Here is a 271,243-nt window from a genome sequence, read left to right as displayed (position 1 = left end):
AGAAAACAGATCAAAATAAGCAAGGAATCAATCACTTGAAAAACTCATTAAATGGTTAAAAAAAACCATTCCACCAGTAATTTGCTAACTGTCCTTGCAGGGCCTTCTTGGAGAAGCCAGAATTTCTCATTACAAAAAATAAAATCTTAAAAAAAAATTCAGTGAAAGACAAATTACCACATACTTCCAACCTTGAAAGCACTTCTATAAATTTGGTACCAATTTGTCACTGCCCTCTTTGGCCAAGAGGGGAGATGACAAATCCTACCTCTGCCTTGGCAAAGTTTGGCCAGTGAGTTCCAAAAAAGTTTTGGAAATCTTGGAGTAAATAAAATCAAAGGGAGGTCATGTTAGCCTGGTATGTAAATGTATCTTGCCACCTGTGACCTCTGTCCGTCGAGGTGAGAAGGTTTTCTCTGGCTCAAGGGACGGACTGACTGCTCCTGCACTGTTCTTAATACTGTCAGTGGAGCTGCTGCAGCCTTAAGAAGCAGGTTAGATATGCTCCAATGTGCACTGAACAAACACTAGAAAAAGCAGCATGATGGGAAGGGGAACAGGATTGGTAAATGTCTGCCCATTTAACTCTGTTGCTAGTTAAAAATTTAAGTGCTATCAACATTATTTGAGGATATTGAGCATAGGATCCTTGAACTTAACATCAACAACTCCTTTCCAATTTGTTTCCCTCTTAGATATCCAACTAAGGAACTTGCCCACTATCTCCTTCAAACTTCAGTCATTACAACATTAAATTAATAGTTTAAGAGGGAGGGAATCCAAAACATATTTGGCACAAAGCCACAGTGGTGATGAAATGATGCTCCATGGAGCCATCCTAAACAACCTGTTTTAACCTTTGCAAGTCTGAACTATCAGGCATCTGATAACCCCTGGATGTAAGACAGCAAACAGGGGAGAGCAGCAAGTCCTATGGACAGAAAGGGGTGAGGGAGGAGGGAGGCAACTAACTGGTTCTTTGCAGCTCTATCCAGATTTCCCTCTCATCTTCATGCACACAAAATATAATAAAAAACTAATAAGAATAAAAACTAAGCCCATGATGTACAAAAATGTGTTGACAGAGGGAGGAGGAAGGTGTCAGTTACTCAGTTCTCTGTCTTATCACCTTCATTAGCTTATAAATTATGTTCCTCTCCATCACTTCCTGCAGGGAGGAGGGACAATTCTTCTGCAGCCAATCAGCTGGGATGGGTTTTGGTTTATGCTGCTCTGGATCTTTTGGATAAGAGATGAAGGGAATGGGAGGAATTCCTCAGAGAGAGGAGGAATAAGAAATTCAGCAGCCACTGGCAGGAGTCACACAGGCTCCCTGAGATTTCACTTTATGGCGCTGACCCCCGCGTCGACGGCCTCCTCCTCCGACTTTTGACTGAAAAACAAGACTGACTTTAGTGCAAAGCAACCAACCCTTCAGCTGAGATATCAACACAGCAGGAATTCCAATTGATCACACACACATTCAGACAGCGGCAAGGTAGTTTTGACTGATCAGCTTTCTACCACTGCAGGAAGAAGATAAGGCAGGAGGGAAACAGACACACCATAAGGGAAGGAGGAGAGAGAGAGATGCACCATGAAGTTTTGCCCTTCAAGCTGGGAAGACTTTGATTTCCCAAGCTTCTAAATGCTTCACTCCCATGAGAGACAGTAGGTGCCATGGTGTTCAGCATACAGAAAATCAAGGCCTCAATCTCCCTTGACTTTGTGCAGAATTGAAGGAGAGCCCCCCACCCCTTCCCATGGCTCTCAGGCTCACCTGACTTTTCTCAACCTCAGCAAACCCACTATTTCTCTTTGAGAGCAGCCAAATACCTTATTGCCCTCACGGATGTGGGGCTCTTCATCCAGTGCAGGCTGAGGGAATGCAGCAAGGAGAGAGAGGAAGATGTAAGCAACAACAAAAGCAACTCAGAGTCTCGAGGAGGGATGAAAGAAAGAGCAAGCTGGGATCACTACTCACAACCACAGTGATGCTACAAAAAGACAGGCATGAGATGGAAGACTGCTGTGAAGCCCCAGGCACATGCAGAGGGAGAGAACCCCTGCCAGAGGGCCCCCTTTGATGAGCAGTCTGGCTCAAGAGGGTGAGATTTGACCATGGCAACTAATACAGCTAGAACTAAGAAGGGGAACACCCTATCATTTGGCAGGGTCAGTTCCTGAACCCTTCACTTCCTGGGGAAGTACCCTACAAGAAGACCTTTCCTCTATCAGTAATAAAGCTGATCAGTAGGCTCCCAAAGCCTGCAGTGAGAATAGAGTTTCCATTCCTTTCAGGCCAGAAAGACTAGGTAACCTCCATGGACAAGCTGAACTGAGAAGTCCTAACCAACAAAACAACCTGGATAAATTTCTCTAATGAGAAATTTAAAGCCTTTCCTCCTTCTTGGATGTCCCCAGCCTTGTTTTTCAACAGGGCAGATGACCTGTGCCTAATACTTAGGTTGTAATTTCTCTAGTGTAGGATATTCTACCTCTCATTTAGACATTGAAGACTCATTCTGTGACTGGTGGTTAGATGTTTCACTAGTTCAGCTGCTGGGTATATAGAGTCACTTCTTCACTGTGCACATGGTCAAAGCAGTGAAACAGGTTGCCAAGGGAGGTTGTGCAGTTTTCCTCTTTGGGAGGTTTTTAAGACATGACTGAATAAAGCCCTGAGCAACCTGGTCTGACCTCACAGCTAATCCTATTTAGAGCAGGAGGTTAAACTAGACACTTCCTGAGGTCCAACGTGAATTGTCCCAGTACCTAAGCTGCTGTCTGCTGGAAGGTCAGCCATGGAGTCATCCAGTCATCAGAGAATTATGATTCCTGCTGTGAGACTACTTATATTTCTATTTGTTTCTCTGGCAAGGTGAGTTCAAGGTATGAGGGGATAATTCCTGTGCTTTAGAGTGCCCTTCCTCCAACAGGTTAAACCAGGACACAAACAGCTAGGACAGACATGGTATTTTCCTCACTTACCAATGGTTGCAGGGCAGTAGGTGTCAGTGGTGCTGCAGCTGCTGAGAGGGCTTCATCCCCAGCTGTTGGGCCTCCAGTTGCTGTCCCAGCAGTGGGAACACCATCCTCTCGTTTCATAACAGCTCCCTTCTTTGTTGACTGCATCTTGATCTGCTGTGGCTTGGAGTTCATTGGTGAGTTATTGGTGGTCTGGAGTAGCTGCAAATTGCAAAGGGAGAGGCCAAACTCAGCATTAAACTAGCCAGGCTGATCTGGTGAGGTTCAATGCTGCTTTTTAACAAAAAGCCTCAGGAGAATTTGTTAAAATAACCATAAGGAGAAGAATGCAGCAGCAGCTGTTCAAAGAAACTTAGTCCTCTGATCTTCCACCTCACTTGGCTGAGGTGACACTCTAACCTACACAACAGGACTCATGGACCAGCTACAAGATATCAGAAAGAGACTAAGCCTTAAGAACCAGCGGCATATGGCTCAGTCCCTCCCTTTACATTTCCTCATTCACACCAGCTAAAGACCCACCACATAACAAAGCACAGCGGTCATCCTCGACGCAGGTCAGGGCTGATGCTTGTGGTTGAAGCACAGCCTCCTCCCTCAATTTTCCAGAGCTATCCAGATTCTCCTGCTGACCACTCAGTGTAAGAAGTAGCTAATGGGCAAAACGCAAGTGGGATTCGGCAGCCTTTACCTTAGTGATGGTACCCACAGCTTTGGTGCGGCCTTCCCGAAACACCAGCCGCTGGTCTATATGCAAATATTCTGGGGTTTTGATGAAGCGAAAGTGCACCGTGGCTTTGTCCCCTGTCCGCAGGCAGTCCTTGTCCATGCTGAGAATTGTGGCTGTCTGACGGATGCTGCCACAATGCACTGTGAATGTAAAGCAAAAAGGCTTTCAGCAGCCAGGCCCATTAGTGGAACAAGCTTCGGAGACACATCTGATCAAGCTCCTCACCCTACAGCAAAGACTGTAAGGGTCACGCAGTTGCCTTTGTTCCATCCCCAAAAAGAACATGCATAACAGCTGCCTTCAAATCGTGCCTATCCTGAAGCACCCTCAACAGAATCCTATGCACCAAGCAGCTGGGCTAGAGGGCAGGACCCAAAATTACTCTTTCCATCAGCATTTGAAAGTGGAGAATCTTTGCACCACGGAGATATAGCACAGGCAGACTCCAAGTACACTTGAGGGCAGAGATCTCCTTTTTACCTTATGGCTTCCCCCACTCTCCTCTGTAAGCGCCCTTCCTTCTCTCTTCCATAGTGCCGGGAACTATGGCATATATTCAGGATGTCAGAGACATCAGGAGCAAAGTTGTCTTAGGCTAAATCTGATAGAAACTGCTACCACTGGGAAACAAAGACAAACCAACATTGACATACATACCCATGGCCTGATATCGTGGGCTGATGGTGGTAGGGTGATGGAGCACCAGAATTTCTGCTTCAAACTCCCACGACGCTTGTGGATTCAGGCGGGGTGACACCATTACCATGCCTTTCCGGATGGAAGAACGCTTGATCTGAAAAGCAGAGACACAAAAACCCTCAGCATGATTCTCCAGGGAAGAAATCTGCTGCTCTGGTTGACTGCATCCAGCAGAATCCTAAGGGATTTAATAAATACTATCTCATGCCCAGCAAAAGGCAAAGCAAGAGCTGCGTAGCTGTATGTTATATATAGGCTATTATGTAAAGGTTGCAAAAAATCAAATTCAGCTGGAGTTTATAAGGAAGCTTTAGAGTACTGGAAATGCTGGACACTTGACACATTTATCTCACTGATCCTTTAAAAACAAAACATCCTGGTTGCACATTATCCAAGAAAATGTTTTCTCCAAAATCATGTCTGTTAATATAACATGATAAGCCTAAACACATGAAGTACAGTGAGCTTAAACTATATCCCCTTAAAATCAGTGCAGCTTCTATTGACAGAAATCTTTTGCAAGAGGAGTCATGTCAAATTTTGCTGATTTTTAAATCCCAAATCATGCAGCTGGTTCTACAAGCCAAGAGGAATACTGTAGATATGCTGTCCAGGCTACTAATTCAGTTCCAGCACAAAAGGAGACTTTTCTTGCAATACCTCCACTTTCTTAGATATCTCCAACATCATTATCTAGTGGCATTGCTATCTCCTGGCAGCTCCTAGGAGGAAAAAAAAAGGATGTGGAACCACAGAAGTTCTATGGGATTCCATTCCACTGCAAAGTGAGGCAGCTGATGTTTGTAGAAACAGCCTTACTGCAGCTGAACTCTGAGAACACTTGAAAATTAAGAAGGAAGTTCCTGTTCTGGGGGAGATCATCTCACCTTCTTCAAGGCAAAGGAGGCAGTCTGGCCTCCCCGCACCTCCTTGACAGGCATCCTTTTGCGGTGGATGGACTTGACAGCAATAGGGAGGAAGTTGCCAAGGGGATCTGGCCCTAGCAGCAGGGTGTCATTTAGCTTGATTAGACCTCTCAGTGTTGTCCCAGAGACAACTGTTCCTACACCCTAAGCCAAAAAAGAAAAAACAGTAATTTTGGTTACTCTACCAGGCCAGCAGAAGAGCTCTAGAACTCTCGTCTCTAGAGAAGATACCTTCTTCAGTCTAAAAGAGGGAACAGAATATTCTTCCAAATACCAGGCACCTTACCGGGACGGAGTAAGTATCATCTATCTGGAATTCTGCTGGCTCTTCTTCCCTGTAACTGGTCCGTGGAGACAAGAGATTAAGAAACATCTTCAGCAAATCTAGATTCTCTCCAGTAACATTTGAAATCTGGAAAATTGGGCACATCCTGTAAAGAAAAATTGTTGAAAATTGAGTTAGTTCATCTTCCTACCTGGCTTTCCACATGTAGGGAGACATCCAAAATCTTGGGACTAATTCAATACACAGTGCTATGAAGGGAGAGCCTGGCAAGCAGTCAGATGTACAACACCCCATGTTTGAAAACCTGCAACACTGCTTCTGCCTTCCAATGACATTTGGGAAAAGGTGTAAGATTCTGAAGGAAGGACTGAAGAAAACTGAATGCCCTGCCATCTTCTGCAGACTGCCCAGAAGCAGCCTCTCATTTCTGCCTCATAGAGGGGAACACAAGCAGGTTAACCTCAAATTCAACACAGTCTTATGGAATCAACACACCACATGGCAGATGAAACCTTCACACATCTAGACAATGGGACTCTCTGAATCTCCTCACCCAGTCTCCACATAGGATTGAAAGAAATTATTCTCCTCTACTCCCATTACCTCTCTGAGCTGAAGTTGGAGGCTGTTACAATGACATCATCCTTGCTCTGAACCAGCACGGGAATCTTCCTGCACCCTGGGGACTTCAGCAGTCGCTGTAACAGCTTCAGGGTTTCTTAAAGGGTGAAACGAATATTGTTAGGGCAGCATCTCCTGTCTTTACAAATCACTTTTGTAGGGTCTCTCTCCGAAGGGAGATGGGTGCTCTGGCCACAGATAAGACAGGAGAAGATGGCTAAAGGTGAGACTGTGAGTTTGCTGCAGCCCAGGCAGGACTTAGGAGCCATTCCATCTTCCATTTCATGCCAGCTAGCCTGCTGCCAAGTGACGCCATACATGAACAGACAGACAAGTTTGCAATGCTGTGGAGTAGATGTTTTATAGCTGTCTGTTAGTAGCTTTAAGCAGTTACAAGGTATTTCCTCTTTCTAGAAAGGATTTTTCATAGTGAATTAATTGAAAATCAGGACTCAGTGACAGAAATATTTGAGAATATGAGAATTGGAAATCAGTTTTGACTGAGCAAATCTCACTACATTTTCCCTGGCAGTCAACTTGCCATAAGAGGCTGGAGAAGCATGAAAGAGGTAAAGATTATCATCACAGACTAGGACAATGTGGGTAGACCATATTCAGAAATCAGTGTTTTGGGACAAATCTCATGGCTAACAATTTTTAGCTTTTGCCTCTTTTTTAACTTATTTTCTGAGCCTCATATCTAGCAGCCAGCAGGGGCATTACCTGATGCCCTAGCATCAACCTCCTACAAAGTGCCTGACAATAAATAAAGAAAAAACAGAAAAGGATACTAGGGGCTTAAAAGAGCAAGTAATTTATGTTCTACAACTGTCATGCAATTATATGGGGTTTTGTAAAAAAATGATTGCCTATGGGAAAGTAATATTCTGGATACAGAAACACAAACACCTAATCAGGCCATCTGCTCTTCACAGCTATACTTGAGTCAAATCCTGAGTCTATTTACTTTAAAAAGGGCATGTCAAGGGAGTAGCTTTCCTATGAGCAGCTCTTCTCATGCTGAGCCAAAGGTTCTTTCTTTCCAGTTATTTTCTTATGGTCAGGTCTTACATTTATTTGCCAAACATCTAGTATAGAGATATACAGATTATCTTCTGATCCCATGCATCTATTTGCCTGAAACATATCTAGGATTTTTATAGTAATAGAACAAGAGACAGTACCCTGATTCTCAGGACTGATTTATAAAAAAAACCCCATTGCTCCAATTAACCACAGCATGTTTCTGAAGGCGAAATGCTTAAAGAGAATTTTATAAGTGAGAATAGGTCACAGCCTGGAAGAACATCATGCATGGGTTAATGGGACACTGCTGGGGTTAGAGGTGCTGCTTTAACTCTGCTGAGAAAAAAATCACTAACCCATGCTACTTATTGCCATCCCTGCTTTTGTCTAGTCCTGCCTCCAATCCTGCTACCACAGCCGACACATGTAGCTGCTTTAAACCATGATTTATTAAGTGTTGGTTAGTTGTTCAGACAAGAGGAAGGAGCTGCTGTAGTTATGCCAGCATACCTGAGAAGTGCCTATGTGAGCAGGAGGTAACAAGCAGCTGCCCCTTCACTAACAGCAGCGGGAGATCAGGTCTGATCACAGCTTAAGATCACACTCAAACTGTGGGCAGGGAGGAAAGCAGCTTTCAAGAGAACTTTCAGACTTTTCCTCCAGGTTTAAATACCCAGAGAGGAAGCACAGTCCAAACCCCAACTGTATGCTGCTCTTCTTAGAGCTCAATTAAGCAAAACTTTGCAGCAAAACCTTTTGGGCTCAACTGAGTCCCCAGCATGTGATTTTGACACGGTGAGTATAAGTCAACCACCTGCAAAATGTGCAAGGGAAAAGGCTATATTTCTGGAAGGTGTTTAGGATGCAGTCAGAACCAGATGAAGCAGCTTTCTTCCGCAGTAATTCCTGAACCGAAGCAGAGGACAGAAACACATGGTAAAAAATGTACCAAAACAGCCCTGGAGAGAGCCTGTAAGACTCACCTTGCAGGATGTTGGCAGGGCACATGTCAATCTTGGTCACCACAACAAAGACAGGAACATTAAGTGCAAGCGCCAGGCCTAAGTGCTCCTTGGTCATTCCAACAATCCCAGCGTTACTCCCAACCTACACCACCAATGTAAAATACAGGGATGTCAATGTTCCTTCTGCAGTTAAGCTGGATTACAGAGAAGGCCTTGTGTCAGACATGCAGTAGAGTGTGATTAGATTGTAGATGTGCCACTGGGGCCGTATGACCAGACCCAGCTCATCTCAGATGTTGCTGGACACTGGCAGAGGACTGACTCATTTTACCCCAGTTTTAACAAGATTTTCTAAAATTCAGAAATTTTTCCATTTTCAAGAATCACAAACCTTGGGCCTGTCTGGGACTGACAGTCCTGGGGCACTTGCCTCACAGTACAGGACAGATAGCCACAGAGGCTTCTGCTCTCCTGCACTGTGAGATGCTGCCTCCCTCCAAAACCCCACAGACACTTTGCAACAGGAAAGAAGTCAAGGCTATTAAAGCTGTGAACAGCCCCACTCCAGCTGGTATGGTCCATCTTTCTGGCTACCTACCATAAGCATGCAGAAGTCAGGCAAGTGGCCAGTCATGCCAAAGACAGTGGTTTTCAGGTATTTTTCGTGACCAGCCAGGTCAATGAAAGTAATGACCTTGGTGGATTTCTCACAGATCTTTGTCCATTCCAAGCTGCCACCATGGCTGTCAGGTTTGTTCACCACGTTTCCCTCGCTGTCGAAGCCCAGAATGTCATTGCCCACACTGCTGGTGCGGCCTGACTCAATCTCGTGCTTGTGGCGGAAGAGCTTTTGCCGAGCAAAGCCCCGGCCGTTGTCTAACTCGCCGTGAGTCAAGACACCCAGCAAGGTGCTCTTCCCTGCATCCACATTGCCAACCACTGCTACCCTGAAGGGGAAAGGAAAAAGGAGCCTAGTAAAATATGGTATCTGAAGAAATGAACAAGTGATCAAAAAATTCCAAACATCACTGCTCCTGCAAATAACTAGATTTTGCTCCCTATCCTTCAAACAGAGATTAAAAAATGTTAGAGCTTCACAAGCAGAGCATAGATTCTTTTACAGTTATTAACTAACAGTGGCGACCCCAGACTCGGGACTGGGATATGGAAGACTGTGGAAACATGTCATTGGTGTCCAAAACATAGTAAACTGAATGTCACATTGCTTGATGCCACACAGAGTGTATCTATTCCAAATCCTTGTCCCTGCAATCCAACATAAACACCGTGGCAATTCAAAAGGAAGACTAAATCCCAACTTGGTCTAGAACATCTCTGCCTTTCTCACATTTCTCATGTTGTAACAGCACCAAGCACTAAGGAGAACACAAAAATTAAAATTGTGTTCCTAGAAAAGGATAAGCTAAAAAAAAGTGAAATATTTTAGGAGAAAGCCATGTCCTACAGCAAGCTCCATCTTTGACTCTGATCAGGCTATTATGGCTGTTGGCAAATGTTGGAAATCTTCTCCATCCAGGGGTGGGCAGACTCTCAAGTTATGCTATATAAGCTACTACATGTCCACTAAAAGGTGACTTGGATCATCACAGTCTTGGAACAGAACTGGATCCTTTGTCAAACTATTGTGTTCCAGCAGTGTGCATTTATATACACATATATACAGCCACATGTGCACGTGACTCCCCTCTGGCAACCCAGCACACAAAAGATGCCTCACAAAAACTGTGAGGCTATCACCCATAGAGCAACAGCCCTCTGCTAAACACAGGCAAATTTCCACCAACATTTTGCTCACAAAAAAGACAGCAACAACAACAAAAAGGCAATTTCATCAGCAAGGAGTGGTCAGGTTCGACTCCATTTGTTGGGTAGCTCAAACACCCAGACTTGAAGCAGCGTTGCTGGCTCAGCACCATGCACTGCTCACCCAGTAAAAATGCAGCTGAGCTGCTGACTAACCCTGCCTCCACCCGGCTCCTCACCTGACCTCCAGGAAGTCGTTGTCACCCACACGTTTCCGAACGAGGTAGTCGGACACCTTGCCCCTGGCCTCCTGGTGCTCCCTCAGGAGGATCACATCTGCCTCGATCTGTTCTGCCATGCTCTTCAACGTGGCATAGGACGCCTCCATGTCTGACTCACTCAGCCCATACTCAGTCCCATCTGGTGTGGCGTTGAGGAGACAAAGGGCAGTCAGTGAGCATCACCTTGCAACAGGCAGCAGCAACGTCATCCTGCCTGGGACCTTCACACCCGCTGGGATTTATATGTGGGTTGGAGATGCCAGCCATGTACACAGAATAAACACCCTTGGCCCGAAATAAAAAGGGATGGTCTTCACTCTAGGTCTTAAAAGACACTAGAAAAGCACCATCTTTCATCTAGAGGAGTTTTCTTCACAATTTTTAGAAATACATAGGGATTGGCAAGGACACATTTCTGTCTAATTCCCTTACTTCACCTGCTGAAGGTACTTTGTGTCCTTCAGTCAGATAAAGTAGCTCCTCTCACATTGCCAGAAAAGGTAAAACATTAACAAAAGAAAAGCTCTGAGTGAAGCATCACCACAATCAGCCAGTAAATGTGGGACCACTGTAAACAATCAGCTTGTTTTATAAAGCCACACCCCAAATACACATTTTCTGCAAGTCTGACCTGCACAGCAATTTCTTTAGACCCCATGTCCACCAGTTAAAAACAATGATTTTGGCATGTTTCACTGCCTTCATCCTAGCACTTGAAAGAAATGCTGACAGCACACGAGATTAGAAAAAAGCAAAGAAGCACTGCTTCCTCTGAGCAGCTCACCCAAGCAAAAGAGCTGACAGTCAGAGCATACGAGTGGCAACTATCTAGAAGGGTCGAGGCCACCACTGTCTCTTTCCCAATCCAGGTGGTGTGAAGGTGCACTGACTGGACCCCAGAATCTTCCCTGTGGGTAAAAAATGCTCACAAAACAACAGAACAACAAACAAAGGTGGAGAGCTACACTGCACCCAGATGACCAGAGTTATTGCCATGTGTACATGTTCATATGCATGGCTGACTCATCAACTGGTAAGCAGGAACTGCAGTTTGCATGAACTTATCAGCATTTTAATTACTGCCCAGCTCTAAAACTAGCAGAGTCACCGGATGATTTCCAGCCTTGCTCATAAGCTGGCTGAGACCGAGGAAAACTAGAACAAGCCTTGGGTTATAGGAGGGGAACGAGAAGTAGGGAACAGGACGGGGCAAGACCCAAGGGAGAAACAGAAAGGTCACTACTGGTGAACTAATAATCTTCCTGTAGCAGTCTTCAATTGCTTCTCAGTCAGCTGAGTTGGGTATCTGGATGATCAAAATTACAGATGCTGAAAGGGAGTGAGAAGGAGCGACAGTGGCAGGGATACCAAGATCCTTTCTCTGTTGAAAATATCCCCATCTTCCTCAACTACACTGCAACCCAAAATGAAGTCAGAAGTTTAACCTCATATTTTAAGAAATGAATGCCTACTTCTAAGTAAATCGTTGCAACAATCACCAGTTAACACTCTCACAAGGTATCCTAGAAGAGAAAGCAGGTACTAGCCTGACTAGCTAGATCTCCATTGCAGATGTGCTTATCCCAAACACCAAGGATACAGACTACATGTAGGAAGCTTGCTTGGAGGGAAGAGCATAATCCCTGTGATACTGGCTGCATAAACACTGGTCATCTAATTGTGGCTTCTCCTCTATTTGGCTGCTTCACAAAAGTCCAAGAAAACTCAAAAAGCACACAGTTCTGAGGTTACACAGCTCCCCCCTCCATTATTTCAGCCAACCGTGGCACAATTTCATATTCTTCCTCAAACACAGCAAGTGTCTGATCATGACAACTTCATATTCATTAGATATCCAGTATACTTGAAACATGCCTTTTGCCTTATGATAACCAAAACCAATTTTATATTCCGAAATTTCAATTTCAAAGCAAGGGCATGCTCAGTATTATTTTACAAAAATCAGATGCAAATATTCAAATTGCCAAAAAGAACAAAAATTTAATCCATGCTAACTGCTAAAATCTGCAAAGGCAAATGATTGCAGTCACACGCAAATTAATGTGACAATAAAGGTCTCACACTGAGCAAAGGAAAATCTTTCCCTCCACAGTAGACACATACTAACACAGAAAGTCAGCAGCATATGTTTTGGCTATATGAAGTATCTATAATACATTCCTGTGAGGTAAAAACATGTTATTTCCAATGGAGCAGTGAACAAAATCAGACAGAACAAGACCTTCACAGACATTGAGGACATCTGCACTAAACCTGTTACTGTAATTTTAGATTCTTTGTCTTTTCCTGGTGTGCTCAGACAATACATGCCTTATTTCCAAAAAATAATTTGCATGATTTTATTTAAAAAAAAAAAAAAAAAAAAAAAAAAAAAAAAAAAAGTTTAGCTCCACTACATGAGACAGTTGTTGGCAGGAATAAAAGAAAATAGAAAATAAGAAAAAAAGAAAAATATCACATATTCTGTTATATTTTATGGACACGTTATTCTAGAAAAGTAAGCATTACCTTCAGCAGTAGTCTAGTTAGATGAACCAGGCTTTTCTTAAAATTTTAATAATTTTTTGTTGTTTTGCTGGGGAAGCCATACTCACCTGATCCTTGTCCAATGACATAGATGGTCTCCCCACATCCCTCATCAATCCTCTCTGACATCTGCTGGAGCAAACTGTCATATTGCTCTGAAGTTGGACTCACCATCACCAGCTGGAAAAAAAGATTGCATATCCATTTGCAGACGTCAGGCAAACAGTTTCAAAACCAGCTTCAGTTACAAGCACAATCAATCTATGTGCTTTACTGAAAGAGAAGTACTCTTTTTCCAGGACCGCTTTGTGGCGGTTGTTTTGTTTTTTAAACCAGTTTTGCTGACAGCTATTTCCTTGTGCACTGCACAAGGTTGTTTGTCTGAGCTCAGAGTTCCTTTATGCAGGAACTTCAAAGCAAGTAAGAATACCAAGCATCTCATTTTGTTGTAACCAATGTTTAAAAGCCACATTTAAGTGAACACTCCAATATGTTTTCATTCAAGGAAAATAGAAAGAGGAGCAAGTATTTTCTCCCCAGAAATTCCTTAGCTGGGTACTTCACAGTCTCTGCTGCAAAGAGTGCTGCTGCTCCCCTGAAACATGACTGGACAGCCAGAGAAAGCCAACCAGACCTCACTGCAGAGAACACCTGGACACCAAAATCCTGAGCATCTCCTAAGTCTTTCACATATGTGATGTCCCCTTCTGTTTTCTAAGAGAGCAGAATAAAAGGAGAGAACATGAATAAGCATTATTTTCAAGTTTTAGGTACTTAACACTACAGTGCTGAGGGGCAAATATGCAAAGCAATTTGTACAAACACATCTGGAAGTTTCAGCAGTGGAGAGCTGCAGTTTTGTAGGCCAGCAGCTGTGCTACCAACAAACTTTGCAGCTACTGCAGTAATCAAACTTCTTTGCCCTTTCCCTGCAGGAACATCAAGAGAATGGAAAAATAAAACAGAAACAAAGCAGAAAATGATGACAAGAGAGTGCTTCAGGAATGAGTTTTCCTAGAACAGTATAGCACCATTACTGGCAGAAACCTGCACTGCTCACACAATACAGCTGAGGACACTTGCACAGGGCAGCCACAAAGGTGGCATGGCAGTGACAGACCAAGGAGACCTCCATCAGCCACTCTACCTCTCTCTGGCTGCCTCCATGGTTATAAATCTGTCCGTGGCTGAGCATCCCAGTACAGCAGCCTAATAGCTGTGACGATTGAGATACGCATTTCTATGAAAAAGGCACTTTTAGTAACAGTTATTAAAGGCTGACACACACCAAGAGCTCTATGGGTAGGCACACCTGTGCCAACACTCAGCGACATCACAGCTGTCCCTACATACACATCCCAAAATCACACCCAGAAAGAAGCACTTCCCTTCACCATGCACTGAGACTGAAAGCTGTGCTAAATTAGATGTTTGCCTAAAACATATGGTTTAGAGCAGTTAACAATAACATCCTCAAGTATGCCCAAAATTCTCTAACACAGCCTGACTTGCTTGTTAACACAATGTGTTTTCAAGGAGAAACTACCTTTACCACTATTACTAACACTATTACACACTTCATGAAGGCCTTTTTTCGGAAATCTAGAATGTAAAGTAACCCAATTCCCCACAAATAATGTTTAAGCAGCTTTCAAAACCATAGTGATGCATGCTGGAACACTGAAGCACAGACAGCAGGTGCAGGTTAGAAGTTTTAGGGCTGCCAAAGCAACTTTTTCCACAGATGTTAAGGGTCCCAGAGAGCAGGGATGTGTCTGCAAGGGCCAGACAGCAACAAGGGATACAATCACCTTCACGTGCCCCTTTTGGACACATGCCCTACCTAAGCCCTTCAACTACTTGGCATGGTTTGCAAAGGGTACCAAAGCACTCTGTTCTGCAGGGTGACGATCTTCCTATTTCATGCTATAAAAGAATGAGTTTTGCTTTTATTAGTTTTTCTTTCAGTTCTGTTTTCCTTTTAGTTTCATTTTCTTCTTGTGGGAAACCACTGGATGTAAACACATTGCGAGCAAAATCAGCAACTGTTGTGAGGCTTAACCAGGGCAGGAATGAAAGGCTGTGTTTTGATGTGTAGGGCTCATTTTGTTCTGCAAGTACTTTCAGGAATTCCTGGATGCACAGCCAGCAAGCTCACTCTTTAGGCCAGTGCATCAGCATAAGCCAGGGACTCAAGAAGATCTATTAAACAGGCTGTAACACACACAAAGATCAATAAAATAGCAGGGGCCACCAGGACCAGCCACACTAACTTCAGTTTCTTCAAGCCTCATTACACAGCTTTGTTTTTCTGAGTCCAAGTGCTTCAGCAGAGCGAACAGGCAGGGTGTCGTAAACAAGTACCAAGGCACTCAGCAGCTCATTGTACCCTTTCCTCACGTTGCCAGGCAGGAGGGCTGGGGGCCTCAAACAGCACCAGCTCACTCACATCAGCTCACAACACTGTTCCCCTACACTGCTGCTTTCACTGCCATGCAAAGGTGCTCCTGAAGAGTGTTCCAGTGGCAGACTGCCTCCAAAGTTTACTACAGGGACGATGAAGCCCACAGCTCATAGGACATAGTAAGTAGTGCAGTTTCCTGGATCACTGCAAGACTTGATGTGCTGTTTTGAAGACCTCTTCAGCTTCCTGGATGGAGAGAGCCTGTTCTCTGCCATGTCCTTCATCAAAGAGAAGCCCTCCACTTTGGCTTCTCTGTTTTTTTTTGCTTTTCATCTTTCAGCAACCACTCCATGCCTGCACTATGAATGCATGTTTTTAAGAGGTTTCCACAAAGTCAAAACATTCACTTTTGTTCTTTTCACTTTGTCAGGCACTGAGCAGTTATCAGTAGGAGCCATGCAGGTCTAGCAACCTCAGGTTTCCTATAGGGCAAAAAAAGGAACGACCAGTTATTATTTTATTAGGACAGCAGAACGAAACATAGCTCACAAGTTCAAAATGCCATCTCTCAAGTCCCTTCTCAATTCTGGGGAAAGATGGCTTTGTCTGCCTCCATGAGGCAGACAAGCTCTAATTATTAGGGGCAAACCGAATACTGTGTGGTATGTAGCGCTGTTCTTTATTGGAAAAACAGAGCCTGACACTTTGCATGGCTGGAAAGCCACCATCACCCATCAAGAAGCTGGGGGAAAGGCACCTTCTGTAATGTCATATTTTCTTCGCTATGCCCTGCAGACATACACTGTTCAGGTACTGTTATGTTCTGTTGTCAGTGTAGTTCTAATATAAGAATCAGCTTCACTAATAGCCCTGTGTGCTATGGTTTTTGACCTGAAAGTTGATTACTGCTGCAGTGCGGTGGCACTGAAGGGAAAACAAACACCTATTAAGATCAACATGATAATGAATTTGTGCTGATGAATGGAACTGCTTCCCTGACCAGCTGTCAAGGTGCACTTAATAACACAATCCCAAAGTGCTCCTCCGTAAAAAGAGCTCACCTACACACAGGGAAAAGACTGGGAGAAAAGTATTAACGTAGCCGGGGGTGGGTCAGAAGGACCAGGACAGAACTAGCAACTATCAAACAAACTGATTGCAGTGGGATTCCCCATTTTAAGTAGAGATTGGAGTGGAACAATTTAACTGGGAGGACAGAAAAGATGGGGTGGTGAGGAGGGGCAGTGTCAGGGAGGCGCAGGTTAGCTACTGCATTCTCACCATATGGGATTGCTGTTTTGAGCACACAGTGGGAGATTAACTTGGAAAGACAGAGCAGAGCTCACAGTTTTAGCCTCTCATCCAAGATGGGGATGAATGAAAAGTCTAGGGAAGAGACAGCAGGTGCACAATGCTGTATGGAAAAGTAAATTGTAATAAAGGTCAAAAAACATGCTTACCTACTACCTCCACAGCACCTGCAGATTTCTAGGGATTGAAGACAGACTGATACCACAAATGGGAGTTTGTGGGAGAAAAGCACTCTTCTCTCTTTGCCAGAGTTTTTGTCAAGTTCCTGGCTGTCAAGAATCAGTGATGCAGTCCTTGGCATCCTCCTTGACCCTCTTCCACAGCAGCCACATCCAAGACAAAGCACAGATCAATACTGGCATCCTGTATAAAAATCTTGTCCAGCTCATTAAGGCATGATCAACAGATACTACAGGTTTGATTTCTGTTCTTTACTATCTTACAAGACATCTTTGTAACATTTGTTTTAATACAGTACCTAATTTTAAAATATTCATTAAAAAAAAAAAAAAAAGCTCACATGTCCACAAACACAATTCCTCTCTCCTTTTCTCTGTGAATACAGGGCAATGAGTCCAGGACTCTAGAACAACTTAAAGTGGAATCATGAAGAGTAGAGATGACAGAAAACTAGGAGGAAACACCAACTATGCTGACTTCTGGATCACATAATTACAAGGGGACCAAATGAAGTTTTCAGGAGACTTTAGAGTGGGAGATAGCACCACAGTACACCAAACCTGTGGCAGCAAAAAGTATACAGTTAAAAAGATCAGCCAATCAGGAAAAAAAAAATACAAGACAGTGACAGAAGGCAGCTAATGTAGTCTGTGGCAGGCTCTGGCACACACGTATTATTATAATGTACCTTCTTGCAGGATGAAAGTGACAACCGGTTCTGACAGAAATAAGACCACCACGCAGTTTTGTCACTAGGATCCTAGAAAGGAGCTGCACAAGATGAACAAGCCTTTTCTGCATTGACTTAACCATGTTTATAAAAGCAAGGCACCCTTGTGACTGGGCTCTTGTGCTCAAAAGTTACAAGCCCTGACCTCCTTTTAAGATTGTGGAGAAAGTCCCAGGAACTAGTACAACTGGCAGCAGAGATAACTACAGAGACCCAGCGCGGAGGGCAAACGTCAGCGAGACATTGCAGCAGCTGACAGCTCCAAACCCTGCACTTCCTAAGGATGCTACACAGGCTGCGGGGCTGGCTATCCTCCCGGGCAGCCGAGGAGGGGAAGGCGGAGGGCGGAGCAGCCTAACAGCACCCTCCTGTCCCGGCCAGGGTACGGGACAACTTTAATACGACTCTCTCCGCCGCTTCCACACGGCACCGCTGGCTCTGTCGCCCTCCAGGTTATGCTGGGGCCGGGGGGGAGGGCACTCAGGGGAGCCTCCCGTCCCGGCGGAGGCAGGCGGGCCCCGGCCTCTCGCTCTCCAGAGGTCCGGGGAGCGGTCAGGTTCGGGAGGCAGTCCCCTGCACACGGCCGACCGGCAGGGAGGAGAGCAGCGGGGGCCCGGCGGGGCGACGGCGCTCGCCGCCGCCCGCCCCCCCACCGGGCCTACCTTACTGGTGAGGTCGATCTCGGGCTCGCCGTTGAGCGCCTCGCCGTCCTCGCCGCCGAAAGCTGCGCGGAGGGGACAGGCGGCCGCCACCCCGCGAGGCCGTCCACCCGGGGACCCGGGCTCCGGAGCGAACATACAGGCCGGCACCGGGGACCCCCCTGGAACCGGGGATCTGCTTCGCTCCGCCGCCGCCATCTTCCCTTCCCTGCCCGGCTCTCCGCCCCGGCACCGCCCCCGGGCCCGCCAAGGCGGCGCCCGCCAATCACCGGCGGTGCAGCAGCTAAATTTGCATGTTGCCATGGCGACGGTGGGTGGGGTAGTGGTTATTCATGAAGAGGCCACGCCTCCCCGAAGCGCGCGAAGCCAATGGGAGAAGCACTGCCAGCTCGGCTTGTTTTCTACACATACACACACACAACAGAGTCCGCTCGACGTGTCCGGGCCGGCTGCCCAATAGGAGAGCTGAGCCTCGTGACAAACAACCTTGAAAGCCAATCCAATAAGGCATCTCAAAGGCCTGAGTGGGACTAAGTTCTGCAACAGAGCCCGCCCTAGCGGGTGAGCATTCTCTCGCGCTAACCAATGAGAAATAGGAGATTTCACCGATAATTGTGTCAGCCAATGGAAGAGGGTGGGAGCGCGCCTGGTGTCCTGGCAATCCGCGGGACCTGCTGTCTCGGCCCGTCGTGCCGCTAGCTCCCGGGGCTCTCAAAGGATCCTGCCGCCTCTCCCGCCTCGGGCTCCCGACAGAAAACCCCTACGCCTGCTCCCCATGCGAGCCCACAGCAGCGTCCAGGCCGCCGGCGGGGGCCGCTAGGCAGGACGCCAGCGCCAAGGAGGAAACCCCTCTGGCTGAGGGGCTCTGCGGACTGGCAAGTAACCCCTGCACAGAGCAGCGGGGAAAACTGCCTGTCCTGGTCCTCCGCCTGGCCACACACACGCTTGTGGCACCACCGCCACAAGCGCCAACCCGTGGCACAGAACGAAGCCGAGGGAAAGTTTACGTTTGTTTCGCTTGCGCCCCGGCTCGTTTTACCGCCGACGTCGAGGAGGCGGGGCCGACGTCGGCGCGTGCGGGGGGCGGAGGGGCGCGCGCGCATGTGTGCGTGCATGCGTGCGCGCGCGCGCCAGAGTGGCGCGAGCGGGGCTGGCGCGCGCGTGCGCCGGCGCGGGGCGGCCCGAGGGGCCGAGCGGGCGGTGAGGAGGCGGCGGCGGCGGCGGCGGCGGCGGCCGGCCTGGCGGGGCCCCTCCAACTTCCACGAGGAAGGGTTAGACGGGAGCCTCTCCTCAGCGCGGTGGGCTGCAGGGGTAACTGGGCCTTAGTCGTGGGAAGCGGGTCCCGCCTGGTTTGCTGCTGCTGTTGTTTTGGTGGTGGTGAGGGTGTACAGTGGGGAGGGGCGGCGTGGAAAGGTGCGAAGCAGGCTGTAGGGCTGGTCCCGCCTGCCCTACTCTCGCTCCCACGGGCTTTGTGCTGCCTCTGGTTGCTAACGGAGACTTCCCTTTGTCGGAGCGTAGGATGACCTGTGAGGAATCGCCTTCCCTGCAGCCTGGACTTGGCCTAACAAGAAGTGGTTTCCTTTCCCGTGCTGTTGGCATCTTCCTGCCAAGATTCAGTCGTTCCCAAAGGAATGGAGGAATGCAGCTGATAAGTGCTTAACCACCCTGTGCTCCTATAGGCAGTACCAGGCGCTGGCTTCATCTTCTTCCCTTTGGCACTTTGTGGGTGGGCTCTCCTTGTTGTCTGGTCTGGGTACCTTTTTTAGTGGCACTGTAGACCAAAGGAGATGGAAGAAAAGGAGCGATGTGATAAATTTCAGCTGGTACCTTGACACTAAGGAGAAGCCTATATTTTGACTCTTTTTTTTTTTTTTTTTTTTTTTTTTTTTTTTTTTTTTTTTCTCTAGAGGGGAGGGAATTACTATGTTTTATGAGGTATGGGAGGAAGGAGGTTGCAGATCTTCATGTGGTTTTTAAAACCTGCTGTCAGAGGCAATTACTGAATAAACTGAAGCACAAGAGGAGGATTTTTAAGTTGGAAGCAGCACTAGCCCATGAAAGAAAGGGGCAGTGGGCTGCTGTTTTGACTGTGGAGGCAGAAACTTCAACCTCCTTCATTTTTCACTGCCTACTCCCCATCCACCCATCGAGAAAATGAGTTGTGTGCCATGGAAAAGTGACAAGACCAAATCGGAATCGCCAGAGCCATCCCAGCTACTGCCACAGCATATTTACCATGAGAAGCAGCGTAGGGAGCTGTGCGCCCTCCATGCCCTCAACAATGTCTTCCAGGACAGCAACGCATTCACTAGGGAAACCCTGCAGGAGATTTTTCAGAGGTAGGATGCCCTGTGTATTGGCATTAGCTTCCCCTGGTCCCCTGCTGATTGGAGGAATTTTTTGGGTGTTATCTGGGGGGAAGTAGAAAGAAAAGGAGGGATTCAGACTGTGCTGCTGCTTTGAACTGGATGTATCTTGTTTTTTTAATCCCAGCCTTTTTTTCCCCCCTCCATGCAGAAATTCTTTTCTCATTTTGCTTGTTTCTTAACCTGTTCTGGCTGCCTGTTTTAGGTCCAAGGGCTTCATTGCAAATGCTGTTATGTGGTTGGAGTGCCATCTTCCTCTCTACTCACTTTAGTGGTTCTTCTACCTGTCTTCCCTATTTTTGCCCCTGTCTTGTGTAGGTAAATTACCTAGATGTTAATAAGGGATTTGGGGATTGCCTTGGGAGAATGAAGGTGGCAGGAATGACTAACAGGTCATCGTAAAAACTTACTGACTTAGTACTGCACCACTTACAAGTTCTTCAGAAATTAGGAGTTTTGCCAAATGAGTGACTCCTTATTCGAGAGGTTCAGTGAAGTTCTTCAAATATTATGGGCTTTTTTTTTTTTTTCTATGCAGCAAGACTCTGCACTCTCTCAAACTGGATTTAATTTCAGTAGCTGGATGCCTGCTTCCTGTGACATTGCTAAATGTTTCCCAGCAGCTTCAGATAATTAATAAAGTGGATTTGAGTTTTACAAGGATGAATATACATCATTACGTGGTCTGCACAATAGCTCATATTTTGCTCAGTGTTTATTTTATGGTATTTTGATGCTTTATGGAAGTTCTCCTGTGTGAGCCTTTATAAGTTCTGATGACCCACCACTGATGAAGCTAAGTGATGATATAGGAAAAGGGCTCTTCTCTGATACTCAATGTTGTAAACATTGTGTAAGTTATGATTGAATATCTGGTACCAGCTGTTGTCAGCATCTTGTGTTTGTGACAGGTAGGAGATCCCACATCATGGCAGCATGTGCTATGGGATGAGGCAGTTGTGGTATCCTGTGCTCATGAGCAGGGAGCTATGGGCCTGTTGCTGCTCTCCTGAAAACTGGCAAATTTATGAAACTGGTGCTTGACTCATCAAACTCATGCCTGTCTTTGGCAAAAGAATGTGGTGAAGGACAATAGCAAGTATCAGACTGAAATGCTATTTGTTACATCCTTGTAGAGGAAGCTCCTGCTGAGGAGTGGAGCTGGTCCATGGCAGGCTCAAGGCACTCTTTGTCTGGTTTTGTTCCAGACCAGCAATTGTCAGAATCTTAATCACAGCTGGATTGCTCTTGGCCTGAAGCAAACAAAGGCAGTTCATGTGGTAGAAGGAGTGTGATGATCTAATTAGTTGGCTTTCATTGCATTCGGTGGGACAGAATTAGTGTGCAGCATGAAACCTCTCAGAAAAAGACTGGATATTAATCTTGTTGGACTTCTTTCCTAGAAGGGAGGGTTTGTCTTTCATTCCAACCTGGAATTGTTCCATCCTAATATTCAGATCAAGATACACTGATTGATTCAGCCCCATGGTAGTATGGAAATACACAGGGATATTCCTCTTGGAAGTAGATGAGCTATAAGCTAGGCATAAGAATTGCCACTGCCGTTCTATTTCTGTTGGGTGACTACTTGTGTGTAGCTCTTTGACTTTCCTTTAGTAAGTGTGAATTTAGTTGTCCTTTTATGTCACTTTTCCCGTGTCTACTCACATTCTATGTATTGATAAAGGACTGATGAATATTTCTAATAACTTGCAAAAATGTTGAGGTCTGACTTTTAAACCCAGTGTTGACAAGGTAATGAAATCACAAATAAGCTCTAGCTTTCACAACATTCATTGGAGAATGATTGAACCATATTGCTTAATCATTAGCTTCCCTTTTGCTGCATCCTATTGTGTAAGGCCAGGGTAGTCTGATAATTATCATCTCAAGCATATGCCAAAACTTGGTCTGGGCACCTCTCTGATTTTGTAGTCTTTCCCTCTTCTTTCCTCTAAAACAAGTAATACCTTTCTGATGTTCCTCTGGCTTTTGTTGCAGGAAGCATGATTGCATGTTCCAAGTGTTGCATGGAGATAGAAACAAAATCTCTTTGCTTCACTGGAGTCTGCATATTGAGACCTGATTAAGAAAGAAAACTGCATGCAGGAATCTTGGAGCCCCTTGTGTTAAGACAACATGTTGATGAAAGTTCTTGATGTAGAAAGATCAGGAGGATTATAACCTGGATTTCTGTCCAACTTTGTCAGTCTTCTTCAGCTCATTGGCTAGATTAAAAAAAAAAACAAAAAAAAAACAAAAAAAAAAAACCAAAAAAAAAAACCCACAAAAAAAACCCTCAAAACAACAATTTAATTCCTTTCCTAGTCAGAATCCTTTAACTGATGATTGTGGATCCTGCTTAGGTATGTCTAGATTAAGATGTTGAGGTGGTTCTTGAGGCAAGTTTGCTCACAGGTCCCAGTGTTTTGTTGCCCATGCTGGTCACCTCATTGTATTTCTTGGGCTCTGGAAGTTATGTGAAGGAAGAAAGATAAATGTGTTCTTTCAGCTCTTCAATAAACTTGTCTCTGGAAAATGGTACCATGAGAGGGTGCTTCTGCAGCCCAAAGGGCTCTCTGAATTGTAAGGTTTTCCTTGCTTGCTGGCAAGGGAGAGTTGGTAGCTTGCTCACTCAGGAGAGTTGGTAGCTTCAAGCAATGATCTTGAGGAATTAGCAGTAGCCAAGTGATCTTGCTTTATGGAGATGCTGAAAGAGCTGTGACAATCTGCAGGTTCTGTCTCTGTGATTAGTGAAGTACACCCCTGTGGTGAGTAATAACAGCTTTTCCTCTTACTATGGTATTGTGGACTTCTCTCCCTTCTGTAGTGAACGTGCTTCCCAGACTGTTCTGCTGCAGGCTGCTCCACTGCAGAAAAACTCACAGCTGAAGACAAAGGCTACCTGTCTGTAGTCTCTCCAGCCTTGGTTGCTCTGAAACTCCCTATTAAGTCCACTGCTTTCTTCTTGTCAAATCCCTTATGCTGTTAGGGTGTGACCGAAAACTGGGAAATAATCTCTCCACAGCTGCTTAGGAAAGAAAGCTGAGATTACTTTATTCAGCGTGCTGGGTGCATGGGGGTCGCTCCACCTAACGTGTGCACCCAGCAGTCTACCAGTCATATAACCAGACCAGGTTATATGCATGAAACCAGTATATATTCACTGCATTTATATTACAAATGCATTTTATTTCCTGAATATGTGCATATATTTTAATTATTTCCATGGATTTGTTTGGATATCAGTAGGGGTCTGTGGTGGTCATTGGGGAACATCCCATTTCCCAAATTTTCCATTTATGGTCCTGGATCCTCTAATGAATTTTTTCACCTTGAGAATATCTCAAGTATGTTGTCAGGTCCCGATGCACTTCTCTTATCATTCTCTGGCCTGGCACTCTTTGTTCTCAAAACGAAGACATCTGCTAGTACCTCTTAATCACTGATATAGGTAAATAAGGAAGTGCTAGCTGGTACAAGACTATCAGTCACAGATGTAGGGAGTTAAGACAAAGCTACATTAATCCCTGACATTTGTACTAAGTACTATATGGTACAAAATGAAACATTAATCACAGATGTAGGGATCAAACACCGCTGTGCTAAAGTTAAAAAAAATTTTCAATGTCTTCCGCCACTGCTGCATGGATGCCTTTTTAAAGAAAAATAATTTGTTGGGTAACAAGGGCAGGAATGCAGAAGGGCCGAGGGATTTTCAGTGGATGAAATATGCAGAATATGCAGTGAGCTAAAGGCTGAGCGAAAAACGTACAGGAACATTAAGAGTTTTGGAGATGGAACAGGCAGGTAAAATACAGATGTTTGGACGATATGAAATCTGAACGTTGCACTAGTAGAATTAATGGAGTCCTTATCAATGGAAAGAGCAACTCATGACAACAGAACTCATCTGAGGCTTGACTTTCTTTGGATAGGTATCATGTGACTTTGTTGTTCTCTGCTCCCAGTTTCCCTCATGCTTGCTTTTCCTGCTGTCAGCTTCATAATAACACATCCTATTGTTTTCCCTCCTTACAAAATTTCTTGGGTGGAGGGGGGGAAACATAAAACAGTGAAAGTGGCTAAGAGGATTTTTTGCCACACATCATGTTATGTCTCACATCTGTTATCTGAACTTGTGCAAAGGCAGTTGTGTATTTTGACATGTAACCTCATAGCAGCCCACAGCTTCCTCAGAAGAGGAGGTGGAGGGACAGGCATTGATCTCTCCTCTCTGGTGACCACTTACAGGACCTGAAGGAATGGCATGAAGCACTGTCAGAGGAGGTTTAGGTTGGATATTAGGAAAAGGTTCCTCACCCAAAGGGCGGTTGAGCATTGGAATAAGCTCCCCAGGGAAGTGGTCACAGCAGCAAGCCTGACAGAGTTCAAGAGGCCTTTGGACAATGCTGTCAAGCATATGGTGTGATCCTTGGGGCTGTCCTGTCTGGGACCAGGAGTTGGACTCTGCGTGGATCCCTTCCAACTCAGAATATTCTGCAATTATATGAATGTGATGGGCTGTGGTTCTGCATTTTAGATGATGTAGCAATGCAAGTGATATCTAAGCAAACTTAGAGGTCAAAGCTGAAAAGATTTGTTTGCATCAGGAATATCTGTTAAGTTACCTAGAGCAACAGATACTTTTTTTATCATCTAGCAACAGCAACACTTTAGAAAGCTCCCAGCCCCAAGTATCTTCACAGCTTTGTGCCTGAATACTTCTTTCATTTACCAGTGAAGGATGAAGAACAACCTTTCCTGCAGCCAACCTCCCCTGCTTCTTTTTCTCATCCAGTCTTCAAGAATGGTGTTGACAGTTGAACTCTTGAAATTGTAATAGCCATTGTCCTAAATAGCAAACCAGCATTTACTCCAACTGTAAATTAAGGAAAAATCATAATTGAAGTATCCTTCAGAAGTACCAGTTCAAGGGGTCAGGGAGGAAGAGTTTTGTGATTTCTTTTGCATCAAAGGCAGAATTTTTGGAGGCTTTGTACATCAAAGTTACTCTTAATGCATTACTTAGTTCCCTCATCCCATTTGATGAGTGATAAGGGGGATAGAATAGTTTGTGTGTCTTGGTTTGGAAAGACAGGTATCTGCCAGGAAAAGCTGGAGTTTCCCTTGGAATGGAGAATGTAAACCCCCTCCCTCCAAATTATTATAATTTTGCAATTAGGGGCTTTTGGGCAAATATATGGGAATAGGAATAATAGTTCTTTACTAGGAATATTAAAAATACAAATGTAGTAGTACAAAAAAACCAAGCAAAAATCCTAGAAACACTGAGAGAGTCAGAATACAACCTGACACCCTGTTGGTCAGGGCATTGAAAGCAGTCCAAATAAATCCTCCTGGAGTAACAGATGTGGTTCCATTGGAGTAGAGATGATCCTGTAGAAAGGGTCCAGTGGTGGTGAGATGGATCCAGTGTCCCTCTGGAATCCAGTGGAAACAGGCTGTCCTACTGTGCTGAATTTCAGTTTTTATCTAGGTAGGAATGCTTGGCTCCTCCCACTGGGTTGAGCATCTCACAATGGGATGATGTCATTTTACCAGTCATGTGGTGAGCCTTAATTGTCCATTAACAGCAGATATCCCCCTGGAGAGAGGATGGAAGAGATAATGAACATTGCTCCACCTGGTTTTAACAGCTGGCATATTAACAGAAGGCACCCACCCCTTCCCCCCCCAGAGTTAAAAGAAAAAACACCTCTTCAACTGGTTTCAACAGTTGGGAATAGAATACATGCCTTTGGTTATACATTGCAACCCAAGACATTGTGTTTAAACACAAAACCCCTGAAAATCGACTTCAAGTTATACAGCAAGTACCCCCTTTCCAGTTGTGGAATACAGATACAGCAAACATCTGCTAGAGCAATGTCCTCTTCTGTTTGCAGGCTGTCTCCCAACACCATGGTGACCCCCCACAAGAAGAGCATGCTGGGGAATGGGAACTATGATGTGAATGTGATTATGGCAGCACTTCAGACCAAAGGCTACGAGGCAGTTTGGTGGGATAAGCGCAGGTACTTGAGAAGTTGTGTAATTCTGGAGGTGGCTACCTTTTGTAAAAATGAGAAAGATTGAAGTGAGAGCACCAGAACATAATCTGGTTGATATCTTGTGTTCTGCACTCTTTCAGGGATGTTAATGCCATTGCCCTGTCTAATGTGATGGGCTTTATCATGAATATGCCCTCCAGCCTTTGCTGGGGCCCCTTAAAGCTCCCCCTCAAGCGACAGCACTGGATCTGTGTCCGGGAGGTGGGAGGCACCTACTACAACCTCGACTCCAAGCTCAAGGTGCCTGAGTGGATTGGAGGTGAAAGTGAGCTCAGGTAGGATTTCCTCTAATCCTTCCCTGTTGGAGGTAAGAAGTCTGTCCTTAAACAGTTGGTGATCAAAACATGTATGGCTCACCTTCAAGAGTAAAAATTTGAGAGTAATCAGGTTCTTCTGCCTCCACTTGGATTTTATGCTCCATTTGTGCAAAACTGGGGAAATGCTTTTGGCAGTGGTTTCTCTATGAGCTCAGGAGAGCTTGACTTGGTCTCTGACGTGTCTGGTTCTGTCAGTGGCAAAGGTAGAGAGGCCACCTCTGGTATTAGCGGGTGACATGTGCAACACAATATGCTGTGTCCTGCTCCCTCCTGGAACACGACAGTATCAGCATTCTTTGCCTCTTTAGTAACAATCTATATGTTTCCAACCAAAGGCTTTCCAGACTAGAAGTGCAACCTTATCCCTGGCAGCCGTAAGAGCTGTTAGTAATCACTTTTCCTGTGTAAGTGTAAGCATACGCTGCCCTTCTGGCTTGGCTCCTCTTCCCTCTTCAATCTTAACACAAGATGGTCATTGTAAATACTTTTAAAGTTTCACCTGCTCTTGACTGCTGTTTGGCTTCTATTCCATGGTACTGTAAATCCTACTAGCAGCTTTGCTCCCTTGACTAGACTTGTTCTGAGATAGGGATTGCAAACGTGCGGTGTTGGCGGAGCAAGCCATGCCATTGAAGTTTTGGTAAATTTCTGGGGTAAAGTACCTCTCTTATGAAACTACTGTGCAGAGGTTCTGGTGGATTTTATCCTGGGTGTATTGTTCTTTAGCAATAAATAAGGGCTTTCTCTACTGGGAATTCTGGAAATTTTTGGACCAAAAGATATTGGAGAAAATGCTGATTTTTCATATTTATTGGAAGTAATCCAAGTTTGGTATTAGAAAAAGCTTAGGTGCAGAAAGGGGCTAAAAAACCATGTCAAATGACCAAGTGGTACACCGCTGCTAAGGACATCTAAATGATGGGGTGTTCTTTTTTTACAAGAAAAAGATTTTTTCCCAGCTTTGTTGGAATTATTTTAAGTTAAGGTGGGATTCTTGATCTTGGAAATATGAATAAACTACACTTGGTTTTACTTCTGTTTTTCTTACCTTGGAAAGTAAGAAAGTAGCATCTACATAGACTCATCTCTGCTAAGGTTAAGATAATGTCTATCTGATTCTGAGACTTTTCTGGGTAGAGATGGTTGAATCTATTGGGGCAAATTTAATATTTGTTTGTGGGGGTTTTTTTGTCATAAAATAACTAAAGACAGTGGGGTTTTCCCCCATTTCTCATCACATCTGAACATTTACTTGTATTTAGTTGTTGTTGCAGATGACAAAGTTCTACATTCAGTAACACTTGTTTCTGTTTCTCTATGATAGGAAATTTTTGAAACACCAGCTGAGAGGAAAGAACTGTGAACTCCTATTGGTGGTGCCAGAGGAGGTGGAAGCACATCAGACCTGGAGAGCTGACGTGTGACTTGGGCCGACTCTGTCCTCCCATTACAGTTTTTCCCCTTCACCAAACTCCTGATGTCCTAAAACCCAGATAATGGGTGCCCCGACTCTTTATCATCTGGAATTTCCTTAGTTAGGTTCTTCTCTTCCTTCCTTGGTGCAATAGGGCAATGGCACAGGACATTGGGGGTGGTGGGTGGGTAAGAACTGAAGGCAGAGGAGAGGAAACTGGAAGCCAATCACTTCAGTTGTAAGATGGGTGAGCTACAGTGCCCTTTGGCCAGCTGGAAGGCATCGCACTCTTGAAAAACTGGGCTGGGAGAAAGAGTACCTGGAAACTCTGGGCCTTTGTTTCCCCACGTGGTTCAAGGCTGTGTGTGGTGGGACACTGCTCCCTCCATGGCTTGTCAGGAGGGAGCAGGGGCTGAGCACGCTGCCACCTCTTTACAGTTCTCTCCCTGCAAAACAAGTTATGAAGACATTTGCAATTCCTAAGGGTCTCTCAGGACACTCAAAACACTAGAAATGGTACGGTGCTCAGCACGACCCTCTGCTTCTTAGGGCTGGTTTGTGCCAGGAATTAGGAAACAATAATAAAACCAGTGTCATCTTCCAAGAAATTCTTTGGCTAGCTAGAGGATTCTTCCCCAGGGTCTCCAAGGATTTGTGTATGTGGTGAGCGGTTTGGTAGTATGTCTGGCTAAGGTGACATGGAAACAGCAAGCACAGGCTGACTGAGAAGTATCAAGTTGCTGGACTGGAGAGAGGCCACAGTCTACTTGGGTTTCTTCGTGCTATGGTGGGTTTCTTTTTAGTATTTTTTAACAGTTAATTTGGTTTTCTGCATGGTCACCCAGTAGTTTAGGGGCTCCTTGGAGAGAAGAATAAAGCTGAAGATGTTTTCAAAGAAATTAATTCCCTTTTATATTCCTTGGTGCAGAAGTCTAGCCCACAGTCACAGATGTCACGTGAAAGAGGTCAAGTTATAAAAGAATTGAAGTTATAAAATAAAAATGGGCTGAGGAGGAAAGCCTTTATAGCAGTCAGTTTTGCCCTTTTATTGCAACTGTCTGCTGGCGTTGGAGCTGCAGAGGGTCCACCAAAACTTTCCGGCATTGGCGACAACCTGGCTTGGTAGTTGAACCAACCTCTCCTTTAGCATTGGCCAACAAACATTCCATTAATGGGTGAATTGCTTTTTCCTGCCTTCCATGGGGAAGTGAGACTAGACACAGAGACACTAAGAGGAATCTCCACCAGCTGTTTTCCAGTCACCCAGGAGAGCTGTAGCTTTGCCATGCCTTCCATGGCAGGACGTAGAAGTACTGAATTTGGAACTGACTTCATCGTGTTTAGCACGTCCTGGCTGAGCGCTGTTTGCTTCCATCTTTACATGTCTTGGTTGAACAGCAACCTCTGGGACCCGATGGGGCTCAAAGGATCCTGTTCCATCATGCAGGAAACTCTCATTACTGATGTTTTAGCTGGTGACAGGAGGGATTGTAATGACCTTTTCTCAGTTATTTTTCTCTTCAGAGCTCTGCAAACACATGAGCAGATGCTCGAAACAGAGAGACCACCTAAGTGGCACCATCCCAACAGAACAGAGGCCACGTGACAACAGGACAATGGTGTTTGCTGACTCTGGGATGTCTGGGCACTTTTGCAGACCTTTGAGCACAGCCTCCCACAGTCAAGGGCCAATGGCTCTTACGTTTTAAAAAGTCCTATTTCGTAACACATTCCAATGACCAATACCAGCTGACAGAGTTTTTAAACACTTTCCAGGCAGGATGTTCAGCCTGCAGGCATTCTGCTCCTGACTTGAAGCCATTTCTTCAAGAGGGGGAAATATAAATCTCAACAGCAACATTTTCTATGCTGATTGAAGTTGCACTTTGGAGAAAAACCCTGTTTGCATGGAAACTGCAAGCCAATGGATCAGTGCACAATATGCAAAGATGTTTTAAAATACTCTGGGGCTGCTTTCCTCTCCTTGTATGTCAGCTGCTTTTCCGGGAGAGAAACAGTGTGATCCAGCCGCTTAGGTAAAGGGAAAGTGTATGATGACATCCCTGTGGAAGGTGAGGCTGCTGTGCCTGAGGATGGATGAGCTGGTCCAGTCCCACTGCTTGGGAGTGGGGAAGCCCCTCTTTGTTTTCCTGCTTGTTTGGTTTTGTTAGAGCCTTGTCTTGAGTTTGTTTACAGAGATGTATTTTGTTTAACCAAATATTAAAAATGGGAAAAAAAGTTTCCATATAAATGTCCTATCACTTCTGTATGTTCAATTGAATTGTTCTGTAACAAAGTACGTAAAGAATAAATTTTTTTCTTTGGTAATAAAACCACCATGTTTCTGTGAGTTAAGAACCTTGAATGGTTGACACTGGGACTGAGATAGGATCACCACCTGGAAAATTCCCTCAAGCCATGCAAAGCCTTCCCCACCCCTCTGAAGGTGACAAAGCCAAGTTGGTCCCTTCTGCACTGCCAGGCTGTGCATAAAATGGAGAGATCCCTACCCAGAAATCCCCCAGCAGCTCTGAAAGAACTGAGCCTCCCTCAAGGACATCTATTAAAACCACACTGCTCAGGTTGGATTTATTTAATATTCCATACAAAAAAATACGTAGCTGATGTCTGTTCTACTTTATGAGGCAGAGAATCTGCGTGGATGCGATCGTCTCAAACCTGGCCTGCTGCTCCCTCGTTTCTCACACACACACACAGATGCAGTAAAAGTGTTTCTGCAGACGCATCTTTCCAAAGAGTATTTTCCATGGGGTATTGATTGCCGCCGGCACCCCTCCTTCCTCTGCTGGGAAAGTCACACTTCTTGCCACCACTGTCCTTCAGCTCCAAATGAGGCAGGAAAGCATTTGTTGTGTCTGCTGCTTTTCAAAGCCTGACCTGTGCCCCAAGGTGTTTTGTGGGGCCAAGAAGCTGGCAGAGGAGCTCCCCCGGTCCAAGTCTGTAACTGGTTATGGCATAGTGATTGAATAAAAGGAAATACTCATGATTTCTAAAGGAGAGGGGGATGCAGACAGGAGCCATCATCAGGTCCAGAGGGGGGCTTCCCTCCCTCGTTATGAACAGGTCAATGTCCCAAAGGAGAACCAAAAAGAAAAATGCCCTGGCCCAACAAATCAACAGTTCAATATATCATAATCGCAAGGTCTTCCCACTTGATATGAATCCAACTCAGCTTCTGCAAATTAGATTTTTCCAGACAGTGGAGGCAGGGCCCCTGGCATTCCCCCGGAGAGCCCTGTGTTGGGTCCAAGGAGAATCTGGAAAAAAAAACAATTGGCTGAGGGGTTTCAAGGACACAAGACCCCTTGTCATGCTGCCCCACCTCCTACAAGTATTGGTGGTACTTTGCAGTATCAGTCCAGCGCCTGCTGCAACAGCCAAGGTCAGTGCCCGACCACAGCCCCTGTTTCAGCTCCTCACAGCATTATTTCAGCTGGTGAAAGCCAGGTTGTGCATCCCAGAGGTTGCCACCACCCTGACACTGGGAATCAGCAGGATTATCCAACTAGAACATCCAGCCAGGTGATCTGGTGGGATGAGTGAAGCCACAGTGTACAACAGACTGCACCCTTCTCCCAAGGCTCTCCCAGCAGCTGCTCACAGTGGGAGGTGTAGGCACTCCCAGCAAACTCTGCAGGGCCACAAGAGAGGGCTTGGCCTTCTCGCCTCACCTGTCGCTGCTGCAGCTGCTGCTGTTGCTCCATCTGCAGTTTTTCAGTTTCAAAGACGACAGGAAGAACCAGAATCATGAAGGAGGTGGTCCCAATCCACAGAGCTGCCCTAGAGAATCTATCAAGGAGAAAGAACCCTAGGAGTCAGTTCTTACTGGCACAATCCCGCATTTCTCTTCCGTGCCTCAACCATAAGCCTGTCTCCAAATCCAACCCCAAGCTCCGGGGTGTCCCCTTATCCCCGCCCTTCCCAAGCCATCCATAAACAAAAACCGTGGCTCTGCCGCTCCCCGCAGGCCCCGCACTGCGCTACCAGCGGCCAAAGCCACCGCGAAAGCCGGGGGAGCCGCCCTGCGCCTCCGCCGTGTCCGCCGAGCCCGCTCCGGGGGCTCCGCCCGGCCCGCCGCCCTCTCACCTGTACATCTTCTGCGCTACCGTTAGCGACAGGTCGAATGTAGCCCCGGCCGCCGATCGGACGCTCTCCGGGAACATCTCCGTGAGTCCCCACAGCCGCTCCGCCAGCGTCTCGTCCAGCTGCGGGCGGCACCACCATGTCAGGCCTCGCCGCACGGCCCTGCGCACCCCGCGGGGTCACTGCGCCCTCCCCGCCCTCCCCGCCGCCTAGACCCGATACCTCCTCGTCGTCCTCCTCCTCCTCCTCGAGCTCGTCCTCCAGCTCCTCGGCCTTGCCCGCGCCGCCCTTGGGCAGCAGATCCTCCGGGGACAGGGACGCCGCGGCCGCCATCGCCACCAGACAGGACGGAAGGACCGGCGGTCAGAGCGCCGCCGGAAGCGCGGCGGCCCTCCCGCCACCCAGCTCGGGCGACGCAGCGGCCCCTGGCGGGCCGGAGGAGCAGCGGCCGCTTCCCGCCCCGGACCCCAGAGCTCAGCGCGACGCGTTACAAACACCCTCAGAACCAGGTTTTAATTGCAAGGTTTTATGTAAAATATGCAAAACTCTCGAGAACGAGCAACTCCAGCATCCTGCTCGCCCAAGGCAGACAGTGAGGCTCGCACAAGCACCCGCGGGCTCCCCAGGGGAGCGGGCAGAAGTCTCTCCGCTTGGGTAAGCAGAGAAGGCAAGAAGGAGCCTCATGGAGACCGATCTTCTCCATCGCCTCTTCTCCGGCTGCCTTAGAGAAGAGGGTACCTATGCTGGGCTGTGGTGAGGAAGTGTAACAAGGTAAAGTGCTCTGAGGAAAATAGTGTTAATTAACAGCGCTGTGGTGCCAAAACAGCCATTAGCAGTACTCACAGCACCACACAACACTGGAGGCATCTCAGCACTCCTGGTCCCATGAAACAAAGTACCTCCACACAGTACCAACATGGCTGGCAGGCCCAAGCCAGCCCCAGCATCCCTTGGGCCAAGACCCAGAACCAGCCTGGCCACCTCTTGTTCACTTCTTCCTCCGGCTGTGCTGCTTCAGCTCCTCCAGCTCCTTCTCCATGAGGTGGGACTCAGCAGTGGTCTCAGAGAGCTGGAATGCACAGCAAACAACAACAGGAGTGAGTTAAAAGCTCATGAGGCTTTTCCAACTTCACAGCACAACCGAGATTTACAACCACAAGCAAGGTCCTGCAGGAAGGAATTTGTTCCTGTTGAGCAAGGGGGAAGCTGCCCATGTCACACTTCACTAAAATCATCTGGAAAACCTAGAATACAGCTAGCACTTCTGCCAAGTGTTTCAGCCACAAAAGCCATTTTTCAGTTTTAAAACATGTGAAGAGTAAGGGAAGAAAATATTTGTTTAGAGTGACATAAAGGCTGAATCACTTATTAACTGAGAACAGATGTGTGTTCTCTTTCACTGAATGTCTCAACAGATTTGAAGCATGAAAGCTGTGATCTCTGGGTAGGGTTGAATTTCCATTTATTTACTGCAAATTCTTTCATCCACAGTTTTACACATAGGATAGATGTCACACTCCTCATGACAGCAGATGGAAACTTAAATTTTCTGTGACCAGAAACAGTGGCTGTAACTCAGTTTCATAGTTAGGGCAGAGGACAGAGTGGCAAGAAAAAGGTCATATTCTGTGCAGAAAGGGAAACAGGAGACATGGTACCTGCAGGGACTTCTCTCTCCTCAGTCACAGTGTTCACAACAAGCTCTGTGAAGTGGGGGAAACCTTCCCCTCTTTTCACAGAGGGGATCAGGCTTTACTCCCACAGTCACTTTGCCATTACACCTGTGTTGCATGGCAGAGTAAAGCAAAAAGTGGGGTGCAGTGAGAGCAGCCTTCAGGGGACCCAGCACCCTTTGCTCAGGCACCCCCACTGCTTATGGGCAGGCAGGAGTTGGGCAAAGGCTCACCATGTCCAGCAGAATGTCCACTTTCAGCCGAAGTAAGTTGTTTTCTTCCTCTAGCTGCTGGTTTCGTTTGCGCAAGCGCTGCAGTTCCCTGCGATCCCCCAGGAAGCTTCCTGATTCTTGGAGGAAAGGAGGAGGTCAAAATCAGATTGCCAGCCAACCGTGGCTACTTCAGACCAGAGCAAGCTGAACTGTACCCTACCTGAAACCCAGTGGCCATTTTCAAACTTCAGGCTCTGGCCAGCAAGGTTCATTGTGGGGGTGCCGTATTCCAGGCCCAGCTCAACCTCACGGGTGGATCTATCCAGCTGCGGGGAGAAGATCACACTCAGAGTTTTACAGAATTCCAGAGCTAACCCCCCCTCTCCCATTTCTTAGTGACTGGCATTCCAGTGGAAGATGCTGGTCCAAATGGCCTTGGAGCCTGGAAGCCTACTTGGGTCATATACTGCTGCAGTAGAGGACTGGCTCCTCTCACTGCCATCCTTGCATTTTCTCCCACCCACACACTGCACTTGGAGACCATTTGTGAAAAGTTTTCAGTGACACAGTTCTGGACTGCAGGTGAGGTGATGATTCTTCCCTGAGCTATTCCATTTCTAGCTTCATGTATAATCACCAGTGATCAGGAATGGTGCTGCTCTGCAGGAAGAAAGCAGCACAGTTGGAATAATAGAATATTCTGAGTTGAAAAGAACCCACAAGGATCATTGAGTCCAACTTCTGGCCCTGTACAGGACCATCCCCAAGAGCTGCACCATGTGCCTGAGAGTATTGACCCAACACTTCCTGAACTGTCAGGCTTGGTGCTGTCACCATTGCCCTGGGAAGTCTGTTCCAGAGCCCAATCACTCTCTTGGTGAAGAACTTTTTCCTGCCCCAGAAGCAGCTGAGAGCTCTTGTAAGGATTATGGGGCTCACAGCAGGAGCCACCCACTGCTGCCACCAAGGCAGCAGTCCTGCAGCAAACCGCAGGTGCTGGGACTCACCAGGTGCAGGTTGGACAGCGAGGCCCATTTCCTGGGGGGGGTCTTCTTCGGGCTAAAGGAGTTCCCAAAGAGAGGCATCACACACTGCTGGCCAGGCCTATGGCGGGCTCCTGAAGGAGCAGGAGAGATACAAGGGGTCTGAGGTTGCGGGCCAAGAGCAGTGAAGTGACAAGGCGGCCGTTCTCCCCAGGTAGAGCCCCCCAGCTCTCAGGCCAAGATGGCAATTTGGGGGATGGGGGTCCTGGTCACCTCCCCGCCACTGCCACCAGGCAGCACCGGCCCTCCAGGGCCACGTCCCTCACACCTCCCCCGCCACGTGGCCGAGCCGGGGGGGGGCCAGGACGGACGGTGCGAAGTGCCACCCCCACCCCGGCCCTCCCCGCCCCCGGCCGGTATCCCCAGCGCCGCGCGGCCCGGCACCTTGGGGGGCACGGGCCGTACCACCCTACGAGCACGCCAAGGAGCTGGAAGGAGAGCCCCGTGGGGCGCTACTCCCTGCACGGCCACCACCGGGATGCTCCTTTGTTCTGATTTCTCTCCCGACATCTCACTGGGGAAAGCGGCGGGCTCGGGAAGAGCGGAGCCGATGAAGAATGCCCCCCACCCCTCGTCCCCCCCGCGCCGCAGTGGCAGGGTCAGCCCCGCGGTGCGGGGGCGGTTGGGCCGGGCTGTTCCATCGAGGCTCGCCTTAATTCCGGGGGGGCTGCACCTTCTCGTCGGGCACGCCAGCTCCCGGCGCTCCCCGTCCGCCGCCTGCGGGAGCCGCCGCGTGTCCCGGGAGCAGTTTGCGGCCGTGGCGTTGCCGCGGCGACGGGATCGGCGGCTCCGCTCCGCCTCCTGTGGGGAGACGGGGGCGGAGTGCCGGGCAGCGGGCTTGGGGGGTCGGGCAGGCTGCGTCAAACTAGTGACGTGCTGACCGGGCTTTCCTTAACGCCTTCCCTAAAATGCTCGAATCGCCTAGAAGAATTTTTAAATTGTTTTGGGTGGGGATTGTTTGTTTGTTTGGATAAATAAAAAAAGGCCAGTAGGCAAAGAACCCTTCCTTGCTTGGGAACGTGGGAGAAGTGGAGAAGGTCTGGCGTCCTGGACTGCACGGTTCCGGGGATGATGATGGGTGCGGAGCTGGAGAGGGAAGAATCGTAGAGAATCACGGAATCAATTAGATTGGAGGAGATCTCTGAGATCATCAAGTCCTGTCTTTGACTGAACACCACCATGTGAACGTGACCGTGACACTCAGAGCCCTGTCCAGTCTCTCTTCAAACACCTCCAGGGACTGTGACTACACAGCAGCAGCTCCTCACGTGTCTTCCTTTGAAGCAGTCCCAGCATCCTGATTTCCTGTGCACATTGCAAAGTCCTCCCTTTCAGCACATGATGGAATAAATTTAGATTCATTGTGTTACTTGCTGGCTTGTATACCATGGGAGGTGGCAGTGGCAGTTGGTTTGGATATTTTGAATGGATGGCATGGGTATGTAACGCATATCACCAGATCTTTTTTATGTTACAGAGGCAAAATGCCACTCCTAAACTATAAAATAATTCTCCAATATATTAGAATAGCGATCTGAAGTTACTTGTTTCATTGTTAAAAAAGCTTATGTTGAGGACTTCCTGGGGCTTTCCTGAAAATTTTTGGATTAATGAGATACTAACATGCTGACTTTAGTTAAAAAGGAACAATAAAGACAAGGAAAAAGAAAAAAAGAAATAAGCAGGGGGCAGGCAAATAAAAGGAGGAGAAAAGAATCACCAACATTTCAATTTGGTTTGTAGATGTATTAGTACTCCAGGAAAAAAAAAATCTAACAGTCTTTCATTCCCAGAGTGCTTAATTCGAACCCTGCTTTAAGGGAACCAGAAAATTGCTCACTTGGAATGAGAATTGGAAAAATAGCACAGTAAATGCAGTGACTCGAGACAAGAAAAATCTCTGGTGCTGCAGTATCTTTTGGTAGTCCAGTTAACCAATATCTGGTTCTTGCAGGACACATGCTATAAAAACATAAAACGTTTATACTGCCTTCAAACCCAGTATACCAGAGTCTGTAATCTGGAAAGCAGATTTTTGCAATAAGAAAAGTGATTATAATGAGATGTGGGGAGGAAGTCAACATCCTTAAAAGTAGAATAAAAACTCGCTCAGAACAAGGTCTTTGTGAAGTAGTTGGGGCTTTAATCACCATTTAATACCCATACATGTGTGCATAAATTGGGTAAGAAAGATGAAAGGAAGGCCCAGATAAATGAGGGCAAGAACTTTGGAAAAAAAGCTGAGAGCATGTACAATTATAGTTTTGAAATGAGAAAATAAAGACAGCTCACCTGGGTGCCTATAAGAGCCAAAGACCATACAGAATAGTGAGGGACTGAGCTCAGTTTGGTTGGGGTGTTTTTTTTCAGTAATGGTCACCTTCCTAGAAGAAACCTGTATGTTTCACACAGTTGCCGCTTGAGTTCTTGTGCTGGGCAAGGTGAATATTGTAGAAACACACACTGTGATTATTGTAAAACCTGACTGTCTCGTGCATCTGGGGTCTCAGAGTGATTCTCTTACTGCCTCTTTTTGCAGAGTAGAGACTTGGAAAAAGCCAGGCAGCCCATCCCCACTGCCTTGGCATATGAGGTGAATACTTCCTTCTGTGCCTGGTTGCTGTGCCCACGGTGGATAATAGCTGTGTGAATGAATGTCTCACAGTTGGTAGGGCTTGTCCACAAGAGTTCAGAAGGCTTCCTCTGGAGACTAAGAGAACGAGATTCAGTGTCTTGATTTCTGCTGTGATTTGCTTCAGGAATCTTTCTTCTTCTGCATGGTTTGACAAAAATCCATTTCTTGACAGACTCCATTTCCTTGAAAAATGCTGTGGAATTTCCTCACTGCACCAACCTCCCAGGCTATTTTGGCAGCAGCTTTTCATCATTGTCTCTCCATCTGCATGTCAGGTAGATACCAATGGATGGTTGCTGTTTCTAGCATTGTCTCTCAGTATATTGCAAATACATACATATATATGTTTATATATAGTTTGACATATGATTTTCACCTATGTTAAAAGCATTATGGTGTAGTAGTGTGCATCCTTCTGTTCCTGTCACTCTGTGGGGAGAAGAACACCTAAGCACAGAGTCTTTCTCCCAGGACAATAACTACAGAGATCACTTAGGAATTGCAAAAGCCCATTAAATGGTGAAAACCCTCTATCTTACAGTCATTGTGTAAGGAAGCAGCGTATGTTTCCAGGAAGACATCTTTGAGAACACTGGTAGAAGGCTGAGAGATTGACGGGATGAAGATAGGGCTGTAGCACATGGCAATGTGGAAATTTTGGAATAGACCCAAGCTGTTCTTGGTAGCCTAATCTGGAGCATCTTCTTCAGCTTTTTTGGCCCAAAAGTGATAGAGAATCTATAGCTTAGATGTTCTCAGAGCTGCTTTCAACTCCATAGTGTTTCACTTGCTTTTTTTCATATATGCTGTGGGATTATTATTGTTCTCTGTTATATCAATAATTACAGGAAAACCACATTGACTAGTGAATTAAGTAGATTTATTCGAGGCTTACTCTGATGTCAAAGAGAGTATTTATTTTAGTTATTGTATTGAAAGTTGTTACATTGCCTGGTTGTTACCATAGACAAGGCTTTATAAAGCCTGGTGGCTTTATAATGCCATCTATAATGTTATAATGTAACATCTGCTGGGCTAAATGAGACTGACTTTAAAACCTATAAACTAAAACTTTTTTGGCATGTTGAAATTAATTCCCTGCCCAATTAAATTTTTCAGCAGTGGGGTAATTCTTGTTGCCTCAGTGCTGTGCAGATGTCCCTTCTTTTAGAATCCTAGATATTAAATATCTCACCTATATTTTGCTGACAAAGTCGACATTTCATTTTCTCTCTCTGTTTCTTTATTTCATTATAGCTAACTCAAGAGATAAAAGAACAGCCGTTTCACTGCTTTGTAAAGAAATGTTCTTGACTGTCACAGATTCCACCACCAGGAGGCCCTCATTCCAGTGCTAACAGCTAGGCAAAGAAAACACAAGGAGACTGAAAAGAAGTGGAGAAACCCATCCGCACGAGAGTAATCTGAAATTAGTAGTTATCCTATAAATTGAGATTTTCAGAGTATTGTGCAGGCGTCTATTAATTATTGCAAGTATCCTAATATCCAACTATCATGGATGCCATGACGTTTGGAGATAATGGCATGTCTGTCAGAGGTGGTACCTTTCATTGAATAGCTGAGCGATAGCCAGGAAAGTTCATGCCTCTGTCTTCTGGATGGATCTTAGTAACCTAAAAAAAAATTAAAAATGCAATAAACCACAGGTTATATTTCTCATCCCTCATGTGTGCCCTCTATCACTCAACAAATATGCCTTCACCTACTTTGCCTCTGCCTTCTCCCTTTTAGTTATTTACTTATTCACAAGTTCTTAATTCTCTTTCACTTTTCACAGCTGGCTTTTGTAGTATCCTAGAAGTTCTAAATACCTGCACTAACTCTCTTTCTGATTGTTCTATTTTGCTAACTAGACCTTTAAAGAAAGGAGGAAGGAGAAATGTTTTTATCCTTACTTTTTTACCAAATCACATACTTCTTCCCTACTGGCTTTTCAAAGCTGCAGTCATTACTTTGGCTGAAATGTAGACTTTTTTTATTCAAAAGAACACTGTGTACATGATCTCTTGACTAAAAAGTATATAGAGTTGTCATTTTTTTCCCTTAAGCCGTATTTATTTTTTTCTTCACTGCTGAGTCCAGCCTTGTATATCTGCTTTTCTGTGCTTGTTTCCCATGGTCATGTTTCAGTACTGATGAGTCCAAGACACAACTTTGCAATGCAATTTCAGAATGGATGATAGGTGAGAACAGTTTTGCTCCTGTCAGAAAATGCAGCTCCTGCAAGCTATAAGTTACCCTCAGCTGCAAACTGAGTTACTCTCTGTCTTTCAAACTCAGTTTCTGCCCTCCTTCTCTGAATTCACACACACATACAACATGTTTACATTTGTGTACTTTGGCCTCTCTAATATGTACAAACATGGAAAACATGTATTCTCTGCGCTAAGAAGCAGAAAAAGTGTAAATAAAGCCATGCATGAAATATGCAAAGTTCCAAGGCCTCTGAGGAGGTTTTCCAATCATTGCTCACCATTCTGGCCACACTTCTCACTTGAAAGAGTTTACACAAATACGCAGGCAGTTGAGCCACTTACATGCTCTGGAGAGAATCCATTGCTTCCTGACAGAGTTTGCCACAAGGCTTTTTTTGGTGACTAGGAGACCAAATGTTCAGAGAACATGTGCAGCCCACATAGCAGTGAAAAGCTGGTGTTAAGCTTTATTTCACTCTGTTCCTATTACCTGGCTACTCTTTGTTTGCTTCCACATCTGTATTTCATTCTTTTCCTTGTCTTTTACTTTCACAGTCATCTGTTTCCATGGCTCACTTAAGATGTCCTTTCCAGAAAATGATGAAATTTAAGCCTTCTGTCTGTACGTTCCAGATGAGCAGATTCAGGGAAAGGGAATACCAGGGAAAGGGTCTCAAGCATCTCTCTGTATGAGTTTGGCACTGTTGTAACCCTTCACCATGGGCAGCTGCTGGAGACAAGATGTTTGGCCTTTGGACTGTGCTGCTGTGTTGTTTATAAGGGAGAGCAAATCGGGCCTGCACTCTAAATTCACTTTCAAGGTGATTTAATCTCAGACCTCAGAGAAGCCTCAGCTGTGCTTTGCCCATACAAGCTAGCACACTTTTGTATCATGAACTGCATCATGAAATTCTGTAAAGCTCTGTGTGTATAGCATGCTATGAGGGTGGGAGAGAAGTGCTAAGTATTCTTTCCTCTTTCATGTTTTTTCACCATTCCTTCTATACCTTCACTTAGGCACACTACCATCTCCAAGAAGCTACATTAACTTGGACTATTCCCAGTTGGAAACAGAAAAATTCAAGATGAACAAACTGCTGTCACCAAAGGGAGAGTCATAAGAACATTGAGATAAGCATTCTCCCTAGACCCTACTAATCAAAATAAGAATTTAGTATTCAGCCTGGGTTGCCTTTTTTCCCCCTAGGAAGCCTTGATCTCTAGGTCTTACTCTACACTAATTCTTTGTGTTAGAAAGGTATGCTTGTGGATGGCATCTTATCAAATGCAAAAATTGGAAGTAACATGGGCTTTAGATGATGTGGAATCTGCAACAACATGACAATGGACTGTGTAGCCCAGAAAGTCCTTTTGAGTATCTGCTGCCAGCTCATTTGCAGATGACATTGCTTTTCAGGCTTTTGAGGAATGCAGATGATAGCTCACCAACGGTCTGCACTACTCCAGGACGCCAATTTAAAACCCATTCCTACGAGACCTGTGAAATCCAGGTACAGTAGTATGTACAGCAATAAATGTGAGATCTGGTTCATTTTGGTTTCCTGTCCTAATTCTCTGTTGTTCCCTTGGGTAGCAAGGGATGCAAATATGAGACATATTAGGGCCAGGCAGAAGGTGATCTGCGTAGATCAGCAGCTGTCATACAAGTAGCTGCAATGTGCCAACTGTGTTCTGCACCACTAAAGCTCATTGGTTCACAAGGGAAAGCAAACCCTGAAAGTATAAATTTTGAATTTGCATTAAATGCTCAAGCAAAATGAGCCATAATGGAGGGTGCTCTCTCTCTGTATAAACTGAAAATAAAACATAAACTAAGTCTTGGATTCTAAACTTAGGAACTGTGTTTTTAATTCTGCTTTCCTTCCTTCAAGATGAAAAGCAGTTCAGAGAAGTCTGGTAAGACTGGTAGGAATGTAGGATAAAAATATATTCACAAATATGTGCAGCCAGCAAGTGGATGTGTCCCAGAAGCTTAGGCTTTCATTAAAAGTATTCATTGCTCTTAAGGAAACTTTCCTCATCTGACTATCCAGAAGCCACTCTGTCAGTCACAATGGGACCGAAGCCCTTTCTCAGAGGGCAGCTCCAGTGACCCAGCAGGTGCTGTGCTTGACTCCATACACCCTCTACACTCCCACAGTCAGACCAGGTTTCCTTACTGGCTTGAGCTGGGATTTCCCTAAGTAGAGTCTCAGACATCTGGATCCTTAAAATAATTTAACCATGGTGCAACAAAAAAATAGCAGCTTGAGCTGGATGCCTGTCGTGGTTTGAAAGCAAAACGAGTGAGAGGTTCCAAGTCAGAAATATAATTTAATAAGAAAAAAAGGTAAAAAAGTAAAAATAAAATAAATGCAATAACACAAAGGACCACTGACAGAGTCAGAATACAACCTGAGCAGGATAGTGGAAGCAGTCCAGATGAGATGGTCTTCCTGAAGCAGTGATCCTGTAGAAAGGTCTGGTAGCCCTGTTCCTCTGGGAATCCAGTGGGTCAGGGCTACTTGCACTGTCCCACATACCAGCTTATATCCAGGTGAGAATGCTTGGCTCCTCCCCCTGGGCAGAGCATCTCACAATAGGATGAGGAGTTGTGAAGGGGGTCCTTGATGGCCCATTAAACAGAGATAACTCCTGGAGGGAGTTACCTGTGAGTCATGGGCCAGGTGTTGATGGGCCATTAGCAGAAGACACCCCAAAGGCCATTAGCAGAAGACACCCTTGGGAAAACACTAGCCCACCTGGTTTCAACAGTTCATGAAGATGGTGATAGTATAAATACTTTGTGCATATCCTACACTGCAACCCAGGACAGTGCCTTGGAGAAGGGACCCCAAAGAAAGCCCTGGGCTTTTATACCCTCCCAATCTGTGTGTGACAAACTCCTGGCTCTTCCAGCTGAGTCCTTGGTTCCTGCTGTGTCTCAGTGTCAGGTCACCTGGCTGTGCCAGAGGTCCTGTGCTCTCTGTTGTGCAAAGGGTCAGGGCCAGTTCCTGGCCTCTTGCCTGGGGCTCTCACCACCTAGAGCTCAACCTGCAGCTGACAGTGCGGCTGCACACTGAGATCCCTGCACTGAAAGTGTTCCTCAACACCCTTCATCTTGTTATTATAACTGAAAAGTTTGTCAGTTTGGGTTTGTTGGATTTTGAGGGTGGGGGGTGGGTGGCTTGATCAATTTGTCAGATGATATGAAACAGGGGTTGTTTTGTAACCATTCAGAAAGACTTTCTTGAAGTACTTTGCAAATGTCCAATCACCCTAATTTCAATCACATGCCCACAAACACCTTTTGCGCTTCCTCTGCTGTTCAGGGATTCTTATTTATTGCAGGTCATCATTCCCCAGACAACACTCGCTGCCTATATTGTACTTGCTAACCAAGTTCCAAGATAGAGCAGCATTTCCTTTAGAAAAGAAGTAAGGGAAGATCGTGATACAGGAAAAATTATACTTAACTTTGACTTATGCACCAAGTGCTTAAATATTGTAAAGAATGTTGTATTTTTAATGGGAGGGAAGGCATCTCATATTTAGAAACTGGTTCCCAGCTCACACATCTGTGTAATTTGATTCATTTTAGAAATAAAAGCAAATGAAAACCTAAGTCTCTGAAGATTTAAATCTTGTCACTCTGAAAGAAAGGAAAATTGTTTTCATGGGTCACCAGACAGGCTGTTCTCACAATTCATTCATTCATTTACAATTGAAATAATGTGCTACTTCAGTTCCTAGATTAAACAACTGGTAGTGACAACTTCTTGCCAGGGGTCATGTCAGGATGTTAAGACTGGTGTAGAACACAGGAAAGCTTGTAATTGAAATTGGGACAAGAGAGCCAGAGTGCAGTGGGCTTCAAAAAAGGATAATCTGCCAGTAAAAAATGGGGATTGCAGTATCCAAAACAAATGTCCTAATTTGATAGTCACCTAGGCAAGTAGTGACGCTTTGCAAAATGCTCCATAATAAGCATTTATTTTGCAGTCAACGGGAACTGCAGGTGCCCACCACTAAAATTTTACTGCTTAATTATGAGCCCCTGATTTAATTCCTGGTTTGATATCTTGGGACCTGAATAATCTGGATGATGGAGTATAATGCAACAGCATGACTACTATAGCTGGGTAAAGAGTAGCAAATTATTTTGAAATGTCAAATGTTCTTGGACATGTTTTTTGTTAGTGTTTTAGGAAAAAGAAAAAAATGCTTATTTGTCACACAAAAAAGGGAAAAGCTCTAGCACAGGGAGCAAAGAGAGTAAGAGAGAAGGAAAAAAGTGAGGGAAGGATATTTGAGAAAAGCAGTGGGAAGAAAATATGAACAGCAGAAGGAGTGGTAGTGGTAAATGCACTGTCTTAGTTTGAAAAGACAGGAGTCTGTAAAGGAAGGCAAAAGCCTCCTGTGAAGTGGGAAAGGTAAACCCCCTCCCTCCCTCCGAATTACCACAATTTCAAAATAAAAAAAAACAGCTCTCAGGCAAAGGTATGGGAATGGGAATAATAGTTATTTACTAGAAAAAACTAAAATAGAAAAAAAAAAAAACAACAAATGTAATTAGTACAAACAAAACTACTGATACAGTCAGAAAACCTGACACCCTGAGGAGTCAGGGTGTTGGTAAAAGTCCAGTTGGATGGTGGCTGTGCCTCCTGCAGTGGCAGATGAAATGCTGCTGAAGCAGAGATCCTGTAGAAGGGTATAGTTCTCTGTGAAGGTCTGGTGATAGAGTAGATGGGCCTGGTCCTCCTCTGGGAATCCAGCAGGGAAGAAGCTGCTTCTCTGGGAATCCAGCGAAGATGGCTGCTCCTCTGGGGAATCCAGTGAAGAAAACTGGGGCCGATGGCTTAGACCAAGCTTATTTTATGCAGGTAGGAATGCTTGGTTCCTCCTTCTGGGTGGAGCATCTCACAATGGGATGATGTACCTTATCAGTCATGCAGTGAGTCACTTAATGGCCCATTAGCAGGAGACATCTCCCCGGAGGGAGACATTGTTCTTGGAAGAGATAAGATAACTGCCCCCCACCTCCAACAGATGGCAAATAGAATACATTCTTTATCTCACAAATCCAGGACATTATCCACCCCTTATTCTATTTCCATCTGCATCACAATGAAATCTTACACCCATTTCTCACTTAAGACTAGGTTTCCTTGTGGTACACAACGGGTTTCTCCATCTTTCTGCATTACCCACCAAGTATAACCAGGTCCTTGAGCAAAAACAATCCCACGGATGGGTTTGTCTTTGCCTGAGGTGGGATTAATCCAAACAGTTTTTCCTAAAATACCTTTCATATGTACCACAGGGACTTTATCTCCATCTACTGTGTGCACGGGTTCAGACTGGGCAGGACCAGCTCGATTGATGGACCCTCGGGTGTTGACCATCCAGGTTGCTTTTGCCAGGTTCATTTCCCAGTTTCTAAAAGTTCCACCACCAAGTGCCTTCAGGGTGGTCTTAAGGAGTCCGTTGCACCGTTCAACTTTGCCGGCAGCTGGAGCATGATAGGGAATATGATATATCCATTCGATACCATGTTCTCTGGCCCAGGTGTTGATAAGGCCGTTCTTGAAATGGGTTCCGTTGTCCGACTCTATTCTCTCAGGGGTGCCATGTCTCCACAGGACTTGCTTTTCCAGGCCTAAGATGGTGTTCCGGGCGGTGGCATGAGGCACAGGGTAGGTCTCCAGCCATCCAGTGGTGGCTTCCACCATGGTCAGCACGTAGCGCTTGCCTTGGCGTGTCTGGGGCAGTGTGATGTAGTCTATCTGCCAGGCCTCCCCATACTTGTACTTGGACCACCGTCCACCATACCATAGGGGCTTCACCCGCTTGGCCTGTTTGATGGCAGCACACGTCTCACAGTCATGGATAACCTGAGAAATGCTGTCCGTGGTTAGGTCCACCCCTCGGTCTCGTGCCCACTTGTAGGTGGCATCTCTGCCCTGATGACCTGACGCATCATGGGCCCATCGAGCCAGGAACAACTCCCCCTTATGGTGCCAATCTAGGTCTATCTTTGACACCTCTATTCTTGCTGCCTGATCTACTTGCTCGTTGTTTCGGTGCTCCTCATCAGCCCGACTTTTGGGGACATGGGCATCTACATGACGGACTTTCACTGTTAGTTTCTCCACCCGAGAGGCAATGTCTTTCCATATATCAGCAGCCCAGATGGGTTTTCCTCTGCGCTGCCAGTTGGCCTTTCTCCACCTTCCCAGCCACCCCCACAGAGCATTGGCTACCATCCACGAATCGGTGTAAAGGTAGAGCCTTGGCCACTTCTCCCTTTCAGCAATGTCCAGGGCCAGCTGAACAGCCTTGAGCTCAGCGAGTTGGCTCGATCCACCTTCTCCTTCGGTAGCCTGTGCAACCTGTCGTGTGGGGCTCCATACGGCTGCTTTCCACTTTCGGTTTATCCCTACGATGCGACAAGAACCGTCAGTGAAAAGAGCGTAGCATGTTTCCTCTGCTGGTAGTTGGTTATATGGTGGCGCTTCTTCAGCCCTTGTCACTTGTTCCTGTTCCTCATCATCAGTGAGACCGAAGTTTTCACCTTCCAGCCAGTTCGTAATTATCTCCAAAATCCCAGGGCGATTCGGATTTCCAATACGGGCACGCTGGGTGATAAGGGCAATCCATTTGCTCCATGTAGCATCAGTGGCATGGTGGGTAGTGGGAACCTTTCCTTTGAACATCCAGCCCAGCACCGGGAGTCGGGGTGCCAGGAGGAGTTGTGCTTCCGTGCCAATCACCTCCGAGGCGGCTTGAACTCCTTCATAGGCAGCCAAGATTTCTTTCTCTGTTGGGGTGTAGTTGGCTTCGGACCCTCTGTAACCTCGGCTCCAGAATCCCAAGGGTCGGCCTCGAGTCTCACCAGGCACCTTCTGCCAAAGGCTCCAGGACAAGCCATTGTTCCCGGCTGCAGAGTAGAGCACGTTCTTCACCTCTGGTCCCGTCCTGACTGGGCCAAGGGCTACCGCATGAGCAATCTCCTGCTTGATCTGGGTGAAGGCTTGCTGCTGTTCAGGGCCCCAGTGGAAATCGTTCTTCTTGCGGGTAACCAGGTAGAGAGGGCTCACAATCTGGCTATACTCGGGAATGTGCATTCTCCAAAATCCTATGGCACCCAGGAAAGCTTGTGTTTCCTTTTTGCTGGTCGGTGGAGACATCGCCGTGATCTTGTTGATGACCTCAGTGGGAATCTGGCGGCGTCCATCTTGCCATTTCACTCCAAGGAACTGGATCTCTCGGGCAGGTCCTTTGACTTTGCTCTTCTTAATGGCGAAACCGGCTTTCAGGAGAATCTGGATGATTTTTTCTCCTTTCTCAAACACCTCTGCCACTGTGCTCCCCCACACAATGATGTCATCGATGTATTGCAGGTGTTCTGGAGCCTCACCCTTTTCCAGTGCAGTCTGGATCAGTCCATGGCAGATGGTGGGGCTGTGTTTCCACCCCTGGGGCAGTCGGTTCCAGGTGTACTGCACACCTCTCCACGTGAAAGCAAACTGAGGCCTGCATTCTGCTGCCAGAGGAATGGAGAAAAACGCGTTAGCAATGTCAATAGTGGCATACCACTTTGCTGCTTTGGACTCCAGCTCATACTGGAGTTCCAGCATGTCCGGCACGGCAGCGCTCAGCGGTGGAGTCACTTCATTCAAGCCACGGTAGTCCACAGTCAATCTCCATTCTCTGTCGGATTTGCGCACAGGCCAGATGGGGCTGTTGAAGGGTGAGTGAGTTTTGCTGACCACCCCTTGGCTCTCCAGCTCACGAATCATCCGGTGGATGGGGATCACAGCATCTCGATCTGTCCGATATTGCCGGCGGTGCACTGTCGAGGTCGCAATTGGCACACGTTGCTCTTCCACCCTCAGGAGTCCTACTGCAGACGGGTTCTCTGATAATCCAGGCAAGGTGTTCAACTGCTTAATGTTCTCTGCCTCTACAGCAGCTATTCCAAAAGCCCACCTGAGTCCCTTTGGGTCTTTGTAATAGCCGTTCCGGAGAAAGTCTATGCCTAGAATACATGGAGCGTCTGGGCCGGTCACAATAGAATGTTTCTTCCACTCCTTCCCGGTCAGGCTCACCTCGGCCTCCACCAGGGTCAGTTGCTGAGATCCCCCTGTCACACCAGCAATGGAAACAGCCTCTGCCCCCACCTGTCCCGATGGTATTAAAGTACACTGCGCACCAGTATCAACTAAAGCATCATATTTTTGTGGCTCTGATGTGCCAGGCCATCGGATCCACACTGTCCAGAAGATCCGGTTTTCCCGTGCCTCTCCCTGGCTAGAGACAGGGCACCTCTAACACTGGTTATTATTCCCTTCCTGGGCATACATACTAGAGGTTCCTTCAAGGGGATCTGACACATCATACCCGGCAGCTCGGTCATGGGAGGTCGAGGCTACCTTCACCTTGGTGGAAGTTCCTCGGTTAGAGTTTCCCTCTTTGAGCTGACGCACCCGTGCTGCCAGGACAGAAGTGGGTTTCCCATCCCACCTACCCATGTCTTCCCCATGGTCACGCAGGAAGAACCACAAATTGGCCCTTGGGGTGTACCCTCTGTCTCTAGCTGGGGAATGTTGGGCACTGAATTTGGGGCCTGTAACTCGCACAGGGGCTGCATTAACTTTCTTCATCTCCTCCCTCATCTCCCTCATCTCCTCTTTGAACTCCTTAATCACAGCTGAGATATGAGCCTGCATTGGGCCATTGATCATGCTCTCATAATTCCTCAGCTTGTTGGCAACAGAACCCACGGTCTCTCGGTTAGTATCTGCATCAATTGTTGCAATAAAAGTGGTGTATTGAGATGGCCCAAGGTTTGCTAGGCTCCACAGCATTTGCCCTGTGCACCTGACTTTGTCGGGGTCATTGTCATGCTGTCCATCCCTCCCGAAGAGTACCTCCAATATTGCTACTTCCCTCAGCTGTTGGATCCCTTCCTCAAGGGTCTTCCAGCGCATCCTATGGTGGTGCTCCTGCATTCTTTCCCTGTGGACAAACCTCTCTCTGACACTCATTAAAAGCCGCTCCCAGAGAGAAAGAGACCCTGGCTCCCTTACAAAAATCTGATTCATACCTGAGTCCTGGGTCAAGGGTCCCAAGTTCCTTGCCTCACCACCATCCAGCTGCACGCCTGTACCCATAAGATCCCAGACCCGGAGTAACCAGGTAGTATAAGCCTCACGTCCCCGTCGCACAATGTCTTTGTGCAGGTTACGGAGACTTTCGTACCTCAGGGACTCGGTGATGATTGCAACCTCTGGCTCCCCTGTGGGTTGTGAGGTTCCTCCATTCCTATCCTTATCTGGGTGCTCAGCTTTCATCTTAGACCTCCTTGTTTCTACCGGGGCAACTGCTGCTGGCTGTGACTGCCTTTGTGGTTCGGCTGGACCCTGGACAGTTGTAACACCTGTGGGTTCCACTGCTGTACTATTTGGCTGTCCCTCTTGAAGGCAAAGTGAGGGTTTCTCAATAGCTGGGGAAATGCACTCCTTCAGCATCTGACTCATCTCATGTATCTCCTTAACCAGAACCCCCATCCAATCTGGGTGGTTCATTTCTGAGACAGACTGTGGGGCAGGGTCAGGCTCTGGAACAGCAGCATCTCTAGTCTCTGGGGCAGGTGTCAGGGTAGTTCTCCATGTTAATCTTCCCTTATCTCTGAGTGCTAAATATAACAGGCATATCAACAACACCACCCATTGTATGACATCATTAGCATTCAGAGTGGATCTTAACCCTTCAAAAACTGGTGGAGCAGACCCAAAAAGATGGTTAAAAGGTTGGGAGAAAATCTCCCCTGGTGTCATTTCTTCACAATAGGTACCATTATTAAGGTAACCCCAAAAACACACAGTTAGTGTATGATAGCTCTGAATCCATGTACCTGCCTTCCAGAGGAAGTTAAAGATCCATGAATTCCTCACCTTATTGACCCATAAGCCAAACTGGATAACAGCCACAGTAGCCTTAGTTATAGGACCCATATCTAGATAAGGGCCTGCAAATGGGAGAAATACAGCCACGATCACGTGCCACCCAAACCAAGGTAAGCTAGACCACATGGTGACACTCAAAGATGTTTCTATATCAGTTCACACAATTAGATTACTTAAGAACTATTATTCCCTTTTTCCTTTCAATGCCCTCGAGCCCCACGTTGGGCGCCAAGATCTGTCTTAGTTTGAAAAGACAGGAGTCTGTAAAGGAAGGCAAAAGCCTCCTGTGAAGTGGGAAAGGTAAACCCCCTCCCTCCCTCCGAATTACCACAATTTCAAAATAAAAAAAAACAGCTCTCAGGCAAAGGTATGGGAATGGGAATAATAGTTATTTACTAGAAAAAACTAAAATAGAAAAAAAAAAAAACAACAAATGTAATTAGTACAAACAAAACTACTGATACAGTCAGAAAACCTGACACCCTGAGGAGTCAGGGTGTTGGTAAAAGTCCAGTTGGATGGTGGCTGTGCCTCCTGCAGTGGCAGATGAAATGCTGCTGAAGCAGAGATCCTGTAGAAGGGTATAGTTCTCTGTGAAGGTCTGGTGATAGAGTAGATGGGCCTGGTCCTCCTCTGGGAATCCAGCAGGGAAGAAGCTGCTTCTCTGGGAATCCAGCGAAGATGGCTGCTCCTCTGGGGAATCCAGTGAAGAAAACTGGGGCCGATGGCTTAGACCAAGCTTATTTTATGCAGGTAGGAATGCTTGGTTCCTCCTTCTGGGTGGAGCATCTCACAATGGGATGATGTACCTTATCAGTCATGCAGTGAGTCACTTAATGGCCCATTAGCAGGAGACATCTCCCCGGAGGGAGACATTGTTCTTGGAAGAGATAAGATAACTGCCCCCCACCTCCAACAGATGGCAAATAGAATACATTCTTTATCTCACAAATCCAGGACATGCACACAGGCTGCATTGAATCAGAAGCTGGGAACATTGAACTGGATACAGAAGCCTGTGAGGTTATTCAAAGCTGGTGTTGATAGAGTCAAACATTTATTTCACTGCAAATGCTTCAGAACTAAACTGAATTATATTGCTCTTAAATTGAAGTTAAGAACAATGCCTATATTGTTATACACTTTGTGAATTTTTACATTGAAGCAGGGAGGGGAGGTGGGGTGAGAAGAAACAGAAGTCACAAGTCCGCTCTGTTAAAATCCAGAGCCCTTGAAAACAAGCTGGCAGGAGAGCCAACGGTTCTCCTTAAAATCTGAAATTCGGTATAGTAATAATTTTCTTTTATATTCACTCATGCTGCCAATGACTTCTCTCAGTATAACACACAATTTACTTAGTTTTCAACTTGCTGATTTCTACATAGTTTTGTAATGAAAGTTTGTGTTGCCATAAATCGGTCAACAAAGTGAAAGTAAAATCTTTGGCTTCTCTTGACCAAGCTGAATTGAGTTTGGTTTTTTCCCCTTTAATAGTTGCTATTAGAGCAATCCTGATGGAATCCAGGTCACTTTTTATTTTCAGGAATCCCTGTCTTTGCTTATGTTTAAGTATCATCTCAGTGATACTGCCATGCTGCCAGCCACATTCCTCCTGCCACAGGCAGGGCATTGCCATTACATCATGTTAGAAAAAGCCCTTTAACTGGTGCTGCTTTGTCACCGTGGAGTGGCAAGGTGGAAACATATTTCACTAACGAATTATGCAGGGAGTGGAATTTGAGATAAATTTATTTGCTTATAAAACTGTGTTAGAAAAATAGAGTAACCATGAAATGGTAGTGTCATTTTCTATCCAGGCTGGCAGACTGAAAGACACAAGTGTGTTGTGATTTGTTAATTTTGTGAAAGCAGTTTATGGCGTCAATAAATCTTGAAGGAAGAAACATTCCAAACTCGTTTTTGTTGGAGACAGCTGATTTGGCTGTGAGCTTTATGGAATAATTCCATCAGTTGTTGCTTTTTACCAGATAAGGCCCTGGTGTCATAGCTATTTTGCAAGACTACAAATGCCTTCTATGGCCCTGAAATTTCTCCTGCCATTTCAACAGGAGAGGATGCTTTTATTCTTTCCTCCATGACTGCAGCTTGGTGCTGCTAGCACTGATGCTGCTGTATTTTGCTCTAGAGATAGTTTTGTTTCATTTGGGGACAGGCCTGACTTTTTAAAGGGAATGCAAGAGTATTAAGGCATTAATCATAACAATATGGTAAATTACAGAAATTTTCTCTGCCCTTCATTTCTCTTGAAGGAACTAAGACATGGACAAGCTTCTAACAAGTACCATCCTCATCAAACAAGCAAATCCTCTAAGTCCAAACAAGTAAAATATAAGCCAGTGACTTTTCCAGGTATATAACGGGGAAGAAAATGCTAAATACTATTTGTTTTACTAAGAATTTTCAGGCTTGTTGTTGTGAAGGCTTTACTATGCTATAATATGTGCTGCCCATATGTGAATCAGGAGAGTGTGTATACACAGATGTGTATGTGTTTGTCAATCCCAGACAGCTGGAACCAATCAAAGCTGCTTGTGTGTGTGTGTGCCTAAGTAGCGCAAATAGTTTCCTTAGGTTTTGGATTCACTGGCATGTGCTAAGCGCAGGGAATCTGGACTGCAAATATTTAGTATTTCAGACCTCCACACCCAAGATGCAAAGCTTGAAAAGGATAAGAAGGAAAGCATTTGCAAGCAGTCTCAACATATGTTTGAAACTACAGGACTAAAAAATTCCACCTCATCCTAGAGAGGTGATGCAGTGTTTGGAGAAGGATAGGATATGATGTCATAGATTGAGTTAAATTTTCTCTCTTCTGCTGACACAGCTGATTTGTTGGCATCCATAAAAACCCTGTAGTACAACAACAACAAAGATTGTTAAGGGCAGTTGCTCATGTAAAGGCAGTGTAGAAGTGGTATTGCTTTGCACATTTTAGTGTTGCTTTTTTGTCAGTTTTTCTCACGGATTCTCCTCCTAAGCCAGTAAGGTCCCTACCCATCACCACTTAAACCCTTTTGCCTTCCTGAGAAGAATGGGTGAGAGGACATTATTCCTTTCTTTGGAAGCAAGTCCTCTATCCTTTCAAATATACTTGAATTCCTCCTGAATCAATACCCAGGAATGTCCTTCACCCAGACAATTCAGAATCCTGAGCTGATCTGCAGATGCTTTTGAGAAAATGTTCTTCAAGACCACTCAGTCATTTCCAACAAATGCCCAGGATGAAAGATGGTTGTTGTTCTCTTCAGCTTCTTATCTCAAAAGTTCACTTTTGCTGCATCACCAGCATGTGATAGCTGAGGCTGGGAAACTGGCTGGTCAATTAGGAACATCTAATGGCTGCAGTTCAATACTGAATACAATTTTGAAATCAAATATTTGAGTGTTTTATGACTTCCTTCTTGTTTGATGTTCATTGCCCTAAGAACAGAGGTCATGTGTGAACTCTGGGCTCAGAAACTCTGATCTATTCCTCTGTCTTGGATTGCCTGACTGTTAAAATAGGAAGTGCTGCCTTAATAATCCAGTGGAAGAATAACGGTGGAGGACAGACAAAATAAGAAGAAAGATTGCAGTAGAAAGTGTTGAACCCCAGTGGGAGTTGTTATTGAGTAGGAGTTGTGCACCTGCACAGAGTTTCAGAAACACAGATATGTCATTTATAATCACCAATTCAGCAAAAACATGAGAAGGAGATATTAACAGCATTTTTTTCAGATATGGGAAGAGAAGTATTTAATAACAAACTCACTTCCAGTAAGGCTGGTAAAGAAACCATGGTAACCCAAGGAAAGGAGAACAATGGATTAAAAAAAGAATAATCAGGGTAATGAATCTCTGAAATTTAAAGGTTTGATATTGAAGCAAATTTTAGCCAGACCATTACTGAAAATTAGGGCTCTATTGTAGCAAAATCAAGGAAACAGTATTTTAAAGCAAATTACAATTTCTGAGACCTTTAAATAATATTCTAATGTAAAAATAATTGTATGATGATGCACTCAATGCCTATCCAAGTTTTGAGGTTTGAAAAACAACCTGCTTATGATCTCTTGTGGCCAATAGCCTGGCAAACATATGGAATACAAATGGAGCAAGATTGGGATTTTTATTTATGGTTTACATACAAACTCAATTGGAAGCAGGAGCAAAGCCAAGAGTAGAAAACTGGCCAAAGGAAGAGCATGTTCAGTTCTGTGGCATGGCTGGTTTAAAATGAAAGCTGATACCAACTGAGTGGCTAAGCTAGAAAACCTGAGCTTTTCCAAACTGAAAAAGAATGTGGAAAGACTGTTAAATTTATTAGTTTTTCAAGCAGAGGCTCTTCAAAATTTGGTGGGTTTTTTGAAATGAAGAAATGTCTCAAATACCAGCACTGAATTTCTTCCAAATGTGAACTTAAAAATGCCTTTCCTGTAATACATAATTTTTTGATGTGACTACTGAAATCTGCGATGACCTAGAATTTTGAACTTTTCTATCTATAAAATTATCTGTGTACACTTTAAATACATTCTTCTTTCTGAATCATGCTAATGAAAATTTTGTTCTGAGTACAAAACAGAGCAGTTATTCACCCTACTGGACAACAGAAGCACTCAGCTTCTTTGAGCTGGAATGCATTAAAGAGGAGAAAAAGACATTCAATGAATTATGCTTTTTTCAACTGTAACACTGAAAACTCTGCTGTCCTATGTTTGGGGCATAAAGCTGCTTTGCTTCACGTCTTTTTCAGACTGATTTTCAGTGCCAGTGTGTGAATAAGTTAAAGCAGCATTGACTCTTTTGACCATAACAGTTAAGACAGTATTTGCAGTACTTCCAACTTTGTTTGCATTAGGAGTCAGAATCTTTTTGTGAAGAATACAGAGAATCCTATGTTCTGCAGCATTAAATAATTTTCTTGTTTTAACTTCCTTTCTCATGAGTTATTGCAGTTAAATCAAGTTTTCTGACTCAGCTTCCTGCAACAAATCCTTGTTTCTTCTTTCTCATTTTTTATTGTGCAGCAATGTGTTCAACTGCTGCCAAATAAATTCTACCCCCTGTATTTGCATTCAGTCTCAAAGAAGTCCCTCTGTCTACAGGAACAGTGACAGTCCACCAAATGGCAAAACTGATCCAACCCCATGCCGAGGCAGTCTTTCCTTCTCTCTCTCCCTCATCTCCCAGCTGCCTGATTCCATCTTTCCTTTTTTGCTGTTCAGATAAGCACCAGAGGGAATACAAATAGGAGAAAAGCAAATCATAATGCCTTGCTGGGTTAAAGCTAAGCTCAGGCTCACTCTGAGAGCTGGAGCATGGGGCATTAGTTAAGGCAGTGTAGGAGCCTGGCCATGCTCTGTACTCTGATCAGGCCCCTGGTGCCAGGGATTGGCCATGTGATGTACTTCATTCCCTTGGGGAATGGCTTCCCATTTAATCTATGAGCAGAGGATTGTTTAGTCAATTCTTCTGGTTTACTTAGTGAAATGAAGATATTCACCCATGGACTTTAACCAGGGCTGTAACTGAGCTTTGATTCAAATGCAAGCTTGTCAGAGGCATTGTCACCAAATCTGAAGACTTGTAACAGTTTCATATCAAATAAATTTTATTATTGCTTTCTTCATGTTACTTTTATCTGATCTTGGAGGTCTAATTCAGATAAACAAAGATATATGCAGTTGCAATTAATACTCCCACTTAGCTATATATGTGATCATTCTTATTTCATAATTAGTCTGTTAGTTCTGTTTATCATAACGTTAATATTAAGCTGAAGTAGAACAAGGTGCACTTATTCCAGAATAAAAATCTATGTATGTGGAGTTAGTCAAGAACAGTTATTTTGGAATTTGCAACAGCTGTTTAGAAAGCTCTCATAGTTTAAAAAAAGACCTGCACTTCCCAAAGTATGCATTTCATGATTCAGAGTAATATATTTTACCAACTGCATTTTGGTTGTTTTCAATAGCAATTAAAATAGAGATTCGTTTTTTCTTTTATGTAGAGACTGATAAACTATAAAATGTTGCAGCACCTGTTGCTCAAGCAGAAAGAAATATTAAAAATTAAAAAGCTGCTTTTAAAAGATATATTTTAAAAAATATCTATTAGCATGGACTAGAAATGTGCTCAAAGAGTCACGGTAGTGGCTAGCGGTAGTAGTTAGTGTTCGGTTTAGGGTTGAGAGACTCAAAGAGCCTACAGCTCCAGGAACACTGGGGCCGGAAAAGGCATGGCAAGGTGATCCTGGCAGGGCTGCAACATTGCTGCACCTACACATGGCAGAACCACACTACATCTGATTTTATGGTATGTAGTGCCTATTATGAATGTTACCTTTTTTTTTTTCCCTCTCTCTCTTTGTTACCCCTAAATCCAGCTCCAGGTCAGCTTTTCTTTGCCTGATCACTGGTGAGTTGTTCACAGCCATCAGACCTGCCATGCCAAGCCCATGCCTTGCCTGTTACCTTTATACCCCTGTATTGCTTAGCAAATCTCATGCCCCCACTTCTTCAGGCTTCTGCTATTGCTCCAGACCTGCATTTCTCTGCACTGCATCATTATGCTAGTCATAAGTCTCTTTTTCTACACAGAATAACTGTTTGTTACTTTTATTTATATAAAAATCATGGTTGTACCACACACATATAAACAGAAGTCAAAAATATAGCCATTTTCCTGGTTAATTTTGTAAACTGCTGTCACAGCTAATCAACAAAAAGATACAGAAGGGTCGAGAGAAATTCAAACAAAGCAAACCTGACAAATTTCTGTCCTGAGGCCTTGTACATTCAGTACAAAGCTTATGGCAAATTACTGAGAATGGCAATACTGTATTCCAGGGTTGTATGTTTCAGCCCCAAAGGTCATAAGCAGGTAAGAGCAAGCTGCACAGACTGTCACATAATCCATCACATTTGGACATTTTTTTAGAACTGCTTATGCTGGCTTTTTTTTTTTTCCTCTTTTGGAGTAGAAAAAAAAAAAAACATGCAAGAACTAGAGCCTCAGTTACCTGAACTTTTAAAAGCTGAAGGTAGCTTAAACGTTGCATATTTTTTACAGATAAAATTGCATGGCATAGTGAAGGGTAGACAACAAGGGTACTGGCAAGGATAGGCAAGCACTGAAATTACCTAGTTCTTTCTCAAAAGATAAATGAAAATTCACAGCCTACCCAGCCAAATGAACATTTGACTCTGCCATGAGATAGATAATCTCTTGATGTCCCTTTCAGTCCTATTGTTCTCTATTACTAGTTTGTTTTTTATCTTAAATAAAAAATTCCCTGTGCATTCTCAAAATGGACAATTTTTCTTATCTTGTCTTTTTGATAGATCACATATGAATACTGAGGTGTGTCTCCATAAATCCTCTAACGCTGTTTACGTTTTGCAAAGTTTGAAAGTGGCCTTATTTTTTCCAGTTTGCTTTTTTAAAATTTGATCATGTCATTCTTAATTATATATATCTAAATAATTTCTAATTTCACAATCACCTATAAAAATAGCGAATCTTGTGGTGCTTGGACTGTTATCACTTACTGTGTTTGTATAGTTGACATACACATTATTTATTTCTCATTTAGAAAAATACCCATTCCTGAATTCTCTAGTTTTGATATTACTGTTATCTTCTTTTCCAGTCACATACAACCTATTGTGTTCCTGACTTGACCTGACATCTCTTTAATATCAATGGGCACCACCCTCTAATTCATCACTTCCTCCGTAGCTGCAATGCTGAACCATGATCTGGACAGGACATCTTGATAGACAGAAAGAAGATTTCTAATTCTATAACATATCCTTAGTGATTAACTCAAAATAAATTAGGGGTAGCAAAATCTGTGTCTTTTTAATGCAGGATCACTCTCAATATTGTAGTATTGAGTACTTTTGTCAAGGCTTAATCTAAGGATCTCAAAACTGCAATGGAGACATAACTCAATCTCCCAGTACCATCTCTATTCCTTCCAGTAATTCCATGTTAACAATAGAGCCCTCCTGTTACTTCAGGTTGAATTATGAAGCTTGGCTGATCCGATATTTTGCCAGTCCTGCCCTGAGACCCATTGTATGCACAGAGCTTTTGCAGTTCATCTTAGTTCTGATTGGAGACGGAAAACAAAACCCCAACAACAAAATCCCTCATGATTTCCCTATTGCAACCATGGATGAAGTTTGTGAGGATGAAAAAAAAAAATCAACTGGGTACCTAATATTTTATGGTAATGGTTTAGCTTGGTTCTTGTCCAAACAGGTAGAAGATCTCAAGTCAGAGAAAATGCATATCACAGTGGTGTGTCCCATTCCAGTACATCCCTCAGGGATGGAGACGCATTGGTCAGCAGCAGAACCTGCAGGAGAAGACTGAGGGATGCCTCTACTCACTTGGGCCAATGTCTAACAGGATGGGCTCTGTGAGGTTATTGTACAGTTCGGGCTGGAAGCCGAATGAGCAATTAATGATCACACAACGTTTTGAAGCTGTAGAATGTAATTTATTGCCCAAAGTATCTCTTTGGAGTGGGAAATGGTGGAAAAAAAAAAAAAAAGTCTTAAGATTCTGTGCATTCATTGACCTTTCAGAGAACCATTGTACAAACTAAAAGGATAATGAAGGGAAGGTTGTTTACAGAGTGAGATATTATCGGCTGCAGAGCTGCTCAGCAGCACCAGAAGGGTCACCCTCTGCATGTGCATTCTGTTCTGGAATAAAAGCATACTTTGTTGAAGGAATTTGCTTTTAAAGGACTATCTGCCTAAGTACTCTTCTGAAATAGCTCTGCAGAATAATGTGGTTTTCAAAAGCTATGCCAGCCGCTTCCTTTATATACACAAAGCCTTGGGCTCCCAGGATTGGACTCTTGGTACTTAGAGAAATTGCTTGATGTTTCGAATGGGGACCTGCAAGCATTCCCGTGGTGTGCTGTTGATGGCACAGGGCCATGGATTTTGTTGCTTGGTTTCCTGACTTGGCTAAGAAATGGCTTGGAAAAGGTGCCACTAACCTCCCACGGGCAGAGGGTGGGGACATTTTCACAAGGCCCTTGAAAGAGGCTGGGATGCTGCTCCAATCCCTTCTGCCATCCCAAGCCCACACAAGGGGGCAGCCAGGAACTCCTGCTCGCAGGAGATGTAATTCTTTGACATGCAGTCCCGTACCAACTGTGCTACCAGAGGCGAGCTAAAACGGGCGATTGCTCCCCAAATACTGTCTCCAAGAAGACTGCAGATGTCTCGTAGAAGTGCTCATTCCCTATAAAGCACCTTTCCCATCTTTTTAAAATGGCAGATTAAGTCATGTATATGAGTCAGCCTCATTTTCTTGTCCTGTGACTCCAGGCAAATCACTTCTCTTCCAGCTCTCTTGACAGGTTTTGGCCATCCAATCCAAAAACGCCGTGTGTGCCTTGTTGAGGGAGATGCGTGAGTGGCATCCTGGAAAAACAAAAGGCAGAGCTGAGTTGGAATAAATGCCTTCCAAACCAACGCGGTTTTAACTAAGGTTGCCTTTTCCACCTGTAGAGTAAGGGTAATGCGACATTTCTGTGAGACGGCGAGTACACTAGTGGATAAACCACGGAGGATGCAGTGATTGAAGCCGGCGACAGGCGCCTCTGGGCGCGGAGCGGGGCCGAGGGAAGGCGCAGGGCCGGGTCCGCCGGGAGCCCTCACGGCCCCGCCCCGCGCCTCCGGCGGGAAGGCGCCGGGCCGGGCCCTCAGGGGGAGGAGGAAGGCGGGTGGCCGTGGCCAGTTCAGTACCTTCGCCCCGGGTAGTGTACCCTCCCTCCCTCCCAGAGCTGCCCGGGCATGAGCTGGGGGTTTAATTACTGTTCTAATTTTGATGGGGAATTAGGGCGAGGGATATTCAGCGGGTCCTCGCCCCTTGGGAACAGAAATGTACATCTCATGAGGAGGCAGCCGGCAAAGAAAAGCCAAATAAGTCTGTGTGTTGATGACGATTAATCAGTTATTTTCCTCTGAGTCAACAGATGTGAGGTCCCGCCGTGGAGCCCCTTGGGGCAGGTCGGATCGCCCCTGCCCGAGCCAGGGAGCCGAGCTCTGCTGCCATTTTCTGCCAGCCCAAGCCCGGGGGGAATTCCAGGGAGCGGCTCCCTCTCACACCTGCAGGCTGGAAGTACACCGCGGCATCCAGGTCTTGCTCACCTACCCTTGGGTATTTGAAGTGGCACCAGATTGTTGGTGGTTTTTCATGGATTTTCTCTGTTATCTCAGACTTTCACCCTTTCATCTGCTTCACTGCAGGCAGTGGTGACTGGAATCCTTCAGGTGTGCCAACACACCAGGAGAAGGGCAACGCTCCACTGAGCAGGAGGGTTATTTTCGTACCTAAAGCTTTTAATAGGGTGAGGTATAATTTCTCCATTTTCCCTTATAGCCTGCAGGAAGGCACAGGTCTGGGTCTGCCTTTTTTTTCTGCTGTGAGATGCCAATTGCCTAAGGATAGGGAGTAAGAGAACGATCCCATAAACCTGCTCAGTGGTGGTTGAAATGCAGGATTATGTGCATTTTGTGAGGATGTTTTTAATGAAGGAGATTGTAATATAGTTTTAGTGCCTCTTGAATTGCTTGGTTTTATTCCTTTGGTATTTGAAGCTAGGGGATTTTTCAAATCTCTCAAAGTATTTTTTTGTTAATATTCTGCTGTAATTATGTCAAGGTGTGATTTGTCACTCCATAATTGTTAGGCTTCTGAAATAGAAATTGAATATATCATGACACCATCAGAAACAACTGATTTTATAAGAATATTTCCATTAAATACTAACAGAATAAGATAATTCTGAAAATCTGATATTCTGTTCCTTTCTTTCCCAGCCTCTATATACACAAGATTCTTGCAAGCAAATTAGTATCCATTTAGAGGCTGAAAAAAAGGCTTTTTGCAGATATTGAGCCTAAACTATCCCAACATCTGTTAGGCATAGCCTGTCTTATAGTTTGTGGATTTTGTTAACAAATGAGCAAATAAATATATGCACACATTTTGATGGAGTGGTCTACAAAACTTTTGATCATCCATAGCTAGAACACCAAAGGTAAGATCACAATTTAAACAGAAGCAACTTAAACCCATTTACAAAACCAAAAAGTAGCCTTCTCGGCACTGTTCTGTGGATTTTCTGTCTCATAAAGATGGAGAGGCTGAGCATTGCCTTTCCATTACCCATTCTGCCTGCAACTATGCCGAGTTTTGTTCTAAAATCAGAGACTGCCTTTAGCACTCTTACCAGAATAAATTCCACTAGTGATAATTAATTTTAAATGTTCCCATCTCCAAAACTCATCTCTGACCCAAGATTCTCACAAGGGAATTAGAACTCTTTTCCTAGTACCTATGAAGCCTTTTCTATCCAAACTGGTTCATCTGAGTGTAAAGCCATAGATTTTATCCTTTTGGCTTGGTAGGTCAGATAATGAAGATTTGGAAGCAGAATTCAAATTTAAATCTATATATGATGTCATCCTGACATGTTTCTGTAGTTCAAGGACTTTTACAGACATTTACTCATTTATTGCCTCTCCATGACTATCTTTGCATTTTGTACTAGTGATCAATCCTTTATTGCGTGCTCCTTCATGATGAAGGCCACAGAGGATCAAGTAGTCCAAGAAGAACCAGGATACCAGGATGATGAGGTAAATTTGTGATTGATTGAAAACTATGTGGAGCAAACATCTGAATGTATCTTGATAATGTTATGAAACCCATAGAGGGACCAGAGGTCCCCAAAAACCATTAGGGAGTTCAATGCATTTAAAATTTTGTTCCAGTCTACTACCAAGAAAATCTCATTCCCCTAGTCCCTGTACAGCTGGGCTCTTCAAGTAATCTTCATTAACCTTTCAAAAGCTTTGCACAGTTTTTAATGGGATTATCATTATTTCATCATATTTTACACTTCTGTATTAAATGCAAGGGGACCATCAGTTCATTTTCTGCTTCTGAGAAATGATCATCAGCACAAAAAGAGTGAGAAGCTACGGCAGAAAAGCTGTAGATTATGATGATAACACAAGTTTTATTAGCACAGCAGAGGATTAATTGCCTGTAAAGATACACTTTTTGGAGAAGATGATAGGAAATGTGCAGGCCTTTTTGGCTCACTATGGCTTTGCATATTTCAGTTGTCCAACAAGTTACGTATTATTTGTGAAAAATCAATAAATTTACAAATCTGAAACAGTGACATAGCAAGATAGATGTAATAACAAAAAAAAAAAAGCAGTATCTATTTTTTTTTTTTCTGCTATTTTGTTTAGGAATCCTTTTTTCAGGATATCGACCTGCTGCAGAAGCATGGAATTGTAAGTATTAGCAATCACTTATCATACAGAATTGTCCCTCAAAAGCTACTGTAAGGTTGTTTCCAAAATTGTATACACATTGATGCAAATAACTGAAATCCCTCCTTGCAGTAAGTTCTAATTCAGTTGGTGGAGACAAATTTTTCCTTTGGTGATAAGACAGATTTTTTAGAAAATCTCATTCACATCAGATTCCTAAAGAAAGTGTCAAGATACTCAAAGTATTTAGCACCTAGCACTCTCGAAAAACCAACTGTTTGCTAATTTATTTGAAAACTGTGTGATAGATTATTTCCTGTTCCTGCCAATCTTTGTAATTACTCCTGCATTTTTGGTGCCTGTGAAATTACACTGTGACAATTGTTACTATACTATTTTCAGCATGATAGTGCAGGGGGTACAGTAGGACTGAGAAAAATATTAGTAGCTAGAGAATAAGTGATTATTTTTCTTCATCAAATGTGAATTCCTATCATTGTTACCATTATCACATAAACATCACCTGTTTATTTGAACTACAATTATTATATGTTTATCTAGGAGGCTGGCTCATGGATTGTAATCCTGTTATATTTAGAGTTATAGAAGCAGAATAAAAAGTAGGATTTGCCTGAAGTAATGTGAGATTTAACTCCAATAAAAGTGACTACAGACAGATAAAGATGGGGAGGACATGCCACAGTGACTCATCATTAGTCAGCACTATAGTTACTGGGCTGACCATGTCAGCAGTGCCCTTGTTGACAATTTTTTTTATTGGCAGTTCACTGGCAGTTCTAAAGATAGTTCTGAAGAAGCATCACATGGTTAGGAGCTCAAACTATGGGGCAACATAGGAAAAATAAACAAATTATTACTTTAAAAATTTAACAAGTTGATCAAAGAGTGTGACCTGAGCTGGAAGGGAGCTGTACTACCCTGTCAGTATGAAACAAGGCATGGCATTCACAGAATGATACAAATGTACGAAAGTTTGAAAAGTAAGAATAACGACTTAGGCTGTTCTTCTGGGGGTTGTAAAGGTTTTCTGCTCCTTTCCATTATTTTTTTCTTCCTTCCAAGTGGTTATTCTCACACTTCAGAGACGTTTTTGTTCTCAACTGTGTCAGCTAAAAGCTTTGTGCAAACATATGATGACCCATATCTGTTAAATTCATTGACCTGAAAAAAATGACTTTTGTGCATTTAGAATTTTTTTCCAAGGAGTAAAGAGAAAAACATTTACTGGATCTGCCAGTGTGCCCAGAAAGAGAATCAGATTAAGAACAACTGAGATTGTGGTTTGGTGATCAAAAGTGTTTGGTAGGATTTAAGGTGCTGTTACCCCTCAGCTTCTGCTGAGTGTCACACACATATCACAGGATGAGAAATAAGCTTCCAACATTACTAGTTTCTCACATAACCCCCCTCCCTTCTTATGCTCTGTGAACCCACACACTCTAGATAGATGGATGATATATCTAGTTCATAGTATTTTCCAAAGAAAAATCTTGGCCAGAAATGGTAAATTGATGTATTATCCCACACCTTTCACATAGTATGTTTTCTTGTGAGTTATCTGTTCTTGCTTTTACATTTCCAGTGATGTCAGAATCATAAAATGAGGTGAGGGAATGCAAAATATGCCAGTAGGGTGCTGTCTGAAGCTGTGCTGTGCCCAAATGATAAAAAACTAGTAGCTCACTCCAGCCCAAAGTGTCAGTCCGAACATGCAGGATAGGTTGTGTTTTAAACTGGACATGCAGAAACAGCACAGCAATTAGACTCAGCTTCCAATGATCCTCGTGAAACAGCTCCCAACTATCCACCACCAGATTATCTGGTTTACAGATTATCTGTGCTAAGGGACCAAGGACAGACTGAGTATTATAGGGTGTCCTAGGTCCCCACTATCTGAAATAATTGTGTACTATTTCTCTACTATCAGCTTTGATCTAGAAAAACTGACACTGGAAGGGGAAAAGTAAATACCCAGACACCTTTCTCTCAAAACCACCAGGAGCTGCCCTCTGCACCACGATCTCTCACACCAATGTTACTCAAAATTTTGTTTTGTTGGTGTCACAAACTACACAATGAAGAGTTTACTGTAAATCTGTTTCTTTTTTTGGTGAAAACATGCATATGAGTGTAAAGGTAAAATATTTTGCAAAGGTTTACTTTATCTTCTGATTGTTAACTGTCCTGGGTACTCACAGAAGGGAAATTTCTTTGCAGAATGTAGCAGATATTAAAAAGCTGAAGGCAGTTGGGATTTGCACAATCAAAGGAATCCAGATGACCACAAGACGGGCACTGTGCAATGTGAAGGGGCTCTCAGAGGCCAAAGTGGACAAAATTAAAGAAGCTGCAAACAAGCTTGTTGTAAGCCAGTCACTTTCCTGAGAGTTTGAACTTACGCTAGCCTCTCCAAAATGCTGTGCAACATTTCTCTTAGCAGATTTTCCACTGCATCATCAAAATAATTTTGAAAATTATTCTGCCTGTTACTCTAAGGCATACTACTTTATACTCCACAACAACCAGACAAATACTGTGCTGTTTTTTATACCCAACTCATGGGAATGAGGCTAGGGGGAAAAGAAGATCTTTATGTGGGATATTGCACTTTTAACTTCAGGTTAAAACTAAAAGAAACCTCTCGTGTTCTCTTTGGTCTTCCCTAGGAACCAGGCTTCCTCACCGCCTTTGAGTACAGTGAAAAACGCAAGATGGTATTTCATATTTCCACTGGCAGCCAGGAATTTGAGTAAGCTTATCTCTTATAGCCTTCCTTCATCCAAATGTTCCCAATAATCATCTTAATTGTCTTTAATGAGGCACAGAAGTAAAAGGGAATAAATACTCAGCTAGGATACATAGATCCCCTTGCATTTGGAGTTAGTGCTGGCTTAAAGAAGCCTACATCAATAAGCACCAAACTCCTTTTCTGAGGGGAAACTGGACTTCATACAGTCACTGTAAATAAATAGTCAGCATCCAGAAATCTTGAAAGTATAATTTTTTCACCTATCAAAATAATCTGCAGGTTTCAGGTCAAAATTGCAAGTCTTCAAATTTTCCCTTGAGATATTTTTATGGAATGTTATTTTTAAATATAATTTTCAATGTTATTTCCTCTCCTTTCTTTCCAGTAATAATTTCTGTAGATCTTTCCCTTGCACACAGAAAGGGAGGTAAAGACAGTTAATTCTTTATGAGTCAATGATCATTTAGTGCCCTGCACTTAATGCAGAAAGTGAGGGGCTTCAAGGCAGAAATTACTTTCCTTAAAGTATTAAAAATGTCTCTTTTTTACTTTCCTCTTGTGATTTTTGGGGTTTAACAATATCATAATCCTCTCCCTTTCTGCAGTAAACTTCTGGGTGGTGGGATTGAAAGCATGGCAATCACCGAGGCCTTTGGAGGTGAGAGAACCACATTAAATGAGCATTACCAAACAAAGAATTGTAATTTAATTTAGATTTTAATTCAACTTGGATTACTTCTATCAAATTTACCACATTGTAGTTAAAAAGATGAGTATCTGCATGAGTACAAGAAGAAATAATCCACTTTCCTTAATGTTTGCCCAGTTTTCCTCTTCATTTGCTTGCAGACTAAGTTGGAGCTGAGTAATCATTACCAGGCATGCTGATTCAGTACAACATAGCATTATTAAGACTATTACTAACATGCCAAAGTTCTCCTTTATGCAGTGTGTTCCTTTCTAGTAACAAAATTGCCACAAAAGATATTTTAGCTATGCACACTTAAGGTACATTGCATTTTATGTAAGATTTTGAAATTACAATTAAGCAACTATTACAGTACACTTAATTAGTTGCTGCTTGACGCTTCAGCAACAATAATTCATAAAACACAGTATTCTTCCCTTTAGAAAAGATAAACTGGAGACTAATGTGGTTTGGTAGAATGAGATTAATAAACTCTTAAGCTTCTCCTTGATAATTTGAAATTAAATTAGGGCTAGGTTAATGGAATCAACCATTTCTTTCCCACCCCCTCCCCCGTTATCACTTTTCCATAGTGCCATGTGGTTTTAACTTCTATACACAAGAGAATAAATGACTTCAGCAGTCAGGCATGATCAAATTAAAGCATTTCAGATTTTGTTTTTCATGTAACACATTTCTCCTGCATAGATTATGGTTTAGAAACTAAGGTTAAATGATTTTAAAAGGTAGAAATTGAGGTGAATTTTGTAAGTTAGAGTTTTTAACTGCAGTAAGTCCTAAATCTGTCAAACTTGGAAAAAGAAACTCTGACTCCTATTTTCCCTTTTCTTTATTTAACAGAGTTCCGGACTGGCAAAACCCAGCTATCTCACACTCTTTGTGGTAGGTATAATACCTTAAAAGAGAGTGATGTTTCCTTTCAGTGAATCTGTTGTTTACAACTGTATCAGAATTCAACCCATACAGACAAGTCAGAATATTTTATTTCTACAAATACAGTGAAACAGACTCTTACTTCCATAAACTGTGTTTGAGTAGAGAACTCTTATTTAATGCTGCTCACATCCATGAAGGTTTTGCCACAAGGAGAGTGAAAATAATAGACTGTCTTAGATAAACCAGTGAAACACACTATCTGGAAAAGAAGAGCACCAATATGGGTCACATGTAGATGGGGCACTGCTCAGAAAAGGGCAGAGGCAAATTCTTTTTCGCAGCAACTCTTTGACTGTCCTGGTTTCAAGACGTGTTGCTGAATATGACATTCTGAAAGGGCACTGAAAGGGTACTACTGGCTGTCAGTGACTGGATAAACAGACTTTGGCAGTCACCATATTTGGGCAGTGCCAAAAACAGCAGGACTCTGATTTCCAAGAGGTATTTCTCAATGTGTAAAAAGTAGTAAACAATAACTTATATAACTATTAATGCTGCTGGAATTACCAGACACTGAATAGACAAATTCTCTTAAATGAACCCCCTGTATTGTAAAGTGAAATATGGCATGTTCTGCAAAAATAGAGCCTCCTCTGGTTAGTACAGTGTAATGGTCAGCAGAGTCATACCCTTTTGCATGAATGATTACAACTGGATTGAGTAATTTAGCTTATTAACTCCAAAGAGACTAAACCCACAATCAGCAATTATTTGCATCAGGAAAAATTAATATCCAAAGAATTTTTGATTATATGAGTTACAGCTGGAAAAAGTGCCTACTAAGCCAATAGAATTAGTTTGGGTAGAGGATTAAGAGGAGGCTTTGTGTGTAAGAACTTAGTACTAATATCCCTAAAATATACAGATTTAGTGATGGTATTGAGTAAAACAGTTTTGACACCATTAACTAAATCTCATCTGATCTCAATCGAGAAAAGCAGCTTGAGCTTATTCTCAAGATGGCAGTAAGACAAGATATTCCCGATTTTCACATTTACTAAAACTGACAGTTCTTTCTGATATGGATAAACAGTTGTAGTTTATTTAAAAATAATAATAGATGGAGTAAGAAAATATTATTCCTGCTTTTTCATTTTAATCTTGTATGATTCTCTGTAGTGACAGCTCAGCTCCCAGGACCAAATGGCTACACAGGTGGAAAGATTATCTTCATTGATACTGAAAACACTTTGTATCTTTTTGACAATTAAAAGCTACAGGTGTGATGAACTGGAAAGTTAGTTTATTTTGTTATAAGGAAGTAGAAGGCTCCTGATAGCTTCATATATGTAAAATATTACGACTGGCACAGAAATACTGGAGAGCACAGTGTGTAGCGGCCCACAAGGAGGTGAGTTTTTCTTCTATCATTTGATGTAATCCAACCTGGAAAAATTAGTTAGAAATTGTGTTTTATGTGGTGTCTCTTTCGTTTGTTTGTTTGGTTTGGTTTTTATTTTGTTTGGTTTTGGTGGTTTTGGTTTTTTGAGATCTAGCAGGCCTCCTACATGTTATAGCAGCTTTTCTATTCAAGATAAATTTATCTAAGTAATAAACACTATTTTTAACACTTCACATTGGCAGTAGACTGTGTATAAACAGGTTTTGCTCGCAGCTAAATTCCTAGAGCACAGATATCCATATGTCAACCCCCCTGCCTCAAATCCTAAACACAAAACAATTATCATCGTGAGCCCTGAACTATCTTTAGGGTACGTGGGACAGCCTGAAGACAAAAAGTCAGTCTTCTCTAGGACTAAAATAAATATTCTTCTTTTTTTCCCCCTCATAGTCCTATTTTGGAATGGATTTTTATTATTTTCAGAGCATGGTTTGTACAAGGAGAAATCCTTAACTCTGACTAATGCCAGCCGACCAGACCGCCTGCGTGACATTGCTGATCGCTTCAATGTTGACCATGAGGCAGTACTTGACAATGTGCTGTATGCACGTGCATATACCAGTAAGACCATTATTGCAACTGGCATGATAGCTAGGAGGTTTTTTTCTCTCGGGTACCCATTTTAATAGTTCTCAGTTTATTAACACTTCTCAGTTTATTAACAGCTCAATGCACCGTGTCACAAGACACTGCTTTAAAACTTCAAGAAATTTTGAAATAGAATAGAAATTTTGAAATTCTTCTTTAAAAGTGCAATATGAACAAAAATAATATGGTTAAAACATTTTCTGTGTATCATTTAATTCAGCATTAAATTAAAATGTATATATTGCTTTTCAGTTCTTAACAAAAAGTTGTCTTCATGCAGAGTGAAGATTTTCACAAAGTTTTGTGAGATGGGTGAGAGGAAACTGGAACCTGCAGAGTAGATTGTTACTGGGAACTGGATTTAAAACTGCTGGCAATGAAAATATAATCAGTGCAGACATTTAAAGTGGAATTTTAAAGTTCAGGCTTTTGTTCCTTCAGAGTTCTTTCTGGTCCTAATTTCTCTTGGCAACTCTGCTTCCCACTAGGTGAACATCAGATGGAATTGCTTGACTATGTAGCAGCCAAGTTCCATGAGGAAGCTGGTATCTTCAAGTTACTGGTACAAGACTTCTTTTTTCTGTATGCTTACTGTTTTCAGAATAAGTGTTCCTGTTTTCTTTCACTATATTTACTTATCTAGCATGATTACAATGCAGATCATTGACTCCATAATGGCACTTTTCCGTGTGGATTTCAGTGGTCGTGGAGAATTGGCCGAACGACAACAGAAACTAGCTCAGATGTTGTCAAGGCTCCAAAAAATATCAGAAGGTATGGGAAACATTGCAAGATTTGGAAAACATGGGCTGGAATCACCAGTAGCTGTTGGTAGCACAACCACCTAGTAGTCCAAATATTATCAGTCAGGCACTGGCCCAGGGATCTTTCCTCACTTTACACCTCTGTCAGTTACCAAAAACATCAAACTGATAATATATTATTTCAAGATGACAGATTGAGAAAACTTCTGGACTTTCCAACATTAAGAGTTTTTCTAGAAATACTGTTGAGCCCTATATGAGATAATAGGTTGTAGACCTGGACAAATACTCAATAAGAGTAATTGTCTTCCCCAAATTTCAACAGTCTAAATACAAAAGAAAGACAGAGAAAAGAGGATGAAGGCATAGAAAAATAAAAAAGCCATGCCTCTTGCCACTTTCTCAAGTGACTTTGCAATGCTTTGAGGGATGATGACAGGATGAATAGAGTTCCTTCTCTTTGGAATGTCTCAGAAATGTTAATGCTTTTATTGTGAAGTTAAAAAAAAAAAGGGCAAACAGGGAAAGAGAGGGAGCTGAGGGCAGGGAGCCAACTGAGAATACATGGGAACTGAGAAAAACTTGTTCACTGGAATTCTGAAAAGTGCTCATTTTTGGCATATTACAGCTGAAGCCATGCAGGAGCAAATCTAGGCTGTGTCCTGATTAAGTGCAGCCATCACTCATAAAGAATATTTTCTTCTCATTCATTTGAAATTTGAAGTGCTTCAGCAGAAACCTTGCTTTTACCATGGATTAGAGAATATTGTGGAATTCTAATCGGATGAAGTCTACTTTCTTTGCTTTGTTTTCTCTTGCAGAATATAATGTGGCTGTGTTTGTGACCAACCAGATGACTGCTGACCCAGGAGCAACTATGACGTAAGACACTTTTTCCTCACTCTTTAAAAAAAATTCCTGTATTTAGTATTACGTATTTAACAGAAATGAGAACTGAGATTGTAAGGAGCAAGAGGCACTGAAATGAAAGACCAGATTGGTCATTGTTCCCTGTGGTATTAGGAATCATAAGTAAATGACACCTGGAAGCTTCTCTCAGTTTTTTGGAATGAGCTTTTTTACGTTTATCTGCTGCCTGGTATGGTGGTGTGATTTCACTGTGATTTAAACTAAGAAAATGAGCTATAAAAAGTATTGAAAAGGCACCACATTTTACTTCAGAGCAGCTTATATGTGATATTTATGGTGTGTATTTCTTGAGCCTCTTGAATTTAATGACAGAAAATGATTGTCAGCATTGAACATTTGAACATATTAACTTGAGATAAGTGTGCTAAAGTCAGGTTTCTAATGTATTTCCCTATTGGTTATTTATTTCTGAGTTGGACAGGGCTCAGTCTGACAGTTAAGCACAGTATTAACCTCTGGAATTTGCACAGTGAATCACCACAATTTTCTTGCTAATTCAGCTTTCAGGCAGACCCAAAAAAGCCCATTGGGGGCCATATCCTTGCTCATGCTTCAACTACCAGGATCAGTTTGAGGAAAGGGAGAGGGGAGCTGCGTATTGCAAAAATCTATGACAGGTAAATCACCCCTCCCTCACAGGAGGGAAGGTGACAAAGTTCAAGTTATTGTAACTTTCTGGATGGTACATTGGGAGAAAATCTGAAAGGACAAACTAATTAGCAGATTAAACAAATAACTAAAGTTGTTTTGCACGTTGCATGGATTAAATAACATAATGTTTCATCATAAATCCTACTAGATGCTCAGCTCTTAATGAAGACCATCAAATACTTTGATAGGACGTGCGGTCCATTGGCAGGAAAATGCTGGACATGTTAAATTCCTAAGTTTTCCTGACACAATAATTTCACGTTTTCTGATCCTGATGATTTTGAGCACATTCTACAGTTTGCACACAGGTTTAAGGGCACTGGTGTATTCCAGGCTGCTCACACACACACACACAACATTTTGGAGACTATTTCACAACTGCATTTTACATGGAGAAACCCACAAGTTTCTTGTTTCTTTTTCTCCCAGCCCTGAGATGCCTGAAAACGAAGCCACATTTGCAATAACCACCGGAGGGATTGGGGATGCCAAAGAATAGGTTAAAAAATTATGTAAATGTACAGCTAAAAACCAGCTGGATAGTTGGGATGAAGATTTGTGAATGGTCGACAACTACCTGGCTGCATTTGTAGCTTTTGAGAGCTTTTTAAGGTATTTTGGGAGAACACTGGGATGAACTTTGTACAGTTCAGTTTTACTGAACTAGAATTTGGTTCATTTAGGATTTTTGTTTTTCAATTGAACTTTTAGCACATAAAGCAATTTGATTGTGAATTGTTCTTAGAATCCTTTTCCTATGTTTTGTGAAAATCAAACCTGTCCTTTCACATGAGAGTGAATATACTCTTTCTTAATTTATTTCAAAGTGAGTGTCTAAGTGGTAGAATTTAGCAGTGTGAAATGCAACAGAACTGGAATAAACTCAGTTATAAAACTGACATATATAGATGGAAAAGGCAGTGGGAGGAACAACAGCTCAAGAACATGATGGGGTTTCATGTACTGTAGAGGAACAAGTAGTTTTAAGAATATGTTTTTAAACATTTTTATCTTGACTAGATAATGCTTATGATTTTAATTTAGCATTTTTTACTTTTTGGACAAAATGTTTTAAACCTGTTCTTATTAAAGTTAAAAATAAAGACTATGAATTAGAACAGAAGTCTGACTATGTTTGGGTGCTTTGAATTAAACTCTCCTCTCAAAAATCTCATTGATCTTTCATGAGAAAAATAATCTGGGCACAACTCAACACCTTAAAAACTTTTTTCTAGTCCTCTAAAGAAACAAACGTGATATAATTGACTTGTCATTCTTCTAGTATAAGTAGGAATATTATACATTATTATTAAATATTGTTAGTATTAAAAACAATAAAACAAAGCCAGTGTCTAGATAGAAGAGAGAGTCTGCCACCAGCACTTACACCAAGGAAAAGGCAATTAGGATTCAGCTGGCTGAGGGAGGCAGCCAGCATAGCCACAGCTCTGAACTAGCCAGAGAGGTAGGTCACGGGGGGCAAAAGAAGCTGAGAATAAAGTGGGAAACAGGGCATTGGGGGCCAAAATAACAATTCCTTTTGCAATATCTCCAATGCTCATGGAATTACTTATTTTAAAATAAATTAAATAATACATACATACACACACACACAGATAAAATGGGGAGTCTTACTTTGTCCTCTGGTGATTACAGTAAGTCTAATTTTGGTATCTGGTAAAAGAACTTGTCCTCATTGGCAAAATAATTTTTTTCTTTAGATTACCAAATGCATGTAAGATAACATCAAGTAAAAAGGCCCAATGACCAGAAATTTATGGAAGAGAAGCCTGACATTTTAGCTGCACTTTTGCTTGTGACAGACCTAGAGGGCTTGCCTTCCTTAAGTGGTTTCTTAAGAGATAGTTGATATTTTCCTGAGGTAAAGCACTATTTTTCACAGTGGAGAAAAGTCTAGAGAGCTGAAGGCTGGCTGATGTGAGAGAGCCAGGAATGGATCAGTGTTGGAAAGAGGGAGACTGACTCAACTGATGTTGATCAATCAGGCTCAATTTTATTTGTTTCCTCACTTACATTTATATTCTAAGTAATCAGCTCATACATATTGCAAAAGCCAAGCTCCTGATTGGTAGTGACTAAACAATAGCTTACTTCATGCTATATCAGCATATTGCAAAAGTCATATCGCCTTGTAGTGTTCAGTTCCTCTTTTCTCATTATCTCAGTTTCTCTCCCTCATCCTGTTCTTTTCTAACAGTTCTGCCAGGAACATGCTGGCCTTGTCTTAGCTTCTAATTACAAGATTAATCTGAGAGCTATTGTGTCCCTTATCCTCTTAACTATTCTTCAGCCGTCTCCTCCACAGATCAGCCATTGTCATTTAAAGCAATGTCAGTGCCTGGCTTTCCCCGCAGTAGGCCGCTGTTTGCATCTAGTGGCCCAAGTGCCTTGTGTCAGTGAGAGCGTGTAGTGTCATTTGACTCCCTGCCACCCACTTTAAAAGACACAGGTTTCTTCCAGTATTTTATTTTAAGAACTCAGATTTCTTTCTGACACGTGATACATACATAGATATATATATAGCACGTGAAACTAAAATGGTAATTTGTGTGTCGTTCTAGGCTGTTATTTTTATCCTAGGGTCTGAAAGTAAAGGGAACTGACTTTCCCGTCTGCCAATATAACCAGTTTCTGATAACCTGACAGGCCAGAAAGCACTGCTGACAATGATAACACGGTGTGGGCCGGGGCTGGGTTTGGCTGGTGTAACCCCGCCATTCATGGGACACGTCTCCTTGTGCCAGGACACAGACTTGGTGACAGCACACACCCAGCACAAAAGGATTTATGGTCTGTGCCACGTAATCGCCTCGTGGATTATTCTGTCTTTCAGCGAGGAGTCTCTGGCTCATCTGGGGAATTCTCTCCTGGCCTGCCGGCGCTCAGGCGACAACAAACATCATGGCCGCTGTCACTGCTCCTGCCCCAGCGCCGCGCCAAGATGCCCCTGCTGACAGGGAATAACCTCGGCCCGCCGGACCCGCCACAGAGGTCCAAAGGGCCGCTCCCGTCCCGTCGCCCAGCGTCCCGGTATTGTTCCTCCACTGTCCCATCGTTGTGTCCTCAACCCCGCAGCCAGCTCGGCGGAACCTGTGGGTGCGTAGGCGACGGGCCGTATTCTTCAAACCCTCTGCGAAACCAGCGTAACCCTCCGGCCCAGCCTGCACGGTCCGCGTAAGAATGTTACACCTCTTCCCTACGTCCTACGCCAGCCTGAGTTACGCACCTTGCGTACGCCGCGCACTTGCGTAACGTGCGCCTCTGCACAGGTGTTCCCTGCCCTGCAGAAGGGGTTACGAAGCGCACTCCTTGCGTAGCTGACTTTGGGGAATAGCGTTACTCCTCCCTTCCGCCTTCCTCACCCGGGGCCCCGGCTCTAAGTAAAAAACATTACGCACCTTTCGTAGCCCGCCTACTACTGCGTGGGGCGGTGTTTCGCCGAGCGCGCTTAGTGCGTAGTTTGGTTCCGTGAATAGGCGTAGGTGTTTCGGAGGGCCGTAGTTTGCGCAGCGCCGGGCTGCCCCTAACGTATGCGGAGCGGGCCTGGGCGGCGGCGGCCATTTTGTGTCGGGAGCGCGGAGGAAGAAGACGCTGGTGTCTCCACACTGCCCGGGCCCTGGAGCCGACCGAGAGCCCCGCCGTTCCGGCCGCTGACGCCCAGCGGGTCTCGGACCCACTGACCACCTCTTCTCCCTTTGTGTCCCACCAAAGAGGCGAGGTGGCGCAAAGCGAGGCCTCCGAGGCGCAGCCGCCCCTGGCTGGACCCTCTCCCCGTACCCCTAGCCCCTCGCCTTCCCCACGGCCGGCGTTCCGCTGCCTCTCACCCACCCCTCCGGGGGCGATGAGAGGCTTCGGGGACCGGGGCCGCGACCGAGACCGCGGCGGGTAAGGGGCGGGGGTGGGGGGGGGGTGCGGGGGGGGGTCGGCAGGGCGGGGGGGGGGGGCAGTGGGGGAAGATGAGCGCTTGCGTTGGGGGCAGGGGGAGGCCGCGGGGCTGGGGGCGTGTGTTGGATGACGGTGTTGGGGGAAACCAAAATCCCGTTTGTGGAGGTTGGAGATTTTCCCCCCATAGAGTCTCGTGTGGGGCGGAGGTTGTTGGAGACATAGCTGTCCCCAAGGCGGAGTGGTCGGTTTTGAGCGTTTTGTGGTTTTTAATTTTTTTTTTAAAATTAGTTATTTTTTCCGCCGTTCATGTGTAATTCTGACCCTTGCTTGAAATTTTAAGGCCTGCATCCACCCTGCCCCCTTAATTATTTTCTGCCAGCCCCCTTATTTACCCCGGGAGACCCGTGACGCCCTTTCCCCCAGAAAGCCACGAAAGTCTCCGTGGCCCTGGCAGGGCTGGTTGTCCGTCTGTCTGCCCTTCTGGTTGTCATTGCTCCTTCTGGACTTAACTGGAAAGATGGCAGGGGGGGGAAGATCTCTCTCAGCTGCGCTCCCAGGCTTACTGTGATAGGAAATGACATTGGAAACAGTGCCATGCGAGGGACTTGGGTACTCGGGAGGGTGATCTTGGTGAACCATGGTGCTGGACCACACTTGCCACGCTTACGTATTGCTGCTGAAATCGTTTGTGTGGTTCTGTAAAGGCCTAGCGCTTGATACTCTTTAATCTGTTATTTAAAGGAGGTTTGGCTTGTAAAAGGCTTTTGCAATGTTTGATTTGATGTCATTTTTTTCTTTCGAGAATGACAGCAATAAATACGTTGTCGTTATACTACATAACTAGATTGAGTCTCGAGGTTTTTAAGGGTTGAAAGTAATAAGGTATTCATGCCAGGCCTTTTTAAAGAGAAAGTTAGAACTAATTTCTGGGAGTGGCATTTTCAGATCATGGGTAGTTTTCAAGGATTAGCAAAAAACATATAATGTAGGTTTACTGTATGGTAAGCTAGATCACAGTGAATCTTCATTTTTTTTCCTTTTTTTTCTCCCCCACTTTTTTTTCTCTTGCCACTGAGATGTTAAAGAATATTTTGCTATACATCGCAATGCACTTTGACAGTCAGTTTTTCGTCGTCTGTGGAAGGAGGTAGTTCTATCATTGCTTTATCTTACACCCACATTTAACATTCTGAAATTAAAAGATACTTTCATATTTTTTTTTCACAGAGAGGAGGGTTCTGGTGTTTTTCTGCTAAGAGATTTCCAGCTCAGTTTAACACAAGGACATTGGAGTAAGCGCTTTGGCAAGTCTGAGATAGATCAGACAACAGATGTTTTTGGAGTTTAGTGAGTGAATTTGAGTATGCAGATTTATATACAGTTACTTAAAAGAACACTGGCCAAAACGCTGCCACAACACTTGATGTGCCTTAAAATTAGTGTAATTTCATTTTCTGTATAGTCATTAATTACAGTGGATGCTTCTGTATCAGGGGTTTTGCATGAGTGAAAGATGTGCTTACATGTTTCTATGTGAAGTTTGTGGACATTTGCATGGAGTTTTTTTATATTATCCTGGAAGCTTTAATGCATTAGGATTCAATTTGTTACATACATCCTTTTAAGGTGTGAAAGTATTTGTAACCACTATCTTACTTCATAAATAACCTGTATAAAATGTTGGGCCACCCAGTGTGCTGGTTCAGCACCATTTGTAATGACATACCAGGTTTGTGGTTATCTCTTGTCAGGAATGAGCTGTAGATGCCTTCTTAGGGTGGAAAGTTGTTACATTTTGCTCTGGAATGTGTCAGATTTACTCTGTTCTGTCCCAGAAGTGATGGCAGCAGTAATATAAGGGAAGAATGTTTTTAGCCAGCTTGAATTTATCTTTGAAAAGAGAGCTGTTGGCATACTAGGGAAATACTAAATTTAAGTCAGTTTAGTTGGAGTTGGAATCTCATTTTACTTGGAGTCAGAATGTGAAGTATCATTTACTGCCAGTTTAGCAAATAAACACCCACAGAGGCAGCGTTCAAGGGCTGCTGTAGGGCTTCTTCCTTTCAGGTCAATATCCAGACATATTGTGTGTAAGAGTGGAGAACTGAAGCTATGTGCCTTCTGTGTAGAATATATTATTTTTTCCTGGTGGATAGCTATGGAGCAAGTATTCATAGTGCCCAGCTGTTGCAGTGTCCAGTCTTGCAAGCAGCCCTGTCAAGTTTCCTTTCCTAAGGGAAGTCATCAACCCTTTGAACCTCTGGTGGACTTGAGTGAGATTCATAGGTTTTGTAGTACTTGGGTACTGAAATTGTTGACATTTTCACCTCAGTTTAGCATGATTGGTAACAAACATCATCACTAAAGGTGAATGTCCCTGTAAATGACAGTCTGTGCCTTTTTTTTCCTTTGTCCTGAAAGAAAACATAATGCTTAAATGCATTTTTGGAGTTGAGTTTCACAGTCTTTTTCATATGAGAAAACTTGATGACTGTGCAGGCTGTCTGGAGGATCTGATGACACAGATGACAAAACAAGGGTTATTTGTAGGAAAGGGAAGAAGCCTAATGCCCAATCGCAACACAGCAGACATTTTAAAACTAACTTAGCAGGTTTTAAGTTAAATTATATCTACTGTACTTGGCCTTTCCAACAATTTAACCGCCTCTTCCTGTTAGAATGTTGGTTTGCGTTCTGTTTCTTTGGTCTCTTAGTCACTATAATTTGTAGTTACCATTGGGAAGTGATTAAAGAGCAAATGTACCTAATGTTTGAGCAGGTAGTCTTGTACTTAAGATAATTTTTTTTTTTTTTTTTTTTTTTTTTCAGCTCTTGTTTATTTTTTGTAACTCTTCCACCCCCTCTTTTGTCCACAAGTTACTCCTGTAAGAATGTTGCTTAGAGACTTTAGTTGCTTTCAGTTTATTTCATTACCAGTTTTTTTATTTACTAGTGTACTACCTGGGTAAGGTGCCAACACATTGGTTTTGTTGTCTAAAAGTTGTTTGAAATGGGCATGTCTCATGAATTCATGCTTTGCATATGTACCTTTAGGATAAAAATGGATTTGATAGCATTTAGAAAAGTTCTTTCTGCTGGGTTTGTACAATACTGATGAAAGTGCTGTGACTTTTTTTTTTTTTTTTTTTTTTTTTTTTTTTTTTTTTTTGGTGTGTTATTTAAAAATACAGTTCATGATATTTGCAGTAAATAATAATTTCATGCCACTGGGTTTTTAGTTACTCTTTCAGCTTGCTTCCAGAAACTCATGTTTTGGCTATTGCATTGTGTCATTACAGTTAGTTCTTAACCTTCTGTGTATATAATTAACTGATAAAGAAAACTAAGAGACAAAGAGCAATACCTTTTGAATTGTTCTGCTAGTTGGAATCTTTTTGGCGAACATGAGCTTCTTACTCACAATCCATTGGAAAGAGGATATGATTTTTCATATAAGTTTGGGGTTTTTTTTGCTTTTTTCCCCTGTTACGCTGTGTTTTAAAAATAAGAGTTTTTTTAAATTTTGTTGATTACATAATTACAGATGGATTTGCAGGCTTGGCTGGACTTGTTTACTTTCTGTTCTTCGGTCTGCTGTTTTTCGTTTGAGGCACACTTCTTGATAAGAAGGGAGAGAAGATATAGAGGGGGACATAGTAAAATAGCTGTTTAGTGTAAAACTAACCTTTTAGAGAGACAGAGAGGGAACTTGCAAGGAGAGATTTTTCTCATCCCTTTTATGTACCAGTGTTGTAAGTGCACTGTCAGTTTCGAGACCAGTGCTATAGATATACACACAGCCGTGTCCCAGAGACAGGAGCTTTAAAGAGGTGATTTACGGCAACATGGTTTTAGGTTCAGAACCAACCCCATGCAGGTGTATGTTATTTCAAGAAGTTTTATACCATCATAGTGATTGGAGGGAAGTGTCTTGCTTGAATGTTGTGCTCATTTGTCAGCTTGGGGAAACGGAATAGAAAATGGTTAAGAAAATTCCAGAGTAATCCTAGAATAGTTTTTAAGTACTAGTAGTATTTTTTTAAATAACTAACATTCACATTGACAGGTTTGGAGCAAGTCGTGGAGGTCCTCTTCCTCCAAAGAAATTTGGTAATCCAGGGGAACGTTTACGTAAGAAAAAATGGGATTTAAATGAACTGCCCAAGTTTGAGAAGAATTTTTATGTGGAACATCCGGAAGTGGCCAGGCTTACTCCAGTAAGTGCTATGTTGTCTGCAACAGAAAATGTCACAAGTTGGAAAACTTGTCCTAGGAGATCTGGAACAGCATGTAAAATGGAACTGACTCTTCATTAAGCTTGTTTGGCATATGTACCCTGCTGGATAGTGGTTCTAGTTGCCTTTACTATTTAACAAAGCAAAGGATATGTTTCTCTTCTTGATCATTTTTGTATGAGATATTTTATATTTTGTCATTTGTAATACATCTTTATAGTGCTTGTCTGGTCTAGTGATTTGTCAGTGGAGGTAAAACTTAGGGAGTTACAGTACTGGAGAAGCCCTGGAAAAAACTAAGAAAATCAACTAAAAGTTACAGAAATATATAAGAAAGGTTTGAAAGTAATCCTTTGTCATAAAAGTAATTTTGGGCTGAAAGAGGCCTTGGGGGACATCTCTAGTGTAATCCTCTGCTTAGAGCAGCTCTAATGGTAGAACTAGAGCAGAGTGCTTAGTGCCCTGTCCTTTTTAGTTTGAACATCCCCAGAGGTGAGGAGAATTTATACCCTCTCTGGGTGGCTGTCTCAGGGCTTAATGTTTCTCATGGGATTTTGAACATCTTTCCTGTAGTGACCCATTAAATAGTTGAAAGTAGCAGTTAAAGGTCACTGTTAGCTCAGTCTTTCCCAAGCTAAACAAATCCAGTGCTTCCAGTATGTCTTCATATGGCTTGTTGTACTGCCAACAGCTTTCCCCCATAATTGCACAGGCCCTGTTAAAACAATGTCCTTCTCACATAGGGGGCTCAAAACCAGGTGCACTACTCTGTGTTTACTCTGTAGATCCAGTAATCTTCCTTTCCTACCAAACTTGAGTCTAGTCTTCTATTTTCTCTTGCAATGTATTTTTAAAACTAGAAATTAAGAGATTTTGTTCTTAACATGAGGCAACAAACAAACAAAACGTCATTATCTGATTGCATAGACTTACAAATCCTTATGTGAAATATGCATATGGCATAAAGGAATTGAGCGGGGTATTGACTTCTTAAAGATACCACAACTTGAGCTACTGAGCCGTGGTTTGCATGAGCTGCGGTAGCTGCCTTTGGCTTAACCAGCTAAAAGGGTTTTCACATTTTCTTCAGAAGTCATTTTCTTTTTTTTACCTTTTAATTCAAGCTCAAGGGGTTCTCAGAAATACTGAATCTATTGCTTTGGATAAAGTGCATATTTGATATTTATGTGTCTCTGTTGATTTCTATCTAATAAGCACTACAGTAAGGTCATGAATTGTTAAAGCATGTTGCAAAGGGCAGTTGGACTTGCAAGATAACCTAGACAAAAATAAAACACTTTTTCTAATCCTGAAATTGTGCTTATGTACCTACACATTACAGAAATATTACAAGAAATTCCTTAAAAAAATTGTGAGTTCCTAGGGTATCATTATGATGTTACTGGCTTTTTCCATTCTCTGAAACAATTCCTAGCAACATTTGAGTTGCAAGTTACCCAGCAAGAACTCTGTATTTATCAACCTCTGGAATGTGTTAATTGAAGGAGAAAGACTGCCCTGACTTTCTGTTCATGGTATATTGGACCTATTTAGTTTGTTTATTTCTTTGCACTGTCACATGAAGCATGTTTCTTATCCTCTGTTTCTAATCACTTTTCAAGCTGTTGGTCACTTCTGCTTCTGGAAAAAGTGTAATTCCTAAAAATACTCTGTTAACATACTTTTCATTTAGAAGGGCTGGTTGTAATAAGAGATAGACATTTGTCATTCTAGGCTGTGTAGAGAGCTCATACCTCTGAATATTAGAGAAGCTGTACAATAACTCAGTCTTAAAATAAAGTCTTTAGGAAAGGAGTCTTTCCTAGATCTCTGTTTTAATTTAGTTCTCTAACAAAGCTGTTATCCAGATGTTAGAAGAGAGTTAGTAGTTAGAAACCAGCACTTTAAGCCTCTGCTGATGTTTGGTGCTTTTGGTGCCTTTTTTCCCCCCTCTTTTCTTTGTTTCTACATAAATAGTATGAAGTTGAAGAATTGCGAAGGAAGAAGGAGATAACAATTCGGGGAATGGAGGGCTGCCCCAAGCCGGTGTTTGCGTTCCACCAGTGTAGCTTTCCACGTAAGTATTTTTGCCATTCTTTAAGATCATGAAGATTGTTCAGAAAATACCTGAACCGTTACTGGTTCTACTCTCTATAAGGTTCTCTAAAGCCTCAGTTATCCTTTAAGAAATTTATTCTGTTCTTAAATTCCGAAGAGTATGTGATGGATGCCTTGATGGACCAGAACTTCACAGAACCCACTCCAATTCAGTGCCAAGGCTTTCCACTAGCCCTCAGCGGTCGTGACATGGTGGGCATTGCACAGACCGGCTCTGGGAAGACACTAGCAGTATGTATTCTTTCTTTTTATTTCTTCGGCTAGCTTTCCTGATCACCTGGCAGAAATTACCTGTGGGTTAGTTTTTGGGCTTGCCAGTACTAGCAGTGCGATGGTTGCATTTTTAAAGCTTCTTGAGTTGCATTATGGGGGACACTTGAGTTTCAGCTCAACTACAAGCCTGTTGTATTCACAGGTGTGTATTTTGTGCGACTTCCTGTTTGGATGCTTAGTCAGTTCTCTTTGGTCTATGCTTATATTCTGGTTTTAAAAACAGGATCTTCTCTTTAGCACACTTGTTCTATAAACTACACAGGTTAAAAATAAAAAACGGAATTTCAGCACAGACATTAATTTTAACAGCAGCGTTAAAAAGGTTTTTTATCCTTTATGAAAAACATTGGCTAAAGTAATGATTGCTCAGTTCTGTGAACTTAGGCTCCAAATTTAAGTGAGCCTTAATTCCAGAGGTGCTGAGCAGCCAATTTTTGTGCTCATGCCAAAGTGGATGCAATTGGTCAGCAGCTCTGAAATCTTCCGTTCTGCTGGATAAATGCAGGTATCTGGTTTTGCAGAATCACAACTTGTATATATTACGGAATATTGTTTTCTTCTGTTTTAGTACTTGCTGCCCGCAATTGTTCACATCAACCACCAGCCGTATTTGGAGAGAGGGGATGGCCCTATTGTAAGTGCTTGTTGATTCTCTTCCTTTTTGTATGTATGGCATGACATTGTTAATGAGATGGTGCTTTATTAAATTCATGTATCAGAATAGTAGTTTTTCCTATCCTATTCCTATGAGAATAGGAATTTTTACTATCACAATGTGAGCATCCCACTCAGTTGAAATTCTGTGCAATTGCTGACATAGTTGATATTTAAATTAGCTAATAAAGAGCAGATGGTCTGACTTTGCTTATGGTTTTATGTTAGGGATGTGTATGTAGCTTGACTTGTCTTGAATCATTTCCTTTTGCAGTGTCTGGTTCTGGCACCTACTAGAGAATTGGCCCAGCAAGTGCAGCAGGTGGCTGATGATTATGGTAAATGTTCAAGACTGAAGAGTACCTGCATATATGGAGGAGCACCCAAAGGTCCACAGATCAGAGATTTAGAAAGAGGTAATTTTAAAATGGGTGCTTGCAGTTTCTGGAGGAAGTGGTATTGTAAAGTCTCTGTGAAAATAAAGCTTCTCAAAACCTGTCTGGAAGGGGTGTCTCATTTTCCAGATGCAATGCTAGTTAATGAGGTAGTTCTCTTCCTTGCTTCATAGTGACTCAGATATTAGATTTTCTTTCTGTTTGCTCTTTGAACATTCCACTTGTGAAGATCATCAGGGTGTAGAAAAGGGAAAAGAAAACTTCACAGAAAGAGAACAGGTTATTTTAAGGAAATGCAATACCGGCATGTTTAAGGAAGGATTTTTCTTAAGGCAGATTTCAAGTTTTCTGCCTGTGTTCATTCAAATAATCAAACTTTGTTTCTGAATGTAAAGAAACTTCTTTGGACAGCAGGAACTGGGTGTGGTTTTGCTTTGGTCGCAGGTGTTTTTTGTTTGTTTGTTTGTTTGTTTTTCTGATTTTGGGGGATTTTTGTTTTGTTTTAATTGTTCTTCAGCACTATGTGCAATGTGCCTTCTAAGGAACCACTTTAACATGGTAATGCTTAAGTGATCTAAAATTTCAAATGCAGGAATGTGCTGATGGGTTTCTTCTTCACCAGATAAAAAAAAATGTAATGGAATTATGTGAAAAGATGCAAGAATTATTATCAAGGCAGACATACATACCGATCTATTGAAGAAATCAGAAAATTTAGCTTACCACCGTTTGAACCACCCTGCAGTTTGCAGGGCCTTACTGCAGTGGGATAAAGATGTGTGGTAGAAGTCTGTGGGATATCTCTGTTCATAAAAACAGTACTTTACAATTCAAAACCAGCATCTTCAGTGGAAGAGTTCAAGGTTTCATGGAGAATCCTTGGGAGGATCATGTTGCTGGGTTTTTGCACACCTTTCTGGAGTGCTGTAAAACAGATATTCTGCTTAAGAAGAAAAATCTTTTTCATGTCTTTTCTTCCTGAAACTTACCTTCTGTGGACATTTCAGTGACACTGAAATAGTCACCTGTAAAATTTGTGAATTTTACCTCCTTTTAAGGAATGTGTAAATTGCCCAACCTGGTGTGAATTAGAGATGTTTGGACTCTCTTCTTATCCCCATGAATGTTGGTAGGATAGCTGTCTCCCACTGTTGGTGCATAATTGCTCAGTATTAGAGCTCATGCTTTGGCTTTATATATGGAAAAAAAAAGTTAAAGTAATTTGACCCATATATAGCAAGAGGAGCACTTTGTGTTTGAAAGTGACACCCCTCTAGACTGCGTAACTCTGGATGAAAGTGGTTCAGGTTTGAGTAGAAATTTACTTCATTTCTGATTTTTGGACAACTCTTCAAAGATGTTCTCTGGCAGTAACCTTTTCGTTTCTGCACTGCACATTTATTATTCTAATGGCACTGTAACAGTAATTTCAGAATGGAAAAAAAAACTAAACGGAACTAGGGCTTCTACTGAAGTGATTCAGTCTTGGGTACGAATGAGGGTGGTGCTTTTTTTAAAAAACAATTTTGCTGTGGAAGGTGATTCATTCTAACTAAAAATACCAGTTGACATTCAAATGAAGAGCCTTACTCGTTTTACTTATTCTGTTCTGAAGGTGTGGAGATCTGCATTGCTACACCAGGTCGCTTGATTGACTTCCTTGAGGCTGGAAAGACCAACCTTCGTCGGTGTACATACCTGGTGCTGGATGAAGCTGACAGAATGTTGGACATGGGATTTGAACCACAAATTCGTAAAATTGTTGACCAGATAAGGGTGTGTGATCCTTTTAGAAGGACAGCATCCTTTGTTTTCGTATTTGAAGTCTAGTACTATAAACAAATTCGTTTTCCCTTTTCCTTAGCCTGACCGGCAGACTCTGATGTGGAGTGCCACCTGGCCAAAAGAAGTGCGCCAGCTTGCTGAGGACTTCCTGCAGGACTATGTTCAAATCAATGTGGGAAACTTGGAGCTAAGTGCCAACCACAATATCCTGCAGATAGTGGATGTATGCATGGAAAGCGAGAAAGACCATAAGTAAGCTGATGTTCCCACCGTTTCACTTTCTTTGGTTGTACTTCAAAGTAAGCCTACTAGGAATTCTAAATAGTGAAGTTACTTGTACTACTATTTTACCTTTGAGTGTTATAAAGTAAGTAAGTCCTGTAATTAACTAGTCTCTTGTGTATATTTTGACCACACCTTTGTACAACAATTTCTGTACAGCAGAAATTCTGAGTAATACTGACTAACTTACATGGATGTATGTTGTGTATGTCCTCAGTGTTCTTTGGGAGAGAAATCCTGTATTCTGGTACGTGTGGCTAAACATCTTGGCTCTCATGTCTTTTCAGACTGATACAGCTGATGGAAGAAATCATGGCCGAGAAGGAAAACAAGACTATCATCTTTGTGGAGACAAAGAGGCGATGTGATGATCTCACTCGAAGGATGCGCAGAGATGGGTGATTAGCCTTTCCCCTTCTTCCACTTTCCATCTAGTGGGAAACAAATTGTAATCAAAAGTAATAAGGTTTAAATGTTCCTGGTGCTGTTGTTGGGAGCAACTTATCCATTATTTTCTTGGCTGAATTCAGTCATTGTTTCCCAGAGGATTGCACTCTGTCAAAGCATTAGTACAAGAGAGAGTGTTTGTAAGTGGTGCAGCTTTTTTAGTGTATGAGAGTCCTGATATGCTTATGGGGACTATATCAATACAGCAGATGTGCTTTGGCTTAAGTGATTGTTTATGTTGGTAGTGGGTTTACAGTACACATGCTGGATAGCTAGAGGCCAGAGAATAAAATACTTCTCAAATATTACAGTTTTTTCCTTTTAAAAGAAAATATCAATAAAGCTTACCACTTCCTTTAATGTATTGTACTTTCTGTCTATCCTAATGTGTATCTCTGTTTGGCAGTTGGCCAGCTATGTGTATCCACGGAGACAAGAGTCAACCAGAAAGAGATTGGGTGCTTAATGGTGAGTCCATTGCTGACAGGAGAATAACTTGGGCTGTTGTACCTAATTTACCTAGACATATTTTTCTCTGGCCTGTTTTTTTGTTTTGTTTTTTTTTAATCTCTAGACCAAATAGACTCATGTAAAAGGATTTCTCTTGTCTTTGTACTCTTAATTTCAGTACTTGTGCCTTTTTGTGTTTGTTTTGATAAAACAAAGTGGGAAAATTGCTTAACACATCTGGAATTGAAAAATCGTTGAGCCATTATATCCTGACTGAGGGGTTTCTGGAATTGACCCACCTAGCTTCTGGAAAATGAGCATTTACTGTAAATCAAATTCAGGTAACTTCATCTTTTGAAAAAATCTTCTTACTTCATAGCGTGCTTTGTTTTACAGAGTTTCGTTCTGGAAAGGCTCCTATCCTCATTGCTACTGACGTTGCATCTCGTGGGCTAGGTTTGTACACATAGACCACTCTTGCCTACTGCTGCATATATTTCTTCTTTGGACTGAAAAATGTTTCTTTAAAAAAAAAATTCAAAGCGTGATTTTCCCCCACATGTGAAATACGTTTTTTAACATTAATCTTTTTTTTTTCTTTCATATTCAAAGTCTCTTCCTGCTCCTAATGAACAGGCTTTGGTCTGCAGCAAGGCCTAGGCATGACCAATCGATCGCCAAGAGGGAGAAGAGACGTCCAATTATGCAACCCAACCCTTCCATCACACTCACTTCTTCCCCAAATCCAGCTTTTGTTGCTGGATGGTAGGGATGGATTGCTCTCAGTTCAGAGCGTGTTAGATAAAGTTCAAGTAGGAAGTTGTGGGAGAGCATTTCGACAGCAAATAGTGAATATTCTCCCTGTATGACACACCACAGATTTGAACATACCAACACCAGTGTGCATGCATGTTTATCCTGCAGATGTATTCACATCTGAGAAAGCACTGCTCCAGATCTTTGCTCTTGACTTGTAACCTTCCCTCCTCCTCTGTGTTCCTTCTAGGCAGGACCACTGAGATGATATATGGCCTTTAACATCTTGTTACCCAGATGTGTAATTGAATCAAAATCGCACAGCTCTGTTCTGGTGGTATGAAAATGATCTGTCTGGATGCATCAGTTGTGCCCCCTTTTATAATAAGCATATTTGTGTTGTGAAATACCATGTGCTGAGCACAGTCCTTATGCATCTGCCCACCCTAGAGGAGGAGGATGGCTCCTGAAGTGCTCTGAGTTTAATAACAGACATTGAATACTCTGCCCACCCTGAGTTTGATAGACGATAAGCTACTTGGGAGTCAGTGTGTCACTGTAGTAAATTCTAGACAAATTACTGCAAATCAGTGGAGTTTTAACTCAGAGAATCTAGTTTGTTAAAAGCCTCAGTTACCTGAGCTCTCTTTGTATGCTGAAAGGGTGGCTGTGCTGTGCATCATATGGTCACTTTAATACAGGCAGACCATTAACAGACTTGGCAGCCTTTGTTCACACAACCTTCACCCCTCCTTCCCCACCTCCCTCAAAAAATGTCCAGCACTTCCTCAGGAAGTGATTATATGGACTTCAGTCTCTGCCCTCTAGGGTCATGTCTGGACCTGTGCAGTTAGAACTTGGGCCTGTTGGGAGAAGAGACTGAGGCCTGAAACCAGTTTGTATGAAAGAGAGCTGCTTTCTCTAGCAGCATTTTTTAAACAGGCTTGCTATGTGCTGGTAGCTTCTTTGTGCATCTTGCCTAGACATTTAAAACAGCCTCAACCCCCTAAAAAAAAAAAAAAAACAAAAAAAAACCCCAAAAAAACCCTAACACTCTCCCCCAAAACGACTCAATTGGATAACACTTAAGAAAACAGTCTCCCCACTTCCCATTGTCCACTTCACCCGAGCTAAGGGGGAAGGTATCAGAGTCTGTTTCTTGTTACTGAACAACATCTCTGCTTGTTTTGGGGCCCTGAGTTTGCTGGTTAAAATAAGTCACTTAATGGCAAACTTCTGGACGACATCCTCCAAGATCCTGGAAAGTGAAGGCTTCTACCTAAATAACATAAAACAGGGGCGCGCGCCTTTTGGCTGAGTCACCAGGGCTTTCCCTCTTCCTAATGGAACATTGGTTTCATAAAAGCTTCTTTCAGGTAAGTTCTTAGTCCCGTAATGACTTCTTTGTGATAATTCCCTGGAGTGAGGTCCTCTCTCTGCACTGATTTTTTTTTTTTTAAATTTTTTTTTTTTACTTTATTTTTTTTGTTCAGTCTATTAAACTAAAAACATGGAATTTGTTTTGTTTAACAGAAGCTTTGATATCAGCTGCAGATAATTCTCAGTGCAGGGGTGGGGGTACATCTACAGTGATGATCTAAACAGCTCTCTGGACTAGCATGTTTGCTAGTTTATATCTGTCCCGTTTAATAATTGGAGACTGACTGTGCCATAGGGTGTTCTGATGGTCTGACAAAGGGAATGTTTCCCAGGTAGCTGTCAAAAATGATTTACAGTCTCAATTCTTGATCCTGCTACGTTATCTTCTAAAAGTGCAGGAGGATTGCGAGTGTGCACAAACACTTTGGAGCACACTAGACTGGAGAAGCTGAGTCTTGTACACGCTCTGGTCTTCAGCAAGCTGCGTGCTCTACCAGGACCACTTTCTAGTCTGGAAAACACCCTTGCATCTTCCTCTTTCTGCCTTCCCATTCTTTCTGCTCCTCCCCAGTCAAGTCAGTTCTGTCTGCATTGGTAGCTACAGTTCCTTGTGCTTTCTGACAGAAGGCACATCCTTGTATCCTCTCTGGTAAAGTCATTTGCTACTGGATTTGCAAAACGGGACTGGCTGAGGACCATGTAGCCTGGAGTTTGTCAGTCTAGCTACACCCCGGCTGTGAAGATACAATCTATCACATGTACTCCTCTCTATACTTCAATTTCCCTTTTTAAAACTGTTGCATCAAGGACCCTAGCTGGAGACTCGCGCAGCCCCCTGTGAAACCTGCCTTCTCACTCCCTTTTTTTGGTGTGATTCAGGACTTTGGAGTCAGCAAAGACTGAGGAGCCCCCCCTTTGCTGTAATAAGAAACAGACATAAAGTCCCCCTCTTGTCACAACAACCCTCAATGTTTTTATTTTTCCTACAACCCCTTTGAAATTGATGCAGTCTGGGCAATAGATGCAGTCTGACCCTTTGGATGTAATTTTTGTATCTTCATTTTTTTGACAATTGCCCCTAAGAGCCCCAAACAGGGGCCAAAAAGCGTTGGAGGACCTGAAACTTTTACCTGAGACCAGGTTCTCTGGCTCTTCACAACCAAATGGGGCTACAGAGAAGCGTCTAAGCCAGTTCACAGAGCGAGCGTGTGTGGGGACTTCTCGCTGCCACGGACCCTTGATGCATGCTCCCCGCGCTCCAGTGGTCCCGTGTCAGAGGGCGGAGTTTTCGAAAGGAGGCCGCCAAAAATAAAAGGCAAAGAGACGGGATCGGCTGCAGCGGTTTCCCACAGGAGGAGGGAGTGTGCATCGGTCTGGTAACAAACAGAGAATGTTTCTCTCTTTAAAACAAAACAAAAAAGAGGAAAGGAAATCACAAAAATCTGTGTTTTATCTTGGATATTTTCAGAATATTCTTGTTAAAATGCAGATTTTATTTTTTTTAATGAGCTGTTAGGGCACTTAATGCAGAATGGTGCATTTGAAAATACTGTATAATATAGCAAATAGGTGCTTTTGATATTTAAGGTGCTTTCACTGAAGTGTTGCGCTAACATTTACTTGGTTTCTGTCCCATAAGTTTACAAAGTCTTATCTTAAAACACACAGTTCTTATCTCCTAAATTGTAAAACTGTTGCATACAAAGCCAATTTGATAATTTTATTTCCTGCTTCCATCTGACAGTGGAAGTAGGGAATTGCTTATGGAATTCAGGATTGTCCAGATGATGCAGGCTTGCCGGAACTGGACAGAGCAGCACAGAAATGTTAGTGCAATGCGTTCTAGTGATAACTAGAAAGCTGAGTTAAGATACTTTAGGTCTGAGTAATTTTTAATGAGTTGGCTAAACAAAACTAATGTAATTTGAATGCCTAAAGCTTTAGGCTAGGGGAATTAGTTCACTGTATTTTATTTGTACTGTAAAATAAATACTTTTAAAAGTGCCTTTTATTTCATGTTACTGAGTGGAAGGTAAGTGATGTCATTACTGTTATTTTTTGTTAGACTTCTCCCAACAGAGTAAAAGCTTTACCATGGCAGTTCTGCCCTTCCTCCGCCCCAGTTTGCTCTGATGGTGACATTTTTGCTTTATAGATTACATTAAAAAAAAAAAAAAAAAAAAAAAAAAAAGGATTAAATTCAATTAACTTATTCACAAACATCAGTATCTTTGACACAGGAAGATAGAGAAATGCATTCTGGGGAGGATGACTTTGAGTACAGGGCAAAGCTGCTTTAAAATTGCCATTCTTTTTTAGGACACTGACCTTTGTTCCTGATAATCTTAAATTTCAGTCTTCTGCTCTTTTGGGATGAGTCTGTCTTGTATTTATTCAATACAATTACTAACTTTGAAATTTTTTTTCTTATTACTGTCACCTGCATTCGTGCTCCCCACCTTTCGTTGGCACGTCTTCTCTTCTCCTCCCCTTTCCTCAACCCCACCCTTTCACTGTGCTTCGCTCCTGGGCACTTCACAAGATGTGGAAGATGTTAAATTTGTGATAAACTACGACTATCCGAACAGCTCCGAAGATTACGTGCACCGTATTGGCCGTACCGCACGTAGTACCAACAAAGGTACTGCCTACACCTTCTTCACACCAGGAAACCTGAAACAAGCCAGGGAGCTTATTAAAGTCTTGGAAGAAGCCAATCAAGCCATCAATCCAAAGCTGATGCAGCTCGTGGACCACAGAGGAGGAGGAGGTGGTGGTGGAGGTAAAGGCACAAGGGAGAAGAGCTACTCAGGGGATATGTTCACCATTTTGAGGGAGGGAATGTTAAGAGAGGGTAGGGAAGTACAGGTCTAAGATACCACATTAGTAATAAAGCTGTTCTGTACTTGAGGTCCCAACATTTGATCTGGATGTAGTACTTCTGTCTCAAAAAAGAGGCAGTCTCCTGTTTTACCTTAGCTGTAGATTTTTTTTTTTTCTTGTAAGATCATCAGGGAGCTGATTTTGCTTGAAGTAATTACTTCCTGACAGCTCCTACTAAGGGGAGGCAACAAGGTGCATGTGCAAAATTTAAATCAGTAAAGGGATACATTGAATTTCAGGAACTGACACACATCCCATTCCCTGAAGGAATAAGAAGTTCCCTTATAGTTCTAAATTTGCCCTGAATTTCTTTCCATTTCTTTTTCTCCAAGTGCATACATAAAGAACCCTTGTTGAACTTCATGTTTACACCTTGAACAGAATGAAGAGGCTTATGCACAGCTGTTCAGAGAAGTTACAGTCAGTCAGAAGAAGGTGCTTCTTGGGAGCAGAATTGGGGATGTAGAAGGGGAAGAAAGAGTGGCATAAGTGTACCAGAGATCATTGTTTAAGAACTTGTTCGTGATACTAAATCTTAATGTATCCATTGCCAGGAGGTCGTTCTCGTTACCGAACGAGCAGTTCAGTAAACAACCCTAACCTGATGTACCAGGAAGAGTGTGACAGGAGGCTCCGGGGAGTGAAAGAGGGCCGGAGAGACTCAGGTGGCTTCAGAGACCGTGAGCGTGGTGAAAGTTATGCCAACGGAGCCAACAAGACCTATGGCAGTGCCTACGGGAGCCCAAATTCTGCTTTTGGGGCAGCACAGAGCCAGTATGGTTACACTCAAGGGAGCTATGGAGCAGCTGCCTATGGCACGAGTGGCTATGGCACTGCAGAGTACAGTGCTGGTGGCTATGGTGCCAGCACCACAGCTGCCACAGCTGGGAGAACCTCACAGAGCACTACCCAGCAGCAGTATGCAGGGATGGTGGGGCGCTCGGGCCAGCAGCCACAGCCGCTCATGTCACAACAGTTTCCGCAGCCCCCTGCCACTAACGTGATGGGCTATATGGGACAGACTGCCACCTACCAGTACCCGCCCCCTCCCCCGCCCCCGCCCCCCTCCCGCAAGTGAGACCACTTGTGCGTAACCAGTGTAGACCTTGCATTTAGGGGAACCTTTTCTTTCTTTTCTTTCCCATTGTGATGTTTCTCATGCAGGTTAGACTTAGAATTCACTATCCAAATCCCTTGAGCCCATCAAAAATGGCCCCCAGTCCACATTAATGACTCTTTCCTTTTTTTTTTTCTTTTTTTTTTTTTAAGGTATATGTATAGTTGACTAGAAAATTTATTATTTTTGTCTTGCATGTTAAGGAATTTGGAAATTTTATTTTTTCTAAAAAGGGTATAAGGCAGATAGGTCTCAGCTGGATCATCTTGGTGTCTAAGGTTTGTGTGAAAATCTGCTTTTGAGGGAAAAAAAGTTTCTATTCTGTAACACATTAACTTAATTTCAGGAAGTTTAAAGAGAGATGGGAAGCTCTGGGAGAGCCAAAAAGCACTTCATTTAAAATATAAATGCAAGGGAGCAATTCTCACTTCTCCTAATCTTATTTTTTTTTTAATATAGCTCACTATTACTGCTTCTAATCTTACTGAAAGGACTTTCCGTAGGAAAACTCTGTTTATTTGTCTGAACTGGGTGGTGTTCAGAGTAGAGCCTTTGGTATACTGTTAGCGATTTCTGTAGTTCTGGAAGCCCCATTTTCTGCTACCTGTAACAGGCTGCAGTAGGGAGCTTGGGTTTAAAAACCCTCTGTCAGAGACCAAACCTGTCTTGGCATTCACTACCTGAAAACCAGATAGTTGCTGTGGGTACCACTGCTGAAATGTTCAGCTAGTAAGTTCTTACCCTATAGTTGTTAAATTGCAGCAATGCGTGGACCCTTATTATCATTAAATTAGTTACTGCTCTCAAATTTCTGTTTGGTTTATTGAAAGAAGTCTTTCTTGAAGGCCTAGAAGTTATGCAGAATTGAAACGATAAACAGCATTATCTTGTTTGTCCTTCACAAACAAACTCCCTTTTGCCATGGGGAATGTTCTGAATGCTGCTGCGCTCGATAAAATGTGACAGAGTTTTCCATGCTTAAATTTAAAGGTTTGAATAGGGTGGACTGGGGGGAGGGCAGGGTGAGAAAGGCAGGAGGAGATTGTCTGGGGTCTCCTTTTCATGAGGTAAGGGGTGAGCTGGTTAGTGCATCTTGATTCTGAAGCTTTTGGTTTTTTGTACCTTGTACTGACTATTGCTTTCTCTGGCTTTTGAGTGCATTTCTCTGTTCCATTGGTCCCTTTGAGCTGAGCTCTTGCAGGTAGGTAGTATTTTAGAAAATGTTAGAGAAGAGTGAAATTTTAGTACATACATAAATAAAACTTGTTTATTTTACAGGCTAAGGTGGGTGTGGAGGGGGTTTCCCCTTTTAGTAAAGCATGTTGTTGGCTTGTTATTTCTAATACCAGACGGTTCAGAGACAGTAGATGATAACAGGAGTTGGCTGCTCTTGGTCTGATGAGATGATGAAAGATGGATACATCTCCTGGTTTGAGGCACACTCTGCAGTAGGAGAGTGCAGGGGGGTTGTGGGTTTTTTCTGTTGGCGTTCTTGCATATGAATGAACAAGGCAGCCCACTCCTGTAGCAGAGTGGAACTTCTTATAGCCCTGGAAAAGAGCTTGCTTATACAGAAATTATTTCTTTTAAAATTTAATTTCTTCCCAGAGTAAAATTTTGGGGGATAGATGAGCTTATTTTCTTTTTTTGTGTGTGCAGTACACAGGTAGGTTGCTGACAGGAAGAAGGGACATTCCTTCCAGAACCTCAGTTCCCGGTTCCATTTTGTATTTCCAGTGCATGGGCAGGAAGTTCCTTTGCTTGTGTTAAGTGAAAGCCAGAAAAGTTTTGTTTATCCAGGCACTGACTGATGGATCCTTGACCTCCCTTGCAAGCAAATGTAGCTTTCTTTTTTTTTTTTTTTTTTCTTTAGATTTAAAAGTAGAATGCAGAAATGAATTTGAGGGGTTTAGGAGTAGGATATCTTGCTGACTGGCTTTAAAAAGGGTCTCTGGACCATCAAAGCTGCCTTATAGTCTGTTATAGATTTCACTTTTGGGGGTGACTTGTGCATGTTTAAACATCGATGCCAAGTTTTGCAGTGCTTTATTGCCATTGAGGTCAGCTGAAGTCCAGGGTCTCAGTTCAGTTCAGAGTGTCAACCAGACCACTGAATGCACCATGGCATGTGCTGCCCCTGTCCCACCTGGTGCTCTCTGCTCTGCTCCATGTACCAGCTGGAGGGCCCTTGTTGATAAAGCATTAGCCTCTAGTTGTTTGCATTGTTTTCAATCTGTAAAAAGTTTGTGGGAGTGTCAGATATCTGAGCTGAGTGTCTCCTCCCCTCCCACTTCCTGAAGCAATTTACTGTTTGGATTTCTCTGAACAGTGGAAGGGTTACTAGCTTTGTGTGGGATCAGCATCTTGTTTCACACACCTGCTGGTCTCTAAACACATTCCTGTTGTATTAATGACGACTTGAATTGAGGGATTCATAGATCTGTGGTGTTCAGGCACAGGATACTAAGAACTATGTTACTATTCTTAGTTTGTAAATTGTCCTTTTGATACCATCTTGTTTTCTTTTGTAGGTATAAATAAAAACACTGTTGTCAATAAATTGTGAACTTCGTCTTTATTTTTGGGATGTAAAGCTGTTTTTCCCCTTGTTCTTCCCAGTTCTTAAAAGTCAAATTCAAGGAGATGGAAACATTTCTTGGCAACCCACTGTATTTTAATTGAAATCGTCCCTGTTTGCAGAACACAAGGAAACTGAAAATAAGTAAGCAGGAAAGATGTTTGAATACTTGTGGAATTAGAAGATTAATGTTATTCAAAGGCAGTGTGTTTTTCTTGAATGTTATGGGCCTGAATAGAGAGAGGGTCAAGCAGAATTAATTTCAAGAGGGTGTTAGTTCATACAGAGTTAAAGTAACAGTTTGTGGCATCTGCTGTGTCAAATATGGCCACCTGTGAAGTGGGTCAGTTAAGTTAACAGACTTCATTAGTACATGTTCCCTTTACCGTGGGCATTTGCTGAAGGACTAAAGGGAGTGACATTTTCCCTTGCCTTAGGGTCAGGGTGGAGGTGTGTTTTGGATGTAGATGCTGTGAAGATCTGCGAGAGAAGAAATTGTACTATTTCAGTATTGACCAGCGCTAGCACCAAATTCAAGTGTGAAGAAATAAACGGAGATGAAGAGTCTGATGGATGAAAAGTATTTCAGGTTTCCAAGCCTTGTCTTCCTGGCACTAGGTTGAAACTCAGCTGAGCCATCCGTTAGTTAAAAAGGGCCAGGGAAGGAAAGCTGTGATCTTAAACAGCTGCTTCTTTGGAATTTCTTGTCTTCCAGTGGGATGTCTTCAAACAGGCATGGGAAGACTTAGCTTCTTTCCTTTTAAGACTGTGAAGAGAAAGAGAAGGCAATGAATAAATTTACTGGAATTCAACTCTTCTATTCCAATAATTTTATGGTTTATGACTTGCATTTTAGAGTGCCAGATAGTGGGGTGCTAGGTTTGCAAAGTGTGAATGGGAGACAACCACTATGAAATGCTGCTAAGGGGAAAGCCCAACCTATTCTCTTTTATGCTAAAGGAAAAGGTTTTTGTTTGTCTTCCATGGTTACTTGTTCTCATGGGTGGACGATCTTAATTATTCTTGATGATGTGCTATTCCTAGTGCTTTCCCCTCCTTTTGATACAGAGCATTGCCTGAATCAATGTCTGCGGCCAGACCCCCGCTGAGCCCTTCCCAGCCCATCTGAGCTGAACATTGGGATGGCAGGGATGCCTCTGGGAAGTGTCAGAGGCTCATAGGCTTAGATGGGGTGGCTGGAGCAGGGACTACCCTGGATGTGCAGTGGTCAGTAGTGCAGAGTGTCTGTGCCTGGGACAGGGTGGTACTGGGGTGGGCACTTGGTCCTGTGTCTCTTGGGTGCCAAGGAGAGGGCTGTGATGTGCTGAAGATACACCAGGCAAGAGGGCCTGATGGACTTAAACCACTTAAATATCTGAAAATAATATTTTATAGTGAGAGTGATCAGACAGTGGCACAGATTGCCCAGAGAGGCTTCACCCTGGAGATAGTCAAAACTTTACTGGACAGGACTTTGAAAAATGTGAGCAGGGGGCATGGTTTAGATTATTTTCTCCCTTCCACCCTGACAGCCCACACCCCTGGCCATTTTGTGAAATACAAGCTTTGGGGAGCTGAAAGCTTCCTCAGGATATCTTTCATGTCCTTGTGTTAAACAGAAGGGAGCTAATCTAGTTTTGAAAACAAGATAAAAAGAAGTAGCATTCTATAAAAATCCTTTTGCAGTGCTTCGGTATAGGCTCGGAAGTCTTATTAAATCCATTTCTTTATATAACACATTTTTGCTTTCTTTTTTTCAGCATCACTGCCCTTTTTTCTGAACTCTTCAGTGTTAGAAGTGTTTTTAAAAGTTTGTTTTTTTGAAAGAATGTAAGAGATGCAACCTGATAGAACATTGCTGGGTCTCATAAATGATTGCAAAGTATTTGCATGTCTTCAGACACCATTTCTTTCCCATGATCCAGAACATTTGTGTAAAACAAAAGAGATAAAAAAGCATTTCTCTTCCTGCTGTGATGTTCCATCTATAAATGTTTTTTCTTCTGCCTCCTGTATTATCTAAATTTTGCAGCTCTGTCACTAGCAGTGTGAGATTGGAAGCCAGCAGTTGTGTTTTTTCCCCTTTTGTTCCACCATCACAACTACAAAGGGTATGGATTTCTCACAAAATTCAGGACACAGGACACATGAATTGAGCAGAGCTAAAAGGGGAATTAGTTCAGAAAAGAAAAAAAGGAGTTGATGTGGAGCACCTTGATGGCAGTTTTAGAAGGTATTTTTCTGGCTACAAAAATATTTAATGACAGAAGGAAGTCTTAATCTGCCGTGGTCAGCCACCTGCTCAGTGTTCCTGTCACCTCTCTATCAGCAGGTGTTTTGCATGGAGCTACCAAAAATCCATCCCTTGAAACTTCAAACATGGGCTGTCATTACTGCTTTTGGCACTACTGCTTTTGTTGGGGAAAGTGAAGAAGGAGGAACATAGTTCTCTGCTTGACTAATTTCATCTAATTCCATCCTCCTCAACGGAAAGGTGTTTTAAGGGTCCTTCAGCCTCAGCAAACCACAACGTCTTCTATCAGGATTTATACCCTTGGTGCACGTTTAAGCTCTGGTAGCCATTTACCAAAGCATGGTGCTGAAATGGAAGGGGCATCTGGTTTTGGAAAACAGGAGTGTCTTGTGTATACAGATGCCCATCTTCCTACAGAACCAGTTCTTGACCATCAAGAACTTGATCTTCTCTATCAAAGGAAAAGAATGTATGCCTGCAGTTGCTTTCTCAGCTACATTGTCTTCCTATTTTTTTCCCTCAAAGCTTTGAGGTTTGGTTTGGTTTGGGTTTTTTGGGGGTTTGTTGCATGATTCATAATCTTTCAAAATATATGTAGAATTGAATGTACCTCAGTTGTTAACTTCCCAAGGTGAGGTTAAACCAGACTTAACTCTGGTTTAATTCTTGCTGTATTTCATACACACATCCAGAGCCTTGCAAGCAGTGATTCCCACTCTCAACCAATGATATGGTTTTTAATTTGGACTTCAGGTGCACAATATCCATCACAAACACAGCAAAAAAATAGTAAGGATTAACACAGGGCAAGCTGCAGCTCCACCCTATACTGCAAGAATGTTGAATGAACTTTTCAGTATTACAGAAAGCTGTTTACCTACCTTTGGTGACATAGAGATAGAAGAAGTCACAGTAGAAGATGGTTTGTACCACCCCAGAAACGACAGCGATCTGATCATAGAAATTCTCTGTGTGGTAGCGCCAGACCCAGTTGGCAATGTAGAGAGCACGGTAGAGGCCCAGGAAGAAAAGGTAGTGTGTTGTGATGGTCTCTGCTTCCCCTGTCTTGCTGATCATGAAGAGCTGAGGAAGGATTGCCACAGACTCCAGGTAGATGGAGAAGGTCCAGAGTATCTGTGAGGTGCAAAATGAAGGCAGTGGGGGGTCAGTGCTGGTTAGCATGTGTTAAGACCCAAAGCTTTTCATTCGGCAAATCACTGATCTGTGAGAGGGATGGGTAGTGCTGCTGAAATTGGGGGAAATGAGCTCGCTGTGCTGGGAGTGAGAGGAGACAGCACTGAGCTGCACTATGGATTGTACTGTCCTTAAGGCCTTCCAACTTTGCCTTTCCTGCCTGCTTTTGCTGTTCAAAGTCTCAGCTATTCAACATACTGCTCACTCTGCGGCCTGGTGTCAGACTACTGCTGCTTCCCTTCCCCTTCTCCTGCCTCAGCTTTTCCTTACCTCCAAGGGGGTGAAGCTGTGGTTCTCCAGAAATGACAGGCCTGTGACAGGGACCAGCAGGAACTCGAGGCGAAAGGAGTCGTTCTCGCTGTCAAACGTTTTCCGGAATTTCACATAGATCATATGCACAGTGACATAAGCACAAATCAAAAAAATGACCTGTGGGAGAGAAAGGCGATGGTAAGACCTTACGTGCAATTGCACTTTCCATGCTTAAACAGAGCTGGCTTTCCCAAAAGTCAAGATAGTGGTGAATGCTTTGCCTGTGTTGCCTTACAGATTGACTTCTGCTGGAGATACTCCAGTGGTCAGGTAAAGCTTACTGCACCATGAGAATATCACATTTGAGTCCCTCTGGGGCACTCTGTGAAATAGTTGGCTTGGTGGCAGCTTTACATTAATGCTCCTGCTGTACAAGGACACCCAGGCTTGGTTCATGGTGTCTTGTTCTGGTTTTAGTGGTACTAAATATGGCTCAGCTCACTTATTGACTATGGCAAGGGGGTTTTTGGTCAGTGGAGGGATAGTGGCACCAAAGGAAGCATCTTTATCCACCCTTCCTGGCTGAAAAACTCAGTGACTCTGTACCCTCACCTCCCTGAGGAACCACAGCGAGCTGAGGGGAACCTCTCCTGCTGCACTGTCCTCTCCTTACCTTCATCACAGTGTTATAGACAGAGATGAAATTCGTGAACAGGTCCAGGTAGCGAGTCGTGAAGACGAGGGCAAAAAGTATCTGACTCTTCCCAGAGATTCCTGCGTGGCAGGGAGATGAAAGGAAAGTAAAGCAGAGGAAAGGAAGGCTCTGTGGAATGGTTGTTTCCCCTAATACCCCCTTAGGAAGCATTTGTAAGTGTGTTGTTTAGTGAGCCAGGGGTGGTGTGTGGATGCTGAGGTAGCTCTACCCCAGAATGGCCACAGTCTCCCAAGTAAGAGGGCAGGTTCCTGCTGATGCCTGTAGGCATGTGCTCAGTGCTCGGTGGGTATGTTCACCATTTTGGCCAGTTCAGTCCTTGCTGTCATCAAAAGGCCTTCCTCTTCCTTGCCTTCCCCCTTTGCCTGCCCACCTCACCAAGGAACTGTGTGATGTGGTATCTGCCACAGGAGGGAAGAGCTGCAGGACCAGCCCTGGGTCACTGATGGAACTTGGCCACTGCTGGCAGAGAGATGCAGTCAGGCCCACCCACTTCTGTACCTGTAATAATGACCACGGCCCCAGCAGCCCAGCCCCAAAATCTCATTAGGAGAGGACTGTGAGCAAAACTCTTCTGCAGGAAGCTGCTGTCCTGATTTCCTTGCCCTGGGATGAGGCAGCCTCTGGCACATGTCCACCACTGGCAGAACCTCCAATCTAAAGCAGTTTAGTCTCCAGCTTGGTGTTGGTGCTGCCACAACCTCTTGCTCTCATTTTCCACCTCCCTTCACTTGCACAAGCCTTGCCACCCTCTCCTTCACTTTACCACCCTGAGACAAACACCTGCCTGAGGCTGTGCGCCTTGCCACATCACATCCTTCCAACACAGCCCTCTCCTGTCAGGGAGACCTCCCAGATGAAGATGATGACTTCCCTCAAAGAGCCCATGGGGGAGCGCTGCCACTTTGTATGGGCTATCACTGGCCTTTCCAGCTCCCATTTTGTTGTACCGTTCACAGAACTACCCTCCTTCCCTGGGGCATGGGTGCACTCACCAGCACAGGACTTGGACTTCACGATCTTCGCCAGGAGAATAATGATGGCCAGCAAGTGGGAGACATCCCCCAGGATGCGGAAAATGTTCATTGTTCTAGAGGGACTCTTCTGGGATGAAGGGAGTGGGTCTCTTTCTGCAGACAAGGAGGGCAAGGGCGTGAAGTTTTTTCTCCACGGAGCCTCAACTAAATCAACAGTCTCCTTCAGTTCAACTTTCCTTTTTTCCTGAGCACGGAGCCCTTCCTTCTTATAGTGCAAAGTTCAGTCTCCCCTCTTCCGTGGTTGCAGATGCCTTTCCCCTGCCAGGCTGGATGTCTCCCTTGTTTACTTTTCCACCGAGGTGGATTCTCTCTATCTCAGTCTCAGGCCTTCCTCCCTCTGCTTTGGGCTGAAAGTTGGAGTTTGTCTCCCGGAGAGCTCTCCAGGCTGAGCAGTTCCGAAGCCAGTGCTGGGTGGCGGTGACGTGGCTCCTTGGCTGGCCGGGGAGGAGAGAGAGGAGGAGGCAGAGGCGGGAATAGCTGCGCTATTTTTCCCTTTTTCTTTTTTTCCCTTCCTCTTTTTTCTTCCCCTGCTCGTCTCAAGTTACACACGGAAGTGTGGTTAAAGTGGAAAAGGCAGAGGGAACAGGATTCCCATCCTCTGGCCTTGAGGACACACCCTCCAGCGAGGGCCAAGCTTTCCAGGAATATTTGCCATGGATGCAGCAAACTCTATCCTGCTTCCAGTCGGCAGCTTTCTGCTCTCTGCCCTTCTCCGCCCCATCCCACCTCCAGCACCTTCTCGCCAGTGCTCAGCCTTGTCTTCTGGAGCCAAAGAAGAAGTGGAGAGATATTTGAACTATCAATGCATTGCAGCTCTTCCACAGCTGTTCATGGACAGCCATCCCCTGATGTCTGCCCCTCCAGGCATCCCTTCCTTCAGGTGCCCTATCTGGAGCAGTGGGGATCCCTGAGCACAGTCCTGGAGAAAACAAAAGATCCTCCCAAGGGCTAGTTTGAAACAAACTTCACTGAAAATATTAGTCCTGGATTCCTGCAAGAGAGCTACAAATAACATAGGGAATGTGTTGAGTGAAAGAAGCACATGGTTGCTGCTGATTTTATAGATTTCACAGAAAGGAGCTCAGTAGTGACTGTTAGAAAGTTTTAATATATTTGAAAATGTATTAAACTGGGTGACCAGCTTGTTTTGGATGAACCTTGTCCTTGGAGCAGCAGTTATGCAGGGAGATCTCATGGCAGCAGTGGGGGTACCTCTGCATCTGATCCAGCAATTAGATAGTCAATATCTAATCACTAATTTAAAGTCGCTTTAGTACAACCAAATGGAAGTTTTAATTTGTCTCCTCATCCCTGAGCAAATCATATCTGGCCATGGGTCTAATTTGGTTACTCTTGAATTGTGTGATCCTGCCTGCTTGCTCCTGTCCCAAAGCTGGCTCTGGCTGCTGCCTTCCCTGTCCCCAGCCATGACCTGTGGCCATACATTTCTCTCTGTCCTTATGAGCTTGCTTGGAGTAAAATCCTTGACGACCAAAGTGTAAAAGTATTATTCCTGGTGCTTTCTGAGAGGATTAACAAGCCTATTAAGCATCAACTGATCCCTTTCTGAATACATTTGCATACATTTCTTCCCTGCCCATTAGGTTGGCGGTTATGTTTTCCATCTCTGGAGCTCCAGCACCTGCATCATAGGGCTTTTCCAGATGGATTCACAAGCTGAATTGGAAAACACCTGCTTGGCTTCACGAAACTGGAGACATCCCTGCCTGTTCTCAGCCAGGGCACTGAGGCAGGGTTGGTGCAGTGGGACAAAGGTGGGTTAGAGCAAAGGAGTAGGGACTGCCTGAACTGGGCTTCCAGACATCAGAGTGAAGCTGCCTAGGATTTCAGCAGGGCTTTGCAAGGTCATGTGGGTGCTGGTGAAAGCCAAGCTCCAGCCCTGGTGGCCCTGCAGGTCCCTGGTATCCCAAGTCCTTTGGCAGATGGGCAAAGAGTTTTGACCCATGGAGCAGGGATGTAAAGTTGGGGGGAAGGAGCGGATTTGGGGTCCCCTTTTTCAAGAGATCCCCTTCCAATCCCCTGGAGTGCAATGTCTGAGAGGCCTTGTCTTTCTCTTGACCCTGCACTCCTCTTTGCAGCTTCTTGTCCCACCCAAGGAAGGAAGCCTCCTGCAGTGGGGTGGCAAAGGTTTATTCTCTTCATCTTGCACCTTCCCAGGTAGAACTGATGGGTTCTGAGTCCCAGCATTATCTCCCATTGTGGTACCAGGAACCACCAGCTGAGGTGACCATTAGAGGGACTTCATGGGAGCAGCTCAATCAAGCTCACCCAGCTGGAACAGGGTGGTAGGGCTGGGGTGTCCCCATAGGACATCCCTGTGTGACACATGGGTGCCACAGGAATGCTGCTGCAGGGCAAGGGACACCCAGGCTCTTAGGGAAGAAAAAATTGGCACATGGAGTGGGACCAAGCAAAAACAAACCTTCCCTCCTCCCATCCTGCCACAATGCAAAGTGCCTTGCGCCGGGTGTCTCCCTGCCTCCCAAAATAATGCCGGGTGCTGCCACCACCCTGCATGTTGATGCTCTCTCCATGCCTCCCGTTTCCATGGTGACCACAAGGAATGTCGCCAGGGTGACAAGGAGGCAAGTGAGCTGGGATTTGATATTGAAAATGAGATTTTGGGGTTGTTGGGTTTATTTTTCCTCCCCCCCCCCCCTCCCAACCCCTCCTCCTTTAGTTCTATTTTTGGGGTTTCCCTCTTTATCTCTGCTGGTCTGGAAGGCTCCTCCTGCAGAGCCCATGGGCCTGGCAGCAGCAGCTTCATCCAGGGCCCTTCTCCACCTCTGCCTGTCCTGTGAAGTGACGGCTATGGGATGAGAAGAGGGACAAAAGAGCATTTCCTTATCACTAAAACATTTGTTTCCTTCTATAAGGAAGGCTTCTGTGCTTTTGCGCCTGGTGGTACTCCAGGTGTTCCCCTCCATTTCTGCTGCAGGATGTAGCTCAGGCTGCATCCAGAGCTCCTGGGAGAGTGGGCAGCCTCAGGGATTTGTCTAAGAGAGGGAAATGATTCTGCATTCCTGGAGAGGAAAAAGAACGTGGTGGGGTTGAGCACCATGGGCCAGCTCTGTGTCTCACCATCTCTGCCCCCATGGCCAGGTCAGATTTGCTAGGCAGTTCTGGAACACTGTGGACAGAGATGGGATGGTTGGAGGAAGATTGCAGAGGGAGTATGGCAGGTGCTAAGGAGTCCAAAACTTTGTTCTCTGCTTTAAGCACCCAAAATCAGACCTGCTCAGCACAGAGAGGATTTGTGCTGGCTTAGCTGGTATTACAGGAATGCAGGACCATGGGTGTCCAAGCAGGGGCTGCCTGTATAGGGGTAGCTCTTCTATTCATGCCCAGGCAGAAGAAGGGGCAGGCAGCATTTGCTCACCTTCCCAGGAGCTCTTGCTTTCCACTGCACCCATCTCTCCAGCCATCTCCAGCCATTCCTCTCTCCCTCTCCCCCTCTATTCATTCTTCCCTTCATCCTTTCAACCACTCCTCCCTCCTCCTCTCTTCATTCACCTCTCCATTCATCCCTCCAAAGATTCCTCTGTCCATGACTCTCTTTCCTTCCTTTCATCCATCACTCTATCCATTCCTTCCACCCTTCCATTCTTCCATCCCTCTACCCCTCTGCCTCCCTCAATCCCCACAGCGGCACTGGGAAAGGTTGGCGGAATGGGGCTATTTTTGGGAGTGTCTCCCTGGCAACGGCTGCCACCACCGTCTGTGGTGGCTTTTACATAGGTGCTAAAATATTCCACACTTCTTATTAAAGACGGTGCTGGTGGAGACGGGCGGGGGTGGTGAGTGTGAGCCGCCCCGCTGCTGGGGCCGGCAGCCACGGGGTGGTCAGGGCGTGACACTTGGGGGGCACAAGGACAGCAAGGGGCTGGTGACATCTTAAGTGTGGCATTCCCATGTCCCTCTCACTGGCTCTGGAAGTGCCACCTATCTCTTGGCAGCGCCAGGCTGCCATACCATACACGAGGTTCAGCTATCCATCCTCCTGCTGCAAAGGCAGAGGGAAATGTGGTGAGGTATCGGGGGGCACCAGCAATGAGGAGCAAAAGGCAGAGAGGGCAAAACCCAACCTGAAGCTGAGGTGGCCACAGGGCTGCACTTGGTGGTTTCGCCTGCTCAGGTGGTTTTGTTTCCAGTAGCAAGGTGTCTCACCCCCATCTTCATCTCTTCACCACATGAAGAAGAAAGGCCATGTGTATGTCATGGTGCTAGAGGGATGGTACACTTTGCCAAAGAGCAGCTGGGCAGATAGTGGTCGGTAGCTCTTGGGAAGCAGCCCTACAGGCCCAAGAGACAGAGTTTTTGGCAAAGTAAGTACCCCTCTAAACCTAAACCAGGAGGGGATGGATAGGCTGGCCCTGCTCCATCCAGGTGCAGCAGCTCCCCAGGAGCAGTAGGGAGCAGCCATGGGTGCACTGGGGTGAACTGACCATTCAGGAGGCTGATGTGCTCCTGGTTTGCAGCTGCTTGTCTGCATGGAGCTACTAAACCCACCCTCTGCTGCCCTGGCAGTGGCTTTGCCAGGTGGGAGCAGGCTGCACTCGCCATGGTGGTGTCCACTGGTGCTGATGGAGCACAGAAGGCTCCACAGCATGTGCCACATCCTGGGAGGATTTGGGGAAGGAGGGTCTTTCATGATCCTTGCAGGACTGAGGCCCAGAGGAGACTCAAAAATGGAGGTTTTTAAATTGTTTTTGACTTTTCAGAACACGCCTTAACACTTCAGTTTCAGGCCTTAACACTGGGGACAGCAGATGAGACACCAAGATGGAAACCATGTCCTCAAAAATGCCATCCTGGAGCAGGGTTGTCCCCAGGACCCTGTGCCTACAGCCATGGCCTGTGTGGTTAGGGGTGTCTTCAGCCTCTGGCTTTGCTGAGCAGAGTCCCTTGCCTTCTCTCCTTGTCACCAAGAAGTGACCTCTGAGATGCTGATGGCCATGGAGACCCAAAAGAGGATTCTTGGACAGGTTTTCCAGCAGGATGGTTGTGCACTATCCTGGAACCCTGAGGGCTGGTCCCTCCATGTCCACAGTACTGTCCCAGCATTACTTATCCTGGCTGGAAATCACCAGTTCTCTAGAGTGGGGAGGCAATGCCCCACAGCAAACACTCTGCATCAGCTGGGAGAGCCTGGTCCTTCCTCAGGGCAAGGTGTCAGCCCAGCACCCCAAATCCAGGTGGGAAAAAACCCCTCGGATGGTAGTTACTTAATCTCTGTGCAGCAGCCTAGGAGGAGGATTCACCTCCTCGGGGGCATCTGGCGGCCCCACCATCCCTTTCCCGCTGCCGATGGTTGCTCTGTCTCCCCCGTGGCGGCTCCGCAGCTCTGAGCTCACATGCGAGGATGGGCTAAAGTAGCGGAAAGCTGTTGGATCCTACCACAGAGTTACTGACTTCTCAGTTACAGACTGCATAGCAATCAGCGAGGGGGAGAGGCAGCCAGGGAAAGAGAGCGGAGCGCAAAGGGAGGAAGAGTGTGAGGGAGAGGGGGGATCTGGGGACTAGAACAGGGCGGCAGCAAGGGCCACCGGCAAATAATGCCAGAGAAGGAGGGAGCCAGGCAGGAGGGGGAGACCTAAACCCGTCGCTGAGCCACGAAGGCACATCAGCACTCCGTGGGATGGACGCTCCTGGGAGCAAAGAATTCTGAGAGGCAGAGGCAGAAGGAGAGCGCTGGCGTGGGCAGGGCAGAGTTAGGAGAGGAGCAGGTCGCAGCGAAGAAGTAGCTCTTCGGAGGGGAAAAAATAAACCTAGGCAGGAGGCGAGCAAGGACTGCAGAGAGACTTCCCTGATTCCTCCGGTCCGGCTGAGACATTTCATGGTGAGATGAAGAGACCGGCCGCTTTCCCCTTCCTCTGATGTTGGCTCGGCACGGCTGGAGCAGGCTGCAGCCCTCGGCAGGACCCGGGTAAGAGGCGGTGCCGGGGCGTGCTGCTCTCCCCACCGGCATGAGAGCGGGAAGGGTTTTTCTCCCTTAGGAAAATAGTGTATTGTTTCATTTGCGCTCGCTCTGAGGAATAGCTATAAATATAACTTAGGGAGAGATGCGTGGCTTCGTGTGAGCGTGCCAGTGAATAATAAAGTTGCCTGTGTGCATGGCGTATGCACGTACTGCTACCAGGGCAGCCGCGGGCCCAGGGGCAGGGGTGGGCTCCTGCCTCTAAACCTCCCCAACTTCCCTCCCCGTCCCCTTGCCACCCTGGCTTTGGTCGCTTTGCAGGTCACTTCTTCATTTTTTCAGTTCTCCATGTTTTCTTAGAGTCTTCTCGCCCTGTTCTGGGTCTTGCTCACCTTTTGCTTCTCCTGCTCTGTAGATTCTTCTCTGTGCTGGTCCAGGCCAGATCATAGAGAAAAAGGCAGCTGGAGAGCTGCTCTCCAAGCCCTCGGGTGCAAATAGGGCTGAAGTGGATGTGTTTGTTCCCCTGCTGCCTGTGGAGCTTTTTGGGCTCTAGACCTGTGCCCCTCTCCCTTGCCTTCCACCTCTCCTAGTCCCAGCATGGCTGATCCTGCCAGTGGTGATCCAACACCCCCCAGATAGGCATAGTGCAAAGGGTCTTCTGGATAGTGGGTTTGGGTGAAGGAGATCAGGAGGAAGCCATGAGCAAACTACCAGAGAAACTCTGCCTTTGCTCCCTGTTGACAAGGTGGGCTTTCCCATCTGGGGAGGAGGGGACAGGCAGGTTTGCATGGTGCTGGCAGATCACCTCTGACATCCCTGGCCCTTCAGCCCCTAAGGCCCTCCCTCCTGGGCAAATCGCCTGGAGTCATCCAAACCCTTCTGGCAAGAGCCTGGAGTTTCCTAGCCCTGCTACCCAGCCCTGACTCTATCAATGGCAAAGCGAACAGCAGCTCTGGGGCCTCTCCCTTTTCCTCTTCCTCCCCTTGGGGGTCTGTGCTGTGAAGAGCAGTGTGATAGCGCACACAGGAACCCATGGCAGAGGTGACATAGATCCAAGGCTACCCTCAACCCCTCTCTGTGCCTTCTTTGGCTTCTCGGGAGGAGTCATCCACAGGAGGTGGGAGGTGTGGAGATGAGTCCAGGGCTTGGGGTTACCCAGAGCCTGGGGAGGGATCGGGGACATGCATGGGGAATACATTTTGACACAGAGATGGGAACGTGTCCCTTCTCCATTCACCACCAGAAGCAGCACCCACAGAAGCCTGAGACACCCCAGCACTGTGTGGCCACTCCTGTTTGCAGCCACTGAAAATAATAATCAATACAGGGCAAATACGTGCTTTAGGGGAAGAATGAATCTGGTGGGGACAGGGGGTGGTGAGGAAGAGGGCGAATGGTGAGGATGGCCACAGAGAGGATAAGCTGGAAAGGGCTGATTTGGAGGGACGTGGGTTCCCTGTCCTCCACTATTTTTTTCTTCCATCTCTCCCCCTGTTTGGGTGCTAAGATCAAGTGCCCTGATGTGTGGTGCTGACAGGGGGCAGGCAGTGGTCCTTGCCCCTTGCAGCCAGCCCCCCACCATGATTTGCAAGGAAAACCGGAAAGTGAGGAAGTAGCTGGGGAGGGATGGAGTTACTTGGCAGGAGCAGTCCTCACTGGCCCCTCTAGCCTCTCGGCCACCTCAAGCTCAGCCGTCGGCCACGCCCGGGAAGCAACTGCATCCCTGGGGTGGTGTCAGTGACGGGAGGGTGCCAGCAAGGGGGAGGAGGCACGGTGATGGATACCTGCACCCGCCGCGCACTGACATCAGTGCGGACGCAGAGCGGAGCAGTTAATGGCCCTCTGCCCTCTGCAAGTCCCGCTATCCCGCCTCGTTATTGCACTGGGTTAGCTTAACCCAGCAGTGCGGCCGAGAATCGATAGATGGATGCTGGCGTCTTAGCAATCGATCCTTTACTCATCCACGCGGCTCCCAGCCTCCGGCTGGCGCTCGCTTTTCTGTGAATGGCACGGGCTGAGTGAAGCCGTCTGCCCTTGCCTCGCAACGCGGCGAAACGGAGTCAGGCTAAATTCCTGCTCCGTGACGTCACTGCTCCTGCCCCTTACCAGGGCGTAGAGGCTTCACAGGGAACCCCCCAGAGGCACCGGCACCGGTTTTCCTTGCCAGAGAAGGAAAGGTGATTGTTGGGATTGGAGCCACTTCTTGGGACAGATGCTGATTATCTGGCAGTGGGGAGCTTGGGACAGGCAAGGGCTGCTTTTGCGCTGATTCTTGCCCTCAGACCTCTGAGGCTCTTTCTCCAGTAGTGAAGGTGGTGTCATGGCACAGGCTGTTGAGGGACGGGAGTTGGCTGCAATGTGACCCTGCCCCCGTGGCCCCATAGACCCATGCACCTCCATGCCTGTCCTCCTGGGAGCCTGGCAGCAGGCAGAGTGCTTCAAGGACAGTTTAAGCATTCACCCACTGGTTTATTTGGGGACAGTTTTGGCATTCACTCACTGGTTTATTTGGGGAGGAGATGCCCACCATCTCCTGGCACCAACCATGCTGGCACAGCAGTACCACTGCTGCTCTCACTGGAAATTAGAGTGGAGGGTGGAGAACAAGATACTCTCCAGCTGGGCACCTCCTCACACTGCCAGCCAGAGGCTGCTGCCACCACTCTGCCCACGCTCCTGCCATCATGGCAGTGGGTCTGCCCCTCACAATCTGGATGGCTGTTTTATTTCTATGGCAACATTTCTCCTGAAAAACTTCAGAGTGAGCCCAGTGCCGTTTGACAATGAGGGAAGCAGTGTCTCCCATTCTGTCCCCTGCAAAAGGCTCAGAGAAACGACCCTGACACCTCTCCCCACCTCTTTCCCTCACTGGCAAGCGATACCAGCACAAAGAGCTGCTGGCCTTGTCCCAGCCGCCTCTCTCCTGCCTGTTCTCCTTTCCCCTGCCTTCAGCTTTGCTCTCCCCCTCTCCTCTCGCCGGCTCCCTTTCTGCTGCCTGCTAAAGCACCCGCGCAGACTGACCAGCTGAAAGGAGTCTTAGAGCGAGTGGATGTCGAAAGTGACTCTGATGTAGAGGAGGGTAAAGCCCCGGGAGAGCTGTATAGATCGGCCCCGCCAGCAGCAAGATGAGTGCAGGGCCTGAAGGGCACTGGGGATCCCAGAGGCTGGGCAGACAGGCGCTTCATCCCTCTGAAAACTCGATGGCGTTACGAAGAGGCGGTGCCTGCCACAGGACCAGACACAGCGGCCCCAGAAGTCCTCTCCTCTACTGTTCCCGTTGTTCCCAGCACCAAGAAACAGCCTCATGTCTGGGTGGAGGTGAGCAGGCAGAAGCTGCGGGCAGCGCTGAATGCCAGCAGGCGACAGGCAGGTGAGCAGGCAGGATGCCAGAGGGAGCGACTGTCGCAGGCCGGAGGAGCCAGGGGTATGGCAGCAACCCGTAGTGATGGCGGGGGGGATATCGCAGTGTGCAGACGCAGCCGCTGTGTCCCGCTTCGCACTGCTCTCCCTCAGCTCGACCCTGCCCGCGATGGCAGCCCCTCCCTGTCGGAGAGCTGGGGGATAGGGGGAAGGAGGAGGCAATGGTCCTCCGTACTGCGTGAGTTGGGCAGCACTTAGGCTTGACACCTTCCAGATGCGTTTGTTAAACTTGACGCATCAAGCTACAGGAATACAAGTCAGCAAACCTGTAGTGAAACACTCGATCCACTCTCTGTGGGAATGTGGTTTTGCAGCTTACCTGGGATGCTCCCTCTGCTCTGTTTCTGGTGCCTAGCAAGCATGGCTAAAAGGGGAGAAGCTGGGGCCCTTTCAGGAAGCTCATGGTTCTGCTCAGCTCCCTGTTAGCCCAGCGACAAGGGGGGCACAGAGATATTTTTTTTCCCCTGTCACTGATGAGTTAGTGCTCAGCAGCCAGGCCAGGCTGAGAACTCAGCTGTCGTGCAGCAGCTGGGTGCGGAGAAGCGGCTGCAGCCTCTCTCAACTAGGGGCTTGGCGCAGAGATGCTTTGCCCTGGTTATTGCTTGCCCTTGCTGCTGTCACTGTTGTTATCATCCTTCATAAACTATTTGCAGGCACCTGCCTTGCTGGGTGCTTGGCAGAATCACCGGCAGTCCATCTCCACCCTGTCAAGAGCTCAACTGCAGCAGGGAGGCAGATAATGTGAGCCACCCTTGCCCCCCTTTTCCTCCACACCAATAATTATCCTTGTCCCTTAACTAGCCAGAAGCCATCAAGACATCCCACATGGCCAGGCATTTCATGCTGAAGAGATGCTGAAGCACACGGATGCTGCTGAGAATGGCCTTCATCAGGGCTCCCACAAGGCAGGACAACCCGTGAAGGGAATTCCAGGGATGCAGAGATAGTAATGACACCCTTTGCACTGTGCAGTTGTGCTGGGAAGCTGGAGGAGGTGACCTGAGTGCACTGCTTCTGCCTGGGATGTGAGGACCTCAGGGACACCCCAGAGCCTTCTGTTTTTCAGCTCTTGCAGGTTTTGCACCCTCTCTTTGGGGTCTAGTCCATAGTTTTGGCAAGCAGGGTGCTGGGGGTATGTCAGCCACTGTGTTTCCTCACAAGCAGGTGGGATGTGGTCTGCACCCTGGCTGCTACAAATGCTCGGTTCATTTTTGGCCAAGAACACCAGGCCAGGGACCTTCTGAACAATTAATTTTTCCTGTGATGCCAGCTAAAAAGAATAACACCCACCTCCCTCACTCAGCAAGAAAAAGTAGGGAATTCTCCCCAGCTGCCACTCCAGCAGCATCCTCTCCTTAAAATCCTGCTCAGTCGAACCCTCAGTCCCTGTGTCATGTATCCCCAGCCCCACTTTGGCCAGAGAGGAAAGGGTGAATGCAGGTGCCAGTCCCACCAGCTGCACCATGGGGCATCCCACATCTAGTCTGAGATCCTGGTGGGCAGGCAGCTGTTCTTTCAGCACCCTTGTCTGGATGGTGCAGCCACAGCAGGGATCACTGGGGTGGTGTGGGAGCAGGCAGGAGGAGATGCTGTCACCTTTCTGTGCCTCTCCCTGACTTTGTCATCCTGGGGACCTTTGTGTGGTTCCCATTTTTATCTGTTTTTTCTCCCTCTTACTCTTTCTCTCCTTCTCTCCTCGCTTTCTTCTCTCCCCCTCCCATAAGCATGTGGGCTGATCACTGCTCAAACTTTTAATTCAGATGGTAATTGGAATAATAATACGGGCAGAATCCTTCTGGCTCCGTTGCTGCAGCTGGCTTCAGCGAGCTATGAATAGCTCTGAGTCACACACTGAGATGGTTTAACTTCAAATCATTTTGTTTTGTTTTCATATTACCCATCCTCAGGCTCCAGAGCTTCACACGGGAAAAAATATTCCCCCTTCTCACTCCACTCCAAAATATAAACAGGGCAGAGGCACATGAATAAAATTCTCTTTTGGAGAGGGAACCTGGTCAGTGGATCATGCTTTGAGGGGCAGATGGGGACTGTTGGCACTTAATCTATATATAACTATTGAACAAAAAGGCAGAAGAGTGTATATAAAAATGGTGCAGAGTTGATTACAGCTTCCTCCCCTCACCTTCCATATGTCACTTGCTTTTTCAATATGATAAAACTCTCCTGCACAGTGGCAGTGCCTTCGTGTGTGCCTATACAGTGTCTGGCAGGCTGCCCTGTTGGCACAGAGCAGTGAGAGCTCAGCCACTGACTCTTGTGGCAGGATAGCCCGCCATGGCACCAAGCTGCCCTATGAGCCTCAACATGAACCCTGAGATATTTGTGAGGAATAGGAGAAGAGATGGAGTTACAAAGAGGATAGAGAGGATACACTAAATGCTGTGGGTCTGCAAAGCTCTGCAAAAAGGCAAGGAGGTCTCTTCTCAGCTGCGGGTGTTTCTGCCCTGACTCCCCAAGAGGCGAGAAGTTTGTCTGCTATGTTGTCACTGTGCCCAAACTGGCAGGATAGGTCTGTGGATGCTGATCCTAAGCCAACCAGCACTATGCAGCCAGTAATAGGAACAAAGGCACAAAGCAGAGCGCAACCAGCGGCTGGGTATTGACCACAGACAGGAGGGAAGCATTTGCCAGACAACTCCAGATAAAGCAGAGACTAAGAGTGTAAAAATACCCTGGGATTTTTCCATCGTTGTCATTCACAGTGTAGGTCCCAGAGCATCAGATATGGTTGTTATAAAAAGAGAAGTGGGGGAGTGCTTTAGCATGGACTTTTCTGTTCTGTTTCATGACACTCTTCCATTGCAAATTTAAGGAAGGATTGACAATATATGATCTACTCTGTCAGGGGCTGGAGAAAGACTGCGATGTGTGGGGCACTGCACTGTGTACAGGGGATGGAGCAATGGAGGTATTGCCCCGGCACCAAGCACCTTGACCTTATTATCCTGCAGATCCCTTGGAAAGGGACAGCAGCAGCCCAGCCCCAGGTGTCTGCTTGGGGCCAGAGCAGAACTGGGGTGGCAGCGTGGGCTGGTGTGATGGCTTGTGCTGCTGGAGCATGGTGTCACATGAGAAGAAGATGACCGCAGCACCATGGTGGCGTCCCTGGCATTGTTCAGTCTAAGACACAGGAGTGGTAGAGTGGTTGGGAAAGAGGGAAGGGTAGCACAAGCTTTGGGGTTGGAGGCAGCTGCTGGCCTCCGAAGACCCATCTGGCTGACTGTTTCAATGCTGCAAGGCAGTGGCTGTGATATACACGCTACAGCAGCTTTCAAAAGTGCTGGGGGGCTTCTGCAGGTCATGAAACACGGGTGTTCATGTACACCCAGGACAGGCAACAGAGGGATGGGGAGGCATCTGTCCTGGCTGCAGCCTCCTGCCTAGCATCTCTCATTGCTGCACCTACCAGCTTGGTTTCATACCACTCCATACGAGTTGCCACTGACTCTGCAACTTCCCCCTTCATATGTGGGTCTCAGGAGGCAGGGCAAGCTCCAGGAAATGTCTTCAGGCATGCTCTGGATTCATGCCTCTGTCCTCAGCCAGACTTTTCTCCCCCTTGTCCATGTGACAGGCTACCTGTTCAGGATTTCTTTTGCTGGAGACATCTCTGAGCCTTCCCCTTTCATTCCATTTGTGTTTAAGGTTTCCAGGTTGCAATGGGACCTCTTCATAGCCATTTGAACAATGTTTACATAGGGTTTGAGCTCCTGGTAAGCCCCCTGGCCTTGCCAAATAAGTGGCATCAATTTTACCAGCAGGGATGTCAGTGGTGGTCCTGGTGCACCTGCTGCTGAGGAGGAACAGTGACCTAGTGTGGTAGCAGTCTCCAGACCAGGTGTTTCTTGCCTGACTATCTGTCCTTCCCATGGAGGCACCACACACTGTGGAGGTGTGTTGGGGTGGAAGTGGGAAATGTGTGTGTGTGTGTGGTTGTCTTCTGGCTCGTGCCACTCTGAGTTTGTGGCACTCAGTATTACTAACACCTCCCTGTGCCAGCTGGCAGTTGGGGATGAATCAGATTGGCATCACCACAGAATGGACCCTTCACTGGCCGTTCAGCTTAGACTGATGACTGTGACCAAAGTGCTGGTGGTGTCTCCTGCCCCTGTCCAGGGTGAGCCCCAGCCAAGTGCCAGTGACTTGACCTTGCTGATGGACAGGTCTCAGTACCCAGTGGGACAGGGTTGTCCCCTCTGACCCATGCTGCCTGCCCTGGCTGGATGGTCCCTGTCCCTCCATCACACTGGAGGTCCCAGGTGGCTTCATGAGCGGCTCTCTGCTCACTGGAAGCATCCCCAAGCTGGGGTCTGCTCTGTGGCCAGGAGGACAGTTTATCCTCATACTGCCAAAACAACATTTTGCAGTTTTTGTGGTTTAACCCCAGCAACTTAAGTATCACTCAGCCTCTCTCTCCCTCTCACTGCCCCCAGCCCCACTGGGGAGGGGAATCAAAAAGAAAAGATAGGCTTTGTGAGTTGAAATCAGAACATTTTAATACTTGAAACAAAATATAATAATAATAAATATGTTAATTATATTAATATAGTCAACAATAATAATAATAGTAATAGTAATAATAAGCACAGAGAGAGAGAATAACAGGACCCAAGAGAAACAAGTGATACACAACCCAATTACTCACCACCCAATGACCGATGCCCAGCACATCCCCAAATAGTCGTCACTACCTTCCAGTTATCTCCCCCAGTTACGTTCTGGGCATGATGTCCTATGGCACAGAATATCCCTTTGGCTAGTTTGGACCAGCTGTTCTGGCCATGTTCTCTCCTGGATTCATGTGCAGCTCCTCAGTGGCAGAACATGGGCAACAGAAAAGTCCTTGGCTTGGAATAAGCCACTACTTAGCAACAACTCCAACATGTCTCTGTTATCAGCATTATTCTCATACTAAATCCAACACTGTGCTGGCTACTATGAAGAAAATTAATGCAGTCCTAGACAGAATCAGGACAGCAGCTGATTGCTTCCTCCCCCACCCTGCTTCTGACAACTCAGCACACATGGAGCTCGATGACATCACAGACCTTGGAACGTTGGTGGTTCCAGTTGTCCACAGAGTAAAGATGCAGAGCTATGTGGTCCTTCTCTCCCTCCTGAACATCCTAGTGTTCTTAACAGAGGGATTTTGGTGGCAACAACAAGCATTGCTGAGGCTGCAGAAGGTGGCGCACTGCTTGTCAGTGTCAACAGCCTGCATGGCCTACACTCCAGGAGGACAATTTGGATTCTCCTGCTTGCTGCAGCCCAGAGCATCCTGAAAAATGTCACAGCCATTTCACATCTTTGGGCTAATGATGATGGTCTACCCAGAATCTCAAGGCTTGCAAGGTGATGATGATGATGATGGTGATGATGACAACAGTGAAGAATCAGAGAACTCTTACCACTCTGAGCTTCCTTCACCCTTGTGCAAGAGCAGTGACAGCACAGATGACAATCAGACAGAGGACATGGGAGAACCCACCTCATTTTCCCTAACTGCTGGGCACTCTTACACTGTGAAAGATAAACAAGTCGAGTTGGCCAAGCATGCGCTGGAGCTTGAGGAGGAAGATCAGAAGTTTCAGGAACCATTTTACAAAGACATGGGAATGTCTGACAGCTTGGCTGGAGATGAGGAGGCCAGCCTGACCTATCAATTTCCTGGGCATCAGAGGTTGCCTGCTCTCCGAAAGACCAGAACAGCACCAAGTGGCTTCCATGACTCTTTCCAGCACAGCTCAGGCCAGCCCCTGGGGACAGAGGACATTGCCACACAGGCCCATGCCAGTGATGTGGGACACCGAGAGAGCACCACGGGAGTAGAGCCGCACGTGCTGCATGAGGAGGATGGTGAGGACAGGGAGCCCTATCTCTGCAGCTGACCTACGACTCACTCTGGCAGGAGAACAGCATCCTCAGGTCAGAGAACGAAATGCTCAGGAATGTGAACCTCGTGCTGATGTCGGAGAACTTTGCACTGAGGCAGGTGTTCAAAGAGCTCAAGAAAGACAGTGCTGTGTTCATGGAGGAGGACATCATGCTCAGGGAGGAATATGACATGCTCAGGGAACAGTATGACAGGCTCAAGGGTGAGAATGCTGTGCTCAGGAAGGACAATGCCATGGTCAGGAGAATGTTGAACACCTTCCAGAACAATTTGAAGAGACAAGCATGCATGGTGGCAAGCCTACAGGATCAGCTGAAGACTAGCCAGGCTGAACGAGAGAGGGAAGCCCGAGAGATCCAGTCCTTAGTCCAGCAGACTGAGTGTCAGCTTCAGCTAATGACCCAGCAAGCTCTGGATGCCGAAACAAATGTGGAGACTGAAGCAGAAGATCTTCATTCTCCAAGGACAGCTGGAGAGATGTAAGCTGGAGAATGAAAACCTAAGAACAGACTGGCCTGGAAGCAGTGAAGCACAACTTAGACTTCACCAGGCAAAACCCTCTCGAGCTCATAATGGGCAAAGATGGCTCCCTCAGGCAGCTCCTGCCTCAGGAATGCTGCCTGTTATATAGGTCCTTGAATCTACCAGAAAAATTCTCAAATTTTGAGCAGAGAAAGATCTGAGTGCAATTCTGTGTGAGTTCCATGGATTTGTGCACAGTCCAAGGCCATTGGTCTCCCACTTGCAACCATTTACTGCAAATAAAAGCATTTACTTTCCCATTCTCAAATGTGTGTGCTCTGACTGGTTGCCTTTATCCTTTGTGGAAATATTTTCCTTGTGATTAAGTACCAATTGCAGGTAGTGATGTGGCTTTAGATGCTGATATTCTGTTTGGGCACTGTGGAGCCAGCAGCTAAGGCTGCCCAGGCTCTGAGCTGCATGGTCCAACCATGGTGGACTCTGTGCAAGAGGCTCTGCCACAGCTCCAGCTGACATGAGCTCCCATGTAGGAGCCAGGAGGAAACCCAGCACCACAGGATACAGCGCTCTCACACAGCATTGTTCATCCCATCCCACAGCTGTACCAGCCTGAACTGGAGATGAACAAAGCCCTTGTATTTCGTCTTCTTCCTTCGCCCCTTCTTGGGAAGGAGGGAAAGGTGAGGAGCAGAGATCCAGGTGTTGCTGCACATGGTTTCACAAAGCTTCTTAGGTCCTCCTTCCTTCCTTTTGGAGTTGACTGCTGCCTGGGCCAGAAATCCAAAATCTCTAGAAATGGTGCGCCTGGTTCTGCAGCTGGAGAAAGAGAGTTGTTGGTTGTAGAAACTTTCAGGAAATTGTGAATTACTCATATGTATGAGCTGTGACAGTGTCTTCCCTGTGTTATTGGGGTCAGTGCTGGCTAAGGATGAGTTTGGCATATCCAGGCTGGCTGAGAATGATGCCAGTTGAAGAGGATACCCTTCCTCTCCTGGCTGGGGCTGGCATAGAGGGATGTACCTAAATTGCCCACCTTTGCCACCTCCCAAAGTCATGTGGACCCTGCAGTCTGAATTCATCATGTAATCACTCTAGTTATCTTTACCCCAGCAGGACCATCTGTGGGTATGAAGTGACCTCTCTTCATTACAGTAACATTTCTGATTAACTTAGGTTACCAGTCCCAGGGTCTGCTAGATTTACCCGGCTGCACAGCAAAAATTCCTGGCCAGACCAACTTCATAAAGACTTGGATGCTGCAGGATAGTGAATTGGTGGAAGCTGACAGAGTTCAGTGTCCAAGTGCTTTTTCCTGATGGGGATTTTTGGGCAGCTGTTCAGTTTTGTCTCTGTATGGTGAGTTGTGGATTACAAGGTTGTTTTCTTCTCCTGGTGTCATAGTACCCTTGGTCTGAACAACCATGTTTGTGTTGCTGCAGAGCTTTAACTACCTCAGTAACTGAGTAATCTTCATCCCATCAGAGGTGGTGTCTGGATCTCCTTTCTTGCAACTTTCCAGTCCACGGTCCTAACTGAGGAAAGCCGGTGGGCACCCCTGGCCACATGCAGCCCCATTCTGCAGCACTGATGATGAGACAAGAATGGTTCTCACCAGCTTTTCCATCCTAGGCAACATAATTTGCTGTTCATATTTCCTGTCTGTGGACAACCACTTGCAAACAGCTCTAAGCCTTACATTTGATCTGAAAATCCTTGTATTTTTTCCCATATCTGGCAACCAGTGGTTGTTCATTGGGGACGCTGGGAGGAAGCAAACTAGCTGGCTCCATCTGCATGTGCACTCTACATTGGCTGCTGTAATCCAAAAACTACAGTGCAGGATTAGCATGGGTATACAAAGCCCTTCCTAATCTGTGAGTCATTACCACCTCAGTGCATTTCACTTCCCAGCAGCTCTGGGCAGGTGGAATAAGTTGGCTTCCCTACTCTTCTGTTCTGGGAGGAGGACTGGGTTGGGACATCTGCCTGACATCCTCCCAGGACTCTGGTGCTGAGCTGCTCCTTGGATGCTGTAGTCAGGGCATCTTGCAAGGTTTGTTTCATCTAAGTGGCTTCTTCTTGGCTACCCCTGAACCCTTTCTTTCCATCAGTTCTTTTCGGCTCTACCCATTGCTTTCCTTCTTTTATTTGAAACTGTTGGGGGCAGGAGGGTGGGGGGGCGGGGGGGGCGGGGGGGATGTTCTGCACACCCTGGAAAAAATCCCCTCAGGGTTAGGCTGGGCTGATGTGACAGGGTGGAGGAGGTGGGAATCCCTGAGGGGCTGCTGTGCATACCTGTGCTTTGTTATTCCTTGTGTGAGAGGTATTTAGCCTGGCTGAGCTCTCTTCCTGATGTAAGCTCTGATATTAATATAATGGCTCAGGGCGAGGGCCCTGTGAGCTGCTCAGCTGTGGTGCCCTTGATCTGGAGAGCAGTGACTGGCCGGCCCTGCTCCTCCCTTGGTAGGGGGTGCTGGGGACCACGGAGCACGCAGTCTGCAAGCTGTGCACCCAGTCTGCATCCATCAACTCCTCACCTGCCCGAACCAGGCTGCAGCAGGTGCCCCAAGGAGACCTCCCAACAGACCCTGTGCAAAAGGCTGGGAGCCCTGTGCCCACCCACCACTCTGGACTGGGATGGGTGCTGGCAGTGGAGGGATGTGACTGGGTTTTGCTTTGCCCTTCTCTGCCAGGTGTGTGCCCAGGAGCAATCACAATGCCAGCGCTGGTCCCAGCTCACCAGAGATGAAACCTGGAGCTGACCAGTCCCATGTGAGTGCTGCTGCATGAGTTCTCACTCCCTGCCAGCTCCCAGGCCCCTGACATCTGATGACAGAGCGAGCCATGGGCAGCGTCCGAGTCAATCGGTGAGTAACCCTCCTCTAGAGACCTGCTGCTGCTCAGAGTGACCTGGTCCTCCTCATCTGGCCCCTCAGACCCTAACTTCAGACTGCCTTTTAATACATTCTTCTCAAATTACCTGTCAGCGGCTTTCCTGTTCCAAGGAATGACTCCTTTCTCCTTCTCCAATCCAAACCATGCTATATGTAGAGGTAGTGCTTGGAGGAATACTATGGAGGAGAAGCAAAGCACTGCATGGTGCTGGACCAGAAATTACACATTCCAGCAGCACTGCAGAAGCCACATATTCCCAAGAGTCCAGCCACCAGTGCCATCTTTGTGTGAGATGTGGATGGAGGCCCACACTGGAGGACTCCAGCTGACATATCAACACTGTGGGGTGGGAGGGAGACACTCCCAGGGTCCTGTGAGGCTGCAGCTTGTCAGGCATGAGGGCAAATCAGTCTTTGTGCTTCAGTGCACTCTCTTGATTTCTTTAGTGGTCAGAGCACCTTCTGCAACTATATCTTTAAGGAGTATCTGCAACTGTCACAGGATCACATGAGGGGCACTGTCAGAGCCAACTGCAAGGGAGGGGAGCCAGAGGGACAAAGGTCTCCCAGAAAGTGTGTGTGTAGCTTTTGCCAAGGAAACTGCCAGTGCTTTTGCTGTTGATTTCCAAATTACACCTTGGCTTTGGATAAGGGATGCTGGAAGACACACATGTTGCTGTGGCAACAGAATTGTCCTGAGTGCAGGAAGCATGTAAACATTGTCACCACACACATGAAATTAGTGAGCAGAGCAGAGGAGAAAAGAGAAACTACTAGCCTTGGGAGTTTGAGGGCCAAAATGTGGTCAGGCTGTGCTCAGGCTTGCTCCCAGGCTTCCTGGCTATTGCAGCTGCTGTTACGTTTCAAAGTCTTGTACCCCTCCTTACCATAAAGGCTGGAAGGTACCACAGAGCTACAAGCTGCTGCTGCTTTGCTGCTGTCAGGACTTTGCTAGATGCAACCTCCTGGCAGCAACACTCAGTGAACTTTGCAGCTGATCTCCACCAGTTTGGTCAGGTTGGCACCACAGTGCAATAATTACTGAAACATGCTGTTGTGAGATCCAATAGGGTGGTAGTGTAGCCGTGTGAGCCACTCACGTCTTCTGCCCTTGCTGTCTCAGTGGTTGTTGTTATCCTTCATGTATTCCTGATGGAAGTGCCTGTTTCTTCTCTTCCCAGATACAGCATTGTTTCAACTGAAGAGGACGGACACAAGGTCTCTACACTGGGCAGCATGAATGGGCACAGCCGGAACGGGAAGGGTCATGCTCCCCGGCGGAAGCACCGCAACCGTTTTGTGAAGAAGAATGGCCAGTGCAATGTTTACTTTGCCAACCTGAGCAACAAATCTCAGCGCTACATGGCCGACATCTTCACCACTTGTGTAGACACACGCTGGCGGTACATGCTGATGATCTTCTCTGCTGCCTTCTTGGTCTCCTGGCTCTTCTTTGGCTTCCTCTTCTGGTGCATCGCTTTCTTCCATGGCGACCTCAATGCACCGGCGGTGGTAGGTAGTCCCTCTCTCCTCAAGCCCTGCATCATGCACGTGAACAGCTTCCTGGGGGCTTTTCTTTTCTCAGTGGAGACGCAGACAACCATCGGGTACGGCTTCCGCTGCGTGACTGAGGAGTGCCCACTGGCTATCATGGCAGTTGTGGTGCAGTCCATCGTGGGCTGTGTGATTGACTCCTTCATGATTGGCACTATCATGGCCAAGATGGCAAGGCCCAAGAAGCGGGCCCAGACTCTCCTCTTCAGCCATCATGCAGTCATCTCTGTGCGGGATGGCAAACTGTGTCTCATGTGGAGGGTGGGCAACCTGAGGAGGAGTCACATCGTGGAGGCCCATGTGCGAGCACAGCTCATCAAGCCCTACATGACGGAGGAAGGGGAATACCTCCCTCTGGACCAGCGGGACCTAAATGTGGGCTACGACGTGGGTCTTGATCGTATATTTTTGGTCTCACCCATTATTATCGTTCATGAGATTGATGAGGAGAGCCCCCTCTATGGGATTGGTAAGGAAGAGCTGGAGACGGAGAATTTTGAGATTGTGGTTATTCTGGAGGGGATGGTGGAAGCCACAGCCATGACCACACAGGCACGAAGCTCTTACCTTGCTAGTGAAATCCTTTGGGGTCATCGCTTCGAACCAGTTGTGTTTGAGGAGAAGAACCACTACAAAGTGGATTATTCACGCTTTCACAAGACGTATGAGGTAGCTGGCACACCTTGCTGCTCAGCCCGGGAGCTGCAAGAAAGCAAGATGACCATCCTACCTTCTCCACCACCTCCCAGTGCCTTCTGCTATGAGAATGAGCTGGCACTTGTCAGTCAAGATGAGGATGAAGATGATGATGAAGTGGGTGTGGTGTTGGGGGGCAACACCAAAGAGGAGGGAGGTATCATCCAGATGATGGATTTTGGAAGCCACTTGGACCTGGAGAGACTCCAGGCAACTCTGCCTCTGGATACAATCTCATACCGCAGGGAGTCAGCCATCTAACTCCTCCAGCCTCCCCGTTCCGCACCCATTGCCCACAGTCTCCTCTGTTCCATACCCATACACTGGATAAGTCCCTTCACCACCAAATAATGCCTCCCATGATTTTCTCTCAGCCCTCAAATACACCAAGGCCTGGAGCTGCTCTGATATACTCCTTTTCTCATGAGGTCATACTGCCTGGGAGAGGAGTGAGGATACACTACTCTTTCTGGGCATGCAGCTTGGGCTAGAACCCCTTTCCTGCCCAGAGACAGGAGAGCAGCAGGCCTGGTTTCTTGTCTCTGGAGAGGTGACAGGAGTCCCCGCCTTCAGTGGACAGATTGGGACCCCCAGCAAGTGTTTCTGCTGCTGAGGCAACAGCAGACTTTCTGTCCCCTCTCACTATGGGTAGGCCCCATGGCTGTCAAGGGTCATTGCCATCACTGGGAGAGGGGCAACACCTAAGCACTGATCAGATGAGGATAGATGGGAAAGTCTGGGACTCCTGGAGGGAGTGGGGAAGGATCTCAAGAGAGGAGTTTACTTGCATGTTTGTTGCTTGTTGCACATGATTCTGTATCTAAAAGAGAAGGAGAACTGAATCAATATTCTTCCACTGCAAATGCCAAGCTAGGAGACAAGGACATTCTACATAGGCTGCTCTGCACTCTCCTTAGCTTTTGGTGTCTGTCACCTGCAGATGCAGCTTGGCTCCACAGACTCAGATCCAGTTCTCCCAGTCCTCTTGGAAAACATGTCCTGCTCCTCTCCTGAGATACCTGGAGGAGGAGGCAGGGCCCTGTGCTTACCATGCTCAGACTGCTCCCTGGCACAGCACAGCCAGGATGACAGACAGGTGACCTGACTGGACAGCAGACCCTCCATTTGCTCGTTCTGCCTCCTCCATTCTTCTCCCTGATGCCATCAGCTGTAAAACAGAATTTGTAACTATTTATTTTTAATAAAGTCTAATATCCCAAGGGGAGGTTTGGAAGCAAAGGACAGACTCCAAGGCTGCAGCCTGGTATAGAGACTGATGAGGGTTATTAGGGCTGGTGTTAGCTATTTGTATGGCATTGGACCCTAGAAGCTCCACCACGAGGGCTCTCTTGTTCTGGGCCTCTCTGGTAAAGACCTACAATGAGAGGCTCAGAGAATTTGCTTGGGGAGAAGGTCATATAAATGCGTGTATGGAGGGAATAATCTGCATTAAAATTACCAGTAGGATGCACCAAGCAATATTGTATGTTTTGGAGATAGTGAGAGTTTTGGCCAGGGAAAGGTTATGGATACACTTGGTGAAGAGGCAGAGGTGTGAGAGACATTGCTCTAGATTCAAAAACCCCATGAAAAAACCCAAAGCCTCTTTTTTTGCTAGAGGCAAGTGGAGGGAGAAAGGGAAGACATCAACCAAAGCTAGACCTGTAATATCACTTCGTTGTCATTTCACAAAAGAGGTATAAACCTGATGAGCATCTTCCTTCAGGATCAGCAGAATCACCTCTTCAAAACTGCATATGAGATAAGGACAGAAAAACAATAGCTGTGCTGTGGTGGGGAATGGCTGAAGAAGTTATGTCCCACCTAATCCCTGAACTACAAAGCAGAAAAAAGGTGTCTCAATATCAAATTGGAATTGGTTCAAGAAGCAAAAGGAAGAGGGAAAGAAGCAGAAGGGCAAGGAATGAAATAGCAGGACTGAGAGGAAGAAGCAGACACAGCAGGCAGATGGTGGAGAAGGAAGGGGGAAACAGGAAGAGAAAGTGAGGTTATATGGAAATGCATTTGAGAAAAGAGGACAAATAGATTCACAAGATATTACTAGGTCCAGATATGGTAATTTCTCATCCTAGGATGTAGGTTTTGTGGGGGAACAGCTGTCCTACCTGGGTTTGCTCCATTCACTGGAATAATTCCATTCAACAGAATAATTCCATCCTCCAACACTCTCTGGGCCCAGCCATGGACCCAGTTTTCTACCCAATGAACAGTGCACCCATTCAGTTTCTCCAGGCAGCCAATTGCTCCAGGACAAATGCTTTGGGAGACAGTGACAAAGACTTTACAGAAGTGCAGGTAGACATCATCCACAGCCTTGCCCTCATCCACTAAGCAGGTCACTTTGTCATAGAAGGAGATCAGGTTGCTCAAGCAGGACCTGCCTTTCCCAAACTCACGCTGGCTGAGCCTGATTCCCAGGTTGTGCTACATGTTCTGTATGATGGCAAGGTGAATCGTTCCATGACCTTTCCTTGCACTGAGGTCAGGCTGACAGGCCTGTGGTTCCACAGATCCTCCTTCCAGCCCTTTTTGTAGATAGGTGTCATACTGGCTAACCTCTAATCACCTGGGACCTCTCTGGCTAGCCAGGACTGCTGATAAATGATAGAGTGGCTTGGTGAGGTCTTCCACTAGCTTTCTCAATGTTCTTGGGTGAATCCCATCCAGCCCCACAGACCTGGGAGTGTCTAAGTGGTGTAGGAGGTCACTGAGCATTCCCTCCTGAATTATGGGGCTTTGCTGTGTTCCCTCTCCCTGTCTTCTAGCTCAGGGGACTGAGTACCCTGAGGAAAACTGGTCTCACAATTAAAGACTGAGGCAAAGAAGGCATTAAGTACCTCAGCCCCTACCTCGCTCCTGTAGTGATCCTCGGCTCCAGAGCCCATCTGCCAGAGCAGTTTGCCTCAAAGCTTTCATTGAAATGGTGGAATCACTGGATTTTGAGTGGCCCCCACCCCTCCTGGTTCTTCTGGTGCTGAGGCTGACTGTCTCTCCTCAGAGCTCTAATGCTCCCCACTTGGGAACTGAGGCACCTCTCTCAGCACTAAATTCGAGAGTTTACTGGTTTAGGAAAAGAAGTCACCCTCTCCTTTCATTATTTACTTATTTTCCCCTGAGGGAATAAGCAGGGGGCTGGTATTGACCTGGCTTTTAATATAGCTTTCAGAGTCGTGTGCCTGCCACTGGCCATGGAAACAAACTAATGGACCGAGAGAGAAGGACTTTGCATGTGAGGACAGGGGCATTCAGGACACAGGCTGGGGTGGTGGCCTCCAGGAGAGGGGGAACCCTCATGGCTGGGCACCCCCTCACTGAGGTACAGAATCCTTTGGAGGAGGGTGGCAGTGCTTGGTGGGGATGAAGTGTCCCCTTATCTCTTGGGAGACTCATCAATCACCAAGGAGTGAGTGTGCAGAGATGTCAGGCAAGGATGATGCACCAGCGCCATGGATACACCCAGCTAGAGTGGTTGGGGCAACACGCAGGTCAGCTCTGCCACCCTTCCCTTCACCTGGCAGGGCTCTTGTGGGAAAAATGGGACAAGATTGCAGTAAATCTGAGGGAACAAGCATCATTCAGCCATACTGATTTCAGCCCCCGCCATATGTCTGAACCTGCTGGATGTTTTCATGTCATGCTTGGCATCACGGTGGAGAAGACAGTGAGGCATTGAAGAATACCCAGCTAAAACCCTGCTGTTCATAATAAAATTGCAAGAAAGCTTTCAGTGCTGTCAGATCATTAGAGAGTGGGGAGAGAAGGGGGGTTGAGGGGAGGGGGCAGAGGGAAGGAGAAGAACTGCCAGTGCAGGAAAACAGAGGTGATAAGTAAGTTTCTCCCTGACAGACATTCCTTGTGCAGCTGTGCTGCTGGTGACACACACAGCACCTTCAACAACATGGTGCAGCCACTCTAGTGTCTGTTCCTGCAAGCTGTCCACATGCCCACAGGCTTTGTTGATACCTGCCCACTGGAATCTCAGAGCACTTGTGCTCAAGTACACATTGCAGGTGCCTATAGGTGTATACCTGTAGGGCATAATCCATCCTACACCACAACTTCATCCCATAAACACCCAACCACATTCACAAAAATGCCACAGAGCAGCGTCTCAACAAGTGCCTCTCTGGCCACATGCCAGGGACTCCTTTATGAACCCTGTGAAAAGCCACCATGAGAATCCATCCTGGAAAACTGTTTGCTACGAAGAAGGCTTGACATTTTTAAGGATTCTGCAAATCAGCTGCCCAGGCCATTCATAATTGTAAACACACCAGGCATTTTACCTTCTGCACACAATGTGTGGAGCATCAGGTAGGTGATACCTCCTTGCCTTGTGCTCTCCAGAGAAGATACCTTTAATGCATGAGAGGGCATTATGTCCCAGGGGTCCTTCCCTCTTCCAGGATCTGACGGAGGCACTGCTTCCCTAAGACCTGCCCCTAATCCCAAGGGACTGGCAGCTGGCTTTTCAGGAGGAAGACACTGCTTCTTTGTTTATTCAACCACAATCTATATCTCTTTCCTGTCTTACTTCTGAACATCTTATTTGGCTCATTATTGAAAGCTATTCAAATACCAGAAAGATAATGGGAAGAGGAAGGACTTTTTCCCCATGAATAAGATCCAGGCACTGGTTCAGATCCTCTACCCCATGACAACTAACTACTCTGTTGTCAACTCTTGACAGCTCTCAAATGAATGTTATTGTTTGAAATGACACTTGAGAAACTTGTTTCATGTTTTATTTTTGGTGACACTTTTGGACAACCCTTTTGAAAAGAAATCATCATTGGCACCTTTCAACTCATGCAAAACTTGCTCAGCAAAACATTTTGATACACACTGCAACTAAAAATATTTTTAAAAAACACAACAATAATCTCAATTAAGGAAAAAATAGGTTTAGAATTCCATGATTAGGAAATGGTGCTGAAAATGTCTGTGCTTCTGAACAAACATGTTAGGTTTTCAGATAGCTTGGTTTTGTCCAAGTTTTGCCCAGGAGTGGATAGGGCAAATGGTACTGCCACAGCAGCTGTGCACAGGCTCATGACTTCTGCAAGAATGCCTCCTCTGTGTTCTTTGAGCTTTAGCAGCTCTTCTTTCCCTTTGCAGGAGGGCCTGAGGTCTCTCGCAGCTTTTGGACAGGCAATACTAAGTGACCATGGTTTTAAATGTCTCCAAAAAAACTCCAAACCAACCCACCAAAAACCAAACCAAACCAAACCAAAAACAAACAAACAAACAAACAAACAAAAAAAAACCCAACAACAACAACAAAAAAACCCCAAAAAAACCAAAAAACCAAAACCCAAACTAGAAAACAAAATCAAAACAAATCCAAACCAAACAAAAAACCCTACCAAACTAACCAAGCAAACAAAAACACCAAACCAAGAAAGAAAAGTCTTACTTTCCCAGCCCATTAAGGGCTTGACCCCGTGAAGTCAATGGGACCTTGGCATTGCCCGTGGTAAGAGCAGCGCTGGGCCCTAATGGAGCATCACTATCAGAAAACCCCGCAGGGCCCGGCCCTGTGCTAAATCTCCAAAGCTGGGATGGGTTGTTGCTGCACGCTCAGGAGAGAGAGAGGAGGGAATGCAGCCTGCTGGGATGCTGAAAACGTGGGGTGGTGTAGGGCAGCTGGGGCAGCCTCGCTGGTGCGGACAGAGGGAGACAGCAGAGGGACGGGGAGGCAGTCTCGGTTCGCTCATGCCTGCGGCCATTCCGCGGCCGGGGGATGTCACACCAACAGGAGCTGAGATGGCAGCCAGCTCTCGGAAGAGAGCACGGGCTTCTCTTTCTGCCACGGTCCACGGGGTGGGGTCCTGCCCTTCCCAGCCCCGGTGTGCTCCCGCCGCCCGGACGCGGTGCAGGGAGGCTGAGTGGCGCGGCGAGACTGGGGAACCCCGGCTATTGCCGGCCTCAGAGCACCATCTAGAGATGAAAGCAAGGCTGGCACCCCCGCGGGTGTCGGCGTCCCAGAATCATAGAATATCTTAGGCTGGAAAAGACTTTTGAGGTCACCGAGTGCAGCTCTTAACCCAGCACTGCCATGTCCACTACTAAACCGCGTCCCTAAGTACCATATCTACACATCTTTTAAACACTTCTGGGGATGGTGACCTCTCCACTTCCCTGAAAAGCCTGCTACAGTGCTTGACAGTGCTTTCAGTGAAGAAAATTTTCCTAATATCCAAACTAAACTTTCCCTGGCAGAACTTGAGTCCATTTCCTCTTGTCCTAGTGCTTGCTATTTGGGAGAAAAGGTCCACACTCCTTAATACAACCTCCTTTCAGGTAGCTGTAGAGAGTGATCAGGTCACCCCAGAGCCCCCTTTTCTCCAGGCTAAATAACCCTGACTCCCTCGACACTCCCCATAAGACTTGTGCTCATCCCCACAGATCCCAGCATCCTTGCAGCTCCTGACTCCCCACACTCACCCAGTGCTGCTTCTGGCTCCAGTGCTGATGAGGCGCTGTGGAGCTGGGCTGCAGCTGAGGCTGACTCTCCAGGCAGTGCCATGGGGCACAGGTGAGGTTCAGGGGAGGAAATGTTTGATCTGGAGTGAAAGTAGGCTCTAAGAGGACCAGCATCCACCTCCAACACTGCAATAAAGATCAGCCCTCCTGACAGCCAGGCCATGGCTTTCACATAGTGGACACTGACTCTGAAAACAGTTCAGATATGTGCTACCACTTTGATTTCTTGTTGGGGATAAATCTGCAAAGCCATGCCAGCTCTGGGAGGTTAGGCAGAGATGACCTTTGCTCAGAGTCAGGTTCTTCTGGTTGCTGCCTTGCTGTCCGCTCATCCTTCAGTTGTTTCTCAGCTCTACCTGGTTGCATGTGCTCAATGTATAAAATTTGCTCCCTTTTTTACCTATTATTCAGTCCCTTGATTGGACACGTCCAACCTATGGCTATAGCATGGTACTGCTGCCTCTCCCACGCCACCAGCGGGAGGCCAGCATGCTCTGAGGGGCAGTGAAGCTGCATGGAAGTAGTGTCCTTGTCAGCATGAGGACTGTCAGGTAGGAGGCTTGCAATGCCCTGAGAGCTCTTCAGGCAACCAACCATTTTGTATCTCCATGGGACAATAGATAACGACAGCCTGGCTTGCAAAGTGTAAGACTCTGATCTTGGGCTTCTTCCAGATCCCAAGGAAGGCCACAACAGCAGAGCAGTCAGTGGGCTGCCAGTATAATGCTTACCTTTGACCAAATCCCTGCCAGAAGGGAGCTTTTAATGTGGGTAATGCCTTTGCTTTCTGGGCAGCCTGGGCATGTGGACTCCAAGTGACTCACTGTCCATGTCAGGTCAGCCTGGAAAGAGGCAAAGCGGAACAATGTGATTCCACTGCCCTGATGCCTGTGAAGAAATTCAGATTTGACACAAACACTATCCTGAAATAGTCTGTGTGACACAAGATATTTGAGCTTTAAAGGGGTTTTTTTGGTCTCTGAAATTAGCAGGATTATTTTGATGCTGGCCCCAGATTTGAAATAGCAAGTCTTGAAACCTGGGACCTGGCAATATTTGGATCCCTCATTGACAGAGTTGTTTGAATGTCCCAGTAGTACAGTCAGTCACTGAAAGAGTCAGCTGAGGGGTTGTAAAGCACAAAGCCTCATTACAGAAGCTGTACAAGCAAGAGAATAAGGAGCTTGAAATTGCTACTGACAGTTGATTAGGTGCTCACTCAGCAACAGCCTCTTGTGTCTACCAGGGGCCCGGCACAGGCCTGCAAACCACTTCTAGGGTATTGAAGAGAGGACGAGCTGATGCAGGAACACCAGAGAAGACTTTGAATGCATTTATAACATGACCTGCAGTCTCCACGTTTCTCTCAAGGATAAGACAATTAATCAGTACGAGAGTGGGTGCAAGCACATGACAGGCAATGCAGACCTATAGCAGAACACTTGGTACCACACAGAATGATCTGATTAAATGTAAGCAGAGTGGAGCCATCATTTAGCTCCAGGCTGCTGGGTTACACCATGTGCCTTTTGTTTTCTGGGATACAGTGTTGTGCTCACTAGCAATGAGGCTGCCTTGAACAGAGAAACTTATGTGACCCCTCCAGTGTTGTGTGAGGCTGTAGGAAAAGCAGGGAAGAGCTGCGATGTAAACCAGCTCTGAATCAGAGAGCTGCAGACGTGGGGTGATTGGCTGCAAGGTGGCAGGGATAAATAACAAGGTGACCTGGAGTGTCCAAGGAGCCAGTAGTGATCAGCAAGCCAGTGGGTGCTGATGGGACAGAGCAGCATGAGGTCAGTGGAGGAGACAAGTCAGTGTGAGAGCAGGATGAGTACAAGGTGTGTTGGTAGAGCTGTGCTGGCCAGATGAAGCTGCATGTTCCCTGCTGCTCTGTTTGAGACAGCTCTCCTGCAGCGGTCAGATGGTCTCATGAGCTCGAAATGCATTGTCAACTGTTAAAATGCAAGAGCCAGTTTTGAAAAGTGTGGGATTTTCTGACTCCTTGTAAATATGATTTGATGATTTGTCCCATGGAGAAGCCTCCAGAGTCCTCATGCCCTCCATGGCTCCATTTTACTTGTTGCTGCAGTCACAAGAGGAGGGACAGTTTCTGTTCTCAGAGAGAAAGCAATCACAGGGGGGCAGAAGCAGCTGACAGCAAGGCAAAGTGGCTTTCCCAAGATCATGAAACAGTCAGTGGCCAAAGGACTGATTTAACCTTCTGCTGTGGGTTTAACTTCTCACCTCCCTCAGCGTTAAAGAAGGACATTTTAAGTCATAAATGAACCAGCAGTTCCTAGACTGTCTCTGCCTATCCTGTGTCCACAGCTGCAGCAACGCTGTTGCCAGGACATTGTACTTCTCTAGCTACACACACAACATCCATCACCTTTGTACCACTGCCTACAATTCCAAGCAGTAGTTCTGACAGACCAGATGTTGTGCATATTCCCAACTCAGACACCTCTGGCCTCTAGACATTCAGATGTAGGAAATGGGAGCTGTTGGGCCCCAGGACATCCTCAAAAATAGCCAACATTGGGCCTTACAGATACTAATCATCACCTTCTAGAAGGGAATAGGAGGCCATGGGAGGCTCAGATGAGCCAGTCCTGCAGTCCCTGATGAGCAACAGCATGATGTGAGGCAGACATAAAAATACACAACCTCAGTCCCCATAGGAAATAAGTCCCAGCTGCCTCTTGTCCTTCACTGTGTGGGACGGGTGGTGAGATGGCCTTTTGTTAATTGGTGCCCTGTGCCTGGTGTTCAGCTGGCGAGGACAGACTGTCCCTTCCAGAGAAATCCCTTGCATAAGAATTAAAGAGGAGCTGGGCTGAGATGCTGAACTAATCCACCAGGGCATGTTGGGAAGATGCATTTTAAGCCATTCTCCCTGCCCTCCTGCTTTTACAGTGCATCGTTTCTCTCTCCTGTCCCTCCCATAGCAATACATGAATTATTCTGACTGGGCCATCTGCTTTCATAACTGCCTGCATTCTGTCCCATCCCCTCAGCCCCAGAGCCTGCCTGGGAGATGCTCATAGATGGGAGGCTTTTTAACTACGGCCAGTTTGTGCAGCTGTGAACAGCAAGCCCACACAGCTCCCTGCTGCCCACAGTGCCTGCTGCATGTGCTGCACACATATTTCCCTACTACGGCTACATGTTCACTCCCCTGGCACACACACACACACAGTCCCACCTCAGGGACACTACAGGCTCCTTGCCAGCTCACTTTGCTCCTGTGATGCTCAGCAAGCTCCCCGGGGTGCACAAAACTGGCACAGTTGTCACAGGCATTCAGAGCTACTGCTTCCATGCCATGCTGTGTTACTCACCCATTGTCCATCATATCTGTGGGATACCTTGTCTCCCTTGAGCTGCACCCTTCACACAGGATTCAGGCTTGCAGCTCACCCCTGCCACAAGCACACGTGTGTCTAGCACATACACACCTGGCACTTGCCAGACACACGCTACACACAAATGGGGCCCTGGGCATCATAGCATTGAAAGATAATTCCATTTGAAAGAGACCCCAGGACAGCTCTAGTCTGACTTTCTGCTCAAAGCAAGGTCAGCAAAGAGGTCAAATGAGGTTGCTTGAAGCTTTATCTGATCTTATAAACTACTATGATGAAGACTGTACTGCCTCTCTGGGCAGCTTTTTCCCACACTTGCCTGCCTTTGAGGACAGAAAGGTCTTCTTTGTATTCAAGCGGGACCTCTCTTCTTTAAAATTATGTTCCTTGTCTCTCATCCTCCCATGAAGCACCACTGTGAAGAGCTTGGCTCTGTATTTTACCAAGACTCCTAGGTCCTTTCCCACACAGCTGTTCTGCACCTATCAGGTCCCCAGACCACATCGTTGCCAGAGCCTCTTCCTTGCCAGGTTCAAGCCTGTGCATTTGCCCTTGCTGAACTCCCAGTGTTCCTGCAGGCCCATCCCTCCAGGCTGCTTACATCCATCTGATATCCCCTCAGGCATGATGACTTGTTTCCCCTCCAACTAAGTGTTGCCTGAAAGCTTGGTGGAAATGCACTCCATCACCTTCTCCAGGTCAACAATAACCGTGTTAAACAGGAGAGGTCCCAGGACAGCCCCCTGAGGCATCCCACTTGGTACCAGCCTCTAGGTAGGGTACAACCAATTAACAATTAACTACTTCTTGTGCCTGACCAGACAATTTTTTTTTGTGTCTGTCTGCTCCTCCACATATTGAGACAACATCACCTTTACTTGGATATCAGAACATTGGGAGATGGTGTTGAAAGCCTGGCTGAATTAAAAATAAATTATTTCTACTACTCTCTCCTCATCCATAAACCCAGTCTTTTTATCAAAGAAGGTGATTGGATTGTTCAGGCAGACATGGTCCTTCCCCTGTGGCCCTTCATCTTGCCCAGACTGCTGGGCTGGGTTCTTCCACCACACCATAGGCACTCAGCTGCCTCAGTGCCCAGAGAGCACTCAACAAGCTGGAGAGCAGGATGAGGTTACACATCTTCAAGTAAGATCCTGCTGATTCAGCCCTGAGTCCAGCTCCTCCCAAGGAACCTTGGCCCTTTTTTGTGATTCTCAGATACAAGTGCCCTGGCCTGACACAGCTCAATATTCCTGTTCATTTGTTTCTCTTTGCCATTAGATCCACTTTTTTTTCCCCTCCTTTTTTTTTTTTTTTTTTTTTTTTTTTTTTTTTTTTTTTTTTTTTTTTTTTTTCACCAAAGCAAGCCAGCAGGGGTGTAATAAAGAGAACCAGTTCCAAATTGACAGAGGCTGGGAATACCAGGAGGATAAAAAAGGCAAGGCTATATGGAAAAAAGCAATAAACGCACTTAATTACAGGTGTGGCCAGGAACAGCTCTTATTATTAGTGTTGTCAACACTTCCCCTTTCAAGACCCTGTTTTCACTTGCTTTGTCCAAGTTTCACCACTGGAGCAGAAATTTTCCATAGAAAGTGATTGTCTCAGCTGGAATTGGGCACATTTATTTAGTTCTTTTAAAAAATGTAGACCCACCACTAGATTTCCTGGGCTAGACTATGTATATATACAGCCCAGGGGACAAAAACTGTGGAACTTACGGCTTTCAAGCAAGGGCTTGGCCTTGGGCAGGACATCAGTTTTTGTGTTATGGAGGCTGTGTTTTGCCAGCTCTATGAAACACTACTATTCTCCCCAACCAACATGGGCAAATTACAAGGTTTTGTTAAACATGGAAACAAGACTTGTAAAAGCTTCACAGCTACAGACTTTTCAACCTCTGCTAACCTGCCCAACCCTTTTGGTTTCTGAGGCTGTCATGACAGCATATGGGCTTTCCCAGGGTGGAGCACTGCAGGAGGAAACTGGGAGGGCTCTCCCTTCTAGAGCTGCAACCTGCTGTTATGTGTCATGCCCTGTTTGCATCTCTCAATGCTTTTCTCTGCCCTGTGCTCCAGGCCACTTCTCTCTTGCCTTCTGGGAAGCCTGGTGGAGAAAAGTCCCTGATTTGAATACAGAAGGAAAGAAACTCAAGAGAGAGAACCAAAAATCTGGGGAACAGCAAATGAGACTGGGAGGCAGATGAGATCACAAGCTGCAGGGAAGTGCTGGGTCTGTTTGGGAAAGGGGCTATTGCCTGACAGCTGCTGTAGTGACTTGGGACAGCTCAGCAGCAAGACAGGAAACAGAAAGCAGGCCTGGCTGGGGCAGTGAGATGAGGAATGGGAAGAGCAAAGGCGTGGTGATTAGAGATGGGGAACAGGAAAAGCAGAGGAGGGGTGATTGTCAGTGGGATGGGGAGAAGGGATGGGAGGAACTCAGCCCATCTGCCTGGGTGGTGGGAGTTGCTAGTGACAGATGGTGGAAGGGAATTCCCATCATCCATCCAACTGCAAAGGAAGGCTTGTACTGGCAATAGAGGGCAGCTTGCGTGGAGCAGGACAGCATGTGGTGAGAAGGCTGGGGCTGGCTGGCCAAGGACTTGCAGCTGAGGCAGCCTGGTACTGTCTTGGGCAGCATTCTGGACCTGGGAATACAGTGGGAGGAGAAACAGGGAAGGACAAGTGAGGTGGACTTGAAAGGGGGCAATGGCTGAGCCCAGAGCTCATGCTTCCTGACAAGAAGGGATATCAAAAGAGGGAAAGCATGGAGAGGACAAAGGAACGAAATATCAGCTTCTGTTTCTGGGACTGGAGACTTCTCCAGTATCTGAACAAGGGTCTTCTCCCAAATCTTCCTCCCAACTCTTACTGTTCCTGTGGTGTTACCCCAAATACCACCCGATAGCACAGATCACCTCTTTCTAGTCCTGTTCCTTGCTGAAGACAACAGGCAATTTCTGCTCACTGTTATATCAGAATACACATTTCTCATCACTGAGAAATGTCAGCTCCAAGGCTGGCTGTACAACCGCCCTTCAATGTCCTCGTGCATATGAATTATGGTCGAGTCTTTAATTATGTGGCCACAGATTTATTTTCCACAGGACACCTGCAGCACACAGGTTAGGTGTTCTGGATGAGTCTGGGCTGTGTCATGAAGAAGGCTCCTTGCAGGGACTCTCTTCTTTCTGTTGTGTTTTGTTGTTGTTGTTGTTGTTGTTTTTTCCCCAAAAGTGTGAAGACAAAGGAGTGACTCATTGCTGAGGCAGTTGCGTGCTGGCCTGGATCCTTGCCCCTGTTGCGGATTTCCTACCTGATGCTAAGCGAGTCACTCACAGCAATCTTTTCAGAGGTAGCTATTAGGTATGTTTTATTTATTTTGGCATTTTGCTTTGTTTTTAGCCTTGTGCTGTCCTGGGATCCTGCTGTCTCATTTGCAGGAGCATTTATTGCTCCCTGCTGCATGGGAAAGGAGACTTGCACCTGACTGTAGGAAATGCTTTAAACTGCAGAGCGCTCTGGTAAAGTGCTCACATCAGCATCTGCACCTTGCAGGCTGCATTTGACCTTCCCTCCAGGAATGCTGGATCTTCTCTAAAATGCTGCTGTATTGCTCAGTATGGGTATTGAAAAGGCAAATCTATTATTTGTAAAGTACTGAGAAACTAGGTGTATGTTGTGTAAAAGAGACCCTATGAACATCGATCACTGTTTTTGGAGTGGAGGCTGCACATTCTGAATGAGCTGTGAGTCAATGCTTTGAAGAACTCTGACAGCCCTGTTGAATGTGCCAAGCCACAAGTACATTCCTCCTCAGGTACCTTTGCTCTTGAATTGCAGGTAGAAATGTGTTTGTTCTCGCTTCTCATCTCTTCTTACTTTCACTGGCCTTGGAGAAGTAGAACTTCAGCACAGTGTCAAAGTTTTGTCTGCTCTTTCCCTGATTGCTCACACTTCCCTAGCACATGCAAGTGTCTCTGTGGCAAACTGACCTTGACCAAAGCAGTTTGTTCTTCTCCAGAGAGTGGGTGAAATGGGATTTTGCTCTTTGTTGATCAGGCAGAGCTGCCAAATGTGACCTGGCCGTTTTCTGAGGTCTGCTAGGTCACTGGAGCTCAGCTTTCCCATGCGTTTTACTAGGTGCTATGAATATAAGAATACTGTGACTCTAGAAGGCCACCCAACCCAACCATGACACTGTGAATAAACATCATAACTCTAGCCCTTATTTTCTTTTCCTACCTTAGGAATGACATGATGGGCAGTAGAGAGGCTGGCTGGATGCCCAGTGAGGAATAGCCCCCTTGGATACACCAGCCCACAAGATTCAGCTCAAGGCATGTTGCCATCGGATCCCTCTACAGCACTGCAATGAGCGCACTAGGGACAGCCCAAGAACCTCGGTGTGTGAATAGGACAGCAACCAAATATGGCCCATCTTCTGCTTGCCTGCCTTCAGCAGCAGCACTCCCTGTATCATCTAGAGGCACTTTGACCATGTCTGAAACTGTCTGTGACATGAGGTATGCCAGGTGCAGGGCCCCTGGTTGCTGGACTGAGGGGTTTGGACTCCCTTCAATGCTCTGGCACCCAAAAATCCCTTCCAGGCAAACCAGGGATACAGACAAGGTGAGGCCTCCTAGGGCCTCATCTGGGAATGTTGTTTTCAATGTGTGAGCTGTGTCTCACTGCTGGGTCTGGGGGGTTAGACTGCCTTTCAGGTGCTGTTGTCTGAACAGAATCTTAGTGTATGTATCTTGATCAGTGCCTAATACAGTGCTAACCTGAGGGGATGTTCCTCTTTGGAGAGGTGCACAGAGGAAAAAAAGTGCTGCAGCTACCCACCACTTTGATCACTGGGAGGAATGAAGATGGCCCAGCAGGTTTTGTGAGCATGGATTCTGCTCGTCCCTCAAATTTATTCCCTCTCCAACCCAACCCCAACTGGCCTCTCTCTAGCTGGGATCCTGCTGATTGTGTCATATAAAACAACTTCCTTTTTCAGACATTGGGGCAGAAGTTACCTGTTGCAGTGCTGGAGCACTGACATCTCTGAAGGAGACAGAGTCCCTGCAGTATTAGCTGTACATGCATAGCCAAAATCATCAGCCCCTGGACCAGGTTCCCTAATAAAAATTACTCCATAAGAAGAGGTATAACTAGGCAATGCTTGGAGAGAGGTGGGTGTTAATAGATCACATGGCTAGCCAGCACTAAAAGCTTGATTACAATTCAATTAAGAGAATGTTTCTAATTAAAGAGTTCTTATTTTAAGCTGTCAGTGATTAAAATAAAGGTAGCTGAAGTGTCTGTACACACTCCAATTTCATCCCCAAGGGCTGCATCTACGTTGAGGATTTCTTTAAATTCCATCCTGCTGTCTCAGTCAACATCAAGGGGAGAGTTGGTATGGCCACTGTCCCCCCAGACCTTGCACCTGCCTGCCAAGCAGTGTCACCCTAAACTCTGCTCCCATGAGGCATGCTGAGAGCTGCTTCTCCTGGATGCTGATTCAGATCCATCCTTCCCAGCTCTGTATCAGAGCCCGCTTCTCTCAGTGCCTATATGAGCCTGCCTCTTGCAGCAAAGTCACAAGCAGTGCTGGGCTTTGGCAAATCCCTTCTCCACTGATGTGCACCCACCCAGGGAAGGAGAGCGACCCTCGGCTGGATCCAGCAGTGGCTGCATACTGTTACCTGTCTTCCTATCTGCTCACTGTTACATAAGCTGTGAAAAAACAGAGGCTCAATGGAGCATGTGTAAGGAAATGTCATTACTATGAAAAACTCAAATTTTAAATTCTCCAAGTGCAGGCAGAGTTCTGTAATAAAGCAGGCCTAGCAGTGAGAGAAGGAAGCAGTACTGGTTCCCAAAGGCCTGCATAAATGAGGAACGTTTTCCAGGTTTCAATGGACTGTCAAGTCAGCCCAGGCACTGGCTGGCAGTGGCATTCAGAAGGTTGCAGCCCCCCATCTTGGTACAACTTGGAGCAACAACTGCTCTCTGCAGCACACAGTGCCAGCACAGCTGCAGCTTAGGCCTCTTGGTGCCAACAGCCTATGCTTACATTGTGTATTTGGAAGCTGACATCAGGGGCCTGGTTTAGAAGCACCTATGGGCTCTTCTGGTATGGGGGCTCCTGAGCATTTCTCCTCACACTTATCTCTAACTGTGGGAATCGGGGTTCTTGGCTTTGGGATGGCTCTGCCACAGCAGCTCCTTGACCCTGGTGAAGCATCCTGGTGCCTCCAAAGCTGGGCAGCATCTGGCTCTTGCTCCACAGGGCCTTCTATCCCTTCCAGCTGACACTACACTGACCTCCAGCCTTTCCTGCAGTCCTGCTCCCAGAGCTCTCAACAGCACCTCAATCCTCCTTCGCACATCCAGCCCCAATCTCCCAGAAGCCCCCAAATAATTCCCCAGCCTGAGTTGTGCTCCTACACCCCCATATAGGTCTGATACACTCTGGCTGCTTTCCCTGACTCAGCTGGCTTTCAGAGGTGTTCTGGGGCTTGCTGTGTCCACCTGGCCCCCAAACACCCCAGGGTCTGGGGAGGTAGCCCCAGCTTTGCACCCATCTGTTGGTGGGTGCCTCATGGGCCTGTCTGTCCACATTAGAGATTATGTGTGTGCTTCTTTATTCGTGAATTTGCAGGTGCTGCACCCAAGGAGCATCCCCATTCCTGAGGGGCATGGGCTGAGGAGCCCTGAACACTGTGGGGCCTTCTGGCCCTTCCTGATAATCCCTCGCTTGACATCTGCTGCCAACGCGATGGGACCCCCACACCCTCATTTGATCAACCCAATGCGGAGCCACCCTGCTGTGGGGGTCTGCCATAGGTGGGCTGTTGCTCCACTCTGAGCAGAAACCTTCAGCGGGGTCGCAGCCCCCAAAACCGAGCCCGTGTGCGTCTGCCCCGCTCGCCGGAGCTGAGGAACAGCGGCCGTGAAGGCGGCGGGCGCGGCGGCGGTTGCGCCTTTAACGGCGGGCGGAGGAGGAGGAGGGCCGGGGCTGCGCTGGGTGACATCAGTGGGTTTGGCTCCAGGGCTCAATGGAAACTGGGTGAGCGCCGGGGCTGTGCCGAGCACACGCCGGCTGGAGGGGACGGCGAGCGGGCGGGAGGCGGCAGGCAGCGCCGCGCCGCGCCGAGCCGAGAGAAGGAGGGACGCGCCGGGCACGGCCGCCACCAGCCCTCCCCAATCCTCCGTCATCCTTCTCGCCGCGGCCGTCTGGCCCCCTGGCAGCCGGCGGAGCAGCATCCCCACACGGCCCCCTTTCCGTCAGGGTGGGTATGGGGGGCGCCCGCCCGCATTTTGGGGCGCAAACCCCGGGGGAAAGGCGGCCCCTCCGGCTCTTTGTGTGCGCGGAGGGAGGGGGAGGGGGCGGGGGAGGGGAGGGCAGGGCGCGATGCGCCGGGCCGGGGGGGCGCGGGGGACAAAAGCCTCGTGGTGGGGGCGCGAGGAGAGGGTCGTCCCCTCCGCCACCGACACATTTTGGGGGGAGGGTTCCTCCTTCTCCCCTTTCTCCGCCTGCCGGGGCCCTGCCCGGCTGCCGGCGAGGCCGGGCGGGGAGGGGGGGTGCCGTGTGTTCTCGGTGGGGATCTGCGGGGGTCCTGGCGGGGGGCCGCCCCTCGGGGGATTTAGCCCCCCACCCCTTCCGTTCAGTGATGCTCCTGGTCTCCCTCCCCCGACCCCTCATCGCCTCTTGCGGGGGAGAAGGGGTGTCTGCGTTTCGGGGGGCTATGCGGTCGGTGTTTCCTCTTGTAGGGGGCGGTAGGGGCGGGGGTCGATGGCTGCGGCCGGGTGCGAATGGGGCGACGAGAAGTTCAGCGTCGTTCCCCGGGGGTGGCAGCTTTTTGTTACCTACCCGGAAAAATAACAGCTCGGGTACGGCTGTCTTGTAGTGTTTGCCTGTAGGGGGTGGGGGTGTAAGGGACATGTTTATTATTTTATATTTTTGTGTGCCCCCCCCCCCCCCCCCCTTCCCTGTTTTCCTGTTGTGGATATTTCTTCCTCAAATGTAGTTCAAATGCTCTGTGCTTGGTGTTTCTATTCTCCCCCATCTTATTTGCTGGTCTCCTTTTTGTGTGTGTCTAAGGGTCTGGAGGGGATTGGTGTTTTGCATTTCAATCAAAATATATTTTTTTTTTCCTTCATGTTTTTAAGCCAGTTCAAATTACTGTTTTCCCAGCCTCATCCTTTTTTCCCTTCAACACCCACCACCCCCCAACAAAAAAAAAAAAAAAAAAAAAAAAAAAAAAAAAAAAAAAAAAGGGGGCACTGTGTAAAGCCTTAGTGGTCTGTGGGTTAAGCAGCCCCCACTTCCACTCCCCACACTTCCACTGAAAGCCGGCGCGGTGCTGGGATCGGCAGCCTCCATTACGGAGCCATGGGTTTGGTTTTTTTATAGCTTTTGCTAGACAGGGCATCTTCTCGTTCTCGACACCCTCGGGTGGGACAGAGGTGTCTCTCCTGTCCCCCAGCCCCTCTTGGCCCCCCCTCTCCCCCCCCCGCCCCAAGATGGTCCCTGTCGTCTTTGATTGCCATCGTTGCTGGCACAGCAATGTGATATCAACTCTTATCGTGTGTTTATATAATGGCCTTTGTGCCTGTACGTGGGTATTTTATATTATATAAAAGGGGCTGGTGCAAAATGGTGTGTGTGGGGAAACAGCGCTGGTGGCTGGATAGTATTTTTTTTTTTTTTGAGGCTGTGTGGTATTGGATATTCACGTATGCAAACGCTCATGCAGAGCACACTCTTGCACCGAGGTTGTATCTGTGTTAATCCCTTATGGAAAACTAAATGATTGCCCTGTAGCCCCTGGGAACGCTGCCTTGGCTGTAGAGTGGAGGAAGGGTGGCAGGGCTGTGGGGGGTTAAGCCTCTAGTGGGGGGGGAGGGTGGGAAGGAGGGATGGCTTTTTAAATTTTACATGTATAAATAATACATAGGGGAATTATATAAATTTCGCATATAAGAATATATATTTTATGGGTACAGTTTTCTTTCTTCTTGTAACAGTAGACCTGAAGATCAGAAGATAAAGGGCGGAAGCTATAGATGGTGGTGGGGGTAGACTGGATAGATGTTTGAACTCCTGGAGCAGTTGTTGAGGGGGTGGGATGTGTGTGTCCTGCCGCAGGAATCCAGGCTCTCACTCTCTGGCTATGCTCCCCCCAGGTTTTCAACTCACACTTATGTATGTATGTGTGTTGAGGGGGGGGAGGAAATAAGGCAAAATGACAGCTGTGCGAGACCATGATTTTTTTTTACTCCAATATCCTACTTCCCGCACCCCAGAACATTTTTTAGATTCCCCTTTGGAGCCTGTTGCTTAATCAGCTACAAGGGCTGCTGCCTGGTTGTGTGAGAAGCCCTTCTTAACCTGGCTCCTGCCTGTCCCAGAAGGGTGGGTCCAAATTTAGGTTTGGGACTGTGGTGTTGCGAAGCAGTACCTCCTATGTCCCAGTGCAGAGCAGACCCCACTGGGACTTCTTGCCCAGTCTCTGCCATGTGCTTGGCTGTGCACACCCCACCTGGGAATTGGACGCAAGTGGAAGTGTTTGGGGTTCACAGGCCTGGGCAAACACTCCATGAAGGAAGGAGGATTGAGAGCTGTCTTCTTGACAGTGGTGTGATGAGTTCCTGGGGACACACACCTTTGATCGTTTATTGGAGTAGGAGTGTAAGCAAGTCAGATGTATGTTAATGTGGTTATACAGAACAGCAGGCAGTGGATAAAAATCATGTCTGTTTGCTGCACCCTCACCCAGGTACACCTGCCTCCTGGTTTGGTTCCCAAGGCTCTGCCTACATTCCTTGTAGTAAGAAAATCAGAAATAGCCACAGGGATTTGTAGACTTTAGATGCACAGAAACCCACATGCATAAGCAAATACTAGGTGAGGGGACTCCACCTCTGAGTGTTTTGTGTGTGGTTTCTGGTGACTGGAGCTCTGCTTTCAGGGTTCACAATGTCCCCTGAATGCCTTGATAGGATTATTTCCCTGTACATCTCTACAGCCTGTCCATTCTTCTTTCTGTAATCCCATCTCCTGGGGCAGGAGAAGCAGTTCTGGGTTTGTAGTATGCCCAGAATCCTGTAGCTGGGATTATTTTTTTGTACATCTGTCTCACAAGGCCATTTCTCCCTTCTTTCCTTCAGTGATGTTTCCTTCCCACCAAGCTCCAGCAAGGGAAAGTTCCTCGCACCCACTTGTGAAAACACGAATCATTCCTCACCTTTCCTGTCCCCAACAGGCTCTGTGTCTGCATTTTTACTCTTAATAATGCGGCATTGCATAAATTAGGACTGTGGCAAATCCCTCTAAAAGGAGACACATTGACTGTCTTGGGAAGAGATGTGAATAAGTTATGGTCATAGAAGAGGCAAGGGAAAGGGGCTGGCTGTTAAGGGGGGAACTGCTGGAGCTGTGCTTGGGCAAGATGTTCACAGCAGAAGTTGAGGTTGGCAGAGAGAACAAACTTTGTGGCTGTGGTCTTTCCACCTAGTTGGTTTTCTGTGGAAGGTGAATAGGCAGAGCCTGGGCATATTGATGGAGTATATCAGGTCGAAGCATTAGCTAATCATCTCAGATAAAGGGATGAGGAAAGGCTGAGCTGCTAAAAATGAACAGCTGGCACACCTAGGTAGGCAAGAAAGATTGAGAGGCTCAGGTAGACCAAAGGAGGTGGTGGTTCCGTCAGCAGAAGCATGTGGAGATGAGCAAGTGGTATTCCCAGTCAGTATGAAATGTTTCCTCCCTGTCTCCTGTGCCAGTTCCTGCCTAGGAGTGACGGAGTTGCTTGCTTCTGGCAGTCTGTCTGTCTCTTGCAGCCCTTGGGTCCTGTGCTTCACCACCACTGAGGTGTTGGAATAAGGCTGGGTAAGAGAGAAACTCCTAGGGTTTATTATGCCTGACCCTTCTGGTGTCTCACAGGGCTACTTCTTGTCTCAGTGCCAGGTACTGTAAGGTATGAGCAGTAGCTCTTTACAGTAGTGTGGCATGATCATGCACTGAAGCCTTCTTAGAAGGGTTTTCCTGAACCCCTCCCAAGGCTCTCAGCAAAATGGTGGAGAAGAGGTTCAATCATGCTTCATTCTAATAATGGGAACATGGGAAAAATATGCTTGACAGTGTTCTGTTCCTGCAGTGTTTCTTGCTCATGCTGTTCCTGGAAGCTGAGGAGATCAGGAGAGGTGATAGAAGCTGTGAAGAAAGTGCAATATTTCAGGATTTAAAACTACTCAACCTCTGGGTGAAGTGGGGAGGTCTCTTCTGTAGTCTTATGTGATTCACTTCCTGTTTCTGCTCTGACACTGCTCCTTCTGTGCTTCTTTTCTCAGCACAACTGAACCATGGAGCTTCGAGTGGGAAACAAATACCGGCTCGGCAGAAAGATTGGCAGTGGTTCGTTTGGAGACATTTACCTAGGTGAGTGTGAGAGTCTGTCTCAAGGTTGGTTTTCTCAGCTGCATCATAGTTTTGGGTTTATTTTTCTTGCCTGTTGGTATTTGTGGGCACCATGTAAGGTTGGAAGGAGTGGAGAAGAGAAAAAACTAATGCAATACTGCTAGTGGCTGCTAGCCTTCTCATGACAAAGAAAGGGGGATAAGCTCAGCTTTGCCTTACCACATACTGGAGACGCAGTGGTGGTTGGTCAGACTGATTTAGATTTGGACTGTTTGGGGCATAATTGCCGCACAGCCTATTGCAGTGCTCTCACTTCCTTTTCTTGAGCTTGAGTGTGTGGGGGTATAAACTCTGTGAGTGTGTGGTGGAAAGGGAGGACATAGTTATTCCTTCAAGGATAGAAGAAATACAGTTTTGGGAAGACTGGTAGTGGAAGTGGTGGTCCAGGACCTGTAAGACAAAGGTCTGAGACTAGGAGGTGTAAAACAGGTCAAGAGAGCCTGGCCTGGTTTAAATCCTGGGGCTCAGATCTGTTAGATCTGTAATGGGTTTTAGAGTTAATGTCTGGAGTGACCTGAGCTGGAAGCTCAGTGGACAGAGCCCATGAGGTGCTGAGATTCCTGTTACCACAGCAGGTCACCTGGGTGAAAGTTCTTCCAAGCCAGTGTGCTGATGTGTAGATATGTTTCCTGATGCTTTGCCTGCTCATGTTTTTATTGGCTCAAACCATGTAGGGCCAGAGTGGTGAGACTGCCCAGCAGCCTGCTCAATCCCTCCATGGGGGCTGGCATTACCAGTCTCTGGTTCTCACCAGTACTTGTTCACTGTGGTCCTGCAGGCTGGCAGAAAACCCTCTGCTCTGGTGTCTGCACCCTTTGGGTACTTGCAGGTGGTCCTCCTTTTGTGGGTCCTTCAATTTTTCCTAGTTTCTTCATCTGCTGAGCAGCTTGGAACCAACACTGCATTTGAGGTGTTGCATTTCCAGTGCCTGGCAGTGGAGGACTACCCTCAAGTGATCTGTAATGTGATGCCTCTACATAGGCTGTTTTGGACCTCCTTGGCTTTCCCCATCACCAACACTATCAGGTTGCAGAATTAGCCTTAACATACTGTCAGCTGTATTGTAGAAGAGCTCGTCTAGGATCTCCAGCATCTTCTCATCTCTCCCCAAATCTCTTTTGTTGAATACTTCTAGTTGAGATTACTTTTTCCTGTGATTGTAAATCACTGTCTGTTTTCAACCTCTGGGTTTTATCTCCAGTTCCCTCTTGCTTTATTAATCTCTCTTGATTGGTGTTGGCAGGCCCTTGATTAAATGTCCTGTGGGAATCATCAGTAACAAGCTTTGTTGCCACATTTAACCAGAACATGAACAAAGATGATAAATAATGGATCTGGGATCTCAGTTGCACTGTGTGCTGCCTTTACTGCATCTTGTTCCTGTATGCTGCTCCTCTGTGACCCTCCAACCAGTTAGTGTCTTTGGTGACAGTGCTTTTAATTCCTAGGTGCTAGGATTCAGGGGTGGTAGCTTGGACGCAGCATTTCCCACCAAACTAGGGCTTGACCCTCACTAGGACAGTATAAATTGTCAGGATCTTGCAAAACATCTGGGGTACATGTGGGGAGAGAAAGGAGGTACTAAACAGAAAGGCCTGATCCTGTATTGCTCTGTACCATGTAACAAGTCATCCACCTGTGAAAAAGCAGGTATGGAAAATAGCCCCTGGTGAGGGGGTTGTGCCTGCCTTGCCTGTCACCAAACAGAGGAAGTCCAATGCCACGGTGTGGTGAGCACAGCAGAATTCAACCAAGTCACCTGAATGGAGTATCAAAGCCCTTGGGATGTTCCTTGGGGTGCGAGCCAGCATGTTTTGAAGCAGTGATAGTGAGACTTCATGGAGCCTGGGTGACTCCCCAGCCTGGAGGGATTGGGCATGTAGTGTGTGGTGGTGCGTCTGGAGGACGCTTGTGCTCATACTGTGCTCTCATGGCCTGCTCTGCAGACAGAAGGACTCATTCATGAGGACTTCTCTCCTGCACCAGGTTCACCTCACGGTTCTCTCCTTTAATAATGATGTGGACACAGAGCAGGGCTTGTCTGTCTCTGAGGATTAGCAGGGGCTGTATAGTTTATCCTCAGCTTCTCTCTTTCAGGGTGTTACTATCTTCACCTGCTCTGTAATCGGTGGGTGCTGTGTGCTGTCCTCTCGAGTTTGTTTTAGTTTTTTTGTCTGTCAGAAGGAAACTTGAATTTCCACGTGGGTAGACACAAAGGGTGGACTGTGTTAATCCTTAGCTGAGTCTTGAAGCATATTCCTTCTGTCCCCTGCTTTTAGGGATAGATGTGCTAGGTGGAATATTCTCCCCCCATTCTTTTGAGAGGGTGGGAAATGAGATCAGGCTGCCCATGGGCCTTGGGTAGCCCATTTACCTCAAAAATGCTTGTTCAGAAGAGCAAAACCCAGTTCGCAGAGGAATTGCTGAGACCTTTGGGCCACTGGAGGTGCTTTGTCAGAGGTGCTGGCCAAGAGGCAGGGCAGCGTTGCTGGGTGTGTAGGAATCGTTTGGCCGGGATGCACACTGGTGATGGAGAGGAGCTGGGCAGACAAAGCATGCTGGGACCTAAGCTGGCTGGGGACAGTTCCTGGTGGCAGGCTCCTCCCTTGCTGGGAGGGGAGTGCCTTCCCTTTGTTTCCTGGCTTGTTAACTCTCTCTCACCCTATCTGCCTTCATCCATCTGTTCCCAGCCCTCCATTCTTCCCTTGGCAGGCTGTGGAGATGGGCGCAGGCAGTGGGGAATATGGGGCCTCTGCCTGTTGCCCCCGATGCTCAGGGAGGGCGGTGTTTATTATTTCAGACATACAGTCAAGATTCCACTCTGAAAAGATCCTGTTCAGCCGGTGACATCCTCTGTCCCCGGGGCCCCATTTCAAAGAGCTTGTGATGAATGAGTTGAATTTGTGCAGCCCCCACAGTGGAGAGAGACTGGGGAAGGATGTTAGGAATTATCCCCCATCCTACATTCAGTCTCTTGAGTGGCTGAAGCTAGCAGACTCTGCTGTATTTGTCTGAAACATGGTGCTTTCCAGTCTGTAAAGAGAACACATAACTGTTGCTTTTATACTTGTAGCTTTAAAAAGATGGTGGTTGAAGCATGGAACAAAGGATCAGAAAGGCTCCTGCCCTTAAATTCCCTCCATGCTAGTGGTGGTCTTGATCTGGGTGGATCTCTAGCCAAGAAATAGCACAGGGAACAACTTGTAGACATGGTGAGGTTTGGAGAGGGAATAAGCCTAAAGAGTTCAGACAGTGACCCCCTCAGCAGAGAATAGGTCAGGTTGGTCCAGAGAAGGACCACAATAATGATTAGAAGGATGAAGCACCTCTATTATGAGGAAAGGCTGAGAGAATGGAGATTGTTCAGCTTTGGAGAAGAGAAGGCTTTGGGGTGACCTAGTTCCAGCCTTCCCTCCCTGAAGGAAGTCTGCAAGAAAGACTGGGAGAGACTTTTTTCAAGGATGCATAGTGATAGGACAAGGGGAATAAACTGGAGTTTAAACTGAAAAAGGTTTAGATTAGATATTAAGAAAAAATTCTGTGCTGTGAGGGTGGTGAGAGACTGGAAAGGGTACCCCAAAGAAGTTGTGAATGCCCCATCCCTAGAAGTGTTCAAGGCCAGGTTGGATGTGGCTCTGAACAACCTGGTCTAGTGAAAAGGGGTCCCTGCCCATGGCAGAGGTGTTGGAACTTGGTGATCTGTAATGTCCCTTCCAATCCAAACTGTCCTCTGAGTCTACTTGTTCTCTTCTAGACCACACAGCACTGTTTGTTCTTTTTCTAAGTAACACCTGCATTTGGGCTATGGAGAGTGTGCGGCTGAAGGCCATCTGAGCATTTGAATCACATAATCACATTTTGAAGAATCTGAGTCTTCTTGATGCCTACCCCTGCTTTCCCTTTTCCAACTTTATGTACCCACAGATAACATTCCCTACCTGCAGACAGCCTAGTAGGTGGATGCCTGTTCGTGTTTCTGAACACCCAGGGTAATGTGGAGATGAGAACTCATTCATGTTTCCACCATTCATGTTCTGGGAATTGGGTTCATTCGAAATGCTAATGCTGCAAAAAGTCAGAGAGGCTCATCATTGCTTGTGTGTCAGAATATTTATTGGGAGAGGGAAGAATTCTCTCTGGGGAACAGACAAGGGAGCTGCTTCAGAGGATTTGGAGGAAAGTCTTCACAAAGGCAGGGGAAAGAGACAAGGGAAGGAAGTGCTCTTATGTTTTTTGGATGTCCTGCATGTTTCTATGCTGAATGAGGGCCAGTGGTTGAACACTAATTCAAAAAGTGGACAGATACTAGCCCCTTTTCTTGCTCTTTTCCTCCTTGATCTGCCTGGTGCTTTTAAGGAGAGTCCTGTTGTGGAGTGAAGGGGATGTATAGACTTGTTTTTCTGGCCACCAGTTTTTTAGTGGGAAATCCCTGCATCTTTTCAAAAGTAAGCATTAGATAAATGTGTATGCTTCTCAGGATGGCTTTTCCTCTTTATCTTCTCCTGGATCCTGCATTAAAATCTGTATTAAATTAATCCCATTGCTCCTCCTTCCCCTCCCTCAGAGCACCCTAAATAATTCCTCTCCCTCCTTAGTGTTTACAGCCTTCAAATATTTGTAGACTGTTGTCACGTCCCATTCTTCCTCCCCACCCTTCTTAGTTGTATCTCTTGTCTATATTACATATTTAGCTCTTCTAATCTTCCTTAGTAAATCAATCCCTCTAGGCCCCAATCGTTTTTGTTGCTCTCTTACAAATTCCTAGCAGCTTGTCTGTCTCAACCCAGCACTGCAGCATCTAGATCATGTGTTTTTGCTAGCAGGCAGCTCTTGCCTAACTTTGTGTACAAGCCAGAACTCTTCAACTGGAGATGGATCTCTTTAGGATCCATGGGGAGAAGCAATCCGGTTGTGTGAACATTTTCTTCTTTTCTTTGGTCCCTGGCTCTGGAGGCAGTGTGTAAAAGAGGATAAAGAAAGATATTTATCTGCAGCTTGTCTTTGTGAACTCTTAAAGTCTTATCACAGAGTTCGGGAGGCACAAATTAGTCAGACCTACCAAAACTAGCTGTGGGATATCTGCAAAGCATCACCTTTGACTCCAGCTCATGTTTGGCATGCATGTTCTGGAGTAGTTTATGACTGTGTTCATAAGCTGCTTGTGATCAGGGCTGCTCTCTGATTTCTATTTAAGTGCAGTTTCTAATAGTTCCAGATATGAGGAAGGGTTTGTAAGAGTGTGTGAAGCAGGCATGTTGGGGGAGGAGAGAAGCAAGTCTTGAGTGTCATTCCCGTGACCCGTGTACAGATATTCCTACTTTCCATTTGAGGATGATGTGAAACATCTGGAATCCTTTCAGCTAGTACAAGAAAAAGAGCAGCCTGTTCCTTCTTTGACAGTGCACTTTGGGACCAGAGTGCTGGCTTTTGCAGCTGGCAGATCAGTTGTTTTCAGAGAGAAGTGTGTGGAGTTGTGGTTCAGTGTTATTGCAAAGTATCTAGCAATACCTTCAGCAAAAGTGTCCAGGCAGCTTAATTCAGGACCAGATTCTGCTTATTTCTTCATGCTTCTAATTTGTGATATTGCAAGTGTTTCTGTGTTGGCAAAAGATAAAGGTATTATTAAAACCCTCAGGAGAGGGAAAAGCTGGGGATTTAGAAATGATCTGTATTGAGCAGGTCAGCACTGTGGAGAAAACAGGGAGCTGGCATGTTAGTAATGTCTCCTCCTGAACTAATTGGCTGTGTTGAAATGATGTAACTGAGGTAACCAGTAATTTTGCTGGGGAAGTGATACTCTGTATCACTGCCTGAGGGGCTGCTTGGGTTCAGGGGCTAGGTTTATGATCGGTGGAAGCTACAACTTCCACTGGGTTTCGGTACTGTTGATATGTGCAGATTGACCTTCCAGAGTCTGTCACTTTTTGAGATAACAAGGCAGTTCACGTGTGAGATGTTGTTCTAGACTGACTTCAGGATCAGACCTGGTTTCCTATTCATGTACCTCTCTCTGGCAATTACAAAGGCCAGTGCTGGAAACTGTATGAAGTGGCTGAATCTCATTTCTGTCACAGAGAATGTATTTTGGGGCAAATCTTAAGATTTTGACATCTTCACAGACCTTGTTAAAAGTTTAACTTCAGTAAAAGCTTGTGCAATCTTCATTTCACTCTCATTTCTATGCAGGAGCCAATATTGCAACCGGTGAAGAGGTGGCCATCAAACTGGAATGTGTCAAAACCAAGCATCCCCAGCTCCACATTGAAAGCAAGTTCTACAAGATGATGCAGGGAGGAGGTGAGATGGGGAGGAGAGGATGCGGCTGGGGGTGTGGTTGGAGAAAGAAATTACTCTGGAGGGCTTTAGAAAATAAATTATTTGGTGTTACACATGATCTTCTCAGCAGGGGATTCAACATCTATTCTCTCTGTTCCCTGGGCTTAATCTTTTTCTTTCCCCAGTGGGTATCCCCTCCATTAAGTGGTGTGGAGCAGAGGGGGACTACAATGTGATGGTAATGGAACTCCTGGGGCCCAGCCTAGAAGATCTCTTCAACTTCTGTTCCCGTAAATTTAGTCTCAAGACAGTTCTGCTGCTGGCAGACCAGATGGTAAGTTTCCTCTGAAGCATTTGTGCCTACTCTCCTTTTCCATGCCTTTTCCTCCCCCTGCACACTTCTCTCCCATCCCCTCTGCTTGAGAACTGCTGTATCTCAGGCTTTCTTCATTTAGCACAAGTGGCTGCCAGCTTTCTATTTCTTGATGAAGCTGGGGGCCTGGAACCTAGACACTGGTGGCATTTCCTTATCTCCATCCAACCTTCCTTTGCCTGCTACTCGCCTTGTGTTAGTTTGCGCACATAGATACTTTTGCCTGCATGATGAATTACAGGCGCTTATCTTAATTCCACTGCTTGTGTCCTGGGTTTAAGACCCTTAGCTCTTCTGGACAGACTTGTTTCTTTCCCGGCCCAGCTAAGTTCAAAGGTTGACAATGTCAACACTGAAGCTCAAAGTTTTAGTCCCTATAGACTTGCTTCCCATCCTTCCTTATGATGTTAATGTTAATTCATTCCCAGAGAGAGGAATGGGCTGGTGTGCAGGGTTAAATTCCATCTCCTGATGCAGAAGCTGTCATCACTAATATTTAATGCAAAGTGTTTTCTGGCAGGCCAGTGTCTTGGACAGGGTACTACTTTTAACAGATGCAGTTAAAATAAGTTTCTTTCTTGCTTGTCTCACTATTTATTTATTTATCTATGTATCCCTCCTCCAGATCAGCCGTATTGAGTACATTCATTCCAAAAACTTCATCCATCGGGATGTGAAGCCAGACAACTTCCTTATGGGCCTTGGCAAAAAGGGCAACCTAGTATACATCATTGATTTTGGTTTGGCCAAGAAGTACCGAGACGCCCGGACCCACCAGCACATCCCTTATCGGGAAAACAAGAATCTGACTGGCACAGCCCGTTATGCCTCTATCAACACCCACCTGGGAATTGGTGAGCCTGCTTGCTGTTGCCTCTTGATGGGGCTTTCTAGGGGCAGTTGTATGTCCCCAGAAGGAGGGGGTTAGTTTCTTTGCCTGACTCCACTGCTGATCTGCCTTGAGATGGTGGGCAAATAAACGCTACGCCTTTGTTACTTCTGCTGCTGTGGTGGCACTCTGAGCTCCTGAAGACAGAAAACAGTCTCCTGATCTGTGTTTGTGCACTGCTTAGTGTAGGGGGCCCTGTTGAGCATCAAGGCTGTGAAATCCCCGACTCTGCTCCTACTAAATCTGCCTTTGCACAATATTTGCAGGCTGATTAGATGTGTAAAGGAGACACAGGCACTGAGCCTTTAGGAATATGTGCAGTTGAAACCTGTCTTCTTGACTCCTGAGTGCCTTTGTTAGTGATTGTTCTGTGGCTGTCAGAGCTGGAAGATAGAGGCCCACTGCAATATGGTGTCACCACTGAGGATGGGGATGGGCTGGAAATGTACAAGAAGCTGGAATGAGGGGAGTCTTCCAGCTGCCTGGACACCCCTATTTTGTGACCGAGGATTGGCTGTTGCAGGGCTTCAAAATACAAATGTGTCTGTGAACTGCACAAACGCAGTGAGAAAACTTCAGGGGAGTAAGGTTCTGCCCTTAATGTGTGTGTTAGTACTGAAGGGATAAAACTAGTCTGGAAAAGAGTGCTGAATGTTTCAGCCAGGTATTACACTGGCGATGACTGTCATCCCAGGTTTCGTAAAAACCTTGTGGAGGTTAGTACCCACCGCACTTAAACTTTCTGAAGTCACCCAAACTCTTGTCCTGGGGCTCAGCCCTTGGTGGCTACGAGGAACATAGTTGAAAACCTCCTGGAGTTTTCTCTTCTGTTCTTTCCCCAAAAACTTCTTTCTAGCATTTGACCTCCTTTCTCTGCTAAATTTTAGCTAAACTTTGTTCACAGTATGAGGCTTCCTTAGTTACTATAGTGTCCATTTGGAGCAGGCTGACTTGGTTCTGCTATTGACTGGTAACTCTAAGGAGCAGAAACACCAAAGCTGTCTTGCTGTTGGACCCAAGGAAGTATCTGCTGTGTTTGCCGAATGTTTATCTCTGGGTGGCCCTTCTTCTGAAGTGTATAACCTAACCTGGGAATTTAAAAATACGAGCAAGGCACTCAAACCTTTTAAACTAACAGCTTTCACAAGATTTCACATTCTCATTCTTCCTGCATTCTTCCCTCTTGCAGATATTTCTCAGATAGCTGAAGTCAATACTTGGCCTGTAGAAAATAAAGCAGTTTTTCCCAGTGTCTTCCTTGCTTAATACTGTATATAACTTTAGATGGAGAATGCTTTATTTATACCAAAATGAGGAGCAATGTGTGTTGAGAGTGGGGTGTAATCTCCTGACCTCTTCCATGTTATAAAAATAGTTCTCGTAGAGCTTTCTGAGTTGCCCTTCTGTATTTTGGCTTGACCTGCATATATATAACTGACTCTCCATTGAATTCTCAGTCAAGATTTCCACAGCCATGGTAACTGCCACAAGGAGACATGCACAAAGTAATTCTCACTACTATGTCTGTCGATTCTTTTGTGTGTGTCTGCTCTGCCTGAACTGATCACGAGAGGCTAAATGTCTTGTTGTGGCTTTTGAACGACTTCATTATTCATTCTACCCCAACTTTGGCCCTTTACTACTGCTGCTTGGCTTGCGTGTCAGGATGAACCAACAATGTCTAAATAGTAATCCAAGGGCAAATTGCATATGCTGTCAGAGTACAGCCGCTGCTCTCTTATTGCCCTTTGCTTTGGGAAGGTCTGGGTGTGAGTTACGCTGTGCAACAGGTCTCAGATGTATTATCTCCACGTTGCAGATAGTTGCCCTGAACGGCATAAAGGTTACATGACTTGCCTGGAGGAAAGGAGGTGGGAGTGTTTGGGTTTCAGCTGGAGTTCCTGTTTCTCAAGACCTTGCCACAAGGTATATGACAGAGATATTTGTGCACCAGCAGCATTGCCATGGGAACCATCACTCTGAATTTTTTGACTTTTCAGAAACTAAATTCTCTGTCTTAATGTTACATTAATGTCCAGGGAGAGGGAAGGAACCAGGTACCAGGATATTTGTGTGACAGGAATAGCAAATGAATAAATGCCTTTATTTGAATTTGCAAGCTAAGAGTTGGGCATTCCGATGTCTGGAGAAAACACATTCTTTTCCCAGTGACTGAGGAAAAAAGTAGGAGGCGAAACTGGGGAGGATTCCACAGCTAGAGACTTGCCGTTGGGGGAGTCATTGGACTGTGCTGGCTTTGGTTCACACATTCCAGTCAATTTTCACATGCTCTAGGGATGAGAGTCCCTTGCACCCACTGTAGCCTATAACATCTGAAATAAATGCCCGGGGTGCCCAGGAGACAATCTTGGAAGAAGTCTGATGGTCTGTGTCTGGGTGACAGAGGGGTGGGGAGGCAGTGCCTTCCCAAATGAATGTCCTAGATGGTATCGGTGTAGGCTGTGCAGATCATAAGTCCTCCTGCTCATCCTGCCGTTTGTCACCCATTCCAAATTCTTGCATGTTTTTAAAGGCTGTTGCCATGCAGTGGCGAGAGAAAGGGGAACTCTAGTCCAGCCATGTGCAAGATCAGATCTGAGTGTGTAATCAGGAAAACATTGCTCAGTTAAGCCTGCCTGCAGCTGGGTTAGCTTCAGAGAAGACAGCTGATTTCTAAGGAGTTCTGCATGGGAGCAGCATCATTTTGGCAGGATCAGAGTGGAGGAAAATACTCTTTGGATGGGAGACCAGGAGACAGTTTAGGCTGCAAAGAAACACGTTTTGTCATGAACTTTGTGTCCGAGGCAACCAGTCCTCAGTCTTCGGTCTTTGCCCAAGCATGTCTTGTCCTGTCCTGCTACTCACCACTGACTTGGCTTCTGAGGACCCTGCTTTGGGAAGGGAGTGAAGGTGTGGGCTGGCTGGAAACCTCACTGGGGTGGGAGGGAACTGGCAAGAGATTGCTTGTAGAGTGGGTTGGGTTTGAGAGGTTATGCTGCATTGTGTGGGAAGGCAACCTTGTATGTTCTATTGGAAGGGCTTTTGGGAAGGAGAGAGGAAAGGATGAGTGTCTTATGGAAAAGACATTTTTCATAAAATTACCTTTCAAAAAACCCCCACCCCATTGTAGGAGAGCTGAGATAAAATGGAGAGAGAGAGAGGAAGTGTCATGTGGTATCACAGGTCATGACTATAATCCTGCTTCTGGACTGACTTGCTCAGCGGATGCATTCACATCACTTGTATATTTTTTTTCCTCTTTTTGAACTCCAAAATGAGATCATTTTTTTCCCCTGCAGCCCAGGGATGCTTTGAGAGGTACTCACTGATTGTCAGGTTTCTAAAAGTGGAAAGTAGTAACACTAAATTATGTTTCCTCGGTGTGTGTAAAGTTTTGTTTCTAACTCTTTGCTGTGAAATGTTATCTAGTATCCTGAGGATGTTGGTGTATGAGGCCCTGCAAAAAAAGTAATTAAATAGTGGGAGATGTATAATAGTAACTGAAGATGAAACAAAGAAACAGAATGTAGGAACTGTTGCCCTTTTCCCCCCTCCACAGGTTAATTTAGGATTTTGTATATAGGGTTACAGGTAACAGACTGCTACAATGTTTTGGGGTAGCTGCACAACTGTGACCCATGGTGTTGGTACTTCAGGCCCATCACAGGTCTGTCTCACTGAAGTTGTTTAAGTGGGCTACAATGACCACATGTATGTGAAGTGCTAAACATTCGGAGTGCAGTGTAGTCAAACATTTATCATTCAGCATTTTAATAACTAGGTGTTGTGTTTGCAGTTGTTTTTCTTTAATCATATTGCTGTGTTAAGACACAGTTAAGGTGTTGTTTGCATGCATGTAATGGATACTAGTTAGCTTCCCAATTTGGTTTTTAACCTCTCTCATTGCCTTCAGTGAGGGCTTGTAGCATCCCCCACTGACTTCAGGCTCCCCTAACTCTGGCCTTCTCTAACTAATTCTCTAACTAATTCTGGCCTTCTCTAAAGTGCTAGGACCATGCCCGGGCATATGTTTGTGGAATGTATCCTGTTCTGGATGGGTTTGGTGGCTGTGCTCAAAAGTTCTGTGCTTCACACAAGTGGAGGGGTGTTATTCCGCTGCTCTAAGAAGTTTGGAATTGAAGTAGGATTTTGGAGACGACATCCTGATTTATTCCTGAAAGGCTGATTTGCTTGTTTGGTAGGTTTCTCTGGTTCCTGCCCTGCCTTTCCCTACTTCTCTGAGGGGAACCACCACACTCTAGTCAAGAAGCCACAGCTAGAGGTGGATAAGTCAAGGGCTGGCAAGTCTGCAGGACTGAGGTTATCTTTATCTCCTGTGCTTTCAAACCCTGTGTGTGTTCTGACTCCATTTCCACATGCCTCCTGTCTAAGGATGTAGGTCATTAGCCAATAGTGTTTAGTTTTGTTTATTTGATATGCACGGTGAGTAATTGCAGCCCTCTGAGATTACACGTATCCCAACCTTAGGCTAAATGCAAAACTGGGTTTCTTTTCTCTGCTCCTGTCATAGCATCTAAGTATCTCCCAGACAGTGATGTAATTATCTTTGGCAGTAGCCTGATAAGATTTGGAAGTATTAGCCCCTTTAAAGTGGGGAGCTTGAGACAGTAAGTTAGTGAGGTCAAAAAATACTGAAATTTCTGCATGCTCAAAGTAAGACACTTTGGGAATCTGCAGGGCTGGTCTCTCCTCTACCATCTTGGAATGCAGCATTTTATGGTGTTACATATGCTTTGACCCAAATAATCTCTCCTATCAGTTATGGAATGATGTGACCCCCCCCTTTTCTTCTAAAACCACAGTATTTTTTTCCCCCTCAAGAGTTTTAACTTGCCAAGCCCTCATTTTCAAAACAACTAGGAGGTTATGAGAGAGATTCACAAGGAAGAAAGAGCCTTGTGAATCCTCGTGTTGTTACATGTGGATATGTGTATCTGTGACCTGCTACAGCTACTCTTTTGTCATGATTCAGCTCAGCTAACAGAAAAATGGATAGTTGTAGTCATCTACTGGCCTTTGAATGAGGCAGGTAGTAGCAAGTATCTGATACTGACAGTCCACAGAGTAGTGCATAATCTGCAGCATCTTCCAGGATGTGGCACGGAATCCAGCAAAATGTGCTGTAGTAAATTAATCTAATAGATGAAGCTCTTTAGTATTTCCTCCATCTCTGTGCTTTCCCTTAAGCCATAATTTGCCTGCCTGTTATCTTGTCAGTTGTTGTTCTTCTGGAGACGTAAAGAACTTTCTCCAAAGTGTTTATTTTATTTGAGAGGGAAACAAGAACAAGACAATCTTGGCAAGATTTATAGATGAATTTGCAAGCAATATTGGAGAAGCTGGGAGGAATTAACCAGGCAATATTTGCAGTCATTGAGATTCTGCATCAAATCCTTCTTGAGCTAGCTTGAAACTTAAAATGGCTTGGCTATTCCAGAGAACAAGGTCAATGTGAAATGCTGGGGGGTTTTTTGTGAGCCAGTTTCTTTTGTTTCATAAGTAAGCATCTAAAGATGGGTCTTCCCAATGGCCTCTTAAGGGCAACCCTTGGTCTGAGTAGACTTAGTATGATGTCAGTTACACAGTCACTCCCCATTTGGAGGGGATTTTTTTTTTCAAAGTATGCCCCTTTCCTCCACAGTTTGAAAAATGCCACCAAGCTGGAAAGACATCTTTGCACATTACATGTTAGGCTTCTACTATCCACAAACTATCAACAAAGTTGTTTACTACTTGAAGAGGTCCCTAGTTCCTTGTTTCTACCCTCCTTAAAGACTATCAGCAGTTTAATTAAATGTGTTTGAAAGGGCTGTGTTGGACATATCTCTCTTAGCTTTGTCTGTCTGTGACTCCCTCTGTCATGACTAATTCCTGAACTAGAGAATCATTCTGGATGGGGAAGTGTAGGTGCCCTTCCTCTGGGACTGGGAAGAGCAAAGTAAGCAAGATTGCTGCAGCAGTTCTTGAGATGTGAAATTCTTGTGAGAATTAAGGCTTGTCCTAGTGAGGAGGTAGTCAGAGTCATTAGTTATTAAATGGGTCAGTCTATATGGGGAGAGGAGCACCTTAACTCTTGTAGTATGACCATCATCACAGGAATTTGCTCTGGAATGCCTTCTGGATAGTTTGACTATCTATAGAAATCTACCAGAAAAGAGAGAAGGGTGGTTGTTCTGTTCGGTGTTCACCTCCAAAGCTGTGTGATTGCCGAAGCAGTTTTGGTTACTGCTCACTCCTTGCCCCTTTGTAACTTCTCACAGAACAAAGTCGCCGTGATGACCTGGAGAGCCTGGGTTATGTGCTCATGTATTTCAACCTGGGCTCGCTGCCCTGGCAGGGCCTCAAGGCTGCCACCAAGCGCCAAAAGTACGAGAGGATCAGCGAGAAAAAGATGTCAACGCCCATCGAGGTGCTCTGCAAAGGGTACCCTTGTAAGTGCTCTCATCTTGATGGCTGTCTTGTCTGCTGCTTGGCTTGTTCACCTGGTGAAACCCCCTGGAATCCTGAATCCTAAAGGGCAATGCCCAATACCCCAGACAAGGATGTGCTGCTGACACTGGTGATGAGAAGGATAATAGGGCGGTCATGGTACAGTTCAGGTTCAGAAGTGGGAAATGTGTTTTTGTGGACAGTCAAACCTTATGTTAGTAAGAGCATGAGAGTGCCGAGAGGGGGCATCTTCAGGACCTTGTGAGCATTTTAAAGCCGGGGGGGGCATTGAGCTAAGGTATGCTGATGATGCTGAATTTTTACTGGTTAATGAGGAGTCCCAGGAATAACCAGGCGATGAAGTAGCAAATGCAGTTCTTTGTAGGTAAACGTGGAGTAATGTATGTGAGAACAGAGAGAGGTCTTGGTCCTCATGTCATGTGCAGCATAGTAGGCTCTGGATGGCCAGTGCCACTCACCAATGGGCTGTTGCAATTACAATCGATGGTTCTATGAAAACATCAGCTTTGTGCTCAGTGGCTGCTGAAGAAAGCGAGTGTTAGGAATTACTAGGAAAGAAGCCCAAACAGTGTGCATAAACCCATGGTCCACTTGCACCTTGCGTGCACTGTGTAGGTCTGGTCCATCCCACTGTTTCACAAAGGATGTGGTATAACTGAGAACAGGCCCAGGAAAGGGCCAAAAGGGTGACCAGAGGTGAGTTATTTTTGCCCAAGTAGCAAAAAAGAGGTGGGTAGAGAGATAATAGAAGTCTATGCTTTGGCAATGCCTACAGAAGTTTGGATGGGAGCTGATTATTTGGGTGGCCCCAGTTTTTGTATTGGAAGACAAACAGTGCTGGTTTCTGCCAGCTTCAAAACAAAAGGATGTGGTTCTTCACACAGCCAGTAGTAGACCTGTGGAACTCCTTCCCAGAAGATGTTGTGGCTACTTAAATCTTACAGGAGTTTGAGGAAGGACGGCACAAGTACGTGGAAGAGAGATCTTGTGAGGATTACTAAATAGTTAGGAACTACATCCAGATCAGGAAGTTTCTGGAGCTAAAAGTAGGTGCTGGGGTAATGTCGGTGGAAGTGTCGGACGTGCCTGCCCCACTCTTTCTCCTCTTGTCTACTGGCCACTGCTTATGAAGGCTACTGAGCTAGGAGGACTTCTGTTCTGAGTTCAACTTCCCAAAGCTCTGAAAATGAGCTGAAAATGTTCTTCTTTAGGCCTGCATTCCTACTGTCCTTCAGCAGGCACTGTTATTTGCTAGGTCTTGCTTGGAGAAGTGAACAGAAAGAGGCGCATAAGATTTTTTTTCTCTGGTAAAAAGAGAGATGGGGTCCTTTTGGTGGCCAAAGCACTGCCACCAGCAGGCTCAGTTTTTGTTACACAGTGCTATGTTTGTGCTGTCCTGGTCCAGCAAGCTGCTGTCGAAAGGTTGCAGTGGCTCCATGGTGGGACCAAGGAGGTTGGATGGCCAACAACAGCCATCAGCTGTTCTCTGCTCTCTCCAGCTGAGTTCTCAACATACCTCAACTTCTGCCGTTCACTGAGGTTTGATGATAAACCTGACTACTCGTATCTGCGGCAACTCTTCCGCAACCTCTTCCACCGCCAAGGCTTCTCCTATGACTACGTCTTTGACTGGAACATGCTTAAATTTGTGAGTTTGGCAAAAGGGCTGGACCAGGGTTGGTTTGTGTCATGGAGATGGGGGAGGAAGGTTAAAGCTGACTGCTGTCTGTGCTTAGCCCTGGTGAACAGCTTGAGCAAGGGGACCAGGTAGAGTGAAAAAAAGGCAGAGTTGTTTTGTGTATAGCTAACTGGGGCTATAGCTAATGTTGCATTAGTGTGTCTGATGGAACATGTGTGTCAGTAGATCTATAGCTAGAAGTAGATAGAGGTAACTTTTCAGGAGAGAACTGTATTTGGAGATGTAGGTTGCAATAACAGCTGTAATTCATATGCTTTCTTATGTTCCATTTTGGAATAGAATGAGGTCCTTTCTTGGTGCAGTGGAAGATGGTGGGGGGGAGTTTTGGGGATGGAGCTCCACTTCCTTGGCATGATGGAGCATCGTGTGTTTTCTGTCGGGGGCTGCTGCTGTCTCCTGCCTGACAGCTGTGTTTGGCGGGGGGGTTTCTCTACTCAGGGAGCAGCCCGGAACCCTGAGGATATGGATCGGGAGCGGCGAGAGCACGAGCGAGAGGAGAGGATGGGGCAACTCAGAGGGTCAGCCACGCGAGCGCTGCCCCCTGGCCCACCTGCTGGAGCCACTGCCAATCGTCTTCGCAATGTCACTGAGCCCATGGCCTCGACCCCCACCTCCCGAATCCAGCAGTCCGGTGAGGGGGGTGGGAGAGCTGGGGGAGGGTGCCACCCCTGTTGTTGGCTGGAAACCAAAACCATTGACTGATATTCTTGTCTCGACATTTCTCTGCTCCAACAGGCAACACGTCCCCCAGAGCAATCTCAAGAGTGGACAGGGAGCGGAAGGTCAGCATGAGGTTACACCGAGGAGCTCCTGCCAACGTCTCCTCATCTGACCTCACAGGGCGGCAAGAAGTGTCACGGATTTCAGCATCACAGGTGAGTTCCTGCTGCTCTGTTCCTGGCCTTGGCCTGGATGTCTGAGAAGATCTACAGGTCTCAGAGTAGTTTTTGCCTGGTTTGCTGGAGCTGACATGAGCTGGGAGCTTCTGGTATGGTGAAGGGAGTGGTACCAAGTTATACCTGTGCTCTTCTGGAGCACAGGTATATATTTTCTGGAGGTCATGCTCAGTGCTGCCATTTTAGCTCTCTGCTTTGCTTGGAGTAGGCCTTCATTTTGTTGTCTTCCAGACTACAGTGGTTTGGAGAAACAAAGCAGTAAACTCTTGAGAATGGAAGGGTGCCCTGAGAGAAATGTGCAGCCTCTCTGTTTTGGTGCCTTTTTTACTTTTTTCTTCCTCTCCAGCCCTTAGCAATTCTTCCTTTTCTTTTGTAGACAAGTGTGCCATTTGATCACCTTGGGAAGTGAGGAGCAATTGCCACTGGACCAGTGTTTGCTTAGGTGAGCCTGTACTCATGCCTGGGAATCCCTGAAGAGGGAATTACTGGGGGAAAAAAAAGCCTTAAGACTTTATGTTGTTGTGGGAGATTGTTATATTTCCTTTTCTTTCATCTTACTTTGATATGTTTTTTGGCTTCAGAACTCAAACCCTTGAGCAGACAGATTGTCTTAGGTGTAAAGGTAGCTTCCAATTCTCCAGGAGGATAGGAAGGGTGGAGAAGGTGGCTGGGCTGGGGAGCCATTTCATTAGTTCCTCATGAATGCTTTTCTGGCATTGTGACAGTGTTGGGGTGGAGGGTGCTGAGCAGGTAATCAAATGTGCAAGACTTTGTGCAGCTACCGAGTGCCTCTTGTAGAGGAAACAACAGTAGCTGGGCAAGGTAACTCTGAGGGGAGGCAGGAGTGTGGAAGAAAGGGCTGATTTGATTTGTTACACTCCAGCTGGCAATGGAAGTGCTGGGAAGAGCCTTTACTCCTAACATCTCTCGCCTTTTTCTCTCTTTTGAATTCTCTTTTTAGTGTCTTCACTGTATTTTTCTTTTAAAAAACAAAAAACCCAAAAAAACAAACAAAAACCTAAAAAAAAATAAAAGACACAAAAAAACCCAACAGAATTTCTTTTTGCCAATGATGAAGAGTCGAGCTGTGCCCCTGTGCTGGTGTGAGCTGTTTCCAGAGGGCCACCTGTCCCCGGCGTCAGCATCTCCGAGGAGCCGTCACATGGGAGCCGTGTGGGAACACCTGCGCTGCCCCCAGCCCCTACATCTGCCCCCAACTGGCTACCCTCAGTTCCCTTTCCTGACTCTGCTCCTGGTTTTGATTTCTCTCTTTTTTCTTCTTCTTCTTCTTGGATATCTTCTCCTGCTTTATTTTTTTAAAATATTGTTTTCAAATCATATGGTTTCTAGCCGTATAAATTTAAACTTTGCTCTCCTTTTTTTCTGAGAGCAGGGGTTGGTGTTGGGTGGGTGAGGTATTTTTTTGGTTTTGTTCTTTTCAGGAGCCTTGTGGGCCAGGAGGGAATCAGATTCCAGCAACACTTGATGTTGAAGTCTGATTTTTATTATTATAACAGAATTTATTTTCTCAAGCATTAAACACATATTAAGCTGTGAGGGGAATTGTGGCAACAGCCTAATCATTGACTCGGGCTTCCTTTCCTTGGGTGGCTTTTCTGCGGTTTCTTTTTTGGCTGTTGAGAGAAGTGCCAGCCTTCCCCGATCCAAGCGGTCCTCACACACCAAGGGATCTCTTTGGAAAGGCACCTGGTCCCATGGAGGATGGGATTGTCGGAGCTGACGTACAGGGAGGAATATACTTCTCATCCCTGCAGTGAGGTCTTTTATTTTTGTCTGGCTGTGTGTGTTTTTTCTATTTTTATTGTTTAATTAAAACTTGTTTTAATTCCTGCGGAGAGTTTGGGACTTGAGGAGAAGAGAGGGGCACACAGAAACTGGAGTTCGGAATTCTTTCAGAGCGATGGTTCTTGCTCTCTCCTTTCCTCATGCAACCCCAAGTAAGATCCACCAATACATGCACAATCCCCTCCTGCCCTCTCCCACCTGTCTACCCCCTCTTTTCCCCCCCACTTTAGTTGTTTTGAAATATAATTTAGGAATACTCAAGCTGCTTAGTGGCACTTGGGGCTTTGGAACACAGTGATCACCACTGCGACCTATGGCCTGTAGCAGACACACTGTCACTGTAGTGTGGAGCCGATGGGTTGTTGGCAGGGCGGGGAGGGTGGGGTTAGTCTTTGTTTTGTTTGTTTTTACCCTTTCTATTTAACACTTTATTTTTCCTCCCTGTTTTTTTCCTAATTTATTTACCCCTCTTACTGTCTCTCTTTTTTTTTTAATTAAAGAGGAAAACTTTTTATTACTTTGTAATTTAAAAAAAAAACAAAAAAAAGCCTGAGGAACTTTGGGGGGGATTTTGTACTTTTTTCCTGTGTAAATATTGGACTTTTTTGAGCTTTATCGTGGTTGTTAATTTGAAGTAATAAAGTAGAAAATGATAAAGTGATGCCAGCATCTGTCATTTCTCCTTTAATGACTCTGGCATCTTTGCTGGGAGTCACATCTTACACACAGGACGCACGGTCTTGCAGCTGAACCTGTTTCTGAATTCCAGGAACAAGTTTGATTAGAATTACTGGAAAAAGAGGCACAGGACTGGAGCGCCTAAAAATAAACCTGAGCTGATCTCTGCGGTTGCAGCCTTGGAACAGGCGAGAGTTATGTGAAATCTGATTCAGGATCTCTTGGTTCCTGGATCTGAGCCTCTGGCGTCCAGTGCATTTGGCCTTGAGGAGGAGAGAGAGATGGGCCTTTCCACGCCCTTGGCTTTTGGGTGTGCCCTGACTTCGACAGAGTTGGACCCTGCATTTTGTGTTTTTTGCTTTCTTCAAACCTAAGTCCTGAAGGAGAGAGGCAACAGCTGACAACAGCTCAGTGCCTGATGCAAACAGACTGAACTCCCTGTGAAGTGGCACCTGCTGCTTTGCTGTCTACAGTGGTGTGGTTTGATTGGGTTTCTCCTCCTTTGGTTGTCTGACCTGTCTGGCAGTAAAATACTAAATTTTAATACTGACTTATTTCTAAATTGCTGCTCCTATAGTTACGCATCCCTACATTATCCTGATGAGAGGTCTGTTTTTTCCAGGCTCTGTCAAACCTTTGAAAGTTATTTTCAGAAACACCTGCTGGGAATAAATGGTGAATCTTGGTGACTTTGCAAATTCTTTCCCAAGCCTGTTCTCTGCCAGCTGCCCAGGAAGAGCTGTTCCTTTGTTTTCCTGCTGCATGGGTCTTCCTGCTTCAGGGATGAAAGTAGGAGGGATGGGAAGAGCAAGGTAGCTCCAGGGGTATGGTGTATTTCACTGTTACCTCTATCCAGCATTTGCCCTGCCTCCATTTTGAGTGTGCTTTTGCTGGATCAGAATGAAACTGGACTTTTTCCGTTGTAAATCCTGTTTTCTGTGAGAAAGGGGAACGTGGTATTGTATAAGACAACACCACCATCCCTGCAGTGTGGTGGAGGCAGCAGCATTGGGGGTTTTTGGAGTAGGAGTTCTGGCCTGGGACAGAATGGCAATGTGCTGCCATTTTGGAGCATGTGTGGTAGCAGTTCCATATTCGTTTCAAGATAGGTAAGTGGCCTAATGCAGCAGAAGAAAAGGAGAAAATCATCAACCTTGTCTCGGGTAGGATGTCACCTCCTTTTGCTAACACAGTCGTATTAAACATTCTAGGGTGTGGTGCGTTTGCTTGCTTGCTTGGGCTTTTTTTTTTTTTTTTTTTAAGACTCAAAGTGCTTTGTTCATACTTGAGTAGAGGCACGGCTTTGGTTTCCAACACCTCTGTGTATGTTTGTTTCTCTCGGGGTTTGGGGGAGTCGGCGCTTAGGTCGGGTGGAAACCTGCCTGGGAGTAGGCTCTTCCTGAGGCCAGTACTGCCTTTAGCCAGCCTGGCGAGCAAGAAGAGCTGCCGGATCGCTGGATCTGCCGCGTGCCCCGTCGCGGGAAGCGCATCCCTCCGCCCGGCGCTGCGGAAAGACCCCGCGTCACCTGCCCCGGCGGCGCTGCCCCTTTAAGAGAGGAGCGGTGACGCCATCCTGTTCTCCCCCCCCCTTCTCGTGGGCGGTGCGCGCGGTACCGGCGCAGGCGCGGAGGGAGGGCCGGGCCGGGCCCGGCGTCGCCATGGGCTCCTGAGGCCTCCGCAACCCCGCGCCGGTGCCGGCGCCGCCCGCGGGGCAGCGGGCAGGGCCCGACCCGACCCCGCCGCGCCCGCCCGCCCGCTGCATGGTAAGACGTGGCGGGGGCCGCTGCGGGCGCGCGGGCCGGGCCGGATGGGTTGCGCCGGCGGAGGGCTCGCTCGTTGGGGTGCCCACGAACTCACCCTGCGCCCGCGTCGGCCCGGTGTGGTCTCGATTCCCGCTTCTCCCCAGTTCCTCCTCCCGTTCCCCGGCGTGGCCCGCGCGACTCCTCCCGTCCCCACCCAGCCCTCCGCCCCTTTACCCCCGGTGTGCGCCCCCTTCTCCTCAGGGCTGCCCCTGCCATTCCTCCTCCGTGCACATTCCTCCCGCGTGGCCTCCATACCAACGCACACACCGCCCGCTCCCGCGTCTGCCCACGGCCTCCCAGTGCAGCCCCCACAGCCTCGCCCCCACCCCCGGTACAACCCACCCAATTCCTTTCTCTCCGCCCCGCAACCTGTCCTTGCTGCAGCTGCTCCGCTCTCCCTGTGCATGCAGGCGCACCAGCACAGCCCCGTTGTTCCCCAGTGCTGTCACGCTCTTCGGTGGCATGGGGTGGGTGTCACTGTCTGGTCCTGGGTGGGCTGAGAGCCCAGTAGACTGCAGTAACGTGGTGGGCACCAGGCTTGTGTTTGGTGCGTTTCCGTTGCTTAAGACTGGATGGACTGACAGACGCCTCGTGAACGTGCTGATGTGGTAGGTGTGTGAGGAGACTGTTACTATGCCTGTGTTCTCGTGCACTGTAGGTGAGTGGTGGTGGGTCTTGTTTGGATGCTTGTGGTGTCTTGAAATCTCAGTTGCTCTGTGAGAGCTAAATTCAGCCTTGGCAGCTGCAGCATGAAGTGGAGGGAGGGTTTTGGAAGAACGTGTGCGTGACTGAGTTCTGATGAATTGTGGAAAAGGACTAGAGTGATTTCAGGGACAGCTCTATGAAAGCTGCCTGGAACACTCTGAAGCTGTCAAGAGAGGGCGGAGGAGGAGTGGGAAATCTAGAAGAAATAGTGAAGATGGGTCGTGCTTAGTTTGAAAGTTTGAAATTGTTCTTGCCATGTAAGGAGCTTGAACAGGAGTAATTATTGAAGACATAAAGGCAGGTTTCCCCAGAGAGAAGACTGTTTACCTCTGTTAAAGATAAAAATAGAAGACACTGATCAATGATAGAGCAAAGGCCAATAGGGTGAATAGAAATGGCTTTCCTATCCTGAAAAAAAAAAATCAATGAAAATGTAATAGACCATACATCCCCCTAATGAAGACTTGGCTCTTTCAATACAGTAGTTAACTGTGCCTTTGAGCTTGTGTTGCTGGATGTTACCCTTTGGTCTAACATCTTAGCAGCCTCCCTAAAAGGGAACACAGATTACTCTAGAAATGTTAATGTTATTCAGGTTTCTAATACTAAAGGTTTGTTTGTGTGATACTGCTGGCAAAAAAATAATCACTCATGCTTTTAGGATGTTGGCTAAGTAGTAAACAATAGGGGTTTTGGTAGAGCTTTTCTTGGGGTGAAGGTATCCCAGAAAGGCCTTCTTCAGGCTTTCTTTACACCTCCGTCCCCAAGAAAATGGACTTCAAAGCTGCTATGGTTTGGGGAGCAGATTTTTTAGGTCCTTAAAACTGTCATTATTATGGTTGTGCTGTAAACCCTAGGTGGCATGGAAGCAGCAAGTGGATGCCTCTGCATCTGGAGCAGGGGTGGTTTGATCTTGCTGCAAAATGATTGGGAAGCTTTACTACTGAAGTCAGAATTTCTGACCAGCACGGTAGTGTGGGCAGATGTTTTACTTTGTGTTCCACTCAGTTCTTTACAATCGGTTCAGAGTGCTGAATGGGTTGTGTTTTGGAGACAAGGGGCAAGGGGATGAGCATCTCCCAACCACTGGGCACCTTTTGGACTTTAGTTTGTCTGTCTCATTAGGACATGTGGCAGTCAAAAGGGGAAGGTTCTTAGATAAACTGGTCAGAAAATGAAGTTCAGTGTGACTGGCTGGTTTGGCATAACAAAAGCATTCTGAGCTGTCTGGTCTCTAACCATTTGACAGAATCCAGCTAGAAATCTGCCTTATTCTCTGTCAGCTTCTTTTCCTATTGCCTGGTAGCAGGCTGTGAGGTCAGCTTTTGCAGTTGTGGGATTAGGGTTCTTCTCATGGATAAAGGAGAGGAGGCTAGGTTTTTTTCCTAGCACAAAATAACTTTTAAAACCTATTTCCCCCTCAAAAAAGGTAGTCCCTTTTTCTACCCAGTTCTACTACTAAATTAACTAAAACATCTAATAATCATGTTGTGGTGTAAGATGACAATCTTTTAATTTCTATGTGAGGAACTTACCCTTCATTCCTTCTCCCTCCCTGTTTTGGTTTTGTTTTTAACTGGCTTATGTTTGCATTGAGGAAGATAAACTGTTACCTGCTCCTTCTAGAAGTGCCTGTTTCATTTTCCAGCAGCTTTAAGGATATCTTTGAGCTCTTGCAGCAATGTCTGGTGGAAACAGCGAATTCCTCAGGAGATGTTTGTTGTTTGGTCCTAGCTGCTTCAAGAGCACAGTGTTGTATTGAATGATGTTTGAAGTAAAACACAAAGTTTCAAATCAAACTTACTGATTCTGAAGTGTCACTGCTGTGTCTCTTTTTCTCAGTGTTTCCAGCCTATAAGTGAGGAAACCGAGGAAAGCAGCAATGAATGTACAGGTTAGTTTGTCTACAATATGAAGAGGATAGCACAGCCTCAGAGAAATTGCATTTGACCTTTGTACAGACGAGTTTTCTAGTACATGCCTGCTGCTGGCTGCTCATGTACCAACACAGCTGGATGTTACTGAATGGCCCTGGCTTGGGCAGAAGCTCTTCTCTGCATTAGGGTTTGTGATTGATTGTTGTTTGCCGAGACCCTGGAAATTTGAGGTGTTGTAGAGGATAACACTGGGTTGGAGTTTTATGTAGTGGCTTGCCCAGCTATTCACTTGGAGTGATGTGTCTGTTGTGTGATGTTCTCACTTCTTCCCAGACTCATTGGGGTTTGCTTTCTTGTGGTAGAGGAGCAGTTTCCTGTCAAGACATCACACCCTACCAGAACACTTGGGACTCTGAAAGCAGTTTGACACTGTGATAAGATGGATTATAACACTTACCTAAAACAACTGTAAAATATTACAATGCTTGAACTGAAAACACCCTTATAGTAAGAGGTTTGGGGGTGCTTTTTTTTTCTTTCTTCCTCCATTTTTTTCTGTTTTTCTTTCTTTCTTTTTTTTCCCCTTTATGGACTACTTTTAGGGAGAGCAACTGGACCTGTTTTCAGAGCAGCAATTCCCCAGGAAGGTTTTAGAAGTGAATTCTGCCAGCTAAAGCAGTGAGTTGCAGCCACCCTCCAGGAGTTTCACCTCAGAGTTTCTATCTTCTGAGAGGAGGTGTGGGCTGGAGTATTTATTCATAGCCAGATTCTCTCTCTTCAAAAATCAGGTCAACCTCCATGAGTTTTTTGTTTCTGATGGTGCAAGTAGCATGTGGGAAGGCAACAGAGCAAGCTGTGTCCAGGGAAAATACAGTGTACGCGCAAGCTGCTCAGGAACTGTGCTGTATCTGGGTCTGACCAGGTCTTTATAGACCCTGAGGGGCATAATTCACAGGAAACCTGAAAAGGGAACTAACTGACATTCTACCTGCAGTGTTAACCCAAACAGTACCTGGATATTTCTCTCCCCACCCTCAAGTCTGTCTCTGTATTGAAAGGATGGGAATGTTTCAGTCACAGTGCCTGGGAGTCTGGTGATACTGAAAGGGTCATCTGTCTGGGGATGTTATATAATGAAGAGTGACCAAGAGCATAGAGAGTTGGTGTCACGGCTTCACGTTTTTTGTGTCTAGCCCCAAAGCATCCATCTCTGCCTGGGTATTTTGTACATGTGGCCCCTGATCAGCTCACTAGTATAAAAAAGTCCCCCTGATTCAGCAAAGAAAATGACTGCAACATGTTACGTAGTGCAGCAGTGAGGCTTCAGGAAGAAGGTGAGATGAAATAATACCTTAAAAGCTGACCTTTCCGACCCAGTGTTCCCTCCTCAGGCTGCAGAACATGACATGGATGCTATTGGAGGCTACGGAGCTGATTGCTTGGGAGCCTGCAGCTGCCTGGTCGTCTCCAACACAGATACAGCCTCAGCAGCAGTAATGTAGCTATGCCTTTGTCCAGGTTACTTGAAATGAACATGGACAAGTCAGTCACCTCAAGAGGCAGGTTAGAAGTGAGTGAATTTGTTTTCATGGCTCACCATATCTTGTCTCTTCCTTGCTGGTTTTGCTATGAAAGTCTCTTAGTGGTGAGTGAAGCTATTTGCAACTATTTGTCCCTTCATCTGGGAGTGACTTCTCAAAACTCTCCTGACTTAGAGTCTTCCTTCCCCCCTCCCAATAACTTTATGAAGGGACTGATTTTACAAGAGTTTTAAGCCAGAAGTCATTCACACAAATTCCCTTCCAGGTAACTTCACGCAACTGGGTAATTTATTGTCAGAGTGTCTGGAAACATTGGGTTGAAGTTTTGTCTTTTTTTTTAAGCATGCACCCTCTCAGGTTGATGTTTCATGTGTTTTTTTTCTGTATAGAGAAAATACATTGCTGTTGATGGTTTTTGGGATAGAGTCCAGGAATACAAAGGTCCTAATTTTTCTTTCAGAACTTTGCCTCTGTAGGATTTTTATTTTTCTTGATGAAGTAGCAGGGCAGGAGAGAAGTGTGCAAGGGCTAGTGTTAGATAGGAGCAATGAAATTAGAAGTTCATGATTTTGGGGAATTAGGAAGGATGTTTGTGTCTCACGTCCAGAGGTTTAAATTAAAAAAAAAAAAAAAAGAAAGAAAAGATGAGCAACAAACTACAAACAAAAATAAGCCAATCAGTTGTTATTGCAGCAATAACAAAATGGCTTTTTAGTGAGTGTGACCTTGGGTGTTTTGTTGAGAATCACTGATATTACTTCTGCAGTGTTAATCATTGCTACATATCTGCATCAGAGAATGGTTGCTGGGGAAGTCAGATGTGTCATTGCCCTCATATGCACCACTGCACAGTTGCCTAGGCCTGTGATATCTGGGTTCTTTCAGCTCATTTACTTGCTAAATTGTAGTATGGATCTGATCTGATAGATTCTATATGTCATCTTCTGTGTGGAAAAGTATACTCTAGTTTATTAGAAAACCTTCCTTTGTGTGTGACTGCCATAAGTTCAATACTTTTCCGTGCTGCCGAAGAGTTTGAGTTCTGATTCTTCTTAAAGGAACTGTATCCTATGGTCACTGTAAAACTGTTGTCTACCCTGTCTTGGCACTCAGAGATGGGAAACAATGAATGTGAGTCATGGTGGAATAATTTCTGATTTGACTTTGTTCTTGAGAGTTTGGAAAATGAAATGCAAACATCCTCTGTCATGTGGGACACAACTGTTTACAACACATCCTTTTTTCTTCTTGCGTCTTTTCTCTCTGCCAGTCGCAGAATATCTTTATACTCTTTCTGTGTTTCTCCCCTGGGAACAGAAGGCTTGCCTGGTTTGCGTGGAGTCGGGGCTGTTGGGAGTTTGGGAAAGGGACGCAGTGCATGGCCCAAGCGTCTTTGATCCTGTTCTCAAAGGAGAGGTTGGGAGGTTGAAGAATATCCCTTCTTCTTTTTCTCTTTTTCCTGTCTACTTCCAAAAAAGGGACTGGATGTTGGATGTTGACCTATCACAATGTGGGTCAGTCCACACACAAAAAAAAGAGGAGGGCTGTGCAAATACAGTCAGACAACAGAAATTAATAGAGCAGAAAAAAAGTCTGGAAAGAAGAGTGCACGGCTCAGGTTAAAAGGATTTTGTTGTTGATTCTGAGTTTTTTAATGGGCGCATGGGGAGGGGAAGCTTCTCTTAGGATGACTATGGTCTAGCAAAATGGGTGGGGGCTGTGTGAGCTGCAAGTGGAGAAGATTTTTGTGGTATTCTCGGATTTTAATTTCCCTAAATGAGAAACATAGGGGTGTGACCTTGTTGAAGGTTAAATTGTTTGTGTGTACAGTGCAGTCTTATGTGTATATGTAGGCATTGGATCATCTCTTGAGTATGGCTTAGTGGGTGTGTACCTTGTCCTGTGGTTTCGTCTTCCTTAGGTGCCTAACTCTTGTACCTTCTGCTTCTGAGCTAATGGCTCCCTGCTCCACTCTTGCTGACCCTACCCTGGTCTTCTGTCCTAGTGACACTTTCCCCTTGTTTCATTGACTGTACCAGGAGCTGTGAAATTGTGACTGGGGCATCTCTTCAGACTGATCACTCCTCTAAAGAAATAAAACTGAGGAGCACTGCATTTGGATCTGTATTTGTTGGGCAGAGAGACAAGAACTTTAGGCTGACATGGAGTGCAGCAACTGTAGATGTGAGCACTGTGTGTAAGTCTGGTGAGTGCCCTTCTTGTGACTGAGCATAGCATTGCTCATGTGTATTCAGAGTTACCCGTGTGTCCTTGTGTGTCAGGTGTGTGTTGTGGGGTGACTTTCACCAACTTGAAGTTAAGAAAGCTCTGCCCAGCATGAGTTGTATTAGAATTGCATGCCAGGTCGTGTACTTAACTCTGATATTTTTGGGAGTGCTGCTGGAGAGCTTAGAAGTGCGCTCTTGGGACCTTTTCATGTCTCATAGCTAAGTAAACTAGATGCACCCCAGAGAGCAAAAGCAATTTAAGAAGTAATAAATGTAAAAACATTTGATTTTTTCTTGGATTGCTATCACTGATTTCAGCTGTGCCAGTGACTCTTACTGTGTAGTGCAATTTTGTCCTATCTACCTGCTCCTTTTCCTCTCTTTTGCCATTTCAGCTGGTGATGCCATCCCTTTGGGTGTTGAAAAGACCTTAGATTAATTATTTATCATATATACTTAGCATAACAGAAAGAGCTGGTGCCAGTTGGTAATCCTAGGCATTGTTTTACAATTAAAATAGTCTAAAATAAATCTTGAACCATTTCGTCCTGTGTTTTTGTATTCCTTGTAAGTCTCGGGCACATTGTCAAAAAACATTAAGCTGCTGCTTTCACTTATATAAAGCTCTTGCTTGTGTTCTAATAAATGCAGAAGGTTCAGGCTCTGATTCATCTACTGCATGGCACTTCTGTATTGGCCTTTTTGGATCCACAATAAAGATAATTTAATGGAGAAACTCTTGAAGGAATAAGAATTAGAGGGGCATGGAAAATGTTTTTGTGATATTTTAACAAAGTTCAGTATGGTGGATATTTAAAGCAATATAAGTGTGGAATAGGTTAATAGGAAGAGCGTTGTCGTGTCTCACAGCTCTCCAGGAGAACCTTGCAGCCAGGTCATGTGTGGTTTTTTTGGTTTGTGTCTTGTACAGCAGAAGGAGGCTTAGCTGTTAAGACTCTTTCATAGGATAGCTTTATGTATCATTCTTTACTGACTCATCAGTTTAAAAATTAAATATTTTCAGCCTCAAATGAGATTATCTGTTTTAAAAACACAGATTGTGTTTGCAGATGGGAGAGAACAACTTCTGATTCTTATCGTTTGAGGTTCTATTCCTATTGGCACTGGAGCAGATCTTGCTCAGAGCAGGCAAACACCTCCTCCTTTACTAGATTGTGGCTGAATATTCAGATGTACCCCATGGAACTAAAGGACCACGCCTGAACCTTTCTTCCTTCCTCTTACACCACTTTTGTTGCGTCAGAAGTGAGATTTTCATATTTATGTTTGTTTACCTTTATGTAGAAATAGCTCCTCCTCGGTGGTAACATTTTCCATGCCTTTATGCAAGCCAAAAATGAATTTTTTTGTTTTCATTTTGCCACATCCTGTCTGTTTTCTGTTTTGAGTTTTTTTTCAGCAGAAGAAGCTGCCATGTTAATGTTGTAGACAGGAGGTCTCTGTTTCCTGAAGATACAGGGCTGGCAATCTGCTCCTGATGGAGAATTAGTATGCTGTTTTTTCTGTGGGTGCAGGCCATGTGGACACATCCCTGCGACTTTACATCTGTGTGGTGTCATTAAAAGAACTGCTCCCCATGCCGTGTGGAGCTTCTTCTGTATCAAGAATGTTAGTGTTCTCTATCTCTGGGTTTTTATCAGGACAGTTATCTTGATAGAAATAGCACTAGCTTTGTTTTGTTTTCTTGTCCCCTCCTTGCATTGAGAGCCCACCCTAATACTCCTAAAGAGTTTTCAGAAGATGTGTTAGATAAATGTAAGAGGTACTAGTTTGGTGTTTAAGCTAATGCCCTGGCAGCACAAGGCCTTGTCTTGCTCTAATATATAACTTGTAATGACGTCTGGGCAGGAACAGGTGACAGCTTGTAGGGGATGGGGTGGGATCTCTACCTTCCATGTTGGGAGGTGGTTGTGTACAGACCTCAGCATTGCCAGAAGCTCCTGTAGCCCATGTAGAAGAATCATACTAGCTCTTATTCAAATTTCCTGTGGCCATCCTGGAATACACCTAAACTGTGTCCAAAAGCTGTATGTGTTTACAGAGATGTACTTTTATGTGTGCTTGTTTTCCCATTTCCAAAGTTTGGTGCTCTTCCTGGCTCTCTGTTCTGGTCCTGGTTACCTGTGGGGGGAGCAAGGTAGTCACTTGGAGATGAGGAAAGCTCCAAAAGCGAAATTTGTAAGTGTCGAAATATTTTCCTTTGATATATTTAGAAGAGCTCTCTAGAGAGGGAGCATAAGTGTGCAAGGAACTTTATTCTCCTTTGAACTGAAAGCAGTGAGGCAGAGATGAAACAGGTGGGCAGAGAAAACAGGACATGACGGAAGAGTAAGAAATGCTTCAAATTTTATTATGCATTAGATTGGTTTGTATTGCAGTGGTAATTCAGGTTTCCAAGTGCCTCTAATTTGACATATGGTAATGTCAAGCGCTTTTTTCGTGGTTTGGTCCCTTGCAGTGCTGGGAACTATATGGACAGAGAACAAAGAGATGGTTGTCCCAGAGAGCTTAAAATGCACAAGAAACAACAGAGAAATACAGCCAGCTGGGAGGAACACCAGGAAAGAAATCACAGGCAGGAGCATGACTGATGTCAGGTCATTGCACAACTGAAGTAGCAAAGTGGAAATGAGGAGAAGATGAAGGTGAATAAGGAATAGTTTTATGGCTGTTGGAAAGTATCTTTGTACCCAGGCATGAGAGGAAGCAGGAAAACGTGTTGTGGCACTGACTTAGGCTGTGATGGAGGTGGAAATAATTACTTATTTCCAAGAAATAAGTGTCCAAACACATTCACAGTGTCAGGTAAGAGGGAATCTGCTGATACCAAGGTACTGGATCTGTAGTTCATTAAGGCAGTATTTTTGTTGTGACATGTTCCCAGGCACCACCTTTACTGGGCTTGTGTCCTTTTGCGCAGTGGGAAGAGACATCTCAGAAGCAAGGCCTGTTGAGAGAGTTGCCACAGCCCACCCTCACAATGATCTTTTTAACAAGGCAGAAGAGGAGCTAGCAGACTAAGCTGGTGGTAGTGAATGAGCTGAAATCTACTTCCCTGGTTAAGGCTCCAGTCATCTGTGCTGTTACCTGTTACTTAAGTATAGACCGGAATTTCTCTTACAGCTTCAGCTTCTTGCATACAGTAGTATTTCATAACAGCTTTGTGTGCTGCTTATACCTGTCACTGTAGCTGTGATGTGTGGGACTTGAGGAGATTAGAAGGGATAATTTGGAAGGTTTATGTTAATTTTGCAGATTTTGGAGTACAGCATTTCTTCGTGTTTCACTAGCAAGGAGAATGAACTGCAAACTGATGCATAGAATGCATAGAATCAATAAAAGGTGTCAAGGAAATAAAAAGCTGTCCACAGGGGCAACCCTGAGTGCTCATGGGTGATGTGGTTTGGGGTTTGGGTTGGAGATGTAAGCTCGGTTTTGTAAGAGAGTTTGTATATTTTCTTTCAGAACACAGTGGTGGAAAAAGTTACTGATTTCAATGACTCTATGAATTGAAGGGGATTAGGTGAAGAATGATCCACAATCCTGTAATTAATGGCTGTTGGTGTATAATCACAAGCGGGCAGTATTAAGATTACATCATACACAGCTTCAATTTATGACTGACATTGTTTATGAATACATAACCCCTGTAATGACAAAATGCTTGTTGATCACTTTGTTCTGCTTCCACTTATTTTTAAATGAGTGTAGAGACACGGAAGAATTCCCTTTCATATCCTCAGTTCTGTTGATGTTACTGCTGGTGCATTTGATTCTGTGCCACTGATGTGGTTTGATTAGCTGGAGTGTGGAGGTCCAGGTCCTGTTCCTCCTGGTACCTGTGGTCTGCTGTACAGATCGTCTCCTCCATGAACTTTTGGAAGAGTTTAGCAGCTTCCTGTCTTGCATAGCTCCCAAAGTGCACTGGGATGTACAGGACTGCAGCTGGCTGGACTTTATTTAGAGCTAGGTTAACCACAGGTGCATCTGCTCTGATTTCATTTTGAATGTGCCCTTTTTGAGCTTTGTGGAAGCACTCTCAACACTGCGTATTCAGTTGCTTCAGAAGTTACTTGGGTAGAAATCCCTTTCTTCAAAGCAATAAGTCTTGCTAACCTGTGACATCTCCACCCAGCCTCCATCTCTCCAAATTTTTAGATATAGTACAGATAATGAAGTGTGGGGGTGTGTGTGTATGCTTAGAAGTTCAAAACTTAAGTTACATTTCCCATAATGATCAGGACTGGAAAGGAATTACTCTACTGTACATGCAGTTATGGAAAGCCGTAACACAGAGCAGGCATATTTTAGAAAAACAACTGCAAAGAGCAAAAAAAAGCCAAGTGTGATGATTAGTTTGTAAATTAAAGCACAGCACTTCTGCAGCTCCACTTATAGTAAGATAATAATATGCCCTTAAACAAATCTGGGTATTTCCCAGGACTTTTTCCCCCATGGAAGAAAGCAGAAAGGAGGTGCAGTGTGACATAAGGTAACGTCAGACTGCTGCACACCAGTGATTACAAGTGTGTGCTCTGGAAAAGCCTGTGCTAAGGGGGCCATTTTCATGCCTTCATACACATGTGGAAAGGACTTGCTACTGGCAGTCTGCCTTTACTGGGTATCTATTCCCTAATTTGTGCTGTGGCTTCAGGTGGAGCAGGGCCGGGGCAGTTCCTCTGTGAATATGTGTTCTGTTTTGTGTTCTGTAACAACCTGTCAGTAGATGACAGCTGTGTCCTTCACTGGTGCAGCTGTAAACTCTGGCAATGGATCATTGGCCTTTCTAAAGCCTTTTCCATCCACTGATCATAAAGGCCTGTGCAAGGGCAATGTCTTGAGCTTTTATAGAAGTGCTATTCTGCAAAATATTGAGAGGTTATCAGAAGGAGGCAATATTATGCGGTTCCCTTTGATAGCTGCTTCAAAAGCAGCTCTTGTAATGGATAGAACCAATGGCTGCCTGCTTGTGATCTTGGTTTAAGTGGATTATTTTCCTACAATCCAGAGGTCACACTAGAGTCTACTTATGACCAGATTGAAAATAATAGCTACTTTAGATCTTAGACCTTCAAGAATTTGTTCCATTGAAGAAGATAGCTTTTTACCAGGAAATGGCCAAGGGTCATGCTGCTTTGAAATCTTGCGTATTGTGTTCGGCATGTGTTTTTATGTGTCAGCTGGCTTTTAAATGCCAATCAGGTTTAATTCACATCATGTAGAAAACAATGCTAAGTTAGTAAAATTAGTAACAGGCTGGCTAAATGTACCATGCCATACAAATTTTGGTAAAAGCATGACTTTCATGCTGTAGACACTGTCAAAGTGAGAAGAGCTTTCAGTGCATATCTTTCAGTGAGGGTGCTTTGGACTGAGTGTAGTTTTCAACATGGCTGTAGGAGAGGTGGGCATTCCTCCTAATTGCTGGAGGAATTAGGATATTCTCCCCCCCTGCTCCCTTCCTGCGTAGGGACATTGGTGGCACATGCTCTTGTAGCTTGTTGCTTTTTGGCAGGCTAACCATGACACTAAGACAGAGCAGAATTGCCTGTATTCTAATGGAAAACAGAGCTGTAATTTAGGTGTGCCTGTCATCTTCCAGTATGGATGATTTAGATACTTCCTTCTGACCTTTTTACAAGGGTGTGTAGTGATAGGACTAAGGGAAATGGCTTTAAACTGAGAGTAGGTTAAATTAGATATTAGGAAGAAATTCTTTGCTGTGAGAGTGGTGAGACAGTGGCACAGGTTGCCCAGAAGAGTTAGGGATGTTCCATCCCTGAAAGTGTTCAGGGACAGGTTTGTTGGAGCTCCGAGCAACCTGGTCTAGTGGAAGGTGTCCCAGCCCACAGCACAGGGCTTGGAACTAGATGGTCTTTAAGGTCCTTTCGAACCCGAAACATCCTGTGATTCTATGATCTCTGGTGGATGCTGTATTCATCTTACGTATTTTTATTGCAGAAGGGTGGTGATGATGGCAATGGCCAGATTTCATGGTCTCTGGGAAGTATCACAGGTTCCTGAGTACCACATGATCTCTTATATCAGGAGGGTGGCAGTGGCAGACTTACCCAGGTCCTGTTCACAAAACATGTGAGCAGCCTGGTGAAAGGCATGTGAGAGATGCAAAGTTCTATTACATTCCTGACTACTTTCAGCTGGATTCAATTGGCTTGTGGTTCTCTTCCCTGACAGGTCTTGGCTTGTGGGCAGCTCTTTAGCAATCCCAACTGGAACCTCACACCAAAGGGCACCATGATTATGATGACTGATGTCACTGCAGCCCCCAGATTGGGGTCAACTGCCACCACTCCAGCTGTGGCTCCTAACTTCTCCTGGATGCCAGAGGATGGCAGCCCTACAGCTGTGGAGCAGCCAATATTCCTCATGACCACTGCTGCTCAGGCTATCTCAGGTTTCTTTGTATGGACAGCTTTGCTCATCACCTGCCATCAGGTAAAACCCTGTCACTTGACTTCTCATCCTTTCCTTTTCCCCACAGTGAAGGAACAGACCATTTTCATAGTGTGAATGGAGGGGAAGCACACTCTTTTAAACTAGCAGGTGTAAGACATTTGGCCATCTCTTGAAGGTCTGCAGAAAGCTATGTTATCTCAAGCCATCCTTTCACAGGTCTTTAGCTGAATTTTGCCATTTTTTAAATTCTGTCAGTTGTTAGCTAAAAGATTCTAGTCACCTCTTGTTTGACATTCCTCCTTTGACCTTCTGTGCCAGTGGATTCCACAGGCTGAACTCCACTGTGGAAAGGAGTAGCAGGAAATGCTTAATTTTAATTTTTTTCCCCTCCCCTTTCTCTGGGGCACGTGTCCTGGGAACCAGAATAAGTCAAACCCTGCATCCTGTTCTGTTCCTCTCTTTCATGTAGCTGTCATGTGAACTGAAAAATACAGTGGGGAAACACAAGCCCTATTATTTATCAACCTGTGTTTTGTACCTGTTGGATTGTAGATTCCAGAGTGATGATTAGAATCTAGAAAAGTACAGCCTATTGATGGAGTACAGGGGCTAGTGAAGGTTGAAGGTAAAAAATGGATTAGTCACAGATGAATAAGAGTAACACCTGCAGTTTCACCAGCTTGGGTAACAATTACAAGTTCAATGGATCCTCCTGTCAAATTGATCACCTGCTGAGGGTAGGAAGAAATTTTCCTCTGCAGTATAACATTGCACAGTTGCACAGTATAACATTGCATTAATGCCCTCCTCTGAAGAAACTGATGGAGGTCAGTTCCAGAAGCACTGCTGATTGAAATGCACTGTTGTCCTCTTACATGGCAGCAGTTCCTGTGCTCTCCTAGGCATATGGGATCATAGGGCTCTTTTGACATCCCAAGGGCAAAGCTTGGAGTCATCTGAACTCTGGTGTCAGCTGTCTCTGTTCTGCATGAGATGTGTCACTGGGATTGTCACAAGGCAAAAATATCTCTAAGGTTCGTTAGCTTATTTTCAACCTGTTCTCCTCAGGAAATGAACTTTTTGTGAGCTTCTCATGGGTTAAGAAGAGGAATTGGAAGTATTGTTGAGCCCTTCAGTCAATTTTGACCAGTGAGGGACAAGTAACAGCTGGGACACTCAAGCCCCTCTCCCTTACATGGAAAGATGAGATTGTCAATGTATGCTTGTTTCGTCTCTGGGGAATCCTCACAGCGCCCCAAAATGCAGGGTGAAGCTTCAGATGAATGCCTATACCTCTTCAGGCAACAGAATCAGTCAGTGGTGAAGCACATATGTAATCAGCTGGCTGTTACTAATTCCAGCAGCTGGGACAGCAGCTCAGTGAGAATTGCTGTACAGAGAGAGGCCTTGCCTCTCATGACTTCATGGTCAAGAGAGTGTACCCACAAATCATGCTGAAGCTCTGCCCATATTATTAGGGGATTACAGGGGTTTTGCTCATCTTCAGGGTGTGCTTGTGGTCAATACCTTTTCGGGGAGGTGGGTGTTCTGTAAAAAAGCATCTTAGATGCGGGATTTAATGATGGCTAAGGTGTGAGTGGTGGAAGTAGGTAGGGTGGGGATGCTGTGCTGCCCCCAGCCAGTGACTTAGAGGGATTGGCATGTGTGCATGTGCAGTCAGACAGAACAAACTGTGTGGTTCCTTTGAGCACACTGCATGAGCTCAGTGCTCCCTCGATGGTTGACCCTTTGTGGCTGTGCTGTCACCTACGTGCAGAATGACACCTTTTCAGCAGATGGGCTGTGGCTTATCAGCTTTAGGATGCACTGTAAAGGGCTCTCATAGGTTGTTTCAGGTGAAAGTCTCAAAAGCTTCCAAAACAGCCAATAGAGTGAGTGTTCACAATAAGCATGTGCTTAAGTGTGCACACTGTCCCTTTTCAAAGAAAAGCAGGCTGCAGTGTTATGAATCTTAGGTACTTAAAAGAGGGTAGCAGGAATGTAGGACTGATGACTGGCAGAAAAGGTATGAACAAAAAGAATGTGGACAAGGTGATGGAAAAATAAATCAATCCCCTATAAGAAACTAGATTAAAAATGCCTCCATTTTCTCTTTCCCCTCTTTCCCCTTCTCTGCAAACTGAAGGTTGCTGTATCAATGCCATATGATAACAATGATTTATCTTTTCTTTTATGTTCATCACTTTGAGGCTGCTGAAGGCAATCAAGAGGTGATTTACTGAGTTTGTTTTTCCTGGCCCAGTTGACTCTCCAGTTCTACTTTCTCCTCTCTGCCCCATATACCACTGATCCTGGTCTCCCCTCTCCGTCTCTCAGATCTACATGCATCTCCGCTGCTATAGCTGCCCAAATGAACAGCGCTACATTGTTCGGATCCTCTTCATTGTGCCCATTTATGCCTTTGACTCATGGCTCAGTCTCCTGTTCTTCACCAATGACCAGTACTATGTTTACTTTGGCACAGTGCGGGACTGCTATGAAGGTAAGGAGGGGTCAGACAGAAAGTGGTCGGGGGGAGGTCTCTGTAGTCTCTGAAGAAGAAGGATTTCTGTTTGAGAACACGAAGGGAGCATCGTGTCACCTACTGAATGGTATGCCTAACTGGATAACTATGGCTTGCTTAGTGAATGAAAATCATAGAATGATAGGATGGTTTGTCACAGGATGGACCTTTAAAGATCATCTAGTGCAGCAGCCCTGCCATGGCTTAGGACATCTTTCATTAGATCAGATTGCTCAAAGCCCTGTCCAACTTGACCCTTGCCCTCACTGGCCTCTGAGCATGAGCCTTCCCTCCAAGGTTCTGTAGAGGCTACGTCTGTGGTTTTCTGGGATCCTTTGCTTCAGGAAGGTAAAAGCTTTTGGTAAAGCCAAAAAATCTGATGGTATCTGGGTGTTAAAAAGTGAAGTATTGCTTAGCTCCTATGTCTTTTAACAGCACTTAGCAGCTAGACACTTGCTTTGTCCTGTGTTCCTGGTGCAGCTTGTTAGCAATGTATTCCTCTGGTCCCATCCTGTGGCCACTTGTGCGCTTGCACAGGGTCACACAGTGGCCACAGGCTGGGGCTAGTCAAGTGTTAAGTGCTTTGGCATCCTGGAGAAGCGAGAGTGCCACGTTCAGGATGAGCACCTGCTTGGTTTTGGTTATCTGCTGCAGTGATCTAATACCACTGGCACTCTATGCGAAGGAAAAGGCTACTTACCTGTAAATGCTATTGTAGCTTCCTTCCTAGTCTCATCCTGAAAGAAGCCTCTGCCCAACGCAGCAGGAGATACTGCACTTTAGTAGTGTCTTTTTGAGGACAATTTATCACCATACTCTCATTAAATCCTAAGTCATTGGTGCAGTTGTTTTGGCGAGATCTGCATTGTGGAGCGTTGCCCCTGGCCATGAGAACAAGTTAATCAGCTGAAGGGGCTAGCAGGCCTTCCTTCACATCCACAACAATACTCTGGATGCAGCACCAGATGGCAAATGCACACACGTGATGCAAGAAAGCTTCTTTGTTTGGGCCTGGGTTTTTTTCTTTCCCTGTGCATGTGTATAGGTCTAGCAGGAAGCCTGCTGCTCTCCTAGCAACAGCCACTATCCCTCTGCCTCTCTTGCTCTTGGACTTTGCAAACATTTGAGCATCTGCTCAGGAGGCTGCCCGTGTTCCAGAGTTCACTTTGGCATGTTGGCCTGTGAGAAAACTACAAGTGGAGGCGAAAACACCTTTTGAAAGCAGGTTTTCTCCCTTGCTTTTTCTGAGGATTGCTTCAAAACAGCCTTTTTGTCCTCTTCCCTCTCTTGCCATCCACCTTTATTTTTTGGAAAGGTTTTACATTGCAAAGTGGGCTGTTAAGGAATGGTGGAAGACCCTACTAATAAATTCTGAAAGCTCTCTTAAGCCATTTATGGACTGTATTTTGTAATGTGTGTTAGGCTAAGCCTGTTCTGTTGTTACTCTTTCATGTGGCTGTTTCTGTACAAACCAGGGTGTCAGAATCACTGACACAAGTAGGGTTTGTTTGGGTTTTCTTTTGTTATGTTGATATCATGTATACCCTCTGATGGATGTGGATCGAGAATGGGAGAAGAGTTCTTTGCTGGTGTGGTGAGCTTTGCTAATTAGTCCTTCTTTTGGGGATGAATGGGCAGATATTTCTGTTTTGTTTTTTCTTCCTCTGACGTCATCTCTTCCGTAGTGCTTGGGGAATGGGCAGCTAGTGTTGTAATGACCACATGAGAGGGCAGGGGTCACTGGAGGACAATAGGAAAAGCTCTGCTTTTCTTCCTCTGGGTGCTGGGAGCTGTCAGCTGAGTTGCAAGAAAATTGAAGGCAAAAGGGGTTACCACAGTTATTTAAATAAGTTTTCCGTGGTTGGTGTTTTCTGTCTTAATTAAAGCTTTGGCAAAATCATTACTGCGTGAACTTCGTTCAATAATAAGGATTACAGATGGAATAACAATATCCCAATTACATACATAGAAGCATGTATACCACTGGCTTTTATGTCCATATCATTCTTGCCATCTAGACACATCTACAAGCCTTAAGTACAGTGTTTTGAGAGTGTGTAAGTATAAGTGTTTTGGGGAGTGTGGAGTACCTCTTTGCCAGGGCATAGTTTGGATGCTTATAGAAGAATTTGTCTGACTTTGGAAGATCATTTGTGTGGAAAAATTGACCTCAGGTCTAATAACTGGCTGCTTGGGAAGATTAGCTTCTCAGTGTTGTACATTATTAGGTTTCTGTTCTTATTTTAAAGTTCCTTGAGACTACTGTTTCTATCCCAGTTATTTGGGGCAAAAAGCAGGATTTGGGTGTTGTTATTCCAGGGAATGTCCAAATGCAGGTGACCACAGAATATAATGTTGCAAGGATCATCTGGTCTGTCATTTTGCCTTGCCCCAAGGCTGTCTGTTACAAATGCAGAAGCACAGTCCTTGCCCTAAAAAATCTCACAACATTCAGGGTCCAACAGCAATTATAACAAGTCCAGAGAGTGGCAGACAGGATGTACAGGCTCACTTCATGCGCATTTAAGCGAGTTTGGATCCCATGAAAAGGAGATACATCTGTAGTTACTGGGGACTAAAGTGGGGCAGAGCACTGAAGTGGTCAGGCTGTTCGTCATCTGCACCAGATTGCTAGGGAAGGTGGAAAAGAGGTGGCTAAAGAGAAGTTTATTCAGCACACAAGAAATTTCATCTTTTTGAGAAAATAAAGCAGAGAGCCTGTTTTGCAAAAGTCCCCACAAGACATGAAAACAGAGTTTTACTGATTGTTATAAACTCTCTGTTTATCCAGCTCTTATGTCTATAATCTGGTTACCTGGCAGAGACAAACTGTGTTCATCAGCTAAAAGATTAAATACAAGAGAAAACATATAACTGATGGATCAGAGATACCTTTTCCAGATTATTTAGTACCAGTGTAATGCCTTGGAATAATGCACAGGACCCCTATAAAGAATGGCATCGTACAGATGCCAAATAAAACAGAGACTGGCCACAGTTTTAAATGGTTTTGTGACCCTCTTGGCATGAGTCATGGAACTGGCCTGGGACCTTGGCCAAACTCCCATTCAGATAGTCTTGTGAGTGCTGAGGTACGATGATAAATGCAGTTAAAATCTAGAGTGCTTTGAGGGGAAAGGTGCTGCATAAGCAGTCCCTGCTAATGTTTGGTCAGTTGCCTGTACTTTTGGTCCTTGCACCTGTTTTGAAGTTGGTTTTCATTTTACTGTGATTTATGTCTTTGCAGCTTTTGTAATATACAACTTTCTCAGCCTGTGCTATGAGTACTTGGGAGGGGAGAGCTCCATCATGTCTGAGATCAGAGGGAAACCAATTGAGTGAGTATTTATTGTACTTACAGCAGGACGCTGTCCTCCTTCTGTGCCCATCTAGTATTTCTCTATCTCTGTCCTGAAAAACTGTGTCAAGTGGCAAATGTCTGCTGGAACTGGGCAGCATGGATGATGATGATTTACCACTACCTTGCTCTGAGACAGATCAGCCTGATCGCATCCTCTTAGGCAAGCTGGACTGAGTCACAGTTTTTCTGGACACTTGCCTATTTCTTTGTTTATTTTCTTACTCCCTAAAGCAGGGGACCTTCTCCTCCTTTAAATCCTTTCTGTCTTCAGTTGACTCTTTGTGTCTTCTCTAGGATCTATGTTTCTCCCCATGCTACTCAGTGACAGGAAAAAAAAAATGCAGTGTATAGTCAGGATGTTATTTTAGACATGTCTCTGAAAGAGGCAGTGATTGTTGGAGAAAGCACCAGTCCTGAAACTTTGCTAGAGAGGTAGACGAAGAGGGTGGGAATCTTGTACTCTTGCCCAAATCTTGCTTGTGAACTCTGTAATCTTATGTTGGCTCTTTCAGGTCCAGCTGTGTGTATGGGACTTGCTGCTTGTGGGGAAAGACATACTCAATTGGATTCCTGCGATTCTGCAAACAGGTATGGGCTGGAGGGACTGGAACATTCTGCAGAATTTAAGTGTGTGGAGGTGACAATGGTGCGTTTTGCTGCTGAATTTCTTTTGGCTCTAATAGCATTTTGAGAGGCCTACAGACTGCTGAGGAGGTGTTTAGGGTTGGTTTGTTTGTTAAGAATGGTTTTAAAATGTTAAGAATGATTCTAACATTTTCTACTCAACCCCACATCAGAAAGGCCTTAGTTTAAGACACAAGTTGTCTCCTGGAACTGATGCTAATCCTAGGAAGAAACTCTTCTGCTTTCTGGATTACAGACATCCCAGCTCTAAGAAATTGATGTCTGTGTTGTGTCGCAGACACCGCACAGTTGTGTAACAGCCTTCTGAATTCCCAGTGCTGCTGTTGTGGTTTGGAGCTGAGGAGGGGGTGGAGGTGAAGCATGACACATTTGTTTGTAGGAGGAACCGAGTATTGCTCACCATATGTGTGTCTGTCTGTGCTGAACTGGGTATGTCAAGGGTGGGTGAATGGAGGAGACCTAAACCTCTACACAGCCCTTGTCTGCTCATTGCAGGTCAGTCACCTCTGGCTGTCATGAAACAGCAGGTCAATTTCAAGGCTTTACTCACTTGCTGAAATGAACACAGGAAGTTTCTGAGGAGGCAGTGTGAAGCAGGTCTGGTTCTTTGAAAGGGCTCAGGTCACTGTAATTTTGTCAGCAGGTCTAGATATCTGCCCTGGCTTCTCCTGAACATCATGGCCTATCTTCTGTGTTTTAGCAATATGCAGGAACATCAGAAGTACAGTGCAGCTGTGGAGTCCCTTGTGCCAATAAAGGATTTTCCAACTCCCTTGCCTTGGAAAAGCGACCCCTCCCAGGTGTAACAAAAGGCTTCTCCCCCATGGCTCCTTGCATTCTTCTCTCTGGGTTTTGCAAGTCCATCACCCACCCCATGGTATCCCTTTTCCCTGTTTCCCCATTGGCTGTAGGTGTCCTGTTCCTCTCTTCCCTATGGTCACTTGCCCCCTGCCCTGCCCTCTGTACCACCTACGAACCTGAGACCCTATGTAACTGAGAAAATCCACAGGGTCCCCCTCTTTTGCTCCAGATTCACTTTCAGCACATGAAATAAACGTTTGCTGGAAATTGATCTGGGGCTGGGAGCCTTCTGCCTCTCTGCTGAGCTAGCCTTGTAATGTGTGTGGATATGTGAGCTTGAATTGCTGCCTGAATTCTTCTCAAGCAGTTTCTCTATGGAGAGGCTGACTGGGATATAGAAAGGCCTTAGTGTCACCCCAAAAAGACACACTGTTACATGCAGCCTCATGGTAATATCCAGGGTTAAGCTGTGCTGCACAAGTGGCCATTTTCAAAGGACCCCGTTTTGTGTATCTGTTCTATTTGTCCCTGCCCCATATTTTGCCCTTATTGCTTTTTTGTTTTCTCACCTGATACTTTTCTTTTCTAGTCTGAACCCAGTATGTTGCTTCAGCTGTTTCTCATGGGTTTCATCTGGACACCCTTTGGTTCACTGTATTACTTATTCTTATTGCTCCTAATGTTAACTTTGACTTTTTCAATATATTTATTGTAAACACATGTAACACCCATGAAAATGAATGAATGCTGGAGAAATAATTTCTCTTAGATTTCTTGCTTCTCATGTCCCACAGCCTCTTGCAGTTCACCACCTGGGTTGAACATGTCTGTGTTTGGAAAGTTTGTTCACAACAGTGAAGACTAGAAGCACACCTTGGGGAATGGGGAAAGTGTGTTTTTTCTGCTGGCCTCCACAGATCCCAGGTCATTTGGTAACTCTGTCTTTGGTAGATACTTTGCTTTTCTTTTGCTGGTATCTGGCAGCAGTTTTTCTACTCATGCCTGCTCTTTCCTAACTGCTAAGTCTGCTGTGGAGGCTGTGAGGGAGGTGTATTGCAAAGAGATTCTTAAATAATTCCATCCATCTTGGCTTAAACTTAAATATTGTCTTGGTGAGAAATTGTTGATGCCAAGGTTCACTTTCTGGTACTTTTAGAATTCCAGGATTTTTGGGGAAGACCTTTCAAGGCAAACCCCTGGGAAGGCTGGTGTGAAAGGGTAACAGAACAAATATCAGGGCTGATCTGTGCAGTATCCACCATCATTATATCAGGAAGAGGAATGTGTGTTGTGGGTCAGTCAGTCTGCCTGTGTTGCCTGTGGACCTCCAAAAGTGTGGTGGTGTGCTGGTGTCTGTGGTGTGAAATCTAAACAGCTTGTTTCCTTAAAGATGTCTTGATCAAGATTCTTTGCTGGGCCTCTGTCTGGTGACCCTCATACATGGGTCACACACCATCCATGTGCTTCCCATATGCTATAGCATCTTCTACGGAAGCAGCTAAAAATAGTACATGGTGGTTTGGATTGTGGGGAAATAGTTAAAATGTCCCCAGATCAGAAGAAGGGGAAGCTCAGAGGATGGAGTTGTTTACCAATTAGCTTGACCTTTTCCAGTTCACATATTTAAAGTGACTCACTAGCTGGCATGTACTGGAGTTTTTAATCTCCTTGAAGTCTTATGACCACTAATAAATTGTATCATATCCAAAGCAATTACTACCGTTTGGTTTTGCCTTCTTTCCTTACATAGCCCTCCCCACATGCACACGGATCAGCACCTACCCAGGTTCTTCAGCCTCCTTCAGGGAGACACAGGCCACATCTCTTCAGGGTGACATTTTTAGGGCCATAAGTCTTCCCTTTTTTAGGACTTTGAAGTTCAACATCTGCAGAAAGTTGAAGAATGTAGCGGCTTTGATAGAACACTCAGTCCCAGTAGGAGCAGTAGTTTATACAGGCAGAATGGCTAGAGCTGATCTCAAGAGCATGGAACCTTTGGGGAGATTCAGTAAAGGTCATGTGGATGACAGCAGAATAGCTCTTAACTTGTGTGTGGCAACACACATTGCTGTGTTTACAAAATGGCTTAATATTGTGGCAGTTGTCAAAAGTTCCTCCTCAGACAGCAGGGTACCCCTCTGATCCAGTGTACCTTCTTACCACACTTTGTGATAACTGTGGACAGGAATTTGCTTTCCTTCCCCACTGTCTCTGTTAAACTTGCTGTGTCTGTGCCACAGCATAGTGTGGGATTTTTTTTCTTTTTAATACTGTTACAGTGCATAAATGTGCTGCAGTGCAGCCTGTGAAAAGCATCTCTGAAAGAGTGGGGCTGAGCAGCTTCTAGGAAAACCCCTACGGAGAGGTTTTTCTTCCCATTCTAGACAAGTAGATAGCACATGTTCGTCTTCTGAAACTCCTTCATCTCCTTTTGGGTGCTGCAGTCCTCAAGCACAATCAATTAGCAAGTAGCAGGGTCAGACCTCCTGCGGGGACTGGATTGTGTTGCCATGCTGAGTGGTCCCCATGGATACTCCATTGTGATGCTGGTTTGACAGCTTATGCTTTTGCACCATTCCTTCTCATTCCTCCCCTCTCATTCCTGTAGGCTACCCTGCAGTTCTGTGTGGTGAAGCCCCTCATGGCAATCAGCACTGTCATCCTTCAGGCCTTTGGCAAGTACCAGGATGGTGACTTTGAGTAAGTTTATTTATTTAGCATGCAAGATTTGGCTGCCCCTTCTCTGCCTGGCTTTGTTTATTGTTGTTGTGTGTGCTGAGCCATGAGAAAAGATGGGACTACATGGGCTGATGTACATGAGAAAAGGAGGAAGAGGTAGCCCTCTTTTAGTTTCATGTTTCTTCTACCTTATTTTGGAGGTGGGAATGGGACCAAGAGGCAGGAAGGAAACAGACTCTCGAAACTCTCCATTGACAGTGTCAAGGGGAAAACATTATGCCATATTCAGGCATTTATATATCTATCTTCTCTTTTCAGTGTAACCAGTGGCTACCTCTATGTGACGATCATCTACAACATCTCTGTCAGCCTGGCACTGTATGCCCTCTTCCTTTTCTACTTTGCCACACGTGAGCTGCTCAGTCCCTATAGCCCAGTCCTCAAGTTCTTCATGGTGAAGTCTGTCATCTTCCTGTCCTTCTGGCAAGGTGAGCTGCTTTTCCCTTCTCTTGGTAGGCACAAAGAGCTCTCTGCAGGGGCTCAAACACAGGAGTCAATAGAGCAGATGTTGATTAAGAGACAGAATGTCTTTCTGTATTCCATTTGGCTTATAGTGATTCATTGCTTTTCTCTGGGTAATCTGTTTTGCTCAGTTTAATTTTTGTTTATAGGGTCCTGAATCCTTATTATTTCTCTGTGTGTGTGCACAAGAATAGGGTACCTGGCAAAATCAGCTGATAAGGTGAAGAGTCCTCTGCATTCCTGAAACAATCATAAAGCATAAGCTGCCAACATTTTATCTGCATGCTGCCATTTTATTGATTAAAGTGGCACATCTAAAAATTTTTAGTGCTTTTTATGGTGCTCTATAAATAAAATTTTAATGGTATGTCTGTGATGTATGTGAAGCAACAAGCTGGCTGGATGCAGTGTGTGCTGCCACAGAACCACCGCTGAGAGAAGGACATTCAGAATTCATACACATGAAGCAGAGGCACAGTCAGAAAGTAGAAATTCCACCTAAGCTTAGTGCTTCTGACTAATTGGCTCTAAGCATTTTCCTGTTCAATGCCCTACTTAGGTTTACTGAGTGGCACTTCAAAGACTAATTGAGTAGGAACTTAGGTGGAATTTAGGCTGTTGGAGTATAGCCCATCCTCCCTGTTTACAGACAAAATAATAAGCTGTCTAGTTTATCATCTTGAGGCATCTGGTCACACACTTTGTCTTCTCTGAAATTCTTCAGCCACTAAGCTGTGGACAGGAAGAAACCTCTTTCTTACAGTGGTGTGTCAAAAACACTAATATACTTAATGAAAAGTTCTGTTACTTCAGTTTTTGTTCTAGCTAATGCAAGTGCTGATGTTGCAAAATGTGGAATATGTCAAAATTTTCTTAAGAAAGGATGTTCTTTGGTGTTTGATCTTTGTATTCTTTCAAGTCTAATCAACAAGAAAAGAGATTTAATCTGTGAAACAGCAGCTAACAAACAAGCTCCAAGTGACATCCAGGGGTTAGAAAGATAAATTACTTGACAGTAGAATTGCCTTCTTAAGGTTTAGGGTTCACAAAGCTTGGGAAGAAGGATGTCCCACAGATAGCGAACACAAAGAATGCAGAATTTACAAGCCACAAAGACATTTGGCAAAACCCCCAAGATAAGGAAGAAACTAATAAAGACAGGTCAGCAACTGTTTTGAATCAGCTCCAACAGAGTTAAAGATAATTCTGGCAGGGGGACATCATGGCCACTGACCCAAGAAACCACTGACTCAAAAGGAGAGACTGATCATGCAGACTAATTAGCATGAGCAGCGAGAGGATCATTAACCAATAGAAGACAGAATACTAATTAAAAAGAGAATTAGGTAATTTTTAGCCAAGGAACATTAGTGGGTTTGTTTGCTAAAATGTATAAATAGCAAAAAGCTTTGGTAGTCATCATGCTGGCTTTGTGGATTTGCCAGCCAGGACTCCTTTCTGTGTAGATCTGTAAATAAGCCAAATACCTTGACTGTGTGGATTGGCCTCTTGAACACTGTGTGAAAGAACCTATTTTGGGACAACACTGACATCACGGGATTGCTTACAGAAATATCTGACTCCTTTTACTCTTTAGGACTTGATTAAGTCCTGCAGCAGTTAGTTCCACAGTTTATGTGTCAATTGAGAATAGAAGAGGATCAGTGTTTGAACATTCTTTGCCTAAATTTATTTGTCACATTTTATTATTCCTTTCTCTGTTGTACAAGTGACCATAGGAGGGGGTGTTTGTACCCTACTCTGTTTGTAGCTCCTGTGGTGAGTGGGGTTGTGTCTAGAACATACAGCACAAACAGCTATTTCCATTCTTTGCAGTTACTGTGAGACCATGTTTTCTGCACATTTACATGAACTTATTACTTTATTTAGGGATGCTGTTGGCCATCTTGGAAAAGTGTGGTGCCATCCCCAAAATCCACTCTGCTGATGTGTCTGTGGGTGAAGGCACAGTAGCTGCTGGCTATCAGGACTTCATCATTTGTGTGGAGATGTTCTTTGCAGCCATTGCCCTGCGCCATGCCTTCACATACAAGGTGTATGTGGACAAGAGAATTGATGCCCAAGGTAGGAAGCATGCCAGTGCATGTGGCCTGTCTCTTTGGTAGTGAGACTAGGTGGAGACTGGTCCCTCAGGCAGCCAGCACATTGATATGACTCCCAACCCAACAGTTTGGTAAATGCCACATCCCCTCCTGCGTGGTGTCTGTACAGATTTATTGTGCAACAGCTCTCTGGGACAGAAACCTTGCCTGAATTGCGCTGTTCCCTTTTCAGTCCCCTAGTATGCCACCCACGACAACTTGTTGCAGACCTGAGGGCTGTAAGGTGTTGCATTGTTCCGGTAGAGTGGGTTTGTCCTTCTTCCTGTCTCCCCAAAGGGGAACTCCACTGCTCCAGATTGTGCAACAGACTGAAGGCCAGGAGGAACAGGGCCTAAACCAGGCTCTGTTTTGAATCTGGCTTGGGAAGATGAGGCTGTGCTTTGGCAATATGTTTGTCACAGAAGAGGAGGATCTTCCTGTAATGACTTTGTGACAGCTGGGCTGCTATAAGTAAGATTCTTATTTTGGGGAAGAGAAAGATGGATATTATCCCTGGGAAAAGGGGGTTTTGTGCCTAGTCTATGCAGTGTTTTCCAAATAAAAGAATTCCTTTCTGCTGGGGGAGATCTGTGCCGAGGTGCTGGAAGACAGCAGTCCTCAGGCAGTATTGATGTAGGTGACCCCTCCATCCCAGCCAGCTCCAGAGGTTCTGGAAGAACAGTGGTTGCAGTGGAGGGAGAGGAGATCTGTGGGTGATGAAAGGGTAAACTACAGGTCAGTACAATGGGGAATGTTTCAGGAGTGGGCCTTGTTCAGTTCTTGTTATTTCTTCTTTCTCTGTCTCTGTCTTTCTCTCTTCTTCCTTTTGTCTCTCTCTTGCTTTCGCCACTGGTCTCTGATGCAGCTGTTCCATCATATGGGCCATACGGTAGGTACAGCATTTTTTGTGTGTTTGTCTCAGTTGGGTTTTAGGTGGTATGCTGTTCTCTCCTGATTCCCAGCATGCCTACAACATGCCCTGTCCCTTGTTCCCTTTTCCTTGCAACTCTGTAACTCCACTGCCTCACACAGCTGCTTTAGGATTGTCTGGATTATAAGTAGTGAAACAGCTGTGTGGGCATTAACGCAAAGCTTTTAGAGCATTTGTGTTAGAGCTGTGGGAATCTCTCTCCAAAGAGTTGTGCAGGCTCTCGAAGGAGCTGCTCTCACCCCAGCCTCCCTTCACTTTTATGATTGCCACAGATGATCAGCATACTTTGGTTCACTGAGGAGCTCATCTCCAGAACTGAGCAGAGCCAGAAGCCCACACTGGAAAGGGAACCTAGAAGCCATGAGACATGGCAGCTCCTAGAAGGAGACACAGCTTTCCTCTGTGCTTAGCACTTGGGTGGTACATTTTCCAACTACTGCTTTCTTCATGGTATCATCATGACACAAGGGGTAGTTCCGCCTCTAGTACTGCCTGTTTCCATCCTTCACTTAACTTTGTGCTGCTTTTTACTTGTATGATGTCTTTCCCATGGGCACTTCAATACCACCTAGGAGTCTTAATTTCCTGTGAGTGGAATAGAAAATGCCATTTCTCCTATATTTTTAGAATTTACTTAGTTTATATCTTCTTAAAGTGTTTAGAGGAGCACCCCTCTACTTGACTGTATTTGTTGCACACCCAGGCCAGCACCAATAGTGTGTAGTGGAGGTTGCCACTGTGGATGTATCCTGTTCTCATGGTGTGTCCCCCATTTGGTGCTGTGGTGGATTCACTTGGCTCACAGTGTCTGGGCTTAGGAGCACCACTGGTAAAACTCAACACTGTTTGTGTGGCATTTCCTCAGCAGCTGCTTAAGGAAGTCTGTAACACAACTTCTGCAAGATCTAGGACTGCATGATCCTTGTTCTCCTTACATTTGTATTAAGGGGTGTGGGGAAGGCAGCGGTGTTCTTTACTTCTTTCTTCCTGTCTTACCCAAACAGGTCGCTGTGCTCCCATGAAGAGCATCTCCAGCAGCCTCAAGGAGACCATGAATCCCCATGACATTGTCCAAGATGCGATCCACAACTTCTCTCCAGCCTACCAGCAGTACACCCAACAGTCGACACTGGAGCACGGTCCCCCCTGGCGCAATGGCAGCCACGTGATCTCACGCTCCCACAGCTGCTCTGGTGCCCGTGACAACGAGAAGACCCTCTTGCTGAGCTCTGATGATGAATTCTAGGAGGGGAAATTGCCAGCACAGGCTGTTGTTTTCCTTTTTTTTTTTTTTTTAAATAATTTATTAATGCTGAAACACACGTCATATCACTTCCTAGAGAGTAAAGATCACAGAAGTGGGCATTAGCTTTTGTGGGTACACCATGCTACATGACACGATGAGCAATATGGAGGTGGCAGAATGGCCAGGACTCCATGCTCAAGCCTATTCCTTACAGCAGCAATCAAATTGAATTGATTCAAGCAAAGCTCCAGGACTTGGGGCTCTGGCTTCCCACACCTGCCAAACTTGGTGTGGAGTGTGACTGGCCGGAGCATAGAGTTGTAGCCAAAAATGTTTTTGGTTTTTTCTAATAGGACAACCTGACTGCTTTCTATTTCTTTTCCTGAATGTTTGATGTAGGCACAGTTATCTCCCCAACTCCCTGGTACTAACATCTCTGTGATCCTTGGCAAATAGGATGGGGATGCAGCCATAAGCATTCTTGAGGACCAGACCAGAGACTGGTCTTTCTATATAGCCATTGCCTTGAGTGCTGAGTAAGGAACATCTATCCCCACCCTCCTGAGCACCTAATTATGAGTCCGTGAGTCCCTTGAGGGAGTGAAGGGGGAAAGGACATGGCTGTCTCCGTGTTCCTTAGCTCCTTGCATCCCCAATTGCTTTAAAAGCTTGTTTAAGCTCAGTTGGGATGGAATTACTTTTTCACAAGGGTGGAGTTCTCTAATCACCAGGTGTCCAAGCTTCCCATCTCCCTGGCTTTCCTGTGGCAGGAAACCTCCCTGGAGCATGTCTCCTGCTAACAAGACTGAAGACTGGCTATGATAGATGGTGGAAGTTTGTAGAACTTTGGCTCCTTCACCCCTCTTTTGGGAAGGGAAGATACATAAACACAAAACCAGTTTTTCTTCTTGTTTCCTGTCCCCCAGCATCACATCTGCCCCTGTTAGAGGTAGCTGCCAGAGCAGGTCCTGGTCTCTCGCAGGTAGCTATTCCCATGCTCATTATCACTGACTTTCCCTGAGCTACACAAGTTTCACCCTTAGGCTGGAATATTCAGGAAGGAATATTGCACACTCCTTTGTTTTTTAGCTCTGTAGCTGTTCTGGGGCAGGCTGGAGCAGACTTGAAACCTGACATGAGCTGGCTGGTCGAATTTGTCCCTTTTATTTTCTGAGGCAGCAATTGCTGCTGCTGCTGCTGCTGCACATTTCACAGGCTCTGCTGCACCTGCAGTACTATCATGGGTGGAACCAGCATCCATGGAAGTGGGAGAAACTTCCCCTTGCTTCTGTTGGGTTTTGGATGAACCCATGGGTATTTAGTGGAACCAAAACAAAAGTGATCCCTCCGTAGATCTATCCAGGGACCAGAAAATGCCTCTTGCTTGCTTAAAATTATCTAGGGGAAAAGTGGGCAGCACACTTAAGTGCTACAGCTCAGATGCTCCTACCTGCAAGCAGGAAGCAAAATTGAGAGACTTGGGCATAAGCTGCTGTATTCAGCTCTAGTTTCTCTGTTCCTCTCCTGCTTGATGCCTCCCCTGCCAAGAGCAGACTTGTGTGATTCCAGATTGCTCCTTGCTGTTCTGCTAGGAGAATGGAGTCTGGTTTGCTGCCTGGAATTTACCTTTCCATTTGTTTCCTAATCCATCTGCTTGTTCATAGAGTGTCTCAGAAGCAACAGTGAGTGAAGAGCACCTCATTTATTCAGTACCTCTGCCCAAGCTAGGCAAAAGGAACTGAAGAGAGGCAGGTTTGCTCCCTGCTCTAAGGATGAGATAAGAAAAAGCTTAAGTATAGTGCCTCTTCCTTTACTGATGCTTTTGGGGGATGGTGAAGCAGGTGAGAGCAACAGTATTGTTGAGGGAGCTGGAGGCAGAATCAGTGGATCCAGTAGCTTTTCTGCTGCTGGATTTCCGCATTCACACACATCCTGCAATGCTGTGCTGTTGGTTACTAATTTTCCTAAGTTTGTGACTGCTTCATTAGACATAGAAACACACTGCCAGGCTTTGTGTGAGCTTGGTGTAAATTTTCCTCATAAGCTACCTGGAAAGCAGGGCTGAAGGTTGAACAGACTTTGCTTCTGTTTTCTATGGCTTTGATTAGTAGTCCTTTAATGTGAGATACTAATGTTACTCTCTCTCTTAGGAGAGTGGGGCATGGGGCATGATCCCATCTTCCCCTTTGCATTTGCAGGCATTGATGATGTCCCAGTATCACTTGGTGACTGCCCTCAATCTTTGTTGCATTTGGGTGGCTGAAATATGTGTGATTGCCCCATAGAGCATGAAGGTGTTCCAGGCTTAGAGAAGCATTTCTTGGAACTTATTTTGAAATGTCTCCTGCATATATACATATATATATACACACACACACACATATACACACTGTGCAGAGAATCTGGATATTCTCAAAGTATCCTGTGTGTAATGGTTTCAAGTATAACTCTTTAGCACCAGCCACCTTCAGAGGAGCTTGGTGACTAGTACTCAACAACCCAACTGCCCTACTTTATAATTTTATATATATGTGTGTTTTTTAACACCACACAAAATCATCCATTGCTAAGCTTCCTGCTCTCCCCCATGACTGGCAAGTGCCAGAGCAAGCACTGGCTCTGAAGCCGCTTTGTGTTGGAGGAACAAATATGAGATTGTGAGCTTGAGACCAAGAAGGCCAAGGCATCCATGGTCTTGTAGCCCAGGATCCAAGAAATGTGCTGGTTCCAAGAGTAGACCCTTGGAGCTGCTCTCCCTCACCTGCTTCCACTCTCCTTCCTTCTTTCATTTTTTGTTTACCCCGTAACATACCCGTGGGATTTGTTTATTATTTTTCCATATAGAGTAGTTCTTTGTATATAAATGACTGAAAAAAAAAGTATGATAAATAAGACAGAGTCACCTAGTTTTGTACCTATTGTGTTTAACTGATGTGAGCTCAGCGACAAGCCGCTCTCTATTTTGGTCTTTGTGACGTTATACTCTGCAGAAATGAGCAAATATGATGACAAAAAATATAGAGATAATATAGATTGTACTTAAACTGCCTCTGTGTGGTGCTGTCTGAATGACTTCTCTTGAGTTTTTCCTCCTTGCAGGGACTGAGGCTTGGTGGGTCAGAATCTCTCATCCTCTTCTTGGAAGGAAAGCTCCATGTGTCTTTGTAGGAAGGAGCTGATGGAGAAGCATCACTGCAGCACCCTGGGCTGAGACACCACTGCTGGCCCAAGGCAGGAGTGAAACCCATGTGTCAAAAACCTGGAGTAGAGAGGAATTCCTTCCTTAGGTGCTCAGTGTGAAACACCAATAGGAAAGAGAGAGTCCCAGCAAACAATGGCTTTCGGATTTTCTTCCATGAGGAGTGTTTGGGCCTGGAACCATTTGCAGTGGCAGAGGGAATGGGAATGTCAAACCCCCCAAATCATCCTGAGTGCTGCAGCCTGCTAGGGACCTGGCCCACATGGGCATTTGGAACATGCTCATCACTTCCAGTTCAGCTCTAAGGAAGATTGGTTTTTCCACACAGAGAGGAGGTCTGGCTTCAGGTCCTGATAAGGTGCCTTCCACACTTCTTCTCCTGCCATCCATGGGCAGAAGCTTACTGCTTTTGTCTTTGCTGTTCCCAGGTAAGGTGATAAGGTCACTCAACAGGCAAGTTTTTGGGTACAGATGCCCTGCACCTGCCTCTCCTGCACCTGGTCCAACGACAGCCTGGAGGGAATTTTTGTAGTGAAAAGCATTATCTTTCCCAGGAAAGATTCAGCACAGCTGCACTGCTCCTGAAAGCAAGTGCGTTGGGAGGGTGGTATTCAGCATTAATCATGCTTTTTTTATCCCTTTCTCTCAGAGACTATAAATCTGGTTTTGTCCTAAAAAGCCATGAGCTATTCCCCATCCCATATTTTTGGGGCACGTTCTTGAGCATGTCCTGCAGCAAAGCCAGAGGGAGACAGAAAACCTGGTCTCAGACACAGCTCTGTTCCAAGTTCAAGAATGACCAAACACTCACTGTGGAAAAAAAAAAAAAAGAACTTCCTTTATTTGTAAAGTCTACAAAATACAGAGAAGTCAGGTAGGACACATACTGTAAGTCAGAAAATAAATAAGGGTTTTTTTGCTCTATATAAGATAAAATGTGATTTGCATATATAAAATATAAAGTACGGCTCTGTACCAACATCCTGGCTGTGCCAAGAGGCAGAATGGCAAAGAGGACGTGAAAATAACTTATGTTCGTGCAATAAATAAATCCAAGAGGAGTTGGGGTGAGGGATGCCAACCACAGTGCCCCATCCAGGAGTGGCAGGCACCTCTCTACAGGGAAAAATGGAGGCTGCAGCCGAGGGCGGCTGGCGTGGCAATACCCAGGCAGGGGCAGAACAGAGGGGCAGGGGAATCATCTACAGCAGCAAATCCCAAGATGGACCTGCCTCCTGCTCCCTCCCCTGTGCTGCCTGTATTTAGCAAACCCAGCTCTTCTCCAGCCTTTCAGCCTGCTCAAGAGCCAGTTGTCCCACGCTGGTGTCCAAACTGGAGGAAAACCAAAGGGAGGAGCCTACCTGCCTGCCAGACAGCTCCCAGGAGCAGGGATGCTCTCCACCCCTACTTCCCATGTCCTGCACCTCCACCCCTCTCTCTGCCTCTACATCTCTGACACTGAGGGCCAGGAGCACCTTTCCATAGGCTTTGTAGGCAGTGAAGCACTGGAGAGGGCTTGGTAGAGCCATACAAGCTGGCCTGTGCTGAGAAAAACAGTGTTTATCTCTGCTCCAGCTGCCTCTGCTTCCTTCCTGCTGGTGCTGCTGCATTTCAGACACCCAGCCAGGCCAAGTGTCCCATCAGCAGGAAGAAGCGTAAAGGATGTGCATGATAGAGAAAGATAAAACAGCACCACTGCTTCTCCCCTTTGCGGACAACAGCCTAGGCTGACCCACTCATGTCTCCCACCTCCCACCTGCCAATCATTGTCACCTCTGGGGTCTCCTAGCACCACAAGCAGCCACAGTGCTTTCCCATTCCATTAACCCTTGCCAGGCATTAACATGCAGCCACTTTATCTCCCCCTCTGACCTGCTAACCTTCCCTTGCCATCTGCATCCACAGAGATTTCAGACATGCTGCCATCTCCCTCCCCACTCCAGCTGTGGTCCAGGTCGTCTGCCTAATGCCCAACCTTTCTATCATGCCTTCTTCCCCTACACTGCAAAACCTCTCCGGCACATGCTCCTGGGACTGCCTGGCCCACATTTAGCTCTCCCGTACCCTCTCACAAAAAAGAGGCACCTGGCATTTTCCTACCAGCTTGGAGCTGTGGGATGTTTCCCACTGCTGCCTGTGTGGGTTTGCTCTCTCCTGTCTGCACACCCAAGAGGGGAGGGGACTATGGGGACCCCCAGTGAGGTCCTGTCCACCCCAGCACCCACATAGCAGCAGCCCTCCCTACCTGGGGGAACTGGAGGTCAAGGGATGGGAGAAAGTATTTTGGGCACAGGTGCTGACAGGGAAGAGGTTGGGTAAGGGCTGGGAGGCAATTCATGAGGAAGGCACCCCAGGTAGGAGTGTCTCCACCTGGGGGACGGAGGCCAGCACTAGGAGTAGGCAGCCTGGTTGGTGCTAGACTTGACAATGGTGATGACGCTGGCAGTAGCCACCTTGGTGGGGGGCCCGTGAGTGGCCACGGTGCGGGCGAAGCCCTGCAGGGCCTCGTACTTGCCACGGAGGGTGTCAAGCTCCAGGCGCATGGCAGCGTTCTCCCGGGCCAGCTTGTCCACCTCCCACTCCAGCTCCATCTTCTGCTTCTGCAGCTCTTCTTTCTGGCAGACCCGCTTCACCCGGCAGCTGGCAGCATAACCCCGGTTCTTCAGCGTCCGACGACGCTGCTTCAGCCTCGCCACCTCCTCCTTGGAGAGGCCCCGCAGGTGGTGGTTGAGTTCCCGCACTGACAGCCCCATCAGCTCCTCATCTGACAGCAGTGGAGTGTTCTCCCCCAGCTCCCGCTTCACCTGCGGGAGACAGGAGGGGTTGCCTAAGACCCCCAAAACCAGGCCCCTGACTCCTAAGCCCCTGTTCCCACTGGTGCTCACCTTCAAAGCCTTGCTGGAGAGCCCATCTGCAGCCATCCTTTCCTCACTCCGGCCCTGCTGAGCAGCCAGGAGAAAAGCTGGTTACTGTCAGCCCCGTGTTCCTCACCTCAGAACAGAGGGCACTGGCCCTCCTGGTCTCCTGCCCGCTGCCCGCATCCCCCCCACCCCAGGCCACATGACTCATCCCACTCCTTTTAAAAAAGTACATAGTAATAATATTAATAGCAATGATGACTGCAAGCAATAATAATAATGGGGCAAGGATGGACCGCCCGCCCTCCTTCATCCCATCACGAGACGGCTGGGATGCTGCTCTGCCCAGGGGCCCCAAAATGCCCCAGCCACCTGCTGGGAAGCCAAGCCTTCTCGCGTGGAGGAAACAGAGGCGAAATCCGAGGCTGAAGGGAAAGTAAAAGCGGCAGCCCCACCGAGTGATACCGTGTCGAAGCACCCAGCCGGGACCTGTGTGGAGGTGCCGCCCCACCGCCCGGCGAGAGCACCTCGAGGTGCAAGGGTTGGGTGTCCTCAGGCTCCGGGGACGAAGGGTCGCGGCCACGCAGCGCAGGCGGGTGAGAAGCGGCCGCCCTGTGATTCAGCAGCCCAGGGGTGAAAGTCACGGAAGCGGTGCCTGCCCCTCGCCGATGGCCGGTCCCTCCCCGTCCCTGGGTTCAAAGAGTGAGGAAGGGTCCGAGACCCTGGACTGCAGCCCAGCAGCCTCTCCCCTCCCCGGGGAACCCCGGTCGCCCTTGGAAGGACGAGGCGGGGCCGGGACGGATCAGAGAGCGCCCTGAGAGGAATGAGGGGCTGGAGGGGGGCAGCGGGAAAGGTGGAGCCGGAGTGGCTGGAAGCTGATGCAATCCGGGCCGGGGATTCGCCGCCGGAGCCGGAGGAGGGGTGGCGGATCCCTCCAGGGCGGTGGCCAGAAATTGGAAAGGAAGAGTGGACGACCCCGAGCGCGGCCAGCCGGCCGGCCCCCGTCCCGTTCCCCCCAGCCCGAATCCCGGTCCCGATTCCCCCCTTCGGCGGCGGCCAGAGGCCTCCAGCCGGTGCCGGACCCCGGCGCCCCCTTCTCCCAGCCCCCCCCCGAGAGAGGGGAAAGCTTCGGGAGCGAAGGGGCCGCTCCGGCCGGCGCTCACCTGGCGGCTGCTCGCGTCCCGCGGGGCCGCTGCCGGGTGAGGGCGTCGGGCGGCGCCTCCAGCCTCGCTCCTCGCGATTACTCACCCGCGGATTCTTTTCATTCATAAAAAACACAGTCATGCAGTGACGCCACCATCACCACGCCCCCTCACCGCCTCTGCCTCGCGGGGCCGTTGCTGCCCTTAAAGCCCCTAGCCCTCCTCGCACCCTGCCAGCGCGCACCGCGGTGTGAATACGGCCGTGCTCCAACAGCGCTGGTCTCAACTCGAATTTAGGGGTGACGCACAACCGATGAACGGCCCTGCTGGGAGCAGAACCCCTCACCAACTGGGCCGCTACCGCTTTAAGAACGGCGGCCCCACCCCCGTCGCCCCACCCCTCACAAAGATGGCGCCTCCCGCTCTTCCGCCCTCCTTCCTCGGCAGGCGGTGGGCGCGGCGTTAATCCCGCCCCCCGGAATCGGCGGCGATGATTGGCCCGTCCCGGGGGGGGGCGGTGATTGGCGGGCGGTGCGCGCCGTGGGGCGGCGCGCGGGGGGCGCTGGGGGCCCGTCGTGCTTTGCCTGGCGCCATCCCCGGATCCACCGTTGTCCCGTTTCCCGGCCCCGGGGTGTCACACGGCGGCACTTTGGGTCACACAGTGCGTGGAAGGGCAGGGGCCGGGCGGAGCCAGTGGCAGCCTTTCCCTCGGGGGAAACCGCCCGGGGCTCTGGGAAGATGCAGTTTTTTGGGCGGCTGCTGGACACCTTCAGCAGCGTCACGCAGATATTCTCCAGCCCGTACCGCGTGAGGGAGGTGCCGGCCGCAGAGTACGCCGGTCACGCCTGCCTGCGAGAGGAGGGTAGGGTGGCCCTGTATAAGAACAGCCTCTCTCGGTCCTGGGACTGCTTGCTGGTGAATCCCCAGAGCCCGCAGGTCGCGTTCCGGTGAGTGACAGACCTTTAGCCATCTCTGCTGACGTGGGAAACCAAAGCCCCCAGATTCCTGATGTCGGGGCTGCTTCGAGGCCGCGGGTGTGGGGTATTGTGTTGAAGTAGCAGGTGGACTGGGAGGGGTGAAAGGCCCGTGCGTGTGCTGGTGGAGGAGTTGCCGCAAAACAGGACAGGGTCGAAACATTGCAACAACAGGCAGCTGTGATATATTTAGGCCATCTATAGGTTCCCATGCATTTCTGCTCGTTCCTGTTGTTGGTTCAGCATCTAGAGGATACTTGTGAGCAAAACCTAACATTGGTCAGGAAAAGGGATGCTCTCTTCCAGTGAAGTAGTCTCCCTGCTTCCCCTTGGAACAAGGATGACACTAGTTGAAGAAGAAAAGGAAAGTTCCCAGCACTGCCGTTTGGAAAAGACCCGTTTCTTTCCCATATACGGGATTTGGGTTATTCCTTTGAACAGGATGAACCCTGTGCTTGTCTTTTCTCCAGACTCTTCCAGTTGGACAATGAAGCAGATGCCCTGGTGTACTTTGAGCAATATGCCCGGCAGCTGCGCCCTTTCTACGAGAGCTCATGCCAGTCCTTGTCCCTGGAGGAGCTCCAGCAGCTCAGCGACTGCATCCGCAGCTACCCCAGCTGGTCCCCTGCACACATTGCTGTGGAGTTTGGCCGCCGGGAGAGCTTCCGGCACAACCACATCCTGAGGCAAGGAGCGGGGTGTCTACAGGGGGTTCAGTGCTCAGAGGGAGCTTGGGAGGGCCGGCTGGGCTGTATTAGAGTGTCCCTTCTTTGCTGTGGAAGCTGGTTGGTGGGTTTCAACCTCCCTGCTGCAGAGCCTGGAGCTCCGGTATTTGAAGTAAAGGATTGAAGTGTCCTGCTAGAGATACTGTTTAGGTTATTGCAGCCCTTGTGGAGCAGATTTTTGGAGGGGATTTTTGCTCATTTTTAATCCACGAGAGTGAAGGTACAGTAGGACTGTCTGGGAACAGTTTTTGGCCATAAGGCCTTGCTTTTTTTTCTTGGGGAAGTTCGGCTGTGATTTAACCCCAGCCAGCAGGCAAGCCCCATGCAGCCACTCCTCACTCCCCCACCAGAGGGAGTGAGGAGAGAATCGAAAGGGCAAAAGGTAGAAAACCTGGGTTGAGATAAAGAAAGAGAAAGCAAAAGCCATGTACACAAGCAAAGTAAAATAAGGAATTGAATCACTGCTTCCCATGGGCAAGCCGATCTTCAGCCACACCCAGGGCCCCATCACACATCATGGTGACTTTGGAAGACCAACACCATCACTTCAAATGTCCCCCACTTCCTTCTTCTCCCCACACTTTATATACTAAGCATGATGTCATATAGGCTAGAAGATCAGTTTGGTCAGTTGGGGTCACCTGTCCCAGCTGTATTTCCTCCCAGCCTCCCCCGCACCTTCAGTTTCCTCACCAGTAAGTCAGTATGAAAAGAAGAAAAGGCCTTGGCTGTGTGTAAACCCTGCTTAGCAGTAACAAAAACATCTCTTTATTGTCAAGTCTGTGTTCAGGACAAGTCCAAAACACAGTCTCACGCCAGCCACTGTGAAGAAAATTAACTCTACCTGAGCCAAAACCAGCACAGATTTACTGAGGATAGGGCAGGCTGGTGAGGAGTTAGGGGACTGAAGGGCAAATAGCAGCACCATCACCGGGTTGCTGACTGTAACCTGTCTCCTGCCTTCCTTTGGGGAGAGGGAGCTGATCCCATATGGAGGGCAGGAAAAGGAACAGCATGTCAGTGAGAGAGTCCAGGGTGGGGCTGCTTGATGGCCCTTCTCTCTGCTTCTTCCCTAGCAAGAGGCTGGGCTTTCCTGAACTTCATGGTTCACAGCAGATGGCACAGATGTGGAGGGTACCTCTGTGTCAGCTCTTGGAGCAGCCACATGCCCTCCTCCTCCTCGCAACCATTCCTGGGCGTCACACTGAGTCCTCTCTTGCAGCTGTGTGAACAGCACAGACAGCGAGGATGGCTGCACCCCGCTGCACCTGGCGTGCCGCAAGGGGGACATGGAGTGCCTGCTGGAGCTGCTGGAGTGCCACGCACGGGTGGACATCACCGACAGGAATGGGGAGACTGTTTTCCACTATGCTGTGCGAGGGAACAACCCTCAGATCATTGAGGTGGGAGCAACTTCTAGTTTGGGAGAAAGTGGGACTAGAATGGGTCTTCTCTGTGCTGTGATAGACACGGGAAAACAGCTGTGGACAGGGGGGAGATAAGTCAGTTCCCTCTGTTGAGTTATGGCTTGTATCCCCACTTTACTGGTGCTGTTTCCCATATTCAGAGTGCAGATTCCACCCAGCACACAAACAAGGACGTTAAGCAAGTTTCCTCAGAAAGTAATCATTTGCTATTTGCATCAGGTCTTCATCCCGCTTTTCCTCAGGCCCATGGCTGTCCGTTCCCTCTCTCCTGTGAGCAGGGTGTTTGGTTTTGGGTAGAGTGCTCCTGTAGGGTGAAGTGTGTGTTGAGACTGCCACGGGGGATTGTATGTTGCCTATAGGCTGAAGGCCAGTTCAGAGCTGCCCTGGGCTCTCCTGAGCTGCAGGACCTGCTGTTTGAACTGAATGGCCTTGCATGGGGGACAGTGATCAGAGCCTCGAGGCAAAGGCAGTCTGAAGTCATAGGTGTTCTTGATTGCTGAGAAGTTCCGGGCAGAGTGACAGGGTTTGTAAGGTGTGGGTGGCCTTGCACGTGGTTCCTGAGGTCTGTTGGCTCCCCAGGACTTGGTGTGAGCTTGAGACTGACTCTTCCCCACAGCTGCAACCTCCATGTTTGCCCAATATCTGTTGTGACATCTCTCCCTCTGCCTACCAGTCTGTGCTGGAGTTTCCTAATGCATGATGAGGTAGGAGGAGGGTCAGGGCTTGCCATGCTGTGGAGTGGGCAGTTAGGAGCTTTGTATTAAAAAGATATCCTCTTCTTTATTTCTCTGGTAGCATCAACTTGGCTTGTTGTCTGATCTGTCTCATATTTGTTTTCTGTATTGGTTCCTTCCTAAACCAAAAAAATATAAACAATTGCCGCTTCTCATGTGTGCACCAGAGCTTGCAGACTTTCCACAATGTGGCAGTGGGGTACTTTTCTGCAACAAACCAGTCAGCGTGTAACAGATCTACAATTTACAGGGAGCAGGGATGGAGAAGACAGGCATTGTGAGGTGTCCAGTGCTCCAGAGTCTGCCCTCAGAGCTCAAGAAGAGATGGTGCTCTTCCATGTTTGTCTGTCTATTTATTTATTTATTGTCTCCTTCCAGCTCCTGGGCAGAACCCCAACTACTGGCGTGGACCATCTGAGCCGCGAAGGGCTGACAGCTCTGCACCTTGCGTGCCAGCTGGGCAAGGAGGACATGGTTCGGTCCCTGCTGAAGTGCCATGCCAGCTGCAGTGTCGTGGGCACACTGGGCTACCCCATCCACACAGCACTGAAATTCTCCCAGAAGGGGTATGTAGTGTCCCCTCTACATTGGGGACTTGTGTACTTACCATTGTCCAGGGCTGTGCTCAGCAGGACAGGTCTTGTGTATAGTCATTGGCAAAAGAACAGGGAAGTGCTGGTATGGGAAACAAAGAAATGCTTTCAGAATAAAATCTTTTTGTCCTTGAATTAATACCTTATTTGGTATCAGACATCAGGAGAAAGACATGTATTTAAAAAGATATGTTTGTGAAATACTTTTTCTCAGAATGAGCTGTAGGAAGATGATTGACTGATGCTTAGATAGTATTAATCGCTGTATCTCTGACTTTGAGTGCTCTGATCCTAATAAGCTTTCATTTCAAAGCTTAGTTTTTCCTTTCTCCTGTAGGCCAGAGATACTCTTGACTCTTAATAACACACTCTGGAACCAAATCAAAAGAGGCACAGTATTTATATATTAATTAATTTCAATATTTGCTCCCTGTTTTCTTTGGAGAAATTCAATTCCCTTTGCATATGCTTTATAATAGTTAATGTTCAGAGAGTGTCCAAGCTCTACAAACAGGGCTTTCAAGGCAACACTAGCTGCTGGTAGCTGATTTTTAAGCATTTTGAAAAGTACTTCCCAACATTAGACACATATTCACAAGCCCAGAATGGGCTTAGGTCACTGAGGTTGCATTGGGGCTCCATCTCTTGTACAGTTGTTTTTTTTTTTTGGTGGTAGTGCAGAAGATAACCAAATTTCATAAGTCTACCTTCCCTGTTTTCTAGGCACCAGATACTGGTCTGTTCACAACGGGTGTGGTTTTTCACTTATAGGAAAGTACACAGGTTCTTAATTTCAGCAAGCATTTAACTATTACAGTTCCATCCTCATGTTTCCATGGAAAGAGAGGAGAAGAATTTAGCTTCTCAGGTTTGGAGAGTTTTCAGAAATGCCATATTCCTGTATTAGCGAAGCACTCAGATGTTGCTCCACAACTTGTGATTGGAGAGATTCTCCTGCTCCAAACACCATTTGGATTGTATGCTTCCTGTTTTGCCCACACTTTCTGTGAAGAGCGAAACAAAAGTGCAGCTGATGAACTCACAGAGATGCTGCTGCTGTAGGGTTTCCTGGTTTTCCACTGGGCAGAAGGCAGGTGGTGATGTAAGTGGAGGTCTCGAGTCAAGACTAGCAGCCAGCCATTCTGTCATTTCACTGTCTTTCCCAGGTGTGCCCAGGCCATTCTAGAGGCAGATGCCAGCCAGGTTTGCTCCAAGGACCCACGCTATGATGCCACTCCACTCCACTGGGCAAAGAAGGCAGAGGTAAATAGAGCTAATCCATGGAGAGGGCCTGTGCTGCTACTCAGCACTCAGTTAATTCTTTCTGTGGCTAACTTGTCCCTTTCCAAGTGCATGTGCAGAGCCCTGGGAGTGTCAGAGTCCAGCCAGCAGCCCAGCATTTGGTTCTCTTTGCATTGTGCCGGTCAGTGCTGTTTGCCACAGGAAATAGACCAGTGGAGCCTTGCAGTGAAATAAACTGGTGGGCTCATGCCTAGTATTTCATCCATGGCTGTGAAGCTGCCAGTTTGTCCATTTTCCCTTTTGTTGAAGAAATTGCAGCACTGTCCTTGAAGCACAGTTGCCCCTGGGGGGAGCTCTCGTCTCATTACCTGCCAGTTTCCTGGGAGCAAACAGATCAATGCCATAGAAACTGCAGGGGAAGTGTGAGGTAGGCACAGAGTGGTTGCACGTGGGTGAAAGTCCATCTCCTGCCAGAGCTGGGCAGGATGGTGATATACCACGCTGGAGCACCTGAATGATGCTTGTTGCAGGCAGAGGGCATTGTTGTAGCAAGGCTCTTTTCCCTCCTGCAGTATCCCATTCCCCTCAGAAATGTCCTGTGGAGTTTCAGAGCAGACTTGAATTTGTTTGGCTTATAAAGAGAAGCTCAGAAGGCAAAATTTTTCCTTTCAGTCTGCAAGGATTCTGGCCTGGATAGGAGCTGTTTTTTTCTCCATTGATCTCAGCCATTCATTATAGTTGAGTATCAGTCCAAAAGGATCCAGAAGCTCCAGCCAGATTGTGCAGGCACCAACTAGTTCTGTGGTAAAAGACACAGAAACCCCAGTGCTTGGAACAATTCAGCTGGCATCTGCCAGCCAACTGTATCCAGGCTAAGACTCCCTCCTCTTCCCCTGCTTTTCTTGCCATGAGACCTGGATGATTTGAGTGCCCAGGTGGTTGTCTTCACAACTGCTTTATCTCTTCTTGATGCGGCCCCTGCACGCTGGGGCACAGATGACACGGCTGCTGCTGGACTACGGCTCAGAAGTGAACGTGAGCAGCCGCACGGCCGACACGGCTCTGCACATTGCGGTCCAGAGGGGCCGCCTGGACTGCGCCATGGTCCTGCTGACACATGGCGCCCACACCAATGCCCAGGGATGCGATGGCAACACACCACTGCACCTGGCCATGAAGGTGAGCTTTCTGCAGAGGCTGCTGGGAAGGAGAGACTATTTACTTGAAGGGTCCTTTGAAATTCTGGCTGTTTTGTGTGGTGTTCCCTTGTGGGTACTTTGGCTCATGAAGAGGGGAGGGAAGGAATGACAAATCATATAGCAGCTCTCAACTGAGCTTTCTCTTGTCCCCTAGCATGACCACCTGGATATGATCAAAGCAATCATCGTCTTTGGAGGAGATATCGAGATCCCCAATGATTTTGGGGAGACACCAGGATTGTTGGCAGCCAGGAGCAGCAAAGGTGAGGAAGTATGTCAGCAGCCTTGTAGGCTGAGCCCAGCATCCTGTCTCTCCTTGGTGGCCAAAACACTGTCTTGGAGAGAGGTGAAAACATGCCGTGCATGGGTGATGGTTCTCCAACATGCTTTCCCAGCTTCTAATAGGCACCTGCTTTGCTAGCAGCACAGGCTTGTTACAATAGCCCCTGATGAATTTCTCTTCTGTGGCACAGAGATGCAAGAGGAAAAGCCGGCACGCACTCTCCCTCTTTTGGGTCACCATGTCAGGCACTGCAGGCTCACAATGGAATGACATAGCACTGTGTAACTGCCCAGGCACAGGCAGACATGGGCAGTTCTTCAGGGGCAAGAAGTGTGTGGCACATTACCTTGAAGCTGTACAGCAGTGGGTATTCCTGCTGCCTGGTGTTTGGGGAGGGATAGCTGGGACATGTTTTGCCCTTCCCTGGGTCATCCCAGAGGCTTTGTGAGGGTCAGGCCTGCTGTGAATTCGGCAGAACGCATTCCCCCGTGGTGTGCACGTGCACTGATTCTCTTTCTGATCTGTAACTCCCCCTTCATCACCTAAGGTGCAAACCGGAAAGTGCTCTTAGACCTGCTGCAAACTGTAGGGACTGAACGCTGCCACCCACCACCCAACCCTGACTCCCCAAGGCTGGCACCATCTGCTGCCTCCTTCCTGGAAGGCCAACCTTCCTTGCGGAGCAACCTCAACAGCTTAGGTAAAGCCTCCCCTGGCCCTCCCTCGCTCTTCTCCCTTCTTGCTTCACAGTGCTGTCTCAGACCTCTTCTTCAGATTGATTATGCTCTGGGAACTGTCAAAGCTCTCACTATCTGGTGACTCTGTGGTGACTCTGTCCTCGTTCATCTGTTGCAGGATCCCATCTCTTTTCTTTGTTTTTTTCCTCTGTGTGTATTCTAAACTCTTGCACTCAAAACATTTGTTTTATAGCACTCAAAAAATTTGTTTTGTAGACCTGACACAATGTAGCTCTGTAAAAAAAAAAACAACCAACTATTCCCTCACACCTCTGGAAGAGGGTGCACTTAGCCTACAGGTACTTTTTCCCCTCGGTCGTGTGTAGAAGGGAAGGTGCTTGCTACTCTGCCTTGAGGACCTCCCAGTGTTGTGCTGGGAACAAGGAGATTTCGAAGTGTCACTTATTCAGATCCTGGAGGCCAGCATCTGGGAGAGGAAAAGGGTGAAACCTGAGGATAAGCAACCTTGATCATGGGGTTTTTTATGCATAGGAAAAGCCTACCCTGGGACGTATGATTTTGTTGAATCTTGTGGTCTATGCTGCCCAGACTGTGTGAAGCAACTGGGTCTGTTCTAATGATGGGCTTTCTGCCTTCAGGGAACTCCAAAGCTCAGGAAGAGGCAACAAAAGGGGTGGTGGACTAGGCAGTGGGGGAGCTGACTTGGAGGGTCATGAGAAGAGCATGCAAGCAGCTAACATCTGCTTGTGGACCACTTCCTATCTGCCAGGTTGGAGGTTTTCTTTGCAAAGGCTCTCCTGTGAGGCTAGAGGACAATCCTGGAATGTGTCTGTGTCACCACAAATCTCAGTGGCTGGTGACACCAGGACTTCCTTCTCACCACAGCCCGATGAAGGCAACCTATGCCCAGTTTCAGCTCTGATGCAGTGACAGAGCAAAACCCTTTTTTTTAATGGACTCTGGCCCTTGAAGAAACTTCTCACTGCAATTCATTGTTGTCCACAGCCACCTTCTGGCCTGGGTGCTGGCAGGAGTCAGTAACTTCTCTCGCCCCATTCTTTCTTCTTTTGGTTTTGCAGGCTGGCTTCTCACCTAGTCTGGATTGGTGCCCCACACCCAGGGTGGCCTGGGTGAACGTCAGCTGAGGGGTAATGACAAGTCACTCTGTCCCCGCAGCTCTCCTGCCTAGGTTACTTTGAGGAGTAGATTTAGGTTTTATCTTACTAACTTGCAGTAAACTGCATAGTGGGCACACTGCTGGGCTCTACTTTCTCTCACCCACTGTGCACATCACCTGCTTCTCCAAATCCTGTCTTCCAGTACATCTACAGCTGCCCCCTCTAAAGGGTGGTGTTGCTGTCCTTTGGTGTGGAGTTAAATTTGGGGGGTACCTGTTGGCTGTTGGTAAGATGGCTTGTGTCTCCTGCAGGGACCTTTATTTGATGGGGGAGTTGGATATTCTCTCTTTATCTTTATGGTGGAAATCAGTTGCCACACTGATGATCTCTAATTTTTTTTTTTTTTTTTCGTGTTCATGGCCCTCAAGGGTACAAGGACCTTCTGTATATTTCCACAACACTCGGACAGTTGTTGAAGGCACCAGATGTTGTGGACATGCCCAGTGAGGCTAGAAGAAAGTAAGTGAGGAACGGCTTCTGTCCAGGCTCCTGTGCAACTTGAAGGTGAAATCTGTGTGTGAATTCTCCTCTCCCATACCCATTGGGATGGCTTGACAAAGCTGACATTATTTCGTGTCCATCAACATTGCAGTTTTTCTAGCATCTTTTGAGAAATCTCTTTCCATAAATGACCCCTGTCCTGCCTTGAGCTGCAGTGGACCCTGACCTCAGGAGGTGAAACCCTGCTCTGTCCCTCCCCCATGTTACCAGGCACCCAACACTGTTTTGGCTTTGTGGTTTCCCCATCTCTACACAATGCCCTGATGTTCACTCAGCTCGTCTGCACTGTCTTGGCAGTGCCTGCACCTTGCCTTGTATGAAGTGGAGAAGCAGTTGGCACTGAAGTGCTGCTGGCAGGATTTAGGTCTGTCTGGTTTTTTTATTTATGACACAATACCCATTACTGTGTAGTGAGGGACTTGGGTGTATTTTTGGCGGGTGACTGTCTCTGGTGTAAAGGTTAGAGATGGCTATGCAAGAACAAAGGATGCTGCACCATTTCTGACAAGGCTTATTGGACGTGTCTAATTTGCACCTGAGAAGGAAGGCACTGCTGGATTTATTTATTCACCAGTTATGCTGTCTGCAGCAATCTACGTACTGGCATAGCTTCCCGACCGCAGGGCCATGTTCCCATGGAGTGTTGTGTGATTTGTAATCTGTCTTACAGCTCCCAGTCATCTCTCTCTGTCTCACTCCAGTCAGGACCGGCTCCTATGCTTGGATGGAGGGGGCATCCGTGGCCTTGTGCTCATCCAACTTCTCCTGGCTATTGAAAAGGCCGCAGGCTGTCCCATTCGTGAGATTTTTGACTGGATTGCGGGGACCAGCACCGGAGGGATCTTGGCCTTGGCTATTGTACATGGTAAGGATATAATGGGTCCCTTCTCACTCCGGTGGGCCTGAGTGTTCCTCTCAGGGGAGCAGATGTGTGGTGGGGGCTGCCTCTCTGAGTCCCAACAGATCTTTTCTGCCTGCCAAAGGAGGGAAGGGATGTTCCTTAATGAAGGAAAGCCTCGACCTGGCTTTGCACTTGCTTCTCCTGTCAGCTGGCTTTGAGCAGCTTTCTGGGTTTTGAGGAGTGCATGCTGGCAGAGTTCAATGTTCTGTATTTCCTGTGCTCTCCACAGAGACCTTAGAGCAAGGTGATTGATACATTCTGGTAACGAGAAACTGCTCTGAGCTTGCTCTTCCTCTGTAATTCTTCCCAGTCATGCTGCTGAGAACCAAGCAGATTACAGGCACTTGGGAAGAGAATTGGATTGGCAGTGATGCCTTCCATCTCTCATTTGTCCTGGGAAATCCTTGCTCTGATGTGCTGTTTGTTCTGCCTGCCTTTCCTCCCACTGCCTGCTCCTGCCAATGCTATTGCCCATCACAGGGAAGTCCATGGACTACATGCGCTGCCTGTACTTCCGCATGAAGGATATGGTGTTCCGGGGGTCTCGGCCCTACGAGTCGGAGCCCCTGGATGAATTCTTGAAGAAGGAATTTGGGGAAAACACCAAAATGACAGATGTCCAAAAACCTAAGTAAGTCCTGCCTCAGGCTATGCTGATTGATGTTGTCCCATACGTGCTCTAGACCTGTTTCAGCAGGTCTCTCCTTAGAGCAGATCTGGAGGAGTGTGATATGCAGACTATTGAAACCACAAGGGGTTTTTTTCCATTTAAGTCTTATTCTCTCATGTCCGCTTCTCCAGGGTCATGGTGACAGGGACATTGTGTGACCGACAGCCAGCTGAGCTCCACCTTTTCCGAAATTACCCTGTACCAGAGACAAAACGCTCCACTGAATACAAGACAAGTGCATCTTTCCAACCACTCACTCAGCCAGAAGGTAAATGATGGTACACGGAAGTCCAGCTGGTTGATTGGGAAGGTTTCATCCCTCAGAGACAGATTTCATGTTGTTTCTCCCATTGCTCTGAAAATCAGCAATGGCTCATGCCTGGTCTTGACTTGTAACTAGGTCCTAGTGATGGTTCCCATTTCTCCTCTTTCCTCTTACCTTGGCTTCTCTTGCACCAGGAACAGGGGCTGGCTAGCAAGGTTCATGAGGAAAAGGGTCTGCTAGAGGAGTCTTGCGTACAGTCAGCATCTTTCCCTGTGCTTCCACAGAAAAACATGGAAAAGCCACATAACCAAAGCGTGCAGCCCCCTCTAGCTTGCTTGTCTGGCACACATAACTGGTTCACTGTCAAAATAGCAGCAAGGAAATGGATAGAGAGTGAATTTGACCCAGGATATGTAGGAAGTGGTGAGAACATCTTTTAAAGTGCTGCAGAGTCATCCTGTGCATCCAAGCAGAAGCCCTGCTGTTGGGAGAAAGAGGCACAACCATGTAGGGCAGGGTTTCCTGGGATTGCAAGCCATCCTGATTTGTGTTGATGGAGCTGGGATACTTTTTGCAGCAGAGTTTACTGCAAGAAGCCTTTTGCTCTCTGTCCATTTCAGAACAGCTTGTGTGGCGTGCTGCCCGCTGCAGCGGTGCAGCTCCCACTTATTTCCGGCCCATTGGCCGTTTCCTGGATGGAGGGCTGCTGGCCAACAACCCCACCCTTGATGCCATGGCAGAGATCCACGAGTACAACAAGACATTGATCAAAAAGGTGAGGGAAATCCTAGCCTTGACTGGTAACTGCAGTTTTTTGGCTCCACTGAGCCTCTCTTGAAGAAGAAGTGGTAGTGAGAGTGGACGCATCTTAGTGGATAAACAAGTATGGAGGAGGATATGTGTTGGGAATAGTGGCTGGAAGGTGAGACACCTCTTCTAACTAGAGTGTGAGAGAGGGAGACAGTCTCACCAGCCTCTCCATGCTTCTTTGAACAAGGATGATTCCATCAATGGTTGTATGTGGCCCTTGACATGGCTCTGCAGGGCCTTTTTCTGCCCAAAAATAAATGGAGAAGACAAGGGTAAGGTACTCAGCAAGGCTGAAGAGTGAATACCTTCTGTAGTGTGGCAAGTTCTTCAAAAAGTTGAATAACCAGTGGCAGCTATTGCTCCCTGTAGCTGAAAGGGGAGGTGTGTTGCCAAAATGACTGAAAAGTTGGACTGTTTCATGGTCATCTGGTCCTAGGACTCATTTCCAGGGTGGTCCCATGGGTTTGGGTGTGTTCAGGGGAGAAGGGGCAGAGTGTTAAAGTCCTGTTACAGCTGTATTGCCAAGCCATACTTAGGGGGAGAATGGGGGATGAAAAGGCTGCTGAGCCTTTTGCCTTGGCTTTCAGAGTTTCCCTGGGAAGTTGCTGTGAAAGACATGCTTTACTTTCATTGTTGGTCATTGCAAACAGATCTTTTGTTTGTCCTCAGGGTCGGGAGCAGGAAGTGAGAAAATTGGGGTTGGTGGTCTCCCTGGGGACAGGGAAGCCTCCGCAGGTCCCAGTAAGCTCCGTGGATGTTTTCCGCCCCTCAAACCCTTGGGAATTGGCGAAGACTGTCTTCGGGGCCAGGGAGCTTGGCAAGATGGTAGTGGATTGTGTGAGTACTGGGAGGAGGGGATGGCAAAAGACCCCTGGTCTTGCTTGCAGGGAGGAATAAAAGGTTTCCAGCTTCCTCCTTTTGGAAGTAAATGCTTTTTCCTTGGGATTGCTCTGATAATGGATGTAGTGGGTAAAAGAATTGCAGGAGCACTGCAGACCTGAAATCCAGTCTGATTCTTTAGGGTTTTGAGTGTCCCTTTGGGACACTCATCCCAAGGGATATTCTTGCAGCTGAAAGGAGCTAAGGACAGGATAGTGATCAGTGACTCTTAGGAACATTTGCAGGTGTGAGTTTTTGAAATTCAGTATCTTTCCAGGAAGCGTTGTTTATCATATGAGCAACCCGGGGAAAAAAATTAATCATGCCTCAGAAAACAGCAATTCATTTTTCTTTAGAAAAGCATTGTTTTTCCCAGTGGGGAAATTAGTAAATACTAGAGAAGTGAGAGAGTCACTAATTAAAAACAATAGTTCAGAGCTGTGGTTAGGCGTGTGTAGTTGGCCTGCGCATTTGTGTATTTCAGGAAGAAGTTCATTACATGTTGTTCATGAAAACACTCTAAATGGATGAAAGCCAGAAAGATCAGAACTGAAGTTCTGACTATGATTTTAATGCTGTTGCTTTGTCTTCTTTTTAGCTTCATGAAGTGGGAAAATGCCCAGAGTCCTTTTGCTTCTCCTGTCTTTTATCTCAGGGCTCTGAGGGAAGCTGTCCCAGGGCACTTCAGTAAGCCTGAAGTAATTACAGGCTCTGTTGTACAGACAGAATGGACACAGATGAAATCTCAAGGAGGCTGTCATTCAGATAATCCTGGGAGTTTCCTTGAGGCAATCCACTCTGTGCTGTGATATATGAAGGGTCTGTAGGGTGCAATTCTTGTGTCCCAAGGATCAGGAGCACTGTCCTTATGTTAAAAATAAGGTAAAAGAAAAGCCACGCAACTCTTGGTGGTGGGCAGTGCCGTCCAGGATGCCCTTGCTCCTGGTTTTTATTTTACCTCTGGGGCTTGTGCAGTTGGACTTGGTGCCAGGGAAGCCTGTTGTAGGCAGGGGAACAGCAGCCAGGCTGTAACTGTGGGCCTGTTTCTCCTGCAGTGCACTGACGCAGATGGCCCAGCTGTGAATCGTGCCAGGGCCTGGTGTGAGATGACAGATGTCCCGTATTTCCGGTAGGAGCTTCCTTTCCATTCTCTTGCACAGACCTATTTTTATCCCTCTCACTTCAGACCTGGCTGTGGCATGCGTCATCCGAAATGGCATCCCCTCTGGAGGCACGCCTGCCTAGACCGGCCCCCTGCACATGCCTCAGTGACACAGTGGAGTGTGCCCTGGCCCACATATGAGCTGAGGCACCCAGCACGCCTGGTCTGGGCTAGTTAAGGGAGGTTTGGGAGGTGTTGTATTGCATGGTCCTTTGGGATGTGCATCCTGCCCTGTTCCACCCGGCATGGCTTGTTTTTGACTTGTCCCTCATGTGCTGCAATTGCTTCACTGTGTCTGGGCCTTGAAGGACGAGGAAGGCCTTTGCTCCACAAGCCTGACAGATCAAGGGCCAGTGAGCACCCCGGCAGTGGGAGCTGCTTGATGGAAGTGTCCTGCTTGGCAGGCTTGGTCACCTCCGTGTCTGTGCCCAGCTGGTGATGCTGTCTTGCTTTCTGCAGGCTCAGCCCTCAGCTGGACACAGAAGTGATGCTGGATGAGGTGAATGATGCCGTGCTGGTAAACGCTCTCTGGGACACCCAGCTCTACATCTACCAGCAGCGGGAGCAGTTCGAACAGCTGGTGCGACATCTCTGCCGATGACTGACCTGGAGGTTCCCATTCTGCATTCTGAGGGCAAGGAGCAGCAGATACTGAAGTGGCTCAGATTTGCCCTTGAGCCAAGGTGTTGAAGTGGGGGAGAGACTCTTAATAATCAAGAGGAATTAATATTGAATAGAAAACAGTGTGCATACACATGTATTCCCAGACACAGAATGTATGACAGCTGTGAAATGCTGACAGTTATCTTTGTGCTGTAACTCCATCTCTGCTGCTGTGCTTGGTTTTGCTGCCCTGCTCTCTGACCCAGAATGCAGAGCCCTCACCTACTTGTCCTGAGCTGTAACAGCTGGAATGTCTGTGCAGTAACTCCACTGACAAAGTACCGTGCACCTTCCTATGTCACAGAATGGGCCTAGGCCTGATAAAGATTCAGGGATTGCTTGGCCCACTGGGCCCAAGGTATTTCAGAGTGTATATAGCATGGGGAAAAGGGATTATTTTTTTCTCAACACACCCAGTTTCGAGAGGAGCAGAAATGCTGCAACTTTTTGCAGTAGATATGATGCAGAAAGTTGCAGCTAGCCTTAGGAGAAGGGTAGGCCTTTCCTGAGACAGTCATTTTCTGCAACAGCTTCTCCTTTCCATTCTGAGATGGGCTGGCAACACTGTGCCTGGGGAGGGAGCAACCTCCCTCACCCAGGACTTTACTGTGCCACTGATTTGCTGTGTTACACGTTGCTCAGGGGCTGAGATGTGAAAGACTGTCTTTACTCGCAGCAAGCTCAATGGAAGGGACAAAAGCCTTGGCTTTGTAGAGAGATCACTTCTCTTTATTCTTAACATGAAAGTGAAATGCACTGAGATTGGTTCCCACCAAAGAAGCCAATCCTGTGACAATTTGGATTTACTTTTTTATTACGACTAGAAATTGTACCGTGATTGCTACACTAGTTGTTGTTTCTGCAGTAATTTTTTGCACATTTATGAATAATTTATGTATCTATTTGGAGATGTTTTGAGGAGTAACCTGAAAAACTGAATTTTTAATTATTTTCTTTTGAGTGAATGGACTGCTGTTGCCTGTTTCTGTGAAAAACTGACATGTCCTAAAATAAAGAGGGATTTGCATTTGGTTCCAATGTCATGCAGTCCATGGTGGTCTTGTCTTTCTCTCCATCCTGCAAGTTCTCAGAGAGGTTCTAGGCTTGCAGACTCTGAATTTTTACAGGTAGAATATCAGAAAAAAGAGCTCCTTGAGACACAAGATTTATACCCTTTTTATTGGCTGAAGAGGTGAAGGAACTGTCCCTGCAGCCAGCCCTAGGAGCACATGGGTGGTGTAAGTGGGTGGTTACCCCACAGTAGTTGCAACCAGAGTAGAGAGGCTTTGGACCAGCTGCAATATGAGTATCCTCTTGGAGCTGTCCAGGCCTAAAAAATAGAACACTGGGTTTTGCTTGATCCATCTCTCCCAAGCACATGCCCAGAAGGCATCACAATGACAGTGCTGGTCCCAGCTCACCAGAGGTGAAATCTGGTTCAGAGAGAAGCCTGTTCCTGCTGTTCAGAGAGTTTCATTGAGCCTGGGAGTGGGAAGGAGGCTAAAAGCCAGAGGGCTGAAGCCTGGGGTGGGGGAATATGGCCAGGGGAGAGCTGAAAGTTGTGTAGAGCTCTCCTTGTGTTGCCCCCTGCCTGCTGCTCTTTGCTGCCTGCAATCACAAGCTGCACAAGCTGATAGGGATCTCCTGACTTGTGAGGTGCCTGTGTGAGAGAGACCTGAAGATGCCTCACGTGGTCAACACAGCAAGGCCGAGCAAGCTGCGCCGTAGCGGTGGCAGTGCCGGAGGCAGCGAGCCATAAGGCAGTGACTTGGGCAGGTGGCCGGCACTGCAGGTGTCAGGACAGGCAGAGCTGGGTACCAAGCTGGCAATCAATAATGCAAAGAGCCAGTCACATGTTCTTGCTGGCTGTCACAGGATTCCTGTCTCCCCCAGAGTCTGGTTACTTCTAGAGATCAAGTTCCAGCCTATCGGCTGGTGAATTATTAAACTCCATCAGTGCTCCCTTCGTACCACGTCTGTCTTCCTGCTGTCCTTCCTTGCTGGTGACAGGCTCTTTCCATCCAGCTGGCTGTGCAGAAGCAGAGTCCTCCAGGCCAGAATAGCACTTTGTACTCACCTTTGCTCCTTGCTTCTCTGTGGGAGACTGAGTAGGCTCCAGAGATGGATCTGTCCTACAGATCCACCATCTCCATCTATAAGGTGAGTGTGGGCATCTAAGGATGCTCCTGACTGCATATGGGAGACGCGTGGCTGGGAGATGAGTGTTTTCTGCCAAAGGCTCCATTGGGTGGACAGCTGAGGGCTGAATCTCTTCCCAGGCTGTATTGCAGCAGCTCCTGCGGGTTCTGGGCTGTGTTTGGGAGCAGGAGGAGAAGGCAGTGTGGGTCCTCAGGGCAGATTTGGGAAGGAACTGGGCAGCCAGAGTGGTTTGGACATGGAGCATGAAGGGTGACACACCTTGGTTGCTGGCAGGAAGATGTTTGATCAGACATTTTGCTCCTCCCTTGAAAGAGTCTCTGATCTCATAAATGCTTCCCTACACACATCAGTCCTGAACCAAGGGGGGGAAGGGCTGACAGAAGCAGGGAATTGCTTACTCCAGTCTCTGGTCATTGTAGTCAATGGAGACCTCTGATAATTGCAAAAAAAAGCAGAGAGGCTTTTAAAGCAGGAAGTCCGTCCCTTTTCTTTGTAAGCTGCTGAGTCTGGCAGTGCACCACATCCTGGCCAGGAAAAGGTTGTGTTCATGCCTGGATAATAAGCAGTGGCCCTCTGGATGGCTGTGAGGTGAGGGAAAAGGCTGCTCAGATCCCCTTGCAGTTACTCCCCTGCCTGCAGTGGGTGTGGCCCCTTGGGAGAAAGCCATCTTCATTTAGGCAACCAGTTGGCTCTGCAGTGGGCTACCTTGGCCTCTGGCACGGCTCCGCTCCTGGCTAGATTGGGATGGCTAAGGGCAGCTAAGTTGCTAGCCAGTCCCGATGCAGGGAGCTGGCTGTGCTTGGCTGTACATTGCCTCCGTTCCAGTGCTCTAGAGGGGGCTCTCACCCAGCCAAACCACAGCACAGGGGCCTTGACCTGCTGAGCTCTCTGGGCATGAGGAAGAATGGCATTAATGTGTTCCTGCCTGGCCACAGAGTATCCTGGAGCAGTTCAACCCTGCGCTGGAGAACCTGGTGTACCTGGGGAATAATTACCTGCGTGCCTTCCACGGTGAGTGGGGTCCCACACAGCCAGGGCTCTGGATCACAGTGTTGCATCCAGCCTGGGCATCCCCTATCCCCTCACCCAGGACAAGGGTGCTGGTCTGCCACCTCTGCCATCTCCTGAGTTGCTCTTAAGCACTCTTCAGCTCCAGGACCCACTGCTGATGGGGAGAGATGGGGTGCCTATATAGGTGAAGTACCAAGAGGCAACTGTTCTTTATGCTGCTTGCTGGAGCTGGTGATGGTGGGAAGGCAGGCTGGGCCCTTACCACCCCTTTCCTCTCCCCACAGCATTATCCAAAGCAGCCGAAGTGTATTTTAAGGCAATTGAGAAGATTGGGGAGCAAGCACTGCAGAGTTCCACCTCACATGTGCTGGGTAAGACTCTCCTGCATGTCATCTATCCTGTGGTGAGCCACAGTTTTGATTTTTTGATCTTCTCCCTTAATTGGTCCAGTTCCAGGTACTGGGGCAAGAAAGCAAGAAAGACAGCTCCTCTAAATGGTGTTTCTCTGTAACAGGCCCTTGTCCAGGTGGTGACAGTCAAATTTACAGTGTCCTTGAATATTTCTCACAGTTCCAGCACTCTTCCCTGTATCTCTCTGAGATCAGTGAGTGTACTCAGCTCCTGTGATGGATCTCTCATAGAAACCAGTCCCTGTTGAGGCATCCTGACTCAGAGATGAAATTTTCATCACGGAGGAAGCATTTTTCTCCTCCTTGGAAGTGTGAGGGAAAAGCCAGGGAGCATGCACTGACAACAATTGACAGGGTTTTGTTCTCCTGGGCCTGCAACTGGCTGGAATGGCAGCTTCAGGCTGAGGGACTCATACTCAGCAGTGTAAATAACTCTGCAGCCTGGTGGTGACTGCTGAAAATGTGGTCAGGGAACTGGTCCAATGCTAAATATTTTAGAATAAAGCTTCTAGCAGATGTGCCCCTTCTGCAGACTCTTTTTGTCATCTACACCTCCCAGCTAGCTCCTCTGCTCCCTGTCATCAGTCTCTTCCTTTCCTGGTTTCATAATGTCAACACCAGTGAAGCAGGACCATGCGCAGCATTGGAGCGGGTGCTGGAGCTGCCTTCCCATAGGACAGCCAGAAATCTGCACTGCAGCTGGGAAGCCACTGGGGTTAGAAATGGGGCCTGTAGGGGCTGTGGCAGAGCAGAAACTCAGCACTCAGAGCCCATGGCAGAGGCAAGGCTGCCTGCTGACACCTGGGCCTGTATCAGAGCACTGGTCCAACAACCATGTGGGCTGGATTAGCCCTGCATTGTTAGTGCCTGGGAAGGAAGCCTACCAGGGTGCAGAGCGCAGTGCTTTGTGATAGCTCTTGGATTTTCACAGCTGTGTATCATCAGCCTGAACTGCATGCTGCTGGTCTGCCTGCTTGGGCACATAAGAAAATGGCCACAGGACTTTTTCACCTTCTCCTGTTTTTTTCCCTGAAGGTGAAATTCTCATGCAGATGTCTGACACGCAGAGACTACTGAGCTCTGATATGGAAGTTGTGGTGAGTGGTTTTCCCAGGGGCTGTTGGAGGTGGAGAATAAAGTGATTTCCTTAAATACAGCTTATCAGCATTTACCATATTCGCTCCATCAGCTGCCCTCACACATGCCTGCAGACAGGTGCCTGCCTCCCTGCTCTGTGTGGCAGCGGAGGGTTACAGGGCTGGCATGCCCAGAGCCTGACTGTGAGTCACTTGCTCAGCACATTTTATGAGCTGCCCCTTATCACAGTGCATGCAACGTGTCATATGGTGAAGGGATAAAGGTGATGGGTCCTTCACCTCTTTCAGGCTCAGACCTTCCACATGGACCTGCTGCAGCACATGGAGAAGAACAGCAAAATGGATGTACAGTTTATCAGTGTAAGTGATGAACTCTCTTCTCCTCAGCTCTTTTGTTTCTCCTTCACCCAAGGGTTTTTGCCTCAATACTTGAGGTGTTTTTGTGATTCTTCTCAGCAGGAGATAGGCAGTCCCACCTTCTCCCATCATGGAACAAACTCCCCTTCTTCAGCTGATGAGGGAGAGCTAAAGAGGGCAGGTGGCTGTTCTCTGTGCAATGGAACTTGTCAAATGCTTCAGCAGGGCTGAGAGACTCAGCATTCCAAAAGCAGAGTTCCCAGCTTCCCCAAACTACAGGCTCTGCCTGTCTGTGAGTCCTGTGCTGCCAAGGCCCAGCTGGCCATGCTAGTGTGTAGTGTCACAGAGGAAGACAGAGGGATCCAGTGCTGGGGCAGCTGGGTACCAGTCCTTCCTTGCTCCCGAGATCTGGAGGTTCATCAGCACTCTTGGGCCATTTAAAATTAAAAGAAAGGCAAAGAAAGACATTTTATAAGAGGTCCAGGTGAAGCTTGATTGCAGGTCAGGTGATATCCAATCACCCATCAGAGCAGGACCCTTCTGCCTCACAGTGTGGGTGGGTCTCTGGTTCCTTTCTGAGCCTAGTTTCTCCCTGGCAGGAGAGCCAGAAGCAGTATGAGCTGGAGTACCAGCGAAGAGCCACCAACCTGGATAAGTGCATGACAGAGCTGTGGAGAATGGAGAGGGCTCGTGACAAAAATGCCCGGGAGATGAAGGTAAGCAGTGATTGCAGGAAGGGGAGTTGGTAATAAGAACTGGATGATTTCTTGGGAGCCAGGGCTGATTTCTCAGCAGCCTTAGCCAAGGGGTTGCCCCAATGTTCAAAAGGCAGCAGGCTTATCTGGAAAGTAGGAAACTCCTATTCTACATGGTGCTACTGACCTGTGGTACTCACTCCTGCCAAGCCCTTTCCTCATTTAGGAACTCTCAGGAAGCAAGGACTTAATTCTCAGCACTCTGCTCTAGCTCCTCTCTACTGCTCCAGCACTGAAGTGGGCTGGGAAGCTGATAGACATGATGACCCCTTCCAACCCTTCTCCTGAGTCCACTCTGCTGGATTTTCAGTGATCACTTCCTTCCTTTTTTTCCCTGTGACACAGGAGAATGTGATCCGACTGCGCTCCGAGATGCAGGTGTTTGTCTCTGAGAGCCAGAGAGAGGCTGAGCTGGAGGAGAAACGCCGCTACCGCTTCCTGGCTGAAAAGCACCAGATGCTCTACAACACTCTCCTCCAGTTTTACAGCAGGGTACAGCCCTGACATGCTGGGGAGCAGACAGCAGGGCTGGAGGGGGAGCATGCAGGCAGGGGGAAGCCAGGACTGAACCATCCCTTAGGTGAAGGATGCATCTGTGCATGGATTGGGCAGGAAACTATTTTATTTCTTTCTGTGAGGTTCAAGCTGGCTGTACTAGGCTGGGAGAACATGTCTGGAGCTGAGGATGGTGCTGGCATGGGGTTAGTTGGGTATGTGAGTGATGGAGGAGGGCAGGGTGCTGTAGGTGTTTATAGCAGGGTCTTTGGTACCAGGGAATCTCTGCTGGATGGTGCCGTCCTGGAAATTCCTGCCTACAGGGAGCTGTTTGGCCATTCCCACAAACCTAATTGTGGGAGAACCTGGTCTCTAATGTATGTGTAAACCCTAGATAGGCTTCCTCTGGTCTGCCCTGTCCATCACCCCTTCTTCTCTCTTTCTCTCCAGGCTCGGGGCATGATCCAGACCAAGGCACCACGGTGGAAGGAGCAGCTGGAAGCCAGCCGTAATCCCTCAAACAGCCACTCACAGGGGCTGCTCTCAGCCTCCCATGGCCAAGGGTATCCATCAGGACGGCTCACACCCACCCACCTTGAGATGGTGAGGAGCCCACAGACAGCTTAACCTTGTTTGGTGAAATATTGGAACAGGTAGCCCAGAGAGGTGGTGGATTCCCCATCCCTGGAAACATTCAAGGTCAGGTTGAAATGAGCTGTGAGAAACTTGAACTGATTGAAGACATCCCTGCTTATTGCAGGCGGTTGGACTAGATGACATTTAAAGGTTCCTTCCAACCCAAAATATTCAGTGGTTCTTTGGTGGTGAGGCTGCAGGGCAAGGTCAGTCCTTGGCCAATCATGGTGCTTGTCCAGGTCCAGGGGCCTTTTCTGGCCAAGAGGAAGAGTAGCCCTCATTGTGGGCTGCAATGGAGAAATGTGCTGAGTTTGGCTTTCTAAGAGGGATTGCATATCTCTCAGAGTATTTCCTGCCTAACACAGCCTTTGTGGATGTGTGTTCAGCCCCCTTTCTTTCCAACAGCCCCAGAGACCCCTTGGGGACTTTACTTCTTCTATGACTGGGAGTAGATCCAGCATCTTCTCTCCGGACCCTCCAGAAATGAGAATGTCTCCTCAGCCAGAGTCTCCCAGGCGGCCACTGCGGAGGACACCATCGGCAGCCAGTATGACCCATATCTAGGAGCAGTGCTGTGGGGAGACATGGGTTGGAGCTCCCTGAGAAGAGGGTTGGGTTTGGGAAGGGATCACCACTCTATCAGACCACCAGACCTCAGATGCATTCCTGGGCATGGTGAGAACAGTGCCTATGGGAGCTGTAGAGGGCAAGGCTGAAGTAGAAGGTGAGCTCAGCCTTCAGAGGGCAGAGTCCATCCAGGGCAAGGCCAGGCTGTGTGAGGTGAGGAATCTACGAATGTGACGAATGTGTGATTTTCAAGGCTCCTTGAACTATAAGAACTGGTTCTTGCTAGAATTCTCATTTTAGTAAAGCACCTTCTCTCATACAACCAGATTAAATATTAGCTTGCCCTATGAAACCCAGCCACTTAACCTGTGACACACCTGCTTTTTCCTTCCTGAGAAATTTCAGCTTAAAGTTTTTAAAATAAGTTTAAAAAGGACAGGGAGAGAGAGAAATTACCCAAATAATCCATAGCTCTAGCAGGTCAGGAAGAGGACTGTCAGGCAGGGAGGGCATCAGCCAGGGCACGCAATACTTATGCTCTAGGCATTTGGCCAAAGAAGTGCAAAATAAATGTGTTTGGCTTGAGTTAATTGTCTCCTGCAGGATGCTTACCCTGCTTTTCACATGCTATGCTTTCCTCTCTCCCTGAAAGGCTATCTGCTCCTCCACTAGAGTAATTATTTGGCTGGGAGCGCACTGGTCCCTTTGAGGCAGTGTGGGTCTTGCAGGAGGATGCCAGACTCCAGCCAGACCCTTGGGATGCCTCCCCACAGGTTTGCTTTCTACGGGCCGTACGTCCTGTTCGGGTTCCTTTGGTGAGGCCGGCAGTGGCAGTGAGGGCAGAAAGAGGAGTGGCACAACAAGAGTTCAGGCCATTGTGCCCCACACGCCAGGTGCCAACCGGACCCTGCTGCGGTTTGAACCTGGGGATGTTGTCACAGTGCTGATGCTGGAGGCGCAGAATGGCTGGCTCTACGGAAAACTGGAGGGCTCATCCACGTACGTGACTCTGCTGCTGTAAATTGGCCAGATGCGTGCTTGTCGCCTCTGGAGATGGAAGGGTTAAGCCCAAAATTATCACCCCCCTTGCCTCCAGATGTGGCCTGGGCACTGTGTCCCACCATCTCAGCGGGACAATGCTGTGTCTTCAGGGATGGGGCTCTCCATGCCAAGAAGATGCAGTGTGGCAGGGCTGGCGTGGATGGGCTGCCTGAGAAACCTCCAGGGACTTTGGGTGGAAGAGCCAGGGATGCAGTGACTCCTGGGTTGCATGACTGAATAATTCCTGTCATGGGATGCAGCTCAGGGCCATGAACTGCTGGAGTGACCTGAGAGGCCTGGCATTTCTTAGGTCATGCTGCAACTGCTGCCACAGCCTCTAGCACAGGCAGAGCATGGAAACTGCTGCACTCAGCACTTACTGAATTAGTCCCTGTGGCACTGCCAGCTAACATCTGTGTGTAAAGCCTGCCCTGTTCCACAAGGGATGTGGTCTGCAGGAATCCTCACAGATGTGAGATGAACCAAAGCAGTGCCTTTCTTTGGGTGGCTGTTTCTGGAGTGGAGCTGCTGTAAAATCCCTGGACGAGTTTTTCACAGTTTCCTTGTGATTGTGATTGGTTGGAGTGTCTCTTGCTGGATTGCACCAACATTACTCCCAGAAACACAGGTTTTGCAGAGCTCCCAAGATAAAAGAGTCCTGCTCCCAGCTCAAGATCTGCCCCATGATAAACCGTGCCCCACCTATGGGTGAAAGAAGTGCAGAAACCCTGTCACATATGGTAGTGGCAAATGTGGCTTGATTGATGTGAAGGATGGGTGCAGGTCAGAAGTGTTTGGCAACTAAATCTGAAGAACCACAAACCATGGTTGCCTGAACCTCATTTGTCTCTGTTCCTGTGCCCTAGGTGTGGCTGGTTCCCTGAAGCTTATGTCAAGCTTTTGGAGAATACGAGGGAGATGGAGGAGCCAGACCCCAGGTAAAAGGATGGCAATTGGCCAGGCAGGAGCTCCTGGTACACCACGAATGCCAGTGGGGTAATTGTTTAGAGTGTGCCCCATGGAGAGCTGCAGGGCTCCCATTCTGGAGAGCCTGCCAAGAGCCTCATCATGCCCTGGGATCTTGCAGGCTTCCCTAGGCAGCTCCCATAAGATGTGCAATGTCATCTCGAAGGTTCTTGCAACTGGGACAGTCCAAGACACATGTATTTCTTCCAGAGACATCCCATATTGTGCTAACACCTGTGCTGCTCCCTGATCCTTGCTCTTTGACTCCCACCTCACTGATTTCTCTTGCTCAGGTCCTTCCCACTGCGAAGCAGCCACAGTATGGATGACATTCTGGACCGTCCCAGCACTCTGTCCTCCAGCAATTACTGGCCTGTTGCTGCCCAGCCCAGCCTGCCGAGCCCACCTCCCCTCTCAGTGGGTGCCAGCAGTCACCAGAGTGGGGTGGTCACCCCAGTCAATTCTGGCTCCAAGGTGAGTGCAGGAGTAGTGACTGGCAGGTGTATGTGAAGTGGGCCACAGCTGACTTTCATCCTCCAAGGCACACCTTTTCTGCTTTGGCCAGAAGAGACAGAAAATCACCTTTCTGATGTTGGTGAAGGGACCTGCTGATTTCCTGAGTCTTGTTAGCACCAGTCTTTCTCACCCAGTCTGTTTATGTGCCACCTTGTCTGATGACCCCTGCCAGTATTCCTGTTTTGTGCAGATCCTCTGTGCCTGGCTTTGCTCCCCCAAGGGACTGCTTGCCCCTGCCCTTCTCATTTCTCTCTCTTCTTGCTCACCAGGGACTCTTCAGTTCAGTCCTTTTCTCCATGACCTCCCAGCCTGATTTCTGGTCACTCCAGGCCAGCACTTCTTTCTGCTAATAGTAGGACCATGGAGTGACCAGGCTGGTCTGGGGGTGGATGACAGAGATGCCATCTTTCTCCCTTCAGAGAATGGAGAGGAATAGTATTCCTCTTCTAAATTCAGATGAGGGTTGGCTTAAAGTCACAGCTGGGGTAGGGAAAAGCTGTGAGCAAAGGCTGAGGGCACAGCTATTTTTGAGAGCCTTAGAACAAGTTGTGTCCAACCCATGTCTTAGGGATGACATACTGAGAAGGATATCCTCCACTTATTGCTTCCAGCAGTAGGAGATTGACAGGGGAGAACCAAGTTAAAGGTGAGGACCTTAGGGAGGAAAGCACAGTGTTGCCCATGGGACATTACTTGCTCAGTCTCACAGAGGGCTGGAAAACCTTTTCCATGGTCACTGGTTCCAGGCCAGCACAAGGTTGCAAGCAATTGGATGTCTCAAAGAACTGAAAACTGCAACATTTAATTATTCTTTTTTTTCCCTTTATGTCCTTCTCAGTGGTTTCAGGTAGCCGTAGGCTGCACAACACAGGGGAACAGCCTCTGCAGCTTTTCTGTCCCTCTGGGTCACTGGTACATCCTATCCCAGGGCTAGGGTGTAGGGATAGACCTGGGATTGAGTCAATTGCATGAATTGTGTGCAGCATCTGGAGTAGTGTGGCAGAGTGTGGAACCTCACTAGAAAAGAGGGAAAGACTAATTGGGAAATAATCAGCCTTGCTTTAAATGTATGCCCAAGACATCCCCCAGTTGGGCCACAAATGGATGTGACTTCTCAGCTGGATCCTGGATAGCCATGTGTGGCTTTCTTGTCTGCCACCAGAGTATTTTAGCAGGTCAGAATAAGTATTTTAACTGGCCAAGAATAAGGGCCACACGGCCTAGGTCCAACTTTGTCCATCAGGTTTGTCTATTTCTAAGTAATATGTAGAGTAGGGTAGGTGGGTACAGCTCTGCAGTTCCCCATGTATGCAGGAAGCTCGTGAGGGCACGGATGACAGACTCTTTGCCAGGATGTTTGGGCAACAGATGAGGGGGCATCTCTGGCTGCACTGGAGGGTGAAATGTAGCTCAGTCTGTCACTGTTTGCTGTGCTCTTCAGATATGACATTTTGGGAATCTGAGCAATTTCCTTTTTTTCTCAAAACAAAGGAAGATGTCCTAGGGGAGTAAGGAACCTGCAGTGCAGGGACAACTCCTCACAACAAAATTCAGGATATTATCTACAGTGGGGAATTTGTGTACTTTTGCAAAGCTGGAATGAATAAGGAGTTAAGAGGACTTCCACTCCTAACTCACCTAAGTGTCCTGTGAAATCTTCCTCTATGTGTGTGGTGTGTCCCGCCCTACTTTTTTCTCTCCATTCCTCACTCCAGATTTCTCACTGCTGCTTTTCTTTTCACTGCAGAAATCCAGAGTATTTGACCAGCCCCCTGAACTCTTCCCACGGTGAGTAAGATGTGGAACTCCACTCTTGAATCATCTGACAGAGGGGAGTATTACTACAATGCTATTATTATTTAATCTTTTGGATTATCAAATGTGGGAGGGACAAGGAAGTGTCTGGGGAAAAGCAATGCACAGCCTACCTTCCAGGACAGGAGGCAGAGGTGGTCCATTCTGGCCTCTGCTGACTGGGAAGGTCCTATCCTGACTCAGATAAAATGAGGTAGGACTTGAGCCCCTCAACCCATGTCCAGACCCGCATGTTCCTTCCCATCCATCTTGGAAGTGTCACAATAGCAGTTCATAGCCTGAGTGTGGAGCTACACGACTGTGTATCTCTGCCTGCTTGGAAAGGGCTGAGGCATATGGAAAGGGCTGAAGCATAAAAGGACGTGGCTTTGAGTTCTGATGAGTCAGGTCTTGGAGATGTGTCTTGTCATAAATCCCTGGTTTTCATCCCCCTGCAGATGGGTTGGTGTCTCCTTGTTGCTGGTGTGGTGCAGTGGCCTTTTTCTGCTCCCTGACTCCTTGCTTGGAGGGTCGGTGTACACTCTACAAATGTAGAGTACTATCATGAGGGACAGCCATGTGCTAGTCTCCCATCCTCATCCTTTGGAAAAGGGAGGGTGAGAAGCCCTCAGGAGAGGCCAAGGGGAACCACATGAGAATGTGCAGCAGAGTGTGTTAAGGATGGAGAAAACATAATCAGGAATGAGCTTTACCACACTCTCCTCTTTGGCATGGAGGTGATTATAACAGGACTAAGCAGCGTTTACTTGGTCACAGAGATCCCTGCATGGCATTTGCAGACTTTCTGACAGCTGCCTGTTTCCTTTCCCATTCCAGAGGTACCAACCCCTTTGCCACAGTCAAGCTGCGCCCCACAGTCACCAATGACCGCTCAGCACCCATCATCCGTTGAAACAGGGCCATGGAGAGTGAAGAATTTCAGCAGACAAGGAGGAGAGAAAAGTGATAATGCTGTGACCTCCAGCTGGGTGGCAACCTAGTGCTACCACTCATGGATTGAACTTTCTTTTCCTCTCCCATACCTCTGGGACAATGAGACCCATCTCACCTGGGTGTCTGGTGTGCTTTAGCCAGAAGCAGAACTCTGCTGCCCTTTCTGGATTGATCCCTGCTTCCCTCCCCTTGTGGTGTTACTCTACTTGAGTGGGAGGGAGCAGTCTGGTGTTATTGGTGCTGGTGGCCTGGGAGAGGGGATGATGCTGGAGGTGGAGGTAGGGCTGGCTAAGATCATCTGCAGCCAGGGCAGTGCTGTTGGGATGCCGAAGCTTTGCTATCCCTGCTATGGGCAGAGAAGAACTCTCACCAAACAGTTCCTTTGCCACCAGAAGAACGAACCCCAAAAGAGAAGGCTACTAGAAGGCTTCCAGTGATGTGGTCCAGCTGACAGGGTCTGGTCTTGGCCCCTTTGAAAACTGTGTCCATTTGTAGCAGTACCTACCCCTTCTCACCCCAGGTGCAGCCCCCTACCTTGCTGGGCAATGCTGGGGCAAGGTAGGGGCAGGTGACAATGCCCAGCACCACTGCCCACTGCCCTGTTCCTTCATGTACTGTCCTGTGGAAAATATATGGGGTTTTAAAAATAAAATGGAGGATGCATCTTCTGTGTCCATTTCAGTGGCTGGGACATCACCTCAGTCACAGGATGCAGGGTTAGGAGAACAGATGCTCCCCACCAGCACTGGGGCCATGATGGCTGCCCACAGTTGTGGTGTTGGACATTGCAGTGCCATGAGTCCAGATGGGGCAGCCACCAGCCCAGGGGTCTGGGGTGGATGTGGATGGCACCAGGAGGGCTGCACTGCCCATTGCTGTGTATCCCCGAGGCCCCCTGTCCGTCCTGTTGCTGGAGGGCAGCAAGGAGCCGTGGGTGCTTTCTCCTCACCCACTGCTGGAATATGTGCCCTGGGCACTCCAGAGCTGCTCAGGGCAGGGGGAAAACATTCCGCTGGGGCCTGTGCGGACCTTACCAATCTGGAAATACCCTATGTGTGCTGGGGGAGCCCTCACGGGAGAGGCAGTGTGAGTGAGGGAGGGAGTGCTAGTGATGGCCAGGGTTTAGCTGATTAGCCTTATTAATAGACATTAAACCCTGGCTGTGAGTGTGGCTAAGCCCCCGCAGCCCCCCTGCTGCTGAGGGGCTTCAGGGGTTTACAGCCCAGGCCTTGTCCTCCCCAAAACACCACCTGGGCTGAGCCCCAGCCCCCTCCCTGGAAGTAAAAGAGTTCCCCCATATGCAGCCAGATATTGGCTTGTCCCCAGCACCTGCCAGACCTCCTTCTGTGAGTCAGCCACTGAGGAGGTTGTTTTTGAGGAGGGGTTATTGAGCTGCCCAGGGTGGGCAGGATCTGGCAGTTTGAGCCATGGCTGGCAGCGACTCCTTGGCTGCTCCACCTTCTCTCACTTCTCTGCTGAGCACATGCCCTGCAAAACCATGCCACTGTTTCTCCATTGTGACTGGCAGTTGAGGAAGATTCAAGAACAGCTGCTTCATCTATTTTGCCCCTAACTGAATCATGGGCACATGGTCTCCTCCTCCACTGCCTCCCTCCCCAGCACCCAACACCCCTCACCCTCACCCTCCTTCTTCCTGTCTTGATCCCTCCAACTGAATGCATCTCTGCCAGCCTGTTCTGCTCTGCTGGGGAAAACACAAAGGAGCCCCTGGGCAGCAGGATTACTGGGGGATTCGGGCTGTGGCAGGCAGCCACCTCGTCCCCATTGGCTGGAAAAGCCTCTTAAAAGTGGAGAAGTGCTTTCTGCCCGCTCAGCACCCGCTGGTCTCTGCCGACCTGAAACCATAAGCAGCTCCTGACCCACATCCACACTGGGAGTGCCGCGGGACACTACTCACACACACAGAAGGCAAGAGGGTGCCCCACACAGACTGTCCCCCCATATCTGCCACAGACAGCTTTGCTGTGCATCAACTGGAAGTGGAGGGGAGCAAGCTGAGAGGGGGATTAGCTGTCTTGTGAGGACGTAGCTGCTCTGAAGGAAGGAGCACAAGAGACTGCTTGACAGGTGCTAGATTCCTGCAGGCCCACCATGGAGAAAAGATCCAGCAGGACCATCTAACCAGGCATCCCTCATCCACAGCTGGGAAGTGCCAGCCATTGGGGAAGGAAGTGCTGTTGACGGATCTGCTCAACCCTCAGCTTGTTCTTTGGGAGGTCATCGCTTCATTGCACAGGTCAGTGGTGTGAAGGGATGCTTGCACCCTTGCTCCAGCAGCCAATAGAACAATTCATCCTGGGCTTGCACTCATTTAATTCTCTAACAAATTCTTTCCCAGGGGGTTGTCTGTGGGTTGGAGAGGCTGGTGGCATGAGCCCTGGCCCTTGCACTTAATAGATTTCCCACCCCATCTGTACTGCATGGAGGCACTAAGAGCATTTATGTGGACCCTTGTCGGTGCAGCTTGTCTGGCACAGTGGGCATTATCCAGCACTGGCTGCACTGTGCTCTGTGTGTATCCAGGGACTGGCAGCCACAGCTGAATCTGCTGCGGTCTTCACCCTTCCAACCTAGGCTTGTGCCTCCTGGTGTCAGTGCAAGTCTTCTTGCAGCCACCTACAGCAAGTTCTGTGGCAGTGCCTGCTCTGGCCTACCTTCCTGTGAAGCATGGGGAAGGGCAGGTGCCCATGCTGATGAGCTTTTAGGTGCATGTGAACTCACACATGGTGTTTTCACCTGTGAATAAAGCTCCTTAACTGGGGACAAAATGATAGTGAGCTGCAGAGTGTGCAAAGGCAGGTGCAGAGTATGTGGTGTGACCACTGTGTGCAGATGTGAGCAGACAACCCTGTGTGTCATGGTGTAGGAACAAGGCAGCTCTGAACTGCATGGCTAACAGCCGGAATAAATCTCCAGCAGAGGTGTGCTATGGCGTATTGGCTTTGGAGGCATCTCCAGAGGTGAGCTCCTCTGCTGCACCTCAGTTTTTCAGCCAACATCTAGCTGCAGGCAGGTCAAAGTGCTTTCATGTTTGCTACACAGTTCTGTAGCACTGAGCAAGTGGCTCCTGCAGAGGTGCCCTCCAGCTCCAAACTCAAACAAGTACTCATGGATATTTGTCCAACCTGCTCTTCAAAATCAGATGCTATGGGCTCATCACTGACAGGTGGTGCTGCAAAATCTCTTGAGAGCATGTCAGAGACAGACGAATATTTTCTTGTTAGGATGCTGGCAGGGAGTGGCAGGATTGAGGGAAAGATGGATTGCAATGGTTTGATTGATTAATTTAATTTGTGGTGCAGGATGAGCTCAAGAAAAGGCTGGGAAAAGGGCTTGGATAAAAAGTCTCAGGCTATGTTTGGTGGCAGCTCTTACTTGAAGTAGCAACATACAGCAGATGGTGCAGTGGTGGAGCACCAGCACTGATTGAGAAATCACTGTGCCTCGGCAGCAGCTCACCTTTTGTACAACTGGATCTAGCTTGTCAATCATCTGGAGCTGGCACAGGAACAGTGGGCAAAATAGCAGAAACTGAGCGAGACTATTCAGTCTGGCTGTCAGGGTACCAGTGATCCAGAAAACACTAGTAAGGGTGAGGTGGAGGATGTATGGGTAGCTGGAGAGTGTATAAATTTTTATATTTTTTTCCTTATAGTGATTCCTTGCCTTAAAATCTTAATAGCCCCTTGTTTTCAGTTCATGCTTCTGTCCTTTGCCACAGTTCCTTGAGACCTGGTCTGGGAGGGAGAGATTAGAGTAGCCTGTGCCAGCCCCAGTGGTTCAGCCCAAGAGCTGCTAGGAACAGCCATCCAGAAGAGTTGCTGCAATCCATTCTCAGAGTCAGATTCAGCTCCCTTTTTTTTGTGGCTCACAGTATCTTGAGAGTTTGGGGAACTCTGCTGCAGGGACCCATGGTGGTGGCAGGCATCTGAGTGCTTCGTTCTGTTTTCAGGAGCAAAGGCCCCCTGGAGAGGGGAAGGAGGGGTACAGCTGAGGGTGGCTGTTGAGTAGGACCATTCTTGCCAAGTAAGGGCTTTCTGCCTGGGATCTGCCCCAACTTGTGCCATCCACACTTTTGTCTAAAAGATTTGCACTTCTCTGACATTCAGAGCAACAGCAATTATGGGAATCACCCCTTTTGCTTGGAGAACACCAAGAACAAGGACTTCCTTGAGAAATGCACCCAGATCGAAAATTCCCAGGCTCTAGCTATGTATGTCACATCCATAAGACAGTCCCTGTCCCCTTGGCACTCTCTAGTTGGTATGTGACTCCTGGCATTTCCCACAGCTGCTGGTGCCAAGAGTTGAGGACGCTGCTGCCATCTTGCAGTCCTTCAGCCAAGAGAGCTGGGCAGGAGAGCAGACCCTTATTAGGAGTGTGCTGCCAGCAAGGCAGTGATAGGAGATCAACTGGACCCAAAAAAGCTCAGCTCAGGCATGGAGAATGCCTGTCTGATCTAATTGGGAGCATCTGTAGTCTAGGACCAGTGATGGCTTTGGATACAGGTGTGAAGATAATCCTGGCTGACCAAGAAACTGTGGCCAATGGTGCTGGAAGGGGCAGAGACCTGGCACCTAAGGGAGAAATGAAAAACATAGCCATAGCAGCCAGCTGGAGCAAAATTCCTGGGCAGCTTAAGAGTCCTGAGAGCAACTCACAAGACATTCCCTCTAATTCCCTCCTTCTCCCCACTTAGGCTTTGTTCCGGTCCCTCCGTGTATGTACAGAGCCCTAATCTCTCTGGCATGCAAATAACCACCGTTTCTTTTGTGCTCTCCCCCTTCACCTATTTTGGAAATCTGGCCCCTGATGGTGGGGAGGGGAGGGAGAAGGAGAGTGTCATGCACTGGGGCCTTCCAGAGGAAAGCACAGAGGGCTTACTGGATCTCCTTGCCTCACGGCTGGAGGTTTCTGTGGCATGGCAGGTCGGGGAGGCCAGCATGGGAGAGCCTCAAAGGCAGATTTTAGGAAGCAAAAAGGGTTCAATTTGCTGGTCTTTGCCTCACACCATCTATAGGCAAGACTGGATATGAAGCAAGGGAGGTGATGCAGATCCTGATGCTGCATCAGATGCAGCATCCCAGGCTCACCTGGGAGCTGTGATACTGCTTAGCTGTGTTTGCCCAGAAGTTATGGAGCTCTGGGCTGCCCCAGTCTCAGGAGGAGCTTCCCACCTCTGCCCAGCTGAGGCATGACCTTACACCCCAAAGCAATCCCACCTTGCCTGGGCAGGATCAGGGTACAAAGAGCAGATGTGGTCCCCCAGTGGGCCTCTCAGAGCTTGGAGATGGTGGGCATGGAGAGAAACCTTGTAGTAAATGTTTGCTGCTCTGCTTTTCTTGTCTCTTCTTGGAGCACCCAGCACACTTTCTCTCTCTCTGTTGCCCTACTTCCTCGTGGCCTGCCTTTCCATTCCTAGGTTAGAAGATGGGGAGACCTGACCCAGAAGAAGGGCAACTCCCGGCTCCTGTGAAGCCCCCAGATGGTGGCTGGGGCTGGATCGTGCTCCTTGGCTGCTTTGTGATCACTGGCTTCTCCTATGCCTTCCCAAAAGCTGTCAGTGTCTACTTCAAGGAGCTCATGAAAGATTTCCACGTGGGCTACAGTGATACAGCCTGGATCTCTTCCATCATGCTGGCCATGCTCTATGGGACAGGTGATGCTTGGACACACTTCCTTCTCCTCAACTCACACCTTTCCCACCCTGCCATGGGCCCAGACCATGTCTCCATGGACTCCTCTCATGCTCACTGGCCTGGTCATGAACCATGATGCAGAATACACTTGTCCTACCACTTTCTCTTCAGGAAGTGTGCTGCATCTTGTATCCCTGTTTAACCCTCTGCCCCAGAAGACCTCAGGGGTCACCCCACCTACATCCCAGACAACTGATACAGGGCTTGCTCCCATTGCTGAAGTGCTGTTCCTATCACATCAAGCCAGGGAATAGGGTTCCAAAGGCAAGGCAGAACAGAAGTCTCCACACCATCAGCCTCTCTACATGGGCCAGACCCAACAGATGTGTATCTAAGCAGCCAAGTAGTGACCTCCATCATTACAGCTTCATCTTCCCTGAGTGCCCTGCTTAGGCTGCCTGCCCCTTCCCAGTTGTCCTGTCTCCTTCTGGTCACCTACTCTGTCTCCTCTACTTCCTCCTAGGACCAGTATGCAGCATCATGGTGAACCAGTTTGGCTGCCGGCCTGTGATGCTCATTGGCGGGCTGCTAGCTTCTGCTGGGATGATCCTGGCATCTTTTACCACCAATATCATTGAGCTTTATCTGACAGCTGGTGTGCTGACAGGTGAGAGCCCCAGGGCCTGGGGGGCAACACAGGCTTACCTGGAGAAGAGCCAAGGCCATGTTATATTTCCCTTTAGCACTGCCGTGTCTAGTATCAGGTCTCCCTTGCCTATTTGCACAAGCTATGGGAAGCATTTAGTCCTGAATGTTGCATATGTGAGGGATGCATCTGCTGTATCTAAACAGCCAGGGCCTATGGTTGAGAGATAGAAGAAGCCTAAGTGGTGGTTAGTGATCAAGGCGACTGTGATAGATGATATCAGTACACAGTGGCAGGGGAAAGAGGCAGAATTCCTGAGTAAGATTGAGCACAATCCTGATTCAAACCCACTTCAGGTGGACAGGCTGGTTTAACCCATCCTCTGCAGGGGCAATCCACCAACATGAAGGCACAGAGTCTTGTGAGGAATACATTTGTCCCATCATGGGACTTCAGGACTAGGATAGTCTGAAGGGAATTTTCAGCTTGTTGCAAAACACATCTCATGTTCTTGCACTCCTTGTCTCCCTCCTGGCTCTCACTTCCATGTAGGTCTGGGTATGGCATTGAACTTCCAGCCCTCACTGATCATGCTGGGCACCTACTTTGACAAGCGTCGGCCTCTCGCCAACGGACTGGCTGCTGCTGGGAGCCCTGTCTTCCTTTCCTCCCTCTCCCCACTGGGGCAAGTGCTGCTGGAGAAGTTTGGCTGGCGAGGAGGATTCCTTATCATGGGGGGCCTTCTGCTTAACTGCTGCACTTGTGGGGCAGTCATGAGACCCCTGGATATGGGCATGAAGAGGAAGATGGGGAAAGCTCAGGACAAATATGAAGCCAAGGAGATGCTGCCCATAGGAGAGAAGTCAGAGGAGGGAATTGGCACCACTGATGCAACCAAGAAAGGCAAGAAAGCTAAGAAGAAGCCCAAGAAAGGAAAGAAGCTTCTGGATTTTAGCATCTTCTCCAACCGAGGGTTTATCATTTACACTATTTCAAAGTTCATCCTAGTCTTGGGTCTCTTTGTGCCCCCCATATTGTTGGTCAACTATGCCAAGGACACAGGTGTACCAGACACAGAGGCCGCATTCTTGCTGTCCATCATTGGTTTTATAGACATCTTTGCCCGGCCAGCCTGTGGCATGGTGGCAGGGCTGAAGTGGGTCCGCCCTCATGTGGCATATCTGTTTAGCTTCTCCATGCTCTTCAATGGCTTGACAGACATCTGCAGTGCCAGGGCGAGCAACTACACAGGGCTGGTCATCTTCTGCGTCTTCTTTGGCATCTCCTATGGCATGGTGGGGGCACTGCAGTTCGAGGTGCTGATGGCCATCGTTGGCTCCCAGAAGTTCTCCAGTGCTATCGGGCTGGTCCTACTCATCGAGGCTTTCGCTGTGCTCATTGGCCCACCCTCTGCAGGTAGGTGTCTTGTTACAGGTGATTCATTTGGCTGCCACTGTTCCCCAGTATTGCAGGTATAGGGCATGGACATAGCACTTGAAGAAAGACCTTATTTCTCAACTTAAAATTTGCTCTAGAAGCTGAGAGCTGATCTCTGCCTTCACTATGAATGTTGCATAGAATCACGTTAAGGATAGGGTCAGGCATACATTGCAGGCAAACCTTTGAGAGCCTTCATTAGGACAAAGCAAGTGTGTCTCAATTTCTCCTTGGTGTCCATGGCCTTTTGATTGACACTGTGAATAGTGATGGCAATTTGTTCTGATCCCAGTTCCAATGCACAGCTGGTTTGCTGTCAGCCAAGTCAAAACAGTTTGTACAGTCCCCTGAGGCATTCGCTGGTAATTTTTCTAAGAGTGTTAAGACACTCACAGCTTTTCAGCCGGTCTAGTCTAGGTCACAGTCCCTGGTAAGGTCCATTCCCCAGAAACAGCCCAAAACACCAGACTGTTGAATGGAGGTAGGTGTAGATTAATGTTAAGTGTCTGATCATGTGTGAGAAAGCCAAATCATGCCCAAGGCTTATTTCCAAACAAAGTGCATTTTCCTGATTTGCAAGAAAGAGTCAGGGACAAGACTATGGGAAATCCCCAGGCAGGAACCACTCTGTTGTTTCTTGCACTCCCTTCCTTCAGCTGTAACACACAGGCTAAACCCATCATTGAAGACCTTGGTGTGAATAGTTTTTTCCTCAGCACAAACCACCAGTTATGAATAAAACCCACCTCAGCAACTCCAATCAGTTCTCAAGTAAAATTTGGCAGCCAAGAGAATACCCTCTTAAATTCTAACAATAATTAATGTCTCACTTTATAATCTGTGGGGCAGTTGGCAGTCCCAGGCCAGGGAGGGTGAAGAAATACGTGTCTTGGAGGCAGCTGCAGAGAGAGGGGGAGAGAGGGATTTAACAGCACCTTGCCCCAAGGAGCAAGGCACACCAGTGGGGCATTAACAAGGAATTTCCCTAGCCCTCCTGCCTCAGTTCAGCTGAGCCTTGGTGCTGTGTGCATGTACAATGGCACACAGACAGTGCAGGGTCACCAAAGAACCATGCTCGGGGCAGCCAAGTCGTGTTGGGGGCTGTAGGACCCCCTGGTGCAGGATGCTCGAGTGCTCTGACAATCTTAATGACTCAGAAAGAACAGTGCTCGGCTGGGAGAAGGGGGTTCAACAAAGTGGCTTTGTTTGGTGTAATCCTCCTGAGCTGCTTCCCCCTCCGTGGGGCTGAGGGGGTTTGGCACAGGATAAGCTGCAACACACACACGCACATACACGCGCTGAGACACGCAGGCTCCTCGCTCACCATCCGGCTTGGCTGAACAGGGGCACATTCACCTGTGGTGGAATTTGCCACGTGCCTCCCATGACTGCTCCAGGAGGCACCTCAGCGTATTCTGGGGCTGATTTGAGGGCATGCACTGTAGCACAGCAGGGACTGGGGGTCACATGCATTTTGGAGCGTGCAAGACGAAGAATGCAGTTCCATGGCTGCATCTTGACAGCAGCAAGGCAGCTGTTCATGCTCCCCAGCACCAAGGACTGGGAACTCTTCCTCCATTGCCAGCCCCAGCGTATTAAGAAAATATATTGAGAATATCTCTGGCACAGAAATCATCAGGTGTGGGCCAGCCAAAGGGATTTCTCTGTCAAAGAAATTTGTTCTTCACTTCAGAATGTTTTCCTGGCATAAAAACTTAAGAAACAGCAATGCCTCTCAAACTTTCTTTTCTGAGACTGGCCAATCCAAATCATGAGAAGCTTTTCCCACCTTAGTAAGCAGATGATGGCCCACCATGAAGTGGGACCCTAAGACGAGGGTGTCACAATTATTTAAGCTTGTCCAAAGAAGGGAAAACACCAACCATACACTGTTACTGTACTCACCCTGGCAGTACCATGTGGCTCTTTCCCAGGGCGATTTTTAGATATGAGCTTCTTGCTCTTCCCTTGAGGAATGGGTCCTCAGCCAAATGCAGGTGTTGCTCACCTGCACTGGGCTGTTCATGCAGGAGTGAGTAGGCCAAATTTGACCATTTCATGTCTTCTCCAACCATCTAATTTCTTCTCCAACCATCAGGTCGCCTGGTCGATGCTCTCAAGAACTATGAGGTGATCTTCTACTTGGCGGGCTCCGAGGTTGTGCTCTCCGCTCTCTTCCTGGGTGTCGCCAGCTACTGCTGCCTGAACCGGGGGAAGAAGGAGCCTCTCCCAGAGAACAACCCCTCTGCAGGAGGTGGGAGTGACACCGAGGAAGCAGAGTCCGATGTGCAGGAAGCCGAGGAGCACAGCAGTGACAACCACCAGCCAGCGCACAGCACTGATAATGCCGTGGTGGTGGCCAACGAGGAGGCCAACCATGTGGCAGAGGAGCAGAGAGGGGAGGGAGGTGGCTGTCCTGCAGGGGATGGGGAGGTGTTGGCACGAGATGGCTGCAACGCTGACCAGATGGTGGAGAGGGACAGTTTTTAGCCAGGGCAGAGAACAGAGATGTATAAAACTGGCCTTGTTTGCAAGCACTTCAGCATGGGACAGTAGGTGGGATGTGGGGAGCAGAAAGCTGGGACAAAGGCAGATGTAAGAAATAAGAGGGAGAGGTATAAGAATAGCTGGTCCTTATGTACATATGTCCACAACCTACCCAGTGATGTGTCTATTTGCATCCTGCACCCATGCTGGTACAACACAGGCTCAGAGCAGCCCAAACACCAAAAAGAAAAAAATAATAATCTTCTTTCCTCACTTTCAAACCAGCCCTGGAGAAAGTCTACTAAAGAGGCTGCCAAGGACTCTCCTTTTCCTTCTGCATTGTCACAATACAGAACACAAACAATTAGAGACTCTTCGTAATCAGATCTGGTACACTCTGTTCTGGTGTCAGTGCTTCCTTCACCCCACTTCCAGAGTCTGGATAGTGTCAGTCTCACTAGCAGCACGTTTAGGAGATGGTGTAACTCATAGCTACCACCTGGCCACCTCCAGGGGCCACTAGTGTGGGGGTAGAACCAGGCTCTCTACAACACCTCCCTCAGGCACTGCCAAACCAGGAGGCCACCAGCTCCAACTACCTCTGCCTGGCACATCTGTGGACTGTAAAGCCTGGGGCAATGACACCTAATGCTGCTTCCCCAAGCAGGGAAGTGCTCTGTTAGAGGCTGCTGCTGAGGTACAAGAAGACACTTAAGAAAGGCTAATGCCATTAGGTGTGCAGCTACAGTATGGAGCCTTGCTGACAGGAATAGCACCAAGCCAGCTTTATCTAGGCTCAAGTGAGTCCCATTGACGTGTGAAGGGAACAACCTGGCCCTGCGGGGGTAGAGGTTTCAAGACAGGTAAATAACCATGTCCCAAGAGATTATCCACTGAGCAGGAATGGCACCAGACGTTCCTGTGTTTTCCTCTTAAATAAAGAAAACCTCCTTATATAAAGGAATCAAAGGTAAGGCAGAAGGACAAGCCCCAGTCCCTGAGCGCCGCTAACAAGGGTGTTGGAGCACGTGGTAAGGCAGGAATGACCCCTCTCACCCCCTGCTGCAGTGGTGGATTTCTAGATTCAGAGAGGACAACCTTCGCTGGCATGCTTAAACCACTTCTAATCTGCTTTAGGACTGGATCTTTTATAAACAGCCCTGGCCAAAGCTCTTTCTTCTGGTTTCCGGAACTGCTTCACCTCAGAGAACCTGGGGGAACCTGTGACTATAACAAGGGATCAAAAACTAAGCACAGGGAAGGCAGGGAAGGCATCTTGTGGGGCCACCAAAAGTTTTGTTTCATTCCAGACCAGACTGACTACAAACTAATGGGTAGTTGGCAGAGTTTGCAGGATCCATAAAGCCATTTAAACACAGCAGGGGAGTGGGGATGTGAAGGAAAGGGTTTCATTCTAGGTGTTCCCTAAAAAAACCAGCTATAAATGATGAGAAAAATAGAGCTGTTGAAGAATATCAGTTTAAAAAGAGATAGAAGAACTGGGAATTGGAGAGGAGAAGGTAAACCCTTCTCCCATGAGACTGTAGTCTTGCCCCACCATAGTTAGCATCACTGTTCGAGCCAGTCATAGCAGTGGCTTTGGGCTTTTTCCTATTCAAACTCACTTAGAAACATCCCAAACAAGACTAAGCCCCATAACAAACCCCAGATGCAAAGCTCTGGGAGAATGGGGGTGCCAGGGCCCTGCAGACATTCATCCAGTGCTCTCAAAGCTTGTTTTCCCTCCCCATAAGGTAAGATTGATGTTTCTGCTTGACCAAGTTGCTCTGCAGCTCTTTCCCCAGTAACCCCAGGCTGGGTTTCCCTTTTTCACTAATATGCCCTCCAAGAAGGAGCTCACAACTTCCCAGAGGTCCAAGGTCCACAGCATGAAAACAACTGCCCTTGTCAGCCAGGCCGGTCACTAGAACAAGGTCCCCTCTGTTTCCTTGTCACAAGTCAACATTTCCCATTAAGCCTCCCACTCTTAAATTTTTTCACAAAAGCAAATAAAAGCCCTTAGGATACGAGATCTCACTACAGACAGTGCTGCAAGATTCCCAGACCTCTTCCTAAAAAACCCAGCTATGCTGCCTTACACTTTGCCTCAATGGCTTTCAAGCAGACTCCACTGAAGCATTTTCAGTTCCTCTCAACTTCTCCGTGTTTTGGCACAACAAACAACCTGAAAGAGGATCAGAAACTCAAACATTAGCTGAAGCTTGTAATGCAACAGCTGAGCTGTGTGGAGAAGCCAGCCCTGGAGTGGCACAGAAATGCCACCTTGGCAGGACTGCAGCACCTGGTGGCCTTTAAAAGGCTGGTGTTCCCCTGGGAAGCTAAAATGCAAAGAAGCTGGTATGACCGGAGGACTGGCCTTGCTACAGCATTTATAACCCTCTTCCTGTGGAAATCTGCACTGCACTGACCATCACAGCTTGCTATTGAGATTATGCACCAGTATGAGAAGAAAAAAATGGCCAGCACATGACACCCATCTTCCCAACATTATAATTTAAGATTAAAACCAATGGAAGATAAGCAAACAAATCTCTTATAGGAAAGGCATGAAGGACATGAAATGAAATATCACATATTTCTTTATTAGACAATAGTCACTACATCAATGTTTAAATTCTCTAGAGCAGCTTGACCATGGATGGCTTTTTTCCAGGCACCCACAGAGATGAAGAAGATCCAAAAAAAAGAGAAACACAAATTTAAAACAAACAAACAAACAAACAAACAAACAAACAAACAAAAAACTTCATCATAAATTAATGCCCTTAAATAACTTCTCCCATGACCACTAGAATGAAATGACAGAGAAGTCAAAACCCCTGCCCCAAGAAGCACACCACTCCTGGCAGCTGTGCTGCCCAGTAACAGAGAAAGTGCCATCTGCATCTGGGATTGGCCCACAGGGATGGAGGGAGGGGAAGAGAAAAGGAAGGAGGAAAGAAGCAGTCTCACTTACCTCAGCTTTCCTTTTCCCCCTTCCCTTGTGTGAGGGAATGGGAAGATGGCTACTGCTGCTGGCTGGACCAGAGGCAGCACAAAATAGTTGTGCAAAGAGGAAAGCACGCTAGTCAGTCTTTACACTAAAAAAATCCCAAAGCATATCTTCCTCTCTCCACAAGGCTTTGTGTCTCCTTTCTAGTTTAAAGGTGAGATATTTCCACCACGGTCCTAAGGTGGATCCTCAGAAAGAGTTTAAAGACAGCAAGCACTTCCCCATGGCACAAGGGGAGGACAGAAGGGGGCTGTTCTCACCATTTGTAATCACTTCCAAACCCTTAACTAGCTTCCATGTGCCAGAGGGGAGCAGTGCTGCCCATGTGCTCAGCAGAGTCCTGCCTGCATAGAGGCACATGGCAGTGTGAGAGTGGCTTTTCCTCCCCACACTGCAGTACCCAGGTTGGGTAGCAGAAGTCTCCAGGGGTAAAAAGAATATCCAGGCAAACAAGCAAAGGAAAAGAGAGGAAAGCAGAGGTTGGTCCCAATCCAACCAGCTACCCTACCCAAAGCAGAGGAGGAATCCAGGCTGGACCCACAGAGAAATCACAGAGGATGAATGGCTACTTGGAATACATGTTCTCATAAGTCTGCAAAGTCCTCCCTCTGGCCATGCTGACACACTCAGGCATCATCAATGAGCTTTTCTCCATTTGCATCCTCCCTCCCGCTACCCTCTCTCTCGCTTTCTCCTTCTTCTTCTGCCCCATCTGTGTATGTGTCCTTCTGCCCATAGCTGAGAGTGGTGCGGGCAAGGTCCACTTCGATGGGAAAGACATCTGCATCCCGGAGCACAGCATAGCAGTCGTCGTAGTACTTGGACATTGTGGAGACAAAACGCTGGAGCTGGAACACGATGTCCTGCACTGTAGTGGAGACACGTTGGGGGAAAAATGTGTGGAAACTCCCTTCCCAAACAGTGTGAAGGCTGTGATCAACCCTCCCTTACCAGTGTTAGAGACCATTTCCTACATATTAATCCCTTTTGCCCCCCCCGCTTTAATCCCTTACAGCCACAAAGGAGTTCTTCAGCAAAGAAGAACTGAGTCTTCTGAGCTGAGACAAAGGAGGAACACAAAGGCCAAAGCCATGTCTGCTGAACTCAGTAGTGACACTCACCATGTTTCTGGTCTAGAAGCTCTATTTTCTCTAGCACGTCCTTCCTCATCTTGGCAAAGCGCGTGCGAGCCTCCTGACGGCAGCGCAGGATGAGGCGGTACTCGTAGTTCCCAGTGCTGACCCGGTAGAGAGGCTCACCCAGAGCCTGGCATAAACACAGTGCCATTTTAGAGACTCCCACAACAGTGCTTGTACACACAGTCTGCCTACCAATGTGGACTCACAATGACCTGGGGTTATTACAGACCTCTCAGGCACACGGCAACTGCTGTCAGGAACCAGGAATCATGAGGAACTGGCAATCAGTGGGACCACTTTAAAGGCCAAACACACACCAATCATGGTAAAGACATCACTACTAAGCAAACACAAAAGGACAAGCACCTTTCAGCTCAGCATGGAGAGGTGGCATGGCTTCTTACCTGGACTAGTAAGACAGGCATTAAGAACAAACAAGTTTATATCAAGCACACAAAAATTCTGCCCTTCTCTGTAAGGTTTGTCCTGTATGGCTTGCATAATGAATTACAATCCCCTGTATGTACACAGGGAACCCTCTGGTATCTACAACAATCCAGACACAATGCTGGAAACCACCAGGAAGGGACCTATACATTGTTCCACAAAACAGTTTGGAAAGGGGTTAGGCCTGTCAGCAACGAAGCAACCTTCCCTTGCACCTGTAATCACAACATACGGAAAAATCTATATTACAGACTACAACTCACTAACACGCACTGCACGTGCCAAAACCCAAAAATGTTGCTCTGCTGGACAAGACTGGGATTCTTTCCTTCTCATTTAGAAGGAAACATATAATGAAAGATTGTGTTAGGAGTTTGATTCCTTCCTGGCACTTGGGAACTAGGCATTCCAGAAAATCAAATGCCTGCTCTGAGATTGATATTTAGGATTAAAAAATATGTTATTTTTATGCAGGGAAACTGGAATTTATGGGATACCTTTAGCTATTTTTAAATAGAGCTGTTAGGGATTAAAGTCCTAAAATGCTAAACTATAAACCCCCTATTGTTAAGAAAGATCCTTTAATCAATTTCCTTCATCTATAAATGCAGTTTCACATGCATTTTGCTGCAGAGAAGCTAAACCTCCATTTCTCTGAAACAAGTCCAGAATTAATGATAATCCGTACATAACACACAAATGGAATCTGTGAGGATAACACCTTAATCCTCCTTACATAACTTAACAGTACTTAAAACACTGAGAAAGGCAACCACTGAGCAAACAAGCTGCAGTGTTTCCCAGGTAGCATTTAAGCTATTTCTAATACATTAAGAACAAATGTATGTAATTCCTTAGGATGCATTCACTAGTTCGGGTGTTGACAGGCACAGGAGTACTTTTGCTATTATACTGATACTCACGATGCAGCTGTACTCTTCATCATCCATCTCTTTGACTTTCAGGCAGTAAGACTTTGCAGAATTAAAGATTAAAAAAAAAAAAAAGGCAAAACATGAAGGAACTATTAAAAGTTTTAAACAACTTCATCATCACCCATACCCCTTAGGTTGTACCATTCCAAGCCTTCCTTCAGTGTAGACTCTGAAGAAAGCACATGGGAAAAATCGTGTGTTCATCCACTCTTTGGGTAAAGGCAATACAAGAAAAGTATGAGACAGGAATAAATTAAGAAGGAAAGAAAAAGATTAATTGCAGGAAGGATTTATGTAGGAAGAGATTCTGCCATATTCAATTGCCTTAGGGCTGCAGTGAGGGAACTGAGAGTGGCCAGAAAATAGATTTTAGGCTCCAGGCAATGGCTTGAAGCCTGTGAGAAAGCTGGGCACCTAATATTCTCATTCTGGCCCGGGAAATCCTGAGGAGGAACCCAAAACAATCCCTGTAGATAGCCTCCTCCTGACACCTGGTGGTTTTCCTGGTAAAACAAACCTGGTGTTTGTTTACTGGTAAAGATGTTTACAAAAAGCTGGTGCTCTAAAAGACCAATCCTATTCACTGTACCGAAACACTGTGTAAAAAGAATCTGTCTTTCAATAAACTTTGCTATAGTGTCCCCGAAGAAATCAGAGTTCTACATATCATTAACTAAGCCATTCCGAATCGTAACGATACTGCAGCTCCAAGTATTTCTCTCAATGAGTAAAAAGAAATAGATTCCAACATTTACAGAACAGGTGCACTGAGCAACCTCACCCTTTTTGGGTAGGAGACAAGGGCTGAGTGGAACGAAGGAGAAAAAAAAGGCAAAGTCTAAATTAAGCAAATTCAACTTGACAGTTGTTTACTTTGGCTAAAGAAAGAGTGTCCAAAATTACCTGAAAAATATGGACTGGGGGGCTCTTTAGAGGAGTTCAGGAGCCTAAGTTGCAGAGGACCTCTTCAGAAATAAATCAGGAAATAATTTTGATCATGTAGAAAATAAGTCATGTGGGTACTGTAAGATCTTTCTTATAGTGAGAAGTTTTAGGTTAAAAGCAGGTGTCAGAATCTGAGTAATCTGGCAGTAAACAAAGAACTGGAAAAAACAGGGCATTCTCTCATGGATTATGGAAGGATGGATATGTGATCATATAGGCTACATGTGACTTTCAGAATGATTCTATGAAACTTAATTTCAACCAGTACTTAGGAAAAAAAATCAAACAAGCAGCTCACCAAATACTCAAACTTGACATCCAGGTATTTTTTGATAGTCAGCCTTGTGTCAGGAATGGCTTTATTCAGATAGGTATTCAAATCAGTGAGCATCTGCAATGGAAACACTCTGCTGCTGAATTAAGACTAAAAAGCATGACTACAAGTGCAACCTTCTACCCAGCATAGGTCATGAGGCTGCCTCAAGTTAACTCTTCTTTGAACTACAGCATATTTGAAAGAAAATATTTGATCGTGACTCAGAATGGTTAGAGCCTCCATTACTATCACTGGCAAGTGGTTCTGGTGCTAGAAATGCTTGTCTCACTTCTAGCCTGGATTAATCTGCTTTTGACTTGTTTTATTTTCAGCCGGTCCTGGAAACAACTCTCCCTGATTCAAAGTTTCACAACCCAGCATAGTCCATTCAACACAGCACTGAAAGTGGTGCCCAAATCAACACTTAAATTCTCTCTTTGCCAAACTAAGTGCACAGATCCCCTGGAGACTCACTCAAATACACTGATTGAAATTCTTACATTGTTCCTGGGCAGCTTATATAAACTCTTTTAGTGACAAAATTCAGTTATGGGTACCAATATCAGGTACCACACTGGTCAGACTACTCCCTCATCCCCAAAAGAAAAGGAGAGGAATATACCTGTGTGCAGAAGTCACAGGGACAAGGTTGATATATTCATTATGTTACCTCTCAGGTTCTTTTCATTATGAAAAGAATTCCCTGAAGGAAAGCAGACAAGGATACTTCTTCCCACAATGAATGAACACTTAAGACCACACCTTTAAAGACAGGCTTCTGCCTTTCTAGATTCCCCTTTTCTCCAAACCCTTTACTCCTTTGGTTAAATTCTTTACTGGCTTAATTGTTTTCAGAAGGTGGATCCCAAACTTCTCAATGCTGCGATGGGCATCAGCAAATTTCACAAAGGCTTCACTGGCAGCTGGTTGTGGTTCCCGTACACCAATGACGGAGAAAACATCTCCAAATGCTGCATGAGCAGAATAAATAGACAGATGAATGAAGAGGTGAACCCTGAAAAAAATCTTATCTCCAGTATGAGAACTCCCTCCCATAACCTTACAATTAGCTGGGGAATGATGCTACATATTCCCTAAAGACCAGAGTTTGACAGGGCATTTCTCCAATGTCTCATGTGAAGGACAGGACCTGTGTTAGTACCATGACTGGTAATGCAGGAGAGCAGCCCTTCCCAGCTCATTTCTGTGACCCTTAGTTTTCTTTGAGTGAGGGAATCACACATCTAAGTACTGAAAAAAACTCCTGAAACTGAAGGTCAAAGATTTGTGCTCCCTTTGCTCAAGATTCTTTACCTCTGTGTGTCTGAGATAGCTCAAAGAAAGCCCTGAGAAGACTCTTGGTGTGCTCTGTCAAGCCTGTGATGGAAGCCAGAAAAAACACGCAAGTCACTTCACTGAAATACAATGAATGCATCGTTCTCTCCCATCTGGTGTCTGATGGAATACCAAATTTACCTTTGTATAACTCTGCAGTCCTCTCCAGCTCCTCTAATCTCTTCACTAGTCCATCTAAATAGAAGCAAGAATCAGAATTACAACAGTCATATCCAGGACATGGTTAAGGCATGATTGGGTGGAAAAATACCAATTTCACATATTTGGTTCAAATTTCCCTCATCCCTTAATGCCTGTCCTGTGATAGACTATGAGAAGCTTTTAAAATTATTGCAAACTTATTTTTTAGAGTGAAGTCATGACCTATAGGCATTCACTAAGTTGGTCCCTGCTTTAAATAAATCTGACCTGAGATAACATTTAAGTGGCCACAAGGACAGGCTATATCACTCAGGAAGGGCAGAGACAATCACAACAGCAAGGCAGAGCAGAAGAAAAGAATGTCGACCATGCAAGCAGCAATAAAAAGTAGGCAAACACAGGAAAGTAAGCATTCCATTAGGAAAATGTCCTCCTGGACAATACTTACCATTGCAAAGTATGGCTCGGCTTAACCCCAGGGCATCTGCTGTCCCTGAGCTCATGTTCTCTACCAGCCGGTGCTTTACCTTCTTCAATACTAAAGGCCAAAACAAAGTTACAAACCACCATCAGGGTCACTTCCATGGCCATGAAAAGCTCAGTAGCACATTTCACTGGTTTTCCAGGCACTGGATAAAGTGCATTTAACTCAGTTTTGAGGCAGCGAGAAGAAAGAATACCACAGAAACAGGGCACTCTGTCCAGCCATGCATAACAAATATTCTAACTTGCCTATCTGCTCTGCTCTCACATCTTAAACACATCAACCAATAGAACTCTAGAAATTCTTCTGAAGACTGTCTCAACCAATCACTTTGCTATATGCAAAAGTTCCTATTTGGAACTAAACTTTGCTTATGTTATCTGCTGTATTACTTCAGCTGAAGTCAGGAGATGAGGCTGAAAGACACTCAGGACTTAATGCTCATTGTTGTCTCTTTCCTTACTTTTATGTTTTGAAATCAAGTTAAAACCTTTTGCCACCTCTTGATGGAATTTGTGTCTTTGGTGGTCATATCCTGCAATTTACTAGAGACATCTATGCCCTCCTTGGAACCAGATGACTCAGTCACCTTTATTTACAGGCAGTCTTGCCTGCAGATCCCAAGAATTCAGCTGAAGCCACAGTGTTCTGGAAAATACCATATTCTCTTCACACTTCTGTTTTCCCAGAAATCCATCCCACTATTCACGATTTTCCAGATCTCCTGTCAATTTATTAGCACCATATTTGCCAGGAAAAGAAATGAGAGCAAAGAGAATGAATACATTTTGCTGAAAGTGAGAAAGGCAGACCATATAAAGGAGACAGCTTTGTAGGCTTAGTTCAAAACCAGACACTTTGTTTTAGCAATAAAGCTCTCCTGTCTCCCATAAAATTTATGTTTGTATAAAACTCAGGGTAGATGGGTATTTCATCACTGTTCTCCAAGCTTAGAAATCACCACCAATGCCTTTCAATTGACACAATTCTGGGTACATCTAAAAACAGGTCAGCATAACTTACATGTATTAAATTAATCAAATTATTATGCTGTTGAGATTCAAAATCCATGCTAAACACAACACAGAAAAACAAGCCTCCTGCAACAATAGTTAAGTCTTGATTCAACTTTCAAGCCTATTTCAAAAAGTCAGTGAAGGATTTTTTTTAAAAAACTGTACCTCTCTTTGACAGTATCCATTTGAAAACAACTGAGTTAAGAGCAAGAAAGAAAATGGAATTTAATTTGGTTTGAGCTGGGACCAATCTTTCACCCTTCTGCATAATTTTAACACTCCAGGGAAAAAGAAACCAGTCTTACCAATATCCAAAGACTTGCCCTGCTTTGGGTCAGCCTGAAGTTTGTTGTAGTGTATTGTAACTTCTCCCTGCAGATAGAGAAAATCCGAAACTGCTGTACTGGAAGGAGGCAGCAGTGGTTCCCTTTACCCAAGGACAATAAGCTGCCAACTACGACCCAGAAGCTCCAGAGGCCTCCTCCTACCTCTCACCTTTACCATCTGTATCATCTTGGCCACCTCCACTTTGGTCTTCCCTTTGACAGATTTCCCGTTGACTCCTGTGATTTCATCCCCGGCTGCTACGGTGCCGTCTAAGGCTGCTGGAGTATTATCAAACACCTAAGACAGAGCAGAGGGAATCTGCAGTCAGGAGGAAGGTCAATGCAGAGCTAAAGAGCACAAACCAAACAGCTACATTCCTCCTATTTAATTCACTTTTACTTTGTCCATGGTGAAGCTGCAGTTTCCCCCTTTCCAAACCAAGAGGTGGGCTGATCATCTTGTTCCCTCAGGAAGGTCTTGCCCCTAGGATGTGCTCCCTTGAGCACAGGATTTCCTGATGCTGGTAGTGTCACACTGTTCCCCTGCGAATTTTAATATGCTCTCCAAGGAAAAGGGTAATTCCAGAAGTCTTAATTTAATTCTTCCACACCTACTAGGTACTACAGTAATAAAATATTTTAATCAAAAAGTGAGATATCATCTCCCACTTTGAGAAAAATGAACAACTCTCTCTCCACCCTTTCCACCTCTCAGGACAACACTGTTTTAAAAAGATGGCTTATTTTTCCTCCCCAGGTGGCCACCTGGACAATGTAGAGACAGGGGCAGTACTGTGCTCCTCCTCCAATGCTGATCCCAATCAGGTTCTGAGAGTCCTTCTTCAGGGTCACTGTCCCAGGTACAGTGGGGATGCCCCTACAAAGAGAAAGGAATAACTGAACATAGGCAGAGCTGCCTGCTTATGAAACAACTCTGGTATCTGAGTCAGTACAAATGGAAAACATCATTGGGACTGCAGATCTGAAATCACTCTTTCACCTCTGCCACAGAGTCTATCAGCATGGGCCAGCAGGGAGACCCTCTATGCTATCTTTTTCTTGGGATTGCATGCAAGGATTAGAGGTGGAAGAGACACCCTCATCCACTGCTAGGCACTGAAGAAACACTCTCACACTTTTAGTGTTTCACCTGCACTTAGTGTTGGAGTGAGAGGACAACCTGCACAACACAAATGTGATGCAAATCAAGTGCTCTATGTTAAATGCAGGGCAGTCACTGCAGAGCAACACGAACATTCTCCTTTGCTCACCAGCACAGCAATGCCTCATCCCCAGTCTCCACAGGGAGCAAGAAACCAGTACTGAACAGGAAATCTGATGTTCAGCTCACAGTGTCAGGCACAGGTAAATTTATCAACTCTCATTAGATCTTGGCTGCAAAGCCTACTTCTATTTTAAGAAACACCAGGAAAAGACAAGTGAAGTACTCACAGCTTATCCTCCTCAATATCATAGTCCAAATCTGCAAACATTGTTTTGGTTCAGTGGAGTCTGTTTGTCTGAACCTGCTTATTCCGAACTCCCTGAGAAGAAACAACAGAATATACCAAATAAACGAATTATCGCAATAGAAAAACACAGAGAACCAACCCGTCACTCTTATCAATCTCTTTGGTTCTCTTTTGGAATGCCACATTGTGGTCTCTGCTCTTATATCAAAAGATGAAAAATGAGTCAAGTGTCCCTGATTCTCTCTCTCATGAGACAGGACAAAGTCCTCGAGCTAGAATGCTCCATGTTCCAACCCCAACACTGACACACCTGCAGCATTTTCAAAGCACAGAACAAAACGTGGTCCCTTCCCGGAGCTGCTTCTTCCTACGCTCGACCCATCTTCCATCCTTCCCATCTACAGCTGCTAAAGATACTCAGCTTTATCCCCGACATCCATTTCACGTCTCCAAGTTCTTGACCTCACAGCAAGTCACGTCACTTTTTGACGTTCACCACCTGTCTCGGCAGGCCGTGTTCAAGCTTTCCAACGAAAGCCTCATTATTTCCCCACGCACAAACCCCGTTTCCATCTAATTTCGGACATTAATTAGCTGGCACGTTTGGGCTCCGCCCACCCTTCGGCAGCACCCAAGGCACGGTCCGTGAGGGTGGTCGCCTCCACCACCGCCGACCCTGAGGGACCAGGACTTCACCGCCAGCTCAGCACGCCGCAGGCCCCGAGGCGGGGCCGGGCAGAGGCTGCGGGCGATGCCCGCCCGGGGAGGGGGCGAGTTCAGCCCCTGCCCCAACCCGCCGGGGGGGACCGTCCCGGGGGCAGCCGCGGGGGGGCGTCCCTGAGGAGCCCCCAGGCTCACCGGAAGCGGCCGCGCGGAGCCGTCAGCCTCCGTCCTTTACGTCACCGCCGGCGCCGCCCGGAAGCGCCCGCCCGAGCCCCGCCCCCCCGCGCCCGCCGCGTTGCCACGGGGACTGAGGGAGCGGCGCTTGGTTAGGCGGGACAAGAGGAGGCTCAGGGCTGACCTGATCACTCCCTACCACCCCCTGAAAGGAGGGTGTAGCCAGGTGGGCATTGGCCTCTTCTCCCAGGCAACCAGTGACAGGCCAAGAGGACACACCTTGCAGCTGCACCAGGGGAGATTTTAGGTTGGACATTAGGAGTTTCTTCACGGAAAGGGTGATTGGGCTTTGGAATGGACTGCCCAGGGAGGCACTCTGCCGTGATCTGATTGACATGGTGGTGTTCAGTCACAGGTTGGACTCCATGATCTCAGAGGGCTTCTCCAACCTAATTGATTCAGTGATTCCGTGAAACTGGTTGGCATAATCACCCCTACTGCTGGCAGGCCAGCAGTGACCCGAGGAAGCATCGGATGCCAGCGGATGTGGAAGCCAGTCAGCACAGCTGTGTGCAAACCCACTGCACTGCCGTGTGTGCGGCAGGATCGCCAGGCTTCCACGAGTTCTCTGCGATGTGCGTGGGGGCAGTTAACCACTGCACTGGTATGCAAATGATTTTCCTGCCTCCATCATGACAGCATCACTACTCCACCATCATGACAGCACCACCACTCCACCACTGGGAGAATGCTTTGATTTCCCGAAGAAATGTGGTCGCCTTGTTGCATTATGTGTCATCTTTTCCAACTGCTCCTGCCTTCTGAGCAACTACCAGGCTGCCCAACACAACTTGGTGATGCAGATAAAAAAAAAAAAAAAAAAAAAAAAAAAAAAAAAAAAAATATCCATCATTGTACTCTTTGAACTGAAAACTCCTCCGTGACTAGGAACAAGGACTGGCCCATGGCAATGACCTCTCTTGCTGACTGAGAGAGTGGTTAATGTTTGCGGTATGCAGTGCTGTGAGCCTCTTTTCTGCATACATCAAAACACTGACTGAAGCCACCCACAATGCTGGACTACAAGGGCAAGAGTGTGTTGCTAATAATTATTTTGAAGTCCTGGGTCTAAGATGTGATTTATTTATGAGGGGCAGCTGAATGAGAAATGCAGTCCTTCAGGTGGGAGCTCTCTGAAGAAAAGAGACTGACATCCTGACTCTGGCCACTGACAGGAGTTTTACATCAGTGAAGTGCCAGAACTGATGAGCCAGACCTTCATCTCTGCACGATGAGTTTGCTGGGGCTCGGCAGTGCAACAGCGCTTGACTGTGGCTGCAGGTGATACAGAGAAGACGGAGCCAGACTCTTCTGAAGGTTTTCGCACAGCTAAAGACAAGAGAAAGGGGTTGCATGTTGCAGCATGGAATTACAGTGCAATAAAAGGAATAAAAATTACTATGAGGGTGGGTAAGCACTGTTACATCAGCCCAAAGAGGTGGTGGAATATCCATCCCTAGAGACAGTGACAATTTAGCTGGACAGATTCTACGATGCTGCGGTCCTGAGAGAGACCCTGCAACACAAAAAGAGGTCACCTCACAGAACCCTCCCCAAAGCTGACAGCTAATAGAGCTGGTTAAGCAGATGTCATACAGGCAGAACTCGAGCCCGCTGTCGTCCCACGCCCCGGCAGGACTGCTCCGTGCAGCGCGGGCCGCGTGTCCCGCACTGGCCCCACGCTGTCGCCCGTGGACTTGACCCAGTCGGGGCCACCGGCTGGGCTCCATTTCTAAGGGTGGAGCGCTACTGTGTGGTCACTGTCCGGAACTGCTGCTGCAGGAGAGGGGCTGGATTCCGGGTTTGCAAAGGTGGATATTTCTCCTATTTTACTGCAAAGGGGGAAAAGAAGCTTTTCACACACGTAAGAGAACACCTGCATAACATGAATCATTTGCCTGCCGCCCAACGGGATTGCTCAGAGCTTTGTGCATTGGACTGGTTAAAAGAAGTTGCAGGACCTCATTACTCCTGCTGTCCACTTCTGCTACTAGATCAGCAAGGGAGATGAACAAACAATGAATGTTTCCTTTGCTGGCATCTCTTGCCACTCAAAAGAAATACAATAAGCAGAACTCGTCCGAGGTGAAAAACTAGACCTGCTGTCACTGACAAGACCAAAACCTATAGGTCTGATGAGCCTTATTTTGTGCTGCTCCAGTGAAGTGTGTATGTTGTGCATGTCCTTCAGTACATCCCCAAAGCATCAGCCTTTGTACATGTGTGATGACTAACCCTGCCTTTTGTGCACAGCTGCCCCAAAGTGTCCAAGATTGATTGGATTCTCTCTGTGTGAGATGGAGAATGAATCTGGATGCGCACTAAAGCCACATCTGTCTCAATAGTAGAAATCCAGCTGATTGCCTTCTCTCAAGGGGGAAAATAATGAATTGCTGATGAAAATGGTTACCTAAAATCCAAAAAAGTAAGGTTAGCCAGCATTTAAAAAAATCCCAGGAAGCTGTTCATTTTCAATAATAGGTCTAATTAATTGTATAAAAATTTTGAAATTCAGCTTTCTCTTGAATATTGAGCTCACTGCTTACAGTCTACCAAGATGGCTTCAATCAAGAGAGCTTAGTTTGCACATACAGAGATTTTTCTATACCCACGTACACAATCCATGAAAAGTTTAACTCTGAGAGTCAAAACTCCCTTCTGCTTGTCTTTCATCACATGTAATAAGGAGTCTGCTAGCTGATCACATGTTGCATGACTGGTTAGCTTCTTGGCACTCAGATGTATTTCTGTATACTGGGGCTATGCTGAATCTCATGTTTCTGGCTGCTTTTCTGCTACTGTTTTCAGTGTCAACACGATTAACTCTGGACTAACAGCCTCCTTGATTGCTGTTCCTTGAGCCATATTGTCTGTTTTTGAGGGAACTTTCAGTAAGTGTGGGGATTGTACTCCCTGCCCATCACTGCACCGCCTGCCTGCCTTGTCCTTACACCACTTCTGCTGGGTGCTGCAAACACTTGCAGCAGCCTCTATATGGGGCAGGTGGGACATGGCCCTGTTGGGGTGGAAGGGGGAACTGCTTTCAGTGGGTGTTTTCATTGTCCTTCCTCTGAAATTTCCTGCATTTAGGATTCTCCAAGGTTTATCCAGAGGGAAGCTGGGGGAAATGTGGGAGATGCATTGTATTTCCACATGCATCAAATATGTTTCAGTGCCCCTGGACTTTGTCCCCACAGACTTCTTCTCCCAGGAGAAGAAATAAGTGATAGGTTTCAGAGGCATCTGGTGCAGCAGTTACCTCTAAGAAAGCTTTACTTGCAAAATTAGTATTTGCAACCTGAAAAATCTTTAAGACAACTTAAAGCCTAATGGGTTTTCTGAGACCCTGCAGGCGGAAAGCATGAGGTCTGGCTTGGCTGATAATTTTTTATTTGTAAGGCAACTTTCAGCCTTCTCAGTCTAGGGGCATGACTACACACTATTGCACAGCCCAGAGGCACTACTGGTCTGGCGAAGTGCTGTCAAAGCTTGTGGTCCTTGGGACGAGGCCTTGGGATGTTGAGGTCCACAGTAGAATAGTGACAGGGCATATGTGGAACCACATCTCATGAGCAGTAGCAGAATGAGGGGTGGGAAACAGGCAGAGACTTGCCCTCATTATGCATGGGTCTAACATGCCCAATTACCCCATCCTCTCCTCACCTCTGCGATGTAAAAGACTGTTGTTGAGAGTGGTCATAATTCATGGTGAACACCCTGCCTCCCCCTTACTCCTTTCACACCCACTGCTCTCCATTTTCCTTCCAGAAAAAAAATGTGTCTTTGATGAAATGAAATGGCTTAGTCAAAGAACCCCTCAAGTGGTTGGGGACCCCTGCAGTTGACCACCCTTGCCCACTTCCCAGCTCTATTTCTGGCCAAGTTTGGAGTTTAAGTGGGCTGACCTTGTGCCCTGACTGCCTTGGGGGTCAGTGATGAAAGTGGATGGAGGCTTCACAGTCAGGTCTCTTGTGTGTGACTCTTTTGTTCCCAGGACAAGGGTGTGCAGTGCCTGGGACAGTGCTTAATTGTTTGGGGGCACTGCTTTACTCATCATGCCCTTCCCCGGGTGGCCCCAGCCCTTCTTGCTCATGCGTGGGAGGGAGGCAGCTTCCCCACTCAGGGTAAGGAGGAGGAAGCAGAGTCTGGATTGCTCAGGACCATTTCTGGCTGTTTATCAATCTGTGTAATAAATTTTGCAGAGTGCCAGAAAGCAGAAAGAGAAAAAAAGTTTTAAAAAACAAAACAAAACAAAACAAAAAACCACAAACAAAACAAACAAACAAAACAAACAAACAACCAAACAAACAAACAAAAAACACTTCCAACACTTCCTGGCATTTTGTGACTCCTGTCCGTCACCGCATGTATCCTCCATTGTCCTTCTATGCAAATGAGAGCAAACATCACCTTGTCCCAGCCAGCTCCTGCGTTCACTGAGACCTCCCTCTGCCCTTCTATAGATGTTTAATAAGGGAAGTCCTGTGTCAGGCCTGAGGCATTGGGCTTAGTCCAGGTGGAGGCAATGAGTTCACATCAGGGAGGGCAGAAATTTTCAGTTGATCTTGTGGGTATGCAAGCCCAGGGCTGGATATATTGAGACTTTTGGAAAGCCTTTTTTTTTTTCTTGATCTGAGCTGGGCACCACACCTGGCACTGCCCTGAAGAGGTGCAGAGTGGTGGGTTTTCTGTACATATGTTGGGCGGGGAAGGATGCTGGACAGCCTGTGGCCATGATGATAAGGAATTGAAGGTGTACAAAATCTTGCCTGGTGGAGGTACGTCAGCAGAGCTCAGCAGAATCATGTAGGAAGCCTTGTACCACTCAATACCACTTTGGCTGCCTCCTCAGCATCTTTCTTCTCAATGAGTCCTTCCTGTGCTTCACATCTTCATTAGAGCGGGAGACTGATGCAGAAGCCTCCACAGCAGGCCCTCCCCTCTGCCATTTCGGGGAGTGACTGTGCAGAGGAAATGGATAAAAGGAGCCCAGGGTCAGGGTTTAATTACCCCATTGCGTGCAGAGACGAGTGATGGACAGAGACTGTCAGTGGGTCACTGATTAGCTGCCACAGAGCAGACAGAGGAGGGGGGAAATGTGATGAGACCCTGAGACAGGCCAGTGTTGGGGTGATCTCTGAGACATGGAGATGGCAGCTTGTTGTGAGAGACACTTTTTCTTTTAGTTGTTTCCCCAGCCTTTCATCCCACTATTTGTCCCAGTTCCATCAGGAGCTCTGTGGGCTAAAAAGTCTCCTGCTGTGCCATGGCAGTTTCACTGGTTAGTTGGTGGGGGGGTGGCAGGTCCCCTGGGAGAATGGAGAAGAAGGGATTTCTCCTGCCAGCTGTGATGATCTCTTGTCTCCCTGTTCCAAGGTGGCAAGGAAAGATGGAGGGAGGGGAGAAAGGAAGGACTAATGAAAGCATATGAGGGAAGGAAAGGAAGAAGGCCAAATGGAATGGCTGCTGGCAGGTGAGGTGTAATGCACAGATAGTGCTCCTCTGTGCAGGAGTGAAGTTGTCCTTCAGCAAGATCAGCCCAATGATAGTGCAAACCAGGCTGACTATTTTCAGCCCCACTGCTTAACCACTGCCTCCTTTGGACATGGCTGAATGCCTCAGGTAATAAAGCTGTCTGGCATCTGTTGGGTTTGGGATTGAGAGAGACCAGTTTTATTCTCTTGGCAGATTTGGTTTCGTGTAGCAATATGCAGAAGAAGCAAGTTTCAGCAAGTCTTAACTCTTCTGGTTCTAATTCTGCCTCCTTTCTCATTCTCATACCAAGCCCTTGTTCCTCTTGCCATCATGCTGTCTCTGAGCTCAGCCTCCCTTTTCCCACATATAGACAACTCAGTCAACTCATATCCTTGGCCCTGCCCTCAAGTCCTGCCATACGGTGTCACATCTCACACACAGTCTTCTTCCACCAGTCCTATTACCCTTGGTCTCAAGACTCCTCTTTCTTCTCATTTTCTCTACTATCACTGTTACACATCCTCTTTTGGAGTCTGACCTTCAGTTTCTACCTCCATTCACAGTTGTCTCACAAGGTCCTGCTTCCCATGTTCACTCTCCCTATCACTCCTACTGTTTCCTCTCCCATTCTTGCTTTTCCTCACTCATCCTTTATCACTCTTTCCTGTTCCCTTCACCCCTGATCTCCCAGGGTTTTTTGCATGAATAATTTCTGGAATCATGAGATCACTGTTTTTGTCTGTCTCTGTCAGTGGGAACATCACATTAAGGAGCATGGAGAAGTGACCGGGGGCCATTGGGGTGACTCTGGCACCCCCTCTCCCCACTGTCCCTACCCCCCCTCTTCTTCTGTATCAAAGGAAGCTTTGTTGTCCAAAAGCAGAAAGAGAAAAGCAGATAAAAAGGCAAAACATGTGATCTCATTGGCTTTATTTAGGCATCCAGCTATCCCTCCTCTCTTTTCTTTATTCATCCAAAATTATCTAAGTAAGAATCCATAATCCATCCTTGGGCTTCTCATTTGTGAAAGAGATGGTGGTAGATTCTTTTTTCCAAAGGGACTCCAAGAGCTGACCTCTTGGTCTCCACAGGGTGCAAAGATGACCCTGATAGGGCTCTCTAGACAGTTTAATGCCTTTGATTACAGTAGTCTTGGCATCAGGAGTGTGGCATCTAGTCATGTGAAGGAGAATTGAAGCAGGGAGAAGCAAAGCTTTTCCCTTAAACTTTCACCATTGTTTTGTGGAGAATTCCAAGAGTATCCAGCAATGCATTGCTTCATCAGGGGCACTGCTTTGTGAGGAGGTTTAAATTTGCAGGTTAGATGCACACCATTTGAATTAGTGAGTTTCTGGATCTTCCAGGGACTTGCTTTTTTGACAAGGGCAAAATTCTTCATCTCAGGGTGCTTTGGCTGTCTTTTGTGATGGAGATGATCAGTGTCCTGGCGAGGACCCTCTACGATAGAACTACTGTGGGAGCAGTGGAGTACAGCTGAGGTTGCAGAAAGAATCTCTGTGTCTTTGTTGGATGAATGAATATTTAGATGCTATCAAGCCAGGAGGCAGGAAAAAGGATGATTATATATTCCTTTGTTGTTACATATTGGATGAGTTTGAGGCTTTCCAGTGAAAGCTGCCCTACATGCTGCTTCAAAACAGTATGGTTAACTAAGCAAAAAATTATTGTAGGCAGAGATATATGAATATAAAAACTGCATCATTTTCATGATGTTTTAACCAGCTTGGTTAAAAGCCACCAGACAAGAAGTCCTTCTAATATGGGAATATAATGGCCCTTTTTATCTATAATCCATTCCCCTTCTCTGCAGGAGTAAAAATTCTCTGCATAACGCCTTACATCCATAGCTTTGAATGTGTGTGTGTGGGATGTGGCTAAGGCTGAAATTTAATGATTATTTCAAGGACCTTCCAAAATACTTAAAGAACTAAATGGGAGAAGAGTGCAGAAAACTTGGCAAAAGGACACAGGCAGCACATGCCATGTTCATCTAAAGCATGATATGGACTGAAATCGACTCAGGACAAAGGGTGGTCAGAGAGTGAAAGAGAGTCAGTCGAGAAGAAGATGAGCAGAAAGGCAGATGGATTTGCATCAGGTGAGACTGACAAATTTTATTTTGTGGCAGAACACAGTATCAGTGAAGTATATACCCAAATGCTATGAAAGGAAGGGAGGTGGGAATTTGGCTAAGGAATTGTTTCTGTTGCAGAAAAGTCATTGTAGAAGTTGCAGTGACTTTGGCATCATGTGATCTTTTACATATCTGTGTACATATAAGGTGACTCAGTGAAGCAGTATGTACAAGGAGACTATAGCTGGAAGGATGCCTGTGAGAATGCCTGAAGTATAATTTCAATGGAGTGTGGGAAGACGTGATGTTCATGGGGATTTGCCACAACTTTTCTGTGGTGGGAGATCATGCACAAGATTTACAGCAACAGTGCAGGGAAACAATGTGACGCTACAACCCACCCAACAGAGATTGTCAGCTCCAGCTTGCAACCAACTGAATCAGTAAATATGGAGGCAAGAAATAGATCTTTTTTTTGTGCCTCCCATGTGTTTTTTTAAATAAATGCCAAGTTCCCATAAAAATTTAGACCCATGATAGCTGCCACTCGACTCCTGCCAGTTCTGGGTCCCTATCATTTGATTTTCCTGAAACAAGCACTGTGATTCGATTTACAAGATATTTCCATTAGCATGTTGGGCTGATTCAACTTATATGCTGTGTCTGACTCATTCTCCCCCATCTCTAAGAGAAGCCCAGTGGAAACAGAGGAGCCTTCACACAGATGCGCAAGGTCGCTATCAGATAATAGGTAAAGAAATATTTGCCATGACCAAGCTATATGGTCATTTTTTACCATTCCTTAGTCACTTGGCAGCCAATGGAGGGAAGAGGCGAGAGCAGGGTGGGGGAGAGTAAATGAGACAGAGAGACGAGAACAAAAGGTTCTTTTGTGGTACAGAGAGAGAGAAAAGGGAAAGCATCACCAAATGCCCAGAAGCCATGTTTGTAACAAGAGACCTATTCTCTCAGCTACTTGGAAAACAACTTGGAGTAAAAGGCCCTGGTTGAATTAACCCTTCATGGAGGCAATTTACTGAGCGTGAAGGAAAGAGGCATGGCCACTGAAGACGTAATCTGTGTGGCAAGGTAGCGGTCTTGGCTCTTGGGCAATTTAAAACAATGATTGGTTGTCCGGGAAGAGGAGCTAGGGATGATGTTGGGTGGCTTGACCATACTGAAGTTTTAAAATGCCAGATATCCTTTCTTCATTAGAGCTTTGGTTTTGGAAGAGATCACCAGAGGAGTTTTTGCAGCATATGAGGTGATGACTTTTCTATTGATGTTTTTCCTAGGGATGCTATGGAGTAAGGAAAACACCATCCCTAAAATATATGGCTTACTCCAGCATAATCTTGTCCCATCACAGCCTCTGTGAATTCAAGTTCTATTGCTGGCCTTCAGAACTCTCACCTCACACATTGTGTCTCTCTTGCTCATGTCTTGGTCCTCTTTTTGACTGAGAAGAACAATTTTACTGGAGTTAGGGGTTTTCTGTACAAAATAATTGAAAATATACCAAATCATCCATTTCCAAAGGAACAACCATCTTTAATTCATTGTGAACTCTCTCCCTTAGCCTCCTCCACATTATTTGAAAGGAATTTTCCTCTTTAATTGAGTGGATCTTTGGGTGAAAGGAGACTGGATTGATGGTACCAGAAAATGCTCCACTCAATGAAAGAGAATCTGTACCTATTTGAAGATAAATATGGGATATCAGCACATGCTGTGTCAGTTTGACTGTGAGCTTGCTTCTGGGTGCTCTAAAGGAGTGAGACAGACAGACAGATCTCAAAGAAAGCTTCTCCTCATAACAGTGCAGGAAGGACAGCACCCTTCCTCTGCAGCCTCCTAACACAGTGCCAGGCAAAGGCGTATGAAGAGCAGTGGAAAGATGTTTCTCCTCTCTGCTTCATCATCTCACCAGCTCAGGAGCAGTGTCCTCCCATCATGGGTCACCCATCCCCCTGGCCTGATGGCGCAGATGGGGAGGATGCAGTGGGTGCCCCTGGAGCCTGTGGTCAGGTGGGCTGCCAAGCGGATGTGAGATGCAAACAGCCTTACAACTGTGCTTTCGTAAATAAGTCATCACATGGGACTCGTGCATGCCTGTTAGAGCAGCAGTTTGAAAACCAGGAAAATCATGTGGCAACAGAAGTCTGCAGGCTCTCAGCCCTCCCCCATTCTTTAACCTTCTTGCTCTCTTTCCTTTCTATCTCTCTCTCTCTGTCTTACTGAGATAGTAACCTCAAAAGCTGGAGTTGGATTTTGCTCCCACTAACCTCATCCAGGGTTTTGGGGTATTTGTGTCGGCACTTGGTGTTGGTTTTCAACCTGCCTATGCTGTGTGGTGTCCCCTGCAAGCCTGCCAGGGGAATTTGCAAATTCAATCTCCTAAAGGGATTGAAGGACATTTACGTAGAAGGGATGTTAAATATGATTAAACCCATTGCTCAATGGGATTTTCACTATTGCAGTGAGTCTGGCAGAAATTGTCTTTTTCTTGGCAGTACGGTTTTAATACCTGATGGGCACTTACTGGAGTTACTTGTAAGGTCAGAACAGAGAGTTCTGGAGTTTGTAAACTAAAAAAACTCGAAGTTCTCCACTACTGCCTCATACAACTCATTCACAATAGTACAGCAAAGCAGGAGTTTCAGAACATTGAAATCTCAGCTCAGCTAAGAGCAGATGATGTTCTGTGAACAAAAAATGCTACTACATTGTCAGTTAATGCAGGTCTTTGAGCCTTGGCTGCATTCACAGCCTCCTGTTGTTACTGAGGTCTTAGGTGCATATGCCAACCAACCTTGCTGAATGCAAAGAACTCAGAGCCAGGAAGGAACTGAGGGATTTATTGGGCTATGCCAGGTGAGGCTCAACCTGTCCTATTGTCCTAGCACTTGGGTGCTGTTGTTGATTATACCTTCTTCCATCATATGTTCCTCTAGTTATCATTTCCTCTAAGCTGGCTTTTCCTGCCTTAGAAACTCTGGATCTGAGTCTGCAGTTCATAAGATCTTCACTTTTTCTTGCATTATGCATTCCTGCCAGTGCACTTCTGCTGGCTGCACTCTCAGCCTTCTCCTTTCCTCTCCTCTCCTCTCCTCTCCTCTCCTCTCCTCTCCTCTCCTCTCCTCTCCTCTCCTCTCCTCTCCTCTCCTCTCCTCTCCTCTCCTCTCTCCCTATTAGCTGCCTTATGCTGTGTTGAATTTGGATCTGAAAATGAGACTGCTTTGGCCTGAGTTAATATTTACAGCAGATGGGAGTGGGCTTGATGGAAAGAGTTTGCCTTGATACAATGCTACTGAACTGGTGTGAGTATTTTCACTATGACTGGTTAAAAGCCCTGTTTCTTTTATAGCAGAACCTATCACCCCGCTTGGCAAGCTGTTTGCTGGACCAGGTTTCCAAGGATAGGAAAAAGATAATTCAGCAAGTGCTGAAATGGGATTCCCAAAAAACTGACAAAAATCTTAATTCCTCAGTTTCCAGCTGCTCCAGGCTATTTCCTTCTCCCCAACCTGTGAGTGATTCATAGCAGAACGTCTGCATCTTCTTCCCAGTTTGATCCACCAGGCCAAATCTGTTAATCACTCAGCATTCTAGCTCTAAAAAGGAAAATCATCCTGTCTGAGAAATTCCATAGCTGGGAATCATAGAATCATGGAATCATAGAATGGTGTGGTCTAGAAGAGACATTAAAGATTGTCTAGTTCCACACCCCTTCCTTGGGCAGGGATGCCACCCACTAGACCACATTGCTCAAAGTCCACTTAACTTGACCATAAACAGTTCCAGGGGTGGGCAGGGATGGCAACGAGTGTTCGAAGTGAGAAAACAGGACCTGAAAACCTCTCACAGGATTTATATTTTGACTAGGTTTCCTTGATAGAACAAAATTTCATCCAGTCTAATATAGTGTGTGTAAGATATTGCCACAGTGCTACTTATCAAGGGAATAAAATACTTCAACAAAGGATTAAACCCCAAATAAAGGAAAATTAAGACTGTTTCCAAATAAATGATGTCTCAGCGTAAAAGATTCTACCTGGAGGATCTGACAAGTCAGTCTAGGTCACAGTGCTGCCAAATTCTTTCCCTCTGCACTTGTTCTGTCTCTGCTTTAAGAAAGAAACAACAAAGCAGAAAGAAATGTGTACTGATGGGTAGGAGGTGTTGTGGTCTCAGTGAGAAGCAGAGCCCCATCTCTTTACGCAGCTAGCAGGGAGTGGAGCAGGAGAGAGGAGGGTAGCACAGTGCTGTACAGCTGCGGGGCTGCTCACAACAGGGAGAGCTCCCAGAGAATGTGCTCTTTGTTCCCTGACTTTAAAGGGTAAGAGAAACACTTATGCATGGCAAATTAGCCCAAAAATGTATTTCTCTAAAACACCCGATTGTCTGGCCAGCTCTGCAGCTGCAGGGAAGTTCCAGGGAGAGAAGGGGGAGGCGGCGGGAAAGGAGGAGGGAGGCAGGGAAAGGAGGATATTGATGACTTGGGGGGGTGGGGGGGAGGAAGGCAAGATGATTGTGCAAATGAGGGAAAAATTCTCATGCCACCATTCAAATAGAGCTGACCAGCGAGTCAGGGGACTCCTGACAGAGGGACCACGTTGGTGGTCAGGGGACCACGATGTCTCCTGGGGGGCAGGGAGAAGAGGGGACACAGACAGCTGTACTGTGGACAGCGTGGGAGCCGGCACTAATGCAGCCGGCAGTGCCGGGGAGTCCTGCCACCCGGCAGGTTCAGCTGTGCCATCTGGGCCGGGATGCTCCGCGGGCAGTGCCATGGTACTCTAGTCACTGTGTCGCGTGTGCCGGGGGGGCTGTGACTCCTCTCCTGCTCCTGAGCAAAGTGCACAGGGTTTGACTGTTTATGAGGAGCAGGGCCTGTGCTCTTCCCGAGAGGTGGCACATAGGTTTAAAACATCCCAGATGTACCTCTTGATTAGGAAATTGATCTGGGCTTGTTAAGATTTTCCAGCTTAATGCTGATACCCATTTAAAAACTCCCAGACCATTGCTGGCAGAAAAGTGATTCCTTCCCAAACTTCAGGGAAGTTTGGGAAGCAAAACCTAGTAATAAGATTCCTGACAATGGCTTGGACTGTGAAGTTCATGGTGAGTGCCACAGTCCTGTCCCTGCCCCAAGGGATACCACTGAAAGCAGTCAGGCCTACCCTGAGCACAGCTGAGACTGCAGAGTCCAGGGAATGTCTCCCACATGGTCTGGGATGAGACATCCTCGTCATGCGCATGTATAATGTACATAATTTATTTTTTCTTCCATTACCTGCTGACATGGAAAGAGAGGTGGTCCCTGCTGCAAACTACAGCACTTTGCAGGCACAGCCTTGTGGTAACCTGACTTGTCCTCACCACTGCTGACTGAATGCTCCTGGAGACATCTGCGGAGTGATCGAGATGCTGCCTGCAGAGGAAGCAGCTCGGGCTGGGCTTTGCCTTTGAGGACACTTAGGGGTGCACTTGCCTGCATAAATCCAGGTCTCAGTGCTCTGTCCTTTCTGCCAAGTGACATGGCCTATTTTGTGCAGACACTAACTTCTTCAAAATCACCAGTGCCACCTGCTGTGAGGACTGGTGAGACTGGGAGGTAGCCTTAGGCTAAGCCAAGCATAGACTGCCCATGAGAAAAGAGACACATGTGAATGTCACATGGGATTTGGTTTCAATACATTCCCATGACTGTCCAGCTCAGGTGTAGGATTGATGTTGCCACCAGTTCAAGTTGGTCCAAGAAAACGACACTCTATTTCCAGGTTGCTGTTATATTCATCATGTGACCAAATGTTTGTAAGGAAAACCCTGTAACTCTTTGGGTTTGTAATCCAGAAGTCCTATAAAGTCCCCTCTCACTGGACTGGACGACAGGAAGGACAAGTGGACTTGGATGATTTGTCTGAACAAGAAGTGATATTCACTGCTGCTGAGAATTATTCACAGAATCACAGAATGAGGCAGGTTGGAAGGAACCACAGTGGGTCATCTGGACAAACCGCCCTGCTCAAGCAGGGTCATCCCAGGGCACATGGCACAGAATTGTGTCCAGACGGTTCTGAAATGTGAGGGAAACTCCATAACCTCCCTCAGCAGTCAGTTCCAGGGCATGGTCACCTGCATAGTAAAGAAATTCTTCCTCATATTCAGTTGGAGATCCTGTGCATCAGTTTCTGCCCATTCCCTCAGGTCCAGTTGCTTGGACAATTGCTTATTCATGCTTTGAATCTTGCCTATTCATTTTTTCTTTTCAGAGCTTTCATGAAGATGCTTTAGTTAACAATGGGTATGGAAGTAACTGCTGGATACAGAGCAGGATGTGACTGAGTGAAGCCAGAATCCAGTTTGAGAATTTCCTGTAGTGGAGAAGCTCATCAAACTTTTCTTGAAAAGGTGTGATGAGCAGAGGAGCACTTCATTTTCCACTCAGGCAAAAGAGATTCTTCTGCGAGCACTGACACATATCTCTGTGATAAGGGGGATCTATTCTGTTCCCTCCTCTCAGACCTTCACATCCCTGCCACTCCTCATTTGCCTCTCTAGAAACACCCTGAGCTGCCACCACACAAACTTCTGTGACCACATTCCATTAACTTAACCTTAATTTTTATGGCCACAAAACTACAATGGTGCCAGTGCTGAGCTTCATGTCTGACCTTCAGGGAGTGGGTGACACAGACTGTTGGCAGGCCTGCCATGAGTTCTGACATCACTTATGCCAAGGTGATGGAAATCACCTCAAAGAAACCAGGAATCCAAGCATGTTCCACCACTTTGTGGAGACCCTGAGACCTCCCAATTATGGCAAGGATGTGGCATCATTGAGTGGGAATGATTGGTACCAGGGAATCACTTATTGGTAAATAATTTGCTAAGAAAAGGGACTTCAAGGGAATGGAGCTGTAAATTCAGACATAATTCAACAAGCACTTTTGACTGGAAAGTGAGTGTGGGAGATGGATTTTTAAAATATCAGAACGTTTCATTTTAAGACAATCTTCCTGAATTATTCTTATCTAAATGCCAAAGTGCTGTGAATGGACATTTTCAAAGTGAATTTTTGACATTTTGTTTCACGCCAGCATTTTGCATTTAAAACTTGACCCAGGCTGAAAGATGAGAGGTCAGTCACAAGACCCTAAAACAATGAAATAAAACTTGCTATTTAAAGTTCAGAATAATGTTTCAATCTCTGAGTTATGCCATTTGAAATAAAAATTAAAAATCACCATAGAGCTCCCATGCATGCTCAGACCAACATGGCCCTACCTGACACCTCTGAAATAGTGGAGTCACTGGAGCAGAAACAGACAGTGTGGTTGGGATAAAACCAACCAGTGGCCTGAAATGAACTAAAAAATGCCCTTATGCATCTCAGACAGAATTTCACTCTCCTATCGATAAATTTCACTTTGATCTCAATGAGGCTGTTTAAGGAGGGATGTGCTCCTCTTAGGGATGTTTGCATCCCTTCAGTCCATTGGTAACAATAGGCAGAGTAATGACGAGCAAAGCCTCTATGGCAGTTTTACTCTGCTGGCAATTTCCTTTAAGCAAAGTGGCGAACAAAGTGTTATCATTTTCCATTAATCCCTGGGAGCACTGTCCCGATGATCTCCATGAAAACCAGTGGAGCACTTCATGGGCATGTGCCCATAGGTAGCTCCAGGGAAAAAATGCAAGCATAAGCAAAGTCTGGGTGCAAGAAAATCTCTGCTAATTTGGGAAGTAGCCCCACTACTTCTTATAATGGGCGTGTATGTTGGGGGACAACAACCAAGCAAGATGAAGGACACTGACAGTGTTTTGAGAAGATGCTGTGCCCTCCAGCTACCTCTTCTGTACAAAGACAGGTTCAGCCTCAAGGGACATGAGGGTTAGCCTTCCTCCCCCTTCCTCGCCAGCCCCAACTCCTCACTCTTGCTGCCCCATCCTCCCTGCCATGCGCACGTGGTCCCGGCTGGCCATGAATAGAGTTGGCACGGGTGGGTCCAGCCTGAGCCACTGGGGCTCACGACTCCCGATGTGAATAAGCAGCATAAAGGCACAGAGCAGCCCCATCACGGCTCTGTCCCAACCCATCCTCCCCAGCTGCAACAGCATCCGCTGTGGGCCCAGACCAGCCATTCTTATCCAGTCCTTCTGTGCAGTTTGTCTTTCTCTCTCTCTCTCTCATCTCCCCCCCCACCCCCGCCTTTTTTTTTCTTTTTAATCCCCTTTTTTCGAACATATCATTACAGGAGCAACAAAAAAGATGGGACAATACAGCCATTGATGAACTGCTCTCATCCTCCAGTCCTGATCCCCCTCACTCCCTCCCTCCCCTTCTCTGGTGCGTGCCAACACTCTTTCCACCCGCCCAGGGCTGGAGCCAGCGCCAAACAACCTCTGCTAATAAACAAGAGGAACCAGATAAACCAGGAACACAATAGAGGGATTTGTTGCACTTTAGTGATGGTGGGAACAATGTCAACTCCGTGGCGCAGCTGCATGGACCCCCTCCCATTCTCTCCCCTAAACGCCTCGTGCCCCCTGCGTACTTGCAGCCCAACACTGTGATTTATGAAAGGCCAGAGGTCACTGTTCATTAAAGGGCTGCTTTCTTACATCATTTATTAACCCCTCTATGACAAGGCACACTCACTGTAGCAGTGGTGGTGGCACAGGGAGTGGGGCGTGGGCAGAGTCAATCCCAGTGGCACCACGCATCTCCCAGAGGATGCTAAGATGCAGGCTGGTGCTTAAGCCAGGTTTTACACTGACTTGGTGCTGGGGGAAGGAGGAGAGGCTTTGGTGAGACATCTTTAGGCCATCAAAAGCAACTCATGACTCTAGCACAGCGCTGTTTGCACAGCACACAGGTCACAGTCTGCCTGACCTACACTTGCTGCCAGGCTGGTGAGCTCAGGTTGCATGGCCATGCTGTGGCTGTGCACACACCAAGAGTAGACCTGAAGGGCTGCCCTGAAGATTCTGTACTACACATGGCAGAGCTGACCACATTGCATCATCAGAGCCTTAAGTCACCCTGTGCTACCAGGTGTTATCACGTGAGGTGCTGATGATGCAGCTGGGCAGAGAGGAAGCAGGGCGTCATGGAAGAGGATGGATCATTCCAAGGCCTCCTTCTCAGAAAAGTAGAGATGTACCCAAAATTCCTCCTTGGCTCACCAGAGGTAGTTACAGGCAAAGCTGCAGTGTCACCATGCAATATTTTCAAGCCTTCCTGTGTAGCCATGAAGCAATACTGTGAAACAGTAGCATAACAAATTCCTTAGACTGATATTTTTCTCCTGAAATTGCGGTGACCAGGTGAGTTTGAGTGAGCCATTGCAGTGGCAAAAGCTTCAGCACTGGACTTTGAACCCTGAGGTGCAGCCCCATATCCCCAGCTGTGCTTGAGGGTTCCCTGGAGACCCTCTCCATGTGCAAGCTTGCTTTGGAGGGCAACAATATTGCCATCACATCCTGGGAGTGATGAGACAGCCCTGGAAAGGGGATGCCTGCTGGAGTTCACGTCCACTTTGAGAGCAGTGGGGCTGTGCTGGCCCCTGGTTGCCTGGCCCACCCCTCCAGGCTCAGCAGAGGGGAGGCTGTGTTGGTGGGCCGGGATATCTCACCCCTCCCCGGGATGAAGGGATAGGTAACAAGGGATAAGCTTGGGAGCCCTTTGAATATGGGTGTGAGGGTGAACCCCTGCACAGGGCAGAGGGGACATGGATGCTGGGGTGAAGAGGAAGATGGTTCCACTGCCCAAATGCTGGCGGATAACTCTGGTTACCAGCCAAACTGCTCCTGCCCTAGCTCTGGTGCCTTGAGGCCATGCTCCCTCACTCATTCTCCCTCACATTCCTCTGGGAGCTGATCAGGGCTTGAATGACACCCCAGATGACTCTTTGCTATTAATTCCTGTGAACAGAAAGGGCTCCTTGTTCTCCCAGTCCTACTCTCCGGAGGAATTACAGGGGCCAAGGCAGCAGGCTGAAGCCTTCCCGACTTAACCCTTCCCTTGGCTCCCCAGGAGTCTCCTTCCATCCAGGGGACTAGCAGAGGGGAAGATCACCCTGGAGCCACCTTGACCACCACAGAATGACCCCACTGGGGTCACTCAGCACTGCTACAGACACAGGTCCCATTTGGAGGATCCCCTTTTCTGCTCAATCTTGTACAATTCCCTTATTTTCTCTTCTAGGCATCCCTCATCTGGTGTCCAGACCAAGAGCATCCAGCTCCCTCCATTACATAACACTGGATATGCCAGACTTCATCCAAGAACAGACAACCTGGTCTTTCTCCCCCAGCTCCACCCCTTCAGTGAATGCTTTTTGGGGTTAGCCTTTTGGAAGTACAGCTGTCCTCTCCAGCAGGAGATGCAGGGGTTAACAGCCAGGCAGGCTCTGTGCCATCTATCAAAGCAGGTAGCAGACAGACATGCTTGCCCCATTCCTCTTTGATCTTCCCAGACCTGAGTAATGCAGGAAGATTGTTCCATTTAGCCATCACAGGACCTTGCCATGCCCATGAAACATTAGACTGGCCAAGATGAAAGGCCAGGAGCTGCCTGGGGTCTTTGCAATGTTCAGAGATGTTTCTCCTCCCTAATTTCCACAAGGTTTTCCCTACACCTCCTCTCTGAAGCAGCTGGTACTGTAATCCACTGCTTCAGAACAAAAAATGCAGCTTAGCAAAGTCTGCTTGGCCACATCAAGGCCATACACCAGTGGCAGCAGCATTGTGTTATCCTGCACCTGTGGCATCCCACACCATCCCTTGGAGAGAGAGCAGGTTTTACTCCTGTTCTGGAGCCAGGCGGGACTCTGCAACCACATCCCAGTTGCCAGGGAACTTCCTAAGGACTCCCACCCCCTCCTAAGGTGATGGGAGTGCAGAGTTTTGCACCAACCAGCACCATTGTGGCTTTGTGCCAATGTGGAATGATAATCCTGGAGGAGGGCAGGCACTGTGACATTTCTTTAGCTGCCTGCACAGGACACTGGGTTGTCAAACAGCCCAGTCCACCAGTAAACAACTCCAGGCACTGTCTGCCTTGTGTTTCTCCTGATATCCCATGGCAAAATTTCCTGTAGAGTCCCTGCAGCTGTCTAGTAACCACTTGGATGCTGTATGGTGCTGCCAAAACTCAGGTAGGGCTGCAGGCAGTTCTTTGCAGTTCCTGACTGACCCACACCACTTCCTTTCTCCTCAGGCTGCATCTCAAACAATCAGTTCATCAATGCCCACAACTGGAAGCTCAGAGGCAGCTGGAAGGGTCTAGGACAAACAGTGGAAGCTTCAGCCAAGAACAGTGAGGGCTGATGATGATCAGAGCCCAGCAGTGACTTCTGTGCCCAGCTCTCAGTTGGGAGGCTGCCTATGGCACACACAGTGCAAATCAAAGGGCTCTTTGGAGATTGTGGCAGACATAGAATTGAAGAGGGTGACACGAACATGGCCTTCATGGACCCTCTGCTTCTCTTGCTCATGGACAAGCCTTGAAAATGACCCGCACTCTGGGGGAGCCTGGTCATGACATTGGATGGCAGAGGAATTTGGAGAGAAGGGCATGAGGAAGTGGTGGAGATGGGGCTGGGCTTGGGTGCTCCAGCAAAGGGTACGACCTGGTCTTGATCTCTCTCAGGCTGTCATTAGTCATGTCCCATGATATCTCATGAGTCAGACCATCTGCAGACTCACAGGTTTTCTACACATTATAGTGGTCTTTCCCTTTATTCCTCCCTGTTTTTCCTCAGAGCATCACACTTATGCAATCATCAAATAAAAAGGGTAATAACGCTTTGAAATCCTTCTAGTTTTTCCAATTTTCTCATGACTTCTTCTGTGAGGGGTCAAACGGTCACCTGGTCACTAGCTTCCACTTGCCCCCAGGACTGACTAATCAGCTTCCCAGCTATCCCATGGCCATGATGATGAGGTGTGATAGGGCCCAGTGGCATTTTCACACTGAAGGGGACATGCAGTCCTCACTGAGTATATTTGGTATATTTCTGACTGGGACAGCAGGAATTCCAACGTGGGTCAGCTGTCCCAGACATCTTCAACCCTCCCATGACCGTCTGGGTTGCCTGGTCCTCTGCCTCCCTCTTTCTCTCTCGTGGGCAGGGAGACAGACCCCCTTTCCAGTAGGAGGGCTGTCCCCCTCCACTCCTCACCAAGCCATGCCAACCAGCCATGTCAGGCAGCAGCAGCAAGCTTCATACCGACAAAGATTCAAATCCCACTTTGGAGATAGGGCAGGTCAGGTGTTTGGCTTTGGTGTGAGAAATCTAGTTTCCCTCCCCAACCTGGTGTTGGTATGGCCATTTCCTGTCCTTCCCACAGCATCATAGGGAAGATACAGCCACAGCAAATCCCCACCAACCTGCCTGGCACAGGCCAGAAGGCAGCAGAGGCAAGACCCCCTTCTCACCCCCCAAATCCCAGACCTTGCCCCTCATTGTCTCACGTGCCCATCTCCACATGAAGGGGATTTTGCAAAGAGGAGGTGGTGCCTGTTCATCCATCCCAGTGGCTGCCCCCATCCTGGCCACTGCCGCCACCTCAGCTCCTCCTAGCCTGGGCTTCCTCTCTTGTCTTTGGGTCTGGAGCAAGCTGGATGCTCTTAAAAAGCTTTTTACGTGTGCGTGTGTGTGTGTGTGTGTGCGAGTGTGTGTTAATCACATGATTGTCATTCACCTGTATCCTGAACAAAGACAGTGCACTGTTTAAGGCCCAAACAAGAAAGCCAGAAAAGGAAGGAAGGGGGGTTGTTGGGAAAACTGAAGGGGCCGTTGAGAGAGCAGGCACGTGCGCAGGAGAAAATCCTTATCAAACTCCCAATTCATGGGTCTCCCTTTCCCTCAGCACACTGTGGGTATTGTTTGGATGGGGGGTGTATATTTTTTCGAATGTCTGTATCGTCCCCTCCTTGGTCCTCAGCTCTGATGCTGTTTTACCATATGGAAAGATTTCACAGGGAACCCCTCCCATTTTCCCAGGCAGGTCTGGGACAATACCAGTGCTGTGCCTCCGAGTTGGGCAGGAGACAAAAGCTGGCTCTTGAGCTGGGGATCCTGCTGCTCCTCTGCTGTGGACAGGCTCTCCCCTCTAACTCCTCCCTTGCCAGAGGTGCCGAGGATAGGTGTCATCTAGCAAAACCCCTCCCCTGAAACCTCCGTGGTCCCACCTTGATGGAAGAGGTGTCCCACCAACGTGGTCCTCTTGCTGAAACCCTACCAAGCAGGTGCCGCTGCAATGATGCTCCTTGTTCACCGAACAGCCAGCCTGGAGCAGGGTGTCTTTCCTGTCATCCTTGGGAGTGGTATGGACACAGGACATGTGGACAGAAGAGACTTGGACAAGGATATACAAACACTCAGTGCTCTGAGAGGGGCCTAAAAAAGGGAGTAAACGGACTGCAAAATGAAAGAGAATTCAAAAAGTGGAGGCAGGACCAAAGGAGACAAAATAAAAGAACTGGAGAAAGGCAGAATGGACGGAAAAAGGCCCTTCCTCAATATTTAAATAGCGAGGAGACACCGAGATTGCAGAGACTGTGTGGCTGGTACACACTCCTTTGAGAACATCCCTCTCTGCAGCTGAGCCACTCATTGCTCTGCAGCAAGGCACAAACTGAACTTGGCTCTTGGTGGCTGGTAGCAGTAGGCTCTGACAGGGATGGTGAGCAGTGGGAAAAACAGTGGTCCAGTGCCCTGGTGGTTACTGAAATCCCTTCTGGGTCTGATTCCTTTCTTGCTGAGCTGGGAGTTGTTCTCCCGGCAGAGTTTACCTGTTGCACTCGTGGTGTGAGCTGAGCAGGGTATAAATTTCACTCAGTGCCTTGTGAATCTCTTTTTTTTTTTTTTGTCTCCTGACTGGGGATCCTCTCTAGCAAAGCACTAGATGACCCCTGGCCTCTCATTCCCTATGATTTGAAGCCCTGTATCCTGTATCCCCACTCCAGAGGAAAACTGAATCTCTGCCACATTGCCTCTTTCCCGTGAAATCCACAGGAACTAGCAACCTGAAGGGAGAGCAAATAAACACCATTTTCAGGCCATTTTCTGTGTCATTCTCCATCCCCGCTCCAGGCTGGAGGTTGGCTGCAGCCAGGGGAACAAGCAGGGTACTGTTTCTCAGCAGAGGCTGCCTTCTTGAGGGGCAGAAGACAAAACTGCCAGTTCTCCCACACTCCTGTGCAGGGCCCCTGTAGATTGAGGATGACCCTTACTGGCTGGGGGAAGGTGCCATGAGTATCTGCAGTATCACTGACTCTGCATCCAGTGGGCCACAGACAGTTGTGTGAGAACTGACTTTGCCTCACTTGTCTTTTAGTCATCTGCATGCCAGATAGAGGGTGAGCTGCCAAATTGCCTGTCTGTGTTGTGAGTCCTCTTCTTGTGCCAACTACAACTGGGGTGTCTGTTGGCGAGAGAACTCATCCCAAATGGCAAGACTTGAGGTTCACCAGCTGCTGCTTTGGCCAAGGAAGCAGGGCCTCGATGCTGCTTTGTGAGGCTCTCCATTGGGTTTTCTTGTCATCAAAAAGACACATTCTTCTCTTCCAAAGGGAAAAAGGCATCATGTGAAGAAAAGTATTTGAACCCATTTTTTTCCAGAGTAGGTAATATTGAAGAGGAGAAAGTTAGGAGATGATCCCTTGACAGTTATTTTTTTCTGTGGGGTGCAAGAAGCCTGTTTAAGCAGAACTGCCTGCTTGATCCCAATGGCATGTAGCCATTTTGCCCTCCCAGCTCTTTCAGGAAAGGCTCCTCATTGGGCTTTAGTGAGGTTTTTCCTGCAGCCACCCTATGGTTTCAGAGCTTTATTTACTCCAGACAGCACCACACATGCAGGGAAACGGCCCTAACTGTCAGCCAGTTTGCAGGGGCAGCAACCAGCCTCACAGGTTTGCTCTGAGGGCTTTAGCTCAGGTGCTCCATACCATCCTTGGGATTGATTCCCTCACAGTCATTGTGGTGCCAGCCAGTGGTTCCTAACACAAAGCTTCTGGAGAGTGAATATCTACTATAAGAGTTGAAAATGCTCTCGAAATCCTTTCAAGCTGTTTTCCTGGGTCATATGCATTAGTCTCTTTGCATTGTCTGATTTAGCACTGAGGTGTCTTCAGATTGGCTCTCCAGCAGGGAGCTGGAGCAGGAGTTCAGTTTATCTCATTGCTACCATAGGGCATCAGAATTTTTGTGAGTGACTTCTCATGGTTACAGAGTTGGTGTTGGTCTATACCAGCCCTACTAGCAAAGGAAGTTGAAGAAACCAACTACCAGAGGCACGTGGGAAGAAAAGTGAGCTGGAAAACAGAAGATCTAAGTGAGGGAGAACATTCTAAACCATTGAGAGCCGAAATCTATTACTTGTCCCAGTGCACAAGCAGCAAGAATGAGGGTG

General features: G+C 46.7%; 15 protein-coding genes across 35 annotated transcripts; 9 read left to right on the top strand and 6 right to left on the bottom strand.

Annotated features, from left to right (window-relative positions):
- Positions 1–1,278: 1,278 nt before the first annotated feature.
- Positions 1,279–18,334, bottom strand: GTPBP1 (GTP binding protein 1). Of its 2 annotated transcripts, none has more exons than XM_083859137.1 (12): positions 18,121–18,334; positions 12,902–13,013; positions 10,245–10,425; positions 8,840–9,188; positions 8,260–8,383; positions 6,233–6,347; positions 5,630–5,774; positions 5,305–5,487; positions 4,376–4,511; positions 3,680–3,858; positions 2,992–3,189; positions 1,279–1,393 (listed from the first exon to the last, which is right to left on the bottom strand). In XM_083859137.1, the coding sequence occupies exons 1-12, from the start codon at positions 18,313–18,315 to the stop codon at positions 1,301–1,303; spliced, it is 2,010 nt and encodes a 669-aa protein (XP_083715263.1). In that variant the 5' UTR covers positions 18,316–18,334; the 3' UTR covers positions 1,279–1,300. The 2 variants fall into 2 exon arrangements, with proteins under 2 accessions (XP_083715263.1, XP_083715264.1); XM_083859138.1 differs by lacking the exon at positions 18,121–18,334 and adding an exon at positions 14,677–14,695.
- Positions 18,335–20,048: 1,714 nt separating this feature from the next.
- On the top strand, positions 20,049–30,765 carry JOSD1 (Josephin domain containing 1). The gene is made up of 4 exons (XM_083860206.1): positions 20,049–20,456; positions 26,393–26,521; positions 26,638–26,832; positions 28,199–30,765. The coding sequence occupies exons 1-4, from the start codon at positions 20,272–20,274 to the stop codon at positions 28,296–28,298; spliced, it is 609 nt and encodes a 202-aa protein (XP_083716332.1). The 5' UTR covers positions 20,049–20,271; the 3' UTR covers positions 28,299–30,765.
- Positions 30,766–30,851: 86 nt separating this feature from the next.
- Positions 30,852–32,755, bottom strand: TOMM22 (translocase of outer mitochondrial membrane 22). The gene is made up of 4 exons (XM_083860207.1): positions 32,615–32,755; positions 32,396–32,514; positions 31,981–32,098; positions 30,852–31,566 (listed from the first exon to the last, which is right to left on the bottom strand). Exons 1-4 carry the CDS (start codon positions 32,723–32,725, stop codon positions 31,492–31,494), a joined length of 423 nt encoding a protein of 140 aa, XP_083716333.1. The 5' UTR covers positions 32,726–32,755; the 3' UTR covers positions 30,852–31,491.
- Positions 32,756–32,902: 147 nt separating this feature from the next.
- CBY1 (chibby 1, beta catenin antagonist) lies at positions 32,903–36,061 on the bottom strand. 2 transcript variants are annotated; one of them, XR_014589780.1, is made up of 6 exons: positions 35,972–36,061; positions 35,285–35,394; positions 34,498–34,603; positions 34,299–34,414; positions 33,292–33,461; positions 32,903–33,140 (listed from the first exon to the last, which is right to left on the bottom strand). XR_014589780.1 is itself a non-coding variant. In XM_083858773.1 (5 exons), the coding sequence occupies exons 2-5, from the start codon at positions 35,360–35,362 to the stop codon at positions 33,381–33,383; spliced, it is 381 nt and encodes a 126-aa protein (XP_083714899.1). In that variant the 5' UTR covers positions 35,363–35,394; positions 35,972–36,061; the 3' UTR covers positions 32,903–33,380. The 2 variants fall into 2 exon arrangements, 1 of the variants encoding a protein (XP_083714899.1); XM_083858773.1 differs by having other exon boundaries at positions 32,903–33,461.
- Positions 36,062–59,849: 23,788 nt separating this feature from the next.
- DMC1 (DNA meiotic recombinase 1) lies at positions 59,850–72,290 on the top strand. Of its 5 annotated transcripts, none has more exons than XM_083858767.1 (16): positions 59,850–59,932; positions 60,152–60,315; positions 60,426–60,526; positions 61,733–61,820; positions 62,445–62,489; positions 64,707–64,853; positions 65,156–65,238; positions 65,844–65,896; positions 66,788–66,829; positions 68,003–68,075; positions 68,755–68,846; positions 69,362–69,435; positions 69,533–69,647; positions 70,459–70,519; positions 71,068–71,184; positions 71,648–72,290. In XM_083858767.1, the coding sequence occupies exons 4-16, from the start codon at positions 61,761–61,763 to the stop codon at positions 71,715–71,717; spliced, it is 1,032 nt and encodes a 343-aa protein (XP_083714893.1). In that variant the 5' UTR covers positions 59,850–59,932; positions 60,152–60,315; positions 60,426–60,526; positions 61,733–61,760; the 3' UTR covers positions 71,718–72,290. The 5 variants fall into 5 exon arrangements, with proteins under 5 accessions (XP_083714893.1, XP_083714895.1, XP_083714897.1 ...); XM_083858768.1 differs by having other exon boundaries at positions 59,884–59,932; positions 60,145–60,315; XM_083858769.1 differs by lacking the exon at positions 60,426–60,526.
- Positions 72,291–74,779: 2,489 nt separating this feature from the next.
- DDX17 (DEAD-box helicase 17) lies at positions 74,780–94,462 on the top strand. The gene is made up of 13 exons (XM_083859047.1): positions 74,780–75,124; positions 79,191–79,341; positions 81,337–81,436; positions 81,575–81,708; positions 82,319–82,384; positions 82,679–82,820; positions 84,415–84,575; positions 84,664–84,836; positions 85,154–85,264; positions 85,720–85,781; positions 86,160–86,219; positions 90,442–90,681; positions 91,337–94,462. Exons 1-13 carry the CDS (start codon positions 75,081–75,083, stop codon positions 91,858–91,860), a joined length of 1,968 nt encoding a protein of 655 aa, XP_083715173.1. The 5' UTR covers positions 74,780–75,080; the 3' UTR covers positions 91,861–94,462.
- KDELR3 (KDEL endoplasmic reticulum protein retention receptor 3) lies at positions 92,019–100,448 on the bottom strand. The gene is made up of 5 exons (XM_083859049.1): positions 99,885–100,448; positions 98,851–98,951; positions 98,196–98,354; positions 97,613–97,865; positions 92,019–95,243 (listed from the first exon to the last, which is right to left on the bottom strand). The coding sequence occupies exons 1-5, from the start codon at positions 99,973–99,975 to the stop codon at positions 95,203–95,205; spliced, it is 645 nt and encodes a 214-aa protein (XP_083715175.1). The 5' UTR covers positions 99,976–100,448; the 3' UTR covers positions 92,019–95,202.
- Positions 100,449–119,796: 19,348 nt separating this feature from the next.
- KCNJ4 (potassium inwardly rectifying channel subfamily J member 4) lies at positions 119,797–121,290 on the top strand. Its single transcript, XM_083858766.1, has one exon. It carries the CDS (start codon positions 119,812–119,814, stop codon positions 121,084–121,086), a length of 1,275 nt encoding a protein of 424 aa, XP_083714892.1. The 5' UTR covers positions 119,797–119,811; the 3' UTR covers positions 121,087–121,290.
- Positions 121,291–137,743: 16,453 nt separating this feature from the next.
- Positions 137,744–161,880, top strand: LOC310908149 (casein kinase I). 5 transcript variants are annotated; one of them, XR_014589786.1, is made up of 11 exons: positions 137,870–137,988; positions 142,052–142,139; positions 148,365–148,475; positions 148,640–148,788; positions 149,453–149,681; positions 155,998–156,168; positions 157,687–157,835; positions 158,325–158,517; positions 158,622–158,761; positions 159,159–160,740; positions 161,358–161,880. XR_014589786.1 is itself a non-coding variant. In XM_083858858.1 (11 exons), exons 2-10 carry the CDS (start codon positions 142,064–142,066, stop codon positions 159,189–159,191), a joined length of 1,251 nt encoding a protein of 416 aa, XP_083714984.1. In that variant the 5' UTR covers positions 137,870–137,988; positions 142,052–142,063; the 3' UTR covers positions 159,192–159,224; positions 159,861–161,150. The 5 variants fall into 5 exon arrangements, 4 of the variants coding, with proteins under 4 accessions (XP_083714982.1, XP_083714984.1, XP_083714983.1 ...); XM_083858858.1 differs by lacking the exon at positions 161,358–161,880 and having other exon boundaries at positions 159,159–159,224; positions 159,861–161,150; XM_083858857.1 differs by lacking the exon at positions 161,358–161,880 and having other exon boundaries at positions 159,159–159,224; positions 159,744–161,150.
- Positions 161,881–162,891: 1,011 nt separating this feature from the next.
- On the top strand, positions 162,892–193,706 carry TMEM184B (transmembrane protein 184B). Of its 4 annotated transcripts, none has more exons than XM_083858852.1 (10): positions 162,892–163,029; positions 175,636–175,896; positions 178,195–178,360; positions 181,629–181,719; positions 182,255–182,330; positions 185,797–185,888; positions 186,186–186,355; positions 188,280–188,474; positions 189,357–189,380; positions 190,427–193,706. In XM_083858852.1, the coding sequence occupies exons 1-10, from the start codon at positions 163,027–163,029 to the stop codon at positions 190,666–190,668; spliced, it is 1,320 nt and encodes a 439-aa protein (XP_083714978.1). In that variant the 5' UTR covers positions 162,892–163,026; the 3' UTR covers positions 190,669–193,706. The 4 variants fall into 4 exon arrangements, with proteins under 4 accessions (XP_083714978.1, XP_083714979.1, XP_083714980.1 ...); XM_083858853.1 differs by lacking the exon at positions 162,892–163,029 and adding an exon at positions 169,154–169,397; XM_083858854.1 differs by lacking the exons at positions 162,892–163,029; positions 189,357–189,380 and adding an exon at positions 189,147–189,226 and having other exon boundaries at positions 190,427–190,538.
- On the bottom strand, positions 192,010–198,293 carry MAFF (MAF bZIP transcription factor F). 5 transcript variants are annotated; one of them, XM_083858859.1, is made up of 4 exons: positions 198,097–198,293; positions 197,889–197,982; positions 196,753–196,809; positions 192,010–196,671 (listed from the first exon to the last, which is right to left on the bottom strand). In XM_083858859.1, exons 3-4 carry the CDS (start codon positions 196,786–196,788, stop codon positions 196,258–196,260), a joined length of 450 nt encoding a protein of 149 aa, XP_083714985.1. In that variant the 5' UTR covers positions 196,789–196,809; positions 197,889–197,982; positions 198,097–198,293; the 3' UTR covers positions 192,010–196,257. The 5 variants fall into 5 exon arrangements, with proteins under 5 accessions (XP_083714985.1, XP_083714986.1, XP_083714988.1 ...); XM_083858860.1 differs by having other exon boundaries at positions 198,112–198,293; XM_083858862.1 differs by having other exon boundaries at positions 196,753–196,806; positions 198,112–198,293.
- Positions 198,294–198,445: 152 nt separating this feature from the next.
- Positions 198,446–213,799, top strand: PLA2G6 (phospholipase A2 group VI). Of its 2 annotated transcripts, XM_083859625.1 has the most exons (16): positions 198,446–198,814; positions 199,312–199,527; positions 200,789–200,969; positions 202,106–202,293; positions 203,487–203,583; positions 204,559–204,741; positions 204,916–205,024; positions 205,592–205,744; positions 207,289–207,379; positions 208,123–208,286; positions 208,803–208,953; positions 209,124–209,260; positions 209,878–210,032; positions 210,737–210,904; positions 212,002–212,075; positions 212,568–213,799. In XM_083859625.1, exons 1-16 carry the CDS (start codon positions 198,606–198,608, stop codon positions 212,707–212,709), a joined length of 2,418 nt encoding a protein of 805 aa, XP_083715751.1. In that variant the 5' UTR covers positions 198,446–198,605; the 3' UTR covers positions 212,710–213,799. The 2 variants fall into 2 exon arrangements, with proteins under 2 accessions (XP_083715751.1, XP_083715752.1); XM_083859626.1 differs by lacking the exon at positions 210,737–210,904.
- Positions 213,800–214,733: 934 nt separating this feature from the next.
- BAIAP2L2 (BAR/IMD domain containing adaptor protein 2 like 2) lies at positions 214,734–226,193 on the top strand. Its single transcript, XM_083859218.1, has 14 exons — positions 214,734–214,931; positions 215,867–215,942; positions 216,227–216,313; positions 217,388–217,449; positions 217,738–217,809; positions 218,406–218,522; positions 218,907–219,053; positions 219,507–219,659; positions 220,098–220,239; positions 221,033–221,258; positions 222,167–222,238; positions 222,560–222,740; positions 224,530–224,570; positions 225,414–226,193. The coding sequence occupies exons 1-14, from the start codon at positions 214,893–214,895 to the stop codon at positions 225,487–225,489; spliced, it is 1,491 nt and encodes a 496-aa protein (XP_083715344.1). The 5' UTR covers positions 214,734–214,892; the 3' UTR covers positions 225,490–226,193.
- A 4,788-nt stretch (positions 226,194–230,981) lies between these two features.
- On the top strand, positions 230,982–235,763 carry SLC16A8 (solute carrier family 16 member 8; the record flags this gene model as incomplete). The annotated part of the gene is made up of 4 exons (XM_083860315.1): positions 230,982–231,210; positions 231,714–231,857; positions 232,389–233,252; positions 235,372–235,763. The coding sequence occupies 4 exons, from the start codon at positions 230,982–230,984 to the stop codon at positions 235,761–235,763; spliced, it is 1,629 nt and encodes a 542-aa protein (XP_083716441.1).
- A 2,376-nt stretch (positions 235,764–238,139) lies between these two features.
- On the bottom strand, positions 238,140–248,261 carry PICK1 (protein interacting with PRKCA 1; the record flags this gene model as incomplete). Of its 3 annotated transcripts, none has more annotated exons than XM_083858849.1 (13): positions 238,143–239,641; positions 239,895–240,039; positions 241,283–241,333; positions 242,538–242,630; positions 243,393–243,526; positions 243,870–243,932; positions 244,032–244,085; positions 244,501–244,590; positions 245,858–245,924; positions 246,048–246,176; positions 246,644–246,755; positions 247,331–247,422; positions 247,773–248,008. In XM_083858849.1, 12 exons carry the CDS (start codon positions 247,369–247,371, stop codon positions 239,400–239,402), a joined length of 1,221 nt encoding a protein of 406 aa, XP_083714975.1. In that variant the 3' UTR covers positions 238,143–239,399. The 3 variants fall into 3 exon arrangements, with proteins under 3 accessions (XP_083714976.1, XP_083714975.1, XP_083714974.1); XM_083858848.1 differs by lacking the exon at positions 247,773–248,008 and adding an exon at positions 248,209–248,261 and having other exon boundaries at positions 238,144–239,641; XM_083858850.1 differs by lacking the exon at positions 247,773–248,008 and having other exon boundaries at positions 238,140–239,641; positions 247,331–247,371.
- Between the last annotated feature and the right edge of the window lie 22,982 nt (positions 248,262–271,243).

This window comes from Zosterops lateralis, assembly GCF_965231275.1.
Source record: "Zosterops lateralis genome assembly, chromosome: 4".
NCBI lineage: Eukaryota > Metazoa > Chordata > Aves > Passeriformes > Zosteropidae > Zosterops > Zosterops lateralis.
The sequence above is the reverse complement of the archived record's forward strand: the minus strand, read 5'-3'. Positions and strand labels throughout refer to the sequence as shown.

Bases quoted from the DNA above. Each gene is read 5' to 3' on its own strand.
- MAFF (XM_083858859.1), bottom strand. From the start codon at position 196,788: ATGGCTGCAGATGGGCTCTCCAGCAAGGCTTTGAAG. The intron at 196,672-196,752 runs GTGAGCACCAGT...TGTCTCCCGCAG, and splicing joins TCTCCAGCAAGGCTTTGAAG to GTGAAGCGGGAGCTGGGGGA.
- BAIAP2L2 (XM_083859218.1), top strand. From the start codon at position 214,893: ATGGATCTGTCCTACAGATCCACCATCTCCATCTATAAG. The intron at 216,314-217,387 runs GTAAGACTCTCC...TTTTCCCTGAAG, and splicing joins TTCCACCTCACATGTGCTGG to GTGAAATTCTCATGCAGATG. The intron at 217,810-218,405 runs GTAAGTGATGAA...TCTCCCTGGCAG, and splicing joins TGGATGTACAGTTTATCAGT to GAGAGCCAGAAGCAGTATGA.
- LOC310908149 (XM_083858856.1), top strand. From the start codon at position 142,064: ATGGAGCTTCGAGTGGGAAACAAATACCGGCTCGGCAGAAAGATTGGC. The intron at 148,476-148,639 runs GTGAGATGGGGA...TTCTTTCCCCAG, and splicing joins CAAGATGATGCAGGGAGGAG to TGGGTATCCCCTCCATTAAG. The intron at 148,789-149,452 runs GTAAGTTTCCTC...TCCCTCCTCCAG, and splicing joins TGCTGCTGGCAGACCAGATG to ATCAGCCGTATTGAGTACAT.
- KCNJ4 (XM_083858766.1), top strand. From the start codon at position 119,812: ATGAATGGGCACAGCCGGAACGGGAAGGGTCATGCTCCCCGGCGGAAG.
- PLA2G6 (XM_083859625.1), top strand. From the start codon at position 198,606: ATGCAGTTTTTTGGGCGGCTGCTGGACACCTTCAGCAGCGTCACGCAG. The intron at 200,970-202,105 runs GTGGGAGCAACT...GTCTCCTTCCAG, and splicing joins ACAACCCTCAGATCATTGAG to CTCCTGGGCAGAACCCCAAC. The intron at 207,380-208,122 runs GTAAGTGAGGAA...GTCTCACTCCAG, and splicing joins CCCAGTGAGGCTAGAAGAAA to TCAGGACCGGCTCCTATGCT.
- JOSD1 (XM_083860206.1), top strand. From the start codon at position 20,272: ATGAGTTGTGTGCCATGGAAAAGTGACAAGACCAAATCGGAATCGCCA. The intron at 20,457-26,392 runs GTAGGATGCCCT...TTCTGTTTGCAG, and splicing joins CTGCAGGAGATTTTTCAGAG to GCTGTCTCCCAACACCATGG. The intron at 26,522-26,637 runs GTACTTGAGAAG...GCACTCTTTCAG, and splicing joins GTTTGGTGGGATAAGCGCAG to GGATGTTAATGCCATTGCCC.
- GTPBP1 (XM_083859137.1), bottom strand. From the start codon at position 18,315: ATGGCGGCGGCGGAGCGAAGCAGATCCCCGGTTCCAGGGGGGTCCCCG. The intron at 10,426-12,901 runs GTGAGTATGGCT...ACGCCACACCAG, and splicing joins TGTCATTGGACAAGGATCAG to ATGGGACTGAGTATGGGCTG. The intron at 5,775-6,232 runs GTAATGGGAGTA...TTTTCTTTACAG, and splicing joins TCCAACTTCAGCTCAGAGAG to GATGTGCCCAATTTTCCAGA.
- TOMM22 (XM_083860207.1), bottom strand. From the start codon at position 32,725: ATGGCGGCCGCGGCGTCCCTGTCCCCGGAGGATCTGCTGCCCAAGGGC. The intron at 32,515-32,614 runs GTATCGGGTCTA...TGCCGCCCGCAG, and splicing joins AGGAGGAGGACGACGAGGAG to CTGGACGAGACGCTGGCGGA. The intron at 31,567-31,980 runs GTGAGGCGAGAA...TTTTTTTTCCAG, and splicing joins AGCAGCTGCAGCAGCGACAG to ATTCTCCTTGGACCCAACAC.
- CBY1 (XM_083858773.1), bottom strand. From the start codon at position 35,362: ATGCCTCTCTTTGGGAACTCCTTTAGCCCGAAGAAGACCCCCCCCAGG. The intron at 34,415-34,497 runs GTAGGGTACAGT...CTTTCCTCCAAG, and splicing joins AAATGGCCACTGGGTTTCAG to AATCAGGAAGCTTCCTGGGG. The intron at 33,462-34,298 runs GTGAGCCTTTGC...TGTGCATTCCAG, and splicing joins TGGACATTCTGCTGGACATG to CTCTCTGAGACCACTGCTGA.
- DMC1 (XM_083858769.1), top strand. From the start codon at position 61,761: ATGATGAAGGCCACAGAGGATCAAGTAGTCCAAGAAGAACCAGGATAC. The intron at 61,821-62,444 runs GTAAATTTGTGA...TATTTTGTTTAG, and splicing joins CAGGATACCAGGATGATGAG to GAATCCTTTTTTCAGGATAT. The intron at 71,185-71,647 runs GTAAATCACCCC...TTTTTCTCCCAG, and splicing joins ATTGCAAAAATCTATGACAG to CCCTGAGATGCCTGAAAACG.
- TMEM184B (XM_083858852.1), top strand. The intron at 175,897-178,194 runs GTAAAACCCTGT...TCCGTCTCTCAG, and splicing joins TGCTCATCACCTGCCATCAG to ATCTACATGCATCTCCGCTG. The intron at 178,361-181,628 runs GTAAGGAGGGGT...ATGTCTTTGCAG, and splicing joins AGTGCGGGACTGCTATGAAG to CTTTTGTAATATACAACTTT.
- DDX17 (XM_083859047.1), top strand. From the start codon at position 75,081: ATGAGAGGCTTCGGGGACCGGGGCCGCGACCGAGACCGCGGCGG. The intron at 81,709-82,318 runs GTATGTATTCTT...CTTCTGTTTTAG, and splicing joins GCTCTGGGAAGACACTAGCA to TACTTGCTGCCCGCAATTGT. The intron at 82,821-84,414 runs GTAATTTTAAAA...TCTGTTCTGAAG, and splicing joins GATCAGAGATTTAGAAAGAG to GTGTGGAGATCTGCATTGCT.
- KDELR3 (XM_083859049.1), bottom strand. From the start codon at position 99,975: ATGAACATTTTCCGCATCCTGGGGGATGTCTCCCACTTGCTGGCCATC. The intron at 98,355-98,850 runs GTAAGGAGAGGA...TCTCTCCCACAG, and splicing joins TCTATAACACTGTGATGAAG to GTCATTTTTTTGATTTGTGC. The intron at 97,866-98,195 runs GTAAGGAAAAGC...TGCACCTCACAG, and splicing joins ACAGCTTCACCCCCTTGGAG to ATACTCTGGACCTTCTCCAT.